The sequence below is a fragment of the Podarcis filfolensis genome, assembly GCF_964270895.1.
Source record: "Podarcis filfolensis genome assembly, chromosome: 7".
NCBI lineage: Eukaryota > Metazoa > Chordata > Lepidosauria > Squamata > Lacertidae > Podarcis > Podarcis filfolensis.
This window is the reverse complement of record NC_139603.1, coordinates 10,325,987-10,569,779: the sequence shown is the minus strand read 5'-3', so window position 1 is coordinate 10,569,779 and position 243,793 is coordinate 10,325,987. Positions and strand designations below refer to the sequence as shown.

The window sequence follows — 243,793 nt, the reverse complement described above, 5'->3', positions numbered from 1 at the left end:
CCCTGAGCCTGACATTTTCCATCCCGACCAAAACGATTTAAAAACAAAAACCCTGCATTGGTTGAGGCTCAGGCACATTTAGAGACAAAGCTTTGTTGAGGCCCAGCCTAGAACCACGAATGAAAATGATGTTGAACACAATGGGGGGAATAGGCAATTTTAAACAGGAATGTAATTTCCGAGAAGGTAAAGAAGTGAGTCCGTTCTGCCCCAACCACTTCTGTTCTAGGGAGATGGTTATCTCAAGGAAAACGCTAGCGAAGGACAGCAATGTACCCGTGGAGAATAACCTTTTCGTGAGGGAAGGCCAATCGTAAACACATGTTTTTATACAAACCGCTTTAATAATTAAGCTCCAGGTAGACATATAGTTTTCAGAAAAAGAAGTGCTTAAAAAAAAAAAGTTCAGAAAACAGGTACTATTGACATATTTCACGAAGTGTGGTCGAAAGTAAATTGCTTAAAGACTGTCTCTGTTAATGCTGAGTATCTTGACAGAATAGTCGGCCCCGCAGCTCGCCAGCTGCAGCCACCTGCTGCTCTCTGCTGTCCCTTGCCCAGCACGGCCCACGCACTTTCTCCAACACAGCTGCTTGACAACAAGAGTGTGGCTTTGGCTGCAAAAAGACAGGAGCTATTAGGGGGGAAGGAAACCCAATTCATCTCTCGCAACCACAAAATGTCAAACTCAGCTGGACTTTGTCAATTCCAAACGTCAGCATTTAGCTAATTAGTGCACTCCTTTTCAGCGCTGCCAGCTCGGGGGGGGGGGGGGACTAAACTTGTCACTGCCTGTAGATATTAAAGATGCTGGAGCTATTCTGAGTTCAAGTGGCATTTCTCCGCTTCATCCCATAAATAATTCAAACAGAAATACACCTATTTCCGCTGTAATTTCAGGTCAAACGTTGCCATTAGCCATGCAAGCTTCTTAACAAAAAGTTGCAAAACGCATCACTTAGAAAGTTTAAAGAGAAGCAAGTGTCAGAGAGTACAGCAGCTCAAGGGAAAAGATGCCAAACATTGGGTTGTTAGTCAGGGGTGCCTTTGAAAGCCCATGTGCTCACTCACTCCTTCTCCCCCTTTTAGGGTGTGAATTCCCCCCCCCCCCAATTAATTTTCACTTCTAGTTTTCACTAATCACAGTTTACCATGACATCCACATTGGCAACCTGTCGTTAATGCCTTACTTCCAAACCAAAGTTTATAAACAAACTATGGGTTCATATTATGAGTTCTGGGCAACCAACAGGCTACCAATATGGTTATCTCAGCAAATTATTATTAACAAAAATCAGGACAGGATGATGTAATTGACCCATAAGTTTGTAGGGGCAATCCTAACCACTGAACTATGATTAGCCGCCGCATCGAAAGGCAAAATCTGGGTGCGCAAACAACTGCAGTCAGAAGCACGTGTGGAAAATGTTAATTGCCCAACTAATATTCACATTTCCCAATGCTTTTTGAACTACAGACATGTTCTTCCACAGAGTAAACAACTCAAATAAAAGCAAATATTAGCTCCAATTCAATCTCCTTCTGTTGGCACCAGAGCAGGTAAACTTGTTCAAGAATTAAGTAGCTACAGCTGACAATTTGAAACATTGAACTCTTAATAAATGTAAAGACTGTTTGGTGAAACAAATAAGACATACAGAAGTCAAGGTATGCCAACAGAACTGTGTAAAGTCTTATCTAGCTACTGTGCTGGCAAGAGATGTCCCAGAGGGCTCTGGACTGTGTGTGTGAGATGTTATGTGGAGCCGGGCAAACCATCTGAAGGGTGAACAGATGCTGCTGGTACACTAGTAAGCCCTTTGGGCCAATCTAGATAAATGGAAAAGTTAATGGCATAGTGAGAGATTCAAACATTCATGGTCTCATGGGGCCTTAACAAGCCAGATCCCAAAGGCACAGAACTTGAAATCAGCATGGATGTGCATCCTCTATTCATTGTTCATGCAGTAGTGATACTATAATTCTTATTAAGTATTGCGTTATTTTATTTAAAAAAATTATTGTCTGCAAATTGCTTTGAGCACAAATGTGGCAGATCATGTATTATATAAATAAAACTGACTCCAACTATATATTCCTCCCTCCCATCAGATTTCAGCTTTTAAAAATTCACCCTATATGCATTTCTACATGTCCCATTGAGGTCTTTAAAGTTCAGCTTGCACACGCAAGCACATCAAGTTATTTGCATCTGATTTGGAAAGGCTTAACCCAGTAGGCATATAGCTGCAAACAATTGTAGTAACTGATTCCAGAGCTAAACTGAGTTTGGTTCCATCTTTTATCTAAGGCTTAGTTGTATCTGGATTGAAATTCAGGTTGCTAGTTCCAAATATGGGTATAATTTTTTTAAAGGGGTGATATGGGGATACATGCACAACATGAATGGCAACTGAATTCTATATATGGGCTAAAGCTTCTAATATAAGAGCTACAGTAAGAGACTGGGGCTACAAACCAGGGAGTCCTTGGTTCACAGATACTTGCCTCCTACCACTCAAATCTGTAATATCGTCAGAATGATGACCCATATTACAAGGTTACTGAAAGGATTACAACCAGATAATGTAATGTGCGGTGCTCTGAAAGTGCTATACAAAGGCCAAGTATAGCTAACACTCTGCCTTCTTCCAGGGCTGAGAAACGAAATAGGCAGAACAGAGGACATTTGCTGCTATAATTCTGCAACCAACCATGATGATAACAGTGCAGTGAAAGAAGGAGGGAAGGATATTTTTTTCATGCACTACACAGAAGAATTCCACCTGTGCTGTACTGTCTTCCCTCTCACTATAGGAAAATGAACCGAGTGCAAAGATGTACAGGGGAAGCTGATCTCTGGGATCAGCTATGAGTCAAAAAGCATGGACCAGGAATTGCATATGTAACACAGTAACCAAGACCACTGTGATAGTGTATGGCCTGAATCTAAGCAGATCTGGTTCTGGCCACAGGGCTTGGGGGACGACTGCCTGGGAACTGCAGTGAAAGGCAGGATGTATTGATAATAATGATAAAAATATCGCCGGGACCTTTAGCCTTATCACACAGAGAATTTGGTATTATATGACATTCATCTGAACCTGCTAACAAACCTTTACTGGGCTGAACCGGAATCAAATCAGAACAAGTTTAAGAACAACAGAAATGGTTTGACTCGTTTACTGGCACTCCCTAGAGCAACAGGGTCTGGAAGAGCTCTTCTGCAACACTTTCTGAAATTAAGCAGTTCTTGAAAAAGAAGCAGAGAAAGGACCACAGCAACCATACAAAGACACAAGCATCCACAACATTTTCACCTTGCTCCTGCATCCCCTCCAGTGCACATCTTGCTGCTACGATATCATGGCTCGCCACAATTAAAATTCAGCTACTGGCTGGGGGCAAATCTGAAGCAGAGAATTCCCAGCTCACATTTCTAGCAGCTATGCTGCATCAGCTCTATAAATAAGGGTTTCTACAAATGCAGGTCCCTTAAGGCATCATTATAACAGGTGCCAAAGGGGCCTCACAGAACCAGTGCAAGAACCTTCACACAGCCAAATGCTAAGGCATCTGTGAAATAGTGGCTTTCTGTATAGTTGCTTTGAGACACAAGAGGTTTGGGATAGGGTTACCTGTTGTCTGTTTCAGCACATTTGGTCCAGTCCGAAAGTGGCAGCCTCTTGTCGCTTGGTTTCCATTTATACAAGTGAATCTTCCCACTTTCTGTGCCTATTGCAACAATATAGCTATAGAAAAAGGACAGTTCTGTCAGTAATTAAAGCTCATTACCCAGTCAGCAAGCTTGTTTTCTCCTGCTCCAGAGGGTACGGCCCGAACCACTGACTTCAAGTTACAAGAAAGGAGATTCTGACTAAACATCAGGAAGAACTTTCTGGCAGAAAGAGCGGTTCCACAATGGAATGGTCTTCCTCAGTAGACTGTGGACTCTCCTTCCTTGGAGGTTTTTAAGCACAGCTTGGATGGCCATCTGTCAGGGATGCTTTAGTTGTGATTCCTGAATTGCAGGCTGTTGGGCTAGAGGACCCTCAGGATTCCTTCCAACTCTCTGAACGCTGATAATCCTAGCTCAACCACCACATATTGGACATCACATCTAAACTGCACATAAGGGTAAAGGTAAAGGGACCCCGGACCATTAGGTCCAGTCGTGGCCGACTCTGGGATTGCGGTACTCATCTCGCTTTATTGGCCGAGGGAGCCGGCGTACAGCTTCCGGGTCATGCAGCCAGCGTGACTAAGCCACTTCTGGCGAACTAGAGCAGCGCACGGAAACACCGTTTACCTTCCCGCCAGAACGGTACCTATTTATCTACTTGCACTTTGACGTGCTTTCGAACTGCTAGGTTGGCAGGAGCAGGGACCGAACAACGGGAGCTCACCCCGTTGCGGGGATTCGAACCGCCGACCTTCTGATCGGCAAGTCCTAGGCTCTGTGGTTTAACCCACAGCGCCACATACAAGCAACTTTTAAGCCTTCCGCCATTTTAAGACTTGTTAATCGGGCCTGTGGATATTACAACGTACATCCCATGTAGAACAACACCTAGAAGGGGTAGAGGCAGGTAGAACCAGTGACTGTCTGAATAAGAGTTAGAAATACAACAAGGCGAACTAAGAAACACAGGCCACAAAAGCCACTAGTAGTGGCTCTGTTTCAGGAAATCAATCGCCATGAACATTCGGCTTCTGAGCACATGGCTTCTTCTTTAAGGACACAACATACCTCCCATCAGGAGCAAGCAGATGACTAGCACTAAGGGCCGTGACAGAGTCCCCAACATCCAGGACTGGCGAACAAGGCTGGATCTCACCCGGGTCGTTTTCTTTATTCTCCTCTGCTGAACAACATTCGCCCCAAATAACAACCTATTTCAAGGGCAAGTAGCAGAGTATCAGCCAATGAGACAGTGAGGACTGCACATTTGGATCAGGTGGGAGTTTCCACCCCGCAGTGTTTCTTCCCAATGCTGCGAGAAACTAACTGTTCTCCATGCATGGAAAATGTTTGGGGATGAATTTAGTACGTGAAAATCCTGTTTTTCTCCCCACCTCTTCTCTTGTTTGGGGTCCAGGTTTGTTGCGAGCCCTCCAAAGAATACAGACCTATATATGCTATTGAAAAACTGTTAGCCACCCTGAGTCCAAGGGATACAGAAGGATATAAAGGTAAAGGGACCCCTGACCATTAGGTCCAGTCGTGACTGACTCTGGGGTTGCAGCGCTCATCTCGCTTCATTGGCCGAGGGAGCCGGCATACAGCTTCCGGGTCATGTGGCCAGCATGACTAAGCCGCTTCTGGCGAACCAGAGCAGCGCACGGAAACGCCGTTTACCTTCCCGCCAGAGCAGTACCAATTTATCTACTTGCACTCTGATGTGCTTTCGAACTGCTAGGTGGGCAGGAGCAGGGACCGAGCAACGGGAGCTCACTCCGTCACGGGGATTCGAACCGTCGACCTTCTGATCAGCAAGCCCTAGGCTCTGTGGTTTAACCCACAGCGCCACCCGCGTCCCCACAGGATATAAACTCATATAAATAATAAAACTAACCATAAAGGCAAATCTCTCTCTCTGTGTGTGTGTGTGTGTGTGTGTGTGTTACACACAGAACACTACTTTGTGCAGGAGAAGTGATTTCACTCTTCCTGCTAGGCCTAAGCCCATCCTTGGAATTGTCCAATGACCTCAGAGATTGGCTACTGCAGTTTCAGAAATGTTCAAAGGCAGAGCTTGTGCTGGTCAAATGTAAAACTGATCACTGTCTTAAAGCTGCAGCAGTCCAGTAAGCAATAATGATATGTTGACTTTTTTTGCCATAATGAAAAGTGAAGCGTGGGGGAGCTTCTGGGGGAATCTGAAGTTAGGAGAAAGAAGAAGGCACTCCCAACTTTGCTCACAGCAATTCTGAAATGTTTACAAGGGTGATTAAAAATAATAATCCAAGGCAAGTGTTGATGTACTTTATGGAAATTAGTTTTAGAGCAGAGGCTTAGGCTCTGGGAAAGCCACTGCTGGTTAGCAAACAGTGTACAAAACACATAGTAAGTTCTACTGCTGTACAAAAAACATTTAGAAGCATGGATTAACTGATAAGGATTATCTGGAAAACCTTCTTTGCCGGGCTGCTGGCCATCAGCAAAGAAAGGATATTGCAAAAAAAGAGAAAAGAACCTGTATGGGGGCTTAAGAAAGGATAACAACGAAGGCGATGGAAGGTTTTTTCCCCCATGTGAAGGTGGGAATTTACAAAATAGCTTATTATAGCCAGTGGTACATAAATAAGGCAAGATCTAAAGCTCTTGTTCACTTTGTTAGCAGCAAGGCAAAACCCACTCTAAGCCGGGACTGCAAAACAGAACCTGACAATACGTGAAGAGGCATAAGAAACAGAGTCGTTACCATAAAAAAAATACACTTTGCACTTTAAAAATTTGATTATAGACAACCACCTCTCACTTTTCGTTCCCAACTACCATGAAATCAGAGTATCTGTAACTACAGTTGCTCACATTTATCTTCTGTTATCCTTCCATCTTTCGCCCCTGATCTTCCTCTGCTCTCTCTCCACTGACAAACCTTAGACTATAAGCTCCTTATAACAAGGAACAGTGATTTTCTGTCACTTACACTGTGAAAGCTTTATATATACTGATGGCACTCTACTAAATTATCACAGAAGACCACCATATGCACAGATATGAAACTAAAATGATTACCAAGTTCTTAGGATCTGGGCAAGACTCTATGCATGGCTACACTTCTGTAGGAGCATAGAAAACCCACAGAATTCAGCTTCCAGAGGAATTTCATCTCTCTTTCTCCCCCCCCCCCCATTTTATTCCCACAATGACCTGTGACGTGGGTTAGGTCAAGAGAGAATGACTGGCACAAGGTGAACAAGTGAGATTCAGTGTAGATTTCTTCCTAGGCTCAGTCCAAGACTCTAACCACTACTGCGCCTGTTCTCATAATAAATTATTTGAAATAAGGTAATTTATGCCAATTTTTCAATTTGCATAATCCACAGATAGCATAAATTTCTAATTACTTAGCACATAATTTGGATGGCCTAGGTATACAACATTTGATTGATTGATTGATTGATTGATTGAATGAATGAATGAATGTAGTACACACTGCCTGAATTCAGGTTTCATCTTTTTCAAAAGAAATGCCTTGAGAAGGTTCTTGCCCCATCATGGTACGCAGAATATGGCTATAAGAGACTTCCTACTGCATAAAACTATTACCTTTCTAAGCTAACATGCAAGATCTCGCTTCAGTCCTATACTGACTAACAATGAGCATGTTAGAATTAACAGCAGCTGGGTAAATAATATTTTGTGCAAAATTCCTCCTCTGCTTTCTAATACACTCAACATCTTCCATCTGCATTGAATTAGGACTTTCAGTAAAAGATTATGCCTATATATAAAAAATAGGTAGTCAAGTTCAGTGCCAAACAAATTTACTGAGGGATGAATTTTTAAAGGCATATTAATTTTAATGACACATTCCGCATAAACATACAAGAACATGCTCCTTTGGTTCTTTCCCCAAATAGGAGTGAAGTATTGGTTTTCTTTAAACATTTTTGTACTTTTTAAACAATTACATGGATGGAACACTGCCTTGGACACCCTTTTTAAGGAAGAGGGTGGGGTATAAATGCTTTTAATAAATAAATATTGATTTGTGTGAATTAACTCTGTGAAGCTGGGTAAGGAGCAACTGAATATTTACTTACCTTTTTGTCTCTGCTTCCAGTAATGAAATACTTGCTATCAGGGGTCCAGTCGCAGGACCAAATGATGCGAGTGTGCACAGCCGTGCTTTGATTTGTGTAAGCAAAAAGGCTGAAAGCTGGGTCTGGAATGACAAATATGAAAAAGAAGAAAGTTGTAATTTATTCCTGCAGGCAGACATCGCCCCAGAAAATGGTGGGGTAAAAGTTTAAAAGGAGGGAACAGGAATCTAGAGTACAGATGGCCAACTGATGGCTCACAAACTGCATCCAGACACACACCCCATTCCTACTTCCTGGTGCTCTGAACACTAAAGGCAGCCCTCTGCATAACTGCAGAAGTTTCTGGGGCAACTCAGTTTGCACTGAAAGATCATCTACTAAGATTGCTCAGTCAAGGAGACGAGACCTTCCCGAGCCAAGCTGCTTGGGCAACTACAGTGGCATCACTGCTAGCGAGTTTGCGGGTGGGGGGTGTCTACCAACATCGACCAGCTGAAAAACTGATCTGCTGCATTCAAATAACCTTCTTTAGGGAAGATTTGACTTCACCAAACACACACAATCTACAAACCAGTTAAAGAATTGGCAATCGTTTCCAAATGCCACAAGACTGTCAGGAACAGCAATACTCATATTTGGATGGTTCAATAGAACAGAATACATAATATCCACTTCTCCCAGCACATTTACAAGCTTTCTTTAACATCCAGTGTTAACTCTCCTGGAATGCCATCCCTTTACATATGGGATACAAAGATACCATTCAGCAGTCAAATGTTACTGGACCATGTATTTACGGGAGAAATGTCCGACAACATTTTATCAAGAGAGTTGCTACTAAAAAAAGAAGACAGGTTGCTATAGCTTTTACAACTGCTCAGCTTCCTGAGCACTGCTCAGTCCATAATGGTCAGGAGCAGGGAAACTATTTTGCCATTTCATCAGAGTAGGGCATAAACAGACATACTGTACGTTTGTCCAAAAGTTCCTTTTCCACAAGAAACACCCAAGGCCAACAGGAAGAAGCAAACAAGACAGCTTCCACCACCCTTATTTGGTTAATGGATTGCCATGAATCGGCAGCCTGAAAGTTTCTGCTGTCCAAACGTTCTCTCCCCTGGAAACTGTAAGATGAAGGCCAGATTTGTAAATCAAACTATGAAGAATAAGTTTGCAAAAGGAGATGAAGTTTAAGAAGAAACCAAAATAGAGTCGCAAAATGGATGTCTGTGTGTTCATTCGTAACACACCTTAAAAAGCTGAAATGTTAGTTTTCAACCAGTGACACCAACTGTTAGCTAGCTTACCTTGTTGCATTGAACTGATGTCGTTACACTTCCAAAGTGACCACTGCCTGTCTCTTGAAACTGCTAACAAGAATTTATCGTTGGGGGAGAAGGAAATCTGTGTAACTGTCAGGTTGTGGAAAGGTAAGCTCTGTATCTGCTTCCACGTTGTGGTGCTCCACAAAATAATGGCTGCATGTTCTTTTTTAGAAGCCTGCGAAACGGGGTGATGGAGAGAGAATAAATACTGAGAATGAACAAAAGCAGCTTTGAAAAAAAACAACCATAAGGGCAGATAAACAATTTACAGAGACATTTGCCGGGTAAGATTGTGTTTAGGATGCTTGATGTCATTATTGCAGTGGTTTTATTGTTGCTCCAGTTGGTGTTATTTATCCACTCTTCTTTTGTATTACCGTTTAAATTGCTTTTATGTTTTTAAATGGTCTTATCATGTCGCACCCTGGGATTGCCTGCCGATGAAGGGTGGCCAAAAAGATTCCTAAATAAAGCCAGCATGATGTAGTAGCAAAAAGCGCTGGAGGAAATAGTGAGTCTGAACCCATGTTTTTCGGATGAATAAATATTTACTTTGCAAACTGTCCTTCGGCAGGAATCTTTACTTCACTTGATTTTCTCTTTTTGCTTGCATTACGGAAATGCCAGAAACACTTATTTGGTTGATTAGGGCAATGACTCATAACAAAGCAGGTGTTTCAGAAAAGCTTCCCTTAACGACTCTTCCTCTCAAAAAATGACCACCACCACAAGTGGCTGACTCCACTATGTGCTCTGATGGTGTTTCCTGCTTGGCAGGGGGTTGGACTCGATGGCCCTTGTGGTCTCTTCCAACTCTATGATTCTATGATTCACTACTATTACAATGCAAGAACTGATTGTCTTTCTTACAGTCCTTGGCTTCCAGAAGCTCATGTTCTGCATATGTTGGCCCAGGACACCATTCTACAATAAAATGGCCAGGTTTGCCCCGTCCTTCGAAAAACCTATTTTGATTTTGCTGATTAATCAACATGCCCCATGTACAACGAACACCCTATAAGAGGAATCATCCACTAATTTGCACCTGTGGAGTCTCTCCGCACATTAATTTTAAAAATATGCATCTGATGTATTTAAGATACATTTCTTAATTTTTTTAAAAAAAGAGGAACAGTTCCATGCAATGAGGTCACTCTCCCAAAGCAGCTTTCTGGTCAGCACCAGTTGCTGCCACAGGTTTGTGAGACTCTCTAGCTGGTGGGCCTCTGGTCTGATCCAGCAGGATTCTTTCACGTGACTCAGGCCACCCAGATCACGGTGATCGAAATTTCAGAGCCGCTTTTTACTTTTTCTTACCTTACATGCCGAGGCAATCACAGTTTTCGCATTATTGCAGGCAACACAAAAAACTTCATAGCCATGTCCATACCTAAAATGATAAAGACCCCAAAGTAGTAAAAAGGCAAAGATAGCAAAAAATGTCTGGTGGGCTACAGTTTGTTGCAGTGTACACCCCCCCCCCACTGGCCTGCGAGCGCTCCAATTGGAGAACAGCCTTTACCAAAGGTGTCATGGGCTTTGAAGACACTCAAACTCAGGACGTAAGGGAGAAACGTGCTAAGAGGAAGGCACGCTTGGCAAATCCACACCGTGATCAACTCCTGGCCGGAAGCCAATGTCCCCACTGTGGAAGGACGTGTGGATCCAGAATTAGCCTCCACAGTCACCTACGGACTCACTGTTAAAACCGTGTTTATGGAAGACAATCTTACTCGGCTACGAGTGATTGCCAAAGAAAAGAAAATGACACACACCCCAGTTCCTATTCATTTCCGTATAACTTGGCTATTACTGGTATGGAGGTATCAAAGCTCTGCTGTCTTGCACCCAAACCAAACACTGAGCTAGATAAGATTCAATGCGATCTCAAAGCAAAGGCTCTCCTAAAAGTGTGGGTCTTTGATTCAGAGTGTCCCAAAACATATTCTGGGCACACACACACCTTGCAGCCTTTCCGTTCTTCCTCTCTCCTTCCTGTGCGGGTGCACAGCCAAGTTGTGCCTTTATCATCCAGCTGGAAGGAAAAGCCCTTGCGAAAGGGTCGCCTTCCTTTTCTACATGTAAGGATGTCTGGATGATTAGGAAGCAAGGGTGGAGTGCTTTGCATGCCGACGGCCGCGGGTTCAATCGGCAGCAACATCTCCTGCGACAGACTCCCTTCCTGACACCCTGGAGAGCTGCTGCCAGGCAGTGTAGACAATACTGAATTTGATGGACTAATAATAATAATAATAATAATAATAATAATAATAATAATAATAACAACAATTTATTTATACCCCGCCCATCTGGCTGGGTCCCCCCAGCCACTCTGGGCGGCTTCCAACAAAACAATAAAATACAATAACCTATTAAACATTAAAAGCTTCCCTAAACAGGGCTGCCTTTAGATGTCTTCTAAAAGTTTGGTAGTTATTTTTCTCTTTGACATCTGGTGGGAGGGCGTTCCACAGGGCGGGTGCCACTACCGAGAAGGCCCTCTGCCTGGTTTCCTGTAACTTGGCTTCTCGCAGTGAGGGACCTGCCAGAAGGCCCTCAGTGCTGGACCTCAGTGTCCGGGCAGAACGATGGAGGTGGAGACGCTCCTTCGGGTATACTGGACCGAGGCCGTTTAGGGCTTTAAAGGTCAGCACCAACACTGACCAACAACCTGACTTGGCAGAAAGCGGGTTCCTGGAGCTCCTATGCAGGAGATGCTGCTGCCAATTGTACTCTTATTTGGCCTTGGAAGGAGCACAAATGTGATGTTCAAATAAGAAGCCATATGGGTCAGAAAATGGTGGGCTGGGGAAGACGGAGGGGCGAGGGGCAGGTAGGCACCAAGCGGAGAACTGGCAGACTTGACTTAGCATCATAGAACAGTAGAGGGCCTTCTCAGTAGTGGTGCCTGCCCTGTGGAACGCAGATGTCATGGCAATAAGCAACTATTTCATTTTTAAAAGACACCTGAAGGCAGCCCTGTTTAGGGAAGTTTTTAATGTTTAATGCTGCTTTGTGTTTTTAATATTCGGTTGGGAGCTGCCCAGAGTGGCGGGGGAAACCCAGCCAGATGGGCAGGGTATAAATAATAAATTATTATTATTATTATTCCCTAATCATTTCTTTATAAATCGGCTATTAGTGGCAGGTCACTTGAAGAGACCTCAGCAACCACATGGGGTCTATGAAGATCCCGCAGCAGAATGGTCTGCAATGCCTTGAGTTATCACTTATTCACCCTGTAGTAAGACCAGCCCAACAAATGTGAGCTAAAAAAGCAAACACATTTTGCATGAAGCTAGACACTGCAAGTTTTAGTGTGTTGCCTGATTATTCCTGTAATTATTTTAAAGTTCAACCGTACTATTATTGAACTATAAAATGTAATCTTTGCAATGGAACACTTCAGTAGACTCCTATGCACAATTATCTCCTTAAATATTTATCAAAGTTAAAAATTTATTCTGAAATCTAAAGCCGAGGTGACAGTATTTCGCACAGAAATGCAATTGCCAAATGGTCTATTTTTAGCAAGCTGGTTCCTGTTTTTCTTGCTGCTATGGCAACATTAAACCTACATTTTCTATTATTTCACATTGCTTCTTTCAAGATTAATACTGCACAAATACAATTGGGAACCGACAATATTTTCTTTATCTCCTGTCAAAATACATTGCTTTCTACAAAAAAAAAAAAAAAAGATGCTGTAGAACTCTGTCTTGGAAAAAGTCTTCCCTAGCAGGTTTAAGGAACTTCATCTTATTAATAGGAAATGCCACGGCCTAAATCATACTCTCTTCACTGGACCAGTGATCCTTTTTGCATGCCTTTGAACATTTGAACCTAGACTGGGTTCTGATATAACGCAAAGCCATGCATTGTTTAGCTAAATCAAAATTTGCTTTAATGTCTGTACCCAAACTGTGGTTTGTTTAGGGCCAATAAACCAGAGCTTGAAGCTGGTTTGTAAAACGTAACATTTGGAAACAGCTGCTTGCTGTTTCGTAGGACCTCACAAGCCACAGTTTGGGCAATTGATCCACCTCAAAGATCAGCTATACTATGGCGATAGTTCTGAACTTATAAAAAGAGCAGATGGGAAACAAAAGTAGGCAAGCAGATCTTGGATCACAGTTTGTTGTTGTACTATGGTATGAATTCTTAATCATGGTTAGCACAGACTAGCATTTTAACTTCACACCAGATGTGGAGAACCAGTTCCAGCTTGGTAGGCCTGATCCTTTCATTTCCACATGCCATGGGCCAACTTTGACAGGTGTGAGGGACCACTACCTGACATTCACCCAACTTCATAAAAGGGCCACATTACCCCAAGGACCGCTTCTTTCCATATGAACCTACACAGACCCTGAGATCATCTTCTGAGGCCCTCCTTCGTGTGTCTCCTCCTCGAGAGGTCCGGAGAGTGGCAACACGAGAACAGACCTTCTCTGCAGTGGCTCCCTGTCTGTGGAATACTCTCCCCAGGGAAGTTCGCTTGGTGCCTTCAATATACACCTTAAGGTGCCAGGCAAAAACGTTCCTTTTTAACCAGGCCTTTGGTTGATCCCATTTACGTCCTATGCCCTTTTAAAAAAATTGGGGGTTGGGGGTTGGGTTGTTGTTTATATTTTTATTAGGTATTTCGTGGTTTTATATATTGATTTTATTCTGTGAACCGCCCTGAGACCCCTGGGTATAGGGTGGTATATAAATTCAATAATTCAACAACAACAACAACAGGTGATTGCCAAAGAGGCTTGCTGTAACCTCCAATCGGCTAATCGGAAGTTACAGTGACCTTGAAGGCACTTCCAGCACCTAATGAGCAGTTCCAGGGGAGTCCCCTCTGAAGGTTCATTTGTAGGAAACATTTGGATACAAACTATTTCCTGCAAACAGGGCATTTTCTTTTCTTACACGGAACTCCACTTGCAAAAACAACAACAACAACAATTGGGAGCTCACTTAATAGCTACAGCCGTACCTGAGCTATACCTGCCGTCCCATATGCACTCAGGTGTGAAGGTTTGTGGGGAATAGCCTCATGGGCCAGACGTTCCCTACCATTTTTTGTTATATATTTTTTCTAAATTAATGTAACTTATTTAAACTGTTTAAATTATGGGGACACGGGTGACACTGTGGGTTAAACCACAGAGCCTAGGACTTGCCGATCTGAAGGTCAGCAGTTCGAATCCCCGCAACAGGGTGAGCTCCCATTGCTCGGTCCCTGCTCCTGCCAACCTAGCAGTTCAAAAGCATGTCAAAGTGCAAGTAGATAAATAGGTACCACTCCGGCGGGAAGGTAAATGGCGGTCTGTGCGCTGCTCTGGTTCGCCAGAAGCGGCTTAGTCATACTGGCCACATGACCCGGAAGCTGTACGCCGGCTCCCTCGGCCAATAAAGCGAGATGAGCACTGCAACCCCAGAGTCGGCCACGACTGGACCTAATGGTCAGGGGTCCCTTTACCTTTACTTATTTAAATTATATATAAATTATGTTATTTGTGTGATGGAGAGGAGAAGCACGCACGCGCGCACACACACACACACACACGTCCCTTCACAAACACGAGTCAAGTTTGATGATGAGGTATATAAGAATTGTCCAAGGCAAAGCAGCAAGTCCAGAAACAAGCCAGAATTTGAAAATTTGGGTCTAAAGTTCAATGCATTATTCTGTTGATCAGGCTGCCTCCACACTCATAATTATTATAATAACATTTTTCTATTTACACATCAGACAAATGGATTGTGAGACATAATCAGCAATTTTCTCAGTGCTGAAGAGGTTTCATACCTCTAATCAGATGCAAAGTTACATGAATCAAACATTAGATGAAATAAGACTCCAGATATTTGTTATATTGTATTTAATTGATTTTATGGTTGTTTTTAAGTGTAACTCACACTGGGATCACTGCTCTTAAATGGGGCAGACTTATAAACGGACTAGATACATACACACACACACACCCGGATGGTATCTGCATCTGGATCCAGCAAAACATCTGTTTGGTGTGCTCTTTGCTAAAGTACAGCCTTGGTTAGAGAAATAATTCTCTTTCCTTTAAGAAAAACCTATGATGAGCAGACGACTTCACTGGGGAATCACCAAGCTTATTCAATGTACGCTGCTGCTACCTGTTCCTTTTGCCATTCTCTCAATAATGAGCTTGCAGCCGAATGTAACCATTGTCCTCTCAGAGCACCTTTAGCCAGCTAGCAAAGTCTCTCTCTCCTGAGTTTATGAGAGTTCACTTTGAAAACCTACTAAGATTACTACAGATTTAAAAGAACTTCCCTATTAAAAAAAAAATCAAAAAATCCTGCTGCTCCCTTTCCTCCAAATACAATGACAGCACTTATGTGCCTTTAAAAGTTATTTATTTACTAAGTGTTTTCGGTTACTTGGTTATTGGTTACCTATTATACTGACCTTCAACAAAAGAATTTGCAGGCAAGGGTGAGGTGCGGTAACAACCACCCTAGTTAGGCTTAGAGAGAGAAAGGAAATTGGTTCTTACTGTGAATTTCTATTTACTGACTGTGTTGCGAGGACAGTCTCTAGATAGGATGACGTCCTCAGGATCTTGAGCAGAGCGACACATCCCATCTACACCCACAACCAAAAATAAATCTCCCTCTCTCTCATTACAAACGGAAAAGAAGTAGTGAACACTGAGTTCATAAAATAGAGGAACTGTCAAAATGTAGTTTCCCATGCCAATCTGCCCACCCCAGGGAGAAACAAGAGTGAATGAGGACCCTCCAAATCCCAGCCAACAGTCCCAGACAATGGTGGGGAGTTAAACAGGGTGGACAACAGAGTGGATAACACAAGAGGAATTGTTTTTATTCCTCTTTTTAACTGTAGAGCAGTTAAAAGTACTGCACTGGAAGCCTTTTCCCCTAAGGAACAAAAGACTCGACCTAATCCGTCATGGGGACGTGGGTGGCGTTGCGGTCTAAACCACAGAGCCTAGGGCTTGCCGATCAGAAGGTCGGCGGTTCATATCCCCACGATGGGGTGAGCTCCCCTTGCTCGGTCCCTGCTCCTGCCAACCTAGAAGTTCGAAAGCACGTCAAAGTGCAAGTAGATAAATAGGTACCACTCCGGTGGGAAGGTAAGCGACGTTTCCGTGCGCTGCTCTGGTTTCGCCAGAAGCGGCTTAGTCATGTTGGCCACATGACCCGGAAAAACTGTCTGCGGACAAACACCGGCTCCCTTGGCCAGTAAAGCGAGATGAGCGTCGCAACCCCAGAGTCGTCTGCGACTGGACTTAACGGTCAGGGGTACCTTAATCTTTACCCCATCATGAGGAAGGGAAGATTTGGAGGGTGGGATGACTTCTCCTCCCCAGAAGAGGCGAAGCTTTCAAGACCCTGCGCTTCATGTCCAGAGGGAGAATGACATCCTGTCTAGACAACATCCTCCAACATAACCAGGTTTTTGGCTTGGCCTGACATCTTCCCCTGAAGGCCATATGGTTGACTGAATGATTGACACCTCATCACACCGTTCTAAGAAGCAGACTGAGCTACTACCTTCCCTGCACCAAAAACATGCAACTAGCTTCTTCCCCCTGCCCTTAACACTGAGCCAGAGGGAGAGTTTTATGAAACTCTAAAACCCATCCGTGTAAAGCTGGTCATACTGCAGATTTCTAATTGCTTTGTTTTTGCTGTTTACTTGTGGCTACAAAAACTACATCTGGCAGCTGGCAATACATGGCCTACGGGCTGCATTCTGCTTGGTGGGTCACAAGTTGTGCAGGCCTGCGGACAGGGCTCTGGCAAATGGTCTTGGCAAACCATGCAAGGATTTCCCCCCCCCCCTCCCTCCCGGCCCTGAGAATATTTCCAGGCTTCCCTGCTCAGATTCAGCAGAAAGCCAAATTGCTTGGAATCATGGTACCTCTGCCACCTCCAGCCTGCCAAGAATGAGAGACTGTGAAAAACTGGCACACTTTGCAAAGAGAGCTGCCACAATTTAAAGCGCCTTTAAGGCAACTGCAGCGAGCAAAGAAAACAGAGGGGAAAACAGCCTCCCTGGGAATTGTTCCAGGACAGCAGACCTCGCTGAATCTAAAGGCAAAAATCTATCTCCTGACCTCTGCTCAAATGCACACGTATTTGATGCAACTCAGCAACTCCTTCACTGAACACAGAGCTGCCTCTGGGTTACCCTCCAGCTCCTAAAAGCACTTGTTTCAGGAGAGCAGCCACTCATTCGTCTATTGTTTGTTTCTCAGTTTCAGGAGGGAGCTATACTCAGGATCAATAAAGCTACTGCTCCATGTTTACCAAGTGATATAGTATAGCAGCTAAAAATGCCATTAGTAAGCCAGAAGGTCACAGGTTCAGGTCTTATCTCAGCCACTAACTCTTATTAGTTAGGAACCTACACCCTTCGGGAAGCCACTCTCTCTCAGTCTCCGTTCCCATTGCCCAGATTATATTAATAACAGAAGCATAATAAAAAAATCACTACTACTACTACTACTACTACTAGGGACGTGGGTGGCGCTGTGGGTTAAACCACAGATGACTTGCCGATCAGAAGGTCGGCGGTTCGAATCCCCGCAACGGGGTGAGCTCCCATTGCTCAGTCCCTGCTCCTGCCAACCTAGCAGTTCGAAAGAACGTCAAACTTCAAGTAGATAAATAAGTACCACTCCAGTGGGAAGGTAAACGGCATTTCCGTGCACTGCTGGTTCGCCAAAAGCGGCTTAGTCATGCTAGCCACAAGACCCGGAAGCTGTACGCTGGCTCCCTCGGCCAGTAAAGAGAGATGAGCGACGCAACCCCAGAGTTGGCCACGACTGGACCTGATGGTCAGGGGTCCCTTTACCTTACCTTTACTACTACTACTACTACTAACAACAACAACAGCTGCTTATGGGGTTTTGAAAAGGTTGCAAAGAATTCAACAAAAACTTGCCAAAGCCTAGGCCAGTAGGTATTCCAGAAGCATCATCCGGCCTTTTTTAAATTCAAATTGACTGTCAAGCAGCTAATTGATAGGGCAGAGTAATTTGCATACTGTAACTTGCCCCAAGCCTTTTGGATGGGATAGGACATAAAATCAAATACATACATAACATATACATTAGATGCTAAACGTTCTTACTAAGTATCTTCAAACCTGGCTAGAGACCCAGGTTCAATCCCCACCCATTCAAGGCTGTTGTGGGAATAAAATGAAAGGTGATTTTGCTTGCTATTCTGAGCTACCTCAATAAAGAATAGGATGCAAATGTAGTTTTTAATAAATGCCATTCGTTCATTTGGCCCACATTTAGCCCAGAACAACTCCAAGTTTAATGAGGAAATGAGGACAACTCGTGGGAAGTTGACTTTAAACAAATGAGTTAAAACCTTTCCCCATATTTTTTCCGTTTATTTCTCATCAGATAAACAAAGCAACTTACAACTTTTGTGTTTCAGGCCATAACGTGTTCTGCAAGAGATGATCTTCTGTGGGAGGTTCTGGAAGATATTAATTGGTTTAGAACCAAGAGGTTTTTTCCTCATGCTGCCCCCCTTCCCTTTCATCTGCTCCCTTAATTTACGTAACAAAATTCCCAAACGCAGAATTTTAACATGTTGCATACCTGTAAGACTACATGGCTGAAAGTAATTTTCATGATACTGACTGGAAGTGTTACTAAGTTTTTCTTCTTCTTCAGTTGTCTGGGCTGCTGTATCTTCAGCTGTAAAAGAGGCATATTTTAGAGTCCGAAAGTAACATGCCAATCAAGGAATGGTTAACAAAATACTCAACAGAAAAGAACAATTCTGTTTTCAGTTTAGATTATCTAAAAGAAAATTTGGTCCATAACCCAATTATGTTTGGATAGAAAGGTTAGCAAATTTTACAATGCAAGGTAAACTATTTGGGCCTCATGACACAACTCCTGGCAGGACCTAGAGAAAGCTAAAAGAATTTGGCGTTCTCCTGAGATCACCCCATAACTCATCTTCTTGGTCAGCTTTCTACAGACTTTTCTGCCTTATGCTTTTCCCAGCTGCAACTCAGCATTTGACAAAGTAGGCCATCACCTACAGAATTTAGTCTCCAGATGCCATCAAATTTTTGTTTTTGCTTTTGTTAGACACCCCTGCCAGTTTGAGCTCCCTCAACCGACTTCTGTAGGAAATGAAGTTTGCAATTTCATAACAACTGCACTAAATTTATTAATCAAGATGATTTGTTCAAAAAAGGGGAAAGCTTAAAATATACACTCTATTGAATAATTTTACCCAGCCATCAAGTATGGGTGTGAGCCATGAAGTGTGGCATTCGGAGACTTTAACCAGTGGCATCCGATTAAGTTTTCAGGGAAACGTATGTTACCAGATCTGAACAACATGGGAACATACAGCACCCAAGACTTCCAGGCACATCTCCTGCCATCTTGACACCAACAGCAGGGTGGGCTACGCATTGAAATAACAGGGCAGTAATTTTAACTGCAGAAAATGAATTCTTGAAAGCTCATGAATTCTGGTATGACACAGCAGACTATGCATAGGCTTATCACAGTACTGGGCAACTGACAAATGTCCTAACAGAAAGAAGCAATATACTGGGATAAGGACTGCAATCTAAAAACCCTATCCACCATGCTGGGAGGGGGGGCGGTTTGTTGTACAAGATGAAGCAGAGGGCTCCCTCTGCCCAGCCCAAAACAGCGCCGCCAGTCTTTGTCACAAAATGACAGCAGTGTCACACCTCTGGCACACCTCCCCGTTCATCTTACCAAACATACAGCCAGGAGGACTTCCGCCAGAGGTAGCCCATTGAAAGCCCCCCAAACAGGGCATTCCAGGAGCAGGCAGAGGAGAGCCTAACCAGCCTAGGATCCAGAGCCAGCCTAACTACAGTCACTTGACTCCACGCTAACATAGAGTGGTGCAGTGTTCTGTCCGCTCACCCCATACACCCCCCAGCTTCTACCCCCGCTGCCATGAGTGGTGGGCTTGCAGAAGCAACAGTGGCTATGTCACTCTGTCTTGGACCGCTGCTGCCTGGACAAAGGTTAGGACTGCTCTTCCAGTGTCGTTTTTGTTGACAAAATAGCTTCAATCATAATATCTCTTTAGAGACAAGAGCCAGCCAATTCCTGGTTTTTTTAAGCTACCTTACACCCTATCAGAATATTTGTCCATCTAGCTCAATACAGTGGTGCCTCGCAAGACGAAATTAATTCGTTCCGCGAATTTTTTCGTCTAGCGAATTTTTCGTCTTGCGAGGCACGAAATCCCATAGGAATGCATTGAAAATCAATTAATGCGTTCCTATGGTCAAAAAAAGTCCAAACAAAGCCAAATTTGGTACAACAAGAGTTTATTAAGTGCTCTTTAAAGTAACACATACTGTAAAGAGCATTTCAAAATTCAAACCCAGAATTTTTTTTAAAAAACAGCAGAGTGGCCCAATGGTCACAGAAAATCATAAAAATGCAGGAAAAAAACCACAAGCTTCCAGATTCTTGCAAACCCCTCCCCAACTGTTCCCCCACCCACCCAGTACACAGAAATTCAAATCCAGATTTTTTTAAAAAAAACAGCAGAGTGCCCCAATGGTCACAGAAAATCATAAAAATGCAGAAAAAAAACCACACAAGCTTCCAGATTCTTGCAAACCCCTCCCCAACACCAAGTCCTTGAATTCCAAACACCCCAACCCAAAATCCAAAACCCCCCAAAAAAGTTTTAAAAGCTTAACTTACCAAATGGCTGCAAAAGAAGTTTTGGAAAAGCTTCAAAAATCACCAAAGTCTTTAAAAACCTCAAAAAAAGGCTACTATGTACACTGCGTTCTATGAGTTGCTCCTCGAAGCCAAGTCGCAACTGTATTAACGGTGTTAAGAAAAAGGAAACAAACTTGCAAGACGTTTTCGTCTTGCGAAGCAAGCCCATAGGGAAATTCGTCTTGCGAAGCAGCTCATAAAACGGAAAACGCTTTCGTCTAGCGAGTTTTCCGTCTTGCGAGGCATTCGTCTTGCGGGGCACCACTGTATTAACTTGTCCTCTGAGTGGCAGCAACTCGTCTCCAATGTCTTAAAACTCTTTCCCACCAACTACTATCTGATCCCAGAAAGGAAATGTTTCCAAATTCCTCCAAACGGCTAGGCTAGACTTAGCAACTTCCCAGAATTCAAACCAAGGCTAAATAAGGACCAGCCACCTAGTGCCTCTCATCAATCTAAACAACACAAATCTTATTAAAAACAACACACACAAACATTTTATTAGTCACATATGAGTATATATGTATATATGTGTGTGTATACACACACAGGTGTAGATAGAGAATGATTTGCAAATCACACAGACAACGCACAACTCTTACCTTGAAAGACAGCCTTATTGGACAGCCCCAAGGCTGGCACAGTAGCTCCTTCTGGAAGATCAATCATTTGCTAAAGAGAAAAAAGAAAAAGTTATGTAGAAGTTAGTTGTGTATTTGCTTTCCTTGGGTGGGTGGGTGGGTGGGGGGAGTTACTCATATAAGCTTTGAAATTTCTTGATGGTCCTTCTTTAATGTACTTTCAGCCTGACCTTTCATGACGTAAAAACTCAAGCTTGGTAGCACATAATGCCCAATATATTCCAATTACTAGGAAAATATCAATCCGAAACTGTTAAAACTTAAAACTACATGCTTCAACTTTATAGATGAAAGTACCAAGACAATTTTGCCTCCCCTGTGAGCCAACTACTGTAGTTCCAGGCCTCGTGTCTTTTAGTCTGTATTTCTCAAAGACTCAAAGGAGTTCGACTGTAAACAATTCGCATAGCGAAGATCTCCAGTTAATGGATTTCCAGTAAGAGAGTTAGGAAGCTCACACACTTTAAAAGAAAGTAAATACACACTTACTTCACTTTTTAGTTCCTCCAGAGATATACCAGAAATGCTGCTGAAGTTTTCCATAAAATTCCTGGGTGCAGTAAATACTCGAAGCACCTTCTCATCTGCTCCAGACACAAACTGGAATCGGCCAGTCATCGCTAAACACTGCATGTCATATCCATGGACCTGGGGTCTCGCTATTTCATGCCACGATGCCTAGTAAAGGGACCACTGACATGTAAGTATGTGCCGGTATTGTCAGCTATAGGAAAGAAGTACTGAAGAATTGAGAACATTTAGCCTCAGTCCATTCTAAGTAGTCAATTTTGCTGAAAATGGACATTCAGCCCATTCCCCAGAAACAGCATCCTTGCCCTTGACTTAATCCTCACTGGAAATGCTAGGGATCTCTTCGCACTTATGAGCAATGGAGAAAAGATTTCTGTAATTTTTACCAAGGCTGCAGGAAAGCATCTCTGCCAAAAGTTGAACAGGTATCCCCATGTCAAGTCTAACTCCCTCCACTTACTGGATCTAAATTTCTCTTTAATATATTTTATTCCTCTAAAGGAAACAGAACGGAGCAAGGGGATGCTGCATAAACAATGACACAATTAGCAGGAAGTCTGCAAAAAGCAAGATATAATTTTTGAATTGCTCCTTTTAGTGCAAGAACTGGACATTTTTAGACATCCGCAATACTGTAATATCATAGTAGCAAACTACAGATCAGTGTACAGCGCAAATGGTTTTTGAGAAATTAGAGACGAGCCATTGTTCAAGTTTCACATTTTGTGACCTATTGACTTACAGATGATTTAGCAAGCTTGTAGAAAAGATAAATAAATAAATACCTCTGTTTTGTCCTCCCTTTTCCATGGAGCAAAGATTCTTGTAGTTTGGTCAGAACCAACAGAGATGATGAATTCTCCTTCTGGATCCCACATCACATCTTGCACGGCATCGAAATGCCCTGAAATAACCACTTCTGGAGCCCATTCTCTCTATTAAATCAAGACCGCTAATATTATATAACGTGAACGAGCTATCTGTTAAATATAGAGATCTCACTATAAATGAAGCACACAGCTAAAAAGAGAAGCATTTGAATGGGGGGGGGGAGATGTCAGCAGATCTGCTAACAGCAGCTGATAGTCCGATGAAGGATGAGAGTAAAGTGTTACAAGGTTGGGAACCACATTTCCTTGGAGACCAATAATGGACAGAGCCAAATGTCTAACTAATCCAGAAGAAAAACTGCCCTGCCTCAATTTTCACAATGACCATCTCAAATTAGAATTCCCAGTGTTAGGTCTACTCAAAAGCAAACCCCACTAGGTTACATGGGGTGACTCTAAAATGAGTATACAAAGGATTATTATATTTACAATAGACCAATATAGCTACTGTTCTGAGAAAGCAAGAAAAGGGCATTCCTTTTGAACTTTAGCATGCTATTCACAAACACACAGCAGAAGTCTGAGCTGTAAAAACAGTGGCGAGGAGTGGGGAATAATAGCACGCGCACACACACCCCCATCAATTTATTTTTATCCAATAAAATATTGCCTTTTCCAATTGTTCTGATGCTACATAGGGGGGGAAGGGGGGGCTTTTAAAAGCCAGGAAAAATAAGGAGGAAACAAACAGGAACCAAGGAACTTTGATGGGATTCAAGCCACATAAAATGAGGTCATGGTCATAGGCATACCTTGCTGGTTACAATGAAGGGGATCTTTGGCCGAGTTTTCATACATTTGAAAATGCTACGTATATTGAAGGCAACGTGATCCTCTCTTCCAATAGCATTTTACCCACCCACCTCATACCTATTAAGAGCTAGCCTGGTTCGGTCCTGTCATCTACAGTTAAAAGGCTGGGAAAGGTTTGTGTGTCTCACAGATCTTGGAAAGATACTGCTGTGGGGTAGACCAGAGTGGGCCAGATGGACTGACTCAGCACAAAGCAATATATCATTCTTATATATATATATATATATATATATATATATATATATATATATACACACACATACACACACACACACACGTTTACTACCCACGGAGCCCAAAAGGCACACCCCAGTGATCCCATCAGATTTAATCTTGTTTGCTACTAATTGTGGTAGAAAATTAAGAAGATCAATGCTTTAGCTTAAATGAGTTGTTCAGAATAGATATCCAATCTAGTGTATCTTTTGAGCACAAAGCCACGGCTTACTATACAACAAGAGTCCGTGAACATTTTCCTCTCTAGCAACATACATAAATTCTCTTGCCTTGTTTGCTGAAGTCTGTTTCCAAAGATGCAGTGCTCCGTGGAAAGCATGAGCAAGAATCATTGAGCCATCTGGGCTGAAGTGACAGTCAAAAAAACCCAGAGTATTTCCACCCACTTCTCCTACGCGGACCTTTTTTTGAAAAATTGGACACAAAATACATGAGGCAGCCACCAGTCAATCTGCTCATTGATGGCTAAAGACTTAATCCTAAACAAAATAACAAAACTTCATCTACAGTTTAGAATTACACCTAAAAGAGAAGTTAAAAGAACGCACTTACAGCAGCATTAATGTGCTATTGATCTTACAAAATTAAGAAACCATTAGGCACACAACTGTTATATGTACAAACAACACAGAAAAATAGATTCAACCCCCCCCCATACTTATCACCAATATATCTTAATTTTAAAAATGGTTTGATATGTTTATTTGCCAAGTTCACAGGCAGTCTGCAATAAAAATAAAACATTCCAAGGTGAAATGATGCTTATTGGCTTAGCTGGCTTAAATTCTTTTTTTAGACAAATTCATAAAAATCAGTATTTATTATCTGTAACAGCTAAATTGAACCTCCATGTACTGGCGCAGGGTACTAGATGCTGGGAACATCTGGTTTATTAAAAAGAAAAACACCAAGTTTCCAGCATAAGGCAAGTACTTAAGTTTCAGTTCAAATCCATGTGTAGGCAGACCGGCTGGACGGGTTTCAAATGTGTGTGGCCTCTTTGCTGCATGCACAGTCTCCTCCTTGCCCTCATATGCACACAGAAATCTTTGCTGCTTTTAAGAATCAGTTTTGGTGGTTCTAAATACAGCAGAATGTTGCTTGTTTACTCTTCCACTGAAGGAACAGCCTGCTACAATTACAATACTTTCCACTTGAATTCTTTTTAGGCTTGGCTATGACCTCATATTCCCTTTACTTAATTTCTAAAGCTGCGGGGGGGGGGGCAGGGAAAGCAAGAGAGGAAAACGTATAAAACATGCCTACCTGTTCCAACCACACCCCAGATTCATCATCTGGAGCCCAGAGGATCACAGTTTTGTCCATTGAAGCAGACAACAACCTCATTGGCTGTTCCATCCTGCCATCTACAGTGCAAGGAGAAAATTTACCTTTGTGGAAGATGCTAGCATGCTTTTTTTACGTCTCACATATTGTATTCGGAATAGGAAAGGTAAGATAATTCTACAAAGGCATGCTGCAGAACAAACTGTGTTGGGCTGAAGAGGAGAGAAATGTGTAGTTGCAATTTACAGTATTCCAAGAAGGGTGCACAGACAAAAGTCTTGTGCATTGGATACTAGGTGCCGTAGTAATTGTCTACCGCCCCTGTTTTAAAAGGGAATGTTTGCAGATGGTTCTGGGTCCATACATTTCAAATTGCACAAATTCAGTTCCAATCACAAGAGAAAACATTACACCCAGAAATGCCAAGTGTAGTCACTATTTGGAAATGGAGCACTTTGTGAATCATTGGTCGTTAACTGGCGACTCGTGACACATTAAGTGGTAAATCATAGGTTGAGATGAACCTTAAGGCAGGCTGCACTGGCAAAGCAATGGCGATTTTCCAAAAGAATCAGTATTTGTGATTCTAAATGTCACTGAATGTTGCTATTTTCAATAGAAGAAAAGGGAAAGAGAGAAAGACAAATCTGGATGCATATTTTAAAAGGCAAAGAAAAAAGGAGCCCCCTTGTCAGTGTTAGTGGCTCCTTGGTCTGAAAAGACTGGTGGTCACTGTAATTATTGCAATGATTCAGCAACTGGCAATGTTAGAGCTGGAGCAACCCTAAGGACAGACAGTGCAGAATAATAAAATAAAATATAATATAATAATAATAATAATAATAATAATAATAATAATAATAATAATAATAATAATTTATTATTTATACCCCGCCCATCTGGCTGAGTTTCCCCAGCCACTCTGGGTGGCTTCCAATCAAGTGTCAAAAACAATACAGCAAAATCCATACCCACACAGAATCAGGACTATAGGAAAAAGTTAATGAGCTACAGGCAGAATCAATAGCATTTCCTGCAATTCCCAGCCTCTGCTCCACACCACTAGCTGCCACACTGGGATGGGGAAATGCACAACACACAGGTAAGGTATGGGAAAAGTCATTATGGGTGTTCCATTACCCACAGCAATCCAATGTTCTTCGCTATGTCTAACTGTCCCCCAATTTGCAGCTCACATACTTCTTACCTTTGGGAAAAGAAGGCTGCCAATGAACAGCATATACCCAGTTTTCATGTCCAGCTAACACAGAGTCCAGCGTAACAGCAAAAGATGCATCTGAACCTACCACAGAGCAAAAAAAGATAATAAAAATCTTCAAAGCTTATATCTATAAAAGAACCAAGGACACAGTCAAGATTACTGGTGTATGAAACTAGCTAACATCCCCATAAGGTAAATTCACAAAGTAACTCCACTACATTCCCTGAAATCAGTTAGATGCAAATAACAAAACCTGGACCAAATACCCCCACATTTCCGTTCCTGTCATTGATGTGAGTCTTGCATACTGCAGGGGAGGTTCTTCTCAAACCTTATCTTATTTGTCTCTTTTAGCTGCTTTCCAATGGTTTCGGCTGTTTCAAACAGAATGTTACTTGTGTGCATTTCGTGTGTGTGTGTTTAGAAGTATAGCAAACAAACTACAGCACAGTTATGCTATAGGGACGCGGGTGGCGCTGTGGATTAAACCACAGATCCTAGGGCTTGCCAATTGGAAGGTCGGCGGTTCGAATCCCCGTGACAGGGTGAGCTCCCGTTGCTTGGTCCCTGCTCCTCCCAACCTAGCAGTTCAAATGCACATCAAAAGTGCAAGTAGATAAATAGGTACCGCTCCGGCGGGAAGGTAAACGGCGTTTCCGTGCGCTGCTCTGGTTCGCCAGAAGCGGCTTTGTCATGCTGGCCACATGACCTGGAAGCTGTACGCCAGCTCCCTCGGCCAATAAAGCAAGATGAGCGCCGCAACCCCAGAGTTGTCTGCAACTGGACCCAATGGTCAGGGGTCCCTTTACCTTTACGGAGTTATGCTAACAAACCGTCAAGAAGCACCCAGCCATAGTGTGGATAGTTGGCACAACAAATAGATGCCACAACAAAAAGTGAAAGCCTAAGTATGACCTCACATGTCACTGAGCACTTTCAGAAGTTTGTTTGGGAAAGGCAGATAGGGTGGTACAGCATCACATCTGCAAATCATGGGTTCTGAATGCAGGTATGCCTCTCAAATATACACAAAACGTAGCAACCTATGATAATGTAGCATCCTATGATAATGGAGATATGTGCAAACAAACTCGTTTCCATTCACAAATATGTCTCACTAGACTGAGCTGACTCAATATATTTCTCTGTGCAATTTCTGTACTCTACTGCTGACTTGGCTATGCAGTAGGAAAGGTTAAATCCCTGCCCAGGAATAGGAACGGATGATGTAACAGGAGTGGGCTGAAGTTTATGAGGTTAGCTGAAACAAAGCACGCAGAAATGCCACATCTCTCTTGGCCCTTTTGCTAGTATAGTCATACAGCATGCGTTCAGTGAATTATTCTCAGGAAAGGAGAATCTGAAACCAAGAATGGCAAACCAGGACTTATGTTCACATGTGGTGGAGGTGTAAATATGTAAAAGAAATTTGGCAAAGGGTGTTTAAGGAGATAACAGAAATCGATGGGTTAAAGCTGACCAAAAGTCCAGAGGTAGCATTATTATCAATTTACGAGGGGGTGGAAGATTCGCAGGCTATGAAGGACTTGCTCACAGATTTATTGACAGCTGCACAACTTGCTATAGCTAGGAAGTAGATGTATACAGAGTTTATTTAAAAGAACATTGCAAAAATATAAATCTGTTGGCAGGTCTGGATTGACTTTCTGCGTGTAATAGAATAATCTTACAAAACTAATGCAATTGAAACAACCTAGAGGAGACAAAGTTTAGTGCACAGATAAAGAATGTAACCTGGGAACCACAATGGGGGGACCGGAGGTCATGGTGAATCCAGCTACAAATTATTACATACAACAAGCACCAACTATGGAATGAATGTTTATTTTTCTTTTTGTTTTCTGTTGTTTTCTGTTACACAGTTTTTAAAACCAATAAAGTATATATTTTTAAAAAAGGAAGTGGAAGGAGCAAGATGAATATAAAGAGGTGTGGGATATAGCTATTAATGATAAATTAACATGTGCTATTAAGGTAAGACGGGGAATATGTAGGAGAAATGATTTTGAGGAGATATGGAAGGTATTTGTAGAATTTGTACTGTTAAAACGGAAAGGGGTCAAACTATCGCAAGAGGTGCTAAAATTTTGGGAGATTGGATATTGACAATGGAATGGTCTTGTGGGTGGGGTGCACATTTTTATTCTTATTTATTATTATTTAGTCAAAATAAAACATAAAATAAAAATAAAAAGAATGGCAAACCTCAGGTTCTACACTTTCATTTAACCCTACTGACAACAATTGCATACTGCCTCAGAAAAAGCAAAGTAGAGACTCACCACTGTCATTTTTCACGGTGAAAATGTTCTCCTTCAGCCTTATGGTTTCCTCATCTTGGGCTTCCACAAGCAATGAAGTTGCATGCATCTTCCAGATCCTTATCAGACAGTCCTGGGAACAGCTTGCCAAGAAGAGATCTCCGTCTTTTGCAAAATTAAATAAATGAAAAGCAGGAAGATTTTAAAGATGGGAAGTTCATTGCCCAGGGAAATCAGTATTGCCATGAGCAAGTTGCTAACGAATACCAAAATAAATACTTTGCTGTAGCGCATGTCAGCACCATTCAGTGTGGAAAGGGATGAACATCACACTGTCATATTAGCTGCAATACTGAAGAAATGCCTCACATAATCTAAGGAAAGCTTTGTAGGTTGGAATACCTACCTGAATCTAGGTTGGAATAGTTTGGCAAAATCATCTGTTTGTGGAAAGATAGTGCTACGTGGTTTCTCAGGGTGGGGATTCAGTATCTTCTAAGTTTCTCTATTTCTAACATGTGCTACACGGAGCAAAGCTGTAAGTTATGGGCAAGGTTACATATATGCTAAGATTCCACAGGGCTGGAGGAATCATATGATTGTATGCTGCCTTAGAGGTTTTTAATTTGATCCAACACATGTAACTATTATTAATATTGATTATTTTCAGTTGTTATCCTTGAGAAACGTAGAAAATAACAGGATATATTTATCCGAAAGTCTTCAAACTTACACAACCCTTTAAAAATTAGGTAAGGAACCAAGTGTTATATAATACTGTTTTATAAATTATAATTTATGATAACTTAGAATTTAAATGTATTTTTATGTAATATTTGATACTTCCAGCTGATGAAGGTGAATACATCAAAACAGGGCCCTGTCCTGGTTTCTAATCCATACTTGACTTCTGATTTCTGCTCAATGATTGAAACTAAGATTTCCACAGTGAATCTGGACTACCATGAATTTATCTCCACTCATAAACTCTTATCTCTAATTCTGCAATGAATTATTGTGCTATACATATTTTTATGAGTTAAGAGTTTGTAATCTCTATTTGAGTTTGTAATCCTTGTCAGAATACATACTTTTGAGTGGATTAGTTTTTGTTACTATTGACTATTGATTTGCGAGTAGTGACCACTCCTACTATTGAAACTTACATTGGCCTGAGTTCTTGGTGTGCTCTTTTCTCGAGATTCCACAGGGGAGCAGAAAAACTGGAGAGTGTAGAAGTGGGCATAGAATCCAGTTTCCCTGGAACAGGGGTCAGCAAACTTTTCCACTGGCGGGCCAAATCGTCAGCGTGTGGGAGTGTGCACGCACACACGCCCATCGCTCTTTCCCCGCTGGCTTTCAGAGCCATGGCGGGGGGGGCGGGGAGGCGTCGACGGCTTCCTATTGGCTGCAGGAATTTCCTGCAGCCAATAGGAAGCCGTGGCTGCGTCCCGGAAGTCAGTGCCCATGCGGAGCAACCAGCGCAGCACGTCGGTTTAGATCCTCGCAGGGACTGACCAAGCGGGCGGTTTAACAACCCCCTTAGGCCGTACCTGGTCCACGGGCTGTAGTTTGCTGACCCCTGCCCTAGAACCTTAATTACCATTTTTAAGATGCAAGTGTTGAGGCCTTGATCCTTCTAGGCCAAGCACCTGCACTGGAAGACACAATTGTCCCTCTTTGTTTCAACAAAGGCTGAACTCTAGGAAGCAGGCTACTCCAGACTGAAAGGGCAATTCCCTTACATCATTATCCAAAATGGAATACTTGCCTATTACATTATATAGTCGAATCCTCTGAAATTATCTTTCCCTATTAGCAACGTCACCTTCAAAATGTGGAGAAGAAAATTCATGCCAGCGGAATTATAAAAATAAACATCTAACTATAGTGTTAAAAATTACAGCACTCTCATTATCAAGTTCTGCCATCCTACTTGTTTCTGCACGCTGTCCCGCTGGGTCTCAAATACTATGCTTGCATATATGAAAGGGGGATTAAAACCATCTCAGATGCTTGGCTTTTCCTAGTAATCTTGCTCTATATGGCACATTAGATTATTAAAAATGCCTTGCTGCATGCCCTACCTACCGCAAACTGCCCATTCAATCCCTCTTATCCAGTCTTCATGGCCATGGAGCAGCAAAGTCTTCTGAAACTGAAACAAACCAGTATCCTTATGTAGCACAAATATCTGTATTTTGATGCTCCGCATTACAGCCTGAGGGTTCTCCTGGATTCAGCTTTGTTGCTATGAGCTCAAACAGCACAGGGTGCCTTTTGGCAGCCTCAGCTGGTTCACCGGCGAGGTCAGAGTCTTCTCTCTTATTCAAACCTTTATTAGGCATTATACAAATAAAACGATAAAAGAAAAAGTAACATATAAAAGCCTTGAGATATATACAGAAAGGCAGCAGTTGGCTACATACATATATATATATATACATATAAAATCAGTGGTTTTCCTTGTTAACCTGCTCCTTGGAGGACTGCTACCAAAAACTCGGCTACCCCCGCCGTTACCCTTTGGTCAACGTCGGATAGGCAGAATCCCACACATTCACCTTGTTGGGGCTCCAAACCACCCAAAAGAGGGGACAGCACGCGTTGACGGAGCGTACTGTACAATGGGCACTGAAAGAGAATGTGCTCTACCGTGTCCGGGACATTCATAAAACATCTGCAGAATCTCTTGTTTCTAGGGATGTTTTGATATCTTCCCCTGACAAATGCTGAGGGAAAAACATTCAAACGGGCCAGCATAAAAGCCCTACGTTGGGCTGGAATTATTAATTTGGTGACGTAATTGGCTCTGCTATCTAAGATATTTAAATCATAGAATATGGGCGAGCAAATTTTGTTTACAGCTGCCATAATATTTTGCCTCTCGACATCCTTTAGTCTAGTTAGGATATTATGGAAAATGTATTGCTCATTAGAATTGTACAGGGGCTCCAGCTCGATGCCTAAAGATTCAATCTTTTTTTCGAGGTGCTGATACCATCTTGATTTGTAGGAGTCTTTGAGCAAATCAGCGAGCAGACTTGATGGAGGGCAGCGAAAATGGCAGCGTAACCAGTACTTTATTGAGGTGGACCAGGCCCAATATTCCATTGTGTGTATGCCTATTTCTGCACACATTGTTTCATATTTGATCACAGCTGGGAGTCCAAGAATACGTCTCAGAAAGCTGGAGTGAATCTTTTTTAAATCACTATTATATGCTTGGACCCATAGCGGGATTCCATAGAATATCTGGGATTGCACTTTTGTTTGGAATATCTGATTGGCCGCAGGAATAAATTGATTGCCTTTCTGATAATAAAAACGGGCAACTGCTGATGAGGTGCACTTTGCCTGTTTTATGGCATTTGTGCGATGATTTGCCCACCCTAAATTGCTCTGGAATAAGATTCCCAGATACCTATAGATTTTCACTTGTTGGATTTCCTGCCCTCTTATTTTCCATTTCTCTAATTTCCAATCATTCGAGAAGACCAAAATTTTTGTCTTCTCGTAATTTATAGAGAGCTTGTTACATTCGCAGTAAAGGATCAGAGAAGATATAAGACGTTTCAGACCCAAGCTCGTTAATGATAGTAGGACAGCATCGTCTGCGTATAATAACAGAGAAACTGGTTTCTGATTAAGTTTAGGGGCATGTGATTCTATTTTTTGAAGGTGATCTGGCAAGTCTGATAAAAATAAATTAAATAGGAAGGGGGCAAGAATACACCCTTGTCAGAGTCAGAGTCAGCCATGCCCTGGTAACCTCTCTCGAATGGATTACTGTAATGCATTATACATCGGGCTTAATTTGAAGATTATTCAGAAGCTTCAGCTGGTACAGAATGTAGCGGCCCAGATTCTGACAGGCAGAGCTTATTTGAGATAGCTCCAATGGCAGCCTCTCCAATCCAAATTTGATTCAATGTGATTTGGGGACCTGAAGGAGTACCTTCTCAGATTGTTAGCTGAGGGTTTTCTCTCTGTTCCCTCTTCATTTAAGATGAAGCATGAGACAATCACAAAGAGGACCATTTTGAACTTGTAGGATGCCTTTCCCCAGCAAGGTTGCGTTCTTTCAAGTGCCAGGCAAACCTGCAGGCTTTTAAAGCTTGCTATCTTATACTCATTTACCTGGAAGTAAACTTTGAGAAGGGACGCGGGTGGCGCTGTGGTCTAAACCACTGAGCCTAGGGCTTGCCGATCAGAAGGTCGGCAGTTCAAATCCCCGCAATGGGGTGAGCTCCCGTTGCTCAGTCCCAGCTCCTGCCCACCTAGCAGTTTGAAAGCACGGCAAAGTGCAAGTAGATAAATAGGTACCGCTCCGGCGGGAAGGTATATGGTGTTTCTGTGCGCTGCTCTGGTTTCGCCAGAAGCGACTTAGTCATGCTGGCCACATGACCCGGAAGCTGCCTGCGGACAAACACCAGCTCCCTCGGCCTATTGAGCGAGATGAGCACTGCAACCCCAGAGTCGTCCGCGACTGGACCCAACGGTCAGGGGTACCTTTACCTTTAAACTTTATTTAACTCATTGGGACTTACTTCTGAGTAAATGTGTATAGGGTTGCACTGTTTAACATTTAAAAGTATTTTTGAAGGCATTTTGATATTTTTAATTCTGTAAACCACACTGAAGCCAAATTCAGTGAAGGGTGGTATATAACTAATTGGAATAAATAAGCACATCAGTCACCATGAGTTGGCAGGCATGCTGAACAATTCCACACACACAACCTGTCTATGATGAATGCTAGCATTGATGTCAATTAACACAACTAAACCCAAACCACATTATTTGTCTAAGCTCAAAATCCTCCTAATAGAATGGGATATAATGGGATATAAACAAATTGAAAGACATTTTGAAAATTCAATATAAAGGCACACCACAGCAATATTTGTAAACACTTCTCCCATGTATTCAACTTCATTTTTTCTACCTTCATTTTCTCCCCACAAAATCACAGTCACAACAAAACACCCAAAAAATGACATACTATTCATGGGATAGGAGACAGAAGCAATAGTTACCTGTCCATCCTGCTGCACATATAAATGAATTTTGCAGTCATCCCCACCGCAAGCCAGTACCGGTACTGAAATGGCAAAGCAGTCAGTCAAAACCTGCTGTTTCATTATTATTATTTTAAACAGAAAAATAAAATGGACACAAGGGAGTACACCACATTTACTAAAGGAAGAAGAGAGCGAGAAAGAGGGAAGGAGGGAGAGAAGGAGCCTAAGGCTGCAATCCTATGCCAAAGTACCAGGAAACCAGCACACCTTGAATGCTCTGGGACTTACTTCTATGGGTGTGTTACACAGTTCCAGGACTATAAAAAAACCTCATAATCTGTAGAATATCCAGTGCTGGAGTAGTTATAATTTCACAAATTTCAAAAAGAAGGAATTATGTTGCTCTCCACTCTGCTAAAAGTCAAATTCCAAATTTTTTCTGCCTTCCTATATTATGCTCCTGCACTAATGTATCTATTTACCCTAAGGCAGAGGATGGCTTTCTGGATCTCCATAAACAGCACCGTGAAACACATGCTGAGTCTGGGATGAATATATCAGGATTGTCTATGCATCATTCCAGTGCTTTGGAAATCCAACTCCTACGAACAGAATCACTGTTTTATATATGCATGCAACCCACATAATCCCAGTACTAAAAGGTACCATATTTTTCGCCCTATAGGACGCACTTTTTCCCCTCCAAAAATGAGGGGGAAATGTGTGTGCGTCCTATGGGGCGAATGCAGGCTTTCGCTGAAGCCTGGAGAGCGAGAGGGGTCGGTGGGCACCGACCCCTCTCGCTCTCCAGGCTTTGCGGACCTCTCCGCAAGCAGCAGGAGCGCTCCCGCTGCTTGCGGAGAGTTGCCTGCATGCCGAAGCCTGCGCGTGCTGAGATCAGCGTGCCCAGGCTTCGCGGACCTCTCCGCAAGCAGCGGGAGTGCTCCCGCTGCTTGCGGAGAGTTGCCAGCATGCCGAAGCCTGCGCGCGCTAAGATCAGCACGCCCAGGCTTCGCGGACCTCTCAGCAAGCAGCGGGAGCCAGCGCTGGGCTCCCACGGCTTGCAGAGAGCTGCCTGTTTGGGGGCTGGGGTCGGGGGAAGCTCGGGCACCGTCCCCGCGCCTGGGGGGGGAAAATAATTTTTCCCCTTTATTTCCCCCCAAAAAACTAGGTGCGCCTTATGGGACGGTGCGTCCTATAGGGCGAAAAATACGGTACTTTAATACAACAGGTGAATGGCAACTCCGAATTGATCCTGACACAACACCAATAACTTCCCAACATATTCACTTCCACTTTAGCAATTACCTGCTCATCTGCAAAGAGTTAATTTCATAGGTATTTTCCCAAAAAGGATAATGTATAGATATTGACTTATAAATACAATAGAACTTAGAAGCAGACATTCGCTACTAAAGACTTGGGTCAAAGGGAACTTTAAAACACATAATTCTGGTAATCCCAAAAGTCAGTATTGATTTTGGCATCAGGCATGGTGGATACAATCACAAGCATCCAGATGAGCTGAATTTATTTGAATGGACTGTCTCCCAGACCCTGCACCACAATCCATTTGCAGCAAACATGGGGATACTTGGTTGCAACCATAAAGGAGGTACCATTTTCCAATAAAACACACAACATCTGGAGCAGATATCCCTCCTCTCCGTTCCATCCTTCCACCCAGCAGTGACGAGGTAAGGGAGGGGTGTGCACAAACCTAAAACTCCTGCATCGCTGAGAGGCCATCATTTAAAGACACACCAAGCAATAAATTGTTTTGTTACCGTAACACCATTAATGTGCATGGTGCTTTAACAGAGTAATAACCAAAAAGGCAGGGGCCTGTCCCAACCTAACATTCAACACATGGGAGACAACAGAGAGAAGGAGGAAGGTGAAAACAAACGGAGGGAGAATATTCAGTGTTTAGGGATAGAATCACAGCTCAGATGGCAGACTATGCAATTTTTGCTTGCATTTATTCTCTGAATAGAAAGCTGAAAGTGGAAAAGTAACATTCACTATCTCCTTTGATACATTTACCAATAAATGTGGTGCACACAAGAAAGAAAACACATTTCCTCTAAACATATTGAGCAACATGGCAAAGAAAGCAGTACGGAAGTCAAATTAGTGTCAAGTCACACTGGTGTGGGTGGGTGTGAAAATGGGAACTCACAGGAGCAGATATTAGGAGCCCAGTACTGCACTTTTGAAATATACTTTAAAACAAAATGTTTGAGTCAGTCTTTGAAATTTGCTGCCATCCATCAACTACATTGACTAAAATGCTTAAGACACCAGTTAAGCATCCCTTTAAATGATTAAACAGTTTCACAGACACACTTACTGTTGCTGTCTGGCAAGAAGGACAAAGAAAGATCCATAACAAATCCATTTCCAAATAGCAGCGTCTGAAGACATTTAACTGAGAGGGAGAGAGAGAAAGAATAGTTTTGCACACCAGCAGTCAACATGACAGACAGCCAATGTAGAACCAAAGAGATAAGCTGCTAATTACAGCTACAAAGAATTAAAACTCACCCAAGATTAACCTAAAGGATTATACATCATAAAGAAATGCAACAGAGAAACTGACTCAGGTATAGAAAAACTGATAAGGAGAGGTTACAGTAGATCAGAATGAAAGAACGACTTGGCAATGTCTTCTTTAAATTCACACTGACCTTGGCACAGTGAGAGGTGGTTACTCATCTCAGGGGGACAAAATTCCTCTACTTCCCATATTATAGGAAACAATTCTAAGGCCTCATGCATTGTGGCAAGGTAGCAAGGCAAGTGACATAAAGGTTTGGTATAACACAACATAGCTATCACCTTTGCCCTTTCTTTGTCAAGATGTATAGCTTGTGGGAATCGCTTGCAGATAACTACAGTGCCTGGAGACAGACAGTCAGGTCATGGACCCACAGCAGTGACTAGAGGAGGAATGACTGCTGGGAGGAGCACAGCGGGAAGAAATGCCATTGTGCATCTGCAGCAGCACAACCGGACACCTTCATCTGCCCCAGCTGCAACAAAACATGTCTCTCCCATATCTGCCTTTACAGCGACAGCAGGCACTATAACTTTCCAATCGTTTGACATCCCCAAAGGCACACTCTTCCATTGTCACCCAGGACAGATGAATGTCGATAACATCAGATATCGAAAGTACTTAAGGTCTGAGCCTTATTCAGGTGTTCAATATTGAATGTCCTGAATGCTTGAAGAGGCTCTCTAGAATATACAAGCTAGCCTCTCTCCTAGATGCTGATGCACATACCAGCCATGACTCCTAACTTGAATGCCTGAAGTGGGGCATTCATGTATGGAGGTACACACACACACAAATAGGGCTCCAGGAGGGATCTGGGTTTTTTGTTGTTGTTCAGGCTATGGGTCCAGGATTCCATTTCAATATCAGCTACCCAGATGCCTTGGAAGCTCACAGGTACAGCACAAAAGTAATTGCCATCCCCTAGGGCTTATCCTCAATCTCTAGCACTTAAAGGTACAGTGGTACCTCGGGTTACATACGCTTCAGGTTACATACGCTTCAGGTTACACACTCCACTAAGCCAGAAATAGTGCTTCAGGTTAAGAACTTTGCTTCAGGAGAAGAACAGAAACTGGGCTCTAGCGGCGCGGTGGCAGCAGGAGGCCCCATTAGCTAAAGTGGTGTTTCAGGTTAAGAACAGCTTTAGGTTAAGAACGGACCTCCAGAACGAATTAAGTACTTAACCCGAGGTACCACTGTATATCGTTTCTATTAGCTATCATGGCTAATAATCATTAACAGACCTATCCCCCCAGGAATTTGCACAACATTAATTTGTCCTCCAAGTTGATGAAAGTATGACTATGATTTGTGTTTGTTCAGCAAGCCTAATTATAATTGAGAACTTCTGTTCTAACATATCCTGAATACTTTCCTAACTTTGACTAGCCACTGGACTGCCACCTTTCTGCTATTTTTCTGCTGTTTTTATATCACTCTTCAGTTATATTCCCAGCTAGCTTTACAAAAAGAAAATAGACACACCAAAAACTGTTTTAAAAAAACATATTTTTTGCTAGCTAGACAACTAGTGACTATTCGAAACCAGTGTATTCCAACTGGAAGAAATCCAGATTCTCACTAAACTTTACTACATGAATGTGACTTCTTGAAAGAATCTGTTTACAAAGCACAATAGAGAAAGTTACCTTCTGTTCCTTGTTTGGACCAGATTCTCACAGTAGAGTCAGAAGCCGCAGAAGCTAAAAGTATATTTAACTCTCCTGTAGACTCATTCCTCATGTATACAGCATCCAAAGAGCAAACTGCTTCAGTGTGGCCTTCAAGACGAGTGCAGTTCACAAGCTAAACAGAACATTATAAGATTACACAAAGGAAGGACAAGAATCTTGAAGTCCAAATCAAGTTGCCATGCAAAGTGTGCAGTTTTCAGAACTGTCCAACTACAGAAGTGCTAAAAACTGTAACGGAAGTGAAATACAAAAGCTTTAGTTGAGAACGTTGGTAAGCAAATTACACTGCTCTCATTTTTGTCCAGGGCATTAGAAAATATGCACTTTATACAACGTTCTATTTGTAATCTATGCTGTTCTGTGCTCTAATAAAAATTAAAGTTCACAAAAAGCAACATCACTGGGTTTTTCCATCCATTTTCTAAATCTACTTTAAATGGCTTGGTATATGATAAAAATAGTAATAATTAAGGTTTAAACTAAATTGAACACAACGGAAAAGCATTCAGGCAGAATAGAAAACAACTGAAGGGTAATATTGATTAAAATAATGTTATTCCAAATGCTATCAGAAGGGTCATTTAATTTCATCTCATGTATAGCACAGGGCAAATCCTATTTGTTTTCTGTGGAGTCTTCCAGGTTCCATTTAGTTTAAGCATTTCTTTTTATGAGAGAGTCTAATCTCAATTTTAAAAATGATAAGCACTTGACTATAACAGTTCACTTAGCCTTCTGTTTCACCAGCTAATAACACATAACACTTTTACAGTTAAGTACATGAAGTGCTTTGCAATCATTGGGATTGTGGACATACCAGCCGTTTTTCTGGAATATATCCTCAAAACAGCAGGCACAGCTTACACCTCATCCTAATAGTATTTCCGGTTAGGGATCTACTTCTAGGTGCTATTCCAGGCAAGGTGGTACCTCATTAATGAGGTATTTACGTCCACTGCCAGCACATTGCCTCCTTCAGTCTGTAGATCGGCTCAAGATAGTGGAAAGAGAAAGACTTTGGGGTGCCATTTCATATTCAAGCTACTGTCACAAGAACATTCATGGTTGTGGAAGAGATTTGACCTCACTGCCTTCAGATTTGCAAGGAAGCATCCCAGCAATTTGTTTGCTCACAAAGAATTCCTGCATTTCGGCAAAGGAATTTATCAGGCCTGGTAGATCAAAAGTTAAGTTTGTTGTCTACTACAAAGAAATAAGACTCATGTTGATACAACCTTGATTATTCCTCACCCCTCACTGTTACAGAGAACCAAGACTGAACGTCACTGAGATGTGCACTTGCATCAGACAGGTGATCCATGGTGATATATGGCTGGATAGAAACTCTCTCAAGCCCTCTTGTAATATCACTGGTTTCTTATTCTATGTTGTCATGAAAAGCTATTTTTTCTTTCTTTCTTTATATAGGTAAATTATAGTGACAAAGGAAATCTCATTCACAATGAAGTAACATTGTAATACTGTATGTCTTCTTTGCTATATCAGGTACTAGGCTCAAGAAGAGAAGAAGAGGAGGAGTTTGGATTTGATATCCCGCTTTATCACTACCCGAAGGAGTCTCAAAGCGGCTAACATTCTCCTTTCCCTTCCTCCCCCAAAACAAACACTCTGTAAGGTGAGTGGGGCTGAGAGACTTCAAAGAAGTATGACTAGCCCAAGGTCACCCAGCAGCTGCATGTGGAGGAGCGGGGAAGCAAACCCGGTTCCCCAGATTACGAGTCCACCGCTCTTAACCACTACACCACACTGGCTCTCTCTGGTTCAGGAGAGAAGAAGGAATTATCTCATTATAAAGAAAAAGAACACCACAGGTATTGCAAATTTGTGTTGGGTCAAAACGTAGCATTGGTATATCATGATAGAAATTAGAACCTTTGGAGCTCCAGATGTTGTTGAACTACAACTCCCATCATCCCTGGCCACTGGCCATACTTACTAGGGCTGATGGGAGTTATAGTCCAGCAACATCTGATATAAATTCTGAGCCTTAAGTATTTCTGGGTGGCACTAATTGTCCAGTCTGTGGCAGGTGCAAAACTTGAAAAGACAGGGCAAATCGGATTGGTGAATTTGTGAAGTGTGTGTAATTAAATATGATACAGTAAACAGGATGGGAGCAAATCTTTTCTTACAAGATGATGTAAGACCTCAGGCTTGGCAGAAGTGGGCAGAGGATGAGGAAAGAAACACCAGCTGCAGCTCACTGCCTGACTTCCAACCCAGAAATCACTATTTAAAGAGCACTGCTGCAGCCCTTTTGCTCGAAGATGCTCACTGGTGTTTTTCCTTAGTCAGTCAGGAGCAAAGAGATGAGTGAGCCCAGCAAATCCTCCTCCGTAATCCTCCCTAGTAGCCCTATCAGCCTTAAAGCCTTTGTTTGGACAAGAGGGCAAGCTTGTTTTGCCTGTAGTGTGGCAGAAGCAGAGGAGAAGCACTGCAGAAACTTTTTAAGCAGCATGTGTGGCTTGTTTATGTCAAGCCATAATTTATTTTAAACTATGGTTTAATTGGCAGGCCCCTGAGTTAAACAGAGCTGTGGCATTAAGGCCGAGTACTAGGCATGTATCACGCCTAAATAACCACAATTTCTTCTCTGCTAGGGCAGTGTATTTCTGAGTTTCCTTGTTAAGCACAAAATATGCCATTGACTGCAAAATTCAGCTTCCTTGGAATCTCTGGTATCATTTTAGTAAACATATGTTTGAAGGCCATAATTCAGCAAATATAAGCATTTAAGTGTGTACTGTAAACAATGGATGACAAAACCTAAGAATTCAGAGAGATAACTAAATACGATTTTCAGTGGGATGGGCTTCCAGAATTGATATACCTTCCAGTCTTCCAAAAGACAGCATGCATGGAAAATGTAACGTAACGCAAGCACATTTGTTCGATTATGCATAATGTAAACAGGCCACAGAATTCTGTTTTGTTTACAGTGCAATTCAAAGCAAGTTTCTTTGGAAGCAAGTCCCACTGTCCTCAGTAACACTTACTGCTTAGGAAGTGAATATAGTATTGCAGCCTTAGTATAGATTTCCCCCCTTTACACCAAGTACTACACAACACGTACAATGGCAGATCCTTGAACAGATCTCTTTTGCTTTCATTGTGATGCCCTTAAATTTTGAATCCAGATTACTAGCAATGAATTTGTTGCAGTATAGAATTGCTTAGTACAATACTTAGAGTGGAAAGAATGGAAAGATTCAGAAGCTGTTCTAGTTTTTATTTTTTAAGGGGGGAAATCATGCTTACAATTGTTTTATTCTCACATATCACAATCGCTCTACATACCTTCTCATTTTGTGTTTCCCAAAGAATAAGTAGTTTGTCAGACCCTCCAGAAATTAATTCTGTTTCATAAGCTGTGAAGGGGGAGGAGGGGAGAGGGAGAGAAAGGTTGAACAATGGAAAAGTTGAATAATTCTGATTCAAGATGACTTTTGGTTTGTTTCAGTGGCAATTATTCCCAAAGGTCAAAACCTGCAAATAATTACTTTTTTAAAAAGCACACATACACACACACACTGACGTCTGTAATAATAGTTTCAATTTCTCCCTAGGTCCCATCTTTCCAACAGAGGAGCAAGTAGGGACACTTGCAACTCCACAAACAGACTCTCCTTCACTTTACCAGGAATTCACCTGAATTTGTGGTTATCATCAAGTGCCAGGTCTCACACAATTGTAAATTCTCAATTCCCTACATTTACATTATACAGTACATAACTTTTCATTTTCACAGTGATCCTCATGTTTTTAAGACTATAATCTTTAAATAACCTCTTCCATTTCAGGAGTGTTTAGCTCTACTCTTTAGCACTCTTTTAAGCTGCATTTTTGTTTTGCAAATGGCAATATGTACAACGGAACTAGAACTGTAAAATGGTAAAGAGGCCTCACTTTAGGCACCATTATACATTATACTTTGTGCCTTTCCTCCTCAACTTGAAAACTGGGTGCACAGGTTAAGCTGATGTTTTAACTTGAAATACAGAATTGTGTCCTGAACATGTTTCAAATTCTCTTGTGATTTCTCTATGCTCAAGAGACAATCCTAAAAAAACACACAAAAGTACTCACTTTGTTTGGTCACCTAGGACTACATGATCTTAAGATATTAAAAATAACATAAAATAACATAAAAGACCACTGGCCATGCTAGCAGACAGCTGGACTCCTTGCCCTCTACTGTACAGTATACTGTATCTTGAAAAAGTACAGGGAGGAATAAATTTCAAATGTAGAACATGCCCACCAGAGGGCACTGCAACAGCAACAGTCATAACCCAGGTAATTCTTCTGGCTACCTAGCAGTGCAGAAAATGCAGATCTATGGCCTGGATTCAAATAAATATGTACCTATTTCTTTGTATCTAATAAAGTACTGGACTTGCACTTCTCACACATCCTCCATGACATAAAACAAGTCACATTTGAAATGGAGTTTCAAAAACTGTGTTTCATAAGGCACAGGACTCCACTGTTCAAAGGAGGAGCAGGAAGAGTCAAATATCCCACCTGGTGGGTCCAAGCCTGGTGGGCCAAGCATGTTGATGCTCTTTGCACCCTGACTTGTGTAACCAAGGGCACAACAGCTTTTCCTTTTATCCCCTTCATGCTTCCCATTTCCATGGATTATTTCACTAATAAATTAACTGCATCCCCAAACATATTAATTACAAGAATATAAAACATTTGATGGCCAAGTTAAAGTTTTGTGTGTGTACACACACACACACACACACACACACACACACACACATATATATATAGTGTGTGTGTGTGGAAAAGAGAGGCAACTGCTGGCCCAGAAGTCCCAGGGGACTTCCCATGTAGCCTGACCATAGCCCCTGACCACTATTAAATGGACATCCTCTCCCTTTTATTATGCACCTCAGCAACTTTCTAACAACCAACTCCTCTGTGTCTTGGAAAGTACAGGTGAGGTCCACAAAGTCTCTGTTGCTGTTCACACTGGGCTGGTTCGGACGCAATGCCAAACTATGGTTTGGTGCTATGTGAAGAAAGACCCTTGAGCTTCCATGCTCCCCACTTATCTCTCTAGCACACAGCAATTCACTGCCTTCCTTTCTTAAGCCCAAACCTGCCAACTATGGTTTTAACCACTGTGGTTTCTGAACACGGTTTTCATGGAGAGCACAAACCATAGTTTGTCACTTCAGACAAAATAACCCAACTACTGGTTGCCTCAAATTGGAAAGGGAGTAAGAGAACTGTGGCATGCAAGGGCAAGTAGGAATACACAAATCCAAAGGTCTCTAAAGGCTGATTTGCACAGCATTAAGCTTTAGTTTGTCATTGTGAGGTCTCTCAGTTTAAGTGCAATACTGTCCACTCTAGAATTATAGTATCTACTGATTGCATTTCAAACCTGTTTCCAACTCCAACAACCCTATCCTATACATCTAAAACAGATTGTAAGTTTTGAGGTAAAAATATATTATCAGTACCCTGTACCGATCCAGGTGCATATCAATGGCACTTCTTTTAAAAAAAAAACCAGTAGAAATAGGCCTCTTACTCCAATTATACTTACATCCATCTTTTCTGCGAATCCACTGAACACAATTAACTCTTCCAGTGTGTCCATTCAGTGTGCCAACTACCTTTCTTCTCTGAAAAAAAAATACACAACCAACATTGTCTTAAGTCATGAAAGCTTGTGGTGCGGTTGAGCAGAATTCTGATAAGGAAAAGTTATTTATCCAGAGATGCTCTCAAAGAGACTATTGCAAAATTCTTTCAGTAACAGCATTAAAAGGGCAAAATATTTCAGATGTTAGAAAAATTTAACCATTCACTAACTGTAGTCAGAATACTACCCAGCTGGCTGACACTAGCAAAGCACAGAAACCACAGGCCATATTCACCAGTGGAAACCCATTATTTGTTAAATAGCTACACCTTTCTATTACAGGGTGGGGTTGATGACTCACACCTGAATCTGAATCCAGGTGAAGTGAGTATTTTGGTAATATGGAGCCCTCAGGGAGGACAAAATTTGGAGTCTCCACACCTTAAATAGTTCTTATTTTCCGAATAATTCATTTTGGTACAGTTGCTTTTTATGGAACTTCTCGGCAGCTTGAATAAATATAGATTTATCATCAGCATCACCATCATTATTATTATTTAGCACCCGTTTTCGGCTCAGCGCCCTGAGGGCAAAATTTGCCCCCCGCCCCACCCTCAGTATTTATTTCCACAACAATTCCGTTTGGCACAGCTACTTTTTTAATGGATTTTCTCAGTAGCCGCCCGTATACATATAGGCTTTATTTATTTTTTTGCGCCTCCTAGGTTTCAAACTTGGGCTGCCTCAGCTGCTGTCGGACTACAACTCCCGCCATCCTTGACCGCCGGCCCTAAAAGCTAAGCATGATGGGAGTTGTAGTCCAACGGCAGCCGGGCCTCCCGCGTTCGAGCAGCACTACCCTAGCCGAGCGAGAGCGAGGGGAAATCCCGCCGCCTCACCTGCGGGTCGTAGAGGACGACTGAGCGGCACGAGCCGAAAGCCACCAGGCCGCCTCTCCCCCAGGAAACCACTCCGGGACCGGCTCGGTTGGCGCAGCAGGCGACATGGCACACTTCGAAGGGCGCCGCCATCTTGTCGCAACCCCTCGCCTTCGCTACGGTAGGTTTTTTGCCTCAAAGCAGCCGCCGTAGAAAAGAAGGAAGGCGGGGGAGGCAGCGGGGAGTTGCAGAATTAGTACCAGCTGATGTTGCTGGTTTTAAAAATATGTGCATATATTAGATTAGAATAATAAAACAAAACAAAACAAAAAGCTGGGTATGGTCCCTAGAAGCTTCCTTTCCTTGCAGAGTTTTAAATGTTTGGGATGAGTGTCTGGGAAACTGCAAAAGAAACCAGCTTAAATATCTCTTTACTTTTTTTTACTTTTTTTTGCTGTTTTTGTTTGTGTTGGTCTGGCAGAGTTGGAGTGATTTTTTTTTGGGGGGGGTGGGACAGCAAGGGTGTGCAAACTAATATGAGCTGATGTTGCTGGTTTGAAAAAATACACATATATTAAGATAATAATATGAAATAAAGCAGGGTAAGGTTACTAGAGGCTTCCTTTCCTTGCAGGGTTTTAAATGTTTGAGATGAGTATCCCAAAAACAGCAAAAGAAATATTTAAAGTTTAAATATCTCATTTCTTTTTTGCTTTTTGTGTTTTTGGTCTGGCGGAGTTGGAATGATGGGGGGACGGTTCGCTTGCATTTTTAAACCTCTTGTGAGAGGCAAAAAAAAAACCACACGGAGATGATGATGTGATGAAAAATGCTGCACCGGTTGAATTCCTGCCTTTTTTTTGTTTTGCTACGCAGTCTTCTGGAAGATGCAACAGATTTTTCTCACCCGCTCATAGGATGACTAAGTTGTAAAGCAGGCTGGGCTCCTCACTACACCTTTAATAATTGGCACCTGAAATTCCCTTTTCCTGCACAACTTTTAAGGGTGCAGAAGCCTCACTTGAGGGTGCTCTGGTAGGAAAGTAATGGGGGGAGGTGCTTTGTTTGTGAGAAGACAGTCTTGCAGCACCTTTAAAGACTAAAAAAATATGTTGCAGCATAAACTTTTGTAGTTATATTACAGATTTGAAAAGAAGCTTTGTATGTTGCTCTGCTTTTCTGATTTTTTAATGTTGCACTGTTTTCTATGTACACAATATTTGCCTCACATATTGAGGATCGCAATCAGAGCTGGTGATGGACAGCAACTGAAACCCAGTTTGGTATTTCCATTCCTCTTTCAGGTTGTTGTTATTGTTTAGTTGTGTCCGACTCTTTGTGACCCCATGGACCAGAGCACGCCAGGCACTCCTGTCTTCCACTGACTCCCACAGTTTGGTCAAACTCATGCTGGTAGCTTCAAGAACACTATCCAACCATCTCATCCTCTGTCGTCCCCTTCTCCTTGTGCCCTCCATCTTTCCCAACATCAGGGTCTTTTCCAGGGAGTCTTCTCTTCTTATGAGGTGGCCAAAATATTGGAGCCTCAGCTTCAGGATCTGTCCTTCCAGTGAGCACTCAGGGCTGATTTCCTTAAGAATGGAGAGGTTTGATCTTCTTGCAGTCCATGGGACTCTCAAGAGTCTCCTCCAGCACCAGAATTCAAAAGCATCAATTCTTTGGTGATCAGCCTTCTTTATGGTCCAGCTCTCACTTCCATACATCAATTTGTGGGAGAGGTTAACTAAAGGTTAGGGCCTTCGCCTTATTGTCCTTATTGTCGCTTTCCCCAGTTTCCTGTGCCTCCAGGCCCTCCCTCTTTGTGAATCCATAACTTCTGTGTGTGTGCAGGGAGCTAAGCAACAGGCATTGCTTGGCAACACCTTCCATTTGTGCTGAAAGAGTTTGTTGGCTTGACAAGGAGGTGTACAAAGAAGTAACGCGCTTCGAGTAAATGACAAGCTCCCCATTTAAAAAGGAGTCCCAATCCCATTATAAAGTATTGTGCACATTATTTGTATCTGTTATCTGCCCAAATCAGATACCTTTCTAGAGGACGCTGTGCAAACAGAATCGCTGCTCTTTTCAACTGGCTGTTCTACTATGGCGTAGCCAGACACAGGATTTTCGTAGGTGAGCTATTTCCTACTTTCTTTGCTTCGCTTGCTAATTTTAGTCAGGCTTTTGTTGCAGGAACAGAACCAGGGCTAATAAAACTGAAGTCAGAAGCCCTAAAACAGTCGAAGGCAATACAGAATACAGTGGTACCTCGGGTTACATATGCTTCAGGTTACGGACTCTGCTAACCCAGAAATATTACCTCGGGTTAAGAACTTTGCTTCAGGATGAGAACAGAAATCGTGCTCCGGCGGCGCAGCAGCAGCAGGAGGCCCCATTAGCTAAAGTGGTGCTTCAGGTTAAGAACAGTTTCAGGTTAAGAACGGACCTCCAGAATGAATTAAGTACTTAACCTGAGGTACCACTGTCGACTGATGTTAAGAACACTGTACCCATGATGGCACGTGCGATTTCTCTCTCCTGTACTTCCCCCCATGTTGATAAAAACATCTTGCATAGTTTGTTCCCAGATGTATACGTTGCTAACATAGGCTAAAAAGTGGAAGATACTTAAAGTGCTTTGTTATGTGTGAATACATGCAACATTTCTCCTCTTGTGTTTTAAGGAAAAGTTATATACCATTTTTTGTTTGACAGGCTTACATTTTGTCCTCTTTAGGGTATCACAGAACAGGAGTGCAACTTTTTTCTGGCATATCAACACTTTAACCTAGTTTCCTAGAGCCAGTGTAGTGTAGTGGTTAAGAGCGGTAGACTTGTAATCTGGTGAACTGGGTTCGCTTCCCCGCTCCTCCACATGCAGCTGCTGGGTGACCTTGGGCCAGTCACACTTCTTTGAAGTCTCTCAGCCCCACTCACCTCACAGAGTATTTGTTGTGGGGGAGGAAGGGAAAGGAGAATGTTAGCCACTTTGAGACTCCTTAGCGTAGTGATAAAGTGGGATATCAAATCCAAACTCTTCTTCCTGTAAAAAGAAAAAAAGAATCCAGGTATTTATTTATTTGAGGGCCAGGTAAAGTACTCTAACTTTCTCACAAATAAAAATGCAGCCCCAATTTTAAAAGTCCTATGACTTCTAAGAGATTCTTGGACTGTATCTGGCATGTGTGGAAGGGAGGAAAGTTCTGCCAATAATCTCTACAAGTGCCTGTCAAAATAATAGATGGTCCTGTATACCTGAAGGAGCATCTCCACCCCCATCGTTCAGCCCGGACACTGAGATCCAGCACCGAAGGCCTTCTGGCGGTTCCCTCATCGCGAGAAGTGAGGTTACAGGGAACCAGACAGAGGGCCTTCTCGGTAGTGGCGCCTGCCCTGTGGAACGCCCTCCCTTCAGATGTGAAGGAAATAAGCAGCTATCTCCTCTTTAAAAGACATCTGAAGGCAGCCCTGTTTAGGGAAGTTTTAAATATTTAATGCTGTATTGTTTTTAACACTTGATTGGAAGCCGCCCAGAGTGGCTGGGCAAACTCAGCCAGATGGGCGGGGTATAAATAATAAATTATTATTATTATGGTCATCTCTAGGATTTGCAAAAGAAATTGTATGATGATGATGTCACTGCCATTTCAATCTGGCACATCGGAAGAGTAGAGCCTGCCTTGCTGGAGTTCCTCTCACCCGTTCAGACAGGTGAAGGAAACATCAAGGGATCAGCTGGGTGATATGTGTCCTGTACAGACACACCCTTTGGCTTCCTACAGCCAAGTAAGTATCATCAGTGAAAATAATACAGAACTAATGACAAGCATCTGCTAATTATGGCTGCCTGTAGTACATTAAAACATGTTCTCAAAATCTCATGCTGGCAGGGCACAGATTACCCTCCTGAAATAGAACATGTCAGCTCAGTCAACAAGTTTAGTTTATTGTTAGCTGCATCTGTAACCAAACACTTCTTTCTAAACAATTTCTTGTGTTGGCACTGTGATTTGAAGGATGTCTGCTGCTATTAATTGCAGGGCATTGCAAATCAAGCTTTGGATGCTGAATTTTTTGGCCCTGGTTGTGTCATTAGCCTTGTAACAGGCCAAACCTTGAGAAAGAAGTTATTGCTCGAGTTAGATGATCGTCCTCATATACACTGGATGAAATAAAGAGTTTTATGATGGCACAAATAATTTATAACAAGGAACGTCTTGTTCCCGAATGCCACAAATGCTTTATCTCCTGGGGTTTGTGTATCCCAGGCATCTTACTTTGTAATGCAAAGCAATCAATCAGATTACCAGTTCAAATGTGGTCATCTCAAGCTGCTTGCTTCTCCCATATAAAGCTATAAGACAACATCATAGTAAAAAATCTAACAGTTGTCATTAGCAGGCCAATAAAATCTAATGTTAGAGATCAGGCCATGGTTGTAAAATAGGAAATAAAGCAACTTATTTGGAAGTTATTTTTGGTCATCTTTTTCTCTTCCCCCACCCCATAGAATAAAATTTAGGTAACCAGTTAATCAGGACAGAAAACTCCCTATTTTGTGCTTATTTTTCTGATATTGCAGTGTTGTTGTTCTGCATGTTACAGTTTCTGATTCTTTATTGTATCCACTGAATATGTGAACACTTGTGCATAAAAATAACTTATGACAGCAGAAGGATGTTTAGTCTCTGTTTCCTTGACATGGTTAAAATCTTGCAGTTATTTTTATTGCATGCATTCAACTTTGCAAAGTATTGTATCCCAAGTTTTGCATATGCTCTGTGACAAAACATCATCAGTGTAGACATGAGCTCAGAAGTAGTCATATGTTCATAATACAGTGCTCTCAGATACCTGATACAATGCTGTGTTCAGGGTTATTTACAAACTATTTAGGGCACAATCTAGCAAAGCTTAGTAGTTATGACTACACCTCAATTTTCAGTGACAGAATGGGAAATCATTGTGATTAATTAATCACTCATTGATTCATTCATTTTAATGGAAGTTTTGTTGTGGCTCACTTTTGCTAGTTTGTGAATGTAGTGATTTGTTTGGAATCTTACGGAGGCTGATGAAATTATACCACTGCATAAGGCCAATCTCCTGCCAACCTATCAGTTCGAAAGCACGTCAAAGTGCAAGTAGATAAATAGGTACCGCTCCGACGGGAAGGTAAACGGCGTTTCCGTGCGCTGCTCTGGTTTTGCCAGAAGCGTCTTAGTCATGCTGGCCACATGACCCAGAAGCTGTATGCCAGCTCCCTCGGCCAATAAAGCCAGATGAGTGCCGCAACCCCAGAGTTGGCCACGACTGGACCTAATGGTCAGGGGTCCCTTTACCTTTACCTTTAAGGCCAATAAATAAACTCATGTTGGAATACATGTATTCCTCCCCCCCCAATTTTATCCCCACAATGCCCCTTCTCCAGTGAGACAGGGGAGGATTTGAACCCAGATCTCTCAGGTCCTGCTTTTGTCACACTAGCCTCTTACATTGCCGTTTGCTTGAATTCTGTTTCAGTATGTCGTATTCCCGGTAAGTGAAAAGAGACATCCCCACACCTCATTTCCCCTTATATTTATGTAACACATTCCAAGCTAAAAAGCTGACCATTTTAAAGGGCTCTATTTAGCCCCCAGAAGGGCATTTATATTTGGCAGAAACTTTCAAGAGGCAGGCTGAAATGTGACCTTTCCTTTACAGCTTGTTTTTCCTTCTCCAAAATGACAGCCATGTTTATTATTGATTTATTTAGATTTATAGCCCAACTTTCCTGAACACACGAGGTGCAGTAATAGTACTGCAATTTCCAAATTAGGAACGTACTAAGCATCGTAACTCAAGCTTAGGGAAGCAAAGTTCTTTAAACACAGGACATGTGAACCTATCTTTTTACCATTACACCATTTTTAAATTGTGCAACTTCAAAATGTTCATAATAATCATTTTCAAATTATACACTTGTCAGGATACAACAATAAAAAATAAGAACCTGAATTTATCTTAAAACCAAGAGGGGTTTCCCAAAGAGTACTGCTTATAGCCATATACTTTTTAAAACTTGTTGCATGAAAGACACATTTGACCACCTCTCTTGCCAACTGCAACCTGTGAATTTTAGTGCAAGACAGAAAGTGGTAAGGGGTGTTTTTAAATAAAGTATGCATACCAGTTAACAGGTTTAAGTATCAGGTGTGGAAATTGTTCAGAGCCATGGTTTTGGTTTCTGAACATCACCATTTAAAAAAAAAATACCTCAGAGTTTCTTCAATTAGTGTTAGGTGAGAGAGATAATCAGTTTGGTTCATCTTCTTTCAGCTAGTACAGTGGTACCTCGGGTTACATACGCTTCAGGTTACAGACTCCGCTAACCCAGAAATAATACCTCGGGTTAAGAACTTTGCTTCAGGATGAGAACAGAAATCGTGGTTGTGGACCACAGGTATGAAATTTACGGCATGTAATGCCCTAAGAGAGAATATTATGAAAATGATATACAGGTGGTACATGACACCAGTCAAGCTTGCAAAAATCTATCATTTGCCCGATAATAAATGTTGGAAATGTAAAGAAAATGAAGGTACATTCTTTCACCTTTGGTGGACGTGCCCAAAGATTAAGGCTTTCTGGGAGATGATCTATAATGAAATGAAAAAGGTATTTAAATATACCTTCCTGAAGAAACCAGAGGCCTTCCTCCTGGGCATAGTCGGCCAATTGGTGCCAAAGAAGGATAGAACTTTCTTTATGTATGCTACAACAGCAGCAAGAATACTTATTGCAAAGTATTGGAAGACACAAGATTTACCCACCCTGGAAGAGTGGCAGATGAAGGTGATGGACTATATGGAACTGGTGGAAATGACTGGCAGAATCCGAGACCAGGGAGAAGAGTCGGTGGAAGAAGATTGGAAGAAATTTAAAGACTATTTGCAGAAACATTGTCAAATTAATGAATGTTAAAATGATGTTGGATTGAAATTAAGCGGCCTTAGTAACAAGGTCAATAAGAATATGTAAAAATGGATTGATAACGGATGAAAATATATAGTTATAATATGTTGAGATATGGAGTTAAGATAAATGAAAGAGGGTAAGGATTTGCTGAACTAACCATGTGAATGGGAATACAAAAAAGGGAGGTGTGAGGAGGTCAGGGAAATAAGCAAACGAAATTTAAGACATGAAAAAATTGATTTGTTTTTAATTTTTTCTATATATTTTTTCTGTATTTTGTATCTTTTTTTCTATGTATTTTTGTATTTTTTGTATTTTTCTCTTTTTTTCTCTTGTTTTCTTTTTATTCTGTAATTTTCCTTTGTTTGTAAAACCTCAATAAATATCTTTTAAAAAAAGAGAGAACAGAAATCGTGTTCCGGCGGCGCAGCAGCAGTGGGAGGCCCCATTAGCTAAAGTGGTGCTTCAGGTTAAGAACAGTTTCAGATTAAGACCGGACCTACGGAACGAATTAAGTACTTAACTCGAGGTACCACTGTACTAGGAGCAACTGCTAATAGAAGCAAGGAATGGAAAACTAATAATAAAATGCCAAAACCAATATAAATACATTTTATGGGTGTGGGGTTTTTTCCATAACAGCCTAACTATGAAGCTGTGCATCATTAAAATAATAATTGAGAAGCCACTAGTGGAGATATTCTTTTAGAACAACATAAGCCAGACAAATCCTGTTGCTCTGCAACCAAGAGACGCCTGCTATCATTCATAATCATATGAATTATATTCATAATCATATTTTCTCAGCATAATGGCAATTCATGTTTCCACTGTGAATGGAAAGGTAAGGGCCCATTAATGTGCAGGCAGCTTGCCACTTTCTTATTCTGGTTTTCGACTGCACTTCTGGCAATCCATTTGTGTAATGCAGTCATGCTTCAGGCAAACCAGTCATTAGAAACAGGAAGAATATAACACTTTTTAAGGTGCTTTTAGATTGAAAATACTCAGCACCTGACCAGAAGATCATAGATACTGTGGATTCCTGCATTGTATGGGGTTGGAGTAGAAGACTCTCAGGGTCCCTTGCAAATCTACAGGGCTTTGATTCAATGTGGACATAACCGAATATAGGAAACTGCCTTGCAATGAGTCAAACCATTGGTCTACCTAGCTTCTCATTCTCAACACTGACTGGCAGATCTCTCTCAGCCAGGAGTCTCTACCAGATTACCTAGACACGCAACCCATGACCCTGTGCATGCAAAGCACACGCTCTACATATATTATTTGTGGGATGTAAAACACAAGAGCAGTCAAGTACAACATTCCTAGAGTTTAGACATGGGGAGGGATGTTTGTCCAGCCAGCAGGTAAGCTTCCTGTTTCCCTCTGGGCTGGGACAGACTTCCTCCACATGCGACTAGAGGTGGGTGTGGCCTCACCTGTGCAAGTAATGATAAAAGCACAGGGCAGGGGCAGCCATCTCTCTCTTACCTCTTCATCTTCTTCCAAGCAACATCTACTGAGTGAAAGATGCCCTCTTGGCTCCCAGCCAAGAGAGGAGAAAGGGACTATCTTCCTATAAGATAGATTCCAAATGTATATTACTTCATTAAGCTTAAGTCTGCCTTCTGGGATCTGATTGTGAACAGAATGTGAGTAAACTCTTTTTATACTTTTGTAAAGGACTGTGTCATGTCTTCTATTTTAAGAGGGAATAAGGGGAAATTACCAGAGTTGTTATTATAGAGGCTTAAGCGAGCCTGAGCAAATGCTGCCGTTGCAAACTTGAGATAAAGGGGAATGTTTTACTCTGCTGAAATTGGGAACTTGTTAACACAAGTTGGATAAGGATATAATCAGTCAATATATCCTCTCCTGCATCCCTGAACATTCCCACATTATTGTGGCCAGTTTGAATAACACGCAACCTCCATTCTGCAGTGCAGGGCAGTTTCGAATCTTTTTTTTAAAAAATTCCTACCTGAAAACATGAACACAGGCAAGCATCAGTAGCCCTTCTAAAGCTGTAGAAAAAATTGCTTAGACCAGAAGTAGGTAGTGACCCAAGCGATGTTTTGGCACTTAGAAGGGCAGGAAAGAAAATTTTATATGAATACAAATCAATAAAGATTTAGTCTGCTAGATTTTGCCACTCGGCTCATTTGCGAAAGATTTATACGCTCTGAAGAGAAACCAGAGTATTTCATTTGCAGGGGGATATGGGAGCAGCCGGGATTGAGAATTTGGATGAAACAGGTCATTTGCATCACACTGTGATCCCCTTCCTTTCCTTTTCTATGAAGTTTGTACATATGTTAAGATAATGCAAGAGACTAAAGTAATGTTTTGCTTCAGAGGAAACATAATTCATGTACAGTAGGAGCCTCCAGTGCAAGGATAACTTTGCTTCTTTATTCTGGCACTGAAAAGTCACTCCCAACCCTGAATAACTGTGTGTTTTTTTGTTCAAGCAACATCTTAAAACCTATCTCTTTCTTCAAGCCTTTGCCACATAGCTGGAGAGTTGTTTTTTAAGTGATCTAACTATTAGCCTTCTGCAGTTTTTGTTTAATGTTATTGTTGCATTATTATCGTACATTGGTTGTAACTGCTGGGTTGGATTGTCTTTTATGTGATCGTTGTTGGACAATCTCGGCTCTCCCTTTGGAGGAAGGTTGAGATACCAGAACATATAATCAGAAAACAGTGAGTTTTCCATAACTCACTAGCACTAGTGCACCCCCCTACTGGCAGAAAATGGTGGGATGCACTTGAAACAAGAGGACTTTGCCCCCACTTGTATTATAAAAAAATCCCACTTTAGCTCATGTAATGCAAAAATCTGCACCACAACATTTATAACCCCAGATCATATACCGGTAAGCAGGATTGTGAGACTGTGGACCACAGTTCCCAACACCCCTGGCAATTATGGTGTGTGTGTGTATGTGTGTGTATAAAATATCAGTGTGACTGTCTCCTACTTTATTTTTCACACAGCTATGATATTCCTAAAAGTGTAATTGTTTACAAAATATTTTGATAAATCTAGAACTCCACAAGTTTTCCATCTCTAATAATAAAGGGTCACATGTATCCCGCACAGAAGACACAGTGTTCAATTCCCATTTCACTCATCTACCTGTTCTCATGCGTACCCATCTCTAAATCAATTACTTTACTGAAAATGCTGGTAAGTCAGCTGAGTTTAATTCTTGTTCTATTAAAAAAAAAACCCTTTGGAATGCCACCGCAACAAATTACTCTCCGCACTTTGGAAGGTCACTGCTCCAGTAACCCGTGTCCCTCGTTCCTCTAGCCTCGTGCGATAGGCAAGACAATTCCAAGTGTGTTGTGGTTTCCATCGCTCTGCAGTTCTCAAGGCTGCACAGTTCTCCCAACTACACTTTGGACCTTCTCCAACCTGAGGAGTCCTGATGCTTGACTTGCTCCTGGATTCAACTATTGCATGTCCTTAGTCTTTCCCTCCAGTGGAAGGCTGGAGAGCTCCCAAAAAAGTTGAGTCCAGGTTCCCTGAGATGCTAGACCTGGTGGGTGGCGTTGCTAGAGCTGCTTGAAGTCTGAGAAGTTGATGTCAGAAACCTTGGTATCTTAGGAGCCTGAAGTGGAACAGATGGGATATATCATAAAAAGAGGACGGGCCCCTACCCTCTACCTCTGCCCAACCCTGTATAAAAGAAGCTGCCTTTTACCAAAACAGACTGTCTGTTCATTTGGCCTAGGGACTTCCCTGAGGTCCTCCAGATGTTATTGGTCTGCCAAACACTCATCAGCCCCAGCCAACGTGGCAAAGAGACAGAGATGATGGAGGCTGTCAGCACCTGGAGTGCCACAGGTTAGTCACCCTAGCCCAATAGTGCCTACTCTAGCCTATTCTGACTGGTAGTGTCTAAGCAGAAGTCTTTCCCAGCCTTGCTTCCTTGAGATCTTTTTAACCACAGGTGGTTGTTGTTGTTTAGTCGTGTCCGACTCTTCATGAACCCATGGACCAGAGCACGCCAGGCACTCCTGTCCTCCACTGCCTCCCGCAGTTTGGTCAAACTCATGCTGGTAGCTTCGAGAACACTGTCCAACCATCTCGTCCTCAGTTGTCCCCTTTTCCTTGTGCCCTCCATCTTTCCCAACATCAGGGTCTTTTCCAGAGAGTCTTCTCTTCTCATGAGGTGGCCACAGTATTGGAGTCTCAGCTTCAGGATCTGTCCTTCCAGTGAGCACTCAGGGCTGATTTCCTTCAGAATGGATTAACCACAGGTACTGGGGATTAAATTGGAGCCCTTCTGCATGCAGTCACTGATGGTCCCTCCTCAAGAAGGTACTGCAGCAAAACCACTGCCTACACACCCTGCAAACTCTACATAGGGCACAGCCAAATGGGCCACTGGTTGCCTCGCAGGCAGGCAGGTAAAAGAGCAAGACCAAGTCAATTTGGCCCCAATGCAAGAGGAATTCCAACCTGACCTCAACCATCAGATTTGGCCAGGGGACCAAATGAGAATCGCTGCTGTCCTTTTTCCTTCCTCTCCATTTGTCAGTACTGTGTTTTGTTTCATTGTGATTATTTTATCTGCTTTTTAATGGGTTTGTTTTCAGGTGTTTTATTATTGCAAGCTGCCCCAAAGACATTTTAGGTGCCAGCTGCTCTCTGGATCACTCCCAAAGGGCACAGGCTATTTTGAGAGCATCAATTAATATTTTTAACCCTGTCTCCTTTTTTAAAATTTAATACTGAAATATTTATTTCCTCTCTTTGTTAGCCAATTGTCCTTCCCGTACATGCTGCTTAATTCCTGTATTTGCATTTGATTTCTTGTTGCTACAAAAAAAGGACCTTTTGTAGGTAATAATGTCTTAAAACAATGTAAATATTTATGCAGGTGACTTACAGCTGTAACAACAGCATGAACAAAACCAATGATTTCAAAGCAGATAAAATAATAAAATGTGCCAGCTGGCGATGTTTAATTGGACTGTGATTTTGTTGCCTTTTTTAAGAAGTTGAGATCCTGCAGCCAGACTTGTAGCTAAACGGATAAATCCCATAGCTGGTCTAATTGCAAGCATACCAAAGTTGCACTATTTCCTAGAAAGTATGCATTATGTCTCAACCCACCCTAAATGTCCATTTCAGCATCTTCTACAGCTGTTGACCATGTACATGTTGGCTGGCAAGGGAAATATATATATATATATATATATATATAGAAAGGAGAATTCACTGGATTCCAAGATCCAAGTATGGGGCAAGTACTTGTAGAACCATAGAATTGTAGAGTTCGAAGGGACCATGAGGGTAATCTAGTCCAGTGTTTCCCAACCTTGTGCCTCCAGCTGTTTTTGGACTGCAATTCCCATCATCCCTTGCCACTGGTCTTGCTAGTCAGGGATGATGGGAGTTGTAGTTCAAAAACAGCTGGAGGCACAAGGTTGGGAAACACTGATCTAGTCCAACCTTGTGCAATGCATGAATCTTTTTCCCAATGAGATTAAGAGTCTCATGCTCTACCAACTGAGCTATGCCAGTGAGAGAGCCCCAGCAGAGAGAGAGAGAGAGAGAGAGAGAGAGGGAATCTGCAAGCATTAAGGTCCCCCCAAGTCTGCTGATATCTCATTCTCTTGGGTAACTGAATAATTTTTGGCTCCATAAGGATCCTATTAATCCTCCCCTCTGTTGCAGGATAATGGGGCCCTTTGTCCTAATATTTGCTCCACTTACATTTCAAAGAGAATATAGGCAGTTAAGGGTGTTCTGTTAGAGATTGATGGTAAAGATTAGACCAGACATAGGCAAACTCGGCCCTCCAGATGTTTTTTGGGACTACAACTCCCATCATCCCTAGCTAACAGGGCCAGTGGTCAGGGATGATGGGAGTTGTAGTCCCAAAACATCTGGAGGGCCGAGTTTGCCTATGCCTGGATTAGACCAAGGTCCTCCAACCAGATCAGGCATTCTGTTTCCAACAGAGATCAGCCAAAATGCCTTTGGGCAGTGCTCACCAGTATATGAAGGTGATGGCCCGCCTGAATTCTCTCTTCCTAGTACCTGGCATCAGGAGATAGAGTACTTGTGTAGATGGAAGTTCCATTTAGAGAAATCTACCACCCACAAGCTTGTCTAAGTACCAAAATGAACAATGTGCTGTGTGAATAGCTGTAATTATATGAAAACTGCTACATATTTTTGCTCCTTAGAAATTGTAATTTCCTGGCTCAATTAGGCGTTCTAACACCGAACTGTCTCTTATATTAAATTTCTTCTGGAGATCTATTTACCACTGTGAACGTTACAGCTCTCAGTCCATCTTTAAGCAAACGTTCTAGGAACTGCTAAGAGCAGGCGTAATCTTTTCCACTGGGAGACAGTACCACTTAGCCAATCTCTGAGAAACTACTGTATTAATACATATATAAACAAGTCAGTTTAAATGGGAGCCAGTTGAATCCAATGCTCTGTTAATCCTCAGCAGGGCTTCACCTAATCGCTGATCAAATATTTAAGGCCCTCTAGTGAACATGCCGTGATCAATGGAACTGACTCCCATCAAGTTAAGTATGTATAGGATTTCAGCTACAGAGAAAACGTAATTATATTTTTTTACTGGGTCAGTTAATGACTGTGTAGTGCAAGTGTGAGAACCTGTGTCCAGCAGACTAATTTAACAGGGAGGAAAAGAAGGAAGGGACGGTGTTATGTACTGAGTTGAATAGGATCCAAAATGCAGCAGTCTGATTAGTCCTAGAACAATAGGATCCAAAATGCAGCACTCTGATTGGTCCTAGAAAAATAGGATTCAGAATGCAGCAGTATGATTGGTCCTAGAACAATGCAGCAGTATGATTGGTCTGCAGGAGCCACCCAATCCAGCTCCAGATGGAAGTGAATCCACAACCTGATTGGCCTACAGGAGTATTCCGGAATTAGCCAATCACGTGCAGCCCATTGTATAAATAATGTATATAAAGCAGATACTTTGAGGGAACTTTCATTCCTCCTCACCACTATGAGCTGAATAAAGAGCATGAAATCCACTCTTGACTCTGAGTATATTTCAGAAGGGAACAAGAACAGAGGGAGTGATGAAGAGCAGTGCGAAGCAGGGAAGCCCTCTGTAAGGAATCAGTTCAAGAGTGATCTGTGCCTTCCTCCACAGCCCACTGGGAGGGGCATCAAAGAAAAGAAAGGTGCAAGAATGGGTGTTCCCACCCACCACTGGCATGGAAGTTGCACCTCAGATTGCACCTGAGGGAATACAGCCCTCCAGAGGAGAAAAATGGCGCCCATTCTTGAAATGCAAGCTTTCAAGTTTTGAAACTCTTTTGTTGTGGTGATGGCGGTGGTTGAGAATGAGAAAACAGAGGTAATTGGGTAGCAAAAAGAGAAAAAAATATTCCTCAAAAGCCCTAGTTCCAATCAACTATAACATGAGCAGTCTTGGTTGCTTTCTCATAATTTTGGCACCGTTGCATGTAACTTGAGTATTTGTACAAAAGCTTGTCCTTCAGCGTTTTCTTCTTCCCTTGTACTAAAAAACGAGAACTAAAACCTACTGTCTTTTCAATAAGATTCATTACTGTGTATGCTTGTCCTTTACGTGTGGGAGTGTCACTCTTTTCACTTTCACATTTTGATGCCATATTTCTTCAAGAAAGCAAACAGCCCCCTGCCAATATTATATGCACTGCATTCTGAGATGTAATGGGAAGAAGAATCCTAAAGCATGCATACAGCGTGAAAATGAGACAGTACATCCTCTCCTTAAATGAACATTCACATAACTTCATGTATTTCACTAGTCTTCGGTATCTATGCTTCTCTCACAATTGTACCCCACACTTTTTTCAAAAAGCTCAAATTGGCATACATGGCGTTACTCCATTTTATCCTCACATCTGTGCAGAATGTTAACTCGACCAAAGTCACCCAGGTCAGGACCTGACATATCATGCCTTGGCAGGGCCTACTGCTGACAAAGTTCTAGGCACTCCCTTTTGGGAAAACAAATTTGGCTCAGCACTCTAAGCAGTTAGGACTACCTACCATTCTAATTTCCCACAATGCTCTGCATCAATGCTATGTAAGATATTGTAATGGTAGCGAGGCCCAGTTTCCCAACACTGCTTGCCGAACTGCTACATGTGATTCAGTGGTGGTAACACATTTTAGGGGAAGTGTTCAGTGCCGTAAGGTAAAGGTAAAGGGACCCCTGACCATTAGGTCCAGTCATGGCCGACTCTGGGGTTGCGGCGCTCATCTTGCTTTACTGGCCGAGGGAGCCGGCGTACAGCTTCCGGGTCATGTGGCCAGCATGACTAAGCCGCTTCTGGCGAACCAGAGCAGCGCATGGAAACGCCGTTTACCTTCCCGCCAGAGCGGTACCTATTTATCTACTTGCACTTTGACGTGCTTTCGAACTGCTAGGTTGGCAGGAGCAGGGACAGAGCAACGGGAGCTCACCCTGTCACGGGGATTCGAACCGCCGACCTTCTGATCGGCAAGTCCTAGGCTCTGTGGTTTAACCCACAGCGCCACCCGCGTCCCTGTTCAGTGCCGTACCAAGCAGCTTATCTTTTTGAAATAATAAATAAATAAATAAATTTGATTTATATCCTGCCCTCCTTCTCAAAGGAGTCCAGGGTGACCAACACAGCAATGGAAAAACTTTTTTTTTTCCAAACACACAACTAAAAACAGTTTTAAAGCATCATTAAAAAAACCAGCTAAAAACATTCCAAAACAGTTTAAAACATTCTTAACAAGTAACAAACCATTTGGCATTGAGCAGAGCATATCATTAATTAATCGGGGTTGTCAACTGTTTTAAGATGCGAAGGACTTCCATGCAATGCAATGAAACCTGACATTTCTATGGAATTAACTAAAACAACTTTATAAACCGCTTAGTATTTTAAAATCTCTAGGTGGTGTACGACAGAAAAAACCCGATATCATTAAAGCAAAAATACAAACTAAAAGCAACAAAACAGCAATATAAGAGCATCTAAAAACAAATAAAGCAGGACTCTGGGCGATTCACTACGTATGTGCAGAGTGCTGTATTTTATCATTCTTAACAGTGTTGTGTATGATAGTTGTGTATGATAGTAACTAGAGGAGTTTCATCAAGGTTCCTAAAGAAAAAGACAACAACATTTGAAATATTATCACTCATATAAAATCACCTAATATCAGAGAGTGCAGATGAGTCTCTGAGCACAGCGGAGTCTGCATTCGTTTGTACCAGAGGAGATCTAATCACTAATGAAAAACCATCAGTCTGACCTGGAGACAACAATGATGTCGTCACAGCTAGCAGTGTCTGTGACTTTAATAACGTCGGTGTCTGCAAGCCCTGCCTGAACTGATCTTGATAACAAAAGAGAATGCTTTCTGAACTGACTCCAAAAGCAAATGGAAGAGGAGAGATGGTTTCAAGACAAACCCGCTGCGTTGTGTGCCAATTGTTTATAGACTGGGTTTCAGGAGTTGTCCATGCTGTGAGATGATAGACACTTTATCAATAAAGGTTGTGGGGCCCTTCTCGTCACTAGAGCCCACTGCCTCTCTCTCAATGGAGTGCACCTCTGGGGTGAAGCCAAACTGCTGTCTTTGTTGTTGTTGTTTAGTCGTTTAGCCACTCCATTTCTTTTACGGGTTTCTTGCCCACAGTAGTAGATATGATGGTCATCCAAACTGAATTCGCCCATTCCCGTCCATTTTAGTTCACTGATGCCCAGGATGTCAATATTTATTCTTGCCATCTCATTTTTGACCACATCCAACTTACCCAGGTTCATGGTTCTTACATTCCAGGTTCCTATGCAATATTTTTCTTTACAGTATTGGACTTTCCTTTCGCTTTCAGGCATATCCGCAACTGAACGTCCTTTCGGCTTTGGCCCTTCATGGATCACTTTTCCCCTTCATGGATCACTGCCTTGCCATGGCGAAGGGGCTTGAATAACTCAGAGAAGCTATGAACTATGCCAAGCAGGGCACCCAAGATGAACAGGTCATAGTGGAGAGTTTTGACCAAACGTGATCCACCTGGAGGAGGAACCGGCAAGCCACTCCAGTATCCCTGCCAAGAAAACTCCATGGACAAAGACAACAGGTGTATAAAAGTTATGACGCTGGAAGATGAGCCCCTCAGGTCGGAAGGTGTCCAACATGCTACTGAAGAAGAGCAGAGGACAAGTACAAGTAGATTCAACTGCTGTCCTGGCAGCACCAAAGTGACCCAGGCCAAAAGCCTTGCCTAGACAACAAGACCCTCCTGCTGATGTGGTCCAAAGGAAAACAGAGCAATACCCTTGGCACCAGCTTGGCATCAGGAATTGCCAGGATGCGTACAAGGTGCCATGCAACCATCTTAGGTACTCCACTCTGGATTTGTGTAGGGTTTAATCCATAGCCTTTTCTCCTCCCACAGATGTCCCACAAGGCAGCGGAGGTTTAGGATCAGAGTCTTCCTTCTCCTAGATGGCCTACCTTCCCAGGCTGACAAGCCCCATCAGCCCCCTCTAAAGCACGTGCAGAAACCGGCTTCTTGACTGTTGTACCCACTATTGGTCCCGTCCTTGCAATCTGCCATGGCCTGTCTTCACATGCAGGGGAAGTCCCTAACACACCAAGGGTTTGAGACCCATCAGCTAACCTCACCTGGTTTAGCTGGCCAAAGCCATATGTGAGAGCTGAGTGCAGGTTAGGGACCAAAGGTGGAAAAACTACCCCAGAAGGAGCATGATGTGTCCCCCAACCAGAGATTCTATCCCTCCCCAAACACCCCATTACACCCCTAAGCAGTGGCGTAGCGTGGGGGGTGCAGGGGGGGCTGGCCGCACCAGGCGCAACATCTGGGGTTAGGGCAAATCCACGGGTTAGGGGGCGCAAATCCACGGGTTAGGGGGCGCAAATTACTTGCCTTGCCCCGGGTGCTGACAACCCACGCTACACCACTGCCCTTAAGGTGTTATTAGTCCTGGAGTAATCAAAGGGTCAGAGAAATCATGTGATATACAGGCAATGTGAAGAGAGGCGCTTTTGCTTTACCCACTTAGCAGGAGAGCCATTTAGGAAGCCTTGCAAGACAATGTGATTACTGTATTTTTCGCTCTATAAGACGCACCAGACCACAAGACGCACCTAGTTTTGGGAGGAGGAAAACAAGAAAAAAAATATTCTGAATCTCAGAAGCCAGAACAGCAAGAGGGATCACTGCGCAGTGAAAGCAGCAATCCCTCTTGCTGTTCTGGCTTCTGGGATAGCTGTGCAGCCTGCATTCGCTCCATAAGACGCACACACATTTCCCCTTACTTTTTAGGAGGGAAAAAGTGAGTCTTATAGAGCAAAAAATACGGTATATGTTTTGCAAGGCATTAAAAGGCAAGCGCTCTTGAAATACCCCCACATTTTCCATCCAAGTGCAGGACTCTCAACTGAAACTTGAAATGGTGTTTCTGCCAGGGAGATAAAATATCATAGACAGAAACAGGTGCTCAGGACCCCTTCACACATGCTTGCATATCATTTAATCTCTTTCACCATTTGATGACTGGCAGCTGAATGTGTGAATGGACTCTGTTCGAAAGCACTGTATAAGAGTTCTAGGCATGCTGGTAAAGTTCGCTCAGTCCTACAAAGTGACCACAATAGTCCAGTCTCCAAGTGGTGAACTTACGTACCTGTTTGAACTACCTTAGTGATGAGTCCCTGCTTTACTTCTGGTGCAAGCACCAACCTTCTCTCCCAGTGCTACAGTTGTCGCCCTTAAAAAATACCTGACACCACATAACTTTAAGCATCTCAAGCCATCCTATTCTAACTAGTGGTATTTTGAAATAATTGGCTTTTAGTTTACCAGGCATTTATATCAAAAGTCCTCCCCACCCCAAGTGCCGGGAACAATAAACCCTCTTGAGTCACTTCCCTGCAACAGCTTTCTAGCACACCAAATAAAAATTTAATAGTAGCTGTAGCAGCTGTTATTATTTCAGAACAATTCACCCCCATAAAATGTTCTCGAAGGACCTGATCCTAAGGCTGCTGCCCTATGCACACTTACCTGTGAGAAAGGCCCATTGAATAATCAGATCAGATGGGTAATTTTTGGTGCCACCAAGGTTGTTGCTCTGTTAGATGTGGTTGACACGATTGCTTCCAACATCCCTCCCCACTAGTTCGTCTGCTCTGAGCCGCCACTGCATCCTTACAGTACTATCCAGCAGAGCTGTTCTGTGTCGTTCAACTCTTCTTCATGTTGGGGAGGTGTTCAGGAAATCTTGGTCCTGTAGGTGGGGTTGCACTCCCCAGAATTAAGGAGGCTGATGGGTATTTAGTGTTCCTATATGACCTGCTGACCTTGCCCTTGGAAGCCCAAGTAGTCCCTGTAACACAAGACACTTTTCACCCTGGTAGCATTTTGTTTGGATTACAGTGGTACCTCGGGTTACAGACTCCGCTAACCCAGAAATAGTACCTTGGGTTAAGCATTTTGCGTCAGGATGAGAACAGAAATTGTGCGGCGGCGGCAGGAGGCCCCATTAGCTAAAGTGGTTAAGAACAGTTTCAGGTTAAGAACGGACCTCCAGAATGAATTAAGTTCTTAACCCGAGGGACCACTGTACTCAATGCTTTATGCTTGCAGCTACCTCTGAAATCTGCCTTGGAAGTCAGCACCTGAATTCTAGACTAGGACAAGGCATAGGGAACACATTGCACCAATTTTTAAAGAACTCCACCAGATACCTGTCCATTTCTAAATACATTTCAAACATCTGGTTTTAACCTTTCACGACCTGAAAGGGAGCCAGTTGTATGAAGGACCATTGTTTCCCGTTGTGAATCAAGCCTCAGCTATTAAGATTATCCTCAGAGGCCCTTCTTTGCAGCAGTGACTGCAAAGAACTGACAGTAGAGAGCTTTTCCAATTGATAATACCTTTATACGAAGGTGTACCTGCCACTGAATGACTGTCATTTGTTGTTGTTTTGGTACCTGGTGAAAACTTTTATATTTATCCATTTCATTGAAAATTTACCTGCTCTACTGCTGTCTTCTGTTCTGCTCTGTAGTTTTATTGTAGAATCGTGGCTTTACTTTTTTATGTTATCTGCTTTGGGAGCCTCACTGGTTGAAAAGAAAAAGAGCAAATATATTCCATGAATATATTTTTCCATATATTTTTCCAATTAATCCATGTGCACAAACATTAAGATGCCAAATAGCACACAGCCTGCCATTTCAGCGGCTGCATTGGTGAGGCTCGTGTTGAGCTCCTAAGTGTCATACCATGTTATAGGACAGCTATGTTTTTCGAATCAGTCTGTGACAAAAGGCAAACAAATGCTCTCTGCATTATATCAGCACAGGACAGGCCATTGGAGAGGAAATTAATGCAGCATACAGCAGGCGGAAAAGAACCATCAGCACTAGGTAGTGGTGCTTTGGCAATTTTCCTTGGTATGAAAATAGGAGTGTCACAAGCAGTGTTCGAAACTCCCATTGTTCTAGGCGCGTTTTGCGACAAGGAATTTCATTAGCGCGAGCCGTTTCTGAGCTCTGGGTGCAGTACTGTGCCTAAGATTTCAGATTAAAACTGCAGAGTGGAAGGAAAGGGGTACCCTTTTCTGCCTCCCCACTTCCAGCTCCTCTCTGAAGACTGGAGAAGAGACCCTCTTAAGAATATTTTTGGGGGGGGAGGGCAGGGGAAGCATGGCTTTGTTTTTTGCAGTCTTCAGATGAGGACTAGACGATGTGAAAAATGAATATAGGATTTTAGCTGCAGTTCATTCATTTTCAGCTTTGCATTCTTGTTATTAAAAAAGCATGCCTAGACATTCTGTTGTTGCACCCATAACCTAGGTTTAAGGTGCCATTTAGCTCCTACCCTAGGGTATGATACCATTACTCAGAATCCACCACATAGTTCAGGATGATTAAACTCACTAGATTGTGGCCACTATAAACTTAACAAACAGAACTTGCTGAAAGTAAAAGCTGTTCAAGAGTGGAACAGACTCAGAAAGTAGTGGACTCTTCTTCCTTGGAGGTTACTAAGCAGTGTTTGGATGGTAATCTACCATGTATGATTTAGTTGAGATTCCTGCATTGCAGAGGGTTGGACTAGATGTCCCTTCCAACACTGCAATTCTAGGATTTTATGATTGTGAGGGGGAAACAGGAGAGAGACCCTGTGTGTCACCCAGCTCTCCTTGGAAGAAGTTGGGATAAAAATACTGCATAAGATTTATCTTCCATCTCAATTGTACATACAGAAATAGTCACACTAGTGTTTTTACAGCAAAACTGCAGAGTCCTTGGAGGCTAACAAATGTATGATGGCATTTAATCCACTAATTAAGTGGATTGTAATCCACTTAATTAAATGCATAAAGTGTTAATCCTGAGTTGCAGGTACATGGTTAGAGGGAGGGATTGTAAGAAGTTAGGATAGAAGGAAATTAAATGCAGCAAAGTAACAGACACTTATGATCAGTGCTTTTTTTTCCTAAAAAAAAATGTTTAGGGGTACTCTCATTTTCCCACTCATATTGAAATTCTGCCCCTCAATGAGGCCAAACTTAGATTCACAAAATGTTTTGGGGTATGCATACCCCTGCGTACCCCCAGAAAAAAGCACTGTACAGTATATGATGATGGATGTAACCCTAAACTACGGAAATTCACAAAGCAGTTGGCTTGATGGCAGAGACATCATGGCACTGCTAAATCAAGCAACAACACATAGAAATCCCTTGTGTGCCTTCAATCCACAAGTGATAGCATTGGAATTCTTGATGCATTGTTATCAAGCAGGTTTCACTTGACAGCCTCCCTTTGAAATGGATTTGCTCCAGGATGGCTACTTTTAAGTTTACTGAGTATTCGCCAGATAGATCTGATGAAGTGAAAGACACAAAAACCTCATGCCCTAACAAATGAGCTGGTTTTTAAGGTGCCACAAGGCTCTTTGCAGTTAGGCACCCATCTAACCCGTGTTAAAAGCTAATGATCTCAACGTCTGGCAAGGTTTGGGGTGGATCAAAACTGGCCTTGCCAGATTATATACATTTCCCCCCTTTTTTCTCATGGACCAACACGACCGGCTTACTTTGCTTTTGGGGGTGCCCAACGGCAGAAGAAGAAGAAGAAGAAGAAGAAGAAGAAGAAGAAGAAGAAGAAGAAGAAGAAGAAACTGAATGTAATGTTTACACTGCCATCTTGACGACTCGCCAGTGTGCGAACTAACTGAAGGGAAAATGAGTAATGGAAGTGCCCCAAAGGGAGAAGAAGCCCTTGCCCGTGGCGACGATTCGCTCGCTCGCGCGCAAATAACCAGCACTACCAGTCGTCGGGATGCGATGACACGCGTGTGTGGCCGAAAACTGGGCGGGCTGGAGGGCGGGGGCACCGGAGCTTTTCGGCTGGAGAGGAGTTATATGCGCTGCGAGGAGGAGGGGGGACCTCCAGCTCGGCGGCTGCCATTTCCCAGGGCAGAAGGCGGGAAGGCGATGAGGAGGAGACAGGGGAGGAGCGCGCCGGAGCCGGAGAGCTCCAGCCGCCGCCGACACCTCCTGCTCCTCCTCTCCCAGGCGGGAGAGCCGACGAGGAGCGAGCTGCGCGGCTCCGGAGCAATGGCCGCGTTCCCCGGCGGCAGCGGAGTGTCGTGGCCGCGCTCGCCGCCCGGCGCGGCTCTCGGCGCGGCTTTGGGATGGGAGCCGCTGCCGGGGCTGCAGATCCGCTCGCGCTCCGTGGAGCAGACGCTGGTGCCGCTCGTGGCGCAGGTAGGAAGCTACTCGCGGGCGGGCGGGCGGTCCGTCCTTTCTGCCGGGATCCCCTCTCCTTGCTTTCCTCCTCAACCCCCCCACCCCCGATCCTGATTTGATACGAATGCAATCCGGAGCCGCTCCGAATCGGGGCCGCCTCCCCCAGGGCGGGCTTTGCGCGCGCAGAAGTCCCCGTTTCTACTTTCGCGAATGCTTAGCCATCGCTTTCCCGGATAGAGTTTTAAGGTGTTGGGGGTTTGGTTGGTGGTGTTTATTTTTGGAGGGAGGGTGTTTGCATAAAGCATGCATAAATGCATGCCTTGCTTGCAAAAACCCTCCCGATTTGACGATCTCTCCTCCCCCCCCCGCCACCCCCCTTTCCCCCTCCCGGCCAAAAATCTGCAAAGAGAGCGATTCGGAACATCGGTTTGTCCGCACGGGAGCCGCTCGGCTAATCGAGACCTTTTTTTAAATAAATAAATGAAGCCCCCCCCCCTTTTTTTAAACATCCGACTAAAAGAGTTTTGTGCTCAGAGGGGAAAACCTTTTGGATTCCCAGCCTGGCCTTTGTTGTGCTTTTTCTTTGTGTTTTCCGCTTTCTTGGGGCCCAGGACTTCGTTAGATCCATCGCTAGCTGTGCAGGACTTTTTAAAAAAGAGAGAGTTTCCACTAACTTCCGAAGGATTAGCAGCGGCGTTCAGCGCAGCCTTGCACTTCGTAGCGAAGTTTTTGCACGACCGATTGTGTATGTGTGTGTGTGTTTGTTTTAGAGTTAATATTGCATGGCTGTGTTACCTTATCCGAGAACGATGTGCGAGCACGTATCCCTTGTAGGCTGCAGGGCAGGAATTTCAGCAAGGACAAATGCGGTGCACGAGCCACTTCAGCGCCCAAGTGCTCCACAAATAGCGCCATAGAACTTCCGTAGGTGTATTTACTCCCATGCGCTTTACCGCAATGGCTCCAGATTAAGGAATGCCTTGCTTTATTTTAAGTTAGGACCAAGTTCTTCAACAGAGGAAAGGTGCACGAGCAAGCCGTTACCCCCTACTTAAAACAAGTGCATCTGAAAAGAGCAAAACTTATTACCGAGTAAAAGTATGCGCTAAGAAATTCACTTGCACGATAACAATGGAAAAGAAGGAGGAGCTGTACAAAAGGCATCATCTTGTTCTTGTGCTGTGGAAATGTTCTCTTGAGCACCCTGGTGGGTTGCGTCCAGTGGTATCAACCTTAGAAAACAGCTAGGTCTGCTTACTGCGGACCAATCCCTTTCCTGCTAATCCACTTGAGCAGGAGACGATTGTTAAACCGCAACATTAATTTTGTAGAATGTTGATGTCTGTGGGTGTGCAGGGAATTTCAAATATCTCACTTTGGCAGCCAGAAAGAGTGGGAAATCGGAGCAAAACAGTAACGGAACCATACTTGGAAACATCATTTTTGACATTCTTTGTGAATGTATTGCTTTTAAAAGCTGTGCAGAATTGTGTGCACATAAGAGGCTGCTGACAGTAACTAATCAATGCTTATGGAAATGAACAGTATAGGATTGCATTGTACATAGTTTGTTGTGAACAAAGTTACTCAGAATGATGGTGCTCTGTTGCTTTGTAAACTGGAGTGTTGTCAAGTTCTGCCTAAATTTGCTTACTGTAACCTGGTTCCCTCCAGGTGTTCCTTGATTACAATTCCCAAAGTTCTGACCATTAGCCATCATGGCTGAGGCCAAAAATATCTGCGGGGCAACCAGTTTGGTAAATACAGGTTTATTGTTTAGAAAAGAAGCCCACAAAATTACTAGCCCATATATTTTCTTAACTGTCCTCTCTGCCCATACAAATTCCCATTACTAATTTGTGGCTCATTACCACGAGAATTACCGTACCAACTTGCTTTGAAAAGCTACCGTACTTTGCTTGATCATCTGATGGTGAGTCTCAATTTCCATAGGCAACCATGCGGCAAGAATATTGGGTGCCATCCAACCAGCCCTTTAGTGCAAATATTTCTGCTTGCACAATGGCATTTCCCTGTGTCCTCTTCCTACATGCACTCTAAATCCTACCCAAATCTGCTCTGGAGGGGGTGGGTGGCAGAAAACCAGAACAGATGGGGGGGGGAGTTCCCCTGTGGAAGCAGAAATCCTTGCGCTGACAGAACAAGTCAGTAGAATCCCATCTATTGAAACCATTTACGTTGTGCAATGCGGTTTTACAGCGTGAAGTTACAGCCTAGGTTGGTGAAAATGGAGGGGAAATATCCAATAGTTGTGAGGCTGGCCTTAAAAAAAAAAAAAGGTTGGACAGCTGGAAATAACAAAAACAAAGTATATGCAAAACCCAACTTTAGGAGAGAATCCATTTAGTCTTGTTTCTAAGAATAGTGGTACCTCAGGTTAAGTACTTAATTCATTCTGGAGGTCTGTACTTAACCTGAAACTGTTCTAAACCTGAAGCACCACTTTAGCTAATGGGGCCTCCTGCTGGCGCCGCGCTGTCGGAGCACAATTTCTGTTCTCATCCTGAAGCAAAGTTCTTAACCCGAGGTACTATTTATGGGTTAGCGGAGTCTGTAACCTGAAGCCTATGTAACCTGAGGTACCACTGTATTACCTTAGTTTGTAAGTTGTAAACAGCTGGAAGCTGTAATTCTAAGTATTTCTGAGTAAATAAGCACAGGATTGAGTTACATGCAAACCTTTCCCAGTAATTCCCATAAAGTTAAAAATAGTTTAAATTGGGTGGTAAACTTGTGACCCTCTGGAAGTTCTTGGGCTCCTACTTCCCTCAGTCCCAACCATCATGGCTAATGATCAGGTTCGATGAGAACTGCAATTCAGCAACCTTTTTCCATCCCTGGCTTAAAGTATACGCTAGTTAGATGTGTATTGATGCGCAGGCAGCCACTCACAAAATTCCAGAGCCAATAATGGGCCAAATAGATCTTTTACTATGCATTGGACCAAAATTTTTGTTCTGAAAACTTAGGAATACTTAAAGTAAAGGTAAAGGGACCCCTGACCATTAGGTCCAGTCGTGACTGACTCTGGGGTTGTGGCGCTCATCTTGCTTTATTGGCCGAGGGAGCCGGCGTACAGCTTCCGGGTCAAGTGGCCAGCATGACTAAGCCGCTTCTGGCGAACCAGAGCAGCGCACGGAAACGCCGTTTACCTTCCCGCCTGAGTGGTACCTATTTATCTACTTGCACTTTGACGTGCTTTCAAACTGCTAGGTTGGCAGGAGCAGCAACGGGAGCTCACCCCGTCGCGGGGATTTGAACCGCCGACCTTGTGATCGGCAAGTCCTAGGCTCTGTGGTTTAACCCACAGCGCCACCCGCTTCCCTGGAATACTTAGCCAAGATTAAATGAGTAGCATATACATGTGGCGACCAATTGTTCAGGCGCGTCCAATTGATGTGCGACAGCCTCCCTGTGGAAATGGGGAGTTGCCTGTACACCACGCTTGCTGGCAGCTCGAGTTGGAACCGAACTGAAATGCTCCCTCTTTCCCTAATGTGCATATCCTCTTTTTTGTCACCACGAAGCCAAATAGGAGTGAGAACAATGCTTTTTGCACATAGTGTGCTATCTTGTGGGGAGGAAATGGTGTCTTGTGACAGTGCGAGACACCGTGCCTATGAACAAATTAGTCTTGTGGCACCCTAAAGACTAACAAATGTATTATGGCATTAGTTTTCATGGACACAAGACCACTTTCTCGATGAGGGCAGCAAATGGAGGTGGCAGTAACAAAAGATGATTGGGGAGTTTTGAAGCTTCGTTAATGTTTGGAAAGTTGACCTGGGAATTTTTGATTCTACTTAGAGGTCAGGCACTTGGGTGGAGCAGCAGAGCAAACTCTTGTGGGTCTATGAGTTTATCGTCATTATTATGTATATCCCTCCTAGTACAGGAGCTAAGATGGCTCACAGCATGAATGAAAACAGACACAACTAAACCACACTAACCAATGTAAATATTTTTAAAGCTCTATCAGACAATGTTTCTCTGTCCTCCTGTTCCAGCTCCTCCGCTCTGTTCCAGTAGTTGTCTTGTTTTTGTCTCCTCCCACTCACTTAACATTTCGTGCCATTGAGTAATTATGGGCTACCTTGAGCCCCTCTGTATTTCTCTTGTGTATTGGTAGTGCAGTTTGGCTACATAAACATAGAAGAAGAAGACTCTAGTTTGCATTAATACATAGAGTGGCAAAGCACAGTCTAGAAGCACATACCTCGGCATTAGTTCCGTTGAACTTTGTTGGATTCACTTCTGAGGAAACGTGCAGGATCAGGTGGTTCTTGCTGAGCTTTATATGGTAGCAATGAATAATATTTATATGAGATTTCCCCTGCTATTGCTATTGATTTTGGTTAGTGTCCTGTTTAAACTGGCTTGATCACATTCATTTCTCTTGGAGGGAAAGTGTTTAAATGCAGGTAGGATGTCTTAAGTGAGTTGTGGGTTGTGGTGCAATTGTGGCATCCCCAAATCACTTACTCGAGAAAAACCCACAGAAATACGCTTAGTGACTGGGCCAAGAAGAGGCGAGAGCAATGATCTGTAGCCGCAATGCAGAATCAACTTTCTTATCATCCCTGGGCTGAACTCTTGTTGGTCCATTTGACTTGAGTCAAGCACTTGCCATAGTGAGTCATTTGTAGTTGCCCACAGGAATATATTCTTCCACCTTTCTTACTTTGGGTAGTGTTGTGGCATCAGGAATAGCTTCAGATCTAATGAGACTGTGCAGTTAAGGCAGCTTTAGTCGTTTAGTCGTGTCCAACTCTTCATGACCCCATGGACCAGAGCACACCAGGCACTCCTGTCTCCCACTGCCTCCTGCAGTTTGGTCAAACTCATGCTGGTAGCTTCAAGAACACCATCCAACCATCTCATCCTCTGTCGTCCCCTTCTCCTTGTGCCCTCCATCTTTCCCAGCATCAGGGTCTTTTCCAGGGAGTCTTCTCTTCTCATGAGGTGGCCAAAGTATTGGAGCCTCAGCTTCAGGATCTGTCCTTCCAGTGAGCACTCAGGGCTGATTTCCTACCTCATACCAAACATGGTCCATTTAGCCTAGTATTGTCTGTCCTGACTGATTGCAGCTCCGCGGGGTCCCAGGAAGAGAGGAGATTTTCCATGACCTGCTACTGGATCCTTTTTTAAACCTGATGATTGAACCTGAGAGCCAGTGTGGTGTAGTGGTTAAGAGCGGTAGTCTCGTAATCTGGGGAACCGGGTTCGCTTCCCCGCTCCTCCACATGCAGCTGCTGGGTGACCTTGGGCCAGTCACACTTCTCTGAAGTCTCTCAGCCCCACTCACCTCACAGAGTGTTTGTTGTGGGGGAGGAAGGGAAAGGAGAATGTTAGCCACGTTGAGACTCATTCGGGTAGTGATAAAGCGGGATATCAAATCCAAACTACTCCTCTTCTTCTTCTTCTTCTTCTTCTTCTTCTTCTTCTTCTTCTTCTTCTCCTGAGACTTTTTGCATGTGAAGCATGGGCTCATGCATTTAGCTGGGCCCAGTGTCTCCCAGATGCCTAGCTGTGTTTGATTGAAGTGGCAAGGCTGACTGCTTTCAGCTCAAAATCTTTCCCCAACTTATTTGTCACTGTTAGATATATAATGATCTCCCATGTGTAGAATATTTTTCTCCCGCCACACCCAGGTGCTCCTAAATACGTTCAAAATCTACCATTTTCTTACAGAATATGTTGTTAAAGACCTTATGTGCATCCTGGTCCTCTTTTGTCTAAGTTACAGTGTCAGCCTTCCTGCCTGTTATATCTGCTCCTAGATCTTTTCACAATATCACCGTTGTCATATTACTTCCCCTCCGTCTGTTGCTGTGATCCTATCTCGTGCTTTGACTCTTGTTGCTGGCTTTTAATCCTTGGCTGCATCAGCTTCAAGTTTCTAGTCTTTAAGAATTTCCATTAGTAGATCTCTTCTCCCATCTCCCCTTATTCCAAGGTATTTCCTCTAGAAATGACATAACTGCGGAATCTCTATCTAGTTTAGAATAATGATCTTGGCAATATCAGCTGCCATGGGTACATTAACACGACTTGATTCCTTTGCTGTGGTGATTATTTCTCACAAGCTATAATCAAAATCAGGGCTTCAGTGCTGATTTTTCAAGGCATCTACCAGCTTGGGCAAGAGAGGTTGAAAGGTCAGATATGCTAGCTGCAAACATTTCCACTAATGTATTTTTCAGTGGAAAGAAAAATCTCATTTCTAAAACTGCATTGTTTCACAACGTTTATTGGAATATAATTGGATACAGTACCAGTAAGATTGGGCCATTTCAAAGTTGTACTTTAACTTGTTTCAGGTCACTATCCCTAGGAAGCAATTATGCATAGCTCTTTGGGTATGCTAAAATTACTACGTTAATAGCTTTCAGTGCCTTAATGTTATTCCCCCACCCCCAAATTCAAACATTGCAAAGGAAGTATATGCTATTGAGCTGTCATGCATTTGGATATTCTTGGATATAAATATTCCAATAAAAAAAAAATTCCAAGCAAAGAATTGAATTTGTTTGAATATATTCAAATAATAACTTCCAAGTAATAATTTTCAAGTAAAGCATTGAATTAAACTAGACTAAGTGCACTTTATGAATTTCCTCCCTATAATAAGATATTTCAGTTTAACTACTTTTGATAGGTAGAAGGGCTTTTGAAATCCATATACTGTACCTCATTACAGTGTTACTTTTGCATGTTTACTTACTACATGCATTACAACAGAAACATGCTGTACTGGATCACAGATTACACAGATTATAGGATCACAGAAATGTTAAGATTTAAACATTTCCAGAAAAAAACCATCCCACATCACTGGGACTCAGAATCATGTATTCCCACCATGTATAGGTAGTTAAATGTGACCAGAGATAACATACATGCAGATGATTTCTGATTTGTTTGATTTTAACTTTCCCTCCTCCCCTTTCGGGAGGTGGAAGGTCTGTGGAAATTAGGCAAAATGCAGAACTGTGCATACGCTTATGTCACATTTTATTTCCTGTGTGTGGTGGTGAATGTGGACTTGTGCGGAGGCACGCCCCATTGCATTCCTGGGGTTGTCAGTGTTTGAACCAACCATACAAATACTGCACCCCTCTTTTCTGTATGTACTAAAGACGGAGTACACGTGCCCTTAGATATTCCAGCTATCACCATGACAATTATTATCATATCTGGTATTTGGCATAATATGGTTGAGTGTTGGATTAGGATCTTGGACAGGGGTAGGCAACCTAAGGCCCATGGGCCACAAGCGGCCCACGGGGGCCGTTTAACCGGCCCCCGAACCGCCCGCTTGGCGAGTCCCTGCATTCTGCGCTAAACTGGCGCGGCGCGGGGACTCGCTTGCACGGTGCCGGAAATCGCGTCTGCGCATGCTCAGATCCTGAAAACCATGTCTGCGTAGACGCCGGAAATCACTGCTGCGCGTGCTCATGTGCACGTGCGATCCAGCCCACAGAAGGATCTCCGCTGGAGTGAACCGGCCCAGGAGAGATAAACCTTGCCGACCCCTGACTAGGAGTTCAGGGTTCAAATCCCTACTTAGACCTGAAGCAGTCACTAACTCTCAGTACCACAAGGTTGTTGTTAGGATAAGAGGGGGGGAAAGCCATGTACAGTGGTACCTCGGGTTAAGAACTTAATTCGTTCTGGAGGTCTGTTCTTAACCTGAAACTGTTCTTAACCTGAAGCACCCCTTTAGCTAATGGGGCCTCCTGCTGCTGCCGCGTTGCCAGAGCACAATTTCTGTTCTCATTCTGAAGCAAAGTTCTTAACCCGAGGTACTATTTCTGGGTTAGCGGAGTCTGTAACCTGAAGCATATGTAACCTGAAGCGTATGTAACCCAAGGTACCACTGTATAACCTTGGGCTTCTTGCAGGAGAGGTAGGTTTGAATAAATGCGGTGAAATAAAAGCTCCCATGTTCCTTCCTTCCGTGTGGAAGATGTTTGCACTTGAGCCTTGCAGCTGCAATTGCCTAGGATGGGGTTTTATCCCCTGGAAAAGGAAGCATTCTTGCAAGGTATGAAGCTTCTGTTCACCTTAGGTTCCTACCTTATTGCAACCACAGGAATCCTCTTGTTGTTGATGGAGAAACAATCCCTGTCCCTGGGGGTAGTTTACAATGAACATTCCAAAGTATCAGTTACCCTTTCTAGGTATGCATTGTCCCACCCTCTGCATCTGTAAAGAGCAAGAGGAATGTAGGAGAAACAGGAGATTTTACTGGGATCGGGGAGGTGAGGTTGCCTTGTCAGGTAGGTACAGGTTTTGTTGAGGTTTCTTTTTTCCTGGTATGATACAGTAGAGGAATTTAGCAAGTGGACTTAGAAATAATTGCTTTATTGTTAAAGAACCATACCTGAATCATTCTTTTGTCTGAATGGGGTTATTAGATGAACCAGTAGTTATAAGTAGCATTAATCATGAGTTCGGTAAAACAAAGCTACTACAGAAACACAACAGGTCATGAGGTTAAATGCTGGCAGCGTGCTTCTTGCAAAGCGGGGGCGGCGGGGGGGAGAAAGGAGGTCTGCAGAACAAGGCCACCTGGAGACACAGCCAAACCGGATACAGAAAAGGAGGCTGCTTCTCACAGCTGATAGTGATGGTGTAAACTGAAGTTTGAAAGCAGATGAGGAGTGTGCATTCCCTTGCTCTCAGTAAAGAATATATAATAATAATAATAATTTATTATTTATACCCCACCCATCTGGCTGAGTTTCCCCAGCCACTCTGGGTGGCTCCCAATCAAGCGTTAAATATTAAAAACTTCCCTGAACAGGGCTGCCTTCACATGTCTTTTAAAGATGGGATAGCTGCTTATTTCCTTCACATCTGAAGTGAAGGTGTTCCACAGGGTGGGCGCCACTACCGAGAAGGCCCTCTGTCTGGTTTCCCTGCAACCTTACTTCTCACAATGAGGGAACCGCCAGAAGGCCCTCGGCGCTGGATCTCAGTGTCCGGGCTGAACAATGGGGGTGGAGACGCTCCTTCAGGTATACAGGACCCAGGCTGTTTAGGGCTTTAAAGGTCAGCACCAACACTTTGAAACATCTGAAGTATTGGTCCTGCTGTTGTTTTTGAGTCAAAGGATATGAGTCCACCACCCAAACACATTCATCATTTGATAAATTCCAAGTTGTGTTATGATGTTTATGAGCAGCCATTGTAAATCAATTCCCACAGGTTACTCTATCTTTCAACTCATCCCAAACATTTTCTCTCACTTTTGATAATCTGGGTAACAGCAAACAGCTCTGCATCTTGAGTGGCTTGACGTTCCCCTTGCTGTGCAAGATTAACGGAGCACTTCCTCGATTTTTAACATAGACTTAATCTATCAGGTATGCAGTTAAGTAACAGATTTAACTCTTGGTAATATTAATACCACTTGAAGAACTCTAGACGCGTGAGGCTGTATGAGGAAAGAGACGCTTGGTAATAGAATGTCAAGGGTCAGTATACTAAGATACGGTTAAAAAAGAAGCATTCAAAATCAGCATTATATATGCAGGGCATTATTCATTAAAGTGAATCCCCTGCCCCCAAGATTCAGGCTAAATCATGACAAAGTATGAAGTTTACTTCTGTGTGTGTGCGCAAGCATGAGGGAGAAAGAAAGAGAGGCAATTTATGTTAGACTATAAATGATCTGTTAGACGTAGAATCGGAAATTTACATGTGCTATAATTATAAAGATGTCATTGTGTGAGCTGTTCTCTTACAGGCTGCTTATTTGTTTAAATGGAGTGGTGATTTTCAAATTAAAATGTAGGAAAAAGTGAAATCATTTGGGGGGGGCGTTTCCTCAGTTGGAGGATTAGTAATGGTGGACAAACTTTCTGAATTACAGCTTTGAAACTCTTTTCTTTATGTAATAGTGTGCAACTGCAGGATAGTGTTGAGTGGGTGGAGCTGTGGTCTAAACCACTGAGCCTCTTGCTGATCGGTAGATTGGCAGTTCGAATCACCACGACAGGGTGAGCTCCCGTTGCTCGGTCCCTGCTCCTGCCAACCTAGCAGTTCAAAAGCATGTCTGTGCAAGTAGATAAATAGGTACCACTCCGGTGGGAAGGTAAACGGTGTTTCTGTGCTCTCTGGTTTCCGTCAGTGTCCCGTTGCACCAGAAGCAGTTTAGTCAAGCTGGCCACATGACCTGGAAAGCTGTCTGTGGACAAACACCGGCTCCCTTGGCCTGAAAGCAAGATGAGCGCCACAACCCCATAGTCGCCTTTGACTGGACTTAACCATCCAGGGGTCCTTTACCTTTTACCTTAGTGTTGAGTACCTTTGATTAGCAGCAAAACACGAGCGGTTGCCAGGAGTTTCTCTGCATTTTGCAGATAAACTGTTCAGAACCTGATGCAGTCTGAGTACATTTTATGGGAGTTTTGACCCCCCACAGGGGCCTGTAAATGGGAAATACCTGAATTGGGGTTGCATGTTTGGATTGGATATGAAGCACTGGCTGAGCAAAGGGATTGGAGAGCTAATATGGTGTGGTGTGGTGTGTCTTTGGCTGGATTTAAATTTCCAATCCTCCATCATGTTTGTGGGTGACCTCGGCCCAGCCTCCCCCAACCTGCTGCCCTCCAGATGTTTTGAACTACAACTCCCATCAGCCCCAGCACACCCATTGTACAGGAGCTGTAGTCCAAAATATCTGAAGGGTACCAGGTTCCAGTAGGCTGCCTTTGCCAGATCACATGCTCTTAGCCTAATCTGAGAATAATGGTGAGAATAAAAGAGGGGACCGTGTGTACCATAATAAATGCCATTTATAAGCAGGTTTTCATGTATAAATATATTTACGCCTTATAAAAAGAAAAGAAAAAAATCTTTTTTCTCCCCGGCCTTGTATTTTTCATGAACGTAACAAAATTTTGTCACAGCCCTGAAATAAATATGTCATTGGAATAGTTTTAGCTTCACTTCATGTGCAGCTGTGTTATGATTTAGACACAGTTGCTGTTGTTTTTTTTAAAAAAGGGATATAAAGCAACTTCATGTGTAAACCAGTATCTGAGATCTGGTTGTTCCGAAATTCCCCCTTTTTGAAGACATTACATGATTTAGAGATATCACTGATCTATTCTCAGGTTTTAAAAACGTTTTGTTCCTAGCAGAGCCTGGGTTATTTAGCAGTTGGTCAGAAAACAGGCATTCTGGTTTGGTATCATTTCCTCCTGGGCGCATGTGATAAGCTCTTGTCTGCTGTTCCAGAAATGGGAAGAGCTATGTTCTGTGTCATAATTTTGGCTGAGTGCCTGGAGGGGCAATGAGTGGTCTGCACATGTGAGGTTTAATTCTGTAAACTACCTTAAAGTTGGTTTTATTATTCCCTGGTGAGTAGCGGGAGGCCTGGGCGTGAGAATGTGGAACAGATGGTTTATTCTGCCTGCCCTGTGTGAAAGAAACATTTCCACTGCTTTTCTCTTGAGTGTATTGCTCTGCTTCCTCAACTTCGGCTAGTAGGTGATTTTCGAAGGATTTGGGTGATTTTGAGAAGCGGCTTTTGCCTCACGGCACAAACAAACAATGGCTGAATAAGAGGGCAGAAATTTAGTATCAGTTACCAGAAGGGCATCTAAACAAACAAACAAACAAGCAAGACACTTTTATTTATGTTATGTACTGAGTTGAACAGGATCCAAAATGCAGCAGTCTGATTGGTCCCAGAACAATAGGATTCAGAATGCAACAGCAGTCTGATTGGTCCTAGAACAATAGGATTCAGAATGCAGCAGTCTGATTGGTCCACAGGAGCCACCCAATCCAGCTCCAGGTGGAAGTGAATCCACAACCTGATTGGCCTACAGGAGAATCCTGGAATTAGCCAATCACATGGGGCCCATTGTGTAAATAATGTACCGTATATAAAGCAGACACTCTGGGGGAACTTCCATTCCTACTCACCACTATCCGCTGAATAAAGAGCATGAAATCCACTATTGACTCCAAGTATATTTCAATTTACATGTCATTAGAATGAGAGACTCTTAATTTCAGGGTTCTGGGTTCGAGTCCCACATTGGGCCAAAGATTCCTGCATTGCAGGGGGTGGAATAAATGACCCTCGTTCTCCCTTCCAACTCTATGATTCTGTGAACCACAGGTGAAAGTGAACAAACTATACTGTGGACATTCAGTGGAGATAACCCATAGGGTCGTAAATCCCAGAGCTTAAAATAGCCAGTTGCTTTGTTTTCCCTTTGCGATGTTTTGGACACAGCAGGACTCTTCAAGAAAATGCATAATTCTGGGTTTCTTTTAGGATGAAGGTCTTTTGTTGTGTTCTGCAGTGGCTGAATCAGGGGGACGGGGACGGGGGGGGGGTGGAGTTTCTGCTCCTAATTATCCTCTCGCCTCCTGAGTTTAATTTTGTCGTTGTCTTTCCCCATTAGCTCTGCAGCTCAAGGCTTTGGCTGGCAACAGACTGTTTAACACACTTGTCAGTTTGAATGTTTCCTTTGGGCTTCCCAGAGTCGTGCTAATTTCGCTCTGTTGGCGGTTCTTAATTGTGTGAGCAGCGGCAGAACAACTGAAGAGTCACCCCTCGAATGTGCTCTCATCTGGCTGGTACAATGATGCTCCCGTACAGCAGAATCGTTGCTAATGGTTGTGATAACTAAAAACACTGATTAGCAAGTTCCATTCATCTCAAAAGAGAATTAGAAGAGTTTCTAATTAGGGTTGAAGTGTTTAGAGCTGGAGGTGAAATGTTTGAAATCAGGACGGGGCAACTTGAGCAACGCTGGCAGTGCAATCCTATATAGTCCTGTACTCAGAAGTAAGTCACGTTTAATTCAGTGGGGCTGTGGTCTAAACCACTGAGCCTCTCGGGCTTGCTGATCAGAAGGTTGGCAGTTCGAATCCCCGCAACCGGGTGAGGTCCCGTTGCTCTGTCCCAGCTTCTGCCAACCTAAGCAGTTTGAAAGCACACCAGTGCAAGTAGATAAATAGGTACCACTGTGTCAGGAAGCTAAATGGCGTTTTCGTGCACTCTGGTTTCCGTCATGGTGTTCCGTTGCACCAGAAGCAGTTTAGTCATGCTGGCCACTTGACATCGAAAGCTGTCTGTGGACAAACGCTAGCTCCTTCGGCCTGAAAGCGAGATGAGCGCCGCAACCCCATAGTCGCCTTTGACTGGACTTAACCGTCCAGGGGTCCTTTACCTTTACTCCCACAGATAAGTAGGCATAGGATTGCAGTCCAAGAGTCCTGTCAGAAATGTATCCTGGGTAGAGCCACAACAATGCACTACTTTTTAGCCACATAAAATTAATAAGCTGTGCTGTCACTGTCACGAACATTTTGTTTATTACGGTTCTCCCTCCAAGGACCTTGCAGTAGGCTGTTATGGCCTTCCATCTAGGAAGATCTTAAGGCCAGACCTGTTTAACTGCCTTCTAACCATTATGCAGAACACAAGTATATCTTGTGGACTAGAAACTTCAGTAATTAAAAAAAAACCCTGATGTTTACATTCCTAGAAATGTTGGACTCCATAAACTGCATGCTGCTTGCAGCTATATGAGATCATGCACAGGACACAGGAGGCGTAAAGATCATTGCAAAAAAAACCAACAACCCTGAATTGGTCTGTAACGAATTTTAATAGCTTGCCTACTTGCTCTGAAACAAATGTTATCATGGCCTAACTAGATATTTTTTTGCAAGGAATAAGCGCTTTTTATTTTTTAAAAACAAAACCCATAAAGTTCAGTAGATTTTTTTTTTAATTTTTGATTTTTTTTGTCTTTGGCTTATCGCCAAAGAGAATTTCCTCCTTGTCCCTGTGATCTGGGGCAGGGGTATTGAATAACGTGAAGATAAGTTAATTTGTGCCTGCACAGACTTGCCCACGCTTGAGAGGCAACCTAATTATTCTTGCTTGATTTTGGAAAGGTTCATTAAACCTTACCATGAACAAGATATCTCGGGGCAGCTGCTGTTGTATCTGACACCTTCCTGGATTTCTGAAAGCCTTCAGTTCATCTTTATGGTTTCATGCTTCCTGTGGTGACGGAAGGACACACAGTTCTGTATCCCCATGTCCACTCTGCCGTACAATGTCATAAATGTTTGGTTGCTCCTCTCTCTCCTCTTTCTGTAATGTGAACACCAGCCACCAGCGCTTGTCAACATTTGGCCTATTAGCAGTGCCATTCCTCAGCATGTTTACTCAGAGGTCGGCCCCATTGAGTTCAATGAGACTTACTCTCATTAAGAATAAACCAAGAGCACAGTCCATTGGGAAGCAACGGCATTGAAATCAATGGGAACAGAGCAGCACTGAATTCTTGGGCTGCCTCCATACATTTTAGTAGTGTTTGTACAGGAGAGAAAGCCCGGGAATTGTACTCTGAAGATCAGTCTCCTCTCTTTCCTTATTTCTAGAAAGGAATTTACTTCAGTGTAAGTTCAACCACAGAGCCTCGGGCTTGCCGATCAGAAGGTTGGCGGTTTGAATCCCTGCGACGGGGTGAGCTCCCGTTGCTTGGTCCCTGCTCCTGCCAACCTAGCAGTTCGAAAGTGCAAGTAGATAAATAGGTACCACTCCAGCGGGAAGGTAAATGGTGTTTCTGTGCGCTGCTCTGGTTCGCCAGAAGTGGCTTAGTCATGCTGGCCACATGACCTGGAAGCTGTATGCCGGATCCCTCGGCCAATAAAGTGAGATGAGCGCCGCAATCCCAGAGTTGTCCGCGACTGGACCGAATGGTCAGGGGTCCCTTTACCTTTACCTAAGTTCAACCAGCTTTTGTGTGTGTGTGAAATAAAGCCAGCTACATTTACTACAGGGATTGGCAACTATTTTTTGGTCAGTGGGCACCTTTGGAGTTTTGAGAAAGGGCCATTGGTGCGCACACTACATGGGGACATGTGCTCAGAAGAAGCAAGCGCGAACTGAACAGGAAGAGCAAACAGTCTCTCTTCATTGTGGATTTTTGAAGGAACATCTCCGAAACCCACATTCCCAGCATGTTCACACACTTGTCTCAGTGACGTCTCGCTGGCTCGGTCATGTCCACAGAATGGAAGATGGCAGGATCCCCAAGGGAAAGCAGGCTTCTGGCACCAGGCCTGCTGGCAGACTAACTCTGTGTTACAAAGATGTCTGCATACATGACATGAGCGCTGGCAACAACAACTTTGCTGTATGAGAATCCCTTGCAGACCATTGCGGTGCCTGGAGACAGGCAGCCAAGTCGTGTATCCATCGCAGAGACCAGGGGAGGAATGACTGCTGGGAGGAGCACAGGGGGAAGAAACGCCATGGTGCATCTGCAGCGGCAAAACTGGACGCCGCCTTCTGCCCCAGCTGCAACAAAACATGTCTCCCGTATCGGTTTCTACAACCACAGCAGGAGCTGCAATTTGCTTTACCCCTCGAAGGTGCACTCTTCCATTGTCTCCTGAGACAGACCAATACCAACCTATTTACCAAGATCCTCCATGGGCATCATAGGTACTAGTGGGAAAAATGATGCCTGGACAAAATGATGCTCTGTTGGCAACCCCTGTTTTGCTGTAAGCAGGTTTTAAATGTCTCTGTATTCATGCAAGCCCCAGCATTAAGGTAAAAAGCGACGTTCATTTGCACAGCAACTGATTGGGTGCAAGGCACCCCACTGCAATGAAATCTTATTTACAATCACGTATTTTTCGCTCTATAAGACGCACCAGACCACAAGATGCACCTAGTTTTTGGAGGAGGAAAACGAGAAAAAAAATATTCTGAATCTCAGAAGCCAGAACAGCAAGAGGGATCGCTGCACAGTGAAAGCAGCAATCCCTCTTGCTGTTCTGGCTTCTGGGATAGCTGCGCAGCCTCCATTTGCTCCATAAGACGCACACACATTTCCCCTTACTTTTTAGGAAGGAAAAAGTGAGTCTTATAGAGCAAAAAATACGGTAATATACATTTCAGATTTGCATTCTTCTGACAAGGCAGTGAATATTTTTGCCATGATTGGGAAGTGGGACTAGCGCTGCCTGTTGGAGGGAACCATATGTCACGAACTGGTCCCTGAATTCCTAATGTTTACTGTTCATTTACTCTCCTTTCAACTTCTTCCCTCTTCTGAGATGCTTTGTGAAGTTGTGAATTCAGGACTTACGTAGGACTTTCTTTATCTTGTTAAGGAATCCCAGGTGAAATGTTTTCTGTTGAAAGATACTTCAAACTAAACATGTGCTTGCAAGTGAATTGTGAAGTCAGGCCAACATGGTGTAATTTGACATAATTCTGTTTACATGTGACGTCCTGGTATGAAACTGAGATGAAGCAAAAGCCTGTGATTTTTAAGGGGTTATTTTACTTATTTTTAACTCACTTTAAGCTTGGATTCAGCATTTGATTATGCACATGGGGCATTAAGATGTTGTGTTTTTTTCTAGGACAGTCTATGTAAACTGGTATGCTGCTATTATTATTATTATTATTATTATTATTATTATTAGTTTGGATAGGTTTGCCAGTAGGCTTTGGCCAAGTAAGCTTAAAGATAGATCTCGTATTCAGAGGTAGTACATATCTAATTCCCAGATGATGGAGGCAAGACAGGACTGCTTGGCCTCTGTTTGGAGACAGGAATGCTGGACCAGATGGAGCCAGCTCTAGTATTCATTTTTTGGTTCTTATCACCATCTCCTGCAATTTGGCAGTTTTAGGCGTCGTGGTCTGGATGAGGAAAAATGAACACAGAAGAGAAAATAAATGAATAAAGAGAAGCACTGGGAACACACACCTGCTCATTTCTTGCTGGAGAGTTAAACAAGAATTGAGGAGGAACTTGGGAGACTGGTGAGATATTAGTCCATGGCCTGGCATCCTTTCAAGTCACCTCATGAATGGAGGAGAAGGGGAGGGCACAACATGCAAACCCATTTTTAAGAAGCAACTGGCCACCGGTAAGCCAAATGGGGTGACCCCGTGCCAAATAGAAACACATTCACTTGCCATTCAGTGCAAGCAAATGTACCCTTGTTTATTTTGTTGACTGCTGCTCTAGGATCACATCTTAAGCCTAGATTTAGTTGATGCAGAAGGAAACATGCAATCTCTTGTCCGAACAAGGTTCAGAGGTGTGGCGTTGCTGTTGTTGTTTTTTTTAAAAAAGATTGTTAATCTGTTTACATAACGTATTCAGGAGTGGGGAGTCAAACAAACATTTTACTGAGATCGCAGACCGGTGTATCACTTCAGATTGCGTATGGGGGCTCATATGTTTGAAGGACTTGCAATTAGAAATGAGTAAATCCCTACACCGGGCAGAACACTGGGGCCAATGGTTCCACCATATTCTGTCTCTGACAAACTTGCTTCCTACATGGCATGCAGTGAGGTGTGTTTTTGTACGGAGGAGTATTTATTCATGTTAAATCGCCATGCGCAGCCTGAAACGGTACAGCCCACACACAAGTTTTCCACCTCAGTAAGAAACTAGGCCTAATGGGTCAATCAATAAGATTGCTAATCTTATACCTGCTCTTCCTTCAAGGAAATTTGAGCAGAATTCTGCTTTGCTTCAACCTGACCCATTTGACTGAATTGCCTCTGTACTGTGTGCCTAGAGAACATAAGAAGAGTGGAGAAAGAAAATATCCCTCTGGGGATAGCAGCCTTGTCCTCCATGAATTTGCCTAATCCTCTTTCAAAGACATTGAAGTTGTTGGCCACCAATGCCTCTTGAGAGAGCAAATTCCATCGTTTCAGAGCACACTCTATTTTATACAGTGGCATTCCTATCTTCCTTGACCCTTGGCCATGCTGGCTGAACCTAATGGGGGGTCCTGCAGTTTCAAGAGAGCCAGAAATCCCTGCTTTACATGATAATATGAATGTGAAGGGATGCAGATGGCGCTGTGGTCTAAACCACAGAGCCTAGGGCTTGCCAATCAGAAGGTCGGTGGTTCGAATTCCCGCAACGGGGTGAGCTCCTGTTGCTCGGTCCCTGCTCCTGCCAACCTAGCAGTTCGAAAGCACGGCAAAGTGCAAAGTAGATAAATAGGTACCGCACTGGTGGGAAGGTAAACTGCGTTTCCGTGCGCTGCTCTGGTTCACCAGAAGCGGCTTAGTCATGCTGGCCACATGACCCGGAAGCTGTCTGCGGACAAACGCCGGCTCCCTCTGCCTATAGAGTGAGATGAGCGCCGCAACCCCAGAGTCGTCTGCGACTGGACCTAACAGTCAGGGGTACCTTTACCTTTACCTTATGAATGTGAAGTAGCCTGAGGTTGATGTGAGCTTCAGGAGACTAGTGGTTATCCAAGGATAGCTGATCACGTAAACATCGTATGAGGTTCTACCACTCTGTTGTCTCCTGCCAAAGAAAGAGGAGATTTATTTAGGAAAAACTTTTGCCCATTAGCGATAGCATGTGTAACAAAACAAAAAAATGACACTCAAACATTGAGATAGAGATTATTAGAAGCAGTTAATTCATGATGAATATTCATCTGGAATTGTGTGAACTTTATTTGGTTTGCACCCATAAATGCTTTGCTTATACTTTTATATACTGTTGGTTTCTAACAGATAAAGTTATTTTAGCTTTTAGGTAATGAACGTAACTCATGGGTGCAAATATAAACAGAGGTTAGGTGTTATTCTTGTTGCATTAAGCTAAAATATTGTGTTAGAAGGGTTCCAGTTATAGTTTTAATCCCAGGAGTGTAGCTCATGCAAGGGCTTTCTGTCTAGGAGAATGTGTGATACCTACATGCAAACTGTAGCATACACGAGTTGTGCAGCCCTCTTTTTAACTGCCTTGGGAAGCCACGAGACTCCCCAGAGTTTGTGTCACTTGCACACACAAAAATGTTTACACATTATTTTAATAGGGGAAAGTGGTTGACACATGAAGTAGCCCTTAGTTTTCAGGTGTAAAAAGCCACTGAATTGCTTTAACAGCGGTACAGTGAGCTCACGCACATTTAACTTGTGCTCATTCAGCTTTACACACTTGGCAAAAAATAAATAAATTTGAATGGGAGGCAGAAAGGGAAGCAGGCACCCAGAAGAAAAGACTTTGGCAATCCCACTCGCTGTTGCACCTAACGTGTTTTGACCATACACAATTTAGGTGTGATCCCTGGAACGTAACCCCTGCGTAGGTTGAGAACTTCCTGTGCTTGAAAGAGACATCATGTACATTCTGGAAGAATAGCTATGTTAGGCCCAGTTCATACATTTCCTGGGCCAATGACTCCCTTCACAAGGAGGAATAAGTGTGTGATCTCCCTCTGACATACACCTAATGTAAAATGTCAAGTCTTAAGTTGTGAAAACTGTGTGCGTGTATGCCTGATCTTTTTTTGGGGGGTGAGGAGACATAATCTGAATTGGGCCTCCATATGGACCATCAACATCATGAATTTTATTACTTGTGTTCTAGAGGCATACCTAGGCACCCTTGGCATGGAGCTGTACCAGCACATGTACATGTACATGCACCTGTTCCTTGTGCCCTTGGCAGTTGCTGGCTCTCTCTTGTCTTCCTTCGCGATTCTTGAGTGCTACTGTGCTTCTTGTGCCCTTGGCGGGGACCACCCTAAACAACCCCTAGATGCGCCTCTGGTGTTGCTAAGCCAACCTGCTACCAGTCAGTATTAGGCCACTTTCTAAGTTCCCAAAACATTTGTTGTGGCATGGTCTAAAACCTTACTTCATCAAATGATGATGATTAATTTGATTACTTATCCACCGTTCACCGTAACATCCTAGGGTGGATTGCAGTGATTTTAACAATACAATACAGTGGTACCTCTAGATGCGAATGGGATCCGTTCCAGAGCCCCGTCCGCATCTAGAAGCAAACATAACCAGCGACGGCACGTCTGCGCACACGCGTGTTGCTTTTCGACGCTTCTGCGCATGCGCGCAACGTCATTTTGAGCGTCTGCGCATGCGCAAGCGGCGAAACCCGGAAGTAACGCGCTCCGTTACTCCCGGGTTGCTGCGGAGCGCAACTCAAACGCGCTCATCCCGAAGCACATTCAACCCGAGGTATGACTGTATTTAAAAACGGTTTAAAACACCACAGTCACACAGCTAGGGTGCATCCCCAAAAGATAAATATCTCTCAGGTAAATATAGTTTTTCTGTTCCTTCCCCTGCCCCCACTTTCTATTATTGTTTTGAGTTGAGCTTCTCAATATATGCCGACACACTGTTTAATGTGTAATTTTAACTGATAAATGTTTTTGCTTTCAGATAACCACCCTCATTAACCATAAGGATAAGCCAAAGAAGTCAGACAAGACTTTGAGAGCGGTCCAGCAAGTGGGCCAAGCCGTAAAACTGGCTGTTGGGAGATTTGTCATGGTCGGCGAAGCTATAGCCAATGAAAACCAAGAGTTGAAAGAGGAAATGAAGGTTGCCTGCACTGAAGCAAAGCAAGCAGGTAAGTGGGTATTTTTAGAGCATTAGAGGCTTGCCATCATCTCTGCTCTGAGAACCCCAGAAAATGCTTCTTTCTTCCAGCTGCTAAAGATAGCTTGAGAGGTGGTGATTAAAGCCATTGGGTGTTGATTTGGCCGGCAAGGAGGAGTTGCAATTTATAATCTTTTTAGTATTTGCAGCAGTGCTCATATCTCCCTACTGGGATTTCTTCTAGCTAGGATGTCTACTTTTTTGCTGAAATTGTACTAACTCCTTCTGTTGATTACTGGCATGTAGCCAGTTGGGTAAAGTGAAGTATTAACCTGGAGAAATTGTGGAATGACCCAGCTCCTCAGGGATAATCCTTACGTGATTATGTAAAATAGAGACTGTGGTAATGATTGCGTTGGCTCATTGGAGAATCCTCTGTGGCTTCTGGAAGGAAGTCCCACGTGTCTAGGCACCTAAATTGGGGGTGACTGCATCTTGTACTCTTTAAATGATGATGTAGAAAGGTGGCCAGTCAGAGAGTGAAGCACTAGAGAATAAAAAAGTTTGCCCACAACCCCTCCCCAAAAAAATCTTGCCCCAGTGACGTGGTTATAAAATGATCACTTGAGACCTCTGCTCACAAAACAGCATTGCAATAAACACCCCTTCTGATGATTAAAAAGATAGAAATTGAACATTTTGTGATATTATTATTATTATTATTATTATTATTATTTTGAATTGATTAGTCACTTGATCTTGCCCAGGGCAACCCAAAGCAACTTACAACCAAACAAATAAGCAGACAAAGAGAAAGCTCCACATAGATAAATTAAAACCAAGAGGAAAAAGAAATACATTTAAAACATCCTGCCCACTTCTAAAAGCCCACAGATTACAAGGCCAAGGCCTGGTTATAGAGGAAAGCTTTTGCCTGGCATGCTTCCAGGACCTGAGAAAATAATGGAGGAAACCCTAGTTTTATACTTTAAAACAATAGAAAAAGAAGGAGGCATTATTGAGCCTCACTTCATCAGTAATGAAAACCGAACGGCACCTTATTCTTCCAAACAGCCCAGGGATTTTCAAACTGATGCAGAATGAAACTTTGCAAAAGAACTAGCTGCTCAGTTCCAGAGTTTTAAAATAGAATTGATGGAAACTGGGAAACAACTAGTTCAGCTCGTAAGAAGAATTTTTATTTTATTTTATTTTTTTACAAACAGGCACTTGGGACTGAAGATATTGCAAAAGTGGTGTTAGAAGTAGAGTTGGTACCTGACAGTACTGTCAAAAAATTGAAAAGAGAGAAGCAAGTAATAAAATACCAACTGTGGGAGGCAGAAAACCTAGTCTTCATCATGATGAAAGATGAAAATGAATGATGGGTTGAATTAGAAAACAGAGAAATACCCGGTCTCCCAATATACATCCTTGCATTGTGGAAGCAAAAACTAATAACATTTCCAGTGACTTAAGAGGGTCCATCTATCCCCTGGTCTTAAGTGTGGAGAATGAGAAAAGAAAAAAATGTCGCCGCTTGTTTCACCTTTTAAACCCCTTGCTTTTCACACAGATCCCCCGCCCCCAATCCAAACAGGCATTGTGAATATGTGCTTCTGGAAAACAAGGGGTTGTACAGTCTGTGAGACTATACTGCGGTATCTGAATAGGAATACAAAGACAGATTTCAGGGGGGGCTCTCTGTGATAGCTTAATTATCATCATTCGAGCATTAGAGTGATTTGGGAGTGGGCTGGGAATAATAGGGGATGAGGAGATTTGCATTTCCTTCGGCAGTTATTTGTCCCTAGACCTTTAGCGCTGTTGATTTAAGATGGCGTACACTCCTCAATACAGCCGTACCTTGGTTTTTGAACAGCCTTGTTCTCACACGTTTTGGCTTCCAAACGATCAAAACCCAGAAGTGACTGTTCCAGTTTTTGAATGTTCTTTTGGAAGCTGAATGTCCGGCGGGGCTTCCGCGGCTTCCGATTGGCTGCAGGAGCTTCCTGCAGCCAATCAGAAGCCGCGCTTTGGAAGTCAAACAATTTGGAAGTCGAACGGACTTCTGGAACGGATTCTGTTCGACTTCCAAGCTACGACTGTACTCAAAATAACTCTGAATCTGTTTTAATTGCTGTACTTTGCTTAATTTGTAGGTGAGACGATAGCACAGCTTACAGATGTAGCTACCATGGACCATCCAGAATCTGATGGCCAGATAACAATTTTCACGGACAAAACAGGAGTGGTAAAAGCTGCAAGACTGTTGCTTTCTTCAGTGACTAAAGTGTTGGTGTTGGCCGACAGAATAGTTATTAAGCAAATTATAACTTCTAGAAACAAGGTATTCAAGGTTTTCTGAATATGGGCACTTCATGCTTGCGTGACTGAACGAGTTGAGTGAGAATGAGGCTTTGTATAGGACTGATAGCATTCCGTTTTATAGATTTGTCAAAGCTAAATGCTTTAAAATGCTGTTGATTTCAATGGGAGCTAGTTAAATAAATTGGACCCAGATGTACAGACGGTGACCGTTTTGCGCAGGGGTTCCATTCCTGGTTCCCTCGTGCATTAGCAGAGTGCACTTTATACCTGTATTTAACTCAGATTAGACTGTATCAATTATGTATTAGCCGTTTTTTGAGCAATAATAACCACCTCCTTAATATGTAACTGCTACACAGCAAACCACAGAATTGGATTTCTTGGTGCTACAATAGGAATAAATGAACATAAATGACCAGATAGGTTGGGAGTTGAGCTACATGTTGGAATCAAAAGATGAGAGGAGACTTGCAATAGGAATAACTGACTTGAGTTGGGTGGCCAAATAACATAAGAAAAGATTTCTTGTGTCTAAAATGCAAAACTAAATGTTCCAGAGATTTTTCTTTTTCTTTACCAGTGATATTATAGGTATGTCATTGATAGCTTTATTAAATTTGTTTGGTAGGTCCTTGTAACAATGGAACAGCTAGAGAGAGTGAGTAGTTTTCAGGAATTTGTGCAAATATTCAGTCAGTTTGGAAATGAAATGGTGGAGTTTGCCCATCTAACTGGAGACCGACAAAACGTAAGTATTGCGAGAAAGCCTGCTGCCCTGTGCTTTAAAAAAAGGAAATAAATGAAGTATATTTAAGCAAAGTACTGCGTTTTTCCCCTGCCTGCTTCCATAGGAGAAGAACAGTCATCTGTTCTGCCACATTAAAAACTCACACTTGCTATTTAGTGGCTGTATTTGAATATCCATTTCTCAGCATGTGAGCTTTATGTACCTACACACAGCTGTTTCACTGCTCCCTTTATGCTGGAGGGACAACAAGCCAGGAAGCTGCAGTCAACCATGGCTTCCTGTTAGGTCCAAGCTGCCAGCGTGCCCGAAAGCCGTTAACCATAGTTTGCTGGGCCAGATGTAATGAGAAGCTATAGTTGGCTGCAGCTTCCTGGCTTGCTTTCCCGCTCGCCTGAAGGGAGGAGCGAAGCAGCAGTGTGTGGGTGCAGGTAGTTCATCCATACCTTAGCTTACTAAGCGAAGATTTCATCATCTGAACACGGCCATTGAGTGTAGTAATAATAATAATAATAATAATAATAATAATAATAATAATAATATATTATTTGTACCCCGCCCATCTGGCTGGGTTTCCCCAGCCACTCTGGGCGGCTTCCAACAAAGATTAAAAATACATTAAAATATCACAGATTAAAAACTTCCCTGAACAGGGCTGCCATCAGATGTCTTCTAAATGTTAGGTAGTTGTTTATCTCTCTGACATCTGATGGGAGGGCGTTCCACAGGGCGGGCGCCACTACCGAGAAGGCCCTCTGCCTGGTTCCCTGTAGCTTTGCTTCTCGCAATGAGGGAACCGACAGAAGGCCCTCGGCGCTGGATAGAACAATGGGGGTGGAGACGCTCCTTCAAGTATACTGGGCCGAGGCCATTTAGGGCTTTAAAGGTCAACACCTACACTTTGAATTGTGCTCAGAAACGTGCTGGGAGCCCAATGTAGGTCTTTCAAGACCGGTGTTATGTGGTCTTGGTGGCCGCCCCAAGTCACCAGTCTAGCTGCCGCAGTGTAGGCTACTTTACACAGATGGGCAACGTATTGGGTATCTTAAGGCATAAAGCTCTTTAGGAACATTGAGATTTCATTTGGCTGTCATTGGCTGAGAGCTAAATGCAGCCTTCACTAACTGGTGCCCTCTATCTGGGGCTGATGGGAGTTGGCGGGTGCCATGTTGGTGAAGCCTGCTAAATGGAACTGTCAGGTTCATAGGCAGTATACCTCTGAATGGCAGGTGGCCGAGACAAATAGTTGGGGAAGGTAGTTTCTGCTTCCGTGTCCTGCATTCGTATATCCTAGAGGCATCTGGCTTGATATTTTTAGAAACAGGATGTGGCCTGGATGGACCTTGGATATGATCTAGCAAGGGGGTTCATACATTCCTACAACCATTTTTGGCAAGGGATATCTGTGTATGAAGTGGACTTCTTTAGAATGAGACAAGCTGGCGAACGAGCCTTGAAATGGAACGAGAGGTGTGAATCGCCCGATCAAATAGACATGAATGAAAACAGCTCCAGCGTACTCTAGGCGACCTTAATAAGGAAATGAAACTATTTGTGCTCCAATTACGGAGGGTGACTTTACATAATCAAAGACCCATGTGGGTTTGTTTCCATTATCTGGATGCCATATTTGTCTTTGATTGCTGGTAATAGATCCCACGTGGATTGCTAGTTCACAATAAACAGTGGAAGCCACAATTTGGCAAGATTCCTATATCACGGTGTCGGCCTAGCAGCCATTTCCTTCAACCTCCTTGCCTCTTGATCACTTAGTACAGTTGTACCTCGGGTTACATACACTTCAGGTTACAGACTCCGCTAACCCAGAAATAGTGCTTCAGGTTAAGAACTTTGCTTCAGGATGAGAACAGAAATCGTGCTCCGGCGGCGCAGCAGCAGCAGGAGGCCCCATTAGCTAAAGTGGTGCTTCAGGTTAAGAACAGTTTCAGGTTAAGAACGGACCTCCGGAACGAATTAAGTACTTAACCTGAGGTACCACTGTACTCTTATTCCCTACCCTCAAACCCCACAGCATATAGCTTCTCCTGACTCCAAGGTTTGTGGATTTTGTTCGGTCTCTTCTGTATGATTTCCCCCTTCTTGTGTCTTTTCCTTGCCCCATTTTCTGCAAGACACTTACTCGTTCCTTTGGGTCAAGGGCAGCCCATCTTGTTTTTGCCACCTGAGGCAAAACCAGAAGGTTGCCTCCACCCCACCCCCACAGCCTTGCTTAAACAGGGTCATGCGGCTGTGGTTGCTTCCGGAGAGATCCCATGGAATGCAAAACAAGGCAGACAAATATGTGATGTTTTATATATTTCCTGCGTGAAAGAACATTTGTGATTCAACGGAGATTGCGCATTTCATGGTAGCTTGGCGATTTATATGGCAAAGGCACACATGCTCGAACTGATACAGCTTCAAAGACAAGACAGTAGAACTGCATCAGTCAGTAAATCTTAAAACAGTGAAGACCCAGAAGTCCAAAGGTGTCAGTAACATGTTTGCCTTATTACAGCACATTTTACATTTTGAGTCGTTTGGATTTTATTTATCAGTAGAGTCTTATCGTATTATAGGAGGACGTTTCAAGTACAGTGGTACCTCAGGTTAAGTACTTAATTCGTTCCAGAGGTCCGTTCTTAACCTGAAACTGTTCTTAACCTGAAGCACCACTTTAGCTAATGGGGCCTCCCGCTGCTGCCGCGCCGCCGGAGCACGATTTCTGTTCTCATCCTGAAGCAAAGTTCTTAACCCGAGGTAATATTTCTGGGTTAGCGGAGTCTGTAACCTGAAGCATATGTACCCCCAGGTACCACTGTATTACCTTAATCTATCAGATGCTTTCAGGTGTCAGAGATAATGGGATCTATCTCAGATGAGTTAATTTACAGAGTTAAGCTGGTCTAACAGTTATCCTCTCTCCACAGAACTAGGAAACTAGTTCTGGGAGAGGGCTGGGGATCTGTAATACAGGATTAAGGCTTCATCAAACTACAGTTCTCAGGGTGCTGGGCTGGAGAGCCACAACAGTTAATCTGTACTAAAAACTATGTAGGTTGGTGGTGTGGATATATCTGAAGCCTGCAAACAGGTAATAGAGTTCAGCCATAATGTTTAATTCCACCCAAATTTTACAGAAAAGCTGTCCAAATACCTCATCATTAGATAAGGAAGTAGCTAAGCTCTTTGACTGGCTATCCACCAAGAGTGTTTTCGTTTTCTTTCCTTAGGATCTGAAAGACGAAAAGAAAAAGGCCAAGATGGCAGCAGCAAGGGCTATTCTCGAGAAATGTACCATGATGCTTCTCACTGCTTCGAAGGTAACTCCTTTACTCGTGACATTAGCAAAGCGAAGACTTTGGGAGTATCTTTGCTGCAGCAGTACAAGGAGAAGAAATTGACTGAAGTAGCACCAGCCAATGCATAGTAAGGCTAGAGGGCTTTCCAAAAGGCAGTGTTGACAAATGCAATGGCTGACTAATTGGTGGGATTGATAATCAGCCTTGACTATTTTGCTTGAGGGAAGGAGGCAGAGCATAGAGAGATTCTTCCTTCAGCAGACGCTGATTTAGGGCGGTGCCTCTGGTTCCCCTGTACCGGGAGCTGAGCCGGGGCAGGGGGCACAGGGTGCCACAAATCTTGAAGGTGTAGTGTACGCGCAGAATTGGAGGCGAGAGGCTGGAAGGCGCAGAATTTTGCACAGGGCGCTGCTGAAATTTGAAAGGCCAAAGTCTGCCCCTGCCTGCAGACTGCACAGAGACGCCTGGATAATACCTGAAGGAGCGTCTCCACCCCCATCGTTCTGCCCAGACGCTGAGGTCCAGCGCCGAGGGCCTTCTGGCGGTTCCCTCATTGCGAGAAGCAAAGCTACAGGGAACCAGGAAGAGGGCCTTCTCAGTAGTGGCGCCCGCCCTATGGAACGCCCTCCCATCAGATGTCAAAGCGATAAACAACTACCTGACATTCAGAAGACATCTTAAGGCAGCCCTGTTCAGGGAAGTTTTTAATGTGTGACATTTTAGTGTATTTTTGGTCTCTGTGGAAGCCACCCAGAGTGGCTGGGGCAACACAGCCAGATGGGCGGGGTACAAATAAATTATTATTATTATTATTATTATTATTATTAATAATAATAATATTTTCAACCTTTATTTCCAAGACCTGTTTAAGACATCCTGACTGTGAATCAGCACGTGTAAACAAAGGAGCCGTGTTCCACAGGATGAGACTAGCTTTGGAGCAGGTAATAGAGATTGTAACAGACTCTCGACCCAGTGGAGAGAATGAACCAGGCCCAGTGAGCATCTATACTGGCATCAAGGAATTCAAGGTAAGGACAAAATAGTGGGGGGTTTTTTTGTTTTTCTTTTGAGAGTGTGGCTTAAATCCCTAGGTGGATACATATGAGCAGAAAACCACCTTCTGTATACTTGGATTGAAGGGCGATAGAAGTTTCCTTTCCTCCAAGGGAAAACAGGAGGCACTCTTTCATGGCAAACCTATCCAATCGTGCTCCAGCGGCACAGCAGCAGCAGGATTTCACTGGTGTTATACACCATCTGTACATCGTTTTCATTATATTTCCTTTAAAGCACTGCAGGCAGTGAAATTTATTTCCTCTTTCCATAATTTCCCCCAATCTTCTAATTGTATATTATGACCAATATCTTAAGCCCAGTACAGTGGTACCTCGAGTTAAGTACTTAATTCGTTCCGGAGGTCGGTTCTTAACCTGAAACTGTTCTTAACCTGAAGCACCACTTTAGCTAATGGGGCCTCCTGCTGCCTCCGTGCCGCCGGAGCACGATTTCTGTTCTTATCCTGAAGCGAAGTTCTTGACCTGAAGCACTATTTCTGGGTTAGCGGAGTCTGTAACCTGAAGCGTATGTAACCTGAAGTGTATGTAATCCGAGATACCACTGTACTTGGTTCACAGCTCTTAACTATTACAGTACACTTGTTAGTCTTCTATTATTTTTTGAGGTGTCTTCATGGTTCTCCCCGCCCTGTTTCTTAGAATAAGGTGGAAGGATTGCGGGAGAATCTTTATCTTCTGTCAAAGGAAAATCTTCGGGCAATGCTGCGTGTTGTCCTCGAACACACAGAGGACTTTACTGATTCTGCTTATACTAGCCACGAGAACAGAGAGCGCATCTTGGAACTGTCCAAGCAAGCAAAGATGGAACTGGAGCAGCTGGTGTCAGCGTGGATGTATGCTGTAAGATTTTTTCTTTCCCCCCCTAGCATTGCTGATTCATTTACGTTTGCTTGAAAAGAAATACAGTTCAAGGGCAATTGGCAGAGAACAGCTTGTTTGATAACCCTAATAACATCCCATTACAATATTGCAAACATCATAAGTTAATTATAATCCTTGCCGTTGGTTTTTTAAAACGTTGTTTTGTTTAGTTGTGTTTTGCAGTCGTTTACAAAACCATAACTGAAACCAGATATAAACACACACTAATAATTGGAGATGCACAGATACACACACACAACACACACACCTCTCACTGTTGGCTAATACAGAAAAATACACTTGTATTGGACATATTTATTTGTCCTCTGGAGTCTGATTAACCTTTCCATTAACATTGGCTTGGTAGCCCCAACATATGGTTTGGGAGCACCAGATGTTACAGCATGGCTAATGCTAAATAGATGTGAAGGCTGGATTAAGATGGTTGGGGGCTTTGGTGCAGTTCCCAAAATAGGGCCCCTTTCCCCCAAAAGGTAAACATAGAATAATGTACCACAAAATAAGACTTGTGGTATCTTGAAGACAAACAAATTTTTATCTTCAGGTTTATGGTACAAACTTTCATGAACTAAAAATAAATAAATACTTGAGCATGTACAGTTTTGCATCTAAATTCACATAACTCATTGTTTTGCTCACTTGGGTCAATATCCAACTCTCGGCCTAACCTGCTTCACCTGTTGTGAAGACACAACAAAAGGTGTAAAATGGCGGCACAATGGGTGCTTGTATCATAGACAACAGATTTTGGTTCCTTTAACCAGAGTGATGCATATTTGTAGTATAAAGGACCATTATTTTTCTGACCACCCACCGCCACCCCCAGTCTTAATCTGGCCTGCTGGTTGTTTGTTTTAGATCTGTAAATCCAACTTGTAAAATCATGTTTGAATTGAGCTTACCCCTAGGTTAGTTTGCACAGGGGGTTGATTCCTCATTGGACTGGGAGCGGGGACTGCGGAACGTAGAGCGATCTTTCATTTTATAAATGTTTTTGTTTACTTTTTACTATTTTACCAATGGACTGTGGGCCACACCTCCAGTAAGTACACACGGTCTGTTTCTTCCCCAATCTGTCATTTTACAGAAACCCTGCAGGGTAGGTTTGGATAAGAGAGCAAGTAGCCCAAGGTCAGGGACGCAGGTGGCGCTGTGGGTTAAACCACAGAGCCTAGGACTTGCCGATCAGAAGGTCGGCGGTTCGAATCCCCGCGACGGGGTGAGCTCCCGTTGCTCGGTCCCAGCTCCTGCCAACCTAGCAGTTCGAAAGCACGTCAAAGTGCAAGTAGATAAATAGGTACCGCTCTGGCGGGAAGGTAAACGGCGTTTCCGTGCGCTGCTCTGGTTCGCCAAAAGCAGCTTAGTCATGCTGGCCACATGACCTGGAAGCTGTACGCCGGCTCCCTCGGCCAATAAAGCGAGATGAGCGCTGCAACCCCAGAGTCGGTCACGACTGGACCTAATGGTCAGGGGTCCCTTTACCTTTACGTTTAGCCCAAGGTCACTGGTGCACATAATGTCATGGGTTTCCAGGACGCTTACCTTTTATGCTGCACTAACGTACACAACAAACAGAAGGGACACGAGTGGCGCTGTGGTCTAAACCACTGAGCCTCTTGGGCTTGCCGATCAGAAAGTCGGTGGTTCGAATCCCTGCGACGGAGTGAGCTCCCATTGCTGTCCCAGTTCCTGCCAACCTAGCAGTTCGAAAGCACGCCAGTGCAAGTAGATAAACTGGTACTGCTACGACGGGAAGGTAAACGGTGTTTCCGTGTGCTCTGGTTTCCGTCACAGTGTCCCATTGTGCCAGAAGCGGTTTAGCCATGCTGGCCACATGACCCGGAAAGCTGTCTGCGGACAAACGTTGGCTCCCTCTGCCTGAAAGCGAGATGAGCGCCGCAACCCCATAGTCGCCTTTGACTGGACTTAACCATCCAGGGTGTTACCTTGTTTTTAACACAACAAACAAATCACATGGTCACGATTGGCTAACAAATTATTGTCTAACAGAAGTAAAGTGGATTCCTCTGTATCTTTAATTCTGTGACAGAGAAGCATGCCGGAAAAAGCAGAATGTATATAGTCGAACCCTAGTATCATGGAATTGTAGAGTTAGAAGAGACCCTGAGGGTTTAGGGAAGTTTTTAATATTTAATTCTGTATTGTTTTTAACACTCAGTTGGAAGCCGCCCAGAGTGACTGGGGAAACTCAGCCAGATGGGCGGGGTATAAATAATAAATTATTATTATTATTATTATTATTATTATTATTATTATTATTATTCAAGAATCCCTGTCCCCGCTTACTCCAAAGAAAAGTCTCACTTTGTTCAGGGAGCTTAACTTCCAAATCAGTATGCATAGGGCCGCACCTTTTACTTGCAAACCCATGTTTGAATTATGATTATGACGGTGAATTGTTTGAACGACTGAATTGCCTAAAAACCCATCCTGCGGGATTGGGAATTGTTTCTCTCCAGCAAAGTCAGAGGAAAAAGGATGTCACGGAAGACCTGGAAGTAGCGATATTAAAAATGTGTCAATGTATGACCGAGCTTCAGAGAGAAGTAAGTGCAATTCAGTACAATCTGCAGTAAATTTCGGGAGCTTCTTGGGCTTTGATATGTGTAACTTTCTGAAAAACAAATCCTTGGCTCAGCAGATATATAATCATGTGATGGTAGTTCCAACTAATTGAATCTAGCACTTGAGCCTTTTTTTATATTGCGAGATATAGGTAGGTAGCCATGTTGGTCTGCTGTAGTTGAAACAAAATTAAAAAATTCCTTCCAGTAGCACCTTAGAGACCAGCTAAATTTATTATTGGTATGAGCTTTCATGTGCGTGCACACAAAGAAGTATCTGAAGAAGTGTGCATGTACACGAAAGCTCATACGCTGTGGGTTAAACCACAGAGCCTAGGACTTGCCGATCAGAAGGTCGGTGATTCGAATCCCCGCGCCGGGGTGAGCTCCCATTGCTCGGTCCCTGCTCCTGCCAACCTGGCAGTTTGAAAGCACAAAATGCAAGTAGATAAATAGGTACCGCTCCGGCGGGAAGGTAAACGGCGTTTCCGTGCGCTGCTCTGGTTCACCAGAAGCGGCTTAGTCATGCTGGCCAGATGACCCGGAAGCTGTACGCCGGCTCCCTCGGCCAATAAAGCGAGATGAGTGCTGCAACCCCAGAGTCGGTCACGACTGGACCTAATGGTCAGGGGTCCCTTTACCTTTACCTTTAAGGTGCTACTGGAAGGATTTTTTTTTATTTTATATTGCGAGGTTATCTTGAAGTAATTGCCTGCATAGAAGCCTGCTAGCATGACCTGAATACACACATTGCTAAGTAATATTTTAGAATTCAGCCTAGCATGGCTCGGGTTTTATTCTTTTTATGTAGTTTATTGCCCAGTCAATGCTCTGGTAGCACCTTGAGCTGTGGCATTATTTAACCTAAGTGCCGGTCAGGGTGTTTCTGGGAGCCCCAGGTAAGCTGCTCTGAGTCCACTTTAGGAAGGACAGCTAGACATATGTATGGAAAAATAAGACACATCAGTTTACAGTTAAACACAACTACCAGTAAGGGATGGAAGGTTGGGTTGGAGATGCTTAACTGACCTGGGAGGTGAGTTGCTGCTGCTTACTGGGAGGGATGGTTCGGTGGGGAAGGCAGCTCAGTACAAGTGCTCTGGTGGAGCCAATCCAGTGTTCCTGTTGTTGTGCGGGCACAACAATGTCCCCAATGCACTGCTGCCTCACCCCTCAGCTTCTGGGTAGCCAATAACTCCAGGAGGTCGGGCAAACATCTCTGCCCCACCACGCTCTGTGAGACTGATCGCAATTCTTTAATTATTTTTTTGTGATGAGGAATTGGAAAAAGAATGATGCATAACGATGGAAGTTTTGTACATCTCGCCCAGTCTTAATTTGCTCTGAATTGTCCACCACAGGCAATCTGGTGTTGTAACCTACTGGTTTCTTTCTTTCTTTCTTTCTTTCTTTCTTTCTTTCTTTCTTTCTTTCTTTCTTTCTTTCTTTCTTCTCCTCCTCCCCCCAAAATATATACATCAAAGCTTCACAGTGCAGCAACATCTGTCGCAGCAGACGTGATAAAATACCATTCTGACCACCTTGTTCTGAAAGCTCTGAAGATCTGCGGGACAGAAGGAAACATAGAGGCAGTTGCAGAACACAGCTGTAAGCTCTCTGAACAGAAAGAACAGTTAATTGAAGTAAGTTGGCATCATGTTCATGAACATGTTCAAAAATGTTTTAATATTAAGATTTAAAGCGGTCTTGAGTTTTTGTCGGTTTGGGGCACACCTGTGAAATTTGTGCAGGTTCCGACTCCACATGCATGCCCATGCCCCCACACCCCAGGGCTGGGGCATCAGTTGACTAGGCTGTTAGGCCTTGCAGTACCACGGTTCTCAAGTTTGCCTGTTCTGTGCTTTGCCTGGACTCAGGGATGGGGGAGCACATTAACATAAAGGTAAAGGGACCCCTGACCATTAGGTCCAGTCGTGGCCGACTCCGGGGTTGCGGTGCTCATCTCACTTTATTGGCCGAGGGAGCCGGTGTACAGCTTCCGGGTCATGTGTGCAGCATGGCTAAGCCGCTTCTGGCAAACCAGAGCAGCGCACGGAAACGCTGTTTACCTTCCCGCCAATGTGGTACCTATTTAACTTCTTGCACTTTGATGTGCTTTCAAAGTGCTAGGTGGGCAGGAGCTGGGACTGACCAATGGGAGCTCACCCTTTCGCAGGGATTGGCTTCCAGTACGTTTCCGAGCACAATTCAAAGTGTTGGTGCTGACCTTTAAATCCCTAAATGGCCTCGGTCCAGTATATCTGAAGGAGCGTCTCCACCCCCATTGTTCTACCCGGACACTGCGGTCCAGCTCCAAGGGTCTTCTGGCGGTTCCCTCACTGCGAGAAGCCAAGTTACAGGGAACCAGGCAGAGGGCCTTCTCGGTAGTGGCGCCTTCCCTGTGTAACGCCCTCCCAACTGATGTCAAAGAGAACAACTACCAGACTTTTAGAAGACATCTGAAGGCAGCCCTGTTTAGGGAAGCTTTTAATGTTTGATATATTACAGTATTTTAATTTTTTTGGGAAGCCGTCCAGAGTGGCTGGGGAAGCCCAGCCAGATGGGCGGGGTATAAATAATAATAATAATAATAATAATAATAATAATAATAATAATAATTATTATTATTATTATTATTATTATTATTATTATTATTATTCCGTGCGCTCCGGTTTCCATCACGGTGTTCCGTTGTGCCAGAAGCGGTTTAGTCCTGCTGGCCACATGACCCGGAAAGCTGTCTGTGGACAAATGCCAGCTCCCCGGCTTGAAAGCGAGATGAGCACCGCAACCCCATAGTTGCCTTTGACTGGACTTAACTGTCCACGGGTCCTATACACATTCTGTCAGTGGAGGTAGAACGCACTATGCTGGTAGCTGTTGCTGCCTCTTGTAATGCATATCAGAGTTGCAAATCATGTTCTTAGGGTATGTTCCTGGTCCAGATGTGGCTTCCTAGGAGGTACCACCTCTGTTACCACCCTTAGAGTTGAAAGGGGAAATCTCATACGGGGCATCAGACCTTGTAGGTGGGTCACCTTAGTTGGGGAGTTTTTATATATATATATGCTGCCCCTCTGCCTTGTTCTACAAAGTGGTGCTGTAGTGAAACTAGTTTCTGACCTTAGTGTATTATGGCTCTAGAATCAACACTGTGCAAAATGACTGTGGGGCCACTGCAGCCAAGCTTCCAGTGCTATTGATTTAGGTGGGAGCATTGTAGAATTGTAGAGTTGGGAGGTTCATCATTCTAGAACACCCTGCTGCAATGCAGGAATGCTAAGCATGTTCAGGGGCCAAGCTGGAATCGCATGCTGGATTTCAATGTCAAATGTCTAAGGAGCAGGAGGAGGAGGGAGAGAATTGGAGGAGACAGATAAGATTAGCCCTTTGCCTGGCTACCCAGCTGCACATTTGCACCAGCTGAGGCAAAGAGAAAGGTCTAGGAGACCAGAGTTCAGGAGACAAGTGATGGAGGGGCAGGGAAGTCAATCATTGCTCCTTTCCCCTTAGCTTTTTAGCTGTTCAGCAGAGAGCCAGGTTTCCATCAGCAGTTTTTGAATTCTAAAAGCTTTCATTTGGCACCAATATAATTTCTACGTTGTCTTTCCATAACAATCCCATAATTGGTAGGTGGCTTTTCCTGCTTCATTTCCTAGATATGTCATTTATTGAGGCATGTCTCCGGAACTGAGCCGCTGGAAATTACTTGTCTACATGCAGAAGACACTTTTCACGTGACTGGGCCTCAGGTAGGTGTCATTTTTACCTTGCGGTGTTGAAAGGGATGCTTTCAAGGCAGACGTGTGCTTGCGGAATCTCATTTTGGACACATCCAGCTTTGGAAACAGCATAGCTAGGAGGCATTGAACTCCTGTGCCGTAAGCTTTTGGGTGATGACCACTAGCAAGAGCTTAGCCTCTATCGCTGCTGCAGATTATTATTTTTCCTGTATCAAATTGAGGAGTTCTGATGTTACCTTTTAATCAGTCCACCTGCTCATCAGTCATTACACATTCAAGCTGATTTCCTTCATCTAGCATATCAAATTAAATGGATTTATACAGTGGTACCTCTGGTTACGTACTTAATTCGTTCTGGAGGTCTGTTCTTAACCTGAAACTGTTCTTAACCTGAAGCACCACTTTAGCTAATGGGGCCTCCTGCTGCCACCGTGCCGCCAGAGCACAATTTCTGTTCTCTTCCTGAAGCAAAGTTCTTTACCTGAAGCACTATTTCTGGGTTAGCGGAATCTGTAACCTGAAGGGTATGTAACCCGTATTAACCCGTATGTAACATGTATTAATGTGCATCAGTATTACTCCCAGTCTACATGGACTTTACAAACGGAGACCAATTTAATATCTCTTCTTCTATTTCACTATCTCTTAGTTCCTTTCATATAGTATGCCATATTTTTAAGCAGCGTCCTTTGTGAAGGAGCCTAGCAGTGAGCACTTTTGCAGCTGTGAACAGATTCCATTTCCGCTCTAGGCACTCTGAACTAGTGATGTTAAATTCTCAAGAATAATCCTTTGAAGAATATTCTCGATTAATGAGAATATTAAAGAATTTTCATTTAAAATAGGAGAATATTCAATTTAATGCATTGAAAATGATATAATTTTAATGCTCTTTAAACCATTCTAAGGTGATGGCACCAGTAATTGTCATGTTAAGTAATTGTCATCTTCTGAAGAAGTGTGCATGCACACGAAAGCTCATACCAAGAACTAACTTAGTTGGTCTTTAAGGTGCTACTGGAAGAATTTTTTTTTTGTTTTGACTATGGCAGACCAACACGGCTACCTATCTGTAACTGTCATGTTAAGGTTTGGTATAAGGAAACTCAGTAGCTAAGTCATATTTTATTCTTCCATTAGAACATGTACGTGTTATAGGACAAGTCAAAAAATACAATTGGCATGTTAAGGTTTGATACAAGTAAATTCAGTAATAGGCTATCTTGTGCTTCTAATAGCTCTAACACTTAATAACTGTTTTGGTGACTAAAACACAGCTTGATGAACAAAACTATATGCATACATATAAAAAAGAAGCCATTAACATTAAATATATTATCATTATATGATAATATATTTCAGTATGTCAATCTCTGGTAAATGGCACCTTGTACCATTGAATGGCACTACATAAACCAGTTACTGGCACCAAATAAAAATATAGAAATGTCAACTGTTTAAATCAAGGCCACTTCACATGCTGTTACACATAATTGTATAGGCCTAGGTATTTTAAGTGTATAAAGCATTAAAGCTACTTTCTGTAAAAAATAAAATAAAAAAATCACACTGTATGGCCAAGGCTATAGAATTGCTAAGAATAAGATCACACCAAAATAGAAAAAAGGCTATTACATGTAGCTGAAATGCATACGAATTCAAATGTTCATCAAATTAAATGAATAGCATTTTTAAAACTAAAAAACTAAAAATGTTTTCTGTAGCTCACATTTCAGAACTGCCAGTGGTGAATGACGCAATACCCAGTAATGTAACTGGATAAAAAAAAATCATTATTCATTACTTAAACTGGCAGTATCACAGCTTGACTTACTGTTCACTAGATTTTTTTTAATGTGAGTTGTAAAACTGGTTCTTACATTAGAATTTACAGTTTGTGGAGAATATTCTCCGGAGAATATTCTCACCTCACATCACTACTCTGAACACACGACATCCTTTGCAAAGCATAACACTTTCAGCACCAACCCAATCCCATTTTTATTAATCTAATTTGATTTTGCTGGGGTCAAGTACTGGTAGTTTAACCCTTTGGAATGATTTTCTTCAGTGTTATAGTAATTTTGCGGTTAACACCCACAGGGAATTCTCTCCACAGAGAGGAGAAAGAATACATACCCAAGGCTAGTTCCTGATTCACAGACTGTAGTTTATTATTAATATCTGTACTGGACCATAGTGGAAGGCCATAATTTAGACTTGCTCTGAATAAATGAGGCTACTTTACACCAGTCAGACCATTGGCTCATGTATCCTGATACTGCTTTTTATCCAAAGTGTTGGCAAGTTGTCTTTGCTGCAAATCCTTTGTGCTAAATTCTATGTGAATTCCATATTAGATGGATTTCATGAACATCTGAGTAGCAAAATTGCCTTGGGACAAAAGGGAATGTTAGTTTTAGGATCATTTTTAGTAACCAGTGTTCCACAGGTGCAGTATAGTTTACGTGGAACAACATCTGGGCTCACATCTGCAATACTGCACATCTGTGATGTGATAAAGCGCTTCTTACAGACGTTCTACCAATTTCGGTAAACCTTTTTTGCCTTTAATATGAATATATTATGTAAATTAATAATAATCTGTGAAATTGTCGTGATTAATTATATTAAGTGGTTTTTCTCAGTTCACTCAATTTAAGAAAGCTGTTTGTTCAGAACAGTTTTGCACAATGTGCTCCCGTTGAATGCCCTTAGTGTTTGCAAAGCTGTGCCAAGCAAATGCTACAGCGGCCCTTTTTAAATACAAATGAGAGGCTGTTTATTCTTTGCCTCTGGGGGTGGATGCTGATTAGCAATTTCTGGTTACATGGCAAGATCTGCTTTGTTTCCTTCAGATAATTTCTGCTGCAGAAACCCTGACGTTGCATCCTTCCAGCAAGATTGCAAAAGAAAATCTGGATGTGTTCTGCGAAGCCTGGGAGTCACAGCTGACTGACATGTCCTTGCTCTTAAGAGAAATCAGTGATGTGTTTGAAGGAAGACGAGGTGAGAGAGCTGTTCTTAGATGCAGACAACCTACTGTCCTTAAATACAAGCTACCAACTTACAGCACACGCGTATTCTGAGTACCCTGGCTGTTATGCAAGATGGGTTTGAGGATCGAAGTTGAATCCTTTATAAGGTCAACAAAGGACAACTTGGAGTCACTTAACATTTTACGCAGCTCCATAGGTACCCTCGTATTTGCTACGTTGCAAATTGTGAAGCCTGCAGAGCAAACGCGCAGCTCCAAAAGCAGCAGATACATGACATGGAGGCCCAGTTGGCAGAGCTTCTTGGCGTATGTCCACTGAGTGTTTAGAAACACGTAATTTACTATTGCATTTATTAGCCCAGCAAACTTTGGAGTACCCATGATGCTGTGCTAGTGTGAATTAGCTAAATAATAACTCTAGATAGTCACTCTGAATCAGTCTGGTTTCACCTTTTCAGGGAAATATTGGCTGTGCTAGCACGTAGCGCTAAACCATGGTTTAGTCTTATGAGGATGAGTTACAGGGAGCCATGGTCTCAACATACTCCCTGCTCCATTTGTGTGGCTGGAAGGAGCAGCTTAAAAGATTTTCATACCTGCTTTAGAGCTTTTTATGATGTCCGTACATGGGGAGACTGCATTTAGTTTTAGCTATGGTGATGATGATGATGATGATGTTGGTATATAAATACGTATGTTCATCTGAAGATCACAGGGTGGTTCACAACATAAATATACAAAATGAGAACACAAAATATATAAAAACAGACCAATAACCCCTCTCCAAAGGCCTGGGTATAGAGAAACATTTTTGTCTGGCACTGAAAGATATGTAATGGTTAGTGTGAGCAAGCCAGCTCCGAACCCATAGCTTATAAAGCTAACTTGCTCTCACTAAACATAGTTAACAAAATTTACGGTTTGGACAGAAGTAGAAACTTTTGGCCTCCTTGCAGCTGCGCCAACAGGGAGTGGGTGGTACGGAAATCTTAGGCTCACTGCAGCTCATGCTCATAATTCTAGCCGTGGTTTGTTGTTCACGTGCAAACCAGGCTAACGAGTATGATTTTGAGATTGAGCCTTTTGTAAATTCGGGGTTCCTTGAATCTGACAAGGAACATTCCATAAGTCTGGTGTGATCATGCTCACAGTTAATGCTTTAAAAGAAGTGAGTTTGAGCTTCGCACCTCAAGGAACCCTATCTCTTTGGACTGGACAACTGAGGAGCCCCTGCTAGTCAGCCTTGGAGCTCCTGCACATTGCATAGGATTCTGGGGGATATTCCTGGGTGCATTTTCACTTCTTGGGCCTAGCAGTTGCTCCGTGTTAATTGGGGTTATATTGTATGATGTACCCTGCAGTTTCTCCTGAGGCTACACTTTGCAAGGAAGGCTTTTTAAAGTAGCTTGTCCAACACTGAGGAGCCCTGATAAACCTTTGAAAGAGTTCCCGGGTGGTATAGATTGAAAACCACTATTTTAGAGGGATACAGTGAGAGTACTTTATAGGTTTTGCTTTTTATGGAGATGCAGCAATAAACTTTCAAGCCTTGATTTCAGGAAATGCTTAGTAATACAAAACAATGGAAACATTTATATTTTTTTTGCGAGGGGGTTGTAAAGAGACGCCTTTCTTTCTGTCTGACCTAAACTGTCCAGTGTTCTTGCAAAAGAAACACCCTTTTATTTCTGTACTGTCTGCTCTCATTCTGTTCGCTCCACAATGTAGTGAATGTAGCTATTTGATTTTTAAACTGCTATCCTTTCTGCTCGGATGGGATCTCTGATGACTCTACGCAACTTTTGGCCTATTTTCTGTGGTGGGTAAGTCACCTGGTATTTGTATGGCATGTAGAAAAGAAACTGTGAAAGAGCAAATCTCTCTCTTAATGTCTTGCCCGAGGCATTGTTCAGTGTTAATTTATCAAGAGACTTCTCATTTCTAAGCATAATTTTAATTTTCTTCAGATAAGTTTAATTCCAGCTTCTCAGTTTTATGGAGGGTTTCACCATGGCCCCATTGAATTGTGCCACACTTCATTTTATAGAGATGTAGCATTTGATGTATTGATTCAGTTGCGTGTTTTATGGAAAACTCAGGGCAAAGAAATTAGGTTTGATATTAGAGCAAAACCCAACATACAGTGGTAGCTTTTACTGCAGAGTGCCAAAGGGGAAGTCTGTGTTTAGTCTTTTATCCTCCTCAGTTTCCTATTGCATTTCTGCTAAGAGGGCCAAGATCTACAAGTGTCCTAACCAGTGCTTTTTTTTTTCCTGGGGGGATGCATACCCCTAAACATTTTGTGAATCTTTGTACTTTTGTCCATTTACTGTATTTATTTTCCCCGATTTGAACTACAAAATGGTGGTTTTCTTGAGTCAAAATGAGAGTACCCCTAAACATTTTTTTAGAAGAAGAAAAAAAAGCACTGGTCCTAACTATCTTGGACTTGTATATCCTGACTATCTTGGACTTGTATATTAGAGAGCCAGTGTGGTGTAGTGGTTAAAAGCGGTAGACTCGTAATCTGGGGAACCAGGTTCGCATCTCCGCTCCTCCACATGCAGCTGCTGGGTGACCTTGGGCTAGTCACACTTCTCTGAAGTCTCTCAGCCCCACTCACCTCACAGTGTGTTTGTTGTGGGGGAGGAAGGGAAAGGAGAATGTTAGCCGCTTTGAGACTCCTTCGGGTAGTGATAAAGCGGGATATCAATACCAAACTCTTCTTCTTGTATACCTGTGAAGGTATAGGAACTGTGAAGTGTGGCTGGAAGCAGAAGCCATATAGAAACAGAGTTCACAGCAATGGAGAAGATCCAATTGTAGCTTCTGCTTCAATACTACATCAGCCTTCACCCATAGTGACATATACAAGTAGGCCTCCTCCTAGATTGCTGTAGGGCAGGATGCCTTAGCAGTTCTGTAGAAGAAGAATTTCAGCAAGTGCAGCACTACAGCTGCAGGACAAGCAGTTGCAACCTGCCAAAATTATTCCCTTTGTGCAAAGAGCCCTTTTCCGAAGCTCCCAGTTAAGTTCTCTACAGCAGAGCTCTCTTGCATCCTTAGCATAATGATTGATCCTATCCAGGCAGGAGGACAACTTTGATGTCCTGCTTGGAAGTTTGGTTTGAAAGAAGAACTGTGCATTACCCAATCTGGCTGGCTAGTGCTGCAAAACAGCCATTTGTCATTATGCATGCTTTGCTTGCTAACAATGGGAGCAGTTTCCCCCGATCCTTCTGAAATGGGTATCTATTCCTGTTTGTCCCATGGTGGGCCATTGGATCAAATAGATATTTACAAAAGAAAAAGAAATGGCTTGAGGTATATGAGTGAGTGCTCTTTGGATATGGCATAGTGAACAGGAGATTGTGTTCCTATTTCACCTGTTTCATTTCTATTCCTGAAGTATATTTAAGAGAACCAGAAGCACATTCGAGACAAGCTTCTATTTTGTCCTTTTGCTGCCTTGGTTCCATCTGTTGGGATCTAACATTGTAGTTCTGAAACTGTTGAAAGTCACATCAAGAAGACTAATCATAGTCCACAGAGGCATTGCTAGATATTTAACACCCCTGATGATCTCTGTCTTATAGGTGGAAGGAACTATTTCCGACTCATAGAATCAGGTTTCTGTTGGAATTATTGACTCTTCATCAAATCCAGAGTAGTGTTTCCCCATGTCGAACGCAATGGCTGCAATCCAGAGAGAGAATTGGTCATGTTGAGGTTCCACTGAAATCAGTGGGGAAAATTAATATATTCATATTTAAGTTCCATTAATTTCAGTCTGAATCTTAATGGACTGAGGCTCCAAGTGTAAAGGACAAGATGTTGTGTCTCCTAACTCTGCAGTGAGCACACACAAGAAAAATGTGACCGGTCAAATCCTGCTTCCCATGACTATAGGGACTATTTCATACTTTATGTGTTTTCTGTGGGCAGAAACAGTAACAAGCACAATTTTTGCTTAAAATTTGAAGCAGGTCTAAGCATTTGATTTGTCCCAGCTGACTCAGATGCACATTGCCCTAGAACAGGCATGGCCACACTTGGCCCTCCAGCTGTTTTGGGACCACAATTCCCATCATCCCTGACCACTGGTCCTGTTAGCTACGGATGATGGGAGTTGTAGTCCCAAAACAGCTGGAGGGCCAAGTTTGGCCATGCCTGCCCTAGAAGAAGAGAATATCAGTTTTCTTTCTAAACCCAAAGCACACCTCTCCAGTTTAGGAGTGAGTAATGCCTAAATGCCCTTAAACTTTCCATATTGGTACAATGTTGTTGCACTTTAAATTATATTGTATGAAATTGCCAATGGAATGTTTGCTATCATTTCATAGCAAACTTAGAAAAGATTACATACTATGCAGTTATATTTTTTTGTGCATTTATGAAATGGCCTAAATTTTGCCCTCAAGGAGAAAGGGGGAGAGGGGTAGAAATCTAAACCAATTTGCAACCTTTTGACTTTTCCTACCAGAGCAAAGTGATTACTTGGCATGCAAGGAAAAATTCAATGCAAAACTTGAACCTGGGCATGATTTATGCCCTTCCCCTTTGTATTTGCAGGGTAATATAGAGTCGTGTGTATGTGTCCCCATTTGGCAACATTCACATGTTGTCACATGCTTAAAAGAAAATCCACACAACCAATTTATTATGTAAATATTGAGGGAGGAAAATTAACCTGCAGCACTTCAATCTCACAAATTCTACAGGGACCTGGTTCAGCCAATCACAGATTATTGTGAATGAGCTGCATGAGACTTCGTCTTGCTCATTCCCACTGCCCACATAATTTCCGAGAGATGGAGAGAGAAAGCTTCTGTTCCCACTTTAGGACAAACCACAGTTCTTTGATGTGTATGGGTTGTCAAAGCCAGTTAATGCATACAAACTGCTTTCTAAAACCACAACTGGTCTTGGTTTGTTTTAACTAACTGCGGTTAGACTATAGCACAGCCTCCTGAGTTTGAAAGCAACAGGGAACTTTGCTTTTCTCTAAAGTGAAAATGGAATATCTCTCTCCTCTTCTTGCTCCTAGGAAAGGAGAGATTGTATCTGAGGCTCACACAGGCTTGGCCACAGTCATCTTAAAAATGGTTTAGATCCGTGGTCCGCTAGATGATGTTGTAATCCCACCAGCATGGCCAAAACTCAGTGATGGTTGGAGTTGTTGCTCAACAACATTGCTACCCAACCCTGATTTGTTGAATCGAATCGAGCCTGTTAGTTGGCCTGCCGTTTATATATCATGTGGCAGAATTAATAAGTACCACGGGGTAAGGACCTAAATTAGGCTTGCATAGCAAATTTGTCTTGACAGAATGTAATGTAACACCCTTCCTCTCCCTCCTTATGAATTGTTTATTTCATGTATTTGTTTATCAGCCAAATTATGTTATGGCTAGGACCTACATTGTAGCTCTGATTCTTAGTTTAAACTTAGTTTGAATAACGTTATCTGGCCTTGTTCGAAGCTGCAGCAAGTCAGCACTAGGAAAAAGCTGGATTCAAACACAGCAGAGGACATAGCACTGCCAAAGTGAAACGCTTTTAAGTCCCATTGACTTCTTAAGGGTGGTTTTCAGCACGTGTCTTAATTTTCCCATTCAGATTAATGGGATTGAATGTGTTTAACCAGGTCAATATGGCTTTTATCTTGAAAGCAGCAGCTGGCATTAGTTTCCAATTCAGCATATTAAATTGGGTTGTTGTGGCTTGGTGTTTGTTTTTAAAAGAACAAATTTATGTTCAGTGACAGAGCAAAATATTTCACCCTGTGGATTTATACAACATAAACTTCCTGGGTGTTCTCTGAATTCTTTTATCACAAAATTGAGCCTGCCTTCGCCATTGCTAGAGAATAACAACAACAACCCAATAGTGGCATTCTAGATAACAGGAGGAAACATCCCTTAATTTCTTTGATAATAATTAAAGTTGCAATTAACACTTCAGTTTGTTCTTGTCAGGAAGATAGCTAAGCCTATATACTAAGTGGACTGAAAGTTTAGCGGGCTAGTCCCCTCCACCTGCCCCTTAATTTACAAACTTTATATTTTTTACGGTAATGTAATTTTTTAAGCTGTCACTTTACAACGTGGGAGATGTGATGGGAAAGGTATGTTTTTGATGTCTGCGAGGCAAACGCTCTCTGCTTTTTGGTGATGGTTAAAGACTGAAGAGCAATCAAAATGTGCTGGACACTTTCTAATAAACCAAGTGTATTTTTACAACGAACTGCTTGGCTCCAATCTGATTTGTGTTTTCTTTCCTTCGTGGGAGAAGCTGGAGTGCCGTGGGCTCTATTTCAGCAGCGACTCCGCAACTCCCTCGGCAGCCGCCACCCCTGTTGAAATGTTTCAGCTTCCTCCTCTGTCTCAACCACTTCAATCTTTCCACTCTGCTTTCTCTTTGCCAGACATTCTGCCCTTTCCTCATATCATGTTGAGGGACTCTCATCCTTTGATTGACAGTAGCCAGGGGTGAGCGAGGGTACCATGAAGTACTTGGAACACTGAGCTGGACTGATCTTTGGACTCAGCCACAGTGGCAATGCCTCAGCCACCCCCTCGTTGGAAATAACTCACACAAGGACGCAGATATTAGGTTTATGTTATTGGGCAAATTCTGACCACAACTTTATTGAATTACAGAATGTGAGCGGTATTGGCTTAGGCATTGATTGGACCCAACTATATCTGACTCCTGCCCATTGTGCAGGAAGTCCAGTAAGGGTAAGCCACCGGTAGGGGGAGCCCTGTCGATGCGAACCAACTCAAGCTCCCCCTGGTGTTCCCGTCGGGGTCGTGTCAAGGCCTTAGCCCCCCAGCCGGGCTTCGGACTAGATCAACACCCCCGGATTCCTTTAACGGAATACCCTTAAGCATGGAGGGGCAGGTGATGGCCACACCTCTCCTTCCGTACACAAGGTCAAACAATGCCTAACCGCAACCCTAACAAACTTGTGATGATTGCTATGAGGTAGGCGAAAACCAAGTGGCCAGTGCCAATTTGCCAAGTGGAAAAATTCCTACCAGGTTCCTCGGACAACCAAGGCGACCAACCGAAGTCCATAGCAAGGCCATAGCCTAACCTGCAAAATAGGGAGGGAGGGCGGGTGATTGAGGAAGCGAGCCAAAGAGGAAGTCCTCTGGCTCGCTCCTCCATTTAAACTGCCCCGGCCACGCTCCGCCGGCCAGCGGATTGGCTGGCTAGGCTCTGACGTGGCCGGGATCCCCCAGGCAACAGGGGACAAAGTCCCCTGCCCCCGGTGGGGAGTGGGTGGCCACATGGTCCACCGCAACTCCTCCCCACTGGGAAGTGGAGCGGATCTACCACCTAGTAGAGCAACACCTGAATTGCATGGCCTGGGATAGTCTCTCCAGTCTTCTGTACATGGTTTGGTCCAGCAGACCAAATTGCTTGACTTGCTCCATTGCTTGCCCTCCGTTCTGTTGCACAGAAGATGATAGATCATGTCACAGATCTTACAGATCCTCTCCGTTTTTGTGGGCATGAATGGGCTTTGTGCAGAGGGCTTGTAGCACATGAGATTATCTGTACTTTGGAAGGGTTGTATGCCAAACCTTCCTCTCTAATAGAGCACCTCCTGGAAAGCATGTCTCAGCCACGTCGGTGGCTAAACTTTTAAGGAGTACAGTCGTACCTTGGTTCTCAAATGGAACCCATTACGGAAGTCCATTCGACGTTTGAAAACGAAAGCGCGGCTTCTGATTGGCTGCGGGAGCTTGCGGCACTCAATCGGAAGCCATGTCAGACGTTCGGCTTCCAAAGAACGTTCGCAAACCAAAACACTTCCTTCCAGGTTCGTGAGCCAAAACGTTCCGAGTCACAAGGCGTTCGAGAACCAAGCTACGACTGTAGCAAGCTACGACTGTACAGCATTTCTGGATCCCAGTATAACTAGCTATTTTACTAGCATGCTAACACTGACTGTGACTCTCCAGATAACGCCACTCCAAATACTATTTTTTAATCACCTTGGGGGATGACATTCATTTGGTTTTGCTAGCAGATCTCTCCATTCTGTGACACTCACAGCAGTCAGATGTTAATTAGATGTGTGTTTAAACTTTTCTGGTTTGAACGCCAAGCTTTTTTGGGCCCCCCAGGTGCCATCAGAATCCTCTCAATAATGCTTCCCTGGACATACAACCACCTCACCCCTCCTTGAAAACTACTGATGTAGGGCAGGAAAAACAACTAGCTGAGATGGTATATCAGAAATTACCAGGAGAAAGGCAGACTCCCAATTCATTTCTGCACTTGCTTGTGTGATGTAGGCGTTCTTTGCCCCATGAAATAGTTCCCTCCCTCTCCTTGGGCATTCAGAAAGGTATTAGAAGATTTTAGAAAGAATGTCGTTGAAAAGGAAGGGGGCCTACTCAACGTGCCAGGTCTTCAAAGAATCAAATTTAAGCAGTAGCAGAATTTCCCTTTTATATACTGAAAGCCATGGCAGAATCCGTGAAGAGGAATTGTTAGAGGTAGGTAGCTCTTTTCTTTAAAAATATTTTTTTTTAAGCCTAAAGAAATGAAAGAATAAGTCTGAGGTGTGCGTGAAAGCTACATGACAAATTTTAATGTGTTGTTCTTAGGAGAGAAGCGTGTGTACCTATCACTGCCCAGGCCGGGGGTAAGTTCACTTTGGTGGGGTTGCTGCATTTACCTTTTTTTCATACACTAAAAATTAATTTGCTCCATTCCGCATACCTCCTCATTTGCCACCATACTCTAATTTTTAAAAATCTAGTTTTCTTTCGCCCCCTTACAGAGGGTTAATGAAAACCTCATATTGCCATCCTGGCTATAGAAGGTAGTTTTCTTTGAGGAAGCAGCAGTAACTAAACAAAAAAGAAAGTTGGGTAATTCTTTCCTCCGCCTTCTCAACTGCAGTGCTTTGCCTAAGACAGGGGTCAGCAAACTTTTTCAGCAGGGGGCTGGTCCACTGTCCCTCAGACCTTGTGGGGGGCCGGAATATATTTGGGGGGGGGGGGAATGAACGAATTCCTATGCTCCACAAATAACCCAGAGATGCATTTTAAATAAAAGCACACATTCTACTCATGTAAAAACACGCTCATTCCCGGACCATCCGCGGGCCAGATTTAGAAGGCACTTGGGCCGGATCCGGCCCCCAGGCCTTAGTTTGCCTACCCATGGCCTAAGACCCCTGTAGTTCAGTTCATGACATTGCGTACTGAAGTCAGTATGTAATCGCAGGTGATATAGGAGACTCTGCTTCATAACTTGGAGAACTGCCGATCAGTTGACAGTTTTGTGCTAGCTGCCTGATTTAATCCCATATTTAAAAATCTGAAATTTTAGCAACAGCCATGGGTCACTTCTATTGTGTTCAGTGAGCCCATAAGGAAGGGGTTTTAAAAAGCAGGAAGTCCATGAAAGGAGAACAGCAGTTGGCTCATTCCAACACTGACCCAACAACATAATCCTTCATTGAATTCAATCATTTTGAGTCTGGGGTTGGAGGGGAGAGCGTTATTGAAAAACAGCACACATTCTTGGGAATTCACCTGTTGACTCCATTCCTCATCCCTTTGATGGATTAATAGTAACACTGGAAGCAAATTCCATTCGGTAAACCGTTTCTCTTTCTTTTTTTTAACAGAAGCATAATGCAAACATGAAAGCCTTAAAGCCAGTCAGGCTCGATAGTGAGGTAAGGTACTACTTCTTAATCCGCTAGTACAATTTTTCTGTACAGTAGTTGTGAAGCTGAATAGTGTATTAAGCAAAAAGGAAGTAACTTTTATCACTTGCAGGAGCAAATGAAACTTGGGAAACTAGGCTTGGAACTGCATAAACTGACAACGCGCGTCGACGCTGAGATGGAGAAATGGGATGATCCTGAAAACGAGATTGTACGGCATGGGCAAGGCCTGTCTAGCATGGCCTATTCTATGTTCTTATTTACAAGGTAAAAACAAAAGGGTCAGGGAGGGAGGGAGGAATATTAAGGAGAGAATGGTTTGAAGAAGAAACCATGGTTTGAAGTAATATTATGAAGAGAACCGGCCATGGTTTGAAGAAGAAACCATGGTTTGAAGGAATATTATGCAGAGAATCGGTTTGAGGAAGCTATTCTTATTAGCCTTCGTCTTTCTGCCCTCCCCTTGCCAAACCTGACACTGTATTTTCCTTGGGGCTGGGACCTCTCTTTGCTCATGTTAATTTGAAGGCTAAACAAGAAATTACACTAAACATGAGGCTGAACGTGAAAATGGCCACTGTATTCCCTTCCCTTGTATCATTGAGTGAAAGCTCCTAGAACTTGACTCAGATTATAAGGTTCTTTTTCTCCACAATGCTGGCTGGCAGGCAGGGAAAGGAGATGGCGGACGTCATAATATTTCACAAGCCCTCCTTTGATGCTATAAAGGGACAAAGGGAGCTAAACGCACCGGTGGTGCCTTTTGTAGCAGATGCATATTCAGCATAGTGCCCTGAAAAGCGCCATCGTGTGCAGTGATTATGCTGTGTAAAAATATATACATTACAGCTTTTTGGTGTTGAGGTATAGCACGAGCCATCTGGCTGCAGAAACGGCTGCCTAGGACAGAAGCTCTTCAGGGGCATTAATGAAATAACACACAGGGTCAGGTGGGTCCTAGGATCTCTTGCAATGTTGTAGGGGATGTTGTGGGACTGCTGAGTTGCATCTAAGATAAGGTTACCATTTTTTTCCCAAAGAATCCGGAAACACTTTTTTTTTTTTGAAAAGAGGAAAAAAATTACCATATTTTTTGCTCTATAAGACTCACTTTTTCCCTCCTAAAAAGGGGAAATGTGTGTGCGTCTTATGGAGCGAATGCAGGCTGCACAGCTATCCCAGAAGCCAGAACAGCAAGAGGGATCGCTGCTTTCACTGCGCAGCGATCCCTCTTGCTGTTCTGGCTTCTGCGATTCAGAATATTTTTATTATTGTTTTCCTCCTCCAAAAACTAGGCGCATCTTGTGGTCTGGTGCGTCTTATAGAGCGAAAAATACGGCATTTAAAAAAATTAAGAAGTAATATCTTATCTTCTGTAGTCTCCTCTGTCGTGCGGCCTTCCTCTGGGCCTCAGCCTGCTCTCTTGGAGAGCTAGTCACCATGGAGTAGGCTCGAGTTGGGCCTGGGCTCGGCCACGTGTCCTTGCCCTCGCTGTGCTCTCCTACCTCTCCTCCTGAGTGGCAGCAGCGGCGCAGCAAGGTCAGGGCTCCCCTCTTTTTTTCTCCTTCCTCTTTCTCTGTCTCCCTTTTCCTTCTCCTCTCCCCCTTCTCACTGCGTCAGCTCCGGGGTTGTTACAGGCCCCGGAGCGCCACTGGGCAGTTGGCCGAGTGGCCGGACACTCTCACTCCCAGCTCGGTTTGGGTCACACGGGGGGGGATGTCAACAGTTCCCCCAGTTGATGTGCCAGGCGTCCCTGGTTCCCCCTCAGCAGCGGCAGCAGCAGTCTCAGCAGCTCAGAGCCAGCCTGGTAGTGTAGTTGGCTCTGGCTGGCTTCAGGAGCTGCCCGCTGCCGTGACACCCGCCATTTTGCCTCGCCGGAACTCCCCATGTGATGTGTCTTGTTTGTTGAACCAATCACGCAACATTCATTCCCTACTAATAAATCGACAACACTTAAAATATAAATTCCAGAACGTTAAATGAAATCCAGGGACATTCCGGGGACGGATTTTGTTTGGGGACAGATTTGTAAAGCCGGGGACTTTCCCTGGGAAACGGGGACGTCTGGTAACCATAATCTAAGAGTCCCCCCCCCCCCGCAGCATTGAAAGAGATCCCAGAAAGCTTGTCTTGCTGACCCCCATCCCCACTTGTGTGTACTTCGTTTTGTATCCTGGAGAAGGCAGCCATTAGCAGAGTTTGAGAAGTATGTGGCTGGCATTTACGGTCACTGCTCTTTCCTCTTCTGAGCACTAGCAAGACAGAAAAAACTTTTTTAAAAAAAAAAAAAAAACCTCATTACACTGGCCTTCCATGTTTCAATCTTAGTTGAGAGCCAGTGCGGTGTAGTGGTTAAGAGTGGTGGACTCGTAATCTGGTGAACCGGGTTCGATTCCCCGCTCCTCCACATGCAGCTGCTGGGTGACCTTGGGCTAGTCACACTTCTCTGAAGTCTCTCAGCTCCACTCACCTCACAGAGTGTTTGTTGTGGGGGAGGAAGGGAAAAGGAGATTGTTAGCCGCTTTGAGACTCCTTAAAGGGTAGTGAAAGGTGGGATATCAAGTCCAAACTCTTCTTAGTTGAAATCTTACTTTGCACCTTCAAGTTAAGCAACCTTGATGTAGTTAAAGCAAAGACGGCTCGTTCTCATGTCGTGAGGGATGTTTTGATAAAAAAAACCCACTGTGCTCCTGTATCTTCAGCCAAAGCGATGCCCAAGTCTGGAGCAGAGCCGAGAGATTGAGCTGTTCTGTCCTTAGCAGAGCCTTTTCTGGGCCACTCAAGCACAGATAGGGAAACTCCAGAAGTTGTCGGACTTAGAACTCCAATCAGTTCCAGCCAGGAATAGTGAGAGTTGCAATCCAACACCTGGAGGACCACAAGTTGCCCACCTCTGCACAAAATCTTCAGCTTCTCTGTCCCAGCCCTCCAGAGCCCTAATCACAGGGTTTTGTAGATTAAACAGTCTTTAGTGTGTTGGAATTGTTATTATCATTATTATTTCTCTCTCTCTCTCTTTTCTTTAGAGGGGAAGGGCTGCTGAAAACCACTCAGGATTTATTTCAGCAGTCAGAGGTAATGAACAACCAAAAGAGAGTTCGCAAACTACTTTCAAGATGCTGTCAGCAAAATGTTTTAATTAATTCCTGGAACAACGTGAGGTTCTGTTAGCAAAAACACCGAGCAATTAAATCATGGGGCCTTTGGGTTGCCTAATGAATATAGCACTTTTTGTCTAGGTTAATATTTTCCCTAAACCTTATTCCTCTTAGGTATCATTTATAGGTGGGGGAAATCTAATAAGTACATTTGTATGTATCTTGAGGGTTTTTTGTTTTTTGTTTTAAAAAGGATTTCCGTATATGTGAACTGTGTATTGATTTTAATTTTTGGAGCGGAGAAGAGAAGTGGGGCTTGCTTCATTCACCCCCAAGCTGATTTTTAATCTTTCCTCCCAGTTTTATTCTGGTGGGAGACAGTAAGAATATTGCTGTGTTGCCTCCCATATATATATATCGTTCAAACTATGGACATGTGACCCTGGATATACCTGTGCCTCCATTTCTCTCTCGGAGCAGGTCTTTTCGAGTCTGCAGGTCAGGATAGGCTACAAGGAAAAGGGAGGGGATTGCAGACAGCCAGTGGATGTATTATTAAATACACACACACTCTTACACCAGTGTATTTATTTTAAGTGAGCTGTCTCTCTTAAACAACAGTATTTTAAAGTGTATTCCTTTTGAGCTGAATTTGACTTGTTCAATCACCAACAGGTTTTTAGGTCTGTTGCTGAGAGTAGGATTTTCCCTCGTCTCGTGTTGACTGTTCTTTACGTTTGCATGTAACCTCTCCCCTTTCTGTCTTAGGCCTTTGCTGCAGAAGGACTAAAGTTCGCCTCGGCTCTCCTTGCGTTTTCTAATCAGGTACCGTACAAATTCCAAATATGAAAAAAAAGTTGCGTTTAAAAATTTCTGTTCTTGATGCTTCCATGCCTGGTTTCTAGTCTTTTCCCCTTATATAAATTCTGTCATGTTTAGCTCTCCTATCCATAGCTGTCAACTTACAGATTTGAAAATAAGGGACCAACAGCCTTGAAAATAAGGGACCAGCAGCCAAAATAAGGGACCTGCAGCCTCACCTGTTCCAGGCACTCCAGTCTTCCTGTCCTCCTGCAGTCTGGTCAAACTCATGCTGGTAGCTTCGAGAACACTGTCCAACCAACTTTGTAATCAGAGGTTCAACTGAATAGAATCTGAATCACATGCACCACAAGGCCTATGCAGCCTCAACTTAAGATGGCTCCCCGGCCTGGCTTTGCACTGCAAAGTTTGCAGCAGCACGTGCAACAAAATGGCGTCCAGCATTCAAAACGCCCCTCAGCTTTCATTAACTAGCCACACACAAGGCATGCAAGCTCCCCCCCCCCCAGTCGTTCTTAGACTTCTTATTGGGTGAGCAATACAGCCAAGCAAAACAGTTGGAGCCTCCCTCCTCCCTGGCCGGCAGGGAGGGAGGGAGAGGAGCTGCTTCCTCTGAAATTTAAGGGACATCATTTAAGGGACATTTAAGGGACATCCATCAATAAGGGACAGCAGCAGGACATGGCACTGGAATAAGGGACTGTCCCTTCAAATAAGGGACACTTGACAGCTATGCTCCTATCTTAGAGGCATCTATGTGTTTGTTTCAGCTGGAAGATGACGACAAGCCATTGGTTCTACAGGAGATTGACAAAATGGTCCCTGCTTATCAGCAGCTTCAGGTAACAGCCAAAACCCCTGTTCAGGGTAAAACTGCAACTTTCACAAAGGTAAGCTTCTTAATAAATTTTAAAGAGAGTTTTGCCAAATGAACTTGCTTTTTCAATTTTCTCTTTTCTGTAGTCGAAGGAAGAAAACCTAGTGTTAGTCATGCTGAGAGTAGACTCAGTGAAATCAGTAAGCCTGCTTTGAGTATGACTAATGTTGAGGATCACACATATTATTTAGTTCTGTGTGTTGAATAGAGCAGGCAGAGGTTGTATGGTGCTATTATGTCGCTAAAATTAGCCGGGTCTCAACTTGGGAGGCCACTTTACAATTATACGGTGACAGTTAAAAACAAATCGTAGCCAGACAAGTCACCGGTCTTCTGGGAACAAATGTGGTGCTCCAAAAAGTTCCCTTGTTCCAACAAAGAAATAGGGGTCCCAGATTTTTAAAAAGCAAGCACAAATCTTGTTACCCCATCAGCACCTTGTAGAATGTATGCTCAGGCCCGTTTTAAAAGCATGTCTAATGTAACACAGATACCATGAATTGTCTTCATGTATTCAGCATATTGCTTGCTTCCCAACCGTAAAGAAAACAAAGGTGCCTGATTTCCTTTCTCAAAAGTAATAATAAATGGTGGGCTGTCTTAAATTTGTGCATTTTTTAAAAGAGAGAGGTTACCTTTTTAAGGACTCGCCAAAAACAAAACAAAAATCACCTTTAAGGCATTGAAAAAATGTGACCAGTTCATTGCTTGAAAGCCAGTTCTTTGATTAAAGCCTTTTAATCCAGCCTGCAAGAGAGCAGTTTAAGAGAGTAGGGACCATGCATGTCTTCACGTGATTCTTGTTCCTTGAATTAAGGCTTGTGCAGGAGAACTTCCTCCTGGATTGCGCTCGTTATCCTTAAAAGGTGACGGTGGAGGGAAGAAATTGTAGCGGAGTTTGAGCCACTAATAAATGTCTTTGATAAAAGTGCGAAAGCAATTTGCACAGGCGGCGTTTCATGAACTCTTTGGTGATGCCCAGATTTACTCTGTGTTTAGGTGGACGCGTGCATTCACAAAGCAAAGTATATTCTCGATCTGCTGGCCCAGGTTCTTCCGCTTAGCTGCAGGTTACTAAGAAAGGTGAGTGGGCATCCGCACATCATCTAAATGTAGCAAAATGAACCCATTTCTGGATGGAGCAACAACTTGTATTTATAAATTACGTTTATTGCAGCACAGAGGAGGAAATGACTACCTTAGAGCCCATCATCCCTGGAGGGAAAATGGCCTGCAGACCGTAGCAAGAGAAAGTGGTGGCCTGGTTGGAAGAACAGAAGCCTTTGGGATAAAATCCTTGGAACAACACGTAGCATACCTCAGTGTTTTGGAGAACAAACCGTTCTAAGGCGCTTTTTGGGAACAAAAAGATTTCCATACGAGAGTTTGTACACTAAGCCTCTCCTAATTGCTTTCTTTTGAGAAAGGTGAAACCAGGATAGAAAAAGCTCTTGTAACCTTTTCACATCTAATAGATGTCACGGTACTTGGCAGTTAACAAAAGCAACACACAGCTTTAAATGGCTGCATATTTTTGTAAAATGAATACGTTTTTTGTTCACTATTAATATGTACCGCTATTTTTGTAATCCCGTGCATTTATGAATGTCTTACTCTACAACCCCAAAGATGCTGCTATAGATCTTTATGCACATGAACTGGATAGTCTTTTGATATGCTACATGGGGGGGCGGGTACTACTGGTATTTTGTTGTTTGTTTAATGGTCACCACTAAGGACCCTGGTCTGAAAATAGGTATTGTGGAAGAGTGTTTTTGAAAAGGGAGTAAAAGATGGGACTAGAATCTATCCCCCTCCCTCCTAAAGTGACCTGCAAACAAGTTCTGTTGCCACAGATCCCACTTTTACCTTGAGAGGAGGAGGGGAAAGAGGCAGGCATACTCTCTTTAGGGGCAAGATTTGGTCCCAAGGTCCCGAAGCTGCTGACCTCTTCTGAAAGCATTTGTTAGTTACAAGAAAGCTTTAAGGATAAAAGCCTTCTGAAAACCTCACTCTTTTTTTAAAAAAAGAACACCAAATTTACCAACTTACAAGGCTAAAAATAAAGGTTTTCGTTAGTGCTGATGAAGCCAACTAGTTAAGAGCTTGTGTTTGTCTTGTTTGTTTTTATAGTACGCTCACACAGAGTCAGTAAAATTTGTGTCGTATGCTCTGAGCAATTTTATCAGAAATATCTCCCAGGGAGTTTAGGGAGATTTCCCTCCCTAGTGAGTAAGCTTAGGACTGCAGCTTTAAGTGTAAAATTTGATCCTTCAGTTTTAGGTAGCTAACAGAGGTTATATAATTCCACTTGGAAGTAAGTTGTAGCTGTTAAAACCAGTCACTACAAAGAGGGCATTACTTGTTTTGTAGAAACTAAACATTCTTCATTCTTGTTTGAGATGTATGTATGTATGTTTGCTGTAGTTACTGAAGTGCTCTGGTCTGAAGTCTCGCTATTATTCAACCCCTATTTAGAGTCCTGCAAACCTGAGAAACTTAGGCAATGACTGATGTGGCTATGGTTAATTGCTCCTTTTTATTCTCTTACCTTAGGATAAAAATTAGACACTTAATGGCAAAAAGAGAATTCCCAATCTCATTTTACTCTGATGTGCAAAGTATGGAATAAGGGCTTCCCCACCATTTATTTTCTGTCCTTATCACCTGCTTGCCTCTTTTCTTCTGCAACGCCAGTCCTATCCCGAACTCTCAACGGAGGCAAAAAGCTGGTTGTGTAGAAAAGGGGCAAGTAAGGAGAAAGGTTAAGCATCCCACTCAAATTAACATGTGTCTGAAAAGGCCATATTAGATAGTGAGTGTCTAGTCATTGCATTAGCTACCATCCACAATATTTCGCTCAGGTGTACATTTCAACATTAAACTCTTCCAAATAACAAACTTGTTAATGGTAGATAGATGCCACTCTGTCAAGATTTAGTCTTCACTTCATAAAGTAGAGGGTGAAATGATAAACTATAGGTAAACAAAACTTCTGTTGATACTGGAAACACGGTTGTATTTTGGCATTCCCCCTTTAAATGCCACAGTCAAAGTTAAGTTCTCTTGAAGTTCCACTGATATCACTGGAGATTTAAGTACTCAGTTGACAGCTTGTTAATAAAAGAACCTTCAAAGTGCTTTTTTAAAAAATTGCTTGCTTGCGCTGAAAAAGAACAAATTCTCAGACCTGTTGCTATTTGAAATTCAAAGCGTTTTTATTCAGTTCTCCTTTCTGCGTTAAGTACGAAAGCGGATAAGTCACTTTATTGTGGGGTATACTGGAAGCAGTCTCGCTCAGTTCATGCGTCTGCTAATGAAATGCCGAGTTCTCATTCTGTGCATCTTATCAAGAAACGGAATTAAAGCGTTTTGACAAAACATCTTCGTATTCTTTCCGCGTCAAAAGTCCCTGAGTTATGCTTTTACTTTCTTCAAACTTTGGCAATACAACTGCTATGTACCCATCTGTGGAAGGCTAGAGGGGAAAACATGAGAAGTGAGACAAAAAGTAAGAGAGAGAATGCAGAAGTAAGAGAAGGGCTAAGAGCTAGCTTAAAATTCTGACCTTGGCTTGCAGCAGATTTGGACTGTCCAGAATGTTTTCATTCACCTCTATCAATCTCCCTCTTATACAGCTGCAAAGAATTTCCAGTTTAGTAAACTCTCGAATGGTAGAAGCAACGCAAGGTAAACAAAGGTCTCCTGCTTACCTATATATGGTATACTCTTCTCCATCTGAGCAGAAAATTCGGCACAAAGGGGAAAGTTCTGTTAGGAACTGAGCACCCTGGGGGGAAACAGAGGTTATACAAATTAAGACTCTGAGAAAAGGAAACTGCAAGAGCCTGGCAGCTTTCACTGCCAGCAGTAAAAGTCCAGGGACCTTGTTTTATTGTTCTGAACAAAAAACTTCTAAATTAAGCAAGATGCCGTTTCCTTCCTTAATGTGGACAAAACTGATAGGCATTAGATTTTGAATGCAAGGAAACCCATGTTCAGATCCAGGGTCCTTAGTGAAACCCATTAGGCTGCCAGTATAAACTTACATCTATTGTAACCTGACATTAAGCCTTGGGGATGGGGAGGAATGATAACATGATTTTTGCTGATGACCCCCTTCTCCTTCAGAGAAATGCTTACAGTGGTGGCCAAGTCAATTGACACCAGGATTAGAAATGGGGGGGGGGGAAGGGGGCCATCTTCTGTGGTCTCTGCAAGCAACTTGTGGTTTGTGGAGACAGTAGACAAAACAGCAATGGATGTGTCTCATTCCTTGTATAGTATGCTGCATTCTGGCTCCATAGATTTTCACACACACCCCTCTCAAGATAAGCAGAAGACATCATCACACTTCAAGGACGAAGTCTAGCCAGGTCAAAACAATTGAAGTTGAAATGGAGCAGGACTGGTGGAGGATGTGGTTTGGAGAGGGTTTTGTGAGAAGATAGAGAGGTTTAGAGCATGGGTAGGCAACCTAAGGCCCGGGGCGCGATCTGGCTCAATCGCCTTCTCAATCTCGCCCGCGGACGGTGCGGGAATCAGCGTATTTTTACATGAGTAGAATGTGTCCTTTTATTTAAAATGCATCTCTGGGTTATTTGTGGGGCCTGCCTGGTGTTTTTACATGAGTAGAATGTGTCCTTTTATTTAAAATTCATCTCTAGGTTATTTGTGGGGCATAAGAATTGGTTCATTTTCTTTTTTTCCCTTCAAAATATAGTCCGGCCCCCCACAAGGTCTGAGGGACAGTGGACTGGCCCCCTGCTGAAAAAGTTTGCTCTAGGCTCTAGGCCCTGACTTTGTTTCAGTAAACCTGAACGGGCATTTAGTAACTGGCAGCCTGGTTCTCCTTCTAGCAAGAATATGGGAGGGAATTAAAGTATGATGGATCATACCGACAGACAGAGACCCTCTTCTTAATGCAATCTAATCTCCCCTAAGTCACAAGAGGAAGCAAGCACCGCAGGTCACTAGGAAAACGGGGAAGATGGGCTTCTTACAAACAAAATAGCTTCATAAATACATTTGCCAACGATAGGCACATACTATTTTAGTCTATACCATGTAAACCCCTCTCTGCAAGTACCGATAGCCCCCTTACAGATAACAATATTTTTAAAACTGTTCCTCCTCTAAGTCCAGCAGAATCGGTGTTTTTTTTTTAAAAAAAGAATTCTTACTAGACAATCACAAGTTAAAAAATGGAATGAGACATACCCGTTTAGACTTCCCAGAAACTTTATTTTGCAGCCTGCTGCAGTTGGCACTGATCTGGTAACTAATCCTCTCAATGGATTTTCCTTTTTGAAGAAGAGGATGAGCCTCTGCGAGAGTGACAACACAGATTCTACAAGAAAAGAGGTTAGGACAATGAACTGCTTGGACTTCTCCTCTAGAGCCAACTGCTAGGGAAATTGCTGAATACAGTAATTTATGTTGCTTTGGGAAGTCCCGCTTTCTTATGGATGAGTTACTTCGACAAAGCCAGAAGCCTTCTCAAAACAGTTTTCCAAAAGTACAAAAAATAACCAGTACAAAAATTAGGTAGGGAAACATTTTAAAGTTACAGGGTGTATCCGGCTCAATTAAGCTGCAAAAATTCTTATGTGTAGTAAGCCTATCACTTCTGTTCATAAGAGCAAGTTTTTGCCCTAAAAGGCCTCAATCCAGCGCTGGCTGCGAATCAGTAAGTTAATGCACATCTTATTTAAAACAATACAACGTAGATCAATTGCACCATCTCTTAGATGTGCGCCTGACTGCAGCTAATCTCAACTGCCTCAATGTTGAGGCAAGGATCTCTTAATAAGTAAGACCTATTGAGCAAATCCTGCGCTCACTTGCTTGGAGTGACACCCCCCCCACTGAACACAAAAGCAGTTCCAAGTTAACATGCAAATAAATGGGCTGCAAAAAAGCTTACCTGTTAGAATGCTGCAATATGCAATGGTCCTCGCATGGATTACCTTTGACATCTGTGGAGGAGGGAATTAACCATCAAATAAATAACTTTCCAGCCAAAAAAACATGCAGAGGTGAGGTTGGGTGAAATTAGTTGAAATTATGTAAATGCACTTCTTGGCCCAAGATGCTGACCATTTATGTTTCTATAGCAGGGGAGGCAAGTGTGGCAAGGCTAAAGCCTGGTTGAGAAGGGATTAATTTCAAGAAATGCAATTGCATACAGTTCTGCTACAATCCTTTTGCTTTTAATTTCATAAAATGTTTAATTTATTAAAAAATGATTGTTAAAAAAAAAGAACAACCTCAAAGCGATTTACCAAAGGTAAAACAGTAAAATCAAGAAAATTTCGCAACCCTACTTTAAAACAGAGAAAAGCTAAAACATTAAAATTACCGCAACCTCGTAAGCAGCTGGGTAGGCCCCAAAAGGAATGCTCTTAGCAGGTGCCAAAAAGGCACCTTCTTGAGTTCAATAAGCAGGGAGTTCCAAAGGGTAGACACTGCCACACTAAACAATCAAGTTCTTGCAAACACGGAATGGGCGTTATGTGTCTTATATTGTTTTTAATGCTGCAACCAGCCCAGGGACTATGGGCTGAAGGATGCGTAATAAACAAATCAGTAACATAATGGGAATCGTGGGATCACGATGTAAGTCTTCATTTCAGAGTAAGTGGGATTGGCTGTGGAAGAGGTGGGTCTGGATGAGGCCAGCCCAAGGCCATGTGCTGCTGCAGTTCCAATTACATAAATTACTATTCCTAGTCACTAAATTTGTTAGCCGCTTTCTCTTGCCCGAGGATGCAGGTGGCGCTGTGGGTTAAACCACAGAGCCTAGGACTTGCCGATCAGAAGGTCGGCAGTTCAAATCCCCATGAAGGGGTGAGCTCCTGTTGCTCGGTCCCTGCTCCTGCCAACCTAGCAGTTCGAAAGCACGTCAAAGTGCAAGTAGATAAATAGGTACCGCTCTGGCGGGAAGGTAAATGGTGTTTCCGTGCACTACTCTGGTTTGCCAGAAGCGGCTTAGTCATGCTGGCCACATGACCCGGAAGCTGTACGCCGGCTCCCTCGGCCAATAAAGCGAGATGAGCACCGCAACCCCAGAGTCGGCCACAACTGGTCCTAATGGTGAGGGGTCCCTTTACCTTTACCTTCTCTTTCCAGAGGCAACCCAAAATGACTTAGAAAATCAGAGAGTGAATCAGTTACTGCTGTACTAGTGTGCATGTGTGTCTATGCATCCTATAAAGCAGGGATGGGGGACTTGCAGTCCTCCAGATGTTGGGAGTGGAACTCGTATCATATGGTGCGGCAGTGCCTGAACTTTGGAACTCCCTGCCTATTGAGATGGAGCCAGGCATCTTTGCTGCATAGCCTTTTTGCTGCCTGCTTAAAAACACCCCCCTTTAAGGCAATCCTATCCAGATGCTAAAGGACGCGGGTGGCGCTGTGGGTTAAACCACAGAGCCTAGGGCTTGCCGATCAGAAGGTTGGCGGTTCGAATCCCCGCAAGGGGGTGAGCTCCCGTTGCTCGGTCCCTGCTCCTGCCAACCTAGCAGTTCGAAAGCATGTCAAAGTGCAAGTAGATCAATAGGTACCACTCCAGCGGGAAGGTAAACGGCGTTTCTGTGCACTGCTCTGGTTCGCCAGAAGCGGCTTAGGCCACATGACCCAGAAGCTGTACACCGGCTCCCTTGGCCAATAAAACGAGATGAGCGCTGCAACCCCAGAGTCGGTGACGACTGGACCTAATGGTCAGGGGTCCCTTTACCTTTTACCCAAGATGCTTCAATCGAGGCAGTTTTAATCTATTTTTGTATTTTAACTTTCCCATGCTTTAAAGCAGGGCTTACCATTTTTTCTCGATTTTATTGTTTCATCTTTTTTGCTTTGGAGGGGCTTTCCCCCCCAGTCAAGCGGGGGTTCATAAATTTAAAAAAAAACCCACCAGCACCCCTTATCATGTCTGCAAATGCGACCCCCGACCCCCATCTCTGTTGCAAACCCTCCTTTGCGCCGGATCCATATTTATCTTTTTGCAAACCGCTTTGAGCTTTGTTTGGTGTTTTGTTTTGTTTGCAATCAAGCGGGGTTTCACAAATTTCAAATAAAAATCCCACCATCCCCAACCATGGCTGCAAATCCCCCATCTACGGTTGCAAATTCTGCTTTGGGCTGGACTTGCAGCCGGAGAAAAGGACGCTCGGGGAGCCACCGACCCGAGACAGAGCTTCCGCGGCGCTTCTGCTGTTGCAACTTTACCGGGTTTGTACCAGCGGGTGAAGTAGCGCTCCGTCACGCCGGGCGCCGCCGCCGCCATTGGCAAGAGCGCAAGGGAAACGAATTTGCAGAGATGGTCACCTTTAGGACCGCGGGGGCGTCGCGCGCCGAGGCGGCAGCGGAGGGGGCGGAGCCAAGGGCGGCAACCCGGAACCGCCTCGCACCCGGGCATCCCCCGGCAGAGATAGGAAAAAAGTATAGATCAGTGCATCCATAAGGAGCTTCCGGGTTCGCATCTGCCAGATTTCCCCATGGAGTTGATTAAAAAATAAATAAATCTGTATTATTAATTTTTAATCGGGATTTTAGCGTCGCTGCGGTCAGGCAGAAGCTAGCCCAGACCCAAGCTGGGGCACGCTTTTCCTAGCCCTATATTTCGCGAGAAATGTTCGTGGGAGGGGAAATAATAAACCTCCGGCAATGCTACATTTTTAATGCCAAATGCAGACCGTTCCGAGTTGCGGCAGAGAAATAAATAGCTTACCAGCAGCCTTGCAGTGCAGTCCGTTATCCGTATTGCAGGTTGGCAGGTGAGGTTGGTTTGCGTTTCTGGCTTGGAAATGCAGCACAGAAACTCCTAGCTCTGATCCCTCCCAGGTTCAGAATTCAGTTGCGTCTAAAACTGCATTGCTCTCTGTTGACTGGCTGGCATACAGGCGCGCTGCATTTTTTAAGTGCTCGAAAACTCAAAAAAATCACGAAATAAGAATCGAGGCTTGTGAGCAAAAACTCCTGCCTTTGCTGCGTCCTTTGCGGGAGGATTGCGGTTGCTGCCCAAAATCACAGCCAACACTGGCTGGGTTCACTGACCACTTGACGTTTAGTTAAATATTTAAAAGTCACATCTCTATCTTCCATCACTCCCTGTGGAACGCCCTCCCACCAGATGTCAAAGAGAACAACTACAGACTTTTAGAAGACATCTGAAGGCAGCCCTGTTTAGAGAAGCTTTAAATGTTTGAGGTATTATGGTATTTTAATATTTTTTTGGAAGTCGCCCAGAGTGGCTGGGGAAGCCCAGCCAGATGGGTGGGGTATAAATATTATTATTATTATTATTATTATTATTATTATTATTATTATTATTATCTTCCATCACTCCCCAGCCACCTCCCATTGATCAACCTAACCAACCAAAAAGGCAGAGGGTTAGGAAAGAGGGGGGTTTGCCCTGCCAGACTTTAAATTGTACTATGAAGCGGCAGCTTTCTGCTGGCTGAAAGAATGGCTGCTTTTTGAAAACACAGACATTTTGGATCTGGAAGGTTTTAACAATATTTTTGGGTGGCATGCATATTTGTGGTATGACAAGGTTAAAGCACACAAAAGTTTTAAAAATCATATTGTCAGAAAAGCACTATTAAATGTCTGGGTTAGATATAAAGACTTGCTGGAAAATAAAACTCCAAGGTGGCTGTCGCCAATGGAAGCTAAGGCAGTTAAAAAGTTAAATATGGAGTCCAAGTGGCCAAGATACTGGGAAATTTTGGAAAAGGAAGGGGACAAACTGAGATTGCAGAGTTTTGAGAAATTAAAAGGGAAGGTGAGAGATTGGTTGCACTATCATCAAATAAATGAAGCGTTTAAACTGGACAGTAAAATTGGCTTCCAGGTGGAAAAATCAAAACTGGAGACAGAACTGTTAGAACCCAGTACTAAGAACTTGTCAAAAATGTACAATTTGCTGCTGAAATGGAATACACAAGATGAAACGGTTAAATCAGCCATGATTAAATGGGCTCAGGACATTGGTCATAATATTTTGTTTGCTGATTGGGAAAAGTTGTGGACCACCGGGATGAAATTTACGGCATGTAATGCCTTAAGAGAAAATATTATGAAAATGATATATAGGTGGTACATAACCCCAGTCAAGCTTGCAAAGATTTACCATTTGCCTGACAATAAATGTTGGAAATGTAAAGAAACTGAAGGTACATTTTTTCATCTTTGGTGGACTTGCCCGAAGATTAAGGCATTCTGGGAAGTGATCTATAATGAACTTAAAAAGGTATTTAAATATACTTTCTCCAAGAAACCAGAGGCCTTTCTCTTGGGTATTGTCGGCCAAGGGGTGTTAAAGACGGATATAACTTTCTTTATGTATGCTACAACAGCAGCTAGAATACTCATTGCGAAGTACTGGAAGACGCAAGAGCTACCCACACTGGAAGAATGGCAGATGAAGGTGATAGACTACATGGGCTTGGCAGAAATGACGAGCAGAATCCGAAACCAGGGAAGAGAAGCAGCGCAAGAAGAATGGAAAAAATTCAAGGACTATTTAAAGAAATATCACAAAGTTAATGAAAGTTAGAATGATGTTGGACTGGAAAGTAAACGGTTACTATTAGCAAGGGTTAAGACAAGGAGAATAAGGAAGATTAGATTAAATTTAAATTAAAATAAGGGAAGATTTGCTGAGTAATTGATAAGAATTTGGAATACAGAAAAGGGAGGCATGAGGAAGTCGGGGAAGAAAGGTACAAGAAATTAGGATATGAAATGGTACATGTTTTTTTGTTTTGTTTTTGTCTTTGTATGTTTATGTATGTTATGTCTATATGGAAAAAATTCTCGAATAAAAATATTTTTAAAAAAAACAAAAAGGCAGAGGGTTGTCGCGTTGCCTCCATTCTGTCAAGTGTTTAAACCAGTGGCGGATCCACTATGAAACTTATGAAGCTTAATTTTCAGGGCCTCTAATCACATCGGGGGACACCCCCCCCCCCGAAGCGACTTTAGTCCACATTGCTTAAACGTTTTGGGTCTAGTAGACTCAATTTGAGTCGCACAACTCAATTTGATCTATGCTGCACATATTTCAACAATCCCAACGCTTGAGAGTCAGTAGCACAGATGGTGATCTGTTCTGGAACATAACCCCATTGAAGAAGGCAACTGGTTACCTAGACCTCATTGCTGGTTGTGAAGGGGCCCCCATGACAGTTCAAGCTTCAAGGCCCCAAAATGTAGGTCCGCCACTGGTTTGGGATGGACAGGATACCCAAATCCTGACTGTGTAGTCACCCCAAACTAGGCTCCAAATTTCCCCTTTCTCCTAAAATCCACAGCTTCAGCTTTTCTCACAGACCCAGCTGCTCTTTCTCTCAGATGCTTCCGCATAAGCAAAGCGTTCTTTTTTATCAGTACAAGAAAGCTTTAAAAGCTAATGAATGGCCCTGTCAATGCCAAGCAGAAGCAGGCCTGGGATCTGTCTTATCTTACCCAGTTGCAACAAATCTTGGACACGCTGACGCACAGGCTTCTCAAACCCCCTTTTCTTCCTGGGAAGGGCGCCAGGAGTCCCAAGACAGGAGTTTCTGTTCATGCTCAGGGAAACTCATGAGGCAGGGCTCCTGAGGAGGGGGAGAAAGGGGGGGCTGGAGGGAATATATGCTGTGTGCAATGACTGTAAAAGTTGTACCTGCTTGTGAATTATCACGCAGGTGCCTTTCTGCTACTCTGGATGGCAGAAATAAAGCTCTTTCTCTGAAACTTACCCTCGGTGTCTTTTTGGCTCCTTCCTCCCTTCCCGAGAGCAATGCTCATCCTACCCATGGGAAAGGCCTGAAAGGCTACAGTTTAACCATAAAATTTCCCACATTCTAGTAACTTTCCACAAAGTATTATCGCATGCAGAGGTTGGATGGCCACCTATCATGTACGTTTTATTGGACTTTCTTGTATTGCAGGGGGTTGAACTAGATGACACTCAATATCACTTCCAACTCTACAATGCCATGACCAAGATGACATTTTCCTTTAATTTTTAAGTCTGCTGCATGGTATCGTCCGCATTAAAAGTCGGTGAAGTTCACTTCTCAGCAAATGTGCACAGAAGTAGATATTAGTCTGGGTTTCTCAATGAAGTGCCCCTGCTAAGAATGTGCAAGGATATCCTGTATCCTTCCCCCAAGCTGGTGTCCTCCAGATATCCTAACTAAAAGTCCCATGGACTTTTCAGCGATTATGGGAATTGTAGTTCCAAAAAAATTTATGAACAGCAGCAGCTTGTGGGAGGCTTCTCTACACACTTTCCTGATTCATGGGCAAGTTGCAAATATCTGGTCACAGATGTTCCGTGGCTCTAAAATGGGACTTCATGCTTAAAAATAAGGAGCAGCTACGTTGTTTCAGCAAAAACTATTTTTTTAAAAAAAAAATCTATCATGGAATTAAGAGCTCAGACTAATTACTTAACATTCAGCCTCAGTAAGTAAAATATTCACCAGCTTCTAATATTAAGAAAGTAATTCTAGAACATGGGAGAGCCCTTTCCTGACAAAGCAGGGTGGTGATGCCTGAAGAATTCAGCATGTGCGCATTCTTATTTATTAACTTATTACTTACCTCATTGGGGCGAATCTACCTGAAGCATTTGTGCCTGAAAGTATGACAAATTGAAGTTAATGACGCCTCTTGTGTGAAGCTTATTTCTCTTCTGAATCAGTGCTGTCAAATTTCCAGTTCTGAGGATAGGCTTCTAGATGTGACAAAATGTGACTCTAAACAATAAAATATGTAGACACGCATAAGGAAAATGCTCGCGTATTTTAGTGGTATGCACACTGAGTGTGAATTATCACACAACACCAGGCAGTTATGTATTTTCTTTTTTAAAAAACCTTGCAAAGATGTAGTGTCTCAGCACAGCTCTTCTGCAAGAAACTCTGAAACCTTTTCTCAAGCAGGCAACATGTTACTAGCCAAGTTAGATGGCTTCCCCCTCCCCCCAAAAATATTTCTACTTTGACATTTGGCTTTAAAAGGCATTTCCCTGGAATTCCGTCCTAAAATCTCCATGCGTTGAGCTACATTCTTGTGTAATCAACTGTTTCACAAGGTTCTCAAAGTTCTGTGTCTCCTTTTCACTTTAGGAAATTAAATCAAAAACTCTTAGGTTTCTCTCCCTGCCCAAGAGCTGGTCTGAAAGGTTGTGTAACTTTGATAGCAGAACTCAGGATGTTACCAGACAGAATGAACATCCCATCAGACTTTAAAAAAAGAGAGAGAGAGAGAGACAGGAAGGAGATTCTTATGTAAAAGGAGTCATACCCCTTCTTTAGGATGTTCCCAATGTTGGATGTGCTGTTATTCAGATAGGAAGTACTGTGCAACTTTTTTTACTCTTCCTGCCACCACACAAGAAGAGTTAGTACCCAAAACTTGACTGAAGCAAGCAGCACTACATGTACAAATTGCTAGCCAGTATGGTAGAGGTGGATTTAAATAGCAGCTGTTAGTTGAATGCAGGCAGGCTACTAGTTCTATAGATACACACCAATTTCATTATTTTGAAAACTATTTGACAAAACATCAATCATAGTGGGGTGGGAGTACTCACCTGTTTAAACACACAGGAGCTATAGCCAGGAAAGAGATTATAGCCCAAGATGTAGGAGGAGACACCACCCTTTTCTAGACCAAAACAATAATTTACCTTATAAAAACTATTGCAAAAGCTATTATTGTGCTTATTTCTTCAAAGAAATGCTTCGATCCGTTTCATTTTAGATGGTATCCAGTTCAGCAGAAAGGATTGTACTGGACTTGAACAAAGAAATCCTGTATCTAAATCCACAAATATAATCTCAAAAATGTTTTTATCAGCCTTACATACACACATAAAATGAGAGTGTTTTGTGCAGCAAAGACTTTTTTGAGATGGATAAAGGACTGTGAACTACCGTATTTTTCGCTCTATAACACGCACCCGACCATAACACGCACGTAGCTTTTAGAGGAGGAAAATCCGTAGGCATGCCACCCGTAGGCATTCCCTCCATAATACGCACAGACATTTCCCTTACTTTCTAGGAGGAAAAAAGTGAGTGTTATGGTGCAAAAAATACGGTAATTTTTACAAGAGAAAGTGCTAAAATACTGATATTTGAGACTAATGCTCAATTGCTGTAACTTTTTTTAAGAGACTAAAGACCATAACAGCATCTATATTGAATATGCCCTTGGCACCTTCCCTGCTTTATCAGTCTAAATGCTCTGCCTGCAGAGAAAGCCTGAAAGTAACAGTGCTCTGCAAAAGTAACAGGTCTGTTCTATAATACCAATGAAATCTACATCTTCTGAAACTGCTGCTCCGGGTCTGAAACCAATGCCGGGAAACTGGTGAGAAGCAGTTTTCGCCTTATCTTTAGGAGAAACATGTGTGTAAGAGCCATTTAACAATGGAATAGGCTGCCTCAAGAGGTGATGAGCTCTGTTTTGCCAGGTGTTTAAGCACAGGTTGAACATGCCAGGGATACCTCAACTGCATCCTGCATTCTGCACTGAGCGAAGAGTTGGAAAATATCATCTAGTCCTACTACTCTAGAATTCTCTAAAAATCGAGATCAGCAAAAAAGTATATTTAAATTAATTTAATCATAGAGAAGGCTGATCGCCGAAGAATTGATGCTTTTGAATTCTGGTGCTGGAGGAGTCTCTTGAGAGTCCCATGGACTTCAAGAAGATCAAATCTATCCATTCTGAAGGAAATCAGCCCTGAGTGCTCACTGGAAGGACAGATTGTGAAGCTGAGGCTCCAATACTTTGGCCACCTCATGAGAAGAGAAGACTCCCTGGAAAAGACCCTGATGTTGGGAAAGATGGAGGGCACAAGGAGAAGGGGACGACAGAGGACAAGATGGTTGGACAGTGTTCTCGAAGCTACCAGCATGAGTTTGACCAAACTGTGGTAGGCAGTGGAAGACAGGAGTGCCTGGCGTGCTCTGGTCCATGGGGTCACAAAGAGTCGGACACGACGAAATGACTAAACAACAACAGCAATCATAGAGTTGGAAGGAACCACAAGGGTAATTTAGTCCAACCCCCTTCAATGCAGCAATCTTTTGCCCAATGTGAGGCTCGAACCCATGATTAAGAGTCTCATGCTCTACTGACTTAGCTATCAACCTAAGTTGATATGATCTATCAACCTAGATCATATGGAACTTTATGAGCAAGGTTGGGCCAGCAACAAAATACATTTTTAAGGAGCTTCTCGTCTGAAGTGCACATAAAGGTAAGCTATCCTGGTAAATTACCGTATTTTTCGCTCTATAGGACGCACCTTGTTTTAGAGGGGGAGAACAAGAAAAAAAATTCTCCCCCTCTCTGCTCAGCGCCCCTTCAGCGAAGTGGCAGGAGAAACGGAGCCCATTCATTTCTCCTCCCGCTTGGCTGAAGGGGCACTGAGCAGCTCTCCCTCTCCGCTGAAGCTAGGAGAGTCTTGCTCTCCCGACTTCAGCAAAAGGAACCTGAAGCCTCCGGAGCGCAGCAGGACCTCCCGCTGTGTTCCGGAGGCTTCAGGCGGCTATCCCTGAAGCCTGGAGAGTGAGAGGGGTCGGTGCGCACCGACCCCTCTCGCTCTCCAGGCTTCAGCGAAAGCAACGCGAAGCCTCCGGAGTACGGAAGGAGCGCTCCCTCTGCACTTCGGAGGCTTCGTGTTGCTATCGCTGAAGCCAAGGAGCCTGCATTCGCTCCATAGGACGCACACACATTTCCCCTTAATTTTTGGAGGGGAAAGTGTCCTATAGAGCAAAAAATACGGTAAATAGCAAAAGTTAGTATTATAGAATTAGGATAACTGCTACTCTATCCAAACTATGACATGCGTCTTAGCAGCTGATTTAGGCCTGTGACACTCCTCTGTTGCACACATGCTTTTCATACCACCGAGCTCTTAAGAATCCAGTTCTCTAGGAAGTGAAAGATGTTCTTTCCAACACTAGTTTCTATTTTAAGGATACGTATGGTGTGAAAAAACAGTTCCGATTCAACTATTCACTCTGCCCCATGCACTACTAAACTGAGAACTGTTAAGTGTGCACACAATACAGTTCAGAGCAGAATTCTACAGTTTCCCCCTACTTCTTGTGCTCTTTTGTCTGTGCAGTTCATTCCTTATAATCTTCCCAATATTGTGAGGCACCCACCTCTGGTAATTGTTTTGTCCTCCACTGGTTTTATATTTCTGTCAACACTTTCACTTAAATACACAGCATAGCTCTTTTTGAAAATATTGTCACATTCCAATTTTTTAAACTACATTTTTAAAACTACATGTAGAATCTTGACTCGATGTAGATTTGAGGCCTTGAAGTGGGACATTTCACAACTTTTTACTGTAGTGTTAATAATTTTGTGAACATAAACACAAGTGAGCATGTAATTTTAATGGTAAGCCAAATATTTAATCTCTTCATTAGAAAACTTGTTTACAGTAGCATAACTGTTCAAGAATGCTCTGAGTGCTTGTTCGCCTCCGCAATAGCAGGAATGAAAATGACAGCTTTCGTTTTTTCTATATCATATTACATCAAAAGCAATACAACTTCATGTTGGGATCACTTTGTTAACATATACAAGACTAAGACAAAACCTCACATTGCATGCTATTAAGTATCCTTACAATATTAAATAACTTTTCAAAATAATAAAAAAACACTTCCCTTACAGTTTTAGCTTTGACTATGTTAGGCAAAGTGTGCTATTTAATATGCCAGTTTCCCCATAGTGCTACATACTATATTGGTAAAGGTACCTTTTTTTTTTAAACCTTTTTTACATACTATATTCTTGCCATGTATGCAAGCAGTTAACACTACTAAAAAGGCCTAATCAGGAGGCAATTAAGAGGTAAAAAGTGCCCACAGTTAGTTTTCAGTACCATGTCAGTATCAGGAATGTAAAAAAAGAAAAAGAAAGAAAAAGAAATAAAAATTACAAGTTTATGCTGAACACAATTTTATGTTCAAACACAGAGATAAGTAGCATAATACCAAAACCTAACAAAATCCCAGCATTCTGTAACAGGAAATAGCCCCAGCGACTACATCCATGATCACTGGCATCATTGTGGAGCATTTCAGGCACCTGAATTTAAAAAGGAAAGAGAGACATAAACAAAATTAATCTGAATACTATAGAAAGAACATGTTGATGCTGAGGCATTAAATTGTTCAAGTGGGTAATAGTTCCCCTTCTGTGAAGACGAGAGCAGCTATAAAATACTGCAGTATATCCCCAATTTCTAACCTAAGTGCTCTTGTGCAGGGTTCCAGCTAGACAACCATGCTATCTTATGAAGCTCAAACAAGCCATTTTACCCCAATCCACCCTATCCTTCAACATGCCATGGCTCCTGGTGTCCATTGAGTATGCCGAGTCCTCACTGGGCTGTTTGAATGGGGGAGCCGCTGTATTTCTGCAAAGCGTGGGGTTCCCCAAGCATGCTGATAGTTTTCCTCTTGTTTCTCAGTGGACCTGTTTTAAGCTTGCTATTAGGGACAATGAGAGAAGACTGCTATGTCAGCTATAGAAGCAAGCAGACTAGGTTCCTTCATGTCGTACTTGTAGCTCTCTGTGGCTGAATTTAAGTAACCACTGCTAGGATGCTGAACTAAATGTACCCTTTGCCTGATGAGGAAAGGCTCTTATGTACAGCAATTCAGATGCTGGCATCATCTTTGATTAAAGTTCTGTTGCTGCAACTATTTCATACCAGAGTGCTATCAATATCCAATGATACTTATATACAGTACTTACCATATCAACAAGGGCCACATACATAAACAGCCCAGCCGTAAGTGCAAAGATCCACATAGATACATTGTCTGCATAGTGGCCAATGAGTATCCCAGTAGCCATTCCAAGATAGGCTAGCATAGCTGAAAGCGCATTATAAAGAACAGCTTGTTTGACAGTCATGCCAGCTTTGAGAAGTACAGCAAAATCTCCTGCCAAGAGACACAAAACATTTTTGGTCATTTGTCAGCATACTAAAAGTCTACCATACTGCTTCATTTCCCCTGATTCCCAAGAAATATTTTTATGCCTTAAAATCTCATTTGCTTTTGTTTTTGTTTTTTAATGTGCTCAAAACTTTTGGAGGACAGGAGCGCCAAGCAATCTTAGCAGCCACAATGAATATCCTGCATATGTATACACACTTGAAATGTATTTGTTTTTTCCACCACTCTATTGGAAATGGATTGGGACATCCTCATAAAGTTTACATTAAACTGAAATAGTACTATTCAAGAGTCCTCACAATGGCTCTTTATAGTTAGAATTTACTGTGTTTTCAATCAGTGGAAAACTCGTATCATTTCACTATGCTTCAATGCAACTTAATGTAATTGGTTAAACAACATCAAGAAAAGCTGAGCTAATTTGCATTAAATTGACAATATGTTGTCGAAAACTTCCCATTCAGCAATGCATATTGCCATATTAAGTGCACTGCCAACGGTGTGTAAAGTAAGTATTTGCATCATTCAAACCATTTTGTTTCCTTTGTTGGTCTGGAAGCAAGATAACATTCATTTGCTTGAAACGAAGCAATATTAGATAGCCCCGTTTCAGTTGACTGTTGTGCTTTTTAAAAAGCGCACCTTCCCTTGAGCATTCTATTCTACAGGAGCCCAAAAGGATGGGGTATCACTGTTATTCACACATACTATGAAATACCTCAATTTAACTGTGACAGTGATCGATCAATCAATCAATCAATCAACCAACCAAATGTAAATGTATAGAAACAATACCCTACCAGTAACCAAAACTGGTTCCCTCTTACCCAGTTCATGTGGTAACTCATGACAAAAGACTGCAACCGAAGTGCTTAAGCCACTAGATAAACCTTCAGTAAAAGCAGCCCCTAGAAGACAACGAAAATTAAAGAGAAGCAATCTCACTTGAAGAATGCAGTTACATCCACATATAGATATATGATGACCTAGTTTGTGCTACTGCTAAGCCAAACCATGACTTAACTCTGGGTAGCATAGCAACAGCAGAACTGGGAGAGGAGTAAATCAGCGGTGATTTTTCCTCCCATGCTCCCTCTAAACATCTCTGTCTCACTCTTTGGACTTGCCTCAGGCCATGTCCCCTTGAGTGCTTTTGCCTGGCTGGAATGCATCCTTAAACTGTGATAAGGCTGCTTGCTTGCCTGGATGTAGATGTGTATGTATAAGCCTGTACCTTTCATGTAGCAGGAATGCAGTCCACTGTACACCATGTTAGAAACTGAGATATGAAAGCTAAGAGCTAAATGGCACCTTAAACCTAGGTGCAACAACGGAATTTCTAGGCACACTTTTTTATAACAAGAATACAAAGCTGAAAATGAATGAACTGCAGCTAAAATCCTATATTCATTTTTCACATGGTCTAGTTACTTCCCCTGCCCACCCGCCTAATATTCTTAAGAGGGTCTCTTCTCCAGTCTTCAGAGAGTTTTTGGGAAAAAAGGTTCTCCTTTCCTTCCACTCTGCAGTTTTAATCTGAAATCTTAGGAGCAGTACTGCACCCAGATCTCAGAAACTGCTTGCACTAATGAAATTCCCTGTCGCAAAACAATGGGAGTTTCAAACACTGGTACTAAGTTAAGAGTAGCATCTATTGCTCTACTCACTTTTGCCCCTGGCTCCATCTACTGTTGGCATGCAGCCCTCAAACCGAAAAAGTTTTCAACTATGGCTGTTATAGAATCTATCATCAGAAAGTGGTATGTACTTTTAACTTCGTTCGATTAAAGTTCACTATAAACCTTAACACACTTTGGATCTGCAGTATATCCACCACTGGGTATGGAATGTACTGTGAGCCTCCCCATGACAGGATTTTGAGGAGACTAGTTAAGACAACCATAGATGAGAAGAGCCTTCTAAGCCATCTGGTCCAACCCCCTAGGGTTCAATGTCACTTCCTAAGACAGGCTTCCTCAACCTCAGCCCTCCAGATGTTTTGGGACTACAACTCCCATGATCCCTGGCTAGCAGGACCAGTGGTCAGGGATGATGGGAATTGTAGTCTCAAAACATCTGCAGGGCCAAGGTTGAGGAAGCCTGGCCTAAGACCTCTAGTACTGGAGAGTTCACAACACCTCTAGGTAACTGAGCCCCATTATCAAACTGCTCTTCCTGTTAAGAAGTTTCTCCTAATGTCCCACCATTATTTACCCTCCTTTCAAACCCATTAAAAGAAGCCCTGCCTTCTGCAACAACAGACAACAAGGCTTTTGCCTTTCTGCTTTTATACTAATACCAGAAATGAAGAGGTAACAGCACAGAAAAGAGTTGGATCGGCCACCAATATGTATGGGACTAATCAAGAAAAAACATCAAGATACACTAACCAATTGCGAGACCATCACTGAAGTTATGTAGTCCATCACCCATAATTACCATCCACGCTAGAGTAGCTATACCAGCATCTTTCAGTTCTTCACGTGAGTAGCGCTGGCTATGGCTATGCGGATGATGGTTCTGATGATGATGGTGATGCAAAATATGATGGTAATCATGGTGATGATGACTGAGATGATCCGACTGTCCTAGGGTGTCATGTAAATGTGAATGGCATTTATTTCTACACCCCCTGGATGCATATTCATGGTCAGCGGGCTCATGGTGAGCTATCATAACTTCTTCTTCTTCTTGTACTACTGGCTTCTGGGAGATGAAATTCGAAGGCTCTTGTGAATGTGCCCCCAAGTAAGCTTCTGGCCCTTTGTGAAACACAGGAAAAGCAGATTACATTCTCAAAACAAAAAGACGCAACAGAATATTCAGAACACTTTTACCTACTGCAACATTTTTGGTACTTGAATATCTTACTCATAAAATATTTTATGTCAGAGATGGGAAATCTGCCACCTGCCTTCTTTCTCCTGGTCATTTGTCATGTAGATTGGGACTGATAGGAGATGAGAATCCATAAATATCTGGAGTGCCCCATATTACCCATTCTAGTTTTACCGTATTTTTCGCTCTATAACACGCACCTGACCATAACACGCACGTAGTTTTTAGAGGAGGAAAACAACAATAAAATATTCTAAAAGAAACAGTGGTTGTATGATTTTTGTGGTTCATGCTGTGGCCACAGACGTGATCTGACGGTGAGTTTGGGGTAGCCCAATGCAAAAATCCTGAGGATCCATGTGGATCCGTGCTTTGTAACCATGTTTTAAGTGGGGAGGGAAGGAAAAGCATTCAAGGGACAAGGAGCACGCGTGGGGTGTGTGGAGAAGGATGCTGCTAATAATGCAGAAGAGGGGTTTAAGGGGAGAAGGAACACACGTGGGCTGTGTAGAGAAGGATGCTGCTAATAATGCAGGAGAGGGGTTTAAGGGGAGAAGGAACACGCATGGAGTGTGTGGAGAAGGATGCTGCTAATAATGCAGGAGAGGGGTTTAAGGGGAGAAGGAACACGCATGGGGTGTGTGGAGAAGGATGCTGCTAATGATGCAGGAGAGGGGTTTAAGGGGAGAAGGAGCACGCATGGGGTGTGTGGAGAAGGATGCTGCTAATGATGCAGGAGAGGGGTTTAAGGGGAGAAGGAACACGCGTGGGGTGTGTGGAGAAGGATGCGGCTAATAATGCAGGCGAGGGGTCTATGGGGAGAAGGAACACGCATGGGGTGTGTGGAGAAGGATGCTGCTAATGATGCAGGAGAGGGGTTTAAGGGGAGAAGGAGCTCGCGTGGGGTGTGTGGAAAAGGAGCTTTTCCGAGAGCTGAGGGGGGAGGGAAAGAGCACTGTTGCTTTAAAGGAGCCAACCGGACAGCAGCCACTTACAGCAGTGTAAGCAGCTCCTTTCCTCTCCCGCTTTGCTCCTTATCTCCCTCTTTGCTGCTTTACGCAGCTAATGGCGAATCCCCTGCAACCCAAGTCCTGCTCAGCGGATCAGCTGAGACGCTGGGAGAATTGTAATTTCCCCCTCTCCCTCATCCCGTGCCCTCCTGTCCCCAGCAGCCTTTTAAAAAACTTTTTTACTGGTTTTCACTGTGCTCGTGGCTCAGAGCCCTCCTGTGCCCTGCCGTCCCTCTGCAGCCTCATTGCTCCATTTAGAGTGCGCACGGACCTTTGCTAGCTGAGGCTGCAGCAGCTGTTGCTGGCTACCTGGCGCTTTTTCCGGCTCGCTATGGCTCCCGTCTGTCCCTCCTCCCGTGTAAGCGGCTGCTGTCCGCTTTGCTCCCATGGCTCTCCTTCCCTCCCTCCTCCTCGGCTCCTCCCCCTCCTCCTGGCTGTAAAGCAAGCAAAGCTAGAGCCGCGCAAAGCGGGACAGAAGCCCTGCAAACGGCTCCCGCTTTGCTTGACTGACGGCAGCCATGGCTCCGGTCGAGTGCATTCGCTCCGTAATACGGACAGGCATTTTCCCTTACTTTCTAGGAGCAAAAAAGTGCGTGTTTTGGAGCAAAAATTACGGTAGATATTTCTATTACCATGGGTCTCGGAAGAGATGTGTGTGAAACACATTAATTTCAGATCCATTTTTATAAGCATCTTCTGCCAGCCATATTTTCTTGTTGCAATACTTCACGTATATAGGATTGTATTAAGAAATTCAAAGAAATGTGCCACCCTAATGTACAACCTGCCACCTTGCCTTTTCTACAGAGCTGAAGGCTGGAAGGTGTGCTGCTTATGACTGCAGAAATGGATTTCAGTTACTATGGGATGAACCATAAATGAGCCAGGTGAGAAATTTCTCCATACCACCCTGAGCCAAGACACTTTCCGTCTTCAAATTACCTTCCCTATTTGGAGCCCAATGAAGTATTTTACTCTACTGGAGTGGAAGTGCTGAACAAGATAATATTGCAGGCTTACGCTGGGCAAGCCCCATTTTACATTGACAACAGAATTCATAACATAATTAGACAAGTGAAACTAAGTTATTGGTCTTATACAAATACTAGGAAAATTATCACTATGAAAAATGCATTTAAACTTGAAACCAGTGCTTACCCATTTGCTTCCACCCCCCACCCCATTCTGGGCTCCTATTTAAAGAGTCAACTGATGCAATACTCAGTGCCGCACTATTAACCACACAGAAAAGTGGTTCCTAAATTTCAGAATTGCACAAAAATAGAACGTATAATTAAGAAATAAATGGTAAATTATGCTGGTAAGGGAGTATGAAAGTGCTCCTTTGCAGAAAACCAAGCATAACAGCATTTGAAAATTGGGCTGTTAGAAACAGCTTTAATAGATAACTTAAATAAGCAATTCCACAAACTGTTCAAACCTTAAACAGCAGCTACATGTCAGAAGTGAATTGTTATTCTTTCCTGCTTTGAAAGCAGATAAAGTGAAGTATTATGATTCTATGCAATGGGATAATGGATTAGTACAAGATACAGTGTAAATATCATCTTGTATCGATGAGAAATTGTTCTTGGATAATAAGATCTCTTCCATATAGTGAACCCTACTAGAAAGGCACATTCTAAGAATGCATATTCATACTGCTGATATAAGCTATAGGTTAGTGCCAACTTTTGTAGTCATTTCCAGAGCATCTTAGATGATATGAATATGCTGAAGTACAGTGGTACCTTGGGTTAAGAACTTAATTCGTTCTGGAGGTCCATTCTTAACCTGAAACTGTTCTTAACCTGAGGTACCACTTTAGCTAATGGGGCCTCCCGCTGCTGCCGTGCGATTTCTGTTCTCATCCTGAAGCAAAGGTCTTAACCCGAGGTACTATTTCTGGGTTAGCGGAATCTGTAACCTGAAGCGTCTGTAACCCGAGGTACCACTGTATCAGAAGTAGCAAAAAAGGATGGTTTATCATACCAGAAACAATAATCACCTTTTAGCTATATGTGCAGAAAAATGCACAATACACTTAGATAGCCAAATGGTATATATATTCAGTCTTATTCACAACTCTGGTTAAGCCAAAGACCTTGGGTTCTTGTTTTCCAGTCCTTGAAGTCCTTTGGCTTTTACAACATTTCTGACAGGATCTCTGTTCTAGCAAACACCACCATGTTAACAGAAGTAACTTTCTGAATCTTTTTGATAGTGGGCTTGGAAATTTATATTCAACATTTCATTTAAATCCCAAAATGAGATATTACTGTTATGCCCCAATATTTATTTGCTGCAAGGGGGCATCTGAATAGCTATGTCACATACCAAGGCAAACTATAAAAATCATAAGCCCATTTATTATTTCTAGCATCTACTAGTTGAGTTGTGGATATTGCTCTGCAGAGGCACAGATACCAAGTTTGGCTGCATAGAAACACAAAGAAGAACCCATAACATTTTGAATGACAATGCTGTACAACATTTATTAAAACTTACTATCATCTGTGTCTATTTTTTCTTCATTTGTTGAAAGCTGAGAGTCATATTTAGATAGTTGCTTCTTGATTTCTGCTTCATCATCTTCATTTTTTTTCTGAAGAAATACACTAAGTTATTAACATTTTAGGTACACATCTTGAACACTATATATCTCGTAGACTATTATCAATAAAAACATGAAATGGATTAAGAAAATCAGAAGTTGAAATACAGGAAAGAAACTGCACATAAGTGATAAAATTCACAACAAGCAACCCAAGTCATTTTGCTCACTATTAAAAGTTTCAAGTCTAAATGAAACATTTCAACCAATTCTGATTCACTATTTATCCCATCAACTTTTAAACCCTTTCAACACAATTTTATTTTTTAAAACTCTCCCTCCACAGTGCTGCAATTCATCTAAGTGCTTCCTGCTCCCTCACCAAGGACCGCTTATACTGTTCAAGCTTTGTGTAAACCATCCCTTAAGATTTGGACACAGAAAAACTTAAATTCACTTTTCAATACATGATTTCTCTACCTTTTTCTTCTTGTCTTTAAACTGTTTAATTAGTGTGATCAGGTGCTCCACAAGAAACATAAAATATAATCCACCAAGGGCTGTGAGGCCCTTCCACGTAGAATCCAAGTTAGCACTGTCTTCTGCACTTTGAAAAACAAGATGCTTAAGAGTGGGGTCTTTATTGTGTTCCAATAATGGTTTCTCATGATGATGATGACTTCCATGAGACTAAAAGTTGGGGGAAAAGAAGGGGGAAAAATTACTTCAGACACCTTTCCATACACAACAACAAGACGTGGGCAGTGGAAGAGTCTGCCTGCATCAGTTTACTTCAAAGTCTGGGACGAGTATTTGGGGCAGCTTTCGAAACTCCCATTGCTCTAGGCGCGTTTTGCGACAGGGAATTTCATTAGTGCGAGCAGCTTCTGAGCCTAAAAATTCAGATTAAAACTGCCCAGTGGAAGGAAAAGAGGACCTTTTAATGCCTCCCCACTTTCAGACATTCTCTGGAGACTGGAGAAGAGACCCTCTTAAGAATATATGGGGGGTGGGCAGGGGAAGCATGGCTTTGTTTTTTGCAGTCTTCAGATGAGGACTAGACCATTTGGAAAATGAACGTAAGATTTTAGCTGCAGCTCATTCATTTTCAGCTTTGTATTCTTGTTATAAAAAAGTGCGCCTAGACATTCCGTTGTTGAGCCCATAACCTTGGTTTACATTGGCATTTAGCTCCTAGCTTTCATATCTCAGTTTCAACAGTTGAACCTATGTCTGATTTGATGAAAAGTGACACTGATTAAAGCCTGGGTTATACATGCAGAAGACTTGGATCTCAAAGGGGTAGCGTGGACTGTACCACTTCAGACTAAAAGAAGAGCACCAGTTTCAAATGGTTCCTCCTGTAAAAACAGCTCCTTGAAAATAATAATTGCACATCAGAGGTTCTAGGCTCGTTTATTAGTTTTACTTGCATGGAATGTTCACATAGAGGAGCATTAAAAAATAAAAAAGCTTATCTTAGTCTGAAGTGGTATGAGGAAGGGTCACAGCTCAGTGACAGAACATGTGCTCTGAATACAGAAGGTCGCAGCAGCAATCCCTGGCATCTCCAGGAAGAGCTGAGAGAGAAGCCTTGTCTGAAACCCCAGAGAGCCACTGCAAGGCAGTGTAAACAGTACCAAGCTAGTTGAACTAATGGTCTGACTCAGTATAAGGAAGCTTCCTGTTTCCCATATCATACCATCTCATGGTATTACGGCCGTGTTTGCAGGCAACACTAAGCCAACTCGTGGCTTAGTGCAAACATGCAGACTCCCAAGGAGCTTGTTGTTTAGCTTCTTAACGACAATCCCAGGTTAAGACAAAACTTGGCTTAGCTGCTGCGCTGCACTGAGCATTCTATCTGTATAATACCAAAGCACTGTGCTATCAGTGTCTCTTCTTATGTTAGCAATGCCAGATCTTCAGATTGCGGTGATGGCCTTGGGTTCTATAGATTTTATACTCAGTTGAAACAAGGAGGAATTTCAACTACAGTAGCACAGCTATGGCACAAAAGAATTTGTTTTGGCAGATTTATAGTTGGATCTTATAAACTGCTACAGTAGCAAGCAAACATTTACCGCTGGGCACAAACTGGATTACCAAATCCGACCTGTGGCATTCCCAAAAGCATCCTAGTTCAGGATACTGAACTAGATTTGCCTTCAGTCTGATTCAGCATGGGACTTATTAATTACTCTAATTAACCTAATAGCACATGTACTTAATAGCAGAGCTAGAGCAGAGGCAGCATTAGGCAGTGTTGAACAATATTGGGACAATGGGCAAGTTTCCCCTTCTCCTCACCTGCCATGACCCCAGTGATTATTCTTTCCCACCCGAAGCTGTTATTTTGCATTGGTAGGGAATGATGGCTTTTCACCAGAACCACGGTAGGGTGGCTGTGGTTAAACTCCTCCTTTCTACTTTCTCAGGTCCCCCAGTGCTGCTCCCTTTCAATCCCTAGTTATTTACATTTTAGAAAATGCATACATTGCATGCATTCATGAAATTAATGTAATGTTTAGTTTGGCCCTAAGACTGTAAGGAAAAATACACCACAGAGTAGTTTGATGTGGAAACTGGGTTGCTAAATTAAAAGCTTTATTGTACTGAGGTGTGCCACAAGTAGGATTATTATGGTGCAATTACAGACATATTTACAGTACAGTGGTACCTCTGGTTATGAACGTAATTCATTCCGGAGGTGCATTCTTAAGCTGAAACCGTTCTTATCCTGAGGCTTTTGCCAATGAGGTTTTCCGCTGCGTGCGTGTGTGCCTCTGGTGCACAATTTCCGACCACATCCTGGGGCAAAGTTCGCAACCAGGAGCAGCTACTTCCAGGTTAGTGAAGCTCATAACCAGAGGTACCACTGTAGTACTATGTCCCAAAGTGATTCATGCCCAGTAAATACAATGAAAAAGAAGATACTTACATGTGGAAGAAGATGTAAAAGAGCGTCTCCACTTAGGGTACCAACTGCTAATGCTACAAGGAAACTTAGAAGGAACTTGAAAAATACACGATTCATAAGAGGGACCAGTATAACACCCAGTAACGAAAGGAAACTGATGATGGAAATGGATATAAATCCACCGATCCAAGCTGAAAAGAAGAAGAAAAAACAGCTTGCTTTCTTGAGTAACCAATTTCTTCCACCTTATGTCAGGGAGGGAAGTTTTATTTCCTAAAGCACTCAGTGGGAGGAATAATTTCTATCTAACACAAAAGATTGCATGCTGCATTGTGAACACTAGTTCACCTAAATAAAAACAGGTATTGCGTCCCTTGCTTGAGGTTTCTTGCCCTTCAAAACAAAACCACAAAGACTTTAAGATAGCAGAATCATCCAAAACAAATTATTGTTCAATATTTTGCTTTAAGTACAGCATCAAAGAAGAGATGAAATAGGAAATGTTTGACTTCACCAACAAACGTACCTACTTGCAATGAATAAGTTTTTGGAGGAGTTTCTGTCTTTTCACTTGTTGCATGAATTACACAATATCTGCCATCAATCTGGTTAACGATAGCAGGGCAAATATAGCTAAATTCTATGGCTGTCAATGGAACTCTTGTACTTATTCCATGAGAAAGCATCAGTTTTGAAGCATTGAAGCACTATAAAAGAGACAAACACATTTCAGGAAAATGCATACATAAATGTTGGGAGATTAATTTTAAAAGATCTCTCCTCTGAACTTAACTGGAAAGATTCAAGTGCTATACCAAAAAAAGCAAAAAATCACAAACAGGCAAAACTGAACAAAATTTGTCATATATATATATAGGGTAGTAACAAATGTATTTATAAGCAAAAAATCAAAAGAAATGTGCAACTAATTCTCTGATTTGATTTCTCCATGCCACCACTTAAAAACCCAAAACACACAGCAATCTGCGGTTGAAACAGGTGGGTTTTTTAAAATAATGCACAATATGGCACAGGTGCATGCCACTCCCATCAACCTAAGGAGATGCAAGTTTGACATTTTAATACCAAAAATACTAAAGAACTGGGTACAAAGGAACAAGTTAGGTAGAAATTATTTTGATAGGCCAGCTACAGAGAGGCCAAAGGGTTTCATAACATAGGTTTATTTGATAGCATTCCAATTAAGAACTTATCCAGACAACTTGATTAAAGAAGGGAATTTTTATAAGCAGTGGACAGTCATTCAAAAATGTTTTTAATGATGAAGACGAAAATTAAAATAATTGGAATTCTAAAAATATGGCTTGAAATTTAATGTCAACTAAAGGTAACCACATTGGTTGAAAAAAGGAGCATATAGTTAAATTAAGCTTTTAAATAGCTACTTACCAGATAGTGAATAAAAATTATTTCAATACAATCAAGTGGAGAAGAGTATTGTAGAAGAGAATAAGTTCTTTTCCCCCTTGTGGCAGATATGTCAAAAATTACTTTAAAACAAACTTTGGACTAATAAAATGTTGAGGCCTGGAAAAATGTGTTTAGTTATTTGCAAGGCTACAATCAAATTCACCACTTTTCCATCCTGTCTGAACAATTAGACAGCTTGCCTACTCCTTCTTCCAAAAAACAGATGCCACAAAAGTAGATATGACCTGGCCAGCACACCCATGAGACCCCTGATTGCTGGTACGCTAACAGAAATGCACTTATGGCAAAAACACTTAAATAATAGAATGCATGTTTAGAAATGTATTCTACTTTATTGCGAGCCACTATACTGTAGCATCTCTCAATAAAGTAGCCACTATACTGTAGCATAGGGACGCGGGTGGTGCTGTGGGTTAAACCACAGAGCCTTGGACTTGCCGATCAGAAGGTCGGTGGTCCGAATCCCTGCGACGGGGTGAGCTGCCATTGCTTGGCCCCTGCTCCTGCCAACCTAGCAGTTCGAAAGCACGTCAAAGTGCAAGTAGATAAATAGGTACCACTCCAGCAGGAAGGTAAACAGTGTTTCTGTGCGCTGCTCTGGTTCGCCAGAAGCTGCTTAGTCATGCTGGCCACATGACCCAGAAGCTGTATGCCGGCTCCCTCGGCCAATAAAGCGAGATGAGTACCGCAACCCCAGAGTTGGCCACGACTGGACCTAATGGTCAGCAGTCCCTTTACCTTTATGCTGTAGCATAGCAAAACGCTAGGAACAAATAAACCCATCAACCACAAAGCTGGGGCATGTCAATGTCTCTTAACCTAAGCTACCTCACAAGGTTGCTACAAGGTTAAAAACAGGAGGGGAAGAACATTTTCTGCTGTTCTGAAGGGGGAGATAAATCTGTAGATAATAAAAAGTGTTAACTTAAAAGTGCCCTGTCCCCAAGGTTTTCAGCGGCCCCAACCCAAATGCCCCTTGCAAGGTTCAAGTCAAATCTTAGACTTGAACAGAAGTTATCCTAAAATTCACAGGTGGCCTCCTTTTTTCAGTTTCATAGCTCTTGACCCTTATACAGCAATTCTATGAAGTGGAAAAGCAATGTAGAATATATGCAGCAGGGGGTGGTCGAAAAAGTGCTCATAAAGAATAAGGAATACAATGCTACCAAACATCACAACTTTCCTTTCAATAAAAAACAATCTCCAAGTACCTCTTGTGTAATTTTTCTTATTTTCGAATACATGTAACTTCCTCTTTCTGATTCCCTCACGAAAACAAGCGATTCATTTGTTTTTCCATTTACAAGTGAACTCACATTGCTGCTTTCTAGAACAATGTTAGGATTGGGGTTGGCAAGGCCTATACGTGTAGACTTCAATTCTGCAGTTTCTGAATGCTGTATCAAAGGATTGCCTTCTGTGGTCGTGGTGTAGGTGGATGCAGCTATAGCAACCGTTGTACTCTTGCTATTCACAGAGCCCTGCTGGTGTTCTGTATTCTGTTTGCTAGACAAATCCTTTGCCCAATTATTCAAATGATTTTTGCTTCCACCGACAGGTTCGTCACTAGGGCAACCTGTTTTCTCAGAATTTGTACTGAGGGTAACATGATTATGGTGGTGGCGGTGGTGCTCATGATCTTGGGAAATTCTTTTCACCTTCTCAATTCCCATACTCCGTAGAAGTTTTCTAAATCCTTCTATAGTCAATGTATTGTTCTCCCCATAACGAGAGAAGAGTTCCTGAAGGTGATGTCTCTGCATAAGCGTGGCCAAATCAACATTGATACCAGCTGCCTTCTCAGGTATAAGGTTCTCTGTAGTTTGTGAAATAGTAGTTGATTCCAAGCCATGGTGGCGAGCTTCAGAAAACAAGTATATGAAAAGTAAAGTCACATAAAGCTTATTCGCCATAGCAGAGTCCTGTAAGGAAAATGACAAAAGAAAGCAGTTAAGAAAACAGTTTGTGTATCCCATACTGCAATTTACTCCAGAGCAAATAAAACAAATATTTCACAGACATTCTGCTAATTTAAAACACTTTTTCTTTCTTAGTATTAACATTACTTGATATAACATTACTTAATAATATAATATGTAATATTGTATGTTTTATTCTATTCTAATAATATAATACAATAATATTTATTGATTAGAAGTGGAACCTGCAACAACATGTATAGTGAAGTGTTTAGAATTTCTGACAGGCTACCATGCCCTGTTCCAGGATACTCCGTTCAACTCCCCATTTCCTAGGTTTCTGTTTCTCCTATCCCTAAACTGCCACCAGCATTCCACATCCACTGAACATACTCAAATTGCTCACTGTGTTGCTTTTGAAGTCCACCCCCACTTTGCTGCATTTCCCCCCAGGAAGCACTCAAAATTATATATACCAGGGATGTCCAACTTCCAAGAGACTACTCTACTCACATGATTAAAATCTGGCAGTGATGTACCCCTTTGGGGAGGGGGTTCAGGTAAAAGCTGCTGAGCTTTTTTTAGGGAGAAACATCCCTTTTTTGGGGGGGTCAGGTCTAAAAAATGAAAACAGGGACTCACCAATAAATCACTAAGAAGACAGTCCATCTTCCGTTCTAGCAATCTAGAGGACGGGGGCGGGCGCAGGGGCAAGGCCAGATGGAGGAGCCAGCGATCTACCGCAATCTACCAAAACCTCCCAGGGATCAACCAGTCGATCCCGACTGACCTGTTGGACATCCCTGATATATACTTGCCACCTTTAATCTTCAATGCTGCCTAAACAAGTAGGCCTATAAAAGATTTAGGCTCAAGTGGACATCTCCCAGGGAGGAAATTTTAAAGTCATTGGTTCTACGATGCAAGAGGCCTTGTTCAACAACCTCAGAAGTTTAACCTTGTGAGAAGGTGAAGCAGAACTTATTGTAGTTGTTGGGAATCTCTGGCCCTCCAAATGTTCAGACTCCAATTCCCATCAGCCTCAGCCAGCATGGTCAGGGATTATGAGAGTTATCAACCAACAACCTGGTTCCCCAACCTTACATTAACAGCAAGGAGGAAGGTCATACTGAAGAAGGCACAGCCAAAAGGGCCCAAGCTATTAAGAGCTTTACAGGTAAGAATTACCACCAGTAATAACATAGTATGTTGCACTAGGAGGGGAAATGTCATTAATTTAAGTTGCGTCTAGACACGTAGAGAAACACTGTTTTAGTTTTTAGATGTGAAGGAGAAACTATATGGAAAACATGCAAATATTCCTCTTCACAAAATCCTGTGTGGCAATATCTTCAGGGAGAACCAAAAAGTTACAAAATAGTGAGCGCTGCTTCCCAGTTATTGAGAACTCTTCATCAAGCTGGATGTTAAATAATACAGAGGGCAGGGGCAAGGTGGTGGAACTGAAAAAATGGCCCAGTGTTGAAGCCTTAAACCAAGGTCTGCATCTAGGCATGATTCAAAATAGACATTGCAGAACTAAAGATGTTGCTGAACTACACCTTCCATCGGTCCCAGCTTGCATGTCCAGTGACCAGCTCTGGATGGGATAGCCAAAGGTTTTCCATCCCTGCCTTATGGCTTCACATAAAAAGTTGGGTATTTTGTGTGTGTCCCTCTCTTCCAGTCTTCCCCTTATTCCGTGATGATAAAGATTAACGTGTAATGAAAACCCATTCAGAAATAAGAATCAGACAAAAGCTTGTGATTTGTGGGTGAACATTTCTCTCTCTTTGAATTCATCCTTGTTTTTATATTTTTTTAACATCTTAATAAACATAGTGGATAAAAATACACAGAACAGAATCTTGGGATTCTGTATTATTTGAGCAATATACAATATAACAAACTTCTGATCAGTGGTATTATACATTTAAGGAGCTATTTTTTAAAGAAATCATGTATTTGCAAGCAACTTTGCATTCTGTACAGCAGAGGTTTTGTGTGCTTCATCGACAAAGGTTTTGTGTTAAAGGCCTGCACTTTCCTTTACCAATAGGATTTGCTCACTAAGATATGTATCTCCTATTTTGTTTTTTCTCTAAAAGAGGATTAATAGTCACCAGATCCAAAAATGAGCAATAGAGGGGAGGAGGTGGCGGCTTGCAGCATTCTCACTAGCCTGTGACTCTTTCTGACCAATTCATGCCCCTTTATTTTGCACTCCCACTGAGTTCAGTACGAGATGCTGCATTACAGCCGGGAGGATGGCAGTCTGCTCAGAGGATCAGCAAGTCCTTGATTACATAGGTAATTCCCCTTAAACACCGACAATGGGTGTGCCAGCTCTTTTCCACCTGCTGCTTCAACAGCTTGTTATATCTGGATCTCAGGTGAGCAGCAGACATGACAGGTTACCCCTTAGCAGAAGGGTGGTGATAACATTGTGGGTGGGTTGTGGCTATTGTTTTAGGGAAGTGGTGGTGTCACAGCTTAGAAATTATGGTGCTTCAATCCCCCAAGGTATGACCGCACAGGACTCCAGCAAATAATACGTTTCGACAAGCTTCAGCTTGCTTGACACAGAGGTGAGGGAAGCTGCACCTGCAGGAATTCCCCTCCTACACACCTGTAAAAAAGATAATTGTGCTGCCCTTTGTATTTTGCGTAAGAACTGCTTTGCCCAGTTAAGGCCAACTGGTCCAGCCTGATGCCTCAGTGACGTGGGGGTTGGGGGTTGGGGAGGGGGTGTCACAATAAGGGCCCGGCCAGCCCAGTCTCCTTTGCCTCCATAGGATCCCGAGGTAGACTGCCTCTGTCAAGGGAGGCTCGTCCACACTTACTCCCCCTGCCCGCCATCCTGTGTGTGGAGAGGGCAAGTGGGGGGGGGGCGCTGATGGAACGCGGACGACGTCAGAGGACGACCGTTACTGACCGCAACCGCCACTCCGAACGAGCGCGAGCCGGACGCTCTTCACGCGCATGCGCCTTCTCTCGAAGAGAGGTGGGGGTCGTCTGCCTGAGCCCTCCCGTTTCGTCGCCAAGGAAAACGGGGTGGGTGGGGGAAGGGGTTCCGCAACCAGACACACTTACCGGACACCTTACCGCGAAGCCCCTCGCCAGCCCCTCATGAGCCGCCTTCTATTTTCCTCCCTCCCAAGTGAGGAGCATCCCAGCGAACCGGCCTTTCGAGCAAGAAGAGGAGCGCGAGAGCCCCCCTTTCCCCCCCAGGCAGCGAATCAGGCTGCGGGGTTTCTTGTCACGAGGGCTGCCGAGAGCCAATGAGCACTTGCGCGGCCTGCCTCACGCCTCTTCCCCGCCTCAGTTTCGGCCCGGGCCTTTTTAGTGTGGAGCGCGGAGCTAGGGGCGGGAGGGAACGAGACAAAAGCGTCTGCACCGGGGCCCACGTGGTTGAGGATGGCGACGGGCCCTTTGCACATGCGTGACCGAGGAAGCCTGTTTAAATGCCGATAGGGGCCATAGCTGTCAACTTTTCCCTTTTCTTGAGAGGAAGCCTATTCAGAATAAGGGAATTTCCCTTTAAAAAAGAGAAACGTTGACAGCTGTAGATGGGGGGGCGGGAGGCGGGCCTGTTGGTTGTCAGGGCGACGGCCTTCTACAATGCCTGTTACAGTGGTACCTCGGGTTAAGTACTTAATTCGTTACGGAGGTCCATTCTTAACATGAAACTCTTCGTAACCTGAAGCACCACTTTAGCTAATGGGGCCTCCCGCTGCCGCCGCGCGATTTCTGTTCTCATCCTGAAGCAAAGTTCTTAACCCGAGGTACTATTTCTGGGTTAGCGGAGTCTGTAACCTGAAGCATATGCAACCTGAAGCGTATGTAACCTGAGCTACCACTGTAATGTACAAATTTAATAATTTTTAATAGTGATAGTAATAATAGTACAGTGGTACCTCGGGTTAAGAACTTAATTCGTTCTGGAGGTGGGTTCTTAACCTGAGGTACTACTTTAGCTAATGGGGCCTCCTGCTGCCGCTGCAGAATTTCTGTTCTCATCTTGAAGCAAAGTTCTTAACCTGAGGTACTATTTCTGGGTTAGCGGAGTCTATAACCTGAAGTGCCTGTAACCTGAGGTACCACTGTAATTGGCTCTGTTCGGGCCCCTTGTTCAGTTATTCAGTGGAAATTAAAAGTAGACAAACATTAATGAAAAACCATAATGGAATACATTACAATGTGACACAAAACCTAAATGAGGGGAAATTTTGAGGCATTTCCCAAGCTGAATGCAGTATTTTCTTCCAAGAAGCAGGAGGTGTAAGCATCTTTTAATTTTATCGAGCTGCCTTTTCCTCTACAGAGCTACAAGATGCACACCTGTGGATCGTGTGCTTTCATTCTGGTGACAACCCTATTGGGCTTTTCCAGGTTGACTCCCTTTTATTTTAAAGGGTGTGTAATCAGGGCCATCTTAAGCGTATATGGCGCTGTAGTGCAAAGATCCCTCCCGCACCCCCGTTTCCCAGAGTTGTAAACCATAAGAGCTGGGGTTTGTGGTAGTTCCCTTACTTGAACTGGACAGAATGGTGGGGGAATATTGAAGGAAAGCATTAAAGTTTGGGATTTATTTTTTTTTAAATTGTTTTTCCGCAGGTTAAGGCACAGAGGGCTGATTTTTGGTCTATGATAAAATGTTCTTTTTGCACCACCAAACCTTGCAGGGGAGAATTTGCAACAGCTTGGCACCATTTTTGAGGGAATTGGATAATGTCAGATTTTTGGTGAAATTGTGACGCCGCGGGTTAGGGATTTTTTCGCAAAATTTTTTTTTCGCAGGTTAGGGCGCCGAGGACTGATTTCTTTGGTCTATGATAAAACGTGCTGTTAGGGGAGAATTTGCAGCTGTTTCGCACCATTTATGAGTGAACTGGATAATGTCAGATTTTTGTTGAAATTAAGAGGCAAATGACAAAGGGAACTTTTCCCTTTATCTGAAGGGAAGATGTTAATTTTTATTCAATTTAATTCATTTTACTCAGTATTGTGAGAAAAATTTTACTCTTACAGTGGCAATGGTGCCCAAAAGAGAGGTGCTGGAACGAAGTTCCGGTGAGTCCCGACTGGAAAAAAGCTGTAATTTTACTTATTTTTACATTTTGCATCCTACCTTTCATCCAAGGACCTCAAGGTGGCGTACTTCTCCCTCTCCATATTTTATACTCACAACCTTCTTTTGAGGTGGATTAGGATGAGAGACTATGGCTGGCCTAAGGTCTGTTAGTGAGCTTCAACACTGAGTGGGGACTTGAACTCTGATATCCCAGGTCCTAGTCTACACTACACAGGCTCTGTCATTTGTAGTTTTAATGTTTCAGTTGTGTTTTTTTTTTATTTGGTTATTAACTACTGTGTTTTCTCTAGGTGCGGCAGCTCAGAAACTGGCTCGAACTGTGTTTCAATCTTGTCTTCAGAAAAACCACATATAAATAATCCTAGAGCAAGGTATCGTCAGGATAATGAATTCTGTGGGAGACTCTGCATGATGGCCGTGTGATGAACAACTGAAGAATGCACAGTAAGGAAAACATATGGCAATGTGTACTTTTCCTGACCCTACTATGGTCCAGCCCTGTCCTGATGGCCTCTTTGATTCCTCCTGACCCGATCATAAATATTTCCAGATGTTTGCTGCATATCCATCCTCCTATTTAAAAACAAAGTAATCCCAGAAATGGTAGCTTATCCTTCACAGAGCTACAGTTCCCAATATCCCTAACAAACTACAGGTCCCAGGATCCTTTGTGGAGAGAGGAGATGTGCTTTAAAGGTATGGTGTTGTCCCCAGCCATTGTCCGCAAATTCCTTCTCTGTTCAACCTGTGTTTTCTACTTCCCAGTTCTCTAGCCCTCCCTTGGATGGATTACCTAACTCTACACCTCCTGATTCTAGGTCTGGTTCTCTTTTGTATTGCTTGCTGTGGATAAACTCTGTGCCTTAAGACCTCAGCTCCTGTTCTCCATAGCACCTGACTAACCTTATTAAGGGGAAGGACTGTAGCTCAGTGCTAGACCATCTGCTTTGCATGCAGAAGGTTCAGTCGCCACCATCTTGGAAGAGACCCCAGTCTGCACACCGGGAGAGCCATTGCCGAACTGTATAGACCAGCCGTTCTTAACTTTGGATTCCCAGATGTTCTTGAAATGCAACTCCCATCATCTGACCACTGGCCATGCTGGGAATGATGGGAACTGTAGTCTGACAATATCTGGGAACCCAAGGTTGAAAGAGGCAGGTGCAGTCAGTGCTGAGCTAGGTGGACAAATAGCCTGACTCATGATTTCATTGCTCAGTGGCAAATCACATTCATGCATACAAAATACCTCAAGATCAATACAGTGGTACCTCCGTTTAAGAACTTAATCCGTTCCAGAAGTCCGTTCTTAAACCAAAGCCATTCTTAAGCCAAGGTGCGCTTTCCCTAATGAGGCCTTCTGCCACCGGTGCCCTTCCACCGTTCAGCTTCCGTTCATAGACCGAGGTAAAGTTCGCTAACCGGAACACTACTTCCGGTTTTGCGGAGTTCTTATAACGAATAGTTCGTAAACGGGACTGTTCTTAAACCGAGGTACCACCGTACTGGTATCAGACCCTGGAGAGCTGCTACCAATCAGAGTGGACAGTACTGGGTTAGCAGATGGACAAATACAGTGGTACCTCGGGTTAAGTACTTAATTCGTTCCGGAGGTCTGTTCTTAACCTGAAACTGTTCTTAACCTGAAGCACCACTTTAGCTAATGGGGCCTCCTGCTGCCGCCGGAGCACAATTTCTGTTCTCATCCTGAAGCAAACTTCTTAACCCAAAGCAATCTTTCTGGGTTAGTGGAGTCTGTAACCTGAAGCGTATGTAACCTGAAGCATATGTAACCTGAGGTACCACTGTAGTTCACAGTTTCCTGTGTTTTGGAATCTGTCTCTCGACTGTCTCTGCTTCCATCTTTGCCATTCCATGATTTCCAGTGGGCTCCATCTCTCTTCAGTTGAGATACATCTTGGCTCATTCATATTGTCCTGATTGGTGTGGCTCCAATACTGACATCCTGAAATAATTTGAAGAGGTGCATGATTTGGTCAACAATCATAACAACTAAAAATAGACAGTAAGACAAGGCTATTTAACACAGTGACTAAAGTAGCCAGGTGCCTTTTATTTTAAATTTAAAATAATTACTTTTCTCACCCACCCTCATATTGGAATCCTACTTATTTCAGAGCATCCTATCTGTGCCAGGTTTCACACTTACCTGTTTCAGAACATCACCTTAGCTTCACTGAATCTGAACAGAACTTTAGTAAAGGCATTTATGATGTGTTAATACTCACCAATAATTAGAGACACAAAATATATAACATGATAGTTTCTGCAGCAGGCTTAATTTGCCTTTTCTTGGAAAGCCTTTCAAAAGTCAGTAGGTGTAATCCAGTAAAGTTAAGCATTTTTAAATCCCATTTATATCCACGGGAGAGTTAAACATATGCTTAGATCTTTCTCATTGCAATAACTGGGACTTAAAAATGCTTAATTTTGGTCCATTGTTTGTAGCTAGATTTTAGGAGCTTCAATTACACTGATGTAGTATATCGTCTTAAATTCTGGTGATTTGGTTTAACAAGGCTATGGATAAAACCATCAGAGAAATGGTAATTGATAGCCTTTAACAAAAGCAGCCTTCCAAAGTGAATGTTTGATACTGCAGTACCTTTAAAAAACTGTTATTCAGCTGTTTTAAGCCTCAACTTTCAAAGGAATGTTGTGCATTCAAAACTGCCCAAACGCATGGTATTGATTAAAATATAGAAATTATGTGATCTTGTTTGAGGCGCTGACATCAAACAAGTCTCAACAGGTCTTTTCTCTGACATCTTGGCACAAACTATAGCATAATCATTTACTAACGAAATGAGCCAGTGGAAGGAACAGTTACTAGAATCTTTATTTTCTTTTTTAGCAACTGCAACATGGCACCCCTTAGGAGAAAATAATCAATAGTCACCTCTTCTCTCATCAGTTCCATGACACAAACATTTTTGTACCTATCTATACATTTTTTTCCTGGTGTTCTGCCTCATGTGAGGTTTAGCCAGTCAGTTTGAGCTAAATGAAGTAACTTTGTTTTATATATATATATATATATATATATATATATTTGGCTTTGCTGTTTCTCCTCTTCTCTTTCTCCAAAATTTCAGGGCTAATATATCACAGAAACAAAAATGCATCTTTAGCACATTATTTAGGGTCATAATATAACCTGAAATTTCCACGCATAGGAATTCAGTGGAATTTGAAGAGTTTGAATTTGTTCTTGAAGAGTTCATCTAACTTATTGGAAGGCATACTTCTTTTTAATATAGTGCCATGCCATTGCCAATGCTGTTTATACAGTACTATAGATTATATATCCTGCATTCTTTTGATTTTTCACTTATTTGCCTGGTTTCTAGTAATGTATATATAATGTATTGCTTCAGTTGGTTTGTGATGTGAATGTAAAGCCCACATTAGACAGAATGCTCATTCACATTATAAATGCCTCTCTCCTACTTTCCCTTTCACATTATTAATAATAATATATTAACATAAATATAGTGGGAGAGGGGTGAAAAAGTGGAAGTGCTCTGTATTCCCTTTTAGTATGAGAAATTCTAACTCACTCAACTTGGCTTTGGGGCTTCCAGCAGTGGCATATAATGCATGTAGATTTCTCCCTTCTTAAATGTCGCTTTGCAAATATTTTTTCTATGATAATTTAAGTTGATTGTGTATATTTAAAAACAAACAAACCCACTTCAGCTTAGTTGAACTAATCTTTTCCATATACAGTCACCTATCCCCAACTGTGCATTAGGAAGTTAATGATATTTTCTGGCTTTGTGGCAGGCCAATTTAAAACAACATAAAACTCATTTCATTTTTTATTTTTTTAAGCAAAAAGACTAAAGAGCTGCTACTTCAGTTGTGGTAGGGAAGGTAAAATGCTGAAGCCCAATCAGGGTCACCCTAAAATCCTGGATTTCATCATTACCTTCTGTTTAATTTTTTAAAAAATAATGACTGGCGGTTGCAAATTAAAAAAAAAGTTTTAAAAAAGGATACGTTATCGCCATTTCCAATAAAGAAATATAGGATTCAGCTATGTGATTTACTGTGCTGTGTTGGCATCTGTCTGTCTCAGGGGAGTGCCCCTCTCAGGGTAAGGTCAAGCTGTTGGAAGGTTGCAGGACTTGCTATGGCTGTAGAGACCAATGCGGGAGAGACATGTTTTGTTGCAGCTGAGGCAGATAAAGGCATCCAAATGTACCATGCCATTTCTGCGATCCTCCCAGCAGTTATTTCTCCTCTGGCCACTGCTAAGGATACACAACTTGACTGCCTGTCTCCAGACGCCGCGGTCGTCTGCAGGGGATTCCCACATGGCAAGGCTGATGTTGCCAGCCTTCATGTCACATTTTCAGAGATCTTGGTAAGGCAGAGTTGGTCTGCCAACAGGCCTGGTGCAGAAGCCATAGAGCATCTCCTTGGGAATCCTACCATCTAGCATTCTGTGGACATGACCAAGCCAGTACTAAGTTAACAATAAAACATGCCAAGAGGGAAAGGATGTGTGATCTATATTTACAAGGTCTAAATAAAAAAGTGACTTACCATTTTTTATTTCAAAAAAGAAGGTAAAAAGAAGCCTTGGACAGCGCTAAATCCAGATACTTCCATAGACCTGTGGTACCTGACACTTCTCCATTATATTTTATAGGCAGCTTTCACCTCTGCCCTGGAGAAGATTTCTTGTGTATGTAGCAAGTGGCTAGGAAGTCTAAATCATTATCATTTTCAGATAGGGTTAGAGGTGTCCCCTGTTTGAAACACAGAAGAGCTGTTGTCAGTCATTGTAAACAATGCTGTGCTAGATGGACTCAGTATCAGTATAAGGCAACTACCTATGTACCACATTATAAGTGTGGCTAACTTTGAAAATGGTCTGGAAACTGCAGTTAGTTCAGGGTAGGGTCACACAATGTTCAACTCAAACTGGACAGTTTGACTGTATGATCTGCATGGTAGACATTCGAAATAATATATACTTGTCATAGTTTGCTAGTTACCTCCAGTAGATTTTTATTTTCTTTTGATGGCTGTTCCCAACATTGCAACACAAATTATTCCATGCATTTCCTCTCCACAGCTCATAGCTTCTCTTGGCTCACACATCCTAATTATTAACACAGACTTTTGTAGCGGACAAAGCAGGGATTTGATCACCATAACCTAATGGCATTTGTGAATCGTTGGAAACATTATTATTAGCTCTCATAACACAAACATTCTTCATTAATCACCTACTCTCTCAAACTTCATTATCAGCTGTAATTAGAATAACCTTTATGCTGGTCATGTATTCTGCTTGCAACCTGAGCTGAGTTTTGAACTACTGAACAATCTCCGTTCTTATTTATAATGATGGCCCTACATGAAAATCTGCTCCCCCGCCTATTTTCCCACCGTGCCTTTCTCATGACGGGTAATGAATATTTTAAGTGCTCCATTGTATTTCCTCCTCAGTTCTATTAGCTAAGATGCCATGAACAAATTCCTGAGTCCTTAGGATGTGCTATCGGTGTAAGTTCATTATACTTAACGTGTTTCATTCATATCAGGCAACAACAGTGAATGAAGCATATTCATTATAAATATGTTTTCCTTGCTTTTAGCATTTGCCCATACGACTCTAATTTTATAACATTGCAGTTGCTATTAATAATGCACTTTATACTCACAGCTGTAATTAACTGCAAAGCCCAGGCTTGCTCCATAAATCTGTGTGGCCATCATGAGCAGTGACTCATGCTTGCAACAGGAATGGTTCAGTGTATGGTTCTCCAACATTAAAAAAAGAAGGCACACAACAATGGATTAAGGATTTGCATTATTTGTCCCTATTTGGCAAAGTATTGACATAGGTGCAAAGAGGACAAATGTGAAGACATTTGCTCAGCTTTTATTGAGACATTCTCAATAACAGATGCACCAATGGTCTGACTTGGCATGAGGTAGCTTCCTATGTTGCTATAGTCATCAGTTTGCTGTGTGTTGCTTCTTCGAAATTCTACAACCCTTCAGGGCTGGTGCCACCGTTAGGTAGAGTGAGGCAGCTGCCTCAGGCAGCAGATGCAGAGTGTTTGGGCAGTGAGCACATGCAAGATATTGGAGGACAGAATGATGCGTGTGTTGCAGTCTGTCATATACTCTCTAAGCTAGCCTGCTGTCCATCTTGCCCTCTGCTTCCTAAGCTAGTCTGTTGTCCTCAATTACAGCAGACGATGCTATCCCATCTCCAGTGTTGAATCTTACTTCAATCAACTTGGAGGCACACCACCTTAATGTTAGATTCAGGCACCAACATTCCTTGGGTCAACTTTGTCCACATTTTTCTCCTTCCTTTTTATTATTTCCTACTCCCCCCCCCAAAAAAGTTACTTCATTCATATAGGTAACCACCTCCTTTTTCCCAATTTGGGATTAATTTTAAAACTGCAATAATAAAATCGGTTTTAAAAAGCTTCTGGTGACTTTATTACATACATGAATAATGAAGAGGAAGACTGTACAATTCCTGCCCCAGACATGAGTCTGTGAAATTCACAAATGAGCCAGTTCCTCACCTTCAGTTAACAATAGAATAATAAAAAGGGGTCACCTAGTCCAAACCCATGAAATACTGAAATCTTTTGCCCAATGTGGGGCTCAAATCCACAATTCTGAGATTAAGAGTCTCATGCTCTACCGACCGAGCAGAACTGCAATTCTCCTTTATCGGTCTCTACAGCCACAGCAGGCACTGTAACTCTCCAGTGGGTTCACTTCACCCCCAAAGATGCACTCCTCCCAAGACAGACGGATGCCAACACCAGTGCTGTTAGGATAGCATGCAATACCAATGCAGTCCAGTGAAAAAACCAGAAAAGCTTCATGCACATAACACCATTTACTAATTTAGATATGGCTTCTGTATTTTGTGATATGCAAAATGTTTATTCTTATTCCTGTTTAAAAACATCCACTTAAAATATAGAAAAAACATACTTTGAAAAACAAACAATAAAAGGGGGGAGAGAAGAACCCACAGGACCATGCAGCAGAGCACTGCAAGGTGACCCACCAGCCCCTGATCCCTGGAATGTTCCAGGCATACCTGAGCTTGAGAAATTACACGTCCCAAATGTTGCATGACAATAATAAATTCTGCCGCATGACTGATGGGGCCAGTTGTAATAACACCTGCTGAGGAGCCATACGCCTGCAGCATCCTCTTCCCCAGCTGGGAGACGTAGTTGTTGCAACCAGATGATGTGGCACTGGAGATATGTGATCTCTCAACCCCAGGTGTGGCTGGGGTTTGACAAGGTTCAGGTACCTGTGCAAACTACAGCGGAGGAATAAATGGAGCACTGTACCCGTGGGCAGTAGGGAACTTTTATGGATCACAGCCTTCATCTGCAAAATTACACAGCTGTGATTATTTTTGTCTGTGATTAATATTTCAGACTGGATCATTTTCGAATTAATGTTTCATTATAATTTCTTTTTAAAGAGCTTCAGTCTCCAAGGTGAATATTTTAACCATTTTAAGCATGGTCTCTACATTTTCCTTTCCAGCATTTTAATGCCACTGTATTATCACACCAAGGAGGCTTTCCAGATTATGTTCAGGCACTCAACATCTTCAGAGCTCTGCATTCTTTGTACCACCCATTTATAATAGTTAGCAGGAAAATAATAGATCTCGGGCACATTTTCTTTTACAAAATGCAGGGACACCAACTGAATTATTGGGATGAGATTACTGAACAAAGCAAGGTTTCTTTTGCCAGAGGGAGGGAAATGTCACATACATTTCTACATCTTCATCTTTGTTGTTGTTGTTTGCTTTTTTAACATAAGTAATTACTTGTTCCAGTCCAGAACAAATGCATATAATGTCCCTATACTTAAGAACGAAAACGAATCCCCTCAAAACACCGCTTCCACACATTTGGAGAGTTGAGAATTAGAAACAGCAATTTAGTCTCCCGTGCTTTCTTTCCTTGGATTCTTGTCATAATGACAAGCTTTTCTATTACCGTCATTTTCTTTTCTGGAGAGTTAGGTGAATCTGAAACTACATTTTTGACAGGTTTTCCAAAGAACAGTGAAGACTTAAAGAGTTCCACCCCCCTGCCCCACAATTCCTTGGAAGGACCGTCATTTACAGTAGCATGAAGCTGTTTGCTTCTTCGTTCTGTGGAACTGCTCATATTCTCTGACAAAGCAATCTTCTTGATCTCAGCTTTCTGTAAAACGTATTTCTTCATCCTTTTGGTAGTTTTAAGATTAATCTTCTTTCTGAGACTGTGCTTGTGGCTTTGTCTGATGAGCTTACAGTAGATGTCGGTAATGAAAGTTGCACTCTATTGATACCCTGTTTCTTTGGCATTTGGATCATTAGATGTTGATAACTAAATTGTGGGAGTTGAAGGTTAAAATTGGGGACAGGACATTCATGGGACTGCTTTTGAGTAGTTATTCTAGTTTCTGGTAGAAAGACCACAAAAAGTAATGATGGATGAGAGCTCATGTTACCTGCACTCCCTTCCTTGTATAATCTTCTAGAGTTCCATCTTGTCTCCTCTGTTTTACTTTTAATTTTCTTTGTACTAACCACTGTTGTGTGCTGCCTGGGGCTGATAGAAGTTGTAGTTCAAAACATCTGGAGGTTGGCAATGCTGGAGACTGATTTATACAATAATAACAAATAATATAGTAATTATGTTTCATTATAGCAAAATAAATTAATAAAAGTAGCCAGTAAAAGCCAGCCTCTTAATGAAGATGGATGGTACTATGGACCAGTGGGAACAGAAGCTCCATCTCTGATATCAGAGGTCTAGGCAACTAATCAGAAGAGTTATTTAGACATTGTTGTGAGCTTAATGGTTCTAAATCCACACTATAAAAGAGGTGTGCTGCATAATTCCTAATTTTGGCTGGACTGTTTTCATAGTATCTATAAAGCTACAATTAAAATCTGAAAGTATAATGTTATATAGCTGGGTGCAGATGACTGGAAATCTAAAGTTCAAGTGGTGTTTGTGCATCCCCTATAAAGCACACTCCACTTGTGTGGGGTCCTCTGTATCGTATCACAAGTATATATTGCTCCTTTTAATTTTTCTTCTCTTTAGAGGGTTATGAGGAGTATGATTAATTTTATTGATAAAGTTCTTGACAAGAAGTTTTCTTTGGAACAGTCATGTCTATTTTTCTTGGCAACCTGCACAGCAGATCCTTAAAGTGTCAGAATGTTCTGTGCATTATCCAGTGAAGAAACCCAACTGTTGTAACTATATAAAGATGAAGCATTGCAGTGAATGTCTTGATGTCACTGTCAGAGCTAGTTCCCACTGAGCTGAAGGGTGGTATGAGGTGAGGCAAGCAGAGAGTGGGAGGCAAGGGAAAGTGGTCTATCCTCGGCAAGAAATAGCAAGAGCAGAGTTTCAGGCCCACTATAAACATGACAGATAACATTAAAATATAAAGTAAATTGTTGATATCACACTTCATTAACACTGAACAATTTCATATTCCAGGACATCAGTGAACATATATGAGACAGGTTAAACAAGTGAATTTATTATTCAGCAAAGAAGGTCTTTTAAATTCCTGAAAACTCAATAAATCTATTATTTCTGACTCTTGGTTTGCTCCACTGGAATAATCTCATTATTACTTTAATGCAGAAGTGCAGGATTTGCATGAAAATTTTGATTGCTTTCTGTGTCGTTGTGACCAAAACAGATAATGACGAAGTATAATTCTTAGTTGTCATTATGACTAATCCTTAATCTCTCATTAATCATAATTTAGTTGGTGCTTAGCTTCTATCTTCAGTGTGCAAGCTGCAATTACCTCCGGGCTTATATATATTACAGGCGAGCTAAAGACATGGTAGAGCTCACTACATTAGATCGGCAGTTTTTGTTAAGGTGTTTAGTTTCTACTAAGTGGTCATGATATTTTATTATGCTGTCACATTGTCCTTGGAGGTGGGCCTTCTTGAATCTTAAAGCAGGGAGAAGAATCAAGACTGCACATGGAGTCACTACTCATTTTTCTCTACAGGTGTGTGCATTTGGGTAAGAGGGACAGTTCAGATATTGCAATAACCAGCTGCATATGCAAACTGACTCTGCGGAAAAGGATTGTGATTGGGGTGTTGTGAGCAGTGATTAAAGTTCTGCCTTTGAGGAGATTTTTGAGACAATCCATATATTCAGTCAGTTCTGGTGCCAGCAGCCAGCTAGGTTGGGCACAGGCTGAAGGTCCCAGTAGCTCAGGAGGATTTGACCTGGTTGTGCCATCACTTACCATCCTTCCCAGTGGTCCCCAACAATCATTTTAGTGCTGGAAGGGCAGTGCTGCTGCTTCTGAATAGGAGTTAAACTCAGTCCCATCCATAGTTGCTATCTGCCAATTGAATTTACCCAAAATGTAAGCCCCGGCCCATAGATTTGCATTGAGAGTGGCATGGGCAGCTGGCTGCCAAGGGCCTCCTGAAGTCTGGGATTGACTCTGCATGCAATACATGCAATATATGTACAACTTGATGTGTGGCTCTCACTTTACTTTATATGCAACATGTTACACATGTTCTCAAAACCTGGCTCCATACTTCACTATCTTAGGGTAGCTATTGTGTATAAACACTTGAATAAAAAATAAATTAAAGCCTCACTGGACTGTTATCCTATTCTACTGCAAACTGTTGCTTAGTGTCACCATATGGTGAGACAGTAATCTTTCTTTCCTTCCTTCTTTCTTTCTTTCATCGGAAAGACCAATATATTTTGTCTGCAGTGCTATGCACACTTACCTGTGACTAAGCTCAGTTGAAAATTGTAGGGCAGACTTTGCCAATCTGGTGTTCTCCAGATGTTTTGAACTCCAACTAGTCACAGGCAACATAAACATCTGGAGGGCACCAGGTTGCCAATGCCTGCTGTAGTGCTTATTTCTGAGTAAACATGCAGAGGCTTAAGCTTTATGTCAGCTTATAGAATCAAATAGTCAGCATGCATGCATGATCCAGTCACAGCACCACATCTTACGCATGGTGACAGATGTTCCCAAAGCTATTGCCAGGTCTATCAACATCTGAACCAGAATACAAAAATTGGGTTTCTGTTTATTGCTGCCCGCCTTGCTGGGGGAAAAGAAGTACTGTACACTTAAAAGTGAACGTCTTAAGATGTGGCTTTTGTGTCTGTGGGGTCTTATTTATTGATCTCAGGGGCAAATAGCAAGGGTCTTTGCCCTGTTGGCAGAATGGGGCCTCTGTTTTTTTTTTCTATGGAAGGAAGGGAGGAAATAAAATTGACTGATGTCAGAATTGAGCTGTGGGCAGCTGTCAAGTTGGAGCCAGGAGTTGCGCCAGGGGTCAACCAAGAGGTCAGTCTAGGAGTCAGAGCTGAGGGGTCAAGCCAGGAGTCAGCACCAATGGCTCAACCGGGAGACAAGTCAAAACTAAGAATGCTCAGGAAAACAATAGTTGCCTGTGCAGAGTCTCAGCCCAAAGTGGAACCCTTTTACAGCCCTTCAGTTTGGTTTGTTAGCTTCCTATATGTCCCATGGTAAATATTTAAGAGTGTAAAGCCAAAAAACAGCACAGTGAGCAGAACTTTGTGCTCTACATGAACTGTCAGAGTAGAGTTTGCCACAATGAAGGGGGTGTAAGTCAGGTAACAGTGGAAGGAGGGAATGATCCACTTGATGGAGAGGGCTTCTTCAATGTTGGAACATCTTTCTGCACATTTGTCCAGTAGTGCTACTAGCCATCAGTATATATGAAGAAAAGGAAACTAGTGAGGCCAGGCCTGAAGGTGATGGGCTTTTTCATAGAGTAGGGTCTTCTGAACCGGATTATGTTTCCCTTCCTTAAGCAGGTCTGCTTTTAGAGCTGTGCATTGGATAAACAGTGGTAAAAAGCATTGGTAGAAGCTGGTAAAGTCAAGGGCTTGACAGCTGGTTTGGTCAGGATCACTGCCATGCCCCACCAGTTTCCAGGACCAGATGAGACCTCAGAGGAGGATCCTATTGTTGACTCCATTGTGTCTGGAGCTTAAGCTGAATCAGTGGAGATGGACAACCCCCCTGAGATTAACATACAAAGGATTACATTTTCAGGGGACCCAGCATGCTCTGATCCCACCTTCCAGGTTCAGATCCCCCAAAACCATTCGCAGGAGCAGAGATGGCAGCCGATGTGACTAGACCAGAACAGGCACTATGCATTTGGCAGCATGAGTCTTTCCCTGGTCCCTATTTGACCAGAGGAAGCCAAAAAAAGGAGTCAGAGCCCTGCTGGTGCTCCAGAAAGGGCTTGGGCAGCAGAAACAGCTGTTTGTGCCTAGCCACTTTTGAGGCAGCACCTCACCTAGCAGCTTCCTGTGTCTGTACTGGACAGCTCCCTTGCTGTGCTGGAAACATTGCACTTGGACAGCTCCCTAGCCTCACTGGCAAAAGGAGAGTCTAAGCCACGCAGTCATGGTGGTGGGACAGTCACTTGGGCTGGGCTTGCTCTCATAACGGCTTTGCACCACTGGTTCATGAAATCCTCTTTTTTTTTGGAGCAAAGTAAGGCTCAATACCTTTAGTTTTCACTTTTCTCTCAAGCCTTCCCAAATTAATCTATTTTATTTCTGCAGGTTTTAATGCTTGCTTTTTTATATTTTAATTATATTTTACGATCTGTATTGTTTTCTGCTCTTCTGTACACTGCTCAAGTGTTCTCTGAATGTAGCGTAGTTGATAAAATATTAGATATATACATATATATTTTTCAAAACCTCCTTGCCTGTCTGATGCCTGAGAACAGGTGGTAGTTTTGGCCTTGATTTGGCATTTGAGTGTGGTGGCAGTGATGCCTGTAGCTTCTAAGGAAGCCCAGATGACTGCTTGGTGATTATTTTTCCGGACGCAGCCATAGATGACTAGGTTGTCAATACATGCAGTGACATAGGCAGAGTGTGGTGCTGGGATATTGTGCACCACTACTTTGAAGATAGCAGAAACTCTGTGGAGCCCCAAGGATAGAATCTAATCAGGGTGGCAAAGGCAGTCATCTAGATCAGTGGAAGATTTCTATAGACTTTATGTACATCAGATAATTGGCTTTGTTCTGTTATGACCACATGCCCTTCCGTGATTACCTCCATTTGTTGCAGAGTCCTTTAAACCCAAATAGATTTTTTTCCTTTAAGTAAGTCCAGCAGGAAACTTGTAAAAAAACATTGTAACTCTCCTTCGGCAGTGGTAGCACATCTACCCAGCACATCTCCTGACAAAAAGAAAAACCACACAACCCACCATCCCCCATCATCTACAAAACATCAGATATTGAATTCTGAATAAAATGCATAATTGAGGCTATTTATGTGAGCCGTATGGTATTGATTTGCATAATTAAAAATGTGAATAGTTCAGTCTTGTAAAAATCAACACTGTATTTAATTTTTACTTTAATAGTCTTCCTATACAAGTACAATGTTTTGCATCAACACCAATAAAATATTGTTTACAAATTATCTCAATACTGAAGCTTTTGAAAAGCTAAGCAATATTTAAAATGTTCCACTTCCTAAAAAATGTTTGTGCAATTTAGTTTTTGCATAGTATAACATCAGCATAATTTCCCTTGACGTATAACTGAATAATATCAAATTTTCATTCTTTCTCCCAGTCTGTCTCGTCATACATTCCATTCTGGACTGTAAATCATTTTATTTAATTATGTTTTAAAGAAAAATCAATATTTTTATAACACTTTATAATATACAAATGGTTCATAAAACATTATAATATTGTTATTTTAATTATACTTGCAGACAATGATCCCAGGCACAGTTATGCAAGCGTGGCTTTAAAAAAAACCCACACACTTCTGTGTGTGCAGGATTGCAGCTATAAATATTAGATATTACTCACTTCACACAACCTACAATTTGTGTTTAATAAAGCAGTCCAGCCTAATAGCTTGTTGTGCTAAATAATCAATGTTTAGGGCAGGTGAGGATGAAAATAAGTGGATACCAACAGGTAGGAGTAACCATCATATTTAGTGGTGGTGAAGCAGAACTAAGAAGGAGATGGCAATGCCAGATACAAACACCCAACCAAAAGAGACATACATCCACAAAGATGTGAGGAATTCTTTTATCTGAGCCATACTTTTAAAAAAATCACTGTGTTTTATGTTTTTCAAGTGGGAAATATTCTTAATAGGCAATTATAAAAGAAATGATACATAAATATTTGAGGCAAACACGTAATACGTACTGGAAAAGCAATAGGCCTAGCTCCAAGTGTGAAAAGTGAAGTCATGGGTGCATATAATACCAAACATCTTTTGAATTTTGTGAGCTTGCAATAGGTTTGCAAAGCCTTTAAGGACAATAGGTCATAATGTTATGAACAGCCCTGTGATCTCTTGATGACAAATTTGATAATAAATAAAAATAAGTTGGATCTTGATCTATGGTCCAAGACTGGATTGTGGGTCATATTGAAGTTTCCCCCTATCCGCCTCCACAAAAGCTTGCAATTTCTTTAAAAGAAGGGCAAAAAAGACCATTGTTTCACATTGATGCTGCAGTCTGTAAAATGTGTCTTTGGCACAGCATCATAACAGGAAAGCCATTATAGGCAAAATTTTGGTGTTCTTGGGCAGCTGCCGCCAGCTTGTTTTTCACTGTAAAAAGCTATGACAATGCCCCTTGCTTTGGAGAATACCGAGTTTCATTAGGAGGCTCTGCTGTGGGTCAGAATTTTGGACATACAGTTTGTCAGGTGGGCCCCAGTTTCGAAAGTCTTCTCAATTCCTTGATTTTTGTTCAGTTCTGTCAGCTATAGTGGTTCGTGAATTGCTTCTCTGTTTCATTGCTAAAAATGGCTAAGAGGGCCTTTGCTGTTTCCTTCCCTACCAGTGGGGTCCCCATTGCCATTTTTGGAGCTGCAGAGAGATGCCTGTTAGCTGGGTGCACTTCAAGGTCCTTCAGGGAATAATACAAGGTGATATTGTGTTCCTTAGCCCTGTGGTTCCCCCTTGATATCCCCACTCATCCCTGGTGTGGTGGATTTTTACAAAAAATGAAGCTACAGACACCCCATTTTTAGTGGGATTGGTTGCAGAGTTCAGAATCAAGCACCTGCCATTATTGCAGGTTAGTTCTTATGTTCTTGACATGCTATGGAAGCACTTAATATGCTATGGAAAATCTGATGTAGCAATTGAACCATTAGCATCAGTAACTTACTATATGCACTCAGCATAATTACAGTCAGTGCAGATCAGCTGCAATATAGGTTTTATGGCACTTAGGGGGGTGGTTTAAAGCAGTGATAGCCATGCCTGAGCAATTATTGAACTGGGAAAAGAAAGAGAATAATTGGAACGGGAAACTCTTCAACATGAAAGTAAGTAATAAGAATTACACCTCAAAACACTGCAACAGCCAAAAGTGAGGTACCCTAAGCAATTAATATATGATGGCTTTAAAGATATAATTCTTCATGTCTCTTAACATTTACTCCCTTCCATTGTCTAGCTTGTAGATTTTATGTAGCTGGTGGATGGCTGCCAGAGTGTGCACTTACAAGCAATAAGTAAATACCAGATGAATTATTCAATAAAATATTACAGAAAGAAATATAATCCTAAAAATACCCTAGTAAGGAGTTTGATGGTATCTATCTCAGAAACTCAATTTGAATAATATGTCTAATTGGATCAAAATAAAAATTGACCTATACAGTGGTACCTTGGGTTACATACGCTTCAGGTTACATATGCTTCAGGTTACACACTCCACTAACCCAGAAATTGTGCCTCAGGTTAAGAACTTTGCTTCAGGATGAGAACAGAAATCGTGCTCCAGCGGTGCGGCAGCAGCAGGAGGCCCCATTAGCTAAAGTGGTGCTTCAGGTTAAGAACAGTTTCAGGTTAAGTACGGACCTCCGGAACAAATTAAGTACTTAACCCGAGGTACCACTGTACTAATAGGTGCTAGCTATTTTTTACTACCCATACCCTTTGACATTGATTGACAACTCAGTCTACAGCTGAAGAATAAAAGCAGAACCCTCCCATTTGGAGTACAATTGTTCCCCCCAGCCTAAAGATTCAGCAACCCTTTCTTCCTATCCAAAACTCATTACAAACAAATCCATATCCACTCTCACTCCCTTTGATTTTATTTTGTATTTTTAAAAATATTTTTATTACTACTGCTACAAACCAATCAGCATTCTTATCAAACCAAAACACAATTCACAAAGGAAGTGTTTTATTCCAAAATACCTGACAGAGACTTTTTGCAATAAGGAAAGTGCATGGAAAATGTGGGCTAATGCTTGTGTTGATGAAGGGTTGTCTCATCTCCCTGAAGACCAATCAGGTGCATGCTCAAGAAACAGGTCATCTCAAAGTGCCCTTACAATGGAAGACTCCCTCTGTGTGTGTGCATGTGCAGGTGTGCATGGAGCATCAAGCATCACTGCTGGTTCCTGAGATGGAGAGAGGTGAATTGTGGGGAGCTCAGTGCACTGCAGGCACAGTGGTAGAGCTAATCCAACACTCCTGCTGCTTTGCTTGTACCATACTGAGCTCCCTGAACATTTCACCTCTCCAGCTTAGGAAACAGCAGCGACACCTGGCATTGGGAAGGGCAGATAACCGCTACTGGTGTACACCCATACCTCCCCCTGGTAAATGGGTTTTGCAGGGTTTTGTATCGTTGCTAGCACCTGTCCATGCAGGAAATGGAGGCCCATTTTATACTGCCATTTTCACTTTGTGCAGGATACCTGGGAAGATCAGATGCATTGAGGAACCATGGTTTCCTTCTACTTGTGTGATCCTGCATGAGCCTCCGCTCGTATGCTCTGCCTCCATCCCCACCCCAGAAGAAGGAGATGAGCTTTACACTTGACATTCTGCAGCGATTTCCCTGAATCTAGGGGTTCCACTAAAACATAGTTACCTGCAGCAGCCACCCAATGGCTTCTATAAAGACATATTGCAGTCCCACCCCCTTTACTGTTTTACTTGATGTTTCTTATTGATGAATACTTTGCCACCAATGAACATGTTTATTAAAAAAAAAAGAGGTGAGCTTTTGCTTTTAACCTAACCACCGTTCCCCATTACATCTGAACATGTGGTTTCTTTAAATGGTGGTTTGTTGAAACAGGATCAAACCACAGCTTAAAGCAAAGTGGGGAATCTTTTTTTCTGTCAGGGGCTGTAATTCCTTCAGCAATAAGATACCAGGGGGTGTATGGCAGTGGTGAGCGGGACTGGAGCCCCAAAACAGCATGGCATTCCCCCTTTCTTCTCTTTTTTTCTTTTCCTCCACCCCTTTTCTTTGCTCTCTGCCACCCACTTCCCCCACTTTTCCTTCCTTGCTACCTATACAAAATTTGGCTGAGGGCTGCAGGAGGAAAACCTTCCCATCTCTTCCTTCTTACGACCACACAAGGGGGAGCTCAACCTTGGGGCTTATGCAGGTTCAGGAACTTAGCAGGCATCCATGGTTTCCTGCTCTGTCTCAACAGACCCTAGGTCAACCCTTCCTGAGCACTCAGAGTAATTTTTACTTTATACACTGGGCTCCCAGCTCCAAGTAGCAGGACTGGCACAACTTTTAGTTTTTCTAGCCATCCACTGGAAAACAAGGGACAATGCTGTCCCAGAATCTTCTGTGACATGTAGAGGACTTTGGGACATCATACCAGAGGGTAACAACCACTCCTTTCATTTATCGTTCCAACTCTTTTGTTTCCGTTGCTATTGGGGGGGGCAATGTATGGGCCCTTTGCCCAAAGGCTCCCACAATCATGCCCTAGGTGGTTAATCACCTCTGTAAGTTTTGAAAGGCATTTGCCTATTTGGAAAGATCTGGCAGATGTGTCTCCAGGAGCATCAATTTGCAAAGGCGCCTAGACACATGGTTTCCATTGTTTTTCAGACATGTGGGTGTCCTTTAAGCATGAACTGAGAATGCAGAAAATCATCTTTTGCTCCAACGTGTGACACACAGATTCAAGTGCCTTTTTATGAAGCCCTGGTCTGAGCCCTTGTGATTGCAAATGTTTTAAATGCAGGAACAAATATAAGTTGTTTCCTTTCGATGAAGTTGCACACAGCATGCCATGTGATGGATTTTGTGGGGAGGAAAGTCGATAATCTAATCTATATGAGCCTGGCAGTAATTACGAGTCACTAGAACATGTAAACAAAATCTGAGAATAGCAGCAGACGTTGCTAGTGAGCCACAGAAAATGTAAAGCATATTGTTATGAGGTTGGGTGAGTGGTGAGGAAGTAGTCTGTATGCCAAGACCCTTCTAACCACTAGATCCAACAAGTGTTAAAATATAAGCCAGGCTAGCTTTCTGTGCTGATGAGCCATTAAGGGGAACAAGGAAAGGGGCTCCCTCAACTCGCAGATAGTTAAACGGACAAAGCCAGAGTTGAGACTTGAAAGTTTGCAGTGATGTGAGCTAGAGGCTAAGTAGCAAACTGGGAGCCAAGAGGGAGACAGAGGGACGTTGGATTTCTGTTTGAATCCAAGGCTGCTGCTATGGGGGAAAGCAAGGCCTTCTTGGGGTGTTAATGCTGTGAACCCCTCCACTGCAGGCTCAGGATGTATATATGCGTAAATAAACCACATATCCTAAAAGACACCACAGCCAAAGGAAATACGAACCAAATATGAACCATTCAGAATCCCTGAAATCTCACACTGCTTGGAGATTGGGGTGGCATGCAACAATATATAATTAAGCCTGTGCTCATGCTACAGGATTCAGTTACCCAAGCCCCACTGAACTCTATGGGGCTTCTAAGTGTCTATATACAGTATTACTTTTTTATTAAGCTGTATTCAGCTGGATTCTATGGGACTTCTTTATATATATGTGTGTGTATTTATTAACATAGTACTTTTTGTCTGTATAATTCTAAGCACCATATCATGGGTTCCCTCAGCAGACCCGCCAAGTGTCCCTATTTTCAAGAGACAGCCCCAGATTTACAGAAGCCATTGTGGCACCTCCCTCTGCTGGCTCACTGGTCACCAGAGTACTAAAAGGCCTGGTGAGCTCCTATGGTTGGATTATTTCATCTGTGTGAGAGAAAGGAGATGTAAATAGGACTTCTCTCAGCATCTGAATTCTGTGATGATAGTGAATTCCTCTTGAGCTTTGATGTGTGAATGCCAAAACCATTTTAGGGACATGAGAGTACTAACTGTGAGCCTCGTTTCTCACATTTTTCTCTTTCTTTTCTGGGCTTCCAAGGCTGGGAAAAGTGTTTTCCCAGTTGGGAAGGAGAAATAAGATTTCGCCTCACCCTGAGACCACCCGCTCCACACCCCTCTTTTAAAGGACAGAAAAGGTAAAGCCATTCAGCATATAGATGTTGCTTCCATAGTAGTATTAGTCCCTAATGTTTCTTAAGAAAGGTGTCTCTGTAACTGTCTGAGGCCTATTTCAAGGTTCTGCAAAATAAAAATATTCCATGTTGCTCTTTGTTCCCCTATAGGCTCTGCATACCTCCTGCCAGAGGAGGATGGTGGAAGAAGATGGCCCAGGAAAATATGACAGTAATGTCTATTTCCAAGGATATGTTCAGTGTATATAAGAATATTAACTTGTAAGATATGGATTTCTTTGTTTTGTTTATTTTGTTTTGTTTTGTTTGTCTTTTTTAGTTTTCGAATGTTGATTTTTGTGTGTTATGTATTGTTATCTTTTGATATCTTTTGTGTTGTTGTGTGGAAAATACTAATAAAATTCATTTATTAAAAATTTAAAAAAAGAATGTCCCTAAAATAATTATAATTGCTAGCCTTCTCATATTTTCCCTGAAGATGACATAGTAGTAGAAGACCTGAAGGGAGAGGAGGGGTTTTGAAGTTGCCCATCATCAGTGAGCAGCAGGACAGCAGACTGAGAAGACAGAGAGGTCACCTAGTCAAAGTCATCGCTGCTAGGGTGAGAGGTATCCCTGCTATCTCTTCCAATAAAAAATTCGGGTGGGGGGGGTGGAATAGCCAGAGCCAAAGAATGGCAGTAGGGATGATAATTTAGGTAAACTGATTTCCTCTCATGTGCTCCTTTGTAGTAAAATTTCAGGGTGAGGAGCCATGGAACTTCTTGGAACTTGTGGAAGGGCTGTACCTCGGGGGGGGGGGTAGGCAGTCTGATTTACATACAGAAAGCGGACTGATGGAGAAGGGATGGGGCAGCTGCCCCTTCTCAAGTGGGCTGCAAGAGGAAGGCTGCTCCCTCCTTTCCAATCAGCATAGAAACACAGCTCTCCAACTTTCCACTGCCAGCTCCCGACAGGCTAATAAGACTTTTTGCAGGCTAGTAACTTTTGTGGGTTATTCACAGTGCTGTGTTCGTATTTGGTTCGATTGTCATTTGTGTTGGTGACTCACTTTCCCCATTGCAGGTTGCAATGTAGGCTTGAGACCGTCTTTTGGCAGATCTGCCTTCATGCTGCCCTTTTCCATCACTGCCTTCCTTTTTCTTTTTTCTTTTTGTTAAATTTTGTATTGATTTTACATTTTCAAAACGAGTTTCCAATATCAATACTAAACATTCATTTTTCAATTCCCCCCTCCCTGTTGACTTCCCTCAGCTTCTATTTCTGGTTTATTACATCAAATGATACATTCTGCTGTTTGTATATAATGTTATCACATTGTTAAATGTCTTTTTTTGTGTAAATAAAGTTGTAAATGTTTATTTAAATCCTGCCAACGAGTCCATGTTTTGTTTTGTTTTTGTTTCTGCAAATATAGTGTAAAAGGTTCCCATACTACCCTCCTTCTGTTGCTTGACTCTTTGATCGTCGGAGGCTGTGAGTGCAACCATGAACCACAGAACCTGAACATGGAGTTTGCCCTCTCTACCAACGCTGGGCAGAGCTCAACCACGGAATGAACCTCACCATTTCCCCAGTAAGTGTGTCTCTTTCTCTGGGGTTCAAGGGAGCACATTGGCCCAGCTGCAGCATGCTCTGCGATACAGCACTCATGGTAAAGCAACCCTCTGAGAAACAGCTTTTCGGTCGTGAACTTCACCTTACAGCTCAGACTGTCAAGGCAGTGGATGGTATATGCTAGGTCAATACTGACCATTGTCTCTCTTCAGCCACATATGAAGAGTTCTTCCTCCGAGACAGCCGCCCTCCAGGGGCACCAGTCTCACGGTAGGCTCCAGAGAGTGGGAACTAGGAAAGAAGCACAGGCGCCACCATGGGGGACCAAGGGGCGGAGAGCATGGGACTTCTGATTAAGCCAATTTAAGGCTGATTTTAAAGTGTGTATGCACGTTCCAGACTTAAAACCGGTTCATCAGAAATGTTGCCTTCCCATAATATACCAGAATCTGTCAAGCAGAGGGAACTTTAGGGCTGGGCATCTCTAAAAGAATTTTCTGCACCCTCATCCAAACTACAATTCCCAGGGGTCACTGGAATACATAAAACCAATATACTGTATGTTTATGGTGTAGATAGGCCCAAGGAAGAGAGCTGTGTGACTCTAGCACAGAGACGGGGTCCACAGCAATGTTTCTCTACCCAGCTTTGGCTGGCATGTAAGAGATATGGTTGTACTGACTGGCTGCTGGTGTGTGAGAGACGATGGCTATGATGATGGAACATTTGTTGTGCAGACATTCCCTTTCCCTCTTGGCAATCTGATTTCTCCTTTTGGCTAACAGTGTCACTGTTATCCCACACCATTTTCACGATCACTTCTTTCTCTCCTTCTGCTCATACTAATATTTCCCATTGTTTTATAGCTATACCTGGCTGGATATTGGGTCATTGTGTTTCAAACTTAAGATGCAGAAGGCAGAATTTACTGGGATTTCCCCAAACCTTCACTTTTGCCTTCTCTCAGCTTGCATCATCTCCCTTGAGCCTTCTCAGCAAATTTCAAGAGTTTGCCATACATTTAAAGCACATTATGAATGGCTTTCCCCAAAGAGTTGTGGGAACTGTAGTGCTACAACTCCCAACACCTTAAAAAACTACAGATTCCCTGATTCTTTGGGGAAAGCCATGTGCTTTAAATGTATGGTGTAGATTTACATGGGACAGGTTCAATCCCTGGCAAATTGAGGTAGCGCTGCGAAAAATACCCCTGTCTAAAACCTTGGAGAGGCATTGCCGGTCAGTACAATATGGATAGAACTATAATCAACAATTCCTACATTCTTATTGCTGATTTAAAGACTGTCAGTTTTCTTCCTATAATATTTCCAAAATTCTAATGACTCTAACCCTTATTCAAAACCATATCTTCTCTCACCTTGATTACTGTGATGTTTTCTTAGGCCTCCTGCAATTTTTTCTTTCCTATAAATCAGTGGACTTACATGTATGTACAGCATGCACAGAATTAGAGAGCCCTGCATCTAAAAGCTTCCCAAGTTATTAGTATGTACTGGTAACTGAGGGGATACCTTTGAAACATGACTACTATTGCCATTGCTGAATTCAAGTATTATCAATTGCTGCATTGTTTCTGCTCTTCATTTCTCCTGCTCCTCAATTAAAGTCAGTGAAGGGAGATTAATTAGGACAGGTTCACCAACCCAGTGCACAAGAAGGCTCCAGACTCTGAAGTAAGTTGGCCTGCCTATTTAGAAAGCAAGCTAGGAAGCATAACCTAAGCAATTTCTGTTAAATGAGCCAGGCTGTCTTCTCCTGCCTGTCAGAATGTTTAGCCAATGCATTAAGTCAGCGCTGTGATTGATAAGTGACTTGTTTGGACACCAGGCTACAGGAATTCCTGGGATCTTAACCAGGCCGGATTTATAATGGCACAATTGAAGTAATTGCACCTGGGCCCATGCCAGCAGGGACCCCCGACTCTGAGCTTTCATTTTTTAAAAGTCAGTCTCTAGCTTCTAGAAAGAAGTTATGTGTCATGGACTGCCGAAGTCAGGATGGCACTGATGGGTGGTTTGCAGAGGACCTTGGGGAGGGCTCCAGCGGGCTGGCTCACAGCGGGGTGATGCCCCACCTGCCCCCATCCACTTTGCAGGAGGCAGTGACATCGACCCCTTCACCTAGGTCCTGAAGGCATGAACAGAGGTGTGAACAGATGGAGCAGGTCCAGTCGCCCCAGGCAGAACATTAGCAAGGACTAAAGAACAGAACAGCAGGCTTTGCTAAACTGTGCTGGCCCTTTCCTTTATACCAGGATTGCATGATGGGCATCAACGGTAGAACAGTGTCCAGATCAAGGGAAGTAATGGTCTCAACTCTATTCTGCCTTGGTCAGACCCCACCTAGAGTACTGTGTCCAGTTCCGAGCACCACAATTTAATAAGGATATTGGCAAGCTGGAATGTGTGCAGAGGAGGATAACCAAGATGATCAAGGGTCTAGAAACCAAGCTGTATGAGGAACGATTGAAGGAGCTGGGTATGGAAAAGAGGAGACAGAGAGGAAATAGGATAGCCATCTTCAAATATCTAAATGGCTATCACGTGGAGGATGGAGCAAGCTTGTTTTTTCCCTGCTCTGAAGGGTAGGATCCAAACCAATGGCTTCAAGTTACAAAAAAAGAAGATTCTGAATAAACATCAGGAAGAATTTTCTGACAGCAAGAGTTGTCTGACAGTGGAACAGACTTCCTCGGGAGATTGTGGAGGTTTTAAAGCAGAGGCTGGATTGCCATCTCTCCAGGAAGTTTTAGCTGAGATTTCTGCACTTCAGGGGGCAGGACTATGATCCTTGGGGTCCCTTCCAGCTCTACAATTCTGGGTTTCTATGTTGTTGTTGGATCAATGTCGTCTTTGCTTGAGTGGCCGTATCTCCCGCAGTGCTGTTGGGTAACTGCACCGTTGCGAAGATATGTGTGTTGCCTGCTACGCCTTTGAACAGCGTTTTTGCATATGTATCACAGATCTCAGCACTAAAGCTTTTTTTTGGCGGGGGACATCATCTGAGTCCATGTTCTCCCATGACTGGGAGCCAGGACATTATGAAGCATAATGCAAAAGCAGCTATCTAAGCCAGGGGTCCCAACCTGATGCAAGCAGAGTTTCTGCAGCACAGACCACTTGCTGGACTTCACAGGGCCTCTTGCAACTCTAATTCCTCCACTCCTTTCTGGAACGAAAGGTTCGCCTGGGCAGCTGTGGTGGCACAAAGTTGGACAGGAGAAGGAGGATAGATGCCACCTCTTTAGGTTTTTCAAGGATGTTGGGAGAAGTTCTGAGGCCATTCCACCTCCTCTGTTTTTGCTGTTCATGGAAGAGCTGCCCCCTCCCCGCCGAATCAATTGAGTATTTTTATTATTTTATTATCACTGACTGTAATTCTTCCTTTTCTCAGTACATTTGCAAAAATCAAAATCAAAGAAAGGAAGGACAGCTCTTATTAATGAAGTTGCTCTGAAATGACAAATGATTAACCAGCAGAGGCTGTTACCAAAAGCAAGAATGGAAAGTTGACTAGGCAGTTCCAATGCAGGCTCAACCTCACAAGGTCCCCGGTTGGAAGGGAGGAAAAACCCCAGAATGGAAAAAGTGCTAACTCTGTTCCCTTCCCCTTTTGCAAGATTTGCACAGCCCATGGAAGAAATATTTGAAAAGAGGGAGGGGGAGCTAAGAAGTGCCATGCCTGTTTGCCTTCCCTTTGCTTTTCTGCCCATGCAAAGGCATATTGAAAAGGATCGGGAGAGAGAAGCTTTCTTGTCACTTATATGCTGATCAAGCACTGGATATCGTTTCCAATCAGTTCAACAGCACTTCTCTCTCTCACTAGGTCCTGGGCCCCACTTGGGGTTTCTGGCAAGGACTACCTCTAAGGCACAGAAATTTTGTCTCTCTTCTCATTAATAATAAAAATATTTACAAAGTTTTTAAACCCTCAGGGCTATTTCCCCCCCAGAAAAGTTGGAAAGCTTGGGTATTTAAGTTGGCAGCTGGTTTAAGTTTGTATTTCTAATTCAATGCAAGGAGCCTCAAAGTAGACTTGTTTACCCCAACCTCTCTTCAGGTGACAATTCAACAGATGTTTACCTTGAAAGAAGAGCTTGCTAACTTCCAGGGAAACATGCCTAGGGACTAGGCTGCGTGTTTTTTTAACTGTAGCAGTAAAAGGAGTTATTCTGCAGTAGCAATTGGACAAGGTTTGAGCCTTCCCCGGTGTAAAATGTTTGGCTGGTGGCAAAGCACAGATGTAACCCAGGTACAGGGCTCACCCGACAGAAACTGGAAGGCACTTGGTTTGTTTAAAGAAGCTCAAAGGTGGGAGTCCTACAACAGGGAAGAGAACTGACATTTTTTTCTCCAACAACACCCATCTCTCCCTGACAATTGGAAAGACACTCAGTCACTTATGCTCTATTGATTGGGATAATGAGGCAAGATGTGGCGTGTCTGTGCATTTACCTCTTGGCTGAATGAAGAAAGACCGGTATCTGTTTTGTGCCTCCTCTAATAAACCATGCAGCAGTGCTGGGGCACAATAGCTGGGGAGGTGAACTTGGATCAAGGAGGTCTTGGTGCAAATCCCAGCTCAGCCACAAATGACATCTGGCGGCCTACCTCACTCTCTCCAGAAAACCTTGCCTCTGTCTGAAACCGAATGCTTCTACATTCTGTGTCTCTTCTCCTTCACCACCAGCATCTTACCAACCGGAATCATACTCTGCTGCATACGAAAATCAAGTCTATAGTCCACAAACCAGCACTGGGCTCAACAGACAAAACAAAACAGCTTTAACCCTTCTGAAAGCAACAGGCTTAATTTTGTATTGGTTATTTGAGGCCTGGGTAGATGGTTCAGACCAGGGGTAGGCAACCTAAGGCCCGGGGGCCAGATGTGGCCCAATTGCCTTCTCAATCTGGCCCGCAGATGGCCCGGGAATTAGCGTGTTTTTACATGAGTAGAATGTGTCCTTTTATTTAAAATGCATCTCTGGGTTATTTGTGGGGCATAGGAATGCGTTCATTCCCCCCCCACCAAAAAAATAGTCCGGCTCACCACATGGTCCGAGGGACGGTAGACTGGCCCACCACAGCTGAAAAAGGTTGCTGACCCCTGGTTCAGACCATCTGATTGTGCTAATGGTAGCTCCACTTTCACTTGAGCCAAGCAGAAGCTACCAAAGCAGCCCCCCCCCCAGGCAAGCAACTCGTACCCAGGGTTGACTAGGGGGTCACAAAAATGCATCTCTTTATACTAGCTTGGAATGGCTAGGAGCCCACCCATGCACAATTAGATGTGTTCATGGGTGGAGTGCAAAGGGTGTCAAAAAGCTTTCTCTTTTAATTTCTGTGGTGGGGAGGGACACAAATACAGAGTGGGGGTGCTGTGCCGCTTCAGCTCCTTGCCAAGGGTGCAAGGGAGCCTAGGTGCATCTCTGGTTGTTTGCCCTGACCTTCTTGCCTCTGCCAAACTTCAGGAGAAAGAAGTTACAGAGCACTCAAACCTGAATCCTGAACCTACTTATGTGGAAATAATATGTGGCAGGGAGTTCTCCAGGATAGGCTTCCTATTGAGGGCAATGGGCTTTGCTCCTTGCCCAGCGCTAAGTGGCGTTTCTTTGTTGCTGTTGTTTAGTCGATTAGTCGTGTCCGACTCTTCATGACCCCATGGACCAGAGCACGCCAGGCACTCCTGTCTTCCACTGCCTCCCACAGCTTGGTCAAACTCATGTTCGGAGCTTTGAGAACACTGTCCAACCATCTGGTCCTCTGTCGTCCCCTCCTCCTTGTGCCCTCAATCTTTCCCAACACCAGGGTCTTTTCCAGGGAGTCTTCTCTTCTCATGAGGTGGCCAAAGTATTGGAACCTCAGCTTCAGGATCTGTCCTTCCAGTGAGCACTCAGGTCTGATCTTCTTGCAGTCCATGGGACTCTCAAGAGTCTCCTCCAGCACCATAATTCAAAGCATCAATTCTTCGGTGATCAGCCTTCTGCCTTGGGCGTTTCTTTACTCCCAAGTAAATGAGAGCAGCGGGGGACAGACACCCAACCAACCAACCACGGGGGGGGGGGTGCAAAAGTCTGTGGCAAGCCATCGCTCCCCTTCTCTCCCAGCGCACCCGTGGCCGGCCTGCTTGCTTTCGCGAGGGGAGACTCCTGCTCTCTCCCCAAGTGTTCCTAAAGACGAGGTGGGAGAGCCGGGCTCCCGATTATCGTCGATGGATTGAGCGGCGGCGGGTGGGGAGAGATCGTTCTCCCAAGGCGGGCGCGCAGGCGGAGGAACGCGCCCCGACTCCACCGGGGTGTCGGCGTGGTTGCCGGCGGTCCGGAAGAGGGGGGCGTGGCAGCCGGCGCCGGACCCCCTATCCTGCCCCGGTCCCGGGGGAGGAGGCTGGCGGCGGCGGCGGCAGCAGCAGCGTCACGTGGCCCCCACTCCCTGACTCTCCCCCTCCCCTCCCCTCCATCTCCCACCCCCTCCCATCCCTTTGTTGTAGCCGGAGCAGTAGCAGCGGCAGCATCGCCCGCGACGGCAGCAGCAGCGAGCAGCCGCCGCCGCCACCGAAGCGCACAAAGGGGCTCCGGGAAGAGACAGAGCGCCAGGGAAAAGGAGGAGGGTCGAGCAGCAGCAGCAGCCGCGGTTCCGAAGAGCCCAGAGGCGGCCCGGGATGCGGAGGGCTGGTTGGCAGCAGCAAGGCCGGCGGGTCCGCGCTCCTCCGGGCGGAGCCCGCTGATCCCCAGTTGGGCCCTGCGGCGGCGGCAGCGGGCCCCCTCCCCGGCCTCTCGCCAGCCCTCGCCATGGCGGCCCCCGCCCGGCCCCGGGCCTCGCCCGGCTGCTGCAGCGCCGCCGCCATCCTGGCGCTCGCGGTGGCCCTGTGCGCTCTGGCCCCGGCGCGGACGTCCAACCCGCTCTCGCCGGCCGCGCCGGCCGCGGATTGCGCCGCCGGCAAAGGGAAGGCGGGCAGCAACTGCTCAGGTAAGCGCCCGGGACGACGACGACGCCCCCACCGGCGGGCAGGGCAGGGCGAAGCGGGGCCGCGGCGCTCAGCATCCTTGCTCCCTCGCCACATGGGCTCCTTCACAATACCCGCTCTCTCTCTCTCTCTCTCTCTCTCTCTCTCCCCCCATGCGCGCCTCGTGTACCTTCCCCTCCCTTGCTCTCCAAGCTCCATCGCCAGCCCCATCTTTGCCTCGCTGTCAGTCGCTCATTTTAAAAACCTTCGTGCACATACATTCTTTCTCTTTCTCCCTCTCCCCCCCTTCACTTAGTCCAATGTTGCGCGCGTGCTTGGTCCGAATGAATTTGGTGGGACTTGTTTCTAAAGAAACATGCATAGGATCGAAGGCGTCGTGGCGTGGAGCGTGCGCCTCTGATTCCGCGCGCGCGCGCACACACCTTCGCTTTGCTTCCTTCGCGCTTCTTTTATTTTAGTGAGTTTGTGTTTCTCTCTTGCCCAGTTCTAAGGAAATGGGTCAGGTTAATCATAGTAGCGTCCAGTGAGGCAGGCAAGTCTGGGAGACTTCTGGAAGGCGAACCAGCCAGTTTTATGGGTGAACAGGGACTTTTTTTATTTTTATTTTTAAGGTTCCAGGTTTCCTTTCGTTTCAGAGCCTCGAGCTACTCTAGACTGTGCTTTTAAATAACGGAGTGCCTTAGGCTGCAGACCCCAGGAGCAAGTCTCATTAAATTCAGTATGCCTTACATGGAATAGAGATATGTGTAGGATTCCTCTGTTAATCTGCAAGAGGTTTTTCATCAAATCAGAGAAGTGTAATGTAGTTCTCACCTGCTGGTAAGCATGTTTACTCAGTATACATTCCTCTGAGTTTAATGGGACTTGAATTAGGATAGTTTCCTAACTTGGAGGATGTGAATTTCAGGCAGGCAGGCGGCGGGGGGGGGGGGGGGGAGCGGAGCACAGGGACTCTCAAGCCCCAGTACCAGTTATTTCAGAAACTGAATGCTGTCTGGTTCCAAATGTGATATGAAAAACACTGGCTGTATAACCTCATGCACATACAAGCACTCTTTCTCTTCTCTTGCACAAATTCTCCATCCTTGTGCTTATCTGTTTCCCATACATAGATATTATCACGCGTGCATTTCCTTCCTGGTGCAGACACACATGTAGGACTGCTGTGCATACATCCATGCAATGCATCTGATCTCTTCGGTGCATGGTTGAGGTCATGAAACTAGGGAGGCGTCCAGCGAATTCAGGAATGAGAGCACTGACCTTGTGTGGGCAGTGAGGAGTCAACAGTTCATGTATCCGGTACTGGTGGCGATAGGGGGTGCCAGTTCATTTCATGCTTCTGGGAACAAAGACCTTGCAGCCCTGGTCTCAGAATGTGGTTTTATTTTAGTTGTCACACAAGGAGGGGAATATTTTTTCTTGAAAGTAGGAGCAAAGTCTCAGCCCCAAAATCAGGAGGTGGAATTGTTTCTTTTGTTTCTGTCTCCTGAGTTCAGGCCCATCACCCCAGCTAATGAATGCAACCCATACCTTTCTCTCCCCCCCCCTTTGTCACCTCTCTTGCTTAAGAGAATGGTGTGAGAAGCAGAGAATGCAGAGGTGCTCAGGTATCTGTAACCCATTTAGGTAGTCACCTTGCTTTTTGTCTGCTTCTTAGTGTTCCTAAATACAATACAAATCCTAAAATCAAATCTGCTGCCTGTGCTGTGAAGCTGGTCACCAAGAAAAAGGATTGTTGCTGTGAATGCATTAGAATCAAAGAAAATATTATATTTTAAAAAACAATATTAGAGCCATGTCACTTGGCTGCTTTATCCTGTCTTTCCATGTGTTGTGTAAATGTCACAATACTCATTTTAAAAATGTAAAAAAATACCCCCCCCCCGGAATAATAGAAATCTAAACAGGAACACTTAGAAAATACATAAGCTTATAACTGGGATTGTGCTTCTAAACTAATATTTTTCTTAAGGATATTTCTGTTTAGTTCCTCCTCCAGACTAGGTATTTTACCTTCCTCAAAGCGTTCAAGCTGTTTCTTCTCCCTTTCTCATCTGAAAAGCATGGATGATTGCTCTGAAATGATTGCCAGTGGAAATTACGTGCAACTGCTAGTGCCAGATTGATGAGAGATTCATGAGAGGTACTTGGTGTCTTCCAAACCCATTGTCTTCCCTGTGAGATGAAGGCAGTTGCCACTTTGTAAGCAGACTCTGAGCACCTCGTGCTATGTGGTCCTTTTTGTACCATAAGCACAGACCACTTTCCAGTGGGGCTTATTCCCTGGCAAGTGTGCTGGGGATCGCAGTCTTAAGGCAGTTTTGCGCTGGGAGTTTCCTTCTTCATTTATATTTAAACATCATTTTATAGTACTTTCAATTTAGAGTACCGTCACTAGATTCTGCCAATATTGATTAGCAAATTTCTCAGAGAGGCACATGACGCAAAAGCCACAATGTAAATTTCATCTTTGTTTGTTCTCTGTTCGCTTGTTGGGTTCTTCATGCTCCAATACCAGACATGTTGGTGGTGTTGGGGAATAAATCACTGTTCTTCCATCCTTGACTCCTGCCCCTTTTGCATTCCCTGAGATGACTGTTTGAGTTTTATGCAAAGAAAGATTAGTAGGTTAATGTGCTACTGCCAAATACCAGCTTACTTGACAGGTACATATTACCACGTGGGGGGGAGGGAACTCTGTAAGATTCAGTTTAGAAAGCTAGCAAACAAATCTAGTTTCCAAAATAAAGTGTAGAACATTAAAGTGATGTCTTTGTATCACAAAATAATAGTGTTCTCAAAGCAAAGAGGTGAAATGACACCATACGAAACATGCAGAGTGATGGGAACCAGTAGAACATGCACAAAAATATAAAATGAAAGCTAGGAGTGGAAAGCAGTGTTGTTTGCTTTTTTCGGGTGAAGATTTTCTTTGGCAAGCCAGGATCTTCAGCCTGCACAATTCCACAGACTTTTCCTTAGATTGAAAGTTACTTCGTTTGACTACAGTTCAGATTTCCAAGCCTAATTAATTCATCTGAATTACGCCACTGCGTAGATGCTCTTTTCAAGGTTTAGGTGCTGATCTTTTTGTGTGCGGCCTCTACTTCCCCAAACTGATAAACTAGTCTTGTGGGAACCATGTTTCTCATCTTTCCACTTTGCTTCTTCAATGTGTTCCTGCCATGTCATAATGATGCCATTTTACTGCAACTGCTGTTGAGGTTGTCCATGTGCTCCTGAAACACACATTATTACTCATTTTCTATGGGTCTCCCTTCCCTGTACCAGGAATAACCAAATGACAGAATCACATAACCTCACCAGGATTACATAGGTATAACCCACATTGACATTCTTTTCCCGTAAAAGCCAGCGGATGTTGGCTCAAGCAGTTCTAATGAGTTCCCTGAGATCCTGTGTAGTTCTTTCATTCAGACATTATTTGGTTTGCTGTGAGATCGAGTCACCAGTCAATCCTACCACAATAGTTACATATTAACTGGATCTTTACCAGAAAGAAAATAAGGTAGAAGTTAGCTGTGGAAGCTGCATCCCCTTCCTCTGTTCTCTGGGCTTTTGGTTGAATGGGATAGTGGTGTTTGTATAGTGGCATAGATCCTAAAATAAGTTTAAAGGAAGTTCATAGAAATAAGATTTTCCATCTTTTCCTCCCTGACCCTGTACCCCATCCTACATTGTTCAGGAGGACACCCCACCCCCACAGAGGCATGCAGGCTGCTGCAGTGGGAAGAAGGGGACAGGATACTTTAGTCAGATTATCTAAGGACATAAGACCATGTATTCATTTTGTGATAGTTGTTCAGCTCTGTTGCTACATCCGGGTGGAGATGCTGTACATCAGAACGTGGACCTGCTTGCTTTGTTTAGGGCAGAGGTAGGAAACCTGTGACCTTTTGTTTAGTGGTTTAGTCGTGTCCAACTCTTCATGACCCCATGGACCAGAGCACGCCAGGCACTCCTGTCTTCCACTGCCTCCCGCAGTTTGGTCAAACTCATGCTGGTAGCTTCGAGAACACTGTCCAACCATCTCATCCTCTGTCGTCCCCTTCTCCTTGTGCCCTCCATCTTTCCCAACATCAGGGTCTTTTCCAGGGAGTCTTCTCTTCTCATGAGGTGGCCAAAGTATTGGAGCCTCAGCTTCACAATCTGTCCTTCCAGTAAGCACTCAGGACTGATTTCCTTAAGAATGGATAGGTTTGATCTTCTTGCAGTCCATGGGACTCTCAAGAGTCTCCTCCAACACCATAATTCAAAAGCATCAATTCTTCGGCAGTCAGCCTTCTTTATGGTCCAGCTCTCACTTCTATACATCACTACTGGGGAAACCATAGCTTTTACTATATGGACCTTTGTTGGCAAGGTGATGTCTCTGCTTTTTAAGATGCTATCTAGGTTTGTCATTGCTTTTCTCCCAAGAAGCAGGCGTCTTTTAATTTCGTGACTGCTGTCACCATCTGCAGTGATCATGGAGCCCAAGAACGTGACCTACCAGGTGTTTTAACTCCCACCATCCTCAGCTTAGCATGGCCAATGTTCAGGGATGATGGCAACCTCAGATCACAGGTAGGACCACACTGTTCCCATCCAAATTTAGGAAGCTTTGTTTTGTGCATTGCTTGCGCATCTGGAGGATGAAGTTGGTTTTGCATTTAGCCTCACTCTTCAGCTCAGAGCTATAAGAGTTCCTTCTGCACTGAAACAACCTTTGCTTTTAATAAGCCTGCTCTTCTGTCTTTTAGCAGAAGTCAGCCTCTCAGAAATTTAGCAGATGAAGTTTTTCCCTGCCACTTACTTCCACAAGGAAGAGATTACCCTACAGAGTTCCTTCAGGTCAAGCTCCTGTTAAGTTCATGGGGGCACAACTAGTAAACAAAAAGGGGCAATGAGACAGACATAGAAACCCAGCATGGTGACCTGCTTGTAACTAGGTGATTAGTTACCTAGGTGTAACTAGGTGGTATCCTTCATGTGTCCTGAAAAGGAGAGGAAAGTTCTTATATTCCTAAAGAAATGAGTGATTTGGTGAATCTGCATTCACCTGCACTCATATTTACTTAAGCAAACAAAATTGGCATCTTCTGTAGGGATCATTCAAAAGGACGCGGCATCTGTGCTGCTGTTATTTATTTCTTGTGTTAACTGGTACTTAAATGAAAATAAGCCACAGGCTTTACCCTTGGGCTTCCCAACTATAGAAAAGGAAGACAGAAGGGAAGGAAAAGGAAAAGGTAGAAAAAGAAGGGAGATCTGGACAGAAGAGGAAAGGAATTAATGGTCCTTAACATCCAGTAGGGGTCAGGCCTGTGCCCTTGCTAGGTAGGAATTCAGCATCCCTGCTTCAGCATCCCTAGCTGCCGGTCATTCTTTGGCCAGTAACTGAGACCAGTACAACCTTCTCCTCTAGGGCAGCTGACAATTGGGGCAGAGTTCTTTCTAGCAGAGCAGGGGGCAGATTGGAAAGCAAAATCCCTGCATCTGTTTCTTATCCTGCCAAAGGCTCATTTCCTCCCTTGCTGTGATATTCTTCCTGAGAAGGGAGAGAGCGCAACCTTCCTGGGCCTGGTGTGACCTTTCCCTTGTTTCAAAGCTGTCCTGCTTTTAAAGAACTGGTGTTCCTAAAGCAGCTGAAAGGATGTAACAGCTTCAGGTTGCTTTCTGGCTCACCCTGTGCTTTTCAGCCAGACGGCCCTCTTTTTTCATGCTGGATTGGAGTGGGGGGGGGAGAAGTGTCCCCCAATGTTTTGAGCACACGTGAGAGATGTCTCTCTGCCACCAATCCTGTGAGCAGGAGGCAGCTGGTCTCCAAGGAACAACTGAACAGCAAAACTGCAGGAAAGCTGCAAAATGTAGCTTTGGTAGCAGAATTCAGTTTCCTAAGTATCTCAGCTATTATATGTTCTGTATATATATGCCAACCTCTTCAAGAATTTTGGGTGCCAAAGGAGGGACTAAGTTTTTCCCTGTGCTACTTTTCTAGAAAAAGAGACACCAGAACTCACCATAGACACCTCCCTTGTGCTCTTATAATGGCAATTGCACCCACCTATGAGGTACCAGAACTGAGTTCTGGTACCAGAACTGAGTTCTGGTGGATTCTGACTGGATAAAAAAGCCTTGGCTTTTCCCATCTTCAAGTAGAGTCAGTGTTCTGCATAGGTTATTACTCCTCCTTTTGCCTAATGGAAGAAGACTAAATTATGCAAAGTAAGAGTAATCATGGGCATTTTAAAATGCAGATACTTTATACAAGTTGCAGAACGGAGGGTTAGCTATGATAGCCTCTTGTAACAAAAACGACCAAGAGTCTTGTGGCACCTTAAAATGTAACCAATTTATTCTGGCATAAGCATTTGTGGACTGCTGTTATCCATGAAAATTTATCCCATAATAAGTGGGTTAGTTAATTTTTAAGGTGCCACAGATAACTGGAGATACCTTGGGGCATATTTTTTTTTTAAAAAACCTGAATGCTTAGTTCCAGTAACACCCCCCCCCCCCCGACCAGATGGACTGAGGTGTAAAAAACTCTGCTGGATCCAGTCAGATTATGAGTCCATCTAATCCAGTATTGTCTGCTCTGACTGACTGGCACTAACTCTGTGGCAGAAGCCTTTCCCAGCCACATTAGTTGTGAATCTTTTGCTGGCCGAGCCTGGAAATTTCTGAATGCAAAGCCTGTGCCCTGTCAACTATGAGCCTTACCCAGATTTTCTTGAAAGCCTTTCTTCCTCATGATTTTTTTCCTTATAATTGATTTTGTATGCTGTTCTTACATAGTTCATCCAGTGGTTTCCCATCCAAAGGGCTGATTAAGTCCACACCTACTTATCTTCAGCAACATCAGTTGCTCTGAAACCACTTACAATTTTCCCCTCCTCGATGGAAGCTGCTCTTTGTAGGAAAGGGGGTTATTTGCCTACCCAATGAACAGTTCAAGGAGCATGTTTATATGGTGGGGTGTGTGTGTGTGGAATGAAGGCGTTCATTTCACTAAACATTTGTCTTGGGCTTGACAAATTTTCCAGGGTGGAAAGAATCATAAAAACCCATTATAACACTTCAGACATCTCTTTCCACCCCCTGCAAATGCATGGAAACAGAAGCAAAAAAGAGGAGACATTCTGCAATGGTGTATTAGTAATGGCGTATGGGAAATAAAAGTAATGAAATAGGGCTCATAATAATGAAATACTAGGGAAGATGGGAAGTAAGGGAATCATGAGCTTTGCTGACAGATGATGCCAGTAATGCAAAGGCAGCATTGATCATCTTAATGGACAAGTAGCCCCAGCTTACTGTCATAGAATGGGCTTCCGTTAGCCTGCACCTGCTTTTTCTTGATCATAGACATGCTGGAAAGCATTTATAGTTCAAATGAAATTGCAAACTATTTCTGGGGTTCGCATTTCAGCTGAAAGAGATGTTCTGCTACAAACAGAGGCTGTGGAACCACAGTCCCTGCAAAATAGCAGGGAGGGAAAGGGTGACATTTGCTGGGTAGCACTGACAGGAGAGGGGTGTTTAACTCTTCCCTTCCTCACTGCTTTTCTCTGCAACCCTTTTCCTCCCCCAGCTACTTTGCTGTATGATGCAAGAAATGCATGCCAAGGAACCGCAGCCAGAGGGGATTGTTAAGTGCCTCTCATGCAGTTTGCCTACTTCTCCATGCAAATTTTCCTCCTTCCCTCTCCTGTTTAGCAGCAAGTGGTATTCTGAGCCTTTCAAAAGACCTCAGAAAAACATGGTAGGCATACAATGGGGACTTGCAGGCTTATAAGAACAACAGGGAGAAAAGGCATGACAGCTTATTTAAAGAGGACAGCTAATCTAAAACAATACAAAGAGTACTTTCAGATATATCTTGCTTGTTGATTAGTAATTTAATCTACAGTGACAACTTTACTGTGTCTATTTAGATATTGCATTTCTTTCCTGATCTCATACCTCATTGACTGCCATAGTTGGATTCAGTGTATATTAAAATTAGTTTGTGTCTCAGTAGTCAGAGCAACTATGTGTATGGGGTGTTAGGAGAGGGGTAGTACCTCTGGTGGGGGACATGTTGTGCTTCTTCTGGGGTAGTTTGTCCACCTTTGGTCTCCATCCTGTACTCAGCTCCCACCTGTGGCTCCTAGAAGCTGTCAGCATGTAACAGAAGCCACACCTCGGGAACGGCTGGCTAAACCAGGTGAGGGTAGCTGATGGCTCTCAAATACTTGGAATGTTAGGGACTTCTCCTGCATGCAAAGACAGGCTCTGGCAGATTGAGACCAATAGTGGGTCCAGCGATCAAGAAGGCAGTTTCTGTACGAGCTGTAGAGGGAAGTGGGGGCAGATGGGGCTCATCAACCTGGGAAGAAGAGAAAAGGACCTAAGCCTCTGCTGCCTTGCAGCTATACTGATTTGTGAAAAAGGCTTCGGGAGTAAACCCCGTGGAAGAATCTGTACCTGCTGACTTGCAGGACATCTTTGGAAGAAGAAAATGCTAAGGAGTAAACCCTACACAAATCTGAAGTGGGGTCCCTAAGGCAGTTGGATGGCATCTTGTATGCTGCCTTTCAGCAACTCCTGCCAGCAAGCTGGTGCCAAACGCATTGCTCTCCTTTGGATTGCATCAGTGAGGCAAGGGTTTGTGGGTTGCCATCTGGGCAGCCCAGGACCTCCATACACCCTGCCCAGGCTTGTGCCCCAGAGAGGTCACTTTGGTGCTGCTAACACAGCAAAAACAATGCGGGAGACAGCAGTTACAAGTTACTGGTCTCTGCAGCCACAGCAGTTGCTGTGATTCTTCAGGGATTTGACTTCACCCCAGGAGGTGCACTCAGTTGTCTCTTAAGACAGATGGATGCCAGCAAAAAAGTCAGAGCAACTGAGGACACATTGTGAAGCCATCAAACTACTGAGTGGTTTTGGAGAGTAAATATGTCTGAGCAAAATTTACAGCTGTAGTCTAGGACTGAATGGAAATCCACAATGGGCCAGGTCCGGAAAGCTTTCTTCTGGGCTGTGTCTTATCCTGCAGAGTACAAAACAAGCTCAGTGCTTTTTATTCTGGACTAGAGTTTGCCAAGCAGGCATGTTATCACATGTTATCCAAGCAAGTGATCACAAGTTGTTATTAAGTGCAGGGTTTAGGGAAACATCTTAATCAACAATCAAGCAGCTTCATTTGCAAGGAGTCTTCCCTTCAGCTTGAAAACCTCGTCATGCATTAGTATCGGTTGGATTATGTGTGGGAATTATTAATTGGTTGTTATTCTGAAGCGTGTTCATAATTCTGATATGCAGTCTAGACTGAAACAACCAAACAGACTAGCAAAACAGGATCAAAATTACGGTAGAATTTGACAGTGTAGAAATTGCAGGCTACCTAGGAAGAGGCTGCTGCTACCAGTACCATATTGGAGCCTTTTCAGTGGAAACTTGGCTACCATTTTTCAGGACTACTAGGTGGGTTTCAGCACTATTATAACACCACCACCTCGTGCAGTGGTGCCTCATTTTCTCCCATCTCATAGGAGTGAATGGAAGCATTCTCTAAAATGGGAGAAATTCTTATTGCTGGAGATGCCAGTGTCTGGGGAGAAGATAATGTTTTACCTTCTTTTTACCCTGGTATGTTCCTGATTGTAACCTATTGACTTTGACCCACAGAACTGAGTTAGAGGCACTTGGAAATAAGCCAGCTGCTGTCTGCATATCCAGACCTCTTTCTCTACAAGTTCCATTTCGTGTTGTCATGTTAAAGTGTTTTGGAAATAAGAGCTAGATGATATATCTGTAACATGATGCCATCAGTTATGAACCCAGTGCTAAATATGTTTTCAGTGGGACCTGCTTCTGAAATTCCTAGTAAATTTGCCGTAGCACCACAGGCTTCATCTGACCAAATAATACTTTATATATCAGTTTCGTATGAGCTTGTCCAAACTGAGCATTAAGTAAATTCAGCTTCTGTCATTTTTTTATTGGCAGAAATGTAAAAAAAAGAAAAAAGAAGTGTTTTTTGTTTATCAGTTTTAGATCCCTCCTGTAGAATAAGGTTCTCTTGGTCTTACTTGTATCAGTCTGTGTGAACAGACTTACCATTTGGCTACTGAAATACTTTTACAGATTCAGAGCTCTGCTTACATGAGAAACTCTATAATGAGTTAACAGAAGAATAAACCGGATTGTAAAACGATACAAAGCAATAAAAATAAAATAAAAGCATGTTACGCCTCTAGCATGCTTGTCAGAAAACCTAGGGTGTATTCACAGTTAGTGTCTTCAAACAGGAATATGTACTCCAGCAGTAAATTCAGTGCTAAGCTGATTCCAAGTTGGGTAGCTGTATTTCATCTGTTGCAGCAGAAAAACAAAGCATACTATTGCACCTTAAAGACCAACAAATTTATTGTGGCATAAGCTTTCATAAGACTACAACCACCAGAAGCATGAAGTGTTATTCTCAGCTTGGGAGATCTGCACAGGGGCACAAAGAGGAAAATAAAAACAGTGAGGGTAGATGGCTAGGAAATGCTAAAAGTCCATATTTCCTCTGATATCTTCATGCAAAGGTCCGAAGTATATAAGAATGGTGACCCATTCAAAAGAGCAACAATTGTAATGCACTATGCCTTCCTGAATTCTAAGATCCTTCTTGAAGGTCCTGCTCTCCACATGAAGTGAGGTGGGTGGCTGCCAAAGAGAGGGCTTCTCAGTACTGGCACCTCAGCCATGGAACATCCTCTCCAGATGGATGGACCTTCATGGTCCATCTCTCCATGGACCTTCTCCGTGATCCTTTCAGCAACAGTTGGACTTTTAAAAATTCACGCATGCTTCTAAATTGTGTTTTAATTCTGGTTTGTAAATTATTGAATGTTCCCTGTATGCAAGGAAGTTTCTTTTCTTTTCTTTTGCTGGCCTAAAAAAAGAAAATTATTGTATGCTGTGTTTTTAATATTTTCTTGTAAGCCACCAAGGACATGTTTATTAAGGGGCAGCTATATAAATCTAATTAAGAGTAATGGTGGTGATAAATATTTCTACCAACCATGCTATGCTCATTTAACACCCAGCACAGAATAAAAAGTAATGATGAACCCATGCCCCCCTGATTAAGAACTAAATGCATGGAAAAAAATATTTCTGAAGAATGGTAGTTTTACGATCTCATGGTGAAAGAAGTATTGTTACCCTGAGATCAGCAGCTGAGTATCCTAGGAGACTGAAATGTTCTCTTGGGGGATTTTCATTTTTGCCGGTTTTTTGGGTCAGATTCATGTCCACTCCTTCTTTTGTGCAGACTTTTTTTGTCCTATGCAGACAGCGGAGGGGCATTGTTAGGGCATTGAAAGATGACCAGGTGAATGAGCCCATGGTGCTTGGCTTGGCCTCCCCCCACCTGGGGGGCCTGGGAATACTCCTGGGGGCCAGATAGAGAGGCCTTCTGTTCCTGGCATATTTTAGTTGGAAAACGGGCGAGATGATGATGATGATGATGATGATGATGATGATGTTTCTAAGGAGATTCTTGAAGCTGGCTTTCCTCTTTTTAACCATGATAAGCGGTTGACTTTACAGATTATTTTATGCGCAAACAGAAAAGATTTTGTGTGCCTTATTAAGTGCCTGAGATGTTGTGACATGTAACACTGTGTACTTCTTTGATCGGGATTCCTGTCAGCACTGCTGCAAAGAGTAAAAGGCAGCAGTTATGGCGGAAAGGGTTGTGTTTGTGGTTTGGCAGGGGGAGGGGGCTGAGGAGAGGCTCAACTAAGAGACTCCATTGAACCCAACTAAGAAGTTTATATCAGGGACGCGGGTGGCGCTGTGAGTAAAACCTCAGTGCCTAGGACCTGCCGATCGTATGGTCGGCGGTTCGAATCCCCGCGGCGGGGTGAGCTCCCGTCTTCGGTCCCAGCTCCTGCCCACCTAGCAATTCAAAAGCACCCTTAAGTGCAAGTAGATAAACAGGTGCCACTTTATAGCGGGAAGGTAAACGGCGTTCCGTGTGCTGCGCTGGTGCAGGCTCGCCAGAGCAGTTATGTCACGCTGGCCACGTGACCCGGAAGTGTCTGCGGACAGCGCTGGCTCCCGGCCTTTAGAGTGAGATGAGCGCACAACCCTAGAGTCTGACAAGACTGACCCATACGGGCAGGGGTACCTTTACCTTTACCTTTAAGAAGTTTATACACACATGTATGTTTTGTCATTTGAAGACTCATAGTCACTGCAGAAAAAACTTAATTGAAAACGAAGTGATGTGAGGTGGTTCGCTCCTGGGCTTATTCCCACATGCAAGTCACCACTTGATAGTAGGGTCATCAGGTGACAAGTGTGCATGTGTGAACCAGACTTAACTCTGGTTAGCATAATCATTTTCCAGAAATTTAGATTGGGCTCAGGTGTATAAATGAAAGAGTTTGCTCAAATCGTAACATTTTTGGGTGCCCTAGGCTGTCTTCAGAACCTACAAAATCTCATGCCGGCTAATGTGATGACTTGCATGTAATCTGAGGGAGAAATCGAGAATGATGTTAATATTTTTCATCTTAAGGATGTCAGGTGGAATAACTTTACTCAATGCCTGAAAGTTATTTCCCCTAATATATGCACTTTTGTAAATACTGGAGGAACTGCATAACAAAATTTGGTTAGGTGGGGATTTAAATGGATAGCTTTGTCTTCAGTTTGCATATTATTTTGGAAAGTGCAGATCTGACAGAGTCACCTTTAAATGTGAACTGAATTTAATTTCTAATGGAGTATAGCATTGGTGACTAAATCCCTACATTTAATCAAGCAAAAGTAAAGCATTTTGTTTTTAAAAATCTCAAGCACACTCAAAACACCAACAGGTCCTCTGGTTTAAAGGAGAACAAAACAGCTCAGTCGGTAGAGCATGAGACTCTTAATCTCAGGGTTTGAGCCCTATGTTGGACAAAAGATTCCTGCATTTCAGGGGGTTGGAGTAGATTTACCCTTGTCGTCCCTTCCAACTGTACAATTCTAGGATTCTGTGTATTTGTGAACAAGCAGTCTGGTTTGATGCCGAGAGATACTTGTGCCATTTATCCTTTTAGACATGGATTGCTTGTGTTTTATTAACACTATTCAGAGCCTTTGTGATGCAAGAAAAGTCTGTATTGTTTCTCAATACTATATTTGGAACCTGTTCTTTGGGCTGGTCACTGTGTGTTTATTGCAGAGGAGCAGTCGGAACTTGCAAGCAGGTCAGCTTTTTTTAAAGCAACCAAGCCATGTCAGTAAATGTATAAAAGCCCAAGAGACACAGGGGGATTTCTCAGGGAGATACTTACCATCTCATGAAGTGAGGCAGAAGAAAGGCTTGTGAAAAGATTTACTTTCTGAGGTTTTCCATCACTGCTACATAGAGTTACTGCTATATAGAATACATAAATTCTACATTAAAATATTGAGGAAGCTATCCAGATAAATTAGTCTTGTTCTAAATAACACCATTTGTATCCATATGATATAAAGCAGTGACAAACTGGCCTTTATTTAGATATTATAGATGAATAAACCTGTCAGGAGAATAACTTAATTACATATGCCTCCCATGTATACAGAAGTTATAATTTAGTACTTTCGGGTAATTGGAATACAATGTAGAAGAAGCACATTGTGTTTTGAATTACCATTTTAATATTCTTTTTAGAGATTGAACACTATTGTTCAAAAGGTTTTGTTCTCTTTTATTCTCTATTCATCTTGACTTGAATCGGCGGGGGGAAACAGGGTTAGTTACATAAGATGGAAAGTTTGTTACCTTTTTCAGCGAAAAGAACAGCTCCGTCACTGGGATATGTAGCAGACAGAATTTAAAATTGGATTTTTTGTATCCATTTTCCTCATAGACATGTCTGTATTATTAAGCAGCAGAGTTGTCAAAGGAGCTTCCAGACTGACCGCTTTTAAGTTGTCGCACAAACTTTATTCTTCGTCTTCGTAAAAATCTGTTAATTTGTTGGTCTAAGGCTTGTTCACATGTATGGCATAGAATGGGGTCTGGAGGCACCAGAGACTTGTGAGACTGCTGTTTGCGGATGGAACTGGGGGTAGTTGAGCTGAGATTCTATCTTCACAGCTAGAGAATCCTCTTGGGCCTGAAAATCAGGGGACACCAGTGAGTCCTTCCTGCATGGAATAAAGTCCCCAGATTGGTAATTGCTGCTCCGTCTGGGCAGCGTGTTGAGAGAAGCCACCACGCTATCCTCATCTCCTGCAAGACTACTTGACTGCTTGTCTGCCATGGGAGTCCCAGCCTGCCTTCCATCTTGGTGTGGCTGGTCATCTGCCCACCTGCCTGATACTTGCCAGCCCTAGGGTGCCTAATAGAACCTCAGTTACTCCATATTCAGTGTGACATGCAAATCGTTCTTCTCTGTAGGGAAAAAATATCTGTGAAGAAAGAGTGATGTGCCTTTAAAATTTCCACCAAAGTTTACATGGATTAGGAAAAGATTTGAGCCAGGAGTGGGGAACCTTTCTCAGTCCAGAGGCAGCATTCCTTCATAGGCAACCTTCTGGAGACTTCATGCAGGTGATGACTAGGAGCCTAGGCAAACATGGAAGGAGCAAGACATGTGGGTCTTCCTGTTGTTTGGTAGGTTACATTCCAGCCACACATAAATTGGAGGTTTCTATCTTTCTATGGACTCAGGCAAGCAAGATGCATTATCACAGTTAAGCAATCCAGTAAGGTAAACACACTTAAGAACAACACAGCACAGGACTGGTGAAGGATGTGGTCTGGGGACAATGGGAGACACCTGAGGGACAAATAGAGAAGCTTGGAAGGACGTATCTATCGCCTCCAAACTTCCTCCAACATGCAGGATCAAAGGTTGGATTGCTCTTTTGGCTTCCTTTAAGAAAACAGAAACAGTAGTTTTATAATGCAAAAACTGAAAACTTTTTTGATTAGCAAGTAAATACTGCTTCTGTCATTTGGCTCTCCTGTTATACCTCAATTCTATAATTTTTGCTTGCCATTTTATTTTGCTTTGGTCCTAAAAAAATGCAATAATTTGTGTTCACCTGGTGCTTCAGCACACTCAAAAAGTGCTGTCTGATGTATATCTATTCTATGAGTTCAGTGGGGCTTCCTCCCAGCTTTGTGGATATAGGATTGCAGCCAAAATGCTTAGCAAACATTATCTTGTAATTCTTGCAAGGATTCCATGCCAGTCCTGCATGGTTGGGCAATACCATTATCCCAAACCCCCAATAGTAGTGGTGGTGTGGGAAGCTGAGGAAAACAGATTTTTTCTAAAGCCATCTAATGAATTAATGCCAGAAGAAAGATGCAGACGGGGCCTTTCTGATTCATAGTTCAGTCTGCTAATCTAGTCACTACTCTTCTTCCAGCTCATATGTGAAACGTCTGCATAATGGGAACCCGTATACCTCCACAATTCACCATTCACAGAAAGAGAGGCTCATGGCTCCCTTGATGCAAAAAAATGCACTTTAAGCTGTAAGAGCATCTTTATAAATGCCACTGTGCCCATCTGCAGGTTTATTTCTCCTTCTCCCCCCTTATGGCTTTCAAGCTTTTCCAGTGCCATTTCTGTCCTTCATCAATTTCCATGTAGCTTTTTTTTTTTACCTCTTCAGGAGGTAAATGTCTTTGCCAGTCAATGAGAATATGCTACTTAGCTAATGCTCTTGAAGCGTTACACGTGGGAGACAGCTGAACAAGTAATAATGGCAACGCATCAGACCAGAAGAGAGAGCAAGACCGATGAGCAGGAATAAAGTGAGACTCTGATAATAAGAAAAGGCAGAGAGCTGGTATCGGCGTGAGGGAAGGAGCTGAATATGAAAAGATGCCTCTTGAAAGCCACTTTGAGTTTCTTAAGTTCTAGTTTCTGGCTTGGGCACCCATTGCTTTAATTAGGGGATGTTCAGAGGACTGACTGTTCCTCTCTCTTGCAGAGCAAATTCCATTAGCAGCAGGAAGAATTTCTCCCTCTCTGATAACACAAGAATGGGGAAGCCATTCAATGAGGCTGATTGGGAATCGGTTCAGTACAGGCAACAGGAAGTACTTCATCACGCAATGCACTCATAGAATTCACCACATAAAGATGTGTGATGATGGCCGCTTTGAATAAGGGACTTTCTACTGATTTGTTGAGACCTCTCATATTCTTCTTGAGGGAGTTTCTCTCCCTCCCCTGATTTTATTTTACTGCTTCCAGAGATTTTGCCAGTCTCATTTGCATGTCTTCTAGATCACTGGAAATCATAAAGGCCAGCAGGTACTCCTATCCGCACTATGAATAAATGCTCCAGGATTTTTGCGTCCGATTGGCATTTGAGTGACTAGAGTGGGGCTATAGTTAGCACCTATACTGGACACAACCTAGGTAAGGGTGCAAAAAGTGAGCATCAAGTAATAGCTGTCAGAATGAAGCCAACTTGTGTAACGTTTGCTTTTGATACAGAATAGTAGATGAAAAGTTGTTTTTTAAAAGATAATATTTGTAACAATAGCAGGACAAATGTAGCCTTGTATCTAAAGCTGCCCTTGTACAAGTGAAATGGACTTCCCATCTCCTCTCCTCTCCACTGTAGATACTTCCCTGTGCTCCATTACATGAGTGGAGCTTCCATCCATAAACACCAAACACTATTCAAACCAGTGCAGGATCATCTTGTACACGGAACATACAAAACATTACTACATGCAAGGCATATTGATTCATGTACCCTTAGGGAAACCACTTATTGAGGCTTGTACCCAGAAACCAAATAGATGACTGATTATTACTTATTGGCAAAAATATGGATTGCAGAGGATTCTGATCAGTGCCACCTCTATTTATAGGTTCAATAAAGCTATTCCAAGTTGCATTGCTGCTTTGAGGTTTAGTAGGGACAGCAGATTAGGCCAAGGGATAGTCCTGTGCCAATAGATACATGGATATGTGTCTACTCAGATGCAATTCCTGTTGAGGTCAGTGGTGTTTACTCCCGGGTACATTGGTATAGGATCACAACCTAAAGTACACAGATACTGCTGTTGTAGGAGGAGAAAACTGGAGTTATAACATTAGGTTACAGCCAGCTGTCTTTCTGCACAGCAGCTTCAGAGGAGAAGCCTCAGCAATGAAAACTTGCAAGCTTCATCAACAGTTCATAAGCCATTCTTAACTCGTGCCAGCTCTTATGTGCGTGGAATTGAGAGGCTGCCTCTGGCATTGAAGTGACTGGTTACGGCACTGCAGACAGATGAGATACATTATAGCGCAAAAGTGCCTGGAGACAGCCATCCAGAGGGCATCAGTCTCTTAGGATGAAGTTCCGATGGCTGGGCGGGAGACTTGAGTAGAGTCGGGACAGTTGTTGAAGCCTCTGGCGGGTAGGCAGAGTTGTTGATTATTAAGTACACCCCCTCCCCCCCAATTTTGCATGCTCCAATTAGAGAGACTGCCAAGAAATTTGCAAAACGGAGCGATAAATACCGTAGAAACTTTTATTTTTAAAAGAAACCTAAGAATTTTCATATATAGTTTAACTTTCATTTGATGCTTTGCTTGTTCTTTCAGAAGAGAAAGAAATGGCCAGCTTTGTGAGAAGTATTTCAGTGCAGAAGTGTTTGTGTATGTGGGTCTATTTCTGCAGGAAATGCCAAGCTCTGAGCAATAAAACTCTGAACTGAATTAAGGTACTGGAACATTTGCTAATCCAAGTACATTAGGACATAACAGGAGCCCAGAGGTGTCATTTTTGTTAGTATTCAAAGCATCTTTCAGTAGTACTGATGTTGCTTTTTACAGGCGTATTAAGACCTGTGAAAGAGACTTGAAGCTGAGAGGCCAGAATTTTGCTTAAAGTTGGCTGGATAAAGGTGATATTGGAGAATGTGCCTTTCTTAAAACCCTTTTATCCATCTGATGTTATGATACTGATCTTGTGGAGAGCTCAGGAGACACACCTTATCCAGTTGGAGAGCTTTGCTAGACATGACAGAGGTAGCCCAGAATGTTTTGTCAGAGGTAGGGTAGCCCAATAAAACTGAAATCTCATCCAAAGGTCCTAAGAAAGGGCAATGAACTCCCTCAAAAGATGGTGGACTCTGCTTTCTTGAAGGTGTTTAAGCAGACATCAGATGGCCACCTGTCACAGAAGCATTAGTTGAGATTCCTGCATTGCAGGGGGTTGGACTAGATGACCCTCAGGATCCCTTCCAACTCTACAATACTATGATTCTGTGAAATATATAATAATCTACATTGGAAAGCCAGTTGCAGGCCTTTTGTTTCGCTCTATTAGGGTGGCAAACTATGACCAAAAGAAGCAGAACTTGCAGCAGAACTGTGCCCTCCAAATGTTGTGGACTTAAACTCCCATGAGCGCCAGTCAGCAGGTGCTCTTAGGAGTAGTAGTCCCAAACATCTGTAAGGCACCAGGTTGGGAAAGAATGACTTTCAGTATAGAAAATGTGCATGTTTTTCAAATTCTTTTTAAAAATTACTTCTTACATATCATGTACGGTGGGGTGGGGTTTTCTTTTCAAAGAAAAATCTAACCTGGGTTTTTCCCTGTTAGAATGGCTGTCGATGGTGTTCTAGAAGAAGAAAGAAAGAGGTAGAGGGAAGGAAAACTCCTTGGTGATTTCCAGGGTTTTGGACCATAGTAAAATTAGGAAGAAGATTGTGGGTGTGTGGATAATATTTGGTCATTGAAGTTTTATAAGGAGGAAGTTAAAATGGCATGGCCAGAGACTTTTAACAAGAAAATCCTTCTTTTTCCTCTGGTGCTGTTGACCCATAGTACAAGGAGGATTTTTTTAATGTTTATTTTTGGTCTGTGGGGAGGTAATAGAGCAGTGCATTAGAAGGGCTTGAGATCTAGCAACTTGAGACGTCAACCTGCATGGAATTTTCTTCATCAGGTAGAACAAAGGGTGATTTGCCACAGCCTCATGAACATTGTCATGGTACGGGCAGTCATTTCAACTTATCCACTATGGTGGTAAACGGAGCTGGGGGAGGGATCTAGAAATCATCTTCACACCCTTCACCTTTAACAGGGCTTTAGATAGTAAAGTCAATGATGAACTGAAGGTGAAGGTCTGCTGCCCTGGGTACTAGTTTACTGCTTCCGCCACTTCCCACATGGTGGGCATGGCCCAGTAACCAGTTAGCAGATACAGTGGTACCTTGGTTTACAACCCTAATCTGTTCCGGAGGTCCAGTTGTAAACCAAAACAGGTTGTAACCCAAGGCGCGCTTTCGCCAGTGGGGCCTCCAAAAAATAATAATGGTTTTAATAATAAAAAAATGGGTTGTAATCCCAAAAAAGGGACACGCACTTCCGGGTGTGACGCAGTTGTAAACCAAAACAGTTGTAATCCAAAACAGTTGCAAGGTACTGTACTTCACACGCCTTTGCTACCAATGGGCTAGGAATGACCCTGGATCCTGTACTTCAGCATGGCATGCTATAATTTCTGTACAGAGTCTGGAAATTCCAACAGGCTTAGGACTTGCTCATTAGCAAGTTAAGCATGCTTCTTCAATCCCATTAAAATCAAAGGAACCTTAAGTGCTTCAAGTACTGCTGATTTAGTGGGGCTTAGGGTCAAACTACACATTACAGTGAATGCACAGCACTCAACAGCATCTTTTCTCTTTTCACTAAATTCAGATGTGGTTGGGGGAGTAGTTGGGACCACAGCATGCAAGGAGAAGAGGTTTGCCCCTCCCACCCACACCCACCCTGCAAGGCGCAGCCTTGAGGCTTAGAAAAAGGTTCCCATTGGCACTATCAAGAACTTTCCTCCTAAGCATCATAGCTGTGCGGGAGTGGGGTATTTTCATTCCAATTGTAGCTGGAGAGGAGAGGAAGGAGCTTTCTCTCTCTATAGACTGTACTATGACTTCCCTCCCCATGCCTGTAATTAAAGAAAAAACAAAGATGTAGCTGTCCATTATACATATAGCATAATACGGAGTTTGGTCCTTTAAGAATGCTTAACTTCTTCCAGATTTAGCTTCCAGTTTTTATCCTACCAGACCATTGCTAAGGTGGCTAATTCATTCTTTAAAAGAAGATTATTAGGATTAATAAGAAAATATGAATGCCATTTTCTCTGATTAAGAGGACGAAAATGATACAGTATTATGTTCCAAGATTTACTTTAGCAAAGAAGATATTACTGGCTCTTAGCCAAAATACTTTCCCAAGATAAAAGTCGTCTTGGCTTTACTGGGAGCTACGTGCATGTATTTAAGAATATGAATTGAAGAGTGCAGAGTCTGACATTTATGCCTTGTATTTTCAGAGAAACATCAAGCCAAAATCAAGCCAAATTATTCCCTCTCCGCAGTAGTGAAGGGAATTAAATTGCCTTCCACAGTCTAAGTTGGCAAATGAAGCATTTAGATACGAGCATAAATGAAAAGGCACACCATTTTAAAAAGCATGTCGGAAACAACACATTTTGGTTGCACAGAAATAAGTGATCACACAGTGCATTTCTGGGAAGACATATTTTCCATGTCTTGAGATATTTTTACTCAGAAGCAATGAAGAAGGCAGTGGATGTTGTATTCAACAACTTTTACACATTAAGTAGGTTTAAAGGGATGTACATTGGGCTTCCTTGCGAGTCTGCCCCCCCCCCCAAAAGTTTGGAAGCCAAGTGTTGACTTCACAGCTAGATATTAGAAATGGAGTCCCACTATGGTAGGGCAACAGTATCATATGCATATATTGACACAGATATTGTCTGTTAAAGTTTGACTCGGGTTCTAATCCTATATCCACAAGTGGGAGTAAGCTCTCTAATTTAGTGGGGCTTATTTCTGGATAGGCACGTGCTAGATTGTATTCATAGAGTCTAATCAAATTGAGGAACCTATGAAATCCCTTTTTTTAAAAAATCCAACCTTCAATTCTACAGATTTTGACAGGTTTTTTTTTTCTTTTTTAGAAATATACATTCCTCTCCCATAAACATATGTTTTCTACAAGCTCAAATATTAAAACAAATTTATATAAATCAGAAAAGGAAACGAACATTTTCATCAAAATGTTCTGCTTTTTGTATTTTTACTGTTGCTATGATAATTGCTTTTGTTTCTGATGTTTTTTTTTTATCTATTTTATATTTTATGGTTCTCTTTTGCAGGCTATCTTGAAAATCTAGATTAATAATAAAAAAATGTGGGAAAATACAATTTTTGGCTAATAAGATACCAATTTTAATTTTCTGTCCAATGTATTTGACTAGAGAATTGAAGGAAGAATGTCTAATTTTTCAAGAAAGAGTCTAGTAGCACTTTAATGATTATGCATTTATCCAACGAAGTTCTACTCCATGTAGACCCAATGAAATTAATGGACCTAAGTTAGACATGTCTGTTTATTAAATTTTTATTAAATATTTTCTTTGGTTGCAAAGGTACGTGCTTTGTCTCTTTTTTTCAGGTCGTAGAGTCTTTTCTACAAATCAGTTACATTCGATGTGAGACTTTAGTGTTTGATGCAGTATAGGGTTGGGGGGAAAGAGAGGGGGTGGGTTGGTAAAACTTAGATTCTTTGACTTAGTGTATGTGTGGGGGTTTTGTGTCAGGGTCATTTGGGTAGGTTCTTTTTCTATTCATTTATTTTTTCTTCTTGGCAGTGAGAGAAGTTGAGTAGAGTGAGCCAGGGCATGGTTGGTTGTCTTTATTTGACTGCAGTGATAGTTGTTTACGTGTGTTTGGGATGGAAGGTAGAGAGAGATGGTTGGGTCAAGTTAGCCATATTGATTCGTATGCTTTTGGTGAATTCTTGTTGTTGGCCTGTTGGGCTACGTATGTAATAAAGGAGAGCAATAATGGGGTGAAGGCATTCTCTTTCATTTGTCCCAGTGTCTGTTTCAGTCTGTTGGTTAGATTTTCCAGTAAGGCTGTTTCCCATACGGTTTGGTACCAGTTCACTCCTGACATGTTCCCCCGATGCTTCTGGCTGCTGAGAGTAGGTGGGTAATAAGCTCTTTATAATATGAATGGGCATTATCATTTTGTAAAAGGTTCAATAGTTAGGCGTGTCCATTAATTAAAATGGGTCTATTCTGAATAAAACTAAAGCTGGTTAGCACCCTAAACCTCTTTTCGTGATGTAGCTACAATCCTATGCACCCTGGGATAAGCTCCGTTGAAGTCCGCAGTTCTTCCTTCTCAATGTGTAGGTCTCGCCTGTAAAGCACATTTAAGTTTCAATGATGTGTCTTCTTTAGTCAGTTGTAATGCAACCTTTAGTTTTTAATTAGAAATGCAAACAATATTACAGACTATTTAATCGGCTAGCCTGGGGAAGGAATCACATCAGTCGGTGAGAAGCACCTTGAGTTTTGTCAGCGACCATAAAGAGTTGCAGACTCAAAGAGAGTCTGCTTGTTCCAACGGGTCAGTATAAATATGTTAACAAGTATTATCCTACCGAGAGACTGGCTCAGCTTCCTCTGTCTCTAGACCTAATCAGACTAATCTGACACAAAACCTGAAAGCTCCATTACAGTGGTATCTCAGGTTAAGAACTTAATTCGTTCTGGAGGTCCCTTCTTAACCTGAAACTGTTCTTAACCTGAAGCACCACTTTAGCTAATGGGGCCTCCTGCTGCCGCCGTGCGATTTCTGTTCTCATCCTGAAGCAAAATTCTTAACCCGAGGTACTATTTCTGGGTTAGCGGAGTCTGTAACCTGAAGCGTATGTAACCTGAAGCGCCTGTAACCTGAGGTACCACTGTATAAGCATAGTGAGCATTGAGTTGAAGCCTTGATGTTCTCTCTGTACTTGAGGGGCAGACATAATACTAGGGCTCTTGTAACTGCAGTTAAGGAAAGGGGAGCAGGCTACCTTGTTGATGCATTTTCTCTCTCCAGGAGTACTATATCCCTCTGTCTTACCTTAACCATGGCTAAGGGAGACATCAGCATACCCTCCAACATTCTTCAGGTATAAATTTGGACATTTCTCACCCCCCCAGACCCTCCTCGACCCGTCTCCTATTTTTGCTCCCCCCCCCAGCATTTCCACCACCACTACACCAATGGGGCACAGCACACATACCCTCTACGAAAAAAACCCCACCTCTGAATCCTGGTTTTATTTTATTATTTGATAATTTCCAAAAGGAAAACACACACCAATAAATAAATTTTAGAAAGGGGCAAGTGGACACACAAAGCATTTCCCCCCCCAAGACTCTTGCACTCCCCTCCCTCTCCTTTGTATGCCATTTCCTTTTCTTTTTTGTTTGACTTGTTTTCTTCTTTTTACATGAGAAGCAAGCATGTTTGATGTACAGTGGCTTTGCTACATATTGTTAAAACATAATATTAATTAAAAAACATTTTTAAAAGAGTTGTTTTTGGGGTGTGTACATGAACCAGACTTTTGAATTACCAGACTTTGGGGGAGCCATAATAGTCTTCATAGCCTTGAATTAGAGGACCTGGGAATCTCCATTCCTTAACTGCATTACATATCCGTAACTACATATTATTGTGTCACTAGGGAAATGTGAGAGCATTGTTTTGTGATTGTGGTGTAAAACCAGGTCTTGACTTCCAAATAGTAGCAGTGCTTTCCTCTTTCTGTTTTTGCTTGGATATATTTTTGCCTCATATTTTATTTACTTTTGTGTGTGCGGTTGGCCTAGTTTTCCACTCATTGGAAAATTTCCCAGAACATGCTTTTTGCAAATCTTTGCTGAGGAACTGTCAAACTTTCTCATTGCAAAATGGAATTGACAGACTGGCTGTTTGCTGAGTTTTTGGAATAAAGATGTCAAGCTCTGACACCTTGCTAATCAGATGTCCTTCCCTGGTTATCAGTTTTTAGGGTAAAAATGTGAACTAACAATCTGTTTGTGAACACAAAGTAACATTTTCTCTCTGGGTTGTGTACTCGGGGTGACAACACTGGTTTTTACTGAGCACTGGGATGGCAGTCAGGAGGTAAGGCAAGGTGATACGAAAGCAGCTCCGTCTCTGTTTGAGCAACTCATTGTTCAGACTGAGGAGCTGGGGCAGAATCAGCACTTTCATTGGACTGGATGCCCTGTGTGCCTGTGCCTGTGTGTCCCTCCTCTGGCATGTTACCATGTTTGGCACCAAGAGTAGGGCTGTTCCTACAGAGGTCGAGATCAGATTCTGATAGGCAACATAAAGATAAGTTTGGACAAAGCAAAGTCTTCATCAGCAAGCTCTGGACTCAGTAGGTTGAGCATATTCAAACTATAACTATACTGTTGCTCAGGATTTTTGAAATATCACTGGTTTAAGGATCCTCACCCAGTAGCAAGGGAGGCTGTTGTTTCAGCAGGGTGCAAATGCCTTCTGAGACTTCATAAAGGCCAGCCTGTGCTATTAGCTGCGTTTCAACTGAGAAGCTACTTGGGATCTTATAGGTTTGTTGCCATATTCCATAGTCGTTGGCTCTTTCAGCAAGGGGGTGACAAGGATTGCATTGAAAGAGTTCTCTGAATCCAGTGAGTCCAATAAAGCCGTGTTTGTAATGCCTTAAGAGAAAACATTATGAAAATGATATATAGGTGGTACATAACCCCAGTCAAGCTTGCAAAGATTTACCATTTGCCTGACAATAAATGTTGGAAATGTAAAGAAACTGAAGGTACATTTTTTCATCTTTGGTGGACCTGCCCGAAGATTAAGGCATTCTGGGAAATGATCTATAATGAACTTAAAAAGGTATTTAAATATACTTTCCCCAAGAAACCAGAGGCCTTTCTCTTGGGTATTGTCGGCCAAGGGGTGTTAAAGACGGATATAACTTTCTTTATGTATGCTACAACAGCAGCTAGAATACTCATTGCGAAGTACTGGAAGACGCAAGAACTACCCACACTGGAAGAATGGCAGATGAAGGTGATAGACTATATGGGCTTGGCAGAAATGACGAGCAGAATCCGAAACCAGGGAAGAGAAGCAGCGCAAGAAGAATGGAAAAAATTCAAGGACTATTTAAAGAAGTATTACAAAGTTAATGAAAGTTAGAATGATGTTGGACTGGAAAGTAAATGGTTACTATTAGTAATGGTTAAGACAAGGAGAATAAGGAAGAATAGTCTAAATTTAAATTAAAATAAGGGAAGATTTGCTGAACAATCGATAAGAATTTGGAATACAGAAAGGGGAAGCATGAGGAAGTCGGGGAAGATAGGATATGAAATTAGGATATGAAATGATACATGTCTTTTGTTTTGTTTTTGTTTTTGTATGTTTATGTTTGTTGTATTGAGTTTATATGGAAAAATAAAAATATTATAAAAAAAAAAAAAGCCGTGTTTGGTCTGGAAGGCCCTGGTAGTGGGGATGGAGACACCTCATCCAGGTTGTCTTCTGAGCTTGGAGTTGGTGTGAGGATGGAGTCAACAGCTGTGGAAGATCTCCCTCTATCTACTGCAGCCTGTTGGAATGGCTTCCAACAGAGGCAAGGATGAGGTGGCAGCAAATGGTAGTTTTGTTTCAACTGAGCTGTTGGCATGGGCTATATTATCCCACCTCTGGAGCAAAAGAAACAGGTTTTCACCCCTCTCCCAAGTGTCTAGCATTGTTTTAGAGAGCTGAGCTAAGAGCAGACCCCAACAAAGACGGCGCAACTCATTTCTGTGCGCCAAAATGTGACTTCCAAGCCATGTTCAGAGGGAGGTCAGGTCCCCTTTTTCCTGTTAGGTGTGGAGTAAGGCTGCTCTTCTTTGTGAGAGCGAATTAGATACAAACCTGCTGCACTCAGGAGCAGTAGCTGCATGTCTTAAACCACTCAGGGGCTGCACTTTATTAATCTCTGAGGAAGATTTTGCCGGGTTCTGCTTTACATACATTTCAAAAGGACCCTGGAGTAGTCTTTGAGGGATTAGCTTGTTAAATTTATCCTTTTTCTTCTTCCTTGTAAATGGAGGCCTTTCCTGTGGAAAGGCAGTTCATGGTAACCTAATTTTCTGCATTTAAAACACCATCAGTCACATCATTAGGTTTGAGGACTTCTTCAGTGCCTTTCCCTTTGCCTTGTTCTTCCATGGCATCTTCCTTCAAGGCATTTAAGTTCCCTCCCTCTCCCCTCCCTGTACCTTATTAGCAGCAGCTCAAGCACACTTTGAGACAGTGATACTAATTCCCCATCATCTGGTCAGGCTAAAATCTGGCTATCAAATATGTAACTTACCTGCTGGTATAGCTCCCATTGTTAAAGCAACACTGCATCTTACTTATTTTAAATACTTTTATGCCACCCTTCATTGAAGGTCCCAAGGCTGCTCATGGCAATGTAAAGCAAATTCAATAAACTTAACATCAAAACAAGAATACAACAAGATTGGAAAAATGAGAAGCTGAAAGAACCGAAACTAGGAACCTGCAAAGCTTTCTTCCCAGCTGCTCTCCCCACGGGTTTTCCAGATAACTGTTTGTCACACTATAGGCGTGTTTGCTTGGCTAAGTGGTGGGTGGCTGCTCTTACGCTGGCTGATAGATGAGACCCAAGTGCTCTTTCCCCCTTGACTTCCAGAGCAACTGACAGTTGAAGCAGAGTGTTCGCCATTATTGATATTTTCTCTTTGAGAAAGAGGGTTTTCCAGATGGTTTGAGGGTCAGAGGGGGAAGTGCATTGGCAACTGACAGGCAACCGTTGTGTTTGAATGTTTTATACATGCAACTTGTGCGTAACATTTCAAATCCTAACAGGCGCTGTCTGTCTCTGTAAGATACGTCTCTGGTTCTCATTAGCCACAGTATTTGGCAGCTTGTCAATTTTTAATGTTTTTATCCTTCAAGTATTCCTTTGAAATGGGGAGACCTATTATCTTGCGTGTATAGGCATGGAACTGAATGGCAGCACATATTCCTGGCCTTCTCTCTTTCTACTTTCCTGCAGCAAGAAATGCGCCTGCTTCTTAAAAGTTACCACCCAGCTTACTTTCCCACCCTGCTTCAATGCTTCTGCTAGCCAATGAACAAACTGAACTGAAGTTCATAAGAAGGTGTCTTATTCCAAGTCAGACCGCAGGTCCATCTAGCTCTGGGGTTGGCAACCGAAGGCCCATGGGCTGGTAGCAGCCCACAGGGCTCGTCTATCAGGCCCATGGTGACCCCCGCCGCCCACTCTTACCGGCGTGGCACAGGGACTGACTTCCGGGTTGATGGCACCTGTGCGCATGCGCACGGTCGTTCCTCCGACCCGGATGTGCGCCAGAAATAGTGTGCGTGCATGTGTGCGGGATGGAGACGCACCCTTGCACATGCACACACGCTATTTCTGGCACACGTCTGGGTTGGAGGAGCACCGAAAATAGAGTGTGCGCACGTGCACAGGTGCTCCTCTGACCCAGAAGAGCACGCATGCGCACATGCTCCGGACCATCCTCCAACTGACGGAGCGTGGACCGGCCCATCGTCCGGTAAGCTTGCAGACCCCTGATCTAGCTGATGATTGTTGGTACCACGTAGCAGCATATCTCTAGGGCAGGGGTCTGCAACCTTTAAGAGTAAAAGAGCCACTTGGACCCGTTTCCGAAGAAAAAAAAACTGGGAGCCGCAAAACTCGTCATTATAAAAATAACTTTTTTGTCACTTTTTTTCTTATTTCTTTGTTTGACCCCTCAGAATTACTCCTCCTCATAGAAATAAACGTTAAATTAACAAGTTACCTTTTTGTGTGTGTGTGTGTGTTCTTCAGTCCCCTTCAAAACAGTGACCAGCGTACATGCCCCCTTTCAATGCAGTGACCAGTGTACATGCCCCTTACAATGTAGCGGGTGGGTGGGAAGGTGACGTCGGGACGGTGCGTGACTAACGCACGCACCGCCCCCATGCGACGTCACAGCCAGTACAGCGCCCGCCACAGTGGGGAGTGTCGGGGCGCACAATGCGCCTCCTCCTCTCGATAGTATTACAAAGGTGTAAAAGAGCCACATGCGGCTCCGGAGCCATGGGTTGCAGACCCCTGCTCTAGAGTTTCAGCCCTACCTTGAGATGCTCTACCACTGAGCTAGGGCTCTTCGCTTTATGTGGGGGGCAAAGAGCACATTATCTGGAAATATGTGCAATAAATGTAGTTTTTTGTTACTTGTTTTAAATGAAAAGTAATATTGGGAAACAATTTCGAGCAAGGAATCAGGTGCGTAGCACTTCTCTGCCAGCCATTTTTCCATTTCAAATTAACTTTTCCCCCCCAAGTTGCTCTCCCCTACCACAGGTTTCAGGAGCATATTTAAAAATTGTGCTTAAGCCTCTAGAATATGGGGATGGGAACAACTTGGAGCAGATTGGTTTTGAGCAGCAAAATGGCATGCAGGGGGAGAATTAAGCACTTCCATCATCTAGTCCTCTGATAAAAAAACAAGTTCCCAGGGCTGCTTTTTATTACAAGGGGCGGGGGGGGGGCTGTCAAGTGCCTTTTTGCACAACTGACTTTGCTTTAAAAAAGCATAACACATAATCTGTTTAAATCTTCTTTCCTTTTTCAGAACTAAATGTAAAGGAATCGGATGTGAGAGTATGTGATGAATCATCGTGTAAATATGGGGGTGTTTGTAAGGAAGAAGGAGATAGTTTGACGTGTGCATGCCAATTTCTGGTAAGGAATTTTCACCTTTGTTATCTAATATGATCAAAAATAATGATATCCTCTGAAAAACTGTGTCAGTTTGAGAGCATTACACTCATGTAGCCATTTGTATGATCTGGGACTCAGCTAGTTCGGTAAAGAAAAAGTGTTTTATGTTTGTTGTATATGCGATATAACACTGTGACACCAGATGGCGCTGTGAAGTCCTGTCTTTCCCTACTGGATTTCCCTGTATGAGTTCACAACGCGCTTAACTGAAACACTTCTTTGATGTGTCTAGATCCAGCCCTGGTGTAGCCTGTTCTTCAGAGGCTGAATAGAGCAGTTATGCACATTCTCCGGACCTCATGGAAAATGTGCACATAATCTGCCCATGAAGAGGGAATTGTACACATTTCCTGATCAAATATATAAAACCTCCAAGAGGCCCCAAGGAATGTGCGTATTTCAACAGCATTCTATACATCCACTGACCAATAGTGAATTGAGCACAACAGAAGGTGAGAGGCGGAGACGCATGCACTGCATTTTGGCCTTGCACAGGGTTCTGCGGAAATTTGAAAGACCAAAGTCCACCCCTGCTTTGGGCCACAGTGCCAAGAAACATTCTTCATTCCATTAACATCTGGAGAGAAGAAAATACTCTGTGTTCAGGTTTTCATTATATCTTTAAGAAACGATGCAAACGATGCATCTCTAATATTTTGCCCATTTTTAATTCCCTCTTTTGACATGTGTGGTCGGCAGGGTCCTTTGTTGTTTAATAATAATACTTTCCTTTCTCCAGGGTCTTATTTGTTCACTTTTACTGTTGTATTATTATTAAACAACCACTACAACTTAATTGGGAAGTAAGAGCAATTAAGTGTGGAAACAAAGCAAAAAACTAAAATACGAAAATTACAACAATAGCAAACTGCCGCTTAGTATCATATTTATGAACACATTCCATTAGGAAGGAAAAACTCTTTTGCGACTTGTAACCACCACTGAACAGTATATTTAGATTTTATCTTTTTTATTTTTTTGCAACAGTGCGTTGTGGATAGGCACTTTAATATTAAACAAAAAACCTTCTGTACATTGTTGCCATTCTATTCAGTTCTGTGGCAGCCAAGCTGCAGCCTGCAGCGAGTGTGCTATGCTTTCTTCATCCTGTGGACATGAAAATACCAATTTCTGCTTGTGCATTTCTGTCTCGCTGCTGTAGCTGCTGCTCCTTGGGCTGCTGTGGTTTGCTTTTGCAGCTGAATGGAATGGGCCTCTGGAAGGAAGCCACGAGCCACGAAATCAAACTCTCCGATTGCACCGTTGCCACCCCAGCTGAATACCTATACACGGGGTTGCGTAAATAATTTCTTTTTCTTGATTTTTCTCTCTCCCTTGCAGTGTCACACAAAATATATTCCTGTTTGTGGTTCAAATGGAGACACTTACCAAAATGAATGCTTTCTCAGGAGAGCTGCTTGCAAGCATCAGAAAGAGATAACAGTGGTGGCTAGAGGGCCTTGTTACTCAGGTGAGTAAACAGCAGTTAATGGGACAGCCTTTCTTATTTCATTTGTTGGGTGTTTCAGTGTTTTTCCTAGGACCAGGATTCACTGATCAAGGGCCCACTTCTGTCCTGAAATGTCATGTCCAGTCTGGACATGGTCCCTCGGTCTCTAGGGGCTAGAGGAACTAGATACAGTGGTGAAACACCTGTAATTTTCAACTGCATCTCAGCACTGGTCAGCTTGAAAGCAGGAGGTCACATAAAATGGCAGCCGTCGAGGGATGCTGAACTATTCCTCTGACTGCCATTGCCTTTGTTTAGCCCTATTCTTAGATGTTTTCTTTCCCCAATGTTTCCCTAACTGTTCATTTCTACATTACAGTGGTACCTCGGGTTAAGTACTTAATTGGTTTGGAGGTCCATTCTTAACCTGAAACTGTTCTTAACCTGAAGCACCACTTTAGCTAATGGGGCCTCCTGCTGCTGGCCTGCCGCCAGAGCATGATTTCTGTTCTCATCCTGAAGCAAAGTTCTTTACCTGAAGCACTATTTCTGGGTTAGTGGAGTCTGTAACCTGAAGGGTATGTAACCTGAAGCGTATGTAACCTGAGGTACCACTGTACATTTGATCTTTCACATGACATGAAAGCCACTTCAGAAAACTAATAGAATATAGTGCATGTTTAACATGCACTGTCACGTTATTTTATTCTCGAAAAAAGTCTGCAGCTTTAATAACCTGGAAAATTGTGTGAGTAAAGTCACGAAATTTGGGACAGTATACCAGCACACAGTTATTTCCTTCAGTTTTTATGGGGAGATCATGTGCGGAACTGGTGATGGAGTGGCAAAATTGTCCAATGATGTTCATGATTGTGTCTCACCATGTACAACGTTCTGATATATTGGTCAAAAAGCTACAGTTCCATAATACAACTGGTACCACTTTGTGAAAGGAACACTAGAATATGGGGCAGAAGCACTAGCAATATAATCAGGGAAGTTAACACAATATTCCCCACATTTTTATGAATCCATGGTGTGTCCCTGTCTCTCTCTCTGGGCCTTTCCCCCTGTATGGATAAAATGCTAGGCACCAGTTTGTCCATCTTTGAGTTGCTGATCGATAAGGATTGTCAGTTTTCTCTGCTGAGTGATAAGGGTTCCCAACATTTCATTTCTTTGTTGGTAAAGATTTAATAAGGTCAAAAAGGCACTAAACAAAAAATAGCAATTAAAAATCAATAATAAGGTATCTTAGTCTTAAGTGTTCATTACAGTAGTCTTAAGTCATACGTGTTAAAGGAACTACAGTCATAACTCGGGTTAAATATGCTTCAGGTTGAGCGCTTTCAGGTTGCGCTCCATGGCGTTACTTCCGGGTTTTGCTGCTCATGCATGCGCAGACACTAAAAATGACACCACGTGCATGTGCGGAAGATGCGCAGACGTGGGTTACATTTGCTTCAGGATGCAACTGTACCACTGTAGATGATTTTATTTAAGAAACGCATAACCATTCATTCAGAAATACTTATTAGGTCATAATGTAAATAAGAACTCTTGAATCTTACATTAAAAATCAACTCAACAATTGCCAGTAATAAACCTATTAAGTAATAATAATAATAATAATAATTTATTATTTATACCCCGCCCATCTGGCTGGGCTTCCCCAGCCACTCTGGGCGGCTTCCAAAAAAATTATTAAAATACTGTACTACATCAAACATTAAAAGCCTCCCTAAACAGGGCCGCCTTCAGATGTCTTCTAAAAGTTTGGTAGTTGTTGTTCTCTTTGACATCTGGTGGGAGGGCATTCCACAGGGAGGGTGCCACTACCGAGAAGGCCCTCGGTGCTGGACCTCAGTGTCTGGGTAGAACGATGGGGGTGGAGACACTCCTTCAGATGTACTGGACCGAGGCCATTTAGGGCTTTAAAGGTCAGCACCAACACTTTGAATTGTGCTCGGAAACGTATTGGGAGCCAATGTAGGTCTTTCAAGACCGGTGTTATATGGTCTCGGCGGCTGCTCCCAGTCACCAGTCTAGCTGCCGCATTCTGGATTAGTTGTAGTTTCCGGGTCACCTTCAAAGGTAGCCCCACATAGAGCGCATTGCAGTAGTCCAAGCGAGAGATAACCAGAGCATGCACCACTCAGGCAAGGCAGTCTGCAGGCAGATAGGGTCTCAGCCTACGTACCAGATGGAGCTGGTAAACAGCTGCCCTGGACACAGATTTGACCTGTGCTTCCATGGACAGCTGTGAGTCCAAAATGACTCCCAGGCTGCGCACCTGGTTCTTCAGGGGCGCAGTTACCCCATTCAGGACCAGGGAATCCTCCACACCTGCCCGCCTCCTGTCCCCCAAAAACAGTACTTCTCTCTTGTCAGGATTCAACCTCAATCTGTTAGCCGCCATCCATCCTCCAACCGCCTCCAGACACTCACACAGGACCTTCACCGCCTTCACTGGTTCTGATTTAAAAGAGAGGTAGAGCTGGGTATCATCCACATACTGATGAACACCCAGCCCAAACCCCCTGATGATCTCTCCCAGCGGCTGCATGTAGATATTGAAAAGCATGGGGGAGAGGACAGAACCCTGAGGCACCCCACAAGTGAGAGCCCAGGGGTCTGAACACTCATCCCCCACCACCACTTTCTGAACACGACCCAGGAGGAAGGAGCGGAACCACTGTATGACAGTGCCCCCAGCTCCCAGCCCCTCAAGACGGTCCAGAAGGATGTTATGGTTGATGGTATCAAACGCCGCTGAGAGATCCAGCAGAACTAGGAAACAGTTCTCACCTTTGTCCCTAGCCCGCCGGAGATCATCAACCAGTGTGACCAAGGCAGTTTCAGTCCCATGATGAGGCCTGAATCCCAACTGGAAGGGATCCAAATGGTCCGCTTCTTCCAGGCGTGCCTGGAGTTGTTCAGCAACCACTCGCTCAATCACCTTGCCCAAGAATGGAAGATTTGAGACTGGGCGATAAGTTGGCTTATTTCAAGGCATTTTCTGTATTTTTTTCCTTTAGTATGTAAACCAGTTATCTAAAGAGTCCTTTTTTAGTTTTAGACTTCTCCCAAAGTCTCTTAAAGTAAGTTATTTCTTACATTAAAATCCTACGGGTGAAATCCAATATAGGACAAGGAGGTTCCTACATGTACCGCAAGTAGTCTCCTTCCTCTCCTCCCTACCTGCAGCCCCTCCAAACCCTTCCAAATCCTATCCAAGGGTCTGAGGGGCTGCAGCAGGGAGGAGAGGAGGGGGTAGTCCCATTGCACAAGAGGAAGCCAGTTTTGCTGGTGGATAGACGCATCGCTCTATGCCATGATTTTCTTTTGTTGGTAGTTGGTATCGGGCCACTAGCAAGGAGACTGCAATCAAGATTTTACCTATTATTTTGCAGCTCTTAATATGATTCGCATCACTGAGCTTGCCTAAAAGCAAACAAGATAGTCTCTTGGTGATTTACACCCTGTTATCTCTTTTGTATTTTCAAGCACATCTGCCTAGTGCTTTTATTATTTCCTTGCAATCCTGTGCTATCGTCCTTGCACCTCATATTATCTTCCTTGCAGGAGAATGCCATGGGAAGTTGATACATTTTTGTAGCCTTTGAGGAATATAATATAATAAATACAAGATCTTATAAAATATTATTTTGACTTCAGCATCCATTAAATAACTGGGCTCATCTCTGCATATAATGTTGCAGTGCAGAACTAAAATGACAATCTTGTTTTAAAAACAGCAACAACTATTTTTAATTCCACTTTCAACTTCTTGTGAGTCAGATAATAAATATTGATTTAAAAAAACCTTTTGAGACTGAGAATCAGCTAATATGCTTTTAAAACTTTGTATTGTGGTAGCAATGGTTTACGTGACACGGTAAGCACAACACCACAGTCCTGTTTTGATGCTGCATCATTTGTTCTAAGTCAAGGTTTGGTTTAATGTTGTGGCCAAACTCTTGCCTTACTAAGCACGAGGTGTAGCTAGGAACAGTGTGGTATGGGAGCAAAAGGTGACCTGGCAGAAGCAAAGTGGTGGCAAGCTCCTTTTCATGAGTGTGTCCATTTGCAAGGTCCCAGTAAGCCACAGTTTGGCTTACGGTGTGTGGATGCCAGGTAATTGTGTCAGAGGCGATTTTAGGGCAGTGCCCACACTGGGCATGCAGCCGAGCAGGGCGCCTTCTCAAAACCTGGTAGGCACTTAACAGGCTTTGGGAAGGCGAAAGGAGGACTCTAGGACCTTGCCAGAGCCCTCACACCTTCTTCCCAAAGCCCAGTGCCTCTTACGTAGCTTTAGGAAGGCGGGTCAAGGACTGGAGACAGTGTCAAATTTTCCTTTGCCCAGGGTGCCATATCACCAAGGTCTGCCCTTGGTGACCTAGATAGTGTCATCATACAGTTTAGTTGAGTTAGTAGGTGGCTCTGGACTTTGTTGTATCTGGATGAAGGCTTTGTTGCTGTTCTGTAACTGGAGACAAAGCTCCTATTTCACATTTCTATGCCTTTCATGAATAAAGGTAAATAAACCTTGGAAGAACTCTGCCTAGATCAGAACATCAGCTTTTGCCCTCTCCTGATTTCAGAAATATTGCCCCTCTGTGGATAAGACCAGGGCAGAACTTTCAGGGCTTGGTTGAGAGCCTGAAGGAACTTGGTAAGTTAGTAGAGGAGCCAAGGCAGAATCTGGTGAGCCATGTTTGGAGGCTGGAAGGAGTTTGAATCCCCCCACTTGAATCAGCAAAATACTGGCTGGCTGACCTATGAATAGCAGCAATAGTAATATTGCTAGTAGTAAATAGGTCCTGCGGGAACCTTATTTTCTGATTCCAAGTCCACACCATTCGCTAAGCTGCCTTGTTTTGGTTTAGCCATAGTTGGGGAATATAGAAAGGCCTTTCACTGACATGATCAGCCATCTTTTAGCCTAGCATATTATGGGCAAACCAGCTATTCACCACATAGGTGGGGCAAAGCAAGTAGGACACCAAGGTGTTTCTTTTTTTGCAAGTTGAGTATCTAGTTACCGCCCTTAAATTATTTTAATGCCTAAACGTGAATCGGAAAAACGAGTCACTAATGCCCAGTGCTTATTGTAGCTCCTTGTTGTGCTGTTTGGCCATTGCAGTGTTCAGAATGCTTATGATAATGTAGTGTTATATTGCTACATGACATTCATTTTTATTTTTAAACCAGCGAACACTGTTACACGTTAGTGCAGACCAGTAAAATGTGTGAGCAGCCATGTTGAATATTTAAAATGCTCAGCTTGGGTTGGCTGTTGCCCTTTTTGTTTGAAAAGCAAAGGGGCTTCCTTGAAGCACCCAAGTAAGTCTGCACAACTTGCAGCTTTCTAGGTTCAAGGTAGCCAACAGGGGGCAACTACTCTATAAACAGCCCCAACCAGCATGGCCAGTGGTCAGGATGACGCCATGTTGGCCGTCCCTGACATAAAGGACCAGCTGTTTGTGCAGCTGGTGGAGGAAGCTCAGCGAGCTTTTGTTTTAACATCACTGATCTGGACTCAGGCAGGCAATGCATTTTCTAGGATATTGGATGGGGTCAGTCCCCAGGGGCACTGTTGGGGCTAAGTTAACAGTTAAACGCTGGAGGCTGTGACTATTTGCATCTCTGGCTGCCAGTACAAAATTGTTCCATTGCCTCAGGCAGATCGGCTCAAGCAACCTTCTTGGGAAAGTGACCTTTCAGAGGCGGTTTGACTCTGCTTTTAGGGAGGAAAGAGGATGCATTTGTTTTTCATGGGCTTCTGGAATGAGGTAAATTTCAGAAGCACTGATATGTTGAGTGGTTGCAGCAGAAACAACAAAGGGGTCTGTGAAACTGTAGCATGTTTATTGTGCCATGATGTTTCATAAGCTGTGGCTTACTTCAACAAATGCTGAGGAGAAAACTTGCCATTGTAAATGGTAAAAGGTAAAGTTAAAGGGACCCCTGACCATTAGGTCCAGTCGTGGATGACTCTGGGGTTGCGGCGCTCATCTCGCTTTATTGGCCGAGAGAGCCGGTGTACAGCTTCCGGATCATGTGGCCAGCATGACTAAGCCGCTTCTGGCGAACCAGAGCAGCTCACGGAAACGCCATTTACCTTCCTGCTGGAGAGGTACATATTTATCTACTTGCACTTTGACGTGCTTTCTAACTGCTAGGTTGGTAGGAGCTGGGACCGAGCAACGGGAGCTCACCCTATCACAGGGATTCAAACCGCTGACCTTCTGATCAGCAAGCCCTAGGTTCTGTGGTTTAGACCACAGTGCCACCCATGTCCCTATTGCAAATGGTACACCCTTCCTTTTTCCATCACAGAGCTCAGGGTGGGCACATCCCATGCCCTCAGATCATGTTCTGGGTTAATCCCATCTCTCTCTCTCTTTTTCTGAAGTAAGGTCTGTTCAGACTTGCAGTAACCTCTTTGTTTTCAGACCCAAGTCTCAAATGCTGAAATGTTCTAAAATGCTGTAATCCACCCCCTTGATTTTATCATTTTATCTATTTGTAAACCACTCTGAGGGGTTTTTCTTTAAACAATCAAGCAGTGCATACATTTTATGAAATAAAATAAACAACCAAACTGAGCTAAATTTTGCGCCCGTGTGGTTAGAGGCATGCCAAGGAGTTTGTGCCAATGGATCCTGCAGTTGCTCCAGCTTCACTGGTCTGCTCCACTTCATCATAGATAAGATCCTGGGACTACCTGCCCTCTGTGAATTCTGTGGTTGCTATCCAGTAGTTCCAAAATTACTGCACCTAGTTGCACAAACAACCTTAGCATTTCTCCATTCTCACAGCTGAAATAGGTCCTTAGCCATTTTCTCTTACATATCTTATTGGCAAATTAGCAATAAAAGTTAAACTCTTCTGATTTATTTTCATTTCTGTGTGTTTCTGTTAACCACAGTAGCAAATATAATTGCTCCCAGGATTGACTTCTGCTAAATTTGTAAAATTAAGCATGCACAGTGGGCATGCAGTTTAATTTTCTAATGGATTTCTGAATCCACACCTTCAGAGAGACCTGTTTATTGGGAAGTACCACCTCTTGGCTCCCTTATTAAACTCTTAAGCTGGAAAAACCAACCAACCAACCTTCGTGCTGTATTTGCATTATTAAGAGCAAACACCATTGCTCTGTGAGATGTCAGGTGTTTGCTAGCTTCTCTCATTCCTTTCATAACACATTTCACTGCAGGGAAGGCAGAGACTCTCAAGGCTACATTTAATTTTGAACTAGTGTCCCTCAATCTGAAGTAATCAAGCCCTTATTATGAATCTTCAGCAGCCGGGGTTTTATAGTCTGTGTTTGTTTATGTAGTGGAAATGCAATTACAACGATATACTGTGTTTGGTGGCAGGGGAAAAGAAAGTCAGTGGTGCAATTTAATCTCCTCATCGCTGTTAAGCAGGAAATCCTAGGTACTTTGCCTTTGGAATAATAAAATGGGGTGGGGGGAGTTCCGGATATCAGCTTTTCTGCTTATCGAACCTCCTGTACCATAGCTGAGAGGTTCATAACCAACACGGAACCAGGATCTAAATCTTGCCAATGAGACAGGACCCTTGTTGGCCTCAGCCCAGCAGAGCAGCCCCAGTATACAGACACACATGTCCCTTTTGCCAGCAGTGGTAGGAGAAGGTGCCCCACGTGTTCTCAGGACGCCATCTGCTCTAAAGTTCAGGCTGCAGTCCGGAAATGAGAGCCCCATATGCGTGCTGGGCTCTGATTCACAGGCATTGCCTGTTTCTTTTCTGCCCAAGAGCTGGTCACACTTTACAGGAGTGTTTGCTATGCCTGTGCTCTTGAACCTCACAGGGAGCACCTAAAGTATACATTTAGATGTGCATCTCCCACTATGCATGGCCTGTAGTGATAGGTGGTAGCAATTTTAAAAAACCGAAACCTTTTCCTTCTTCTTTTGAATGTCCCGTAGCCCATAGATGAAAGACCAAGTTGAAATCAGGGCCCAGAAAACAGAGACATTTGGGGCCGCAGCACCATATTGAGTACTTCTACCATTGCTGGACTGGGGGGGGGGGTTAAAAGTTTACACCGCTGCCCACAGACTTGCCGGAGTGGTGTTAAAGTGGGAACCACAAGGACACTTTGCCCAGTTCGTCCGGAACCTGGTGCCATCCCCAATGCAGAAGATAGTTGTGACTTCCTAATATGTGCCTTCTGCATTGCCCCTCAATGTTCAGAGAGGTGTGTTTTCACACATTACTTGCCCCCCCCCCAGAGGACACCAGTGTGCGTGCAGCAGAAAGACTTCCTCCTGTAACCTGTGAACCAGCCTTCCCTCTCTCTTGAGGCAGACATCTCATTGCTGACTTAACCCATATACCTGTAAACTAATAAAGTTATCTCTCCTTGGGTGCAGAAACAGTTGTTAGGCATGATAAAGGCAGGGTGTGTAGATGAAGGTCTCTTCAAATAATATATTTAAAAGGCATATGTCTAAGATTTCCCCCCAAGTGCACATCTAGAAAAAGGAACGCAACAAAACGCTTTGAAAAGACATATCATACAGGTATGCTTCTCAGAGACTAACCCAGGTACGTTGCTGCGTAGCGTGTGAAATGGCCTTGGGTATTATGGGAAGAGCTTACGCTTGACCCAACACGGCCTGCACTTCCTGCAACTGAACAGCAAGCTACTGTGCTTTAAGCATTCAGAGTGAATTTTTTGGAACACTTTGCCAAGATTTGCATGAAAGAATGATCAGCTACTGTTTGTATCCTGCCAAGTAACAGTTTAAGGCTCCATTTGAGGCTGCACCGCTCTGGGCAATTAGGTAGCAACCTTCCTGAGGACACTTGTGGGCTTTAAGCAGGCGGTGGAGATATAAAGACAACGGGAAGAAGACTAAAGTGGTGCAAAGAATCAGGATAAAGGCTAGGCAAAAATATCTTTCATCTGACACCTAGTTTCTGTGTACATAAAATTATCGGGGAGGGGGCATTCCATAAAGTGCTTCCACTAGCCACAATCTGCAGTGGAACCGACCAAACACAGAGTTACTTCCTGAGTTAGAACATCGTCTTTAACCCACCCGAAAGCATTGTGGACCATGGTAGCCTTTTGATCCTGACTGTGGACAGTTCATTCTCTTTTTAAGGCAAGGCTCTAGCTTACAGAGACTTTTATATATGGAAAATGCTTAATTGGATTGTGCAGACACCTTCCCTTCTTCTGTACCCCACACTGGCTCTCTATGTTGTTCTTCTATATGCGTGATAATTTTATATTTAATAATGCTTTTCACCAATTTACTCAGCAGAGACCTTAAGCTAACAGGCCTGTAGTTTCTTATATCTTCCATAAATCCAAGACTCTCTAAGTACCCTATTTTCCAGTCCCTGATTTAGAGATGCCATCCCAGTTTCTGATTTGATCCCGGAATGTCCCACTTTTCCTTAGGATGTCCCTGTTTTCACTGGAGAAATGTTGGGGTTATCCGGCCCCCTAGCCAATTGAAGGCAATCTTGTATAGGGGAGGGTTTTTTCTAAATGTTTAATGTTTTATTATGTTTATTACATATGTTGGAAGCTGCCCAGAGTGGGTGGGGCACCCCAGTAAGATGCGTGGGGTATAAATAGTAAAATAATCATTATGGAAAGAGAAGTCACTATTTTCATCGGAGAAATGTTGGAGGGTATGAAATCCCTTTTTAAAAATACTGTTACATTGACCCCTTTCTAGTCCTCTTCTACGGATGCCATTCCTTGGGACAGGTTAAATATTTTTGTTAGATGATAAAACGTTTCACATTTGAGTTCTTTAAGATCTCTTAGGCAGAAACTACCCTCAGCATTTAGGTTGGGGGAGGGGAGGGGTGACAGTATGTCTCTAACGCTTAAACATTTAACCCGTGAAAATGACAAGTCTCAAGCAATCCCCAAGCTAGCACGATGTAAGGTACCAAAGACAGAAAAAGACAAGCATAAAAACTGCTTTCTAGACTCCCCATTACTATTTGATACTACAAGCCTGGTACAAACAAAAGGGGCAGAGGACCCACAGTTTATTTCCCTGTATTTTACTCACTTTTCAAAATGAAATTGAGAAGAATTTAATCTTAAGTAAATCACAAGCTGAAGTCATCCCCCATTTTCATTGACTCCCCAAAGAAAAGTTGGAATTGACTCATGTTTGCGTTTGTGGCACTTTGGGTTAATACATACCAGCATTTTCCATTGTGCATCTACCCTGGAGGCATGTTCTGTATTCTGCAATCAATAGTTCTCATTCAAGGTCCTGAGTCCGTTCCCCTCTCACCAGCTCTGCTGTTTTATTTTCATTGTTTTAGAATGAGGAAGAATAAGAGAGGAGGACAGAAGGAAATCACACAGTTTCCAGAAAATTTAGTGCCTTAATACTTACTCAGCCCATCATAAGATGACTAAGGTTAAAACCAATTCACCAGACATGTTTAAATCTTGTAATTCTGAAAGGCAAGGCAACGTAGGAAGTGCTTTGTTGTCGTTGTGTGCAGCCATTTAAGTTGCTTGATGTGAACTGCTCTTCAAATGTAGAACTTTTTCTTTTCATGCTGCGTTTTCTGACTCTGTAATGGATTGGCCATGATGTCTCTATTATTCTTTGCAAGAAACTGCCTCATTTTAAAGTCACTGTAAGCAACTCCTTCTTGGCATGCTCTGCCCTGCATTCAGAGGAGGGGAAATTGCAGGGAATGAAGGAGGATCAGGACTGAGAATTTGAGGAAAGGAACATGTGGGAGGAAGGCAGGAAGAAATTCAGCAGGGGAGCTAAGTGATCTGCCATCTCTTCATTGGGTTACATCCATCATGTCATGGCTGTGGCTCTAAAAGGAGTAAGGAGATTGATGGCCGCCATTTTATTGTCCAGTTGGGATTCCCCCACTTATCCCATTATGAGTTAATGCATCCTTCACCACTGATTGGGCCATCATTAAGGCTATATATGTCCTTCTGGGCCATATGTAAGGGCAATCTTCTTCAACCAGATGTTGTTTTCTGTCTTCAGATTTGTCCTTCACCCTAAGTTACAACGATATAGAATTACTATATTAAAACCAGTTAAAACCATTTACAGTCCGAAGAACAGGGTGAGTCCTAAAAATGTTGGGAATCTCAACTCCATCACCCATAGCCAGCATAGAGAGTGACCAAGAATGATGGGAGTTGTACTGCAACAACATCTAAAGGACACCCGACTGGGGAAGGTTGTGTTAGGGAACTGAACTCAGACATACACACATGAAATGAAGTTTCTCATTTGATAGCATTAAATGTATCGTGGCCACATAGAAATGCCTGCATACCGTCTCCTTTAGTCTTGTTTGGCTCTTGACCCACTCTGGACATCTTCTGCCATACTAGGATTTTATAACTCTAATTTTCCTTGCTCCTGTATCATATTGGGATTTCTGAAGGACAGTTTACCCACTTCATACTCCTAAGCCTCTTTTCCCTGGGCCGAGACCTAGGCAAAAAGAGTAGTTTAGGTGCTGTCAGACTCTTTCCTATATGCATTTTGGTTGCTGTCTTCTGTGAGGTGGGTAGATGCAGGGAAATGGGAATGAGCAGCTAGGGTAAGTAGAGGGAGAGAGACTGACAAAGCAGAGAGGAAGATGTTGAAGAACCCCTTGCGTCTTGCTTCATGTGGGTAAAGCCAATGCTGGTTGACCCCTCTTTGCACTTGGCTGATTCAGACAGCATCCCTATTCAATAATTTGCTGGCCCGGGCTCTAGATCCTTGTAGCTGTTTACATAAGGCTTTGATTGGCAGTCCAAGCAGGCAGAAGAAGTACAGACTCTGGGGGGTAATTGCCGATGGATACTATGGGCCTCGTGGAATCCAGCACTCAACAACCTGGAGCATCTTGTGATAATGCTCCTGGCCTTTGTGGATCAGGCTGCTGATGGGATTTTTCTCACCAAGAAAACACATTATCATATAGGAGTGGGAACAGAGTAAGAACTGTGAACCTGAAGGGTATTTAGTCACACCAGTTTATCTTCTCTGCCTCCCAGTGCTGCTTGTTATTCCTCTCCATTCAATTGGTCTTGCCCATTCAACACAATCAAGCTGTTTATAAAGGCTTTTAAAGAAAATTAAAATTAAAAAAATGCAGCCCCAGATAATTCTATTTTTTTCCTTTTCAGATAATGGTTCTGGATCAGGAGAAGGGGGTGAGTATTGCTGATATTTTTGTTCTTTTGTGTGAATGCAGGATCCTAGCTGGAAATGTTTACATGTACTGCAGAAAAACGCAACTACATGGATTGCTTTTCCTTGGCAAAAGGTGATTTCTGAAAAGTTTGTAAACAATTCAACCATTTCCTTGAAAAATACAAGTCAGGAGCCTTAACTTTTTTTAAAAAAAAGTCATGTCATTCAATAGCCAAAATTAAGCATTGTTCAATGAGAGATTAAGCAACTGCTTAAATTATTCCTATTAAAATAAAAGTTTCATAACTTTTACTGGATTCTGCCCTTTGTTTTTCTATCAGTGATGCACCAATATGTGTACTAAAAAGCCCTCCCCAACTGCCTCAGGTGGTACCCACCCAAGGGGCAGCACCCCGTTCCACCTCCCAGTTCACAGCTGGTCTCCCCAGCCTTTAGGGGTAGAGGAGTCAGTGGCAAAGCTCTGTGGAATACCCCCCCCTTCTGCAAGAGGGGAAGCGTTCTGCCTCTCAGCTTTGCCTGCCTTTTGGGTGGGGGGCTTTGCACTGGATTCTAATGAAGAGAGGAGCCAATGCAAAGCCCTGCTGCCAGGGGGAGGAGGGGGGATCTGGAAAAGACACCCCTCCCCCACAGTCAGTGGAGATTTGTCCTTATGGAGTTTGCCCACCACCCCATCACAGGGGCAGCAGCAGGCATTTTGCCCCTGGTGCAATATATGCACAAATGAGAAAAACCTCAGATATCAATCAGTGTTACCTCTTAACTCTGTATCACGCTAATGGATGGAATTTCAACTTTTGCTGGATGAGAGAGCAAATTAACTTCTTAGGTTGTTTTGTTTTGTTTTGGGAGAGCCCACAGCTCAGCGGAATAGTGCATGTGTTGCATGACTTTAATCAGAGTATCTACATTTAAAATGGACCTTGGCTAGCACAGCTGGGAAAGCTGAGTCCTCAGAGAGCCCCTGCCAGCTATAGAAGACAATAGGCTGGAGTGGACTGATAATTTAACTCAGTTTAAGCTGTCAGTTCATATATTTCTAAGGAAGGTATGAATGATTATTGTGTGTGTCTGGGTTTTCCTGCAGCCATTTCTTACCTGGATGTGTCTTCTTGTTCCTTAAAAACCACAATTAAACAATTTGTGGCCTTTTAAACTGTGTGCCTGTAGTATAGGGTATTGTTTTGCTTGTTAGAATTTTATGTATTTGGTATTTTTATATTGTAAACTGCCCCATGGTCCTTGGCTGAAGGTTTTAGTAGTTTAACAAATAAAACAGCTGAAGTTTTACCTGGGCTTCAATTCTCTACCCCCTTCCTGGGAGTCAACCCCTACTAAGCTCAGTGGGCCTTACGCCTGACATGTAAACTTGTGCTGTTGGCAATCCAAATGGCCTGCAAAACTGCTAATCTTTGTTGATGGGTCCACTCTGTAGTAGCTCACTAGCCTGGTGTCATGCTAGTGTTTGCTGTTGTTGTGATCAGGTGAGTGCCTTGAGCACTGCCTGAGCAGTCACACTACTGTGGGGTGGATTGCTCCTTTAATTCGTTGCTTTCCATAGTTGATGGCGTGACCAGGCCATGCTCTGGTTTATAGCTAGTGCCTCTGAAATGTTCGTGGAGATAGAAGGCGTAACACTCTGCTGTCATGCTTTTTGTCACCTTGGGAGTGACGAGAGTCCTCGAATGCCCAGACTCATCAACTAGCCACTGTCGGGTTCCTTACCACTACCACATGGGAAGGAATGCCAAAAATCCTCCTCAATATCAGGACAGTTACGTAGAACATGGCTGGAGTACACAGCTAATCTTCTAGCTCTAGGCAAGTGAGGTATGATGGGAGAGAGTGAGCCCCTACTAAACTCTTGTCTCCATGGGACAACATGGGAGTTTTTCTTCTCACTGGCAGTCATTTGATTGGCACTCTTCCCAGCCCTTTAGCCAGGAGTTGTTATCTCCAGTCTTACCATAGCTATTTTCAGGCACACTGGTCATGGTAAGGAAGCGTGGGGCAGTACCTCACGTCACTGTGGATCAGCCCAGCTGGTATTGGCTAGGAACTCTAAAATGCTCCAAAAATTATGGGGTGGGAGGCAGCTTCAAAGCCATATGTTGCAATCCTGAGGAAGGACCAGCCACAAGTAATGTCTAGATTGATCAGACTTAACCAAGACTGCTCACCTCTACTGTAACGTATATTGATCAGACTTAGCCAAGGCTGATCACAGCCATCCTATATTGATCAGACTTCTCCCAAACACAGAACAACAAGGAACACAGTGCATTAAATGTTACAGATGACCTCAGAGAATCATCCTAGTCCAATTGTGCATCTCTGCTCCCAGCAGGCTGAAGGAGTGTGCATGATGGGACAGAAGCCTCTTTCACAGCTGCAGGGCTGTTAAGAGAGGATGAATCTCCAGGATGCAACCTGTTCAGTGCTTCCTCAATGGAGTAATGGCTAATTGCCATGCAGTTTCATTTCTTATTCTTTTTGTTTAACACTAACCACAGTGAATGCTTGTTTACCTAAACAAAGTTTAAATTAGGCACCTTTAAAAAAAAAACCACCCATATTTAATTGTGGACAGATGGCAATTGATTAGTCTAGGCTTTCAAGCTAGGGAAATGGCATGCTTGCAATACAGATCGTCATGTTAATTATTATTGAAATAATTTGTTTCAGAGTCCCTCTTTCCAAAATTTGGTTGTTAAAGTATGGTGGTGATTAAAGTCCCTGGCAGATTGCTTTTAGTAATTAATAAATTGATAATCAGTATGCACTATTCAGCTAACTGCCACCTGTCTGTTACGCACAACAGTTGATTGTGGCAGTTACAGGTTGGGATTGGTATAATTCCAAGCATATATGCAAATTTGAAATTGTACCTTTTCCACTGTGTCCTCCACATGAGTTGTATAATTTTATTATTCATTTTTTTGAATCTGAACCAGTGATACAACTGGCCAAATTTGTACACCCCGCTAATTTAGTGTGATGTACATGAGCAGGGGGACGCGGGTGGCACTGTGGTCTAAACCACCAAGCCTCTTGGGCTTGCCGATCAGAAGGTCGGCGGTTCGAATCCCCATGACAGGGTGAGCTCCCGTAGTTCAGTCTCTGCTCCTGCCAACCTAGCAGTTCGAAAGCACGTCAAAGTGCAAGTAGATAAATAGGTACCGCTCCGGCGGGAAGGTAAACGGCGTTTCTGTGCACTGCTCTGGTTCACCAGAAGTGGCTTAGTCATGCTGGCCACATGACCCAGAAGTTGTCTGTGGACAAACGCCGGCTCCTCGGCCTATAGAACGAGATGAGCGCCCCAACCCCAATGTCATCCGCGACTGGACCTAATGGTCAGGGGTCCCTTTACCTTTACCTTTACATGAGCAGGAATGAGCCGCAGTGCGTCTTGGGCTCAGGTGCTTGCTTTTCGCTTTCACACTTTGTTTTTTTGTCTCATATGACAAAAATTTGACTAATATTAACTGCTTTTAGTTTCAAGCAAGCTGACTTCCAGTTGTGGATTCTGAAGTTGACTGGCAGCAACTAACCATAGTTAGGGTTAACCACAATTCTGGATCCAGACAAAACAGCAAACTGTGGTTAACTAAATATGGAAGCTGTGCCTTCTACTGAATCAAAGCATTGGTCAGTATTGTCTATATTTACCTGAAATGCCACATTTCCAAGGCAGGGGTCTGGAGATTTATCCTGGGACATTCTGCATGCAAAGCAGATGGTCTACCAGTGAACTGTAGTCTTTCCTCTGTGGCTGTACCAATGAGCTACTGCAAAAGCTTCTGAGTTCCTCCTTTTAGATACTTGAGAGGAGAGAGGACACACCCAGGTCTGAGGCTTGCTGCAGCCCATGCACATTCCAGTACAATTTAAACCATGGTTTAGTGTGACATGATCACTGCCTCAGATTAATGTATAGGGGAGCTGGTGTAGTACAGTGGCCAAGAGTGGCAAATGTGGAAGATGCCAATTCAGAAATGTGCCATTGCTACAAACTCACTTAAGTGGCTTCAGACAAGCCGCACTTTCAGGCTCCCACCCAGTTTGCCAACTTGAGCTCATTGCAGAAAAGGCAGAATATAAATGTTACAAATAAATAACTTTTTTTAAAAAAAAAAAGTAACATGGGAATAATGACACTTGCCTACATTACAAAATTGCTGTAAGTATTGTAAGATAATTTATGTGAAACATTTTGAGCACTCAAAGATGTTTAACAATGGTAGTGATAAATATTTCAAACACTGAAATACCAGTTTTTATCAGTCATGCTTGTGCTGGTGTAAATCTGGCATTTGCAAGGTGCTTTCTGCATAAAGAGCTTCTCAGGTGTTTGTGGTTTCATTCAGCACGCCCAAGCTTAGTTCTGTCCCCAACCCCTGGTTTATAAAGCAAAAGCACTTGCTGCTTTTGGATAATAACAACCTGGCATCCATTGTATTCTTGGATATTTGACTGCAGAGGAAAACTTCAGTATAGCGATCAATTTGCAGTAATATATGCATGTGAAACATTTCCATTTTGTCATTCGGAACGGCAGCAAATTCAGATATTTAGATTAGGTAGCTACCGTAGAGTAAATTGCATCTGCTGTGTACCAGCATGCAGGTTTTTTTTATCTCCAGTGGCAAAAAGTTTGAGTATACAAATCTTGTAGCAAATGTTGTGAGCTGGTGTAGTATGGCGGAAAGAGCAATTGGGTAGAGAGGTGTGGGGTCAGCCCCCCCCAGTTGGGTCATGAGGCTCACTGGGCTGGCTGTGGGTTAGTTGCCATGTCTCAGTCTCATCAGACACCTTGTGAGGACAAAACAGGATGACTCCATGCAAGCCGCTTTCAAGGGAAAGTGTCAATAATATGAAACTGTGTTCTCTCTTGCTGTTGTTTTATTTTTATTTAATTAAACAATACTTTGTGTTGGCTTGATCTTGCTCTAGAATATGAAGGATCTGGAACTGAAGTTCAAAGAAAACATTCCAAGTGTGGCGTTTGCAAGTATAGGGCTGAGTGTGATGAAGATGCAGAAAATGTTGGGTAAGTAATGATAATGAGGAGGAGGAGGTGGAGGAGGAAGATGTAGATGATGTATTTGTTGTATCCCATCCATCTGACTGGGTTGTCCGAGCCACTCTGGGCAGCTTCCGACATAAAACACAGAAACACAACAACACAACAGAACATCACACATAAGGGGGACAAGTGACTCTTAGGGGGCTGTGTGTTGGGGGAGCCATTTGTAGCTTCACGGCCATATGTCCTTGAGACAACTTGGGGGGGGACGGTCATAGGCCAAAGTGGATGCAGGCAGTGGCGTAGTGTGGGGGGTGCAGGGGGGCCGGCCGCACCGGGCGCAACATCTGGGGCTTAGGGTTAGGGGGCGCAAATCCACGGGTTAGGGGGTGCAAATTACTTGCCTTGCCCCGGGTGCTGACAACCCACGCTACGCCACTGGATGCAGGAAATGGCTATGTTACTTACCTTTGAACAGTACGCTTTATTCCAGCCATGCAAAAGTCAAATGTTCACCTATATTTAGAGAACATATGCTTTCCCACAGTCTATTGAGGCATGCAGCCATTATGGTGGAGCAGCCTCAGCTCTGCATTCTGGGTTTAAAAGCATCCTTAGAAAAGGTTGCAAACTTGCATTTTTCATTCTAAGCAGTATTCTGTAATTAGACTGTCAGAGGTACCACAGCACATTACATTCAGCACAGAAATATACACAACTTTATCACTTCTATTATCTCGGCAGATTTTTTTTCCTTTTGGTGCTTTCTTTTAATGTTTATTGGGCTGATTAAGAGAAAGATGTGAATTTTGAGCAGGTGGTTGTCATGAGCTGCACAGCACGGCTGGAAAATTAACATTTGGATAGATTCAAATTAGTACAGTATGTGACATTCCTGCATATAAATATGTGAACAATTCCTGCTGAGAAAATATCTCTAAATTATAATTCATCCCTGTTTTTTTATTTCATAAATAAATAAATAAATGATAACGTGGGAGAAAGGAAATAACTTCCATCAAGATCCTCCAAATACACAGAAGAAGCATCTTGATAATGTGTATTTCTTTAAAAAAAATCTCCCTTATTATTGTTGGCATCCATCTGTCTTGAGAGACAATGGAGTATGCCTCCAGGGGTGAAGTCAAACCTCTGCATTATTTGCACCAAAGTCACCTCCCTGGGGCACAAGCCTGGGCAGGGTATATGGAGGTCCTGGGCTGCCCAGAAGACAAGAACCCCTCTCTTGGACTCATTGATGTGGTCCAAAAGAAAGCAGAGCAATACATTTGGCACTACCTTGGCTGCAGGAGTTGCCAGAAAGAGTTATGCGAGGGGCCATCCAACAGTCTTAGAGATTCCACTCTGGATTTGTGTAGGGTTTACTCTTCAGCTTTTTTTGCAAGGCAGCAGAGGCTTAGGATCAGAGCTACCTGATCAGGGCTACCTTCCCAGGTCGACGGGCCCCATCTGCTCCTGACTTCCCTCTACAGCACATGCAGAAACCACCTTCTTGACCGTTGGATCCACTGTTGGATTGCATTATTTTCAGTATTATGAGAGTGATGATCTGGTTTTCCTAACATTTATTTTAAGTGCAATCCAACAGAACCCTTCCCCTCCAGCTGCATGCCCACATCAACCTGCATAACAATTCCAACCATAGCATGTACCACAACCGGACAGCTGTCCTTGGGCCACACTATGAATTTTGGATTTAGGGATAGCAGAGGTGTGAGTTTTTCCAAGTGGAGTTTGATAATGAAAACAGGAAAGAGAAATTGGGAGAGAAATATTGCCAGCAGATAAAGTAATGTAGCTTTGTCTGCTACCAATTGCGTGGCTAGTCATTTCAGATCAATAAATTCAGCCTTCCCGACCATAATTCAACCATAACATGTGCCCAGAGGTCAGCTCCTGCTTGTCCTGTTCAAATTGGGGTGGAGAGGGTGCCGTTTGCAGTAGAGAAGCTTTGCTCATTAATTGGTATTTATCTACAACTGTCTCCTGCCAGCTTTGTTTTTCCAAACGTATATAGAGTTAACGTTTCAGACATGGCTTTGGAGCTGTAGGGAAGTACTAGTAATTTGTGTGGTTACGCACACATAACTAGGTGCACTTAATCCTACTTCTCTTGATCTAGAGATCTTCAAGCGTAGTTAACGGAAATTTTATTCAAACATTGCCAGCAGTGGTGTAGCTGCTGCTACACAACTCTAATTGCATTTGAAGGAACATGTGGATGAGGCTGGTGGTTATGTGGTTATTTTGGCAGTATAACAACAGCATAGGATGCAAGCATGCCATTGACTCCTATCCTTCTGGTCCTTCCAGTGTTCTGCAGAGCTGCATAGGAAGAAACTTACAAATAAGGTCTGAGCATCTTTCTCTCTCTCAGTCCTTTACCTGCAATGAATTCTCCCTCCTTGATGGAAGTAGAGGTTTTGGAAGGAGCTATTTCATGACTAGAGCGACAAAATCTTTAAATGTGTGCAGAAGTGTATGCTAAGAATTAGGTTTCCTAGCAAAGTATTATGGTAAATCAGGTGCTTCCCTGTTTTGCTTTGACACATGTTATTTTCCAGGCATGCCCTAAAATTGTCTAAGATATTTGATTTTCTATTTTTCAAGTGCAAGGAGGTTTTTCAAAATATGATTAACATGATCACAGACTGAGCAGATAAATGATCTAGATTTTTTTAATCACTGAAACAAATGCCACTTGATATAGACTTGCTAAAGCATTACCGGAACTTAAGAGCCACTGGGATTTGGTTTGCTTTCTGCATCTATATTTTAAAAAAACCCAGCTGTGCAAAGAACAATGGCATCACATCTTCCTACCGCACTCCTGAACACTAATGTAAATATGTTAAGTTTTGTAAGTGTCTCTGGATGTTCTTATGTAGAGTGTTGGCTTGGTTACAAAAGCAAAAAGTGCAATGTCTGACATATACAAAAGCCAAACAAATGGCTCTGCTCCAATGAACTGTGCAAACAATCCCACACGTGAAAGGTCTCTTTGGGCTTTGTGTTTCTCAAACATCAACACCCCCCCCCAATGTTGGCTAATAAGATCATTCTTGAAAATGAGGAGGCTCGCAAAAGAAGCTTGCGATGTGATATGGCATGGGAGTCTTGTTCAAAAGGTGGAATCCAGACATCCCACTGGATATACCAGAGGACAGTCATCAAAGCATGCATGTCTGTATGTGAACTAGGCCATAGATTTCTCTGGTCAGTTGGGAAATGCTCACAGATTTTGGGATGCCCCAGAAACCCAAGGACTTGACTCATGCTGGCATCTGTTTAGAGATCCTCTCACATAGCTGTTTCCTGCTGAATGGATGGAAGAGTGCTATGAGCTTTGATGGTGTTAATCCATTAGGAGGTGAGGGTGCCAAGTAACCAAGACTTCTACCCACAAAACAAGTTGATAAGCATTGTCAGAGCTAAACATTTCGATATTTGGGGGGTGGGTGCACCCAGTTTGTTAGAACTAGAAGTACCACGTGTGGAATGCAGCTTTCCCCTCTGACTGACAGAGGGCTGTGGGGCCTTATTCAGAAATGGTCGACCTGAACTTCAGTGTCCCTTCAGTAATGAAGCTGAGTGGGTGACCTTCAGTCACCTAATCCCCTTTCAGCTAAATTTACCTGACGAGATTGTTGTGAGGATTAATTAGAAGGATTGACTCTTGTCTCAAACTCCTAGGAGGTTAAGGAAGGATACAAATGTCACAAATAAATATGTTTCCTGAGAGATATTCTTCTTCTTAAGCTACATGTTTCTCTGCCGAGGTCCATGAAGTCGAGCAAGGCATCTTTCTTCCATGCTTAGCCAGAGTGACCCCCTGCAAATGGGCATTTGAACAAATTGTGCCACTTTGCTTAGTGACCTGTTGTTTTCAATTACCCTTAAATGACACTGACAGGGTTGAACGCCACAGCTGGAAGCTTGTGACTGGACGTATCCATGGCAACCCTTGGGATGGAACATCACCTCTCTCAAGGCAACTTTGGTTTCCTACTGAGAGGAAGAAGCTAATATTCTAGTCACAAGCCACTGTGGTTTTAGGATAGCCTGCTGTGGAAATTCCACTTGACACCGTTGCGATATGTGGCTTTTGGTCTTTACAGAGGGAAAGCTACATCTGTCAAATCTAGCTCAGGTTTTTTTCTTCAGCATCTGTGTCAGCAACTGATATTTAATTGGAGGGTGGGCCTTTTCAACTGAGCAAGGACTGAATGGTGAGCAAAATTTGCCCCACCCACTTATTGACTCCCACAGCAACTCAGACTTCATACATATCATACATTTAAAGCACACACATCCAAATTTTGGGAACTTTAGTGTACCCCTCACAGAGCTACAGTTCCCAACATCCTTAACGATTTATAACTCCCAGAATTCTTTGGCAGGGTGCTTTAAATGTTTGGTGTATATGTAGCCAGTGCTCTTTAAACCTATTTCCTCAACACTGAACAGCACCAGAAGATTTGGCAAAACTCTTCCTGTAGGGGATAATAAAGGGAGGGGTTTGCCAAAGCTTCTTTACTCTTCACAGAACTGCCCATTTATTCCTACTCTTGCTGCCTGCAACTTAACCAATTCCTGATCCATAAGTTGCAAATCCTGTGAGAGCAAATATGGATTCTGATGTTACCATGGAGCAGTATCAGTCCAGACCAATACACTCTACTCTGATAGTTTAGACCAGGGACATTCAGCTGGCTGGCTGCTGGCTAGATATGACCCTAGATCATTTATCTGACCTCTACTGACCCCACCGAAATAATGTTTTCAAGTTAGGTAAGAAATCAGTACTCCGTAGCTTGATGTTGCATCTCCCTCTTCAATTATGTATATAATACGCAAACATTCATGTCATTAATGCTTCCCACCCAGGAAAATTCCACTGGAAAAACGGTTATGTCCATAAGGAGATGGCAGTATTGAATCAGTTGTTCATGTGCTTCTAGCCTGCACTCTTTATAAAGATTTGAGGAGTGAGATTATTACCCCTCTACTACTGTCCATACCAGGTCGCTCAACCATTACTACTGTGTCCTTTCTTCTAGCAGATCAAGATGATCAGGTGACAGCAAAAACTGCAAGGTTTATGGCGGGGAAAATTAGAATAAGATCTATTATTTGATTATAGATTTAAACCTCCAAAATGTATTTTGTATGGTTAAGTTTTTACCTCTGTCTTCAGTACATTTTATTTTATTCTATTTTATTCTCTTTTATTTTGTTGCTATGGCTAGTGGCTGATGCAAATAAAGATTCTTCTGATCTGAACTTCGCATCCAGGCGTTCTGAAATTATGTCCCATAGAGAGCAGAAAACGTATGTGCTCTGGCGGGTGGTGCTGTGGTCTAAACCACAGAGCCTAGGGCTTGCTGATCAGAAGGTTGGCGGTTCGAATCCCCGTGACGGGGTGAGCTCCCGTTGCTCGGCCCCTGTTCCTGCCAACCTAGCAGTTCGAAAGCACATCAAAGTGCAAGTAGATAAATAGGTACCTCTCCGGCGGGAAGGTAAACGGCGTTTCTGTGTGCTGCTCTGGTTCGCCAGAAGCGGCTTAGTCATGCTGGCCACATGACCCGGAAGCTGTGGACAAACACCGGCTCCCTCGGCCTATAGAGCGAGATGAGCGCGCAACCCCAGAGTCGTCCGCAACTGGACCTAATGGTCAGGGGCACCTTTACCTTTTTTTACCTGGCCCCTTCTCCCACTTGGAGGATAAAGGACTGATGTGCTCAGATGTCTTTATAGGAACCCTGTACAATCAGTTCTCACCATTGCGGGGAACACTGTAACTGTGTCCAACCTAATGCAGTTACAGCCCTATTCAGACCTGCCTGCTCAACGTATGAAGGTTGGTGGTGGAGGGGAGGACCATTCAGAGTACCTGAATGGAGCTCCTGTATGCTCTGCAACCGTGAACCTTCACTGCTAGCTTGTGGTTGGCCTCTGTCTGTGTTGATAAACAATGGAGTGTGCGAAGTCAAACCACCTTCCAGGGGCGCAAGCCTGAACAGTGTGTATGGAGGTCCTGGGCTGCCCAGACAACAAGACCCCCCTTTCGACTTTGCTGACGTGGTCCAAAGAAAAGCAGCACAATGCGTTTGACACCAGCTTGGCTCAGGAATTGCTGGAAGGAGGCGTACAAGACGCCATCCAACCGTCTTAGAAACTCTGGATTTGTGCAGTGTTTGCTCCTCAGCCTTTTCTTCTCCCATAGATGTCCCACAATGCTAGATAATGCCATCTTTATTATGAAGCTGATTACTTCCAGGCCTCAACCCATTTTCTGGAAAATGGAGTAGACCTTGCTGTGCCTGTCCATAGCTGTAGGCCTGCATAACTATGGTGGCTCTGCAGCATCTGAATAAACCCTGTTTTTGGTGCCCCTCTAAGATGGTTGAATGGGTCTCAGGTACCTGCCATGATGCAATATACAGTTGTCTTCAGCATTCTTGCGGAGGTGGGGAATGTCAGAAGTTGTGCAAGGCTAGAGGCACTCTTGACCCCTACATCAGGATGCTGGATGCATAAGCTTTCTCTTTTACAACTCTCTGTTGCTTGTGAGATGAAACACTCTGCTGAAAAGCCTTCTAGTGGTTTAGCTGAATGCGATAGGAAATAATCCAGATTGCATGATCCTGTTTTTCAGAACAGCATAATCAAACCAATGTGACAGGGTTTTGAAAAGCATGAATGAATGCTTTTGTTACTGCAGCTTTCCCCCCGCCCTGCAGCAATAAATTTATTTATTTATTTTGCTTTAAAAGAAAACCACCACAACTTTTTCCTGACTTATAGGAAGGAAGAGAAATTTATTCTGTTGTATCTTCTTTGGAATGGTTTTTCAGCAACGACAAGATCTGAGGTGTCCCATAAGGAAAAGCCACTTGGGAGTCAAGAAAGAGATTCCGTCTACCCTAGATGGGGGGAAAAAATACAAGAGAAAACTAAATAATTGACAATTTGCAGCTTTTTAGTGGTACCTTTTGTCTGTTGCCTAGTGATACCCTGCCACCCTGACAAAAAAAAATGTGATGCATTTCTTTTTTAAAAAGCTGCATTTTTCAGTCTACATTTAATTATTATGGCTGGTATTTAGCTAAAAAAATATGGGAGCAGAACAACTTTCACTTGCATAACGGGACTTCTCCCCCCCCCCCACATCCTACATTGTCCACAAATCTGCTCTGAATATAACCCCATGATCCAGATGCACTTAGTTCCATTGAAATCAATGGGCAGCAGTTACTTGTGCATGGGCAGAGTGCTGTTGCACTTAGGATCGGCTTGCATGCTTCCCACAGACACCTGATTGGCGACTCTGAGACTAAATGGGCCATTTACTAAATGGACCATTTCTCAGACATTGAAAGATGATAGCACTGATTCCGCAGAAGGAATACATGCGTGCTAAGAGGTTTTTCTGTGTAGTCCCACCCCTCTAGAGCCAATCCTATTTGCCTCTGAATACCAGCAGTGTTAGAAGAAGAAGAGTTTGGATTTGATATCCCGCCTTTCCCTCCCTTTAAGGAGTCTCAAAGCGGCTAACATTCTCCTTTCCCTTTCCCTTCCTCCCCCACAACAAACACTCTGTGAGGTGAGTGGGGCTGAGAGATTTCAAAGAAGTGTGACTGGTCCAAGGTCACCCAGCAGCTACATGTGGAGGAGCGGAGACGCGAACCCGGTTCCCCAGATTACGAGACTACCGCTCTTAACCACTACACCACACTGGCTCTTCAGTTAGAAACTGAAGGTGCTTTTTAATGACAAGAATACAAAGCTGAAAGTGAATGAACTGCAGCTAAAATCTTATGTTAATTTTTCACATGGTCCAGTCCTCATCTGAAGTGCTTGTACAAAATTTTGGCCTTGCACAGGGCGCCATATTATGGAAGATGACCAAAGTCTGTCCTTGGCACCTGTATCACTTTAGGGCACGACTGATGACCAAAGTGACCCGCAAGTTGGCCTTGAAATCACAGGTAGCCTGGTGGTCTAATGTCAGTGCAAACTAGTGGACATCTCTAGGAGGATGGCCACAGGAGTGAGAGTGGCTGTGAGTATTATGGGCTACGCTGTCGGGGCCATGGGTTCAAGGGTGCATTTTAGATGCTTTGACTCAGTAATATTATTAAATGAAGTATGTGTTTGTGTTAATGAGGACTATGGTTGCCTTTCATATACAGCGTGCAGATACTTGTACAAAATGCAGAGTGCTGAATTAATCGGTCCTCATCCAAGTTCATGTTTGTGTCAATAGGTGCGTCTGCAACATAGACTGCAGCGGCTACAGTTTTAATCCTGTTTGCGCATCTGACGGAAGTTCCTATAACAACCCATGCTTTGTTCGAGAAGCATCTTGCCTGAGACAAGAACAGATTGATATCAGACACCTTGGACATTGCTCAGGTACTCCAAATTTTATTTTCAGTAGAAAACGATGTCCACCAGCGGACTGAGAAAGGGCAAATAGTACAATTGCTTTTTCACGTCAGAGTTAGAAACAGGGTTCTGAATTAGGGTTTCGCAGAAGCACAGAAAAGATGAGAAGGATTGAGTTGCCTAAGAGGTTCAGTTTTCATCAAACATGTGTGTGTGCGTTTCTGTGCTCTGTGTAGTGTCTTGTCCCACCCACTGCAGAATAAATTAAAAATGGAGAATATACAGTAGTCTGTATATATAGAAGGGAAATCATGTAAATCTGCTTAAAGTGCAGTTTATATAGTTCACAAACTACTTTTGGCTCAGAAGGGTGATAACCCACCCAGCCCAATTTTAAGTGCAGAATACACACAATCCTGATTTCAATATGTTCTTCTTGCATAATAAATATGATTTGTTGCCCACAGCTGGTAATTTTCAAGACAGACTGGGTTCTGTTGCAGGGATCTAACATTTTTTAGAAAGGCAACATTGCTCTGATTGGGTATTGTCTGTGACACCACTGAGAATGAAGCGCATGCTGTTGTGTGAACTTTATTTTTTAACAAAAAGATGTCTTTAGTGGTTCTATGCTCTCCTGCTGCGCAGTTTGAGCAGTGGAGCACTCATCCAGCAAAAGCTACAAAGAGCAGCAAGGCTCCTCCTCTTCCTTTCACATTCCCACAACATTTGCTGGTGGTTCAGGGCTTAGAGGAATATCCAAGGATAAAATGCAGTTGGGTACACTTCAGTGCCCACACATAAAGGCCCAGTGTTCCACAATGAAAACTGCATTTACTATCAAAATGGCTTAGGAGACTTGGAAAAGAATAGAGGTATGTTCTCACGGTCTAGGGTCCTCCAGGCTATCTGACACAGCCACACGGTTCCCTCTTTGTGAAAGGAAGATAGGTGGAAGAATTAACAGAGAGAGAGAGATTTAAGATGGTGGAGTTTTTTTCAGAGAGTTACATTGCAGAGAAAGGCCATGCAGTTTTCTATGTTTCTGGCACCAGTTTATAGCCTGCTGTTGGAGACTGAACATAATCTTGCCCTAATGGCTGTTTCTGCACCTAGAGGATTTGAAAGAACAAAGCTGTGATGCTTGGAAAATGAAAGTATTATGGTAATAAGAGGAAGGAGTCTATATGTTGTCCAGGCATCACACCTCATACGCTGAGGGTTGATTTAGTTTGGGACTGAGATAAAGTATCACAACTAACCTTAAAACGTGATATCATGATCACATTTGTTCACCACACCTGACTCCCCTTATCTAAGGAGACATACCAAATCTGTGGAACGTTTTGCTGCTTGCTTTCCCCTTTCTGCATCTCCTGGAGTTCAAAAATTAACCCACATACAAGAAATATATAAGGGCAACTCTGGACAATATAGTAGTCTTAAGCTGCATGAAAAATACAGTGTTTCACCACCTACTTGCTGTTCAGTAGCCTTCTCAGGTATCAAAATAATACAATAAAGCAATAAATATCTTTGGTTCTTTTTATGGTTTTCCTCAAATAGACTCCGACGACACAAGCTTATTGGGGAAAAAGGATGATGGAATGCAGTATCGGCCGGATGTGAAAGGTAGGATTCTAACACTGGACTGCCCTTCTGTCTGCAGCGCTAGCAAGGATGCTGGACTGGATAGGTTGTCGAAGCAGGTTTTTCTCTTGCGGGATGGCAGTTCTCGCAGGTCCTGATGAAGACATGCACATTTCTGTTCTTTAAGTGCAGAGAGAAGCATTTCCTTCCCTCCAGAAAATATTTATTGGAAAGGGCATAGACATCCTTCAATAATTGAGTTAAACCTGTTAAAATAACTTGCCGCCTCCAATCTGTTTCAAAGTAATGCATTTTTGCTTGAACAAATACCATTTTACAAGCACTTCTGATGGCCTTGGCAGTTTTGCACTGTGTGTGATGAGACATTTTGTATAATAAAGCCATTTTTATTTATTCTGGAAAATTTAGCATATAAATAGTCTTAAATGAACTGATGTTGTGTTCCTTTTGCTCCACGAATGGAGTTATGATGTTGTTCTATTGTGCCCAAGCTCTCATGTGTTTCTTATATTAATGCTAAACACTCCCCTGTTATTAAACACGGAAAAGGAAGCTTTCATGTATTGTTCTGAAGGATGACTTATTCCTACAAAATAGATTTCCTGTGTTCTGCACTTCAGATTTAAAGGTGACTTTTAAAGCTGGCAGAAACTAAGGAAAGAAACCATTTCTACAGAAAAGCAATTTCCTCCTTCTGACACTTTCTCTCTCCCCCTTTCATTGTTTATTGGATAAATTTGTGCTAAAGGAAAAGGAAAGAGAGAAAAGCCTCTGGGCTTGTTTGAACTTAACTTTGGGGCAGTGGATAGAGGGACATTTCTGTGTGGGCACATCAAAGAATCATTCCAATTTCTGATTAATTGAGTCTGGATCAACTAATTATTACACCTTGTCCATAAACTGAAAGTGTTAGCCTTTACCCAGTCTCTTTGACTTTCCATCTTGTATCAGAACAGGTAAGGGGCAACTTACCTGTCTTAAGCAATCTAGAATATGCGTTCAGCTGTTTTGAGTAGAATGATTAGGTACAATATACAAAAATCAGTATAAATGAAAAATAACTAACATATCGGGACAATAACAGCTACTAGGAGATACAAAACATAGAAATACAGCAGACACTACCAGATCCACACACCAATTCTACAAGTATGCATTTATCACTGGGACAACAACACTCTCACTTCAACGCCTATTTCCCCAAGTTCACACAAAAAGGTGGGGCAAAATTGCACACACTCCCCATGCCTGGAATTCCCTTCTCTTACCAGGGAGTGCTCTTAATCTTTCCATCCCTGCTACAAGCCAGTTGAGATTGTGGCCTTTTCCACTGCACCTCCCATTTTTAAGATAGGAGAACCTAATAGATGAAACCAGGATAAAACTGACTGGAGCGCTGTTCTGGTTCTGGTTCTGCAGTTTCTGACTCTCTCTGCTTCCAAGCCGCTTTGGTTTGCCTGCCTTTCCATCTCCTGAGCTAAAAGGCCTTCCTCTTGAAAGATCAGCATTCAGATCCAGTACAAGCTGAAACTTCAGTGGTTTAGCTGCTCTGTAGAACCTGTCAACCTCTCTTTTATCTAGAAGTTTGACCTCCAAGATCTATTTTGGAGCCTTGGGATGCCTGCAATTCCTGGGAACTTAACTGAAAGGATTTTTTTGCTGGGTTTCTCTTCCGTTCTGCCCCAGTTAGCTTCTCCTTGCTCTTTCTGCTTGAGATAGAAACCTGGGAACCTGAGAGGCATTTGCTTGGGGGCGGAGGAGGAGGAGGAGGAAGAAGTTCACATTGCAGGCGCAGACTGTTATGCAAGGTGGGGAGAGGGGATACCTTTCTTAATAAAACGCAAACCAGGCTGAAAATTGTTTTGCCTACCATGTAATTATCATCTGTTGTGCAGGCACTCAAGCCAGGAGGAGGAGGGGACAACAGAGAATGCAAAGTTTCCATCAGCCAGAACATAGCAGCAATGACTATGAGATCCAGTTGTGGTTTCTGTCTCCGAGGTTTTCAAAATAGTTTGCTAAACTTTAAGGGGGTCACAGCAATTGACTTTGGAGTTTGCTGCTTTTTAAGAAGACATGTTAAGGCAACTTTGTAAATCACACAAGTTTCTGGCTTAGGAGAACATCTTGCATCCTGCCCACCCCAAACGTACATTCATGAATTATTCTACCTTTTCATTGGTGGAACTTAATAATGATTACAGCAGCAGTAGCCAACCTGGTGCTCTTCATGTGTTTGACTCCCGACTTCCATCATCTCCAGCCAGTACAGCCAATGGTCATGTATGATTGGAGTTACAGTCCCATCAGGAGGACCCCATGTTAGCTACCTCTGGACTAGTGTTACATCTATATCTGTGCTTTTTGCTAACCATAGTTAGCTTCAAACCACAGTTTGCAACCAATGCCTAGGAATGGGTTTTGCAAACCATGGTTCAAGCTAACAACCATTTGGGAAAACACTGCTGCAGATGTAGCACTAATTGCGTTTAAGGCCCCAAAATGACAGGAAAGGGGGAATTGGCCTACAAGTGGGGAGAAGGAAGGAAGAGAATTGCCTATGCAGTGTTCTTGATCTTCTTATCATGGCTCTACAGTGGTACCTTGGGTTAAGTACTTAATTCATTCCGGAGGTCTGTTCTTAACCTGAAACTGTTCTTAACCTGAAGCACCACTTTAGCTAATGGGGCCTCCCGCTGCCACCGCGCCGCTGGAGCACGATTTCTGTTCTCATCCTGAAGCAAAGTTCTTAACCTTGAAGCACTATTTCTGGGTTAGCGGAGTCTGTAACCTGA

The 243,793-nt window shown here is 43.0% G+C and overlaps 6 protein-coding genes and 3 long non-coding RNA genes across 16 annotated transcripts in view; 5 read left to right on the top strand and 4 right to left on the bottom strand.

Moving 5' to 3' along the window:
- Window positions 1-324: 324 nt before the first annotated feature.
- On the bottom strand, window positions 325-44,733 carry ELP2 (elongator acetyltransferase complex subunit 2). The gene is given in 23 exon segments (XM_083624644.1): window positions 325-472; window positions 474-617; window positions 3,639-3,752; window positions 4,751-4,893; window positions 7,774-7,895; window positions 9,081-9,273; window positions 10,416-10,488; window positions 18,536-18,593; window positions 18,719-18,817; window positions 21,463-21,532; window positions 21,991-22,179; window positions 22,818-22,967; window positions 24,242-24,373; window positions 25,239-25,339; window positions 26,467-26,562; window positions 28,785-28,928; window positions 30,855-30,921; window positions 33,803-33,867; window positions 36,141-36,218; window positions 38,000-38,156; window positions 41,363-41,433; window positions 43,629-43,707; window positions 44,567-44,733. Coding segments are annotated over 23 exon segments (2,517 nt in total). The 5' UTR covers window positions 44,699-44,733; the 3' UTR covers window positions 325-432.
- A 15,797-nt stretch (window positions 44,734-60,530) lies between these two features.
- LOC310767620 lies at window positions 60,531-66,685 on the bottom strand. 2 transcript variants are annotated; one of them, XR_014550971.1, is made up of 3 exons: window positions 66,640-66,685; window positions 63,592-64,655; window positions 60,531-60,658 (listed from the first exon to the last, which is right to left on the bottom strand). It is a non-coding gene; the product is annotated as an uncharacterized lncRNA (long non-coding RNA). The 2 variants fall into 2 exon arrangements; XR_014550972.1 differs by lacking the exon at window positions 60,531-60,658 and adding an exon at window positions 61,482-61,620.
- On the top strand, window positions 66,683-123,262 carry CTNNAL1 (catenin alpha like 1). 2 transcript variants are annotated; one of them, XM_083624628.1, is made up of 19 exons: window positions 66,683-67,312; window positions 87,561-87,750; window positions 89,882-90,069; window positions 90,679-90,798; window positions 94,029-94,118; window positions 94,958-95,128; window positions 95,816-96,016; window positions 98,539-98,625; window positions 100,128-100,286; window positions 102,303-102,395; window positions 105,245-105,395; window positions 114,012-114,049; window positions 115,043-115,093; window positions 115,197-115,351; window positions 118,111-118,159; window positions 118,951-119,007; window positions 119,775-119,894; window positions 120,881-120,964; window positions 121,064-123,262. In XM_083624628.1, exons 1-19 carry the CDS (start codon window positions 66,788-66,790, stop codon window positions 121,073-121,075), a joined length of 2,541 nt encoding a protein of 846 aa, XP_083480754.1. In that variant the 5' UTR covers window positions 66,683-66,787; the 3' UTR covers window positions 121,076-123,262. The 2 variants fall into 2 exon arrangements, with proteins under 2 accessions (XP_083480754.1, XP_083480753.1); XM_083624627.1 differs by having other exon boundaries at window positions 66,707-67,312; window positions 121,059-123,262.
- On the top strand, window positions 96,027-98,010 carry LOC310767637. Its single transcript, XR_014550993.1, has 2 exons — window positions 96,027-97,189; window positions 97,559-98,010. It is a non-coding gene; the product is annotated as an uncharacterized lncRNA (long non-coding RNA).
- Window positions 123,075-128,258, bottom strand: ABITRAM (actin binding transcription modulator). The gene is made up of 6 exons (XM_083624799.1): window positions 128,111-128,258; window positions 125,808-125,859; window positions 125,102-125,231; window positions 123,595-123,671; window positions 123,450-123,519; window positions 123,075-123,359 (listed from the first exon to the last, which is right to left on the bottom strand). Exons 1-6 carry the CDS (start codon window positions 128,166-128,168, stop codon window positions 123,231-123,233), a joined length of 516 nt encoding a protein of 171 aa, XP_083480925.1. The 5' UTR covers window positions 128,169-128,258; the 3' UTR covers window positions 123,075-123,230.
- A 6,663-nt stretch (window positions 128,259-134,921) lies between these two features.
- Window positions 134,922-136,681, top strand: LOC310767647. The gene is made up of 2 exons (XR_014551003.1): window positions 134,922-135,165; window positions 135,669-136,681. It is a non-coding gene; the product is annotated as an uncharacterized lncRNA (long non-coding RNA).
- On the bottom strand, window positions 136,302-154,129 carry SLC39A6 (solute carrier family 39 member 6). 5 transcript variants are annotated; one of them, XM_083624651.1, is made up of 10 exons: window positions 153,670-154,129; window positions 149,869-150,579; window positions 147,732-147,912; window positions 147,227-147,396; window positions 144,766-144,975; window positions 144,240-144,336; window positions 140,274-140,645; window positions 138,711-138,791; window positions 137,678-137,868; window positions 136,302-137,005 (listed from the first exon to the last, which is right to left on the bottom strand). In XM_083624651.1, exons 2-10 carry the CDS (start codon window positions 150,568-150,570, stop codon window positions 136,853-136,855), a joined length of 2,157 nt encoding a protein of 718 aa, XP_083480777.1. In that variant the 5' UTR covers window positions 150,571-150,579; window positions 153,670-154,129; the 3' UTR covers window positions 136,302-136,852. The 5 variants fall into 5 exon arrangements, with proteins under 5 accessions (XP_083480777.1, XP_083480778.1, XP_083480781.1 ...); XM_083624652.1 differs by having other exon boundaries at window positions 153,512-154,128; XM_083624655.1 differs by having other exon boundaries at window positions 149,974-150,579; window positions 153,670-154,128.
- Window positions 154,130-182,654: 28,525 nt separating this feature from the next.
- Window positions 182,655-243,793, top strand: part of TMEFF1 (transmembrane protein with EGF like and two follistatin like domains 1) — a 70,893-nt gene continuing 9,754 nt past the window's right edge. The window contains exons 1-7 of the mRNA XM_083624669.1: window positions 182,655-183,621; window positions 212,145-212,254; window positions 213,635-213,764; window positions 225,925-225,951; window positions 230,903-230,999; window positions 239,266-239,414; window positions 240,954-241,019. Of these exons, the coding sequence (XP_083480795.1) occupies window positions 182,670-183,621; window positions 212,145-212,254; window positions 213,635-213,764; window positions 225,925-225,951; window positions 230,903-230,999; window positions 239,266-239,414; window positions 240,954-241,019 (1,531 nt within the window). The 5' untranslated portion in view covers window positions 182,655-182,669. The remainder of the gene's footprint in view (window positions 183,622-212,144; window positions 212,255-213,634; window positions 213,765-225,924; window positions 225,952-230,902; window positions 231,000-239,265; window positions 239,415-240,953; window positions 241,020-243,793) is intronic.
- Window positions 236,290-243,793, top strand: part of MAJIN (membrane anchored junction protein) — a 180,150-nt gene continuing 172,646 nt past the window's right edge. For both annotated transcript variants that reach the window (XM_083624749.1, XM_083624727.1), the window contains exon 1: window positions 236,290-236,418. In XM_083624749.1, the coding sequence (XP_083480875.1) occupies window positions 236,305-236,418 (114 nt within the window). In that variant the 5' untranslated portion in view covers window positions 236,290-236,304. The remainder of the gene's footprint in view (window positions 236,419-243,793) is intronic.

Bases quoted from the DNA above. Each gene is read 5' to 3' on its own strand.
- CTNNAL1 (XM_083624627.1), top strand. From the start codon at position 66,788: ATGAGTAATGGAAGTGCCCCAAAGGGAGAAGAAGCCCTTGCCCGTGGC. The intron at 96,017-98,538 runs GTAAGATTTTTT...GTTTCTCTCCAG, and splicing joins TGTCAGCGTGGATGTATGCT to CAAAGTCAGAGGAAAAAGGA. The intron at 114,050-115,042 runs GTAAGTTCACTT...TTTTTTTAACAG, and splicing joins TATCACTGCCCAGGCCGGGG to AAGCATAATGCAAACATGAA.
- ABITRAM (XM_083624799.1), bottom strand. From the start codon at position 128,168: ATGGCGGCGGCGGCGCCCGGCGTGACGGAGCGCTACTTCACCCGCTGG. The intron at 125,232-125,807 runs GTAAGCTTTTTT...CTTTTCTTGTAG, and splicing joins ATATTGCAGCATTCTAACAG to AATCTGTGTTGTCACTCTCG. The intron at 123,672-125,101 runs GTATGTCTCATT...GTTTCCCCCCAG, and splicing joins TTTCTGGGAAGTCTAAACGG to GGTGCTCAGTTCCTAACAGA.
- SLC39A6 (XM_083624651.1), bottom strand. From the start codon at position 150,570: ATGGCGAATAAGCTTTATGTGACTTTACTTTTCATATACTTGTTTTCT. The intron at 140,646-144,239 runs GTAAGTTTTAAT...TGTTTCACAAAG, and splicing joins AAAAATAGACACAGATGATA to GGCCAGAAGCTTACTTGGGG. The intron at 138,792-140,273 runs GTTAGTGTATCT...GTTGTCTTCTAG, and splicing joins CAGTGATGGTCTCGCAATTG to GGGCTGCTTTTACTGAAGGT.